The sequence below is a fragment of the Oreochromis aureus genome, linkage group 18 (assembly GCF_013358895.1).
Source record: "Oreochromis aureus strain Israel breed Guangdong linkage group 18, ZZ_aureus, whole genome shotgun sequence".
Taxonomy (NCBI): Eukaryota; Metazoa; Chordata; class Actinopteri; order Cichliformes; family Cichlidae; genus Oreochromis; species Oreochromis aureus.
This window is the reverse complement of record NC_052959.1, coordinates 30,925,601-31,148,168: the sequence shown is the minus strand read 5'-3', so window position 1 is coordinate 31,148,168 and position 222,568 is coordinate 30,925,601. Positions and strand designations below refer to the sequence as shown.

The 222,568-nt window shown below is 42.1% G+C and overlaps 9 protein-coding genes, 4 long non-coding RNA genes, 84 other non-coding genes and 11 pseudogenes across 103 annotated transcripts in view; all 108 read right to left on the bottom strand.

Moving 5' to 3' along the window:
* The window catches only part of march11 (membrane-associated ring finger (C3HC4) 11), a 20,272-nt gene extending 13,743 nt beyond the window's left edge, over nucleotides 1-6,529 (bottom strand). Inside the window, exon 1 of the mRNA XM_031735325.1 lies at nucleotides 6,152-6,529. Within this exon, the coding sequence (XP_031591185.1) occupies nucleotides 6,152-6,529 (378 nt within the window). The remainder of the gene's footprint in view (nucleotides 1-6,151) is intronic.
* A 6,766-nt stretch (nucleotides 6,530-13,295) lies between these two features.
* znf622 (zinc finger protein 622) lies at nucleotides 13,296-21,167 on the bottom strand. Its single transcript, XM_031735152.2, has 7 exons — nucleotides 21,013-21,167; nucleotides 19,711-20,293; nucleotides 19,247-19,531; nucleotides 18,908-19,070; nucleotides 18,649-18,764; nucleotides 17,504-17,647; nucleotides 13,296-14,784 (listed from the first exon to the last, which is right to left on the bottom strand). Exons 2-7 carry the CDS (start codon nucleotides 20,285-20,287, stop codon nucleotides 14,651-14,653), a joined length of 1,419 nt encoding a protein of 472 aa, XP_031591012.1. The 5' UTR covers nucleotides 20,288-20,293; nucleotides 21,013-21,167; the 3' UTR covers nucleotides 13,296-14,650.
* Nucleotides 21,168-43,043: 21,876 nt separating this feature from the next.
* LOC116316734 lies at nucleotides 43,044-43,181 on the bottom strand (annotated as a pseudogene).
* Nucleotides 43,182-48,404: 5,223 nt separating this feature from the next.
* On the bottom strand, nucleotides 48,405-48,572 carry LOC120434612. The gene has a single exon (XR_005609217.1). It is a non-coding gene; the product is annotated as a U1 spliceosomal RNA (small nuclear RNA).
* Nucleotides 48,573-49,684: 1,112 nt separating this feature from the next.
* Nucleotides 49,685-49,844, bottom strand: LOC120434606. The gene has a single exon (XR_005609213.1). It is a non-coding gene; the product is annotated as a U1 spliceosomal RNA (small nuclear RNA).
* A 180-nt stretch (nucleotides 49,845-50,024) lies between these two features.
* On the bottom strand, nucleotides 50,025-50,184 carry LOC120434581. Its single transcript, XR_005609189.1, has one exon. It is a non-coding gene; the product is annotated as a U1 spliceosomal RNA (small nuclear RNA).
* A 180-nt stretch (nucleotides 50,185-50,364) lies between these two features.
* Nucleotides 50,365-50,528, bottom strand: LOC116335103. The gene has a single exon (XR_004200612.2). It is a non-coding gene; the product is annotated as a U1 spliceosomal RNA (small nuclear RNA).
* A 179-nt stretch (nucleotides 50,529-50,707) lies between these two features.
* LOC120434647 lies at nucleotides 50,708-50,867 on the bottom strand. Its single transcript, XR_005609249.1, has one exon. It is a non-coding gene; the product is annotated as a U1 spliceosomal RNA (small nuclear RNA).
* A 180-nt stretch (nucleotides 50,868-51,047) lies between these two features.
* Nucleotides 51,048-51,207, bottom strand: LOC120434644. Its single transcript, XR_005609245.1, has one exon. It is a non-coding gene; the product is annotated as a U1 spliceosomal RNA (small nuclear RNA).
* A 179-nt stretch (nucleotides 51,208-51,386) lies between these two features.
* On the bottom strand, nucleotides 51,387-51,575 carry LOC120434613 (annotated as a pseudogene).
* Nucleotides 51,576-52,667: 1,092 nt separating this feature from the next.
* LOC120434631 lies at nucleotides 52,668-52,829 on the bottom strand. The gene has a single exon (XR_005609232.1). It is a non-coding gene; the product is annotated as a U1 spliceosomal RNA (small nuclear RNA).
* Nucleotides 52,830-53,011: 182 nt separating this feature from the next.
* On the bottom strand, nucleotides 53,012-53,174 carry LOC120434586. The gene has a single exon (XR_005609194.1). It is a non-coding gene; the product is annotated as a U1 spliceosomal RNA (small nuclear RNA).
* Nucleotides 53,175-53,353: 179 nt separating this feature from the next.
* On the bottom strand, nucleotides 53,354-53,513 carry LOC120434603. The gene has a single exon (XR_005609210.1). It is a non-coding gene; the product is annotated as a U1 spliceosomal RNA (small nuclear RNA).
* Nucleotides 53,514-53,693: 180 nt separating this feature from the next.
* On the bottom strand, nucleotides 53,694-53,857 carry LOC120434618. Its single transcript, XR_005609219.1, has one exon. It is a non-coding gene; the product is annotated as a U1 spliceosomal RNA (small nuclear RNA).
* Nucleotides 53,858-54,037: 180 nt separating this feature from the next.
* On the bottom strand, nucleotides 54,038-54,199 carry LOC120434594. The gene has a single exon (XR_005609202.1). It is a non-coding gene; the product is annotated as a U1 spliceosomal RNA (small nuclear RNA).
* Nucleotides 54,200-54,379: 180 nt separating this feature from the next.
* Nucleotides 54,380-54,536, bottom strand: LOC120434609. The gene has a single exon (XR_005609216.1). It is a non-coding gene; the product is annotated as a U1 spliceosomal RNA (small nuclear RNA).
* A 182-nt stretch (nucleotides 54,537-54,718) lies between these two features.
* Nucleotides 54,719-54,879, bottom strand: LOC116316750. Its single transcript, XR_004199181.2, has one exon. It is a non-coding gene; the product is annotated as a U1 spliceosomal RNA (small nuclear RNA).
* Nucleotides 54,880-55,060: 181 nt separating this feature from the next.
* On the bottom strand, nucleotides 55,061-55,227 carry LOC120434617. The gene has a single exon (XR_005609218.1). It is a non-coding gene; the product is annotated as a U1 spliceosomal RNA (small nuclear RNA).
* A 1,103-nt stretch (nucleotides 55,228-56,330) lies between these two features.
* On the bottom strand, nucleotides 56,331-56,492 carry LOC120434630. Its single transcript, XR_005609231.1, has one exon. It is a non-coding gene; the product is annotated as a U1 spliceosomal RNA (small nuclear RNA).
* Nucleotides 56,493-56,673: 181 nt separating this feature from the next.
* On the bottom strand, nucleotides 56,674-56,834 carry LOC120434587. The gene has a single exon (XR_005609195.1). It is a non-coding gene; the product is annotated as a U1 spliceosomal RNA (small nuclear RNA).
* Nucleotides 56,835-57,013: 179 nt separating this feature from the next.
* LOC120434597 lies at nucleotides 57,014-57,174 on the bottom strand. The gene has a single exon (XR_005609204.1). It is a non-coding gene; the product is annotated as a U1 spliceosomal RNA (small nuclear RNA).
* A 180-nt stretch (nucleotides 57,175-57,354) lies between these two features.
* LOC120434623 lies at nucleotides 57,355-57,517 on the bottom strand. The gene has a single exon (XR_005609224.1). It is a non-coding gene; the product is annotated as a U1 spliceosomal RNA (small nuclear RNA).
* A 181-nt stretch (nucleotides 57,518-57,698) lies between these two features.
* LOC116335102 lies at nucleotides 57,699-57,860 on the bottom strand. Its single transcript, XR_004200611.2, has one exon. It is a non-coding gene; the product is annotated as a U1 spliceosomal RNA (small nuclear RNA).
* A 179-nt stretch (nucleotides 57,861-58,039) lies between these two features.
* Nucleotides 58,040-58,198, bottom strand: LOC120434585. Its single transcript, XR_005609193.1, has one exon. It is a non-coding gene; the product is annotated as a U1 spliceosomal RNA (small nuclear RNA).
* A 180-nt stretch (nucleotides 58,199-58,378) lies between these two features.
* On the bottom strand, nucleotides 58,379-58,542 carry LOC120434625. Its single transcript, XR_005609226.1, has one exon. It is a non-coding gene; the product is annotated as a U1 spliceosomal RNA (small nuclear RNA).
* A 180-nt stretch (nucleotides 58,543-58,722) lies between these two features.
* Nucleotides 58,723-58,883, bottom strand: LOC120434576. The gene has a single exon (XR_005609184.1). It is a non-coding gene; the product is annotated as a U1 spliceosomal RNA (small nuclear RNA).
* Nucleotides 58,884-59,786: 903 nt separating this feature from the next.
* LOC116335095 lies at nucleotides 59,787-60,187 on the bottom strand. The gene is made up of 3 exons (XR_005609027.1): nucleotides 60,055-60,187; nucleotides 59,894-59,982; nucleotides 59,787-59,814 (listed from the first exon to the last, which is right to left on the bottom strand). It is a non-coding gene; the product is annotated as an uncharacterized LOC116335095 (long non-coding RNA).
* Nucleotides 60,188-60,346: 159 nt separating this feature from the next.
* On the bottom strand, nucleotides 60,347-60,510 carry LOC120434621. The gene has a single exon (XR_005609220.1). It is a non-coding gene; the product is annotated as a U1 spliceosomal RNA (small nuclear RNA).
* A 180-nt stretch (nucleotides 60,511-60,690) lies between these two features.
* Nucleotides 60,691-60,852, bottom strand: LOC120434633. Its single transcript, XR_005609234.1, has one exon. It is a non-coding gene; the product is annotated as a U1 spliceosomal RNA (small nuclear RNA).
* A 181-nt stretch (nucleotides 60,853-61,033) lies between these two features.
* Nucleotides 61,034-61,196, bottom strand: LOC120434580. Its single transcript, XR_005609188.1, has one exon. It is a non-coding gene; the product is annotated as a U1 spliceosomal RNA (small nuclear RNA).
* Nucleotides 61,197-61,375: 179 nt separating this feature from the next.
* Nucleotides 61,376-61,537, bottom strand: LOC116335104. The gene has a single exon (XR_004200613.2). It is a non-coding gene; the product is annotated as a U1 spliceosomal RNA (small nuclear RNA).
* Nucleotides 61,538-61,715: 178 nt separating this feature from the next.
* On the bottom strand, nucleotides 61,716-61,876 carry LOC120434641. The gene has a single exon (XR_005609242.1). It is a non-coding gene; the product is annotated as a U1 spliceosomal RNA (small nuclear RNA).
* A 180-nt stretch (nucleotides 61,877-62,056) lies between these two features.
* On the bottom strand, nucleotides 62,057-62,240 carry LOC120434616 (annotated as a pseudogene).
* A 1,094-nt stretch (nucleotides 62,241-63,334) lies between these two features.
* On the bottom strand, nucleotides 63,335-63,497 carry LOC120434591. Its single transcript, XR_005609199.1, has one exon. It is a non-coding gene; the product is annotated as a U1 spliceosomal RNA (small nuclear RNA).
* A 182-nt stretch (nucleotides 63,498-63,679) lies between these two features.
* LOC120434636 lies at nucleotides 63,680-63,840 on the bottom strand. The gene has a single exon (XR_005609236.1). It is a non-coding gene; the product is annotated as a U1 spliceosomal RNA (small nuclear RNA).
* A 180-nt stretch (nucleotides 63,841-64,020) lies between these two features.
* Nucleotides 64,021-64,182, bottom strand: LOC120434639. Its single transcript, XR_005609240.1, has one exon. It is a non-coding gene; the product is annotated as a U1 spliceosomal RNA (small nuclear RNA).
* A 180-nt stretch (nucleotides 64,183-64,362) lies between these two features.
* On the bottom strand, nucleotides 64,363-64,523 carry LOC120434589. Its single transcript, XR_005609197.1, has one exon. It is a non-coding gene; the product is annotated as a U1 spliceosomal RNA (small nuclear RNA).
* A 179-nt stretch (nucleotides 64,524-64,702) lies between these two features.
* Nucleotides 64,703-64,863, bottom strand: LOC120434582. Its single transcript, XR_005609190.1, has one exon. It is a non-coding gene; the product is annotated as a U1 spliceosomal RNA (small nuclear RNA).
* Nucleotides 64,864-65,044: 181 nt separating this feature from the next.
* LOC120434599 lies at nucleotides 65,045-65,202 on the bottom strand. The gene has a single exon (XR_005609206.1). It is a non-coding gene; the product is annotated as a U1 spliceosomal RNA (small nuclear RNA).
* Nucleotides 65,203-65,383: 181 nt separating this feature from the next.
* LOC120434602 lies at nucleotides 65,384-65,544 on the bottom strand. Its single transcript, XR_005609209.1, has one exon. It is a non-coding gene; the product is annotated as a U1 spliceosomal RNA (small nuclear RNA).
* A 179-nt stretch (nucleotides 65,545-65,723) lies between these two features.
* On the bottom strand, nucleotides 65,724-65,884 carry LOC120434640. The gene has a single exon (XR_005609241.1). It is a non-coding gene; the product is annotated as a U1 spliceosomal RNA (small nuclear RNA).
* Nucleotides 65,885-66,064: 180 nt separating this feature from the next.
* Nucleotides 66,065-66,226, bottom strand: LOC120434632. The gene has a single exon (XR_005609233.1). It is a non-coding gene; the product is annotated as a U1 spliceosomal RNA (small nuclear RNA).
* Nucleotides 66,227-66,405: 179 nt separating this feature from the next.
* LOC120434610 lies at nucleotides 66,406-66,551 on the bottom strand (annotated as a pseudogene).
* A 493-nt stretch (nucleotides 66,552-67,044) lies between these two features.
* On the bottom strand, nucleotides 67,045-67,532 carry LOC116311786. Its single transcript, XR_005609026.1, has 3 exons — nucleotides 67,403-67,532; nucleotides 67,239-67,327; nucleotides 67,045-67,159 (listed from the first exon to the last, which is right to left on the bottom strand). It is a non-coding gene; the product is annotated as an uncharacterized LOC116311786 (long non-coding RNA).
* Nucleotides 67,533-67,694: 162 nt separating this feature from the next.
* On the bottom strand, nucleotides 67,695-67,856 carry LOC120434648. Its single transcript, XR_005609250.1, has one exon. It is a non-coding gene; the product is annotated as a U1 spliceosomal RNA (small nuclear RNA).
* A 180-nt stretch (nucleotides 67,857-68,036) lies between these two features.
* On the bottom strand, nucleotides 68,037-68,200 carry LOC116316761. The gene has a single exon (XR_004199185.2). It is a non-coding gene; the product is annotated as a U1 spliceosomal RNA (small nuclear RNA).
* Nucleotides 68,201-68,380: 180 nt separating this feature from the next.
* On the bottom strand, nucleotides 68,381-68,541 carry LOC116316720. Its single transcript, XR_004199176.2, has one exon. It is a non-coding gene; the product is annotated as a U1 spliceosomal RNA (small nuclear RNA).
* Nucleotides 68,542-68,721: 180 nt separating this feature from the next.
* Nucleotides 68,722-68,885, bottom strand: LOC116316716. Its single transcript, XR_004199175.2, has one exon. It is a non-coding gene; the product is annotated as a U1 spliceosomal RNA (small nuclear RNA).
* Nucleotides 68,886-69,065: 180 nt separating this feature from the next.
* Nucleotides 69,066-69,226, bottom strand: LOC120434578. Its single transcript, XR_005609186.1, has one exon. It is a non-coding gene; the product is annotated as a U1 spliceosomal RNA (small nuclear RNA).
* Nucleotides 69,227-69,406: 180 nt separating this feature from the next.
* On the bottom strand, nucleotides 69,407-69,567 carry LOC116316755. Its single transcript, XR_004199182.2, has one exon. It is a non-coding gene; the product is annotated as a U1 spliceosomal RNA (small nuclear RNA).
* Nucleotides 69,568-69,747: 180 nt separating this feature from the next.
* LOC116335098 lies at nucleotides 69,748-69,911 on the bottom strand. Its single transcript, XR_004200607.2, has one exon. It is a non-coding gene; the product is annotated as a U1 spliceosomal RNA (small nuclear RNA).
* A 181-nt stretch (nucleotides 69,912-70,092) lies between these two features.
* On the bottom strand, nucleotides 70,093-70,254 carry LOC120434596. Its single transcript, XR_005609203.1, has one exon. It is a non-coding gene; the product is annotated as a U1 spliceosomal RNA (small nuclear RNA).
* A 179-nt stretch (nucleotides 70,255-70,433) lies between these two features.
* LOC116316703 lies at nucleotides 70,434-70,597 on the bottom strand. The gene has a single exon (XR_004199172.2). It is a non-coding gene; the product is annotated as a U1 spliceosomal RNA (small nuclear RNA).
* Nucleotides 70,598-70,776: 179 nt separating this feature from the next.
* LOC120434637 lies at nucleotides 70,777-70,942 on the bottom strand. Its single transcript, XR_005609238.1, has one exon. It is a non-coding gene; the product is annotated as a U1 spliceosomal RNA (small nuclear RNA).
* Nucleotides 70,943-71,122: 180 nt separating this feature from the next.
* Nucleotides 71,123-71,282, bottom strand: LOC120434577. Its single transcript, XR_005609185.1, has one exon. It is a non-coding gene; the product is annotated as a U1 spliceosomal RNA (small nuclear RNA).
* Nucleotides 71,283-71,461: 179 nt separating this feature from the next.
* On the bottom strand, nucleotides 71,462-71,622 carry LOC120434598. The gene has a single exon (XR_005609205.1). It is a non-coding gene; the product is annotated as a U1 spliceosomal RNA (small nuclear RNA).
* A 180-nt stretch (nucleotides 71,623-71,802) lies between these two features.
* LOC120434615 lies at nucleotides 71,803-71,986 on the bottom strand (annotated as a pseudogene).
* A 1,090-nt stretch (nucleotides 71,987-73,076) lies between these two features.
* LOC120434629 lies at nucleotides 73,077-73,238 on the bottom strand. Its single transcript, XR_005609230.1, has one exon. It is a non-coding gene; the product is annotated as a U1 spliceosomal RNA (small nuclear RNA).
* A 178-nt stretch (nucleotides 73,239-73,416) lies between these two features.
* LOC120434642 lies at nucleotides 73,417-73,579 on the bottom strand. Its single transcript, XR_005609243.1, has one exon. It is a non-coding gene; the product is annotated as a U1 spliceosomal RNA (small nuclear RNA).
* A 180-nt stretch (nucleotides 73,580-73,759) lies between these two features.
* LOC120434608 lies at nucleotides 73,760-73,919 on the bottom strand. Its single transcript, XR_005609215.1, has one exon. It is a non-coding gene; the product is annotated as a U1 spliceosomal RNA (small nuclear RNA).
* Nucleotides 73,920-74,100: 181 nt separating this feature from the next.
* Nucleotides 74,101-74,262, bottom strand: LOC120434649. The gene has a single exon (XR_005609251.1). It is a non-coding gene; the product is annotated as a U1 spliceosomal RNA (small nuclear RNA).
* Nucleotides 74,263-74,442: 180 nt separating this feature from the next.
* On the bottom strand, nucleotides 74,443-74,603 carry LOC120434607. The gene has a single exon (XR_005609214.1). It is a non-coding gene; the product is annotated as a U1 spliceosomal RNA (small nuclear RNA).
* A 181-nt stretch (nucleotides 74,604-74,784) lies between these two features.
* Nucleotides 74,785-74,944, bottom strand: LOC120434590. The gene has a single exon (XR_005609198.1). It is a non-coding gene; the product is annotated as a U1 spliceosomal RNA (small nuclear RNA).
* A 179-nt stretch (nucleotides 74,945-75,123) lies between these two features.
* LOC120434588 lies at nucleotides 75,124-75,284 on the bottom strand. The gene has a single exon (XR_005609196.1). It is a non-coding gene; the product is annotated as a U1 spliceosomal RNA (small nuclear RNA).
* A 180-nt stretch (nucleotides 75,285-75,464) lies between these two features.
* Nucleotides 75,465-75,627, bottom strand: LOC116316743. The gene has a single exon (XR_005609247.1). It is a non-coding gene; the product is annotated as a U1 spliceosomal RNA (small nuclear RNA).
* A 179-nt stretch (nucleotides 75,628-75,806) lies between these two features.
* LOC116311787 lies at nucleotides 75,807-75,968 on the bottom strand. Its single transcript, XR_005609223.1, has one exon. It is a non-coding gene; the product is annotated as a U1 spliceosomal RNA (small nuclear RNA).
* Nucleotides 75,969-76,148: 180 nt separating this feature from the next.
* LOC116311788 lies at nucleotides 76,149-76,310 on the bottom strand. The gene has a single exon (XR_005609222.1). It is a non-coding gene; the product is annotated as a U1 spliceosomal RNA (small nuclear RNA).
* Nucleotides 76,311-76,490: 180 nt separating this feature from the next.
* Nucleotides 76,491-76,653, bottom strand: LOC116335099. Its single transcript, XR_004200608.2, has one exon. It is a non-coding gene; the product is annotated as a U1 spliceosomal RNA (small nuclear RNA).
* A 180-nt stretch (nucleotides 76,654-76,833) lies between these two features.
* LOC116335100 lies at nucleotides 76,834-77,024 on the bottom strand (annotated as a pseudogene).
* Nucleotides 77,025-78,117: 1,093 nt separating this feature from the next.
* On the bottom strand, nucleotides 78,118-78,281 carry LOC120434622. Its single transcript, XR_005609221.1, has one exon. It is a non-coding gene; the product is annotated as a U1 spliceosomal RNA (small nuclear RNA).
* A 179-nt stretch (nucleotides 78,282-78,460) lies between these two features.
* On the bottom strand, nucleotides 78,461-78,625 carry LOC116335101. The gene has a single exon (XR_004200610.2). It is a non-coding gene; the product is annotated as a U1 spliceosomal RNA (small nuclear RNA).
* Nucleotides 78,626-78,803: 178 nt separating this feature from the next.
* On the bottom strand, nucleotides 78,804-78,966 carry LOC120434643. Its single transcript, XR_005609244.1, has one exon. It is a non-coding gene; the product is annotated as a U1 spliceosomal RNA (small nuclear RNA).
* A 180-nt stretch (nucleotides 78,967-79,146) lies between these two features.
* Nucleotides 79,147-79,308, bottom strand: LOC120434645. The gene has a single exon (XR_005609246.1). It is a non-coding gene; the product is annotated as a U1 spliceosomal RNA (small nuclear RNA).
* Nucleotides 79,309-79,485: 177 nt separating this feature from the next.
* Nucleotides 79,486-79,648, bottom strand: LOC120434624. The gene has a single exon (XR_005609225.1). It is a non-coding gene; the product is annotated as a U1 spliceosomal RNA (small nuclear RNA).
* A 179-nt stretch (nucleotides 79,649-79,827) lies between these two features.
* On the bottom strand, nucleotides 79,828-79,990 carry LOC120434628. Its single transcript, XR_005609229.1, has one exon. It is a non-coding gene; the product is annotated as a U1 spliceosomal RNA (small nuclear RNA).
* A 180-nt stretch (nucleotides 79,991-80,170) lies between these two features.
* Nucleotides 80,171-80,315, bottom strand: LOC120434611 (annotated as a pseudogene).
* Nucleotides 80,316-81,449: 1,134 nt separating this feature from the next.
* On the bottom strand, nucleotides 81,450-81,615 carry LOC120434626. Its single transcript, XR_005609227.1, has one exon. It is a non-coding gene; the product is annotated as a U1 spliceosomal RNA (small nuclear RNA).
* A 180-nt stretch (nucleotides 81,616-81,795) lies between these two features.
* Nucleotides 81,796-81,956, bottom strand: LOC120434583. The gene has a single exon (XR_005609191.1). It is a non-coding gene; the product is annotated as a U1 spliceosomal RNA (small nuclear RNA).
* Nucleotides 81,957-82,136: 180 nt separating this feature from the next.
* LOC116311789 lies at nucleotides 82,137-82,297 on the bottom strand. The gene has a single exon (XR_004198830.2). It is a non-coding gene; the product is annotated as a U1 spliceosomal RNA (small nuclear RNA).
* A 179-nt stretch (nucleotides 82,298-82,476) lies between these two features.
* Nucleotides 82,477-82,648, bottom strand: LOC116311791. Its single transcript, XR_004198831.2, has one exon. It is a non-coding gene; the product is annotated as a U1 spliceosomal RNA (small nuclear RNA).
* A 553-nt stretch (nucleotides 82,649-83,201) lies between these two features.
* LOC120434278 lies at nucleotides 83,202-83,605 on the bottom strand. The gene is made up of 3 exons (XR_005609029.1): nucleotides 83,473-83,605; nucleotides 83,309-83,397; nucleotides 83,202-83,229 (listed from the first exon to the last, which is right to left on the bottom strand). It is a non-coding gene; the product is annotated as an uncharacterized LOC120434278 (long non-coding RNA).
* A 161-nt stretch (nucleotides 83,606-83,766) lies between these two features.
* Nucleotides 83,767-83,927, bottom strand: LOC120434584. The gene has a single exon (XR_005609192.1). It is a non-coding gene; the product is annotated as a U1 spliceosomal RNA (small nuclear RNA).
* Nucleotides 83,928-84,107: 180 nt separating this feature from the next.
* LOC120434634 lies at nucleotides 84,108-84,268 on the bottom strand. The gene has a single exon (XR_005609235.1). It is a non-coding gene; the product is annotated as a U1 spliceosomal RNA (small nuclear RNA).
* Nucleotides 84,269-84,447: 179 nt separating this feature from the next.
* Nucleotides 84,448-84,592, bottom strand: LOC120434614 (annotated as a pseudogene).
* A 1,141-nt stretch (nucleotides 84,593-85,733) lies between these two features.
* On the bottom strand, nucleotides 85,734-85,897 carry LOC116316727. The gene has a single exon (XR_004199178.2). It is a non-coding gene; the product is annotated as a U1 spliceosomal RNA (small nuclear RNA).
* A 180-nt stretch (nucleotides 85,898-86,077) lies between these two features.
* Nucleotides 86,078-86,240, bottom strand: LOC120434638. The gene has a single exon (XR_005609239.1). It is a non-coding gene; the product is annotated as a U1 spliceosomal RNA (small nuclear RNA).
* A 178-nt stretch (nucleotides 86,241-86,418) lies between these two features.
* Nucleotides 86,419-86,580, bottom strand: LOC120434650. The gene has a single exon (XR_005609252.1). It is a non-coding gene; the product is annotated as a U1 spliceosomal RNA (small nuclear RNA).
* Nucleotides 86,581-86,760: 180 nt separating this feature from the next.
* On the bottom strand, nucleotides 86,761-86,921 carry LOC120434579. Its single transcript, XR_005609187.1, has one exon. It is a non-coding gene; the product is annotated as a U1 spliceosomal RNA (small nuclear RNA).
* Nucleotides 86,922-87,100: 179 nt separating this feature from the next.
* Nucleotides 87,101-87,263, bottom strand: LOC116327781. The gene has a single exon (XR_005609237.1). It is a non-coding gene; the product is annotated as a U1 spliceosomal RNA (small nuclear RNA).
* Nucleotides 87,264-87,442: 179 nt separating this feature from the next.
* On the bottom strand, nucleotides 87,443-87,583 carry LOC116327780 (annotated as a pseudogene).
* Nucleotides 87,584-92,845: 5,262 nt separating this feature from the next.
* On the bottom strand, nucleotides 92,846-93,007 carry LOC120434627. The gene has a single exon (XR_005609228.1). It is a non-coding gene; the product is annotated as a U1 spliceosomal RNA (small nuclear RNA).
* Nucleotides 93,008-93,187: 180 nt separating this feature from the next.
* On the bottom strand, nucleotides 93,188-93,346 carry LOC120434605. Its single transcript, XR_005609212.1, has one exon. It is a non-coding gene; the product is annotated as a U1 spliceosomal RNA (small nuclear RNA).
* Nucleotides 93,347-93,527: 181 nt separating this feature from the next.
* On the bottom strand, nucleotides 93,528-93,688 carry LOC120434601. Its single transcript, XR_005609208.1, has one exon. It is a non-coding gene; the product is annotated as a U1 spliceosomal RNA (small nuclear RNA).
* A 180-nt stretch (nucleotides 93,689-93,868) lies between these two features.
* Nucleotides 93,869-94,027, bottom strand: LOC120434604. The gene has a single exon (XR_005609211.1). It is a non-coding gene; the product is annotated as a U1 spliceosomal RNA (small nuclear RNA).
* Nucleotides 94,028-94,207: 180 nt separating this feature from the next.
* LOC120434600 lies at nucleotides 94,208-94,369 on the bottom strand. Its single transcript, XR_005609207.1, has one exon. It is a non-coding gene; the product is annotated as a U1 spliceosomal RNA (small nuclear RNA).
* A 181-nt stretch (nucleotides 94,370-94,550) lies between these two features.
* Nucleotides 94,551-94,710, bottom strand: LOC120434593. The gene has a single exon (XR_005609201.1). It is a non-coding gene; the product is annotated as a U1 spliceosomal RNA (small nuclear RNA).
* Nucleotides 94,711-94,890: 180 nt separating this feature from the next.
* On the bottom strand, nucleotides 94,891-95,054 carry LOC120434592. Its single transcript, XR_005609200.1, has one exon. It is a non-coding gene; the product is annotated as a U1 spliceosomal RNA (small nuclear RNA).
* Nucleotides 95,055-95,952: 898 nt separating this feature from the next.
* On the bottom strand, nucleotides 95,953-96,356 carry LOC120434277. The gene is made up of 3 exons (XR_005609028.1): nucleotides 96,224-96,356; nucleotides 96,060-96,148; nucleotides 95,953-95,980 (listed from the first exon to the last, which is right to left on the bottom strand). It is a non-coding gene; the product is annotated as an uncharacterized LOC120434277 (long non-coding RNA).
* A 159-nt stretch (nucleotides 96,357-96,515) lies between these two features.
* On the bottom strand, nucleotides 96,516-96,679 carry LOC116320686. Its single transcript, XR_004199471.2, has one exon. It is a non-coding gene; the product is annotated as a U1 spliceosomal RNA (small nuclear RNA).
* Nucleotides 96,680-98,133: 1,454 nt separating this feature from the next.
* Nucleotides 98,134-98,257, bottom strand: LOC116311785 (annotated as a pseudogene).
* A 7,093-nt stretch (nucleotides 98,258-105,350) lies between these two features.
* On the bottom strand, nucleotides 105,351-108,197 carry LOC116311765 (tripartite motif-containing protein 16-like). Its single transcript, XM_031728972.2, has one exon. The coding sequence runs from the start codon at nucleotides 108,108-108,110 to the stop codon at nucleotides 106,458-106,460; it is 1,653 nt and encodes a 550-aa protein (XP_031584832.2). The 5' UTR covers nucleotides 108,111-108,197; the 3' UTR covers nucleotides 105,351-106,457.
* A 3,525-nt stretch (nucleotides 108,198-111,722) lies between these two features.
* Nucleotides 111,723-128,049, bottom strand: LOC116311754 (zinc finger protein 501-like). The gene is made up of 3 exons (XM_031728964.2): nucleotides 127,698-128,049; nucleotides 126,233-126,485; nucleotides 111,723-114,169 (listed from the first exon to the last, which is right to left on the bottom strand). Exons 2-3 carry the CDS (start codon nucleotides 126,468-126,470, stop codon nucleotides 112,989-112,991), a joined length of 1,419 nt encoding a protein of 472 aa, XP_031584824.1. The 5' UTR covers nucleotides 126,471-126,485; nucleotides 127,698-128,049; the 3' UTR covers nucleotides 111,723-112,988.
* A 3,162-nt stretch (nucleotides 128,050-131,211) lies between these two features.
* Nucleotides 131,212-141,718, bottom strand: LOC116311777 (zinc finger protein 135). Of its 4 annotated transcripts, none has more exons than XM_039602064.1 (4): nucleotides 141,545-141,718; nucleotides 137,328-137,418; nucleotides 135,116-135,383; nucleotides 131,212-134,117 (listed from the first exon to the last, which is right to left on the bottom strand). In XM_039602064.1, the coding sequence occupies exons 3-4, from the start codon at nucleotides 135,351-135,353 to the stop codon at nucleotides 132,961-132,963; spliced, it is 1,395 nt and encodes a 464-aa protein (XP_039457998.1). In that variant the 5' UTR covers nucleotides 135,354-135,383; nucleotides 137,328-137,418; nucleotides 141,545-141,718; the 3' UTR covers nucleotides 131,212-132,960. The 4 variants fall into 4 exon arrangements, with proteins under 4 accessions (XP_039457998.1, XP_039457997.1, XP_031584848.1 ...); XM_039602063.1 differs by having other exon boundaries at nucleotides 135,116-135,367; XM_031728988.2 differs by lacking the exon at nucleotides 137,328-137,418.
* A 2,487-nt stretch (nucleotides 141,719-144,205) lies between these two features.
* On the bottom strand, nucleotides 144,206-146,983 carry LOC116311771 (tripartite motif-containing protein 16-like). Its single transcript, XM_031728982.2, has one exon. It carries the CDS (start codon nucleotides 146,945-146,947, stop codon nucleotides 145,271-145,273), a length of 1,677 nt encoding a protein of 558 aa, XP_031584842.2. The 5' UTR covers nucleotides 146,948-146,983; the 3' UTR covers nucleotides 144,206-145,270.
* Nucleotides 146,984-153,648: 6,665 nt separating this feature from the next.
* On the bottom strand, nucleotides 153,649-165,353 carry LOC116311755 (annotated as a pseudogene).
* A 5,457-nt stretch (nucleotides 165,354-170,810) lies between these two features.
* LOC120434271 (zinc finger and SCAN domain-containing protein 2-like) lies at nucleotides 170,811-180,849 on the bottom strand. Of its 2 annotated transcripts, none has more exons than XM_039602067.1 (3): nucleotides 180,670-180,849; nucleotides 178,382-178,649; nucleotides 170,811-173,385 (listed from the first exon to the last, which is right to left on the bottom strand). In XM_039602067.1, the coding sequence occupies exons 2-3, from the start codon at nucleotides 178,632-178,634 to the stop codon at nucleotides 172,397-172,399; spliced, it is 1,242 nt and encodes a 413-aa protein (XP_039458001.1). In that variant the 5' UTR covers nucleotides 178,635-178,649; nucleotides 180,670-180,849; the 3' UTR covers nucleotides 170,811-172,396. The 2 variants fall into 2 exon arrangements, with proteins under 2 accessions (XP_039458001.1, XP_039458002.1); XM_039602068.1 differs by having other exon boundaries at nucleotides 180,552-180,670.
* A 4,907-nt stretch (nucleotides 180,850-185,756) lies between these two features.
* LOC116311767 (oocyte zinc finger protein XlCOF6-like) lies at nucleotides 185,757-201,844 on the bottom strand. Of its 3 annotated transcripts, XM_031728975.2 has the most exons (4): nucleotides 201,633-201,844; nucleotides 197,097-197,583; nucleotides 188,512-189,393; nucleotides 185,757-185,940 (listed from the first exon to the last, which is right to left on the bottom strand). In XM_031728975.2, the coding sequence occupies exons 2-4, from the start codon at nucleotides 197,566-197,568 to the stop codon at nucleotides 185,909-185,911; spliced, it is 1,386 nt and encodes a 461-aa protein (XP_031584835.1). In that variant the 5' UTR covers nucleotides 197,569-197,583; nucleotides 201,633-201,844; the 3' UTR covers nucleotides 185,757-185,908. The 3 variants fall into 3 exon arrangements, with proteins under 3 accessions (XP_031584835.1, XP_031584834.1, XP_039457946.1); XM_031728974.2 differs by having other exon boundaries at nucleotides 185,757-189,393; XM_039602012.1 differs by lacking the exons at nucleotides 185,757-185,940; nucleotides 188,512-189,393 and adding an exon at nucleotides 193,997-195,754.
* A 9,325-nt stretch (nucleotides 201,845-211,169) lies between these two features.
* On the bottom strand, nucleotides 211,170-213,694 carry LOC116311773 (E3 ubiquitin/ISG15 ligase TRIM25-like). Its single transcript, XM_031728985.2, has one exon. The coding sequence runs from the start codon at nucleotides 213,635-213,637 to the stop codon at nucleotides 211,964-211,966; it is 1,674 nt and encodes a 557-aa protein (XP_031584845.1). The 5' UTR covers nucleotides 213,638-213,694; the 3' UTR covers nucleotides 211,170-211,963.
* Nucleotides 213,695-222,568: the final 8,874 nt, after the last annotated feature.

The window sequence follows — 222,568 nt, the reverse complement described above, 5'->3', positions numbered from 1 at the left end:
AATGCATTATTAGGTTTTTTAAATCGTTTGGCAGCATTTGTTGGAGGCTGGCATTAACCACCCCATCACTCAATAACACCTTTATGTTATGCTGAGTTTGAAGTTGTGTAGTAGCAGTGATCTTTGTGTTTTTCTTTTGTTTCCACTTTCTGAATAATTTCCCCTTTATTCTTTCGTTTTCACACACTGGTTTGGTTCAAGGATCAAAAACTAGATGGTTGGGTTCAGGACCAAATGTTGCTTTGTGTTAAAGTAGCCTCGTTCACATTGATAAATGATGAGTTGGGACTGACAGCCCTATTTCACCGATGCCATAACCACAACGCCCAAGGACACTTTGTAGTGCACACTAGCAGCTTTGACAAAATGGCACTGTTTTATGTTGTGGGAAGGAAAACGGCCTGGATGTCAGTGGTTGATATTTATCTGTTTTGGCCCATCCTTTTGCACTGTCAAATATCCTGATGAGAGTTAAGCTTTAAAGCATTTTTATTGTATGATAAAAATTGCAATACAAATTTTCTGTCTGCAGACACAGAGAGAAGAAATAAACAAGCAGGAAAAAAATATCAGTACTGGGATCTGATACTGGTTAAATTTGTGTTTGTTTTGCATTCAGAAATAAATTTTCACTGGTGCACAATAAACTTACACTTCATTGTTTTACAATGCACAACAAATAAGAATCATGACAGTACTGGTAAGAGGAAGTGACAAGCTCACACTTGCCCCACAGCGGATTTGGAAGTAGATGATCAAGTTTAAAAATCACATCTCATATTTTGACTTTATCAAATAGCAGACCATGAAAACTGATTCACTGAAAATGGAGTGTGCCAAAATTTGAAAATAAAAGTATATTGATTACAGTGTTGAGTTTTACTTGCTGTGTGAGTACAAAACTTACACAGAAAATGCAAAGAATTTCCCACAAGTCACTTAGTATCAGTAATCAATATAAGCATATAAAAATAATCTATAATAATTTATAAAATAATGTAATAATGTATCAACATCTTGCTTAGCCTACTGACTACCAGCTGCAAAATCAATTAAATCTCAGGGAGCCGGTTTAGCTTAGCGGATTCAAGATCATTTTAAATGACCTGAAAGCTGCTTCTGCAGACTTACTGCTTCCCCTGTTGGACCTGAGCTAGGTTCACTTATTCTCATATTTCACATTTTCTTAGTTTTGAAGTTTATCATTTTGTGATATCTCTTTGTTGCACACATTTGCTGTTTGTTTATTTTTGTGTGTATTATAATTGAATGCAACTGAGCTGACTGAGCTGCTACCTATTTTGACCTGGACACCGACAACATCTCAAGAGTCTGACTTTCCAGGTTAAATAACAATAAAGTGTATATGAGATTTTAAATAAAATGCTCCGCATAATGGGTAATCCATAAAGGACTCGTATATTTTACTTGTGTGTGCACCTCTGTTTATTATTATTACCATGGGGAGGATAACAGCGAGAGAAAAATTGAGCAGTCACAAATGAAACTATATGAAAAATAAAGCCCACACAGCAGCGTGGGGTGTTCAATCACAAAAAACGATTTAATGTCAAAGTCATCATTAAGGCCTTTAGGGGCTGAAGCGCTCAGTGTGTATATACAGCAGAGTTCAAGTTTTAGGAGCAAAGAGTTTATATCTCCCACTCTGGGTGGATGTTTTATTGCCTCAATTCCCACATATCTGAAAGAGGAAGTGTTGCACTTCGTCTAAGTGTACATCCACAGCACTGGATGTCTGTGATAGTGCTGCAGTGTTCAACTTTACTAACATTTGAACATCTTACTAGTGTGTGTTAATCCACACTGAAGTGTGTATACAATGTAAAACTTGCTTAATGTTGTATTTTTTTCCAATGAGTTGGTGGTTAAATGAGTTATAATAGTTGGCAATGAGCACCTGGGTAATTTCCAGATGAGGAAATGTCAGGGTGATGAAGGGGAAGGTCTGCTCAGCTGAGAGGGCCCTTACAGCGCTGTTTGAGTGGGCTGAGAAAAACAACTGTTAAGAACTAGATCTGTTTCAAAAATAATGCCAGGCTTCTTTGATTATGCTCTTCACAGCCTCAAATGCCAGTAAATATTGCATGGCATAAACAATTCCTTGTTCTCCTTCTTTAGATTTGTAATGATAAGGCATTCAGTTTGAGATATGTTTAAAAAAACATGAGGCTTTTTTAATCAGAGCCTCTTTGAATCCTCTCTGTCTGAGGCTTTTTTAAAGCATCTTAGCTTTGGCGTGAAAGACCTCATTACAGATGTAGATCTTGTAATTCTGCTCTGAACCAAGAAACAGGAAGATTTTTCTTAAGAGACATTGGATTATATGATTAAAGCTTTAATCCATATAAGCTTGGGGAATAAATACGTTTTTAGCTGGATGAATGGATTTACCTGATGAGTGAAGCTATTTTTGCTATCATGGCCACTCCTAAGATCTAAAAAAATCATGTCTGTGTGGTATAGTCTTGCTATTAAGTGGTCCTCCAGGTATGATTAATTTGTCAAAAGAAACTCCAATAACCAACAAAACCCAACTTCATGGCAAATTTTCACTCTAACCTTTCAACCATATAACAAGCTCTGCATTAGACAATGTATTTCTTATGTAACTGGACCTTGTGTTATTAGCTAAACATTTAGAGTAAACCTTGAAGGGTGTTATTATGTTTTTGTCTTACTCTCTGCCATAGTCATACTGTTACAATGTCCAAAAGTTTGAATAAGGAAGTAAGCACATAAGTGCAAATACACCCCCCAAAGTCAAAAGCTCTAAACACTTGATTACAGACCCTTTTTTTTGCTCTTCACCTTTGCTGATGTCAGTGAGAGCAGATATGCCTAATGAAGGTAATCTATAGCACAGCTTTGATTGTCTGAGTGAGACCCAGTATAAAACAAATAAAAAGCCACTCTAGTACATTCCAAGAATACACTTTTGGAGTTGGAAATGAACACAATATGCTTCACATTAGAAAATCGTTATTTAAACTGTGATGAGAAAAACAGCAATGTTCTCATTTCATTCATGGTGCTCTTATAGCTTTTTTAGTGCAGCTTTTAAGAAACACTTTCATAATCAAATGGTGTTTACAGTGCAGATGAAAGCTCCCAAATAAATAAGTTAATGTCACTGGCAATGCCACCTCAAGGCCTGTGTATACACTTGTTGTGCAGACAGGCAAATGCAAATGTAACATTTAAAATAAATGGCAACTCGAGGGCTTTTTATTCAGTTGTTCTGGGGAGCTCAAGTAAACAGTCTGGTGATTGTTAAAGAGTAAACAATGCAACGAAGTTTCTTTAAAAAGCCAGTAAATGAATCTAGAGCTTGTGAAAGAAATGCCATAATAAAAGATATAAAACTGCATGTCAGCTCAAGGCCTAAAGCTTTATTTGCCCTGGAGCTTTCCGCAGCAACACACGGTCTTTAGATTGAGGAATAAGCAATGGAGGGAAAATCTCCAGAAAACTTTAGTGAGTAGACCAAAGGTAAAGAATTTCAGTAATTTGCAATACAATAGTTATAACTCCCTTTAAAATTCCATCTAGTTTTCCACTACTTTGGTTTGATAATTGTGTTTATATATCATAGCCCAACCCTTATTGGCTCTTGTTTCCCTCTCTGCAGTCCTCTTTAAAACTATACACTCACTAAATTCTATAATTTTAGTCCACCTAACAGCCTCTTTGCGGCACCCTTTACCCACTGATGATTAATATGACGTGTGGTTTAAAGCTTCATAAAAATCCCATGTAGCAGCAGCACCTGTCAACTGCTGTTTGACTGAAATATCAAGCAGATCTATTAAACAAACAGATGAGAAGTTCTCAATGTGTTCACTACATCTGCTGGTGGATTAGCCTGAAAGCTGCAGAAAATGTGTAAAATTAGACCCTAAGTTGTGGTTGTTTTGTCAGCTCCTCTGACAAAACTAAAATTAAGATAAACTATAATCATTACCCTGCACTGTTGAATGAATAAAAGAGCACTGGTTTCTGAAATGAAAGTGGTATGGAAGATGTCAGAGTATGGCTTAAACCAATCAATCCAATGACTGGAAGTGGATTTTTATGGTGTTTACGGCACATTTTCACTCTATCTGCCGAGACATGAATATTTAAAATGTTAAATGTCTGTTTTGCAATTTTCTTGATAACTGGTGAGCTTGCCCAGCCTGTGGCCGTGTATCAAAATCAAATATCAGTCTGGACCCGGAGGCAGCATTATTAGATTAACTCTGCTAATAGGCTGTAGCCCACGTTCAGAAGACAGGATATTCACTTAGGCATTTACTGCCCTTACTCCCCTCTTTCCCTTAAGCTCCAGCAGCGATGTATCGTCCCTCATCAGGCATCACTGTCACGAGCCCAAAAGGCCTGCAGAGTGTCAGATTTCAGAGCCGGTAGGACAATGTCCATTTGTCCCTGCAGGTCCACATCAGTCCATTCACCTCCAGGAAAACATGCAGACAGTTAGACTGATGCATCGCTTCAGGGAAAATATTTATTATTAATGGCCCATGATTCAGTCACTGTCATCCCCCTCTGTTACGATGAAGGAGCTGCAGTTTGTTTTACTGTGTATGGGTGGAAGGACTCACCAGTTTAATCTTAGTTTAATCTATAACAGGAGCTTCAAACAATAATAAAATGTAATGTAATATTATACTGGACTTCATTCATGATCTACATGCTGCCTCCACCCTTACAAAAATAATGCTCATCATGGTTTTCTTTTATCTGCTTTTATTTCTCAGTTTATTGAGTTTTTAATGCATTTCTACAACCCATTTTTTTTTAAAACAGAACTGCAACAAGACACTGGGTTGTGTTTAGAAACAGCTTCAACTGCTTCAGCAGTACCAGGCTCATGACCTCAAGAGTCCTTTCTGAGGCTCCCAGTGCCTGAATTTTGTCACATGCACTAAAAGTATAACAGTAGATACTGATGCTCATTGAATCTACTATAGCATTGCTGTATAAATGTGCTCTGAAAGCCACTGGAGTCAAGTTATACATCTTTTAGACCCTCAATATAGGGCAAATATTAGATTAGAGTTTGTGTTGGTGGTTATACAATGTGTAAATGAAAAATACATGCCATGTAATCCACATATGATAGCCAAAATATACTCTAAACAGCCAAAACACAAGTCCAAGACAAGTGGGGGGATCTCATGGTGGCTTTATCAAAGTTTACATATATTATGTAGTCAAAATGTTACAATAAAGAGGCTTGCTCCAAGTATATGTATGAGGAGCTAGCAGTGAAAATGGTTATGTTGCAACAGATGTCTCACTGCAGTGACCCCAGAAGACATCCAGTGCACATATTTAATAAACGAGCAGTGTTTGATGCCCTGATCAGAAATTAATCCTTTACTTCTAAACACAGTAAGATCTGGCAATTATTAACAAATACATTAAATAATATATAAAATCTTATACATCGCAATGCAGCTGTACTTTATGAGTTATGATACATTAATTGGTTAATTAATTAGAATGTAATAATTTAATGGAAATTAAATGGAAACTGAAATCAATTAACTATGGGATATAATTAATTATGATATGATATTTTTAGTATCCACCGGTAAGTTGATGAATGGTAAAATATTACTGGCCCTTGAGGACTTCTAAAGGAGTACTTGTTCTCAGCTTTCGAATTGCTACCCTTGATGATTTCAGCACCACGGACAGCAGCAGGCCCAGCGTTACTGAAAGAAACTTTTCCCTGTAATATCTCAGAGAATTAAAAAGCTCATACACTTTAAGCTCTCTCTGTGTGTGTGTGTGTGTGTGTGTGTGTGTGTGTGTGTGTGTGTGTGTGTGTGTGTGTGTGTGTGTGTGTCTTTCTGATTGGCTCTCTGCGCTACTGAAATCTGTCCAACCAGACCAGCCAGCAGGATATGAACTCAGCAGGTTTACCTCACTTTAATTAGAAGAGTTGCTACATTCAGCCAATCAGGGTTAAGCATTGCGAGGACCGAGCCCTCACCTTCAGTTTAATTCAACTTCGACCATTCACAAAACCGGGGCTGTTAATCTGCCAACACTACAAACACATTTGGTAACACAATCCTGGACATACACTGGTTGGCAGCAGTAAGCTAAATGCCACATGTACCTGCTCTGCGCCTTGGAAGCAGATCCTGCAGCTGGGAGTGGGGATGCAGGTTTCGCTGCTGCAGTTTGAATGCATTGTCTGAGCCTTGCAAGATCTCCCCCCGACAGCCCCGTCCTCACTGGAAAAATTCCCCTCGTTGTTCTCCACAGTGAATTTCTCTGTGTCACCCCCACACGCGTCCCTGCAGCTCCGGCCCTCCCGGCAGCCCTCTGCCCCCTCTCCCTCCTCTCCTCCCCGGGCTTCGTCCTCATCGTCGGGGTGCGGACGTCCTTGGGAGCCGTGAGGTTCGCTTTCCTCCCAGGTGTGGCGGTGAGGTATGGTGGTACCTCCACTCGCCTCCCCACACGCGGGACCCGCCTCTCCCTCCTCTGTGCTCATAATAAAATGAAAAGTCGAAAATAAATTGCATAGATGCCGCCCGACACAGTATCCACCACCACTGCGACGCAGGGATGCGATGCAGCCTTCAGGCTCCTTGATTACAGCGCTGTCGGCGAAAATACCTCCGCTCCGTGGTTTCCGAACTGAGCCGTGCTCCTCCTGTAGCCGAACCTACAGCGTGACAGCCTGGCAGAGCTGCAGTTGAGCCGCAGGAAGCCCACGGTGCTGCTGCGGACCGTCGCTCGGCTGGAACCGCCTCATGCGCTCCGGAGACCCGGGGAGCATTTCCAAGCAGCCTCCATGCATCGCAACGAGACTCAGCCGTCCTGAAGCACCCAAATCCCCCTCTTCCTCTCCTCTCCCCTTCCTCCTCCTCCTCTTTAGTCCCCACCGATAAAGCCGATGGCAACAGAGCAGCGGCACGCAAACAATCTTCCGAGCGGTCCAACACGGGCTGGAAGCCGCCTGATGTGCCCGAGCATTCACCCTGCTGAGGGGCTCTTGGGCACGAATCCACTTCAAGTCAGCTGTAAGTTCTCTGATGAGTCGTGCACTCTCAGGAAGCAGAAAAGACCATTTCCCCCGGGGGATGACCAATCAATCACATTATTATCCCATTAATATGATGGAGGACATAAGTTTCCAGACCCAGGCAGGCACTACTTCAGCACAGCCAGCAGTAAGAAAGAAATGAGAAGCATCATACTCACAGCATCAGCAACTTGGCCAGTCCGCCCGCCTGCCACAAAGAATATTTTATGTGCTGAGACGTGGCGACCCACAGCACCCTCCCTGTGTTCAAGGGGTCACCTGCTGGGTTACAAATGCCATCATTATCAGTGCTGGTGGTTTAAATCTTTCTGAAACTTAAAGAGGAACTTCAGCCTGTAAATGATAGACCTATTAAATGTCGTAGAGGGCTGAGCCTGTGGTTCTCTCAAGGTGGTTCATGGTGAATTCCGGTGTCCTCTGCTCGGAGCGTGTGGTTAATAATCTTACCTATCCACAATCAATCGAAAAGAAGCATTTAAAGGGGACTTATGAGTTAATGCATTAATGAGGTAAAGTTCATTCATGCTCATTTCCAGATTCATATTTTTATTCTCGGGCTTTGCATTATTCACAGTAGTTCTCTAACACCGGGTCTTATAAACAGGCTGTTTTAGATTCTCTTCTTTAAGACAACTTTTTTTTCTTATTGGCTGCTTGTCACAAACGGAAAACTTTCCCCATGCAGAGCTGTGTCATAATTTTAAGGATACAACCTCTTAGTAACAGCATGCAGAGCCAAGAGCACAAAAAACTATCTGAAACAGAGCTACACTGAAGCCTGATCTCAAAGTGGCTGATAATGAATTTAGGGGTGCAACAACAGGAAGCCATTAATAGTCTAAAGAAGGTGTGGTTGTAAGTGTTATTTATGCACAAGTCATTTTCATTTATCTTTAGGGAGTTCTTGATCTTGGGTTCTGGTGATGATAGGAGTCACAAACAGTGTTTAAAGGTCCTGATTGCATTTAAGGAGCATTTGACAGGGTAAGGTCATTTCTTTAGTTATTCCATGAGTATCCATTATAGGAAAGTGTCTTTTGATGGTTGTTTTGGGGCCACATGGAGAAGTGTTCTAACAGCCAGCTAACGTTGTTAAAGTTAAACTTCATGATGTTAACAAGTAGTTAAATGTGACTTATTATACTCGTTTCCAGCTGCTTATTTCTATTCTTAGGACTCTGGCAATGTAGCTTTGTGTAACCCACTAAAGCTGGGTTCTGTGAGTTTGTGGGAGACAAATGTTAATTATATGCAGTTATGTGAAAAACTTGTACTAGTATCACAGACTTCTTTAACAAGTTCTTGCGTTCTGGTGATCACAGGGTGTCTGATGACAGTAAAAGTATTTGTTTTATGGATCCTTACTTAGATCCTTGATGTCATTTATATACAGGTGAGGGGTAAGATAGCCTCTTTAGAAATGAATAGAAAAGGATACAATGGGGTATCTGATGCTACAGGAGCAATAAATGTAATGCCTAAAGGTTTACCCCATTTCCTTCTACACACTGAAAAATTTTGCAGTTTTAACAAAGCTTTAATAAAGCTTAAAACAAATCTAAATAGGGAGTAGGTGGTGTAATTATCTTTAATTACATGCTAAAAATAAAAGGTAAAGAAATATCCGCTTTTGAGCAAATTGCAAATAATGTCATGAAGTTAAGCTGAAGTATTTTACTAGAATTTAACCAGTTCAGGTTAGCTGAGACTGGTGGCTTAAATGAGTTGATATTTGTTCTGTGCAGCATACAACTCTATAAATTGTAAAGGGCAGTTAGTGATTTAATTAGAACACAGGGTCTTAGTCTGCAATCTGCATTATTGCTTATAAGTACATCTGTCCTCAGAGTGGGAGTTTAAACATTTTGGCTCAGTTTCCACAGCACAGATGAAGCCTGGGCTGAGACATAAGCTTTTTCATTACGTTACATGTAACAGTTTTAATCCACTACTGCAAAAATAACAAGCTTTAAATAAACCTTTAAATACATACATGCACCATTATTTAAAACAGACATTTTCAAATCTGAACCTCATTTTAATATCTTACCAGCTGGATGAAATTTGAAGAAGCCATCAAAACCATTTCTTCAAAAAAAGGAAAGACTTCCCATATGGGAGATGCTCGTTGGAATTTCATGCATGACAATCCAGAGTAGGTGCCAGTGTAAGCCCCTTTTCTGTGTTTCATGCCCCTGTGGGAGTGTATTTGTGTTCATATTCAGCATATCAAATGTTTCTCATTCAGCAGCTACCCACCCCCCTCTTTTTTTTTCCTTTTTTTTTTTTTTATTAGTAAATATAGAGCCTTGCTGCTTCACAATTTCCACTCTAACGTGAAGAAAAAGGATCCCAGTGAGTAAGAAGAAACAGGAGAATGAAACAAAGGATGTCACGGTGGCAATGAGTAATGATTCACCCAGCAAAACAAATGCTCCCGAGGAGCTCTGAGAGAGACTCTCAAGCTGAGAATAGTCCTGCTCGGCCTCCGTGGGAGGAAGTCTGTAAAGGTTAAAACTCAGCTGGGATTCTTTCTCTGAATGAATACAATTCTGTGTCTGTATATATATCAGCTTTATTTCATCTTTGTTTTTCTTGTTTAACATACACAACACCCCCAGGCTTTAGAAAAGGACAGAAAACGTCTCAGTTAATGCCAGATCCTCCTTTGCTGTTACCCAGTATCTATTATCATCCTCCAAATGGACCTGATAATAAAGTTCAAGGAGCCTCAGCTGGCGAATCATTTGTCGGAGACTGCTTTTCCAAGAAGAATCTTCTCTCTCATTTTTTTTTTTTTTTTGAGGATGTCTATCGCTTTCCGGGGAGCAGGCCAGTAATGGACTCTAATGCAGCAAAGGAAATTATCCACTCATGTCCAATCACTACCTACGAGGCACCGATCAATACCAGGTCCCCAGGGCTCAGAGGGAGACCGGGATCGTGCTGAGAGCAGGGAGGGCCGGGTGAACTGCTTCTCAACACATTGTGTTTAGAAGGGGTGGTGACTTAGGTTGTCTCTGAATCTACTTTTGAGTTTTACCTTCTGCCTAATGGTGCGCTCAGACAGAGAAACTCAACTTTTCTTACATATTTTTAGTTTTGTCTGTAAATATTTTATATGTCGTCTAAAAACAACAGTTTTAATAATTCAGAAATTCATTAATTACTTAAGCTAAACGAGTTATACACCAATGCATTTTATATCAGATATAAGACATGAAGTCCTTTTTGTTGCCAGGTTGTAAAAAGTCAATTTTGCTGTCTTGAGGAGAAAGAAGAAAAATAAAGTTATTAAAGTTATGATTGAGTCAGAAGAGCTGCAATAAATTCATAAATGAATAAAGAAAGCTAAAGTTTGACAGTTTTAAGTATTGCAAGGGATTTAACAGCTGACTTGTATAGCATCTAAAATAAAGAGAAATCGAAACTCTTGCCTTGAGCTGACCTGTGATTGACAAAACTATTTTTAGAGCCATTCTGCAGCCTCAGTATAAGCTTTTAAATGGTTAATAAATGCACTTATGTTTTATTACTATGGTCAGGATTTATGGGAGAATAAAGGCTATGGAGACAATGCTAGGTGGAGCATCTCTAGCATAGCACTCCTGTTGTAGTTTTTCTCTTTTTAACACATAATCAACTGTAGAGACAATAAGTCCTATTTAATACAACACTATGGTTATTTTGCAAATTACGATCCATAGAATCAAAAAGGATGAATTAAATTTGTCTTAAAACCACAGTTCTGATAAGTCAGACTTTCATAAACTGCTAAGGCTATGCCAAACAAATTATAGACTGGTGCATTTTACATCAGATATAAGAGATCGATATGAAATCCTTTATTTTTGTCCGTTTTTTCCATCTCGAGTGTGTTTTACAGTGTGGCCAAGAAGTTTTTATCCAATGATTCCACCGGTTTCACTGTCAGGTCCAACTCTGACAAACTTCCAACCAGTGGAGGATGTAATGGTGACTACATCCATCCTTTATGTAAAGTCTATGAGTTTAGCTCCGAGTATGATTATATTTACCAGTGATTATTTCAGATGAAGGTACAGTGAGAGGATTTTGTCACTCTGCTACGCTGGGAGGGGAATTTTGCTAGCATGCTTTGGCTTCACTTTTCTTCTGCGAGTAACAATCTGCGAATCAATACAAAGTTATTTTGAGTGATCATCTTCATCCTGCGATGAAACATTTCTATTCTAATAGGAGTGGTCTCATCCAAAATGAAAATGGCTCCAGCAATGGGGTTTGAGTATCAAAATAATGTAAACATACCTGAACACAGACGGTAGTGCCTGACAGCACTCTCCAACTTAAACATACAGAATGAAAGAGTATCATTTGGAAGAACTGCGTAAACCATTGATTAGAGTTCCCGAGACTTGAGGAATCAATGGTTTCGAGCATTGGAGCTGTTATGGAGTTAGGTACTGGTCCAACACGCTATTAGGACACCTTATGTTGGCTTTTCCATTGTCACCTTTTATATCAACTGAAACACTGTTGGTACTGAAGGAAGAATCATTAGAAATATCCATTTATGAAACAAGTATTGGATAAATAAAAATTCTGACCTGATGACATCTCAAAGATAATTGCTCAGAGTTCTATGACTCATCCTGAGAGTGAGAAAGATTAAGTTACCCCATCCGATACCAAAGACATTTCACTCAAAACCAAAAATGTCAGTCTCACTGTGGTGCGAGGGGAAAAGTCGGTGAATCACCAAAGTGGATCAGATTCATTCTCTGTGGAAAAATAATATCTGCATGAGATTTAGTGCCAATATGTCAATGAGATATCTCAGTCTGGACTAAACTGGTTGACAGGCTGATGGACACTGCTGTCCTGGAGCCATGCTGCCAGCATGACTAAAAATAATTATTTCCATGAAAGTGAGGGGGAAGATAATCAAGCCCAGCTATGATCCAATTATCCAAATCTCTTTAATCACTCCTTTTTTAAGCGGATGAAACAAAAAACACCCCCTAATGAAAATAAGCTGCCAATGAGTTTGGGAGGGGGGGGTCTTTACATGAATTTGGTTTATTTAATTCCATTTTAATTTCACTGAAAAAACCCTGAGGTAGATTTGTCACAAAAACGTTCAATGAGACCGTGTTATATATCATCAGCTTCTAAAACAACTCGTATCAACCGTCAGAAAGAAGTCTGTCTAGTTCGCATCACCTCCTCCAATGACTTCCACAGTGCTAATGCTTCTCAGCCATCTGCCCCGTCCCTCTCCACGTCGTCCTGATCAATTAGTCTCCTTCTCGCCGTCGGCCAGTCTGCATGGCCCCTCCTCCTCTGCTTTTCCTGTCGACTATGTCAAACAGTGGTGTGCTGTACGGGCAAAGAGCCCTAAACCCCTGAAACCATCGAGCCGCAAACACTCTCCCAGCCGGCGAAAGGAAGTGGAGAGCCTGCCAAAGATAAAGTGGAGCACCACAAACAAATGGAGTAACTGAGCTCATTAATGTGGCAGTGCGGTGGGTCAGCATCCTGCCGAAGCCCGATCGGCTTTCGATTACATCATCTGCACGAGGCTCAGAGTCATTGATAAATCTGACGTATTTGAAAGCAGCAGAGTGATCATGGGAGGAAAATTGCAATGTCACAGTGAGGAAAAAAAGTGTTTTCAAATTTCTCATAAATAAAAATGAATAAATATAGTAACAAGCATCCAAGTGTCATTGATAAGAGTACATACTTGTGAAGTGAGGTGTTGCTTCTCTGACTGTGGTGAATTAAAAATGATATAAAATAGAAAAACATAAATGGCAAACAAAGAATAGAAATGTGGTAGTAAATATGCCATGCCAACTTCAACCACTGGTGTGAACTGGACTTAATGATAGTTGTATATCAGTCAACCACAACATTGCAATCACCTGTACGATACCACATAAGTCCTCATCCTGCTGTTGAAGAAGCTCTGATCTTGAGACTAGTCTTGGGCCTAAGAGGCTGTCTTCAAAATATTTAGGTGAACAGAATTATGTTGAAGTAGCATAAGTGTCCATTTACATCAGCATTTGGCTGAAAGGCACTTTATATTCCAATACAAATACCCGATTTCTGAGATTGAAAACCTCCAACAATCAGACGATCCCCGAACAACAATTAGGGACGTGAGAGAAACAGAACGCTATTAAGATGAAGAAACCTCCAGACAGACTGACGTTATCACAATATATCATTCTTTTGCCCAACTATAAATATTTTATTTGTTTCAAAATCCACTGTGGTCACTGTACAAAAAGTATGCACCTGACTGTATGTCTCATGAAGGGCCTGTTTCATCTTGTTGGAAGCGAAGCAATCGTCACATTGCTGACATGATGAGTTGATTGATTTAAGCACAAACAAAACAATGCTGATTTTAAAGATTCAGGTTTTTTTCCTATTTAAACCCAAAATATAAAGAGTAAAGAAACATTACATCAGGAAGACTGCAATGTATGTGGTAAATATCAAACATTTATTTAGTTGAATTGGTTCCGATCATGTTGAACGATAAAGATGAAATCCTATCAGTTAAATAAGTTTTGTTCAAAGTATTAAAACAGTTTCTTATCATTTATGTAATGTAGCTTTTACAGGATTTATATAATTTCAAAAAGAACTCATAAGTGTGATTCGTGTCCTTGATCTGTTTTCAAACAGGCTGTTTTCAAAATGAAGTCGATAAGAGCTTCCAGGACCTCTATCACGATTTCAGGGAGATTTACAGAGAACCTGCACTTTGTACAGAGATGCAGCATTTGAGAGATGACAGCTGAATCTTTTTTACAAAAGTAAATTAAAGGCTCTAAAAAATTCAAGAAGCTTTATCAAAGATCAAAGATAAAGATTTACCACATCAAAGATTCCCTGCAATCGTCAAACCTCAAAACTGGCATTAGTGCATTACTTTAAATGCAATGAAGAATGACTGTAATCAGGTTTTCAGTATAGGCTGTACACAAAAGATGGGTGCATCCAATGGAGAAATGCTTGAAACCTGAATTTTTTCACATAGCACGCAGGACAAGACTCTTCTGGTTACAAAAGCAGCCTGAAATAGTCTAAACTTATTTTCTAAACTTTATCTATGACCTTTTCTGATGAGCATTCATTGGTTTCAACTCATTTTTAACACAACATTTTAAATTTTGGGAATCTCGGTCCTATTTAGAGTAAAATAGTTGATAAAGAAGAACATAATTTGGGGCATGGCTACCCTGTGATAAATAAGGATCCAGAGTATAACCATGTGGTGTCTTTTGGTTTCCTGGTCTAAACCACACATTACTTATGACATCTGGCTTAAAAGTTTGACTGCCAATTTTCTGTGTTTGAGGCTTAAAAACAAGACTTCACAAACCAGTGAGTGACACAATGGCCACATCCATCCTTTGCATACAGTCTGTGCGTTTGACGAGCCTGATTTCTGTTCCTACCACTGTTCAAGGACATCTGCCTGGTTTCTTGGAGTTAGTAAAGATGTTAAACTTCAGAGCTTGCCAGTCCATGTCTCATTTAGCTCCGTCCTGTTCCTTCAGTCCGAGTTTAGAACATAACTTGGGCTCTGAAGTGCTTCTGCTTGATGGCGTTGTGGCTCATGCCCATCTTCAGCATCCACTTGGACTTCATCATCTGTACATACTGCATGTCCTTCTGTTTCTGATTGAGGGCGCTGTTACCTAAGAGACAGAAAGATGAGGGAGTTAGTAACAGAGCTGTGAGCAGTGTGTCAGAATATCAAATCGCAGCAGTTTTCTCACAGTTAAAATTTGATAAACAATGAGCACAAGGTGTCACATCAACTACAGACAGCAGCAAAAGACACAAATTTAAATTAGAACAGTAAAGCTAACATTTTGTCATCAGTGATTCTTGTGACCATTTTTTGTCTTAAAATATACATTTTCATTGTTATTTGCAAGTCAAATGTAACACGTTCGCCTTCTGGCCACAGTAATAAAGCTAAAAATTGTTGCCATTATTTAACAGCCCAAATGGGACAGTCTGCAATGAGCTGCATGGAGCAGGGCCACTAAAGTGTGTGGCAAAGAGAGGAGAAACATGCAAAGCCAAAGACATCTACAGCCATCAAACAATGCTCTGTGGAACTCCTTAGAAATTTACCAAAATGAGTCTCGATGCTAAATAATTGTTCTATATTTCCCTGCATATATTGAACAATATTGTTTTTTTTATGCCTTTACCACTCCAAAAAAGGTTGACATTTTATACATTAATATAAATGTTATATGACTGAAATAATGGTAGTTAATCATTTGTGCATGTGTGGCTTAACTTCAAACAGCTAGCACTGTTGTTGGTCCTATCTGTGCATAACAGTGAAGTCTAGTTTGTTCCACAGAAGACAGCCAAACAAAGCAAAGCTACCAAATCTGTTTACAAATGGATTTAACTTAGTAAATAAGTAAGAACCACATAATTAACAGTGATTAATATGTTTCAATCCTAACTGATGCAGTGAGGAGCTTCGCATTTAAAAAAAAAAAAAAAAAACGCACACAAAAAACCCCAAAACACACACACACACACACACACACACACACACACACACACACACACACACACACAAAAAAACATGTTGGACGACATATTCCATGATTGTGGGAAAGAGATTATTCTGTTTCAGAAGGTTCAAACTAATAGTCTGCATCAAGCAAAGAAAACAATTAAGGAAAAAATGAAACTACTACAACAAGGATAAGAACTATCCAAATGATAGTAGAGCATGTAAAGTGTCGCTCAGTGTGTGCCTGTCTGCAGCATTGCTAAAGGTGGTCCAAACTAAAGGTGGTCCAACAAAATATTAGATTATATGACTTTTTTTTAGCTGCGCAGTGCAGTGTAACAACCACTGGGCACCTCCTCGGTCCATCGCCATTTGTGTTTTAGGGGGGAAATCTTTGCATGAATTTTCCTTTTGGCAGTCCTTTCCCATTGGCTCAGTACAAGTCCTGGTGTAGAGCCAGTCCAACTTTGATGCCTAATGATAATCATCCAAGCACTGACATCAGTGGGAGCAATCATATTAACACTCAGTCATTTGGGGAGTAAAAGTGTATTTCAGAATTAAATCAAATAGTGCCAGAAGGTGGCGTTTTTGTTCTTTTTGTTGTGTTGACACTGATCTTCTGCTCTGCGATTTATTGTTAGCAAATATATTGCCATGTTGTACTGCACACACATCTCAGTGAAAACATCAGCAATTAACATTTATTGGGCTGAGTGTGGGCAGCTAAAAAAATTAGAACACATAACCAAAAGTAAGATTAACAAGTGACATTAGATAAATGTAACTTATAACATCCATGTAATTTTTTTACTGTTCAAAAGAAACTATAAGAGCTACAGAGTCAAGAAAGAAATTAAAAAGAAATTAAAATAAACTCAATTATTAACTTATTTAGCCTAGCCTTCCCGGCTACCTAGAGCCCGCATTTGTAAGTGTACTGTAATTTATCTTCTTTGCTCTGATTAATGTTTATAATGATTTAACCTTAAGCCCTTTGGCTTGTGCCTACGGTTAGTTATGTCTCCCACCTGTCAGTATATTTGTATCTGTCATTGCTCTTAATTGGTTCTGTGAAGCACTTTGGCGTACCTCTGGTTTTTAAATGTGCTATATAAAATTGTATTGTATAGCTGTGTTTTCTTTGGCTCTCTGTTTTTATCGGGCTATATAAATGAATTATTATTATTGACCTTTATCACCAACAGCAGCTGAATAATGAAGCTGCCAGGAGTTCCTGGGTATTACTTACAAGAATTGAGGGAGGATTAATAACTGAAAATCATAATGCTGCAGGCTGTAGCATAACGATACAACAATGAATAATGGTCTGGACTAAGATCCTCAAAGATGATTGGATAAACAGAGGAAATTCAGCTATGCACTATAGAAAATCATGTTTCCTATTAAAAACCTTTCCACAGCCACATCTTTTTCTAAACCTCCTAACACTTAGAATCATTACTTTCTTCTATTGCATTTTTAAGACAAAGTAACCATCACTGATTAACCATCATCTTCACTTAGAAACTTCAGATGTCCAAAAGCTGTGAGTGTGACTTTAGTATACACTACAACACTGTAAAAGCTTAGCTTGTAGCTCAGCTTGCTACACAAGATTAGTGCTAACAGTAATGGTCTCCAAGGGTAGAATGACAGCTGAACGGGGCACGCAGCCCATGCAGCATGTGGAGGAGTCACAAGCCTAAGCTAACACAGTAAAAGCTTTGACCTGGAAACAGGGTCAACAACTCATTGCTGAACAAGCAGGCCGTACTGTCACAAAGTCATAAAAGTGATCCATAAATTAAGCTGCGACAAAACTTACTAAGTGAGATCCTGCTTTTTGATGAGCGTTTACTGACTCTTACCTGTATCTCCTCCCCAGCCGAGGGATTTGTACTGCCTGAGCACTCTGCCAACGGCGTTCTTATTGTGGGTCAGAACCACCGCGCGCTGGGCTCCGAACCGCTGTTTGTAGTACCTCATAAGAGAGCGGTGGCCAATCTTAGCACCTGAAGAAACACACAGCAAAGACATGGATTCTGTCACAACAGAGAAATCTAAAGAAAGACTTGCTCAGCAGTTCTGCAGCAGCAATCAATTCTGCCATGTTTTTCCAGTCGGACAAGGCAAATCAGACAACGATAAAGTGTTAATTATTTTTCTTCTTAAGATAAGATCAACAGGAAATAGAAGAGGCCAGCAGTGAGTAAGCAGTTATCCAAATGCACTGCTGGTGGCTAACTGCTTCATTGATTTTTAGTAATAGTTATTTAATATTTTTACTATTCAAAAAAGTCCAACAAAAATGGCAAACTTAATACATACTTATATGTATTATTTTCCAAATTTACTAAACCCATTAAGATGTTGCCTGTTGTTTTGAAGAGGTTCCAAATTTGTAAATGTAGAATATACACAGCATTTCAGACAGGGGTGATTATGAAATTATCAGCCGATGCAGTTTGTCTGAACAGCTTATATTTTCATAGGACTAGATATGATTAAAACTACAGAATGTGCCTTAATTACTCATCTTATTTTTGGAATCAGTATATCCACCCATCTCAATTTTTCACATCTTTCTTGTGTTCTTCTCTTACTAAAATCCCCAACATCCAACAGCTTGTTAACTGAAAGTAGCTTTCATTCTTCAGACGGAACAAACTATCAAAAAAATCAATGGTGGAGTCTTGCAAATTAATTTATTTCAACATTCCTGACCAAAAGGACTACAAATATTAATTATTGTTTATATGTGATTATTTTACAGGTGAATGGTTGTTGTTGTCAATACACCGCAGCATATATCTAAATTTGGACAATCAGCATTGCAGGCTGAATCTATGTGACCCATTACCAACTAAAAACCACATCGGTGCCGATTTTTATGTTAGCCATGAAAAGTTTAGAGTTGTGGCTTATAGGGCAAGCATTTCATATAATTCCTTTACATACATTTAAGACTTGACCAGGATCTCCAATTACAAAAACTAATCTCATGTCCAGTCACCTGAAGGGAGCGTCAGCTCCATCGTCTCGTCGTCATATTCCAGGTTCTTGTCATCAGCCAACTCTTCATCATCCATTTCAGCATCCTCCCCCTCTTTTCTGTCAGGGTAACTACTCCTGTTGGCAAAAGAAAAGTGAAAATCAATGAGCCTTTGATGGGTTTAACGAAGCAAGATGCATTATATCCATTCCCACTAAACAAAAAAGGACCACTAATTGCTAAGCATTAAAGAGAGGCTCTGGTTAAATGTCTTTATTACCTGAAGTCATAGAAGTCTGCAAACTCCAGGGCGGCATCGCCATCTGTGAAGAGCTTACAGTGGCTTTTGTCTATCATGTGACTCTGTACTGCTTCTGTTGAGTAAAACGAACGCCCCTTTTCGTTACACCATAAGCACACGTTCCCAGCACCAACTTTTTCTCCTGTAAAACAAAGAAATTTTAAAAAAAAAAAAATTGTTAGAGCACAAAAGAAAACATTCATGTGCAAAAGAGAGTTTTCTTTTTCATGTATGTGATGATCCTGACCACATCTTTCTGTAACTACACCATTATATCAATACAAGCCTTGCTGCTGCAATTTTACAGTCAAAACTCACCAAGGTAACGGATGAGGCCCTTCAGATCTATGAGGAACTCCACATCAGGGATGAAGAAACTGTGGACTTTGGTCATGTGTGTGACGTTCTTCATGAGGGACTTGGAGTGGTGGGAACAGAACAAGCAGTCAGTGATGGGGATGGAACCGGGTAGAGCAGGAGGTTGGGTGTCAGACAGAGCAGTGGACTCTTCTTCTTCCTGATCCATCACCTCCTCTTCATCATCTGCCTCCATCTCATCACCATCATCGCTCTCATCATCTTCATCTACATCCTCCCAGTCTTCTACAACATTTTTATGGAAATACATTCAAACTAAGACAACATGACATTTTTACTGCTTTTTTCCCCCCTCTAAATTAAGTGCAAGTGTTGCTGTCAGCCTTCAGTTTATAATGTTCTATGGGTGTGGCAAGAAATTCAGACAGTTGAGAAATGCTTTTTATTTCATTTAATCCACTCACCTTCACCAGCTGTGCCACCTTCTTCTCTTTCTCGCCTCTTGGCTTGCTCCTCCAGCCACATCATCCTGGGAGGTTTATCCAGCTTCTCAGTCCTCTGCTTTGTTGCTCCTTGTGAGGTCTGTGCATGGTCTTGCTGGGCAGGGCTCGATCTCTGCTGTTCTTTCAGCGCCTGTTGCAGGGCCTCATTCCTTGCGTCATTATCTACCTTTTCATCACTGAGCCCCTTCTCCAGGTTCTTCTCATTCATCTTCTCCACTCTCCTCTGGGCAGCGAGTAGGGTCTGCTTTTCGGCCTGTTGGTGTTTGTGGGACTGCAGGTGGTTCTGGTAAGCGTTGGCGCTGGAGAACTTCTTGCTGCAGATGGTGCAGTACTCAGTGGCTGATGCATCGGTCAGCTGCTGGTCAGCAGCGGACCTCTGAGCCAGGACACGTTCCTGGAAGTTTTCAGCAGTGACGGGGGGCATGTCGGCCACCTTCCGCTTCAAGTTGTACCGATGCCAGTCGGTTTTATAGTGTGCACGCTGCACCTCGCCATCTGCGAAAGCTACTCGGCAGCTGATGCAAGTGTACGAGGCCATTGGGACCTGTAGATTTAAATAAGGTTTACTTTCAGCACATAGCACAAAAATCAAAGGCGTCTCAATGTAGAGCTGTTTAACCGTACACATTTTATTTAAAAGGAAGTTGCTTCTCTGGAGTTAGTTATGTCTAATTTGTTAACAAATGTTTTACTTTGTTTACAAATGTTTTACTTTGTTTACCCTTTCTGATGCTTCTTAACGATACCGGTAACGATTAGGCCTTAAAATCTCAATTTTAAATGTAAGATTAACTGAAAAAACGACGTATTCATGTACAAACATTCACCATTGTTTTATGTGATAACCATAAAATGTATATTTTTAAAAAACACGTGCAATATTTATACATTTACTTTTCAGACGCGTGATGATGTCACTATTTTTAATGACCCGTCTGTATATGGATATTAGCATGGAAGCTAGCATACGGAGCTAGCCATTAGCCGGCTAGCGTTGTGAAGTCACGTGTTTACCTAACCACGCAGATTACTAGCGATACTAAACGCACACTGAATCTAAAATAGCTGCTACATCATTCAGTGTTTGCACGGTAACGCTGCGCTGTTCCGAAATAAACGTACTGGGCAGAAACCAGCTCGGAAATTTCACGCATTTTAGCGCAAACACTGAAGCTAACAGCAGCTAAAATCATACGTTTGTAACGGTGACGATGACGACAGGAGCACATTACCACCACCGACTCTCCACCAATATTTACTCACCTGTTCAATGAGATGACTTCTCCGAAAAAGGTGTCTTAACCACTTTCTGGTATGTGCGCACCTGTCTCAGTGCCGTAACTACACCACAAAAACACGAGGATGACTTCCTGTTGAACTTTGCACTTCTTTTTCGTGGTGGTTTTTTTTTTTTTTTTTTTGATCTGGCGCATCACTGCCACCTACCGTGTACAAAACGGTTCCTATTATACAAGGACGGCTAAATCTTTCACAACAAAAAGCTTTTATTGTGAACTGAAACTCAAGTAAAACAAAGGCTAGCCGTTAAAAAAATATTTTAAAAAAAGAGGAAAAACAACTTGAGAGCTAAATATAGGATGCTACATATATAGAGACACAGACATGTCTTTGGACTTTTGGATTAAGCAGGAGTACCCAGAGAGAACCCACGCAGACACGTGGCCAGCTGGTGGATTTAAACAACGTAAACCCCAAAAATGCTAACCACTAACCTTGGGCAGATTTTTTTGGTTTTGTTTTGTTTTTTAGTCAGATCTGTGATGGTAATCAGTTTAACCTGGGTGATAAACTGAAAGGGTACAGGCTTGAACTGTTGGATTTTATTCCCACTGCTCTCAACACCTGTCTTATCTTCTGGAGGTATCTTGCATCCTGATTGTTATTCCCACTGCTCTGCCCTTGTGACATTTTTCCCTTGTAGCTGAGTGTACACACTGAATGGATCTTTGGATCCAAACAGGCCATTTATTTTCTTGCCCTCTGCTTCCATGGTATATTACTACTATAGTTCCCAGAGCTGTAAGTCTTTGTTTGGCAGTTTCTAGAGCCTCAGTTATGGACATCTTGTTTTACTTACTTTTCATATGCCTCTGCTTCCCTGAGTTTTGCTTTATGATTCAAAGTGTTTATTGTCAGGTGTCCAAAGAAAAAAAAAGGCATTTCTCTGTGCAATGAAATTCTTTCTTTGCTTTCCACACACAGATGCCAATTAATATATACAATAGAAATAGAACATAAAATACAAATAGCACAAATAAATAAATGAAGACAAAAAAGAAGACAATATTGAAGTGTGAAACAGAGATGTGTGCAAAAGAGCTATGAGCTTAATATGCTGGCTTAATATGCAGGATGACCTGATGTGCAAAAAATTATTATTACTGTTCAAAAATAGGTCAGCTGTTCAGGAGCCTGATAGCAGTGGGAAAGAAGGAGTTGTTAACAGTCTGTGTTGGGGGTGTGTGGGGTCTTTGAGGATGGAGGCAGCTCTCCTCTGGACTATGCGATGGTAGATGCTCTGCAGAGAGGGCAGCGGAGTCCTGATGATCTTCTCCACAGTTGTTATCACTCTCTGTAGGCGTTTGCGGTCCACAGCAGTAGTGCTGCCGTACCATGCAGTGATGCAGCTGGTCAGTGTGAAATTAATGAAAATAGACACTTTTCTTTTATTCATTTGGCACTTCATCATTAGCTGGTTATTTAAACAGGACCATTCATCACTCATTTGATGTCCAGTAGTCAGACTGAAGTTCAGTCTCTCCACATTGTTTATTAAGATTGCCATCAATGTTTTTTTTAATCCTGCAGATGGTGCTATTGAGCCAAACACCAACACAGTATCAACACAATGTTGACACTATAAGACTCTACCAGGCCTCATCACTAATCCTTCCTCCTGTACTTTTCCACGGTGGGTACTAGCAACAGCAGCGTCCTGTGACTACGAGGGCTTATTAGTTGTTATGAGTACTACTGTTGACAGTCGGTTCATTTGACACATTTTGCTGCATTTATTTTTTAGGTTGTTTTTTCTGTCTTAGTTTTTCAGCTACTTCTTCCACATTAAACTCTGTTGTGCTAGGTGCGTGAGCACACGATGAAGGTAGGGGAGGGGCCCGGTGTTTTAAGAGATTTGGGCAAAACAGTGTTGGTAATAAAAATGTATGAATCATAAATGTGGCCCTTCAACTGACGATGCATCAAATGATTGGCCACTGTGCACTGGCCGAGAATGCCAGATTACCTTACCAGTCCAGCCAGGTTGGACAGGCAAACACACAACATGAGGGGAGTGCACAACAAGGCACTGAAGGAAAGTAAGGGCTTAAATACACATGAGGTAATCAAGAAGATGGAACACACAAGGGAACACAGGTGAATTAAATCTGACTTACATGACAGGGGAAGCAAAACTGAACATGTCTTATGTGCGTATATGAGACAGGGGACTATCAAAAATAAAACTGGAAGTAACACGTGCACACCAAGACTCATACTATGACATGAGAACTTTACACTAGGACTGGGGACAAATGGGCATGGAGTTATGACAAACTGGGGAGACTGAAGGTAAACAAGAACAGAGATGAAGAGCAAACACAGAGACACAACTAGGGCAGACTAGACACGGAAGGGGAACCAACATAACAAAACAAGAAATCAAGAACTATAAACAACAAACTCAGAGGCACTAGAAAGTAAGATACTCAGGAAGTACATAAATTATCTCTTAATTCCAAGGAAATTAATCACAAGTTCAAAACAAACTCAAAAACTGAGTCAATAACCCATAACCTAAAACGCTACGTCCAGATGAACAGAATCAACTTTCTGGAATGCCCATCAAATGGGCATCTTGTATCTTATATGATACTTATATAAATGTGATTTCATACAAGTGGTACTGGCAAGAGGAGGGTAAGAAGAAGAGGAAGGAATTTACACAACATGTGTGTGACTTGACTCATTTTCCATTCACCATCAGATTCTTTAAGGCTTGATGATACTATGTTCTTCATAAAATTTCTATAAATGTTTGATTGTGGAGATAATGTTCATGAGAGTAAAAATCTGTTACTAATAGCAAAACGTGATTTAACACAGAGTCGATTACTAACTAATTCAAATGCTATGACCAGAGTTTAAATAAATAAAATAAATAAATAGGGTTCAGTTATTCCTTTGCGAATGATTGTTCAGTAATAATGAACATTTTTGAGTGCATTCCTGCTATTTGCATATAATGATGGTAGAAGTACTGATGATACAATCATTCTTTTGATATTTAAAGCATTTAAAGAATTATTTAACTTGTCTACAGTTATTGTTTATGAATATAAGCTCAGTACTAAAGCTCATACTCTACTGCCTCACACACTACTTAAAAACATGATGTGTGTAATTGTGTATAAATTTCCATTCATACACAGGCACAATTTCCCACAAACGATTATTTTGATAGTCGACTAGTCACTGATTATTTTTGCGATTAGTCAACTAATCAGATCATGCATCCATTGGACGTAAAACTGCACCAGCATGCATCTGCTCTTATATAACTATCATTAGCTTACAGCTTGAAGTGTTTAAGGTATGTGATGCAAGTCTCCGGCCTCAGCCAACTCTTCCGCCTGTGCCACTACAACAAACACTTGGAAAAACCCTCGCAACCTTTACCATCACCAGACTTCACTGGCTGCTTCCACAGAACTGTTAGACTGTTGGGCACTCCATACTGACAAAAAAAAAAAAAACCTGTGGTCAGACTGAGCCTCACCATGGGTGACCCAATTTTCAATTTTTTATTTGTTCATTTCAAATTACATCAAATGGTTCTTATACACCGCTTTTCTACTCTTCTGAGCACTCAAAGCGCTTTACACAACTTGTGCATTCACCCATTCACTCCAGCACATTCTTGCTTTCTAACTAACATTCACACACACATTCACATGGATGCATTGGAGAGCAATTTGGGGTTAGTATCTTGCCCAAGGATATTTGGCATGCAAACTAGGGGAAGCCAGGAATCGAACCACCAACCTTCCGATCAGTAGATGACCTGCTCGAGCAAGGCACCCCACATCAAATTCAAACAAAGAGGAAGGAATCTAAAAACATACTACCAAGGCTTACATAGTGTTTTTCAATATTTACAAAATAACAAAACAAGTAAAAAAAAAATTAAAATCACAAAAATGAAAGGAAAGAAAAGTCTGCTTTCTCCTTAATGATTCCACTGTGTACAAATACTCTGGTATTTTCCTGGAACTTTCCACACTTATCTTATTCTCCTTTTATTCTCCTGTTTTGTTTTGTTTTTTATAATATAATCTTTTAACAAATAAACAACACCTTTAATCACAAATCTTTCTGGTATTTCATATTTTTTAAAGACATAAATATCCCTTGCCTTCCAAAGTGCATCTTTAACAACATTCACCATCATCCAGCAATAACATTCACTCCTCCCCCAGTTTGCTTTCAAAAATTCATATGCTATTCTTTCATACGTTAATTTGCATTTTTACAGATCATTCATCCAAAAAAACAAACAAACAAACAAACAACAAAAAAAACAATAAAAACCACACATTTTGAGCAAATAAAGATTCCCAAAACAAATGTCTGAATGTCTCCTCTCTGCACTTTCCCCCGGGGGATTGAGCACTTCTTGTACAGCCCCTTCTTTTTAGGAATGCTCTTGTGGATAAACATTCTAAAACAATTTCCCATGCCAAATCTTTGTGTGTATTTGTGAGAAAGTGGGTGAGAACACCTTTTGTCCAGAGTTAAAAGCTTGATATTCTTAGTTAACATTCTTGTTTTGATTTAACCATATCTCATATGTACTCTGTAGTAGGCAAACATGTACTATCGCAGGTTTGTTTATGTTTTGCACTTTTACAGACTATATAATGTAACATTTTGGTGTAAATCAATTCTGTTTATCAATTTAACATGTTATTTATTCCAACCGTTAATTTGTCTAGTTTGAACTCACCTTACCTACCTGTGTTCAAGGATCGAAAGGAGGAAATGCAGCATCATTTCCTGTATTTATAGTTTCCTAGTTAGTCTGAGGTCACAGGAAGAGACCAGGTGAAAAAGGGGGAGAATCCTTGTCATGTAATAAAGTTGATTTTAGAGTGTGTTTATAGCAAAATGGATTTAGTGTTGTGATATGTGTTGACTACACCTTTAAGTTTTTATTCCTAGTAAAGAATAGCAGTATAGGTTTGAGTAGGGAAATGTTTGTCTTACCTACGTAATGGAATAGTCCAGGGGTGAGAAAAATAAAGCTTTAGTTAAAATTTTAATATCTACTAAAGCTTTATTTTTCCAGTTGCAATCAGTTATACCTAAGCTAATTGGAGTGGAGCAAACATGTGGGATATTAGGACGTAAGATGAGAGACAGCTTGGCTGTTATAAGGGATAGTTACCTTTACAGTCAAGAGCGGAACATTCCCCTTTGTGTTTTAGGAATAGATCTGGAAAAAGCCTTTGACAACATTAATCATACCTTTTTGATGAAAGTCCTTAAAAATTTAGGTTTTGGGGAGGGGTTTAGGAGATGGATCCAGGTGTTATACAATAGTTGTAGTAGTGTGATTGTCGTAAATGGAACACTCACCGCTACGGTCGCAGTAAAGTCTGGAGTATGACAGGGATGTCCTTTGTCCCCTATTTTGTTTATACTGGTGATGGAGCCACTAGCATGCGCCTTAAGACCGAACGAGTCAATTAAAGGGTTAACACCCCCGGGTAGTGGGGGGAATGAAGTAAAGTTTACCATGTACATGGATGACATAACTTTGGTGCTCACAGATAATACGTCGATAGACAAAAGTCTGAAGGTTTGTGAAGCCTTCACGGCAGCTTCTGGGATGAAAATTAATAAAGGTAAGAGTGAGGTTATGTATTTTAATTGGCGGGAGATTAAGGAAAGTTGGGGATTGACTGAAAAATTTGAAACGATAAAAATCTTAGGGGTGGAAATAGGAAAGGACATGGAAACTAAGAATTGGAACTTAAAATTACCCAAAATACAAGGGAAGCTGTTGGGATGGAAAGACAGAGAGCTTTCCTTTGTAGGTAAGGTCTTGGTGTTAAAAGCCGAAGTAATCGCGTCTTTAGCGTTCCTGGCAACCACGCTGCCGATTCCTCATAAAATATTGGCCTCGCTGAGGAAAGCCATGTTTCACTTCCTTTGGGGGGGCCAACATGAAAGATTGAAGAGAGAAATTATGTATAGACCGGTAAAAAAAAAAAAAAAGAAAAAAAGAAAAAAGGGGGGGCTCCTAGAAGTTGCATCTAAGTTTAATGTGATGTTTATTGCACCAGTCCTCAGGGCGTGCTTTAATAACTCTAAAGAATTGATTTGGTCATATCATTTCACAAGATTTTGGATTGGTCAGAGTGTTGAAGGGATGGAGCATGCGATGCTCCCTTAGCACACCTTTCTCTGAACAATACCCTGCTATTTATGACGTAGTTATCAAATCACCGAAGCGTTTTTTCAACCCAGATCACACCCCAGGCTATAACTCGGGCCAAATTAGAGGAAATATTATTTCCAAGACAGAATGACTCCAGTAGGAAAACTTCCTGAAAACCTTTGCAAAATGGCATGGGCTATGTTAATAACAAGATATTGTTAAATAGGCCTACTCATAAAGATTTAGCGTGGCAAGCGGTCCTTGAACGTCTACCCACGAGAACCTTTGCACGAGGAGTGCGCAGTGCCCATGAATGAGATGTGGAGGTGACGAGACGGTTAGACATTTGTTTTGGGAATTGGGAATTTGGGACTCCCACAGTTGTTTATGTTTTTAAACCTATTTTGCACAGAGAGGCATTTTTTGAAAAATGTATTGATAGCAATGTTAAATATTATTACACAGCAAAAAAAAAAAAAAACTACACGTCAAATAATTACACCGTGATGCCTCTGCCTTTCTAAATAGAGGGACAGTAACTCCGTGTGTATATGTAAGCGTGTTAAACCTGAAGATAGAGACAAAATACTGTTAATCTGACTATCTGACATTCTGCAATTCATCTCATTTAAACAATAACGTGGTGCACAGCGTGACGTGAAAAAAGGCACATACATTTGATGTTGCGTGACAAACTCCGTATTCCTCGTCCACACGTCAACGCAAAAAAGGAGGTTTTTTTTAAAAGAAATCGGTGATTCGAAACGCCGTTTACGTGCATACCAAAGGCGCAAACGCATAGAAACAGCTACGTTTTCAAAAATACACATGTAGCTGTGGACGTAGTGTTAAAGAGTTAGTAGTGTATTTTATTACTACCTGTATTTATTGCAGTTTACTTGTACTTGGTTAATTGTTTACTAAATGTTTGAGGTGTGAAATAAACCGCAATGGAGTTTGAAAACAAAATATGGGTGTGTGTGGTTGGAGGATGTGTTTGTGCCCCTTTGTTTTCTTGTAAAACAAAGAGGGGCCTTGCAAAAAAGTTTGGGAACCACTGATGTAGGGTAATGCACACTCCTGAAGCAGACAAATGTCTCCACCAGTTTCATGTAGCCAGGCTAAAAACTGATTGACACTTAACTACATCATTCAACCCTCTTGGATTTACAGTAGTTATCTGAAGTGTATTTATTTTACCTCTAGAGTTTAATCTAGACCACCCCAGAGAACAGCAAACATTACTATTGTTATTAGTTCTGCTGGACCTTTACCTTCTTCTTTTTTGATACCAACCACGCCCCGGGTGTTCCAAGTCAGCATCTCCAGCTGAAGATGCAGTTGACGTATTTATTTGCTTCTTTAGTGAACCTGACACTTCATAGGGCCCAGGATGTAATACTAGTTCAGGGAGGGGGGGGGGCAACTTGTCTTCCATGGCGAGTGCTGGTAAAGGGAAAACCTCCTCATCGAACTTAATAGTATGTTTTGTCTCCTCCGTTGGAAAATCCGGGAACATAAAATCCAGCAAGTCTCTACACTCTTTCGACGTTGTTGGAAGGGCAAGGTCTGAGGTTCCTAGGAAGGATGCCATCTCCTCCTGAATAACTTCAACTCTATTAGGTTCCTTTCCTAATTATGAGACATGCTCTGTGGAAATTTCCAGGGCCTTACTAACATTTCCAAATGACTGTTCACTGCTATTCTTAGATCCTGTGACCTCCTCATCCTTCACCATCATTGTTTCCTTGTACACAGCTGCTTGGTGGAATGATTTCCCAGCTGGTTCCCCGTCCTGATTAGCCCTTGTTGAGTTCTCAACGGCTTCCAGCTGAAGCTCGTTACCTTGGTTGTTACCCTTATCCACTTTCATTGGCGATGAAGTTGCTGTTACCATTGGAATTTCTTCTGTTTGCTGGACTTGGGGCCTTTTCACCCTACAGGGAGTGCAGAATTATTAGGCAAATGAGTATTTTGTCCACATCATCCTCTTCATGCATGTTGTCTTACTCCAAGCTGTATAGGCTCGAAAGCCTACTACCAATTAAGCATATTAGGTGATGTGCATCTCTGTAATGAGAAGGGGTGTGGTCTAATGACATCAACACCCTATATCAGGTGTGCATAATTATTAGGCAACTTCCTTTCTTTTGGCAAAATGAGTCAAAAGAAGGACTTAACAGGCTCAGAGAAGTCAAAAATAGTGAGATATCTTGCAGAGGGATGCAGCAGTCTTAAAATTGCAAAGCTTCTGAAGCGTGATCATCGAACAATCAAGCGTTTCATTCAAAATAGTCAACAGGGTCGCAAGAAGCGTGTGGAAAAACCAAGGCGCAAAATAACTGCCCATGAACTGAGAAAAGTCAAGCGTGCAGCTGCCAAGATGCCACTTGCCACCAGTTTGGCCATATTTCAGAGCTGCAACATCACTGGAGTGCCCAAAAGCACAAGGTGTGCAATACTCAGAGACATGGCCAAGGTAAGAAAGGCTGAAAGACGACCACCACTGAACAAGACACACAAGCTGAAACGTCAAGACTGGGCCAAGAAATATCTCAAGACTGATTTTTCTAAGGTTTTATGGACTGATGAAATGAGAGTGAGTCTTGATGGGCCAGATGGATGGGCCCGTGGCTGGATTGGTAAAGGGCAGAGAGCTCCAGTCCGACTCAGATGCCAGCAAGGTGGAGGTGGAGTACTGGTTTGGGCTGGTATCATCAAAGATGAGCTTGTGGGGCCTTTTCGGGTTGAGGATGGAGTCAAGCTCAACTCCCAGTCCTACTGCCAGTTTCTGGAAGACACCTTCAAGCAGTGGTACAGGAAGAAGTCTGCATCCTTCAAGAAAAACATGATTTTCATGCAGGACAATGCTCCATCACACGCGTCCAAGTACTCCACAGCGTGGCTGGCAAGAAAGGGTATAAAAGAAGAAAAACTAATGACATGGCCTCCTTGTTCACCTGATCTGAACCCCATTGAGAACCTGTGGTCCATCATCAAATGTGAGATTTACAAGGAGGGAAAACAGTACACCTCTCTGAACAGTGTCTGGGAGGCTGTGGTTGCTGCTGCACGCAATGTTGATGGTGAACAGATCAAAACACTGACAGAATCCATGGATGGCAGGCTTTTGAGTGTCCTTGCAAAGAAAGGTGGCTATATTGGTCGCTGATTTGTTTTTGTTTTGTTTTTGAATGTCAGAAATGTATATTTGTGAATGTGGAGATGTTATATTGGTTTCACTGGTAAAAATAAATAATTGAAATGGGTATATATTTGTTTTTGTTAAGTTGCCTAATAATTATGCACAGTAATAGTCACCTGCACACACAGATATCCCCCTAAAATAGCTAAAACTAGTGATGGGTAGATGAGGCCTCATGAAGCGTTTCAGCACATTCCCCAAACTGTATCGATACTGTGTCGACACAGTGTTGCTGTTTTGCTCCATACTGACACCTGCTGGACCTTAAATATCATTGCAGGCAACTTACTTGAGACTCACAACAGACACTGATTCAATGACCTAGTCATACTTGTACACTGTAAGGTACTTTCCATGAAATCATTTTATATCTTTTACGTTTCAAATATTGTAGACATCTTTAAAATATATTGTGAATGACATTAAGTGAAAATTAAAATGAAAGTATTGTGAATGTAATATTACCCATTTGACTCAGAGTTTATTATAAAATTCTATTCAGAAAAATAAGTTTATCCAATGTTTTTGCATTCAGTCTGTTGCATTTTTTTTGACACCATTTCCCCAGCTTTGGAAAACTCACAGGCACAGATGAAGCTGGGGTACAAAAAGCTGTACAGCCAGGTGGAAAAGGTTCAGATGTCTTCCTCATCCCCAGTACGTTAAAGGATCCTCTAATCTTGGAATGTTTCTCTCCGACACTCTCCACAATACTAAGGGGTTGGCAGTCCCTTCTAATAAAATTCAGGACTGCCTGGTCCAGAATAGTCTTCCTAGATGCTTGATTTCAAAATAATAAAACACATATTAATAAATAAAAAAAAATATGATAAAGCTGTTCAGTGTCTATATAGGCCGACCTGTGTTCATTCTCGGTGTGTTTGTCTCCTCATTTTCATGTTTGGCTCTGTAATGCCTAAACACTGAGGAGGTGCTTTTGTTTGTGTAAGAAAGCTCCACAGAACAGATGCGACATTTAACCTGCATAAAATGAAATAAATAATTTACACTGCAGGTCACATTGCTGTTTTTCCTATTCTGATAGATTACACTGAAACGAAGACAGACAAACTATTACCTTATTTGCAGTTAAAAGATCAAAATGATCCCACACAGCAGAAACATTTCTTTTTCTTTCGGGCTCCATTTTGTTATGGAGAGATGTGTTTGTTTGTTTTGTTTTGTTTTTTAATCTTTGCGAGAGTAATTTCGTGTTGTTGGTTTTTTTTTTTTTGTGGCGACTCATTCCGTTGGCAGATGCGGATGCGGTACCTTTTAAACACAGCTTGGCGCGTTGGCAATGATCGATACAGCAGCTGTATCGATCACGTGACTTTTTCTTAAAGCGACGCACGCACCGATACAGGCTTCGCTCTTTGAGCTTGATACATGCGTCGGTGCGTCAGTGTTGCAGGACCCATCACTAGCTAAAACTAAAAACTACTTCCAAAAACATTCAGCTTTGATATTGATGAGTTTTTTTGGGTTCATTGAGAACATGGTTGTTGTTCAATAATAAAATTATTCCTCAAAAATACAACTTGCCTAATAATTCTGCACTCCCTGTATTTGCATAAGACTGTGGACATGACCTGAAGGTATGATCTTCTTTCCCACATAAATTGCAGTTTTTTGGGTAAGGGCAATCTTTTATAACGTGTTCACCACTTTTACAGTTCCTACAAACCACATTGACGCACTCCATGGCTAAGTGGTCATTAGAACCACACTTACGACATGTCTTGGGTTGCCCCCAGTAAAAAACATATCCTCTAATTGCCCCCAATTGGATAATTGGGGGCAGGTGCGTCAATTCTCCGGAGTTCTCATCTCTTTTCAGGTGTACATAGAAGCGATATGCTCCAGTTCGAATCCCATCTTCGTCCTTTAAATCCAATCCTCTTATCACCGAACATTTAAAGGACAACCATGTCTTAATATCTTCAACTCTCACATACTCTGAATGCATAATCACAGTCACTGCTTTTGGTTCTCTGCCAGATAATGGAGTCATCTTGATATGAGCCAGCTGGGGACTGGATTGTCTCTTTCTATTGAAGGTATTAATGCAAGACTCATACAAAGTAGTCGTAGCAAAAATCACCTCGTAGGTTCTCTTCTTCCAGGCAAACCAAAAATATAGTCCAACTGGTTTGGCGAAAAACCAAGTTCCTTCTGAAATGGATCGATTGCAGTTGCTACTAAACTGCAATCGATCCATTTCACAAACCTCTTGTAGCTCAAAACGTACAGCGTTCCGTCTGGAACCTGCCATGCTCTTAGTAGCATTGGATGTCGTTGTCGTCATCATGGGGGGCGAACCATATCCGTTGGATGAACCAATTTTTCAATTTTCAAAAAATTTTATTGTTCAAAAACAAAATTACATCAATTCACTCATAACATAAACCATCAAGATACAAAAAGGCCCAAATGGGGAAACCCACAAAGGGGAAAAAAAACAGAAACAAAGGAAAAAAAAAGAGAAAACTTTCACATTAGTTCTACATACAGATACTCAAATATTTTCTTGGCACTTTCCATATCTTTCTCTTGTTCTCTTCACTCTCTCCAAATGGATCTCTTATAATGTAATCTTTTAACAAACAAATCGTACAATTGATCGCAACTCTTTCCGGTATTTCATATCTTTTAAACACACAAATATTTCTCGCCTTCCATAATGCATCTTTGACACAGTTCACCATTATCCACCAACATTTTTCCCCCCTCCCCCAATTCACTTTCAGGAACCCATACGTTATACTTTCATACGTCAACTCGTCTTTACACAAATCATTCAACCAATGACCTAATAAACCCCATACATTTTTCGCGAGGGGACATTCCCAAAACAAATCTCTAATTGTCTCATCTTCTCCACACCACCTCCTTGGACACTGTGCACACCTCGTACATTCCCTTTTTTTCAAAAACGCTCTCGTAGGTAAATATTCTTGTACAGCTTGCCACGCTAGGTCTTTGTGGGGGTTTAATAGTATCTTGTTATTAACATTGTCCCAAGCTATTTTACTTTGGTTCTCAAGCAATTTCCCTATTGGAGACATTACTGACCGTTGGAGATAAGATCTCCTCTAGATTGGCTCGAGTTATCTCCCGGGGTGTGATCTGAGTCGAAAAACGTTTCAACGATTGAAGTACCACGTCATAAACAGCCGGACGTTGTTCCGAGAAAGGTACACTGAGAGGGCATCGCATGCCCCATGCCTTCAACACTCTCCTACCCACCCAAAACCTTGTGAAATATGGCCAAATCTTGTCTTTAGGATCACTGAAGCATGCCCTGAGTACTGGGGCGATAAACATTGCGTTGAGTTTCGATTTACAAATTTACATCAATTCACTTAAAGTAAACAAGCATCAAATACACAAAGGGAGAAGAACAAAAATAAACAACACAAAGGCAATCAGGACACAAACATACTTACACTTTGGCTTTACATACAATACTCAGATATTTCTTAGTACTTTCCACCTTTTATCTTATTCTCCTCTCCTTCCCGGATTGGGCTGTATAATTTAATCTTTTAACAAACAAAACATACAAGTAAATATAATTCTTTGAAACATTCACATCTTTTAAACACACACAAAATCATCACTCTCCCTAATACCTTGACATAGTTCACCGTTATCCACCAAATACTTTCTCCCCCCAAATCATTTTCAAAAACCCTCTACATTTTACTTTTATATGCCAATTCATCATTATTCAAATCATTTGTCTACTGACCCAATAAGACCCCTTGAAAGGGTTATAATATTTCTACATTAATAAACAACACTCTCCCATCCACCACAATCTCCACATTTCCTTTGTTAAGGGTTTCATTATTCAATAAACCCAGACACCTGAGACTCAGTTCTGATTATCTCCCAACCAGAAGAATTGTCCATATGTCCATCGCTTTGCAAAGTTTACTTAATTGACTATAAGAAACAAAGCACATTATTATGGGTTCTGTTGTAACTTTACCTTCTTCTTTTTCTTTCTCCGCCCAGGTCCCGTCGCAGGTATTACTCTTCTCAATGTTGCTTTCTTCCTTAGTAGTCTGCGAAATTCCCGGAGCGGTTGTCGAGCCTGGATCTTCAAAGGGGGGCATAGGCGGGGTGTCTATAAGGCCCCCACTTTCTAAATCGACATTCCCAGTGGAAGACTCTTTTGAGGTGTTTATTTGTCGTTTTTGTGAAGTTGTCGCTTCATAAAACCCAGATTGCATGAAAGGTTCAAGGGGGGTGGTTACTTTGTCTTCAACAGACATGGAGGTAAAAGGAGTTCTTCCTCGTCTAGGCCAATAATGTGTTTTGGCTGCGTCGTTGCAAGATCGGGGAACATAAAATCCAGCAGGTCTCTACACTCTTTGGACGTTGACGGCAAAATGAGGCTTGGGGTACCTGGGAAGGATGCCATTTCCTCCTGAGACGTCTCGTGTCTTTCAGGGTCCATTGCTATTTGTGATACTTGCGCCACGGAAGCTTCTAAAGGCATATTTTGTATTTCTAATGCACTTTCACCCCTTCCCATTAATTCTGTAGCCATCCCTGCGCTCACAGCCATTAGATCCTCATGCGTGGCTACTTGAGGGGACCGGTCTTCTCCTCGTTCCCCACCCCCGCTGTCTCTTGTTTTGTTCATAACCATTTCCAGCTGCAACTCGTTGACTTGGTTGTTACTTGTATCTTCTTCAACCTGCAGACAGTTTCCAATTACTGTTGGTACTTCCTCTAACTGCTGTAGCTGAGGTTTTTTCACCCTATGAGCATAAGATTGAGGACATACCCTGAAAGTATGCCCTTCTCTCCCACAAAGGTTACATTTCCTTGGAAAAGGGCATTCCTTTGCAATGTGTTCGTCACTTCTACAATTTTTACAAACCACGTTGTCGCACTCTGCGGCTAAATGGTCATTACCGCCACATTTACGGCATTTCTTGGGTTGCCTGGGGTAGAAAACATATCCTCTGATTGCCCCTAATTGGATAATTGGGGGCAGGTGGGTCAAATCACCAGTGTTCTCATCTCTACGCAGGTGAACATAGAAACGATACGCTCTGGTTCGGATTACGTCCTCGTCTTTTAAGTCCAGACCTCTTGTCACCGCACATGTAAAGGACAACCAAGTCTTAATATCTTCCACTCTCACGTACTCCGAATGCATAATCACTGTCACAGCTTTGGGTTCTCTGCCTGATAACAATGTCATCTTAATATTCTCCTGCTGAGGCCTAGATTGTTTAAGTCTATTAAACTTGTCAATACATGATTCAAAAAGCGTATTGGTGGCAAAAATCACCTTATAACTTTTCTTTCCAGGCAGGCCAAAAATGTAGTCAATCTGCGTTGGAGAAAATCCCAATTCCTTCTGGATAATAATCCTGCTGAACTGTAGCCGGTCCATTTCACAATTTCCTTGCAACTCAAAACGCACAGCATTCCTCCTGGAACCTGTCATATCAGCAGTCGTTGTTGCCATGGTAGGGCTGGGTGAACCAATTAAATTTTTCAATTTTCAAATTTTCCAAAATTTTTATTGTTCATAACACAAAAAAACACTACAAATTCTTAACTTTGAACAGAAACAAGACTAAAAATGCAACCCCCCCCCCCCCACCCACAAACTCTCCAATGAAGAATAAAATAAAAAGTAAAAATAAACCTTAAAAATTAAAGATTTCCATAAGGGGTCCCCTATTCCAATTTTTTCAACTAAACAACCATGTATTTTTATACTCCCTTCTTCAAAGGGATATTTTCTCTTAGAAAATAATCATTCAACAAATTAAAGGCACTATTTACCACAACTCGTGCAGGAATTTCATATTTTTTAAAAATGCAAATATTTCTCGCTCTCCATAATGCATCTTTAACACAGTTCACAGTTATCCACCAACGATCTTCCTCCCCCCCCTTACCTTTCAAAATTCCATACATTATACATTCATGTGTTAGGTCTCCTTTATATAACTCTTTCAACCGGTGTCATAATAAACACCACACCTTCTTAGCAAAAGGACATTCCCAAAACTAATGCTTAACCGTCTCGTCATTTCCACATCTCAACCTTGGGCACTGTGCACTCTTCGTGCACTCTCTTGCTTTCAAAAAGGCTCTTGTAGGTAAGCATTCCAAAACCTCTTGCCAAGCTAAGTCTTTATGAATATTTAACAAAAGCTTATTATTAACGTTAAGCCATGCCATTTTACAGAGGTTTTCTGGAAGTTTCCCTACTGGAGTCATTCTATCTGTTGGAAATAATAATTCTTCTATATTAGTCCTGGTTATAGCCTGGGGCATGATTTGAGATGAAAAACACTTTAATGATTTTATCACTATGTCGTACACAACAGGATATTGTTCAGAAAAGGGGGTACTAAGGGGGCATCTCCTGCCCCATGCCTTCAAAACTCTCTGTCCAATCCAAAATCTTGTAAAATATGGCCAAATCAAATCATTAAAGTCACTAAAACAAGCCTTAAGGACTGGAGTAATAAACATTGCATTAAGTTTAGATGCAACCTCTGGAACAGCTCTCCCCCCCCCATTTTTATTGGTCTATACATAATGTCTCTCTTCAGTCTTTCATGTTGGCTTCCCCAAAGGAAGCGAAACATGGCCTTCCGCAGGGAGGCCAACATTCTATAAGGAATCGGCAATATAGTTGCTAAACAAGCTAAAGACGCGATTACTTCAGCTTTCAACACCAGAACTTTGCCTACAAAGGAAAGCTCTCTGTCTTTCCATCCCAACAGCTTCCCCTGTATTTTGGGTAGTTTCATATTCCAATTCTTAAATTGCATATCCATTCCAATTTCCCCCCCTAAAATTTTTATTGTTTCAAATTTTTCGGTCAATCCCCAATTATCTTTAGTCTCTCGCCAGTTAAAATAAATAACTTCGCTCTTACTTTTATTAATTTTCATTCCAGAAGCTGCCGTAAAGGCTTCACAAACCGACAGACTTTTGTCTACCGACATATTATCTGGGAGTACCAAAGTTGTATCGTCCATGTACATAGTGAATTTTATTTTCGTCCCCCCACTACCTGGGGGGGGGGGGGTTAACCCTATAATTGAATTATCCAGTCTTAAAGCACATGCAAGTGACTCCATTACCAATATAAACAGAATAGGGGACAACGGACATCCCTGACGTACCCCCGACTTGACCGCAACTGGATCGGTAAACATTCCATTAACAACAACCAGACTACTACAGCTACTATATAACACATGAATCAATCTCCTGAAACCTTCCCCAAAACCCCAAATTTCAAGAACCTTCATCAAAAACATGTGATTAACATTATCAAAAGCTTTTTCTTTCTGGGTGAACCAATTTTGTTTTCAATTTTCAAAGAATTTTATTGTTCAAAAACAAAATTACATCAATTCACTCATAACATAAACCATCAAGATACAAAAAGGCCCAAATGGGGAAACCCACAAAGGGGAAAAAAAAAAAAAAAAAACAGAAACAAAGGAAAGAAAAAAACAACGAAAACTTTCACATTAGTTCTACATACAGATACTCAAATATTTTCTTGGCACTTTCCATATCTTTCTCTTGTTCTCTTCACTCTCTCCAAATGGATTTCTTATAATATAATCTTTTAACAAACAAATCGTACAATTGATCGCAACTTTTTCCGGTATTTCATATCTTTTAAATACACAAATATTTCTCACATTCCATAATGCATCTTTGACACAGTTCACCATTATCCACCAACATTTTTCCCCCCTCCCCCAATTCACTTTCAGGAACCCATACATTATACTTTCATACGTCAACTCGTCTTTACACAAATCATTCAACCAATGACCTAATAAACCCCATACATTTTTCGCGAAGGGACATTCCCAAAACAAATGTCTAATTGTCTCATCTTCTCCACACCACCTCCTTGGACACTGTGCACTCCTCGTACATTCCCTTTTTTTCAAAAACGCTCTCGTAGGTAAACATTCTTGTACAGCTTGCCACGCTAGGTCTTTGTGGGGGTTTAATAGTATCTTGTTATTAACATTGTCCCAAGCTATTTTACTTTGGTTCTTAAACAATTTCGCTATTGGAGACATACTGACCGTTGGAGATAAGATCTCCTCTAGATTGGCTCGAGTTATCTCCCGGGGTGTGATCGTAAACAGCGGGACGTTGTTCCGAGAAGGGTACACTAAGAGGGCATCGCATGCCCCATGCCTTCAACACTCTCCTACCCACCCAAAACCTTGTGAAATATGGCCAAATCTTGTCTTTAGGATCACTGAAACATGCCCTGAGTACTGGGGCGATAAACATTGCGTTGAGTTTAGAGGCAATTTCCGGGACTGCTCTCCCCCCTTCTTTACCGGTCTGTACATAATTTCTCTCCTAAGTCTCTCGTGTTGGCCTCCCCAGAGGAAGTGAAACATAGCCTTCCTCAGTGAGGCCAATATTTTATACGGGGGTGGCAGCGTAGTTGCCAAAAAGGCTATGGACGCGATTACTTCAGCCTTTAGTACCAAAACTTTACCAATAAAGGAAAGTTCTCTGTCCTTCCAACTCAACAGTTTTCCTTGTATTTTTTGTAGTTTGGAGCTCCAATTCTTAGTTTGCATATTTTCTCCAATTTCCACCCCTAAAATTTTCAATGTTTCTGGTTTCTCTTGCAATCCCCATTTTTCTTTAATCTCCCGCCACTTAAAATAAATCACCTCACTCATCTCTTTATTATTTCTCATCCCTGAGGCTGCTGTAAAAGCTTCACAAACTGCCAAACTTACTTCAATCGACTTATTGTCCGTAAGCAGCAAAGTTATATCATCCATGTACATAGAAAATTTAATTTCCAACCCTCCGCTACCCGGTGGGATCAACCCTTTAATTAGCTCATTAGCTCTTAAGGCACACGCTAATGGCTCCATCACCAGTATAAATAACATAGGAGATAACGGACATCCCTGCCTTACTCCAGCTTTTACTGCAACCGTAGTAGTCTGTACACCATTCACATTCACAACACTACTACACCCAGAGTATAACACCCGAATCCATCTCCGAAAAACTTCTCCAAATCCTAATCTATCAAGGACTTTCATCAGAAAGACATGACTGACATTATTAAAGGCCTTTTCTAAATCCAGGCTTAACCCACAAAGGGGGATATTCCGGTCATGGCTATAAAGGTAGCTATCCCTTATAATTGCTGAACTATCCGTCATCCTACGCCCTTGTATCCCACATGTTTGTTCCACTCCAACTAACTTAGGCACTACTGTCTGTAAACGAAAAAAAAAAGAGCTTTTGCTAAAATCTTAATATCTACCCCTAACAATGTCAGGGGTCTCCAATTTCTCAAATCTTTTTTAGAACCCTTTTTCCATAACAGGGAAATCACTCCTGTATTCATGGACGTTGGCCATACACCTTTATCCCACCCTTCTTTATAAACCTTGCACAACGAAGAACTAAGTTGTCCCCAAAAGGCCTGATAATATTCCTTGGGTAAGCCATCCATACCTGGTGTTTTATTATCTTGCATACTTTCCATAGCTCTTGTGATTTCCTCTTGTCTTATAACTTCATCTAACTTTGTACTATCCACTGGATCCAATCTTTGTGTTAACTTAGAGATAAAGGATTCTACAATCGCTTCATCAATACTTTGTTCTTTGTACAAATTGGCATAAAAAGAATGTACTACCTTTAAAATTTCTTGGGTGTTTCCCACTTCTTTCCCTTCTTCATTAATCAGGCTATCTATAACAGGTTTAGTTTTATACAATTTAAAAAAAAAAATATCTCGTACATTTTTCATTTTCTTCCACATGTTTTACTCTACTCCGTATTAATACTCCTTTGCTTTTCTCATTTAAAACTACCATCATTTCTTTTTTCAGATTCATAATTTCTTCACTAACATCAAAACCCAAATTCAGGAGGTTGTAGAACCTTTGTAATTTTGCTTGCTTTCTTAGTAACCATTGTCTCCTCCTCTTTGCCCGCATTTTCCCTTCAAAACTAAAAAATGTTTGGGTCCTAATCTTTATACTCTCCCACCATTCCCCTACAGATTCGTATACTGGTTGTAGGGAGACCCATTGTTGTAATTTAAGTTTATACCTTCCCGTAACCTTCCCATCCTTTAATAAATTCAGGTTTAGTTTCCATGGCCCTGGGGCCGGCTGAAAGGAGGTTTGAATACTAAATCTACACATGACCTTATGATGATCAGAAAAGGGTACTGGTTCCACCTTACATGACAGGGGTATTAAGCCTTTACTGGCAAACAAAAAATCAATCCGTGAAAGGGACTTTTTATTAGACCAGGTGTATCCTGGGTCTGACGGGTTAAGAAATCTAAACACGTCTGTCAAATTACCTTCTTTGATCAAATTATCTAATGCACAAGTACTTAAATCCTTTTTAACTGTTAAAACCACCCCCTGGATTCCAGTCGTTTCCGGTGCGCAGTTGAAATCCCCACCCAGTATTATCTGTCGTCTATTACAAAGAAAAGGTTGCAATATTTGAAATAATGCCGTCCGTTCTTTCAACTCTGTATGTCCATAAACATTAATAATCCTGAATTTACTCCCATTTTTATCTACATCTATACATAAAGCTCTTCCATCCACCACAACCTCCACATTTTCTATATTAATGGTTTTATCATTAATCAAAAAACCCACACCAGACATCCGATTTTGGTTATCCCCTGACCAAAATGATTGGCCATATGTCCATCGTTTTGCAAACTTCGTGTAATTGTCCATAAAGGGAAGGGCACATTCTTGAAGAAGACAAATGTCCCCACCCGTTTCATGTAATACATTAAAGACAGATTGACACTTCACTGCATCATTCAACCCTCTTGTATTGATCATCGATACATGAAAAGAGTTTATGTTAACACTAAATGGAGGGAATCTTTACACTCTGACTTTTATTAATAAAATCTCTTGCTATGGTTTTACCTTCTTCTTTTTCTTCTTCCGTGGGAGCCATATTGCAATCGGAGCGCTCACATCATTACTTTCCTGCTGACTTTCCTGAACAACTCCCTGTGTAGATATCAGGTTTTGTTCTTCAAGTGCGGTTATTGGCAAAGAGTCTATTTGGTCCTGACTTTCCGAATCCAAGTTCCCTGTAGAAGACTCTGTTGAAGTGTTTATCTGTCGTTTTTGTGATGTCAGCGCTACACTTATGTTTACTTGTGGCGACAATTCAGGAAAAGTAATTGTGTTATCTTCAATGTCACAAGCTGGTAATGAAAAACCTCCCTCTTCTAGGGTGATGGTTTGGTTTGATTGCATCGTTGAAATATCAGAAAACATGTAATCAAGCAGGTCTCTGCACTCTTGTGATGTCGACGGCTCTGAAATGGTATCAGTACCTGAGAGCACGGCCATCTCCTCCTGAATCGTCTCCTGTATCTTAGGGTCCTTTTCTATTTGAGGTACTTCCTTCTCCGTCGTTAAGTCCTCATGTGTGATCACTTGGGGGGGGCACTTCAGCTCGTTCCCCACCCCAGCTGTAAGTCGTTTGATCCTCAACCTCTTCCTGCTGGAGCTCGTTGACTTGATTGTTAATTACATCTTCAACAGCTGGCAGACTTCCTCCAATTAGGCTTGGTATCTCCTCTAACTGCTGTTGGTGAGGTCTTTTCACTTTATTGGCATAGGATTGGGGGCATGCCCTAAAGGTATGTCCTTCACCCCCACATAGATTACATTTCCGCGGGAATTGGCATCCACTTGTGATGTGCTCTTCACTGTTACAGTTCCTACAGACCACATTTTCACACTCTGCGGCTAAATGGTCGTTGACGCCGCATTTGCGGCATGTTTTTGGTTGCCCCGGGTAAAAAACATATCCTCTGATTGCCCCCAATTGAATAATTGGAGGCAGGTGGATCAAGTCACCAGAGGTCTCATCTCTATGCAAGTGAACGTAGAAACGGTATGCTCCAGTTCTAATTCCGTCTTCGTCTTTTAAGTCCAAACCTCTCTTCACCATACATTTGAAAGACAACCAGGTCTTAATGTCTTCCATTCTCACATATTCCGAGTGCATAATCACTGTCACGGCTTTGGGTTCTCTGCCTGATAACGGTGTCATTCTGATATTCTCCAGCTGAAGCCTAGTTTGTTTGAGTCTATTAAACTTATTCAGACATGATTCGTAGAAAGTACTAGTGGCAAAAATCACCTCGTAACTTTTCTTTCCCGGCAAGCCAAAGATATAGTCGATCTGCATCGGCGAGAATCCCAACTCTTTCTGAATGATTATCCTACTAAACTGTAGACGATCCATTTCGCAATTGCCTTGCATCTCAAATCGCACAGCGTTCCTCCTGGAACCTGTCATATTAGCAGCCAATGTCGTCATGGTGGGTCTGGGTGAACCACATTCGTGATCATGGTATCGCCCCTGCCAGGTAAGTATGAGTTGGCAGTGTGGGAGACAGGGGTCCCCTTTCCACATGCAGCACTCTGGCTGATGGTGCCTAACACGCATAATGCCTGAATCCAGTGACGGTGAGCACGCCATTGCATTTTGTCCCAGTTCAAAGGCCAGACGGAGAGAAGAGCAGACACATGGATCTCTGCTTTTGGACACAAGAGTGAGGGGAGAGCGCGAACGCAGTCCCCCCACTACCACAAATTATGCAGTTGAGATTCCCGCATTTGGGGAATTCACAGGGGTCAGCACAACCGCAGTGCAATGGCTGAGCCTCGCCCTGGGCGAACCAATTTCAATTTTCAAAATTTTTTTATTGTTCATAACACAAAAAACCAGTACAAATTCTTAAACTTTGAACAGAAACAAAACTAGAAACGCAAAGAAGGAAACCCACAAACTCTCCAATGAAGAAAAATAACAAATAAAATTAAACCTTAAAAATTAAAGATTTCCATAAGGGGTCCCATATTCCAATTTTTTCAACTAAACAATCATGTATTTTTATGCACCCTTCTTCAAAGGTATATTTTCTCTCAGAAAATAATCATTCAACAAGGTAAAAGCACTATTTACCACAACTCGTGCAGATATTTCATATTTTTTAAAAATGCAAATATTTCTCGCTCTCTATAATGCGTCTTTCACACAATTCACAATTATCCACCAACGATCTTCCTCTCCCCCCCCCTTGCCCTTCAAAATCCCATACATTATACACTCATATGTTAGATCTCCTTTATATAACTCTTTCAACCGGTGTCGTAATAAACACCACACCTTCTTAGCAAAAGGACATTCCCAAAACAAGTGCTTAACCGTCTCGTCATTTCCACATCTCAACCTTGGGCACTGTGCACTCTTCGTGCATGCTCTTGCTTTCAAAAAGGCTCTTGTAGGCAAGCATTCCAATACTGCTTGCCAAGCTAAGTCTTTATGAATATTTAACAAAACCTTATTATTAACGTTAAGCCATGCCATTTTACATAGGTTTTCTGGAAGTTTCCCTACTGGAGTCATTCTGTCCGTTGAAAATAATAGTTCTTCAATATTAGACCTGGTTATAGCCTGGGGCATGATTTGAGATGAAAAACACTTTAATGGTTTTATCACTATGTCATAGACTACTGGATATTGGTCAGAAAAGGGGGTACTAAGGGGGCATCTCCTGTCCCATGCTTTCAAAACTCTCTGTCCAATCCAAAATCTTGTAAAATATGGCCAAATCAAATCATTAAAGTCACTAAAACAAGCCTTAAGGACTGGAATAATAAACATTGCATTAAGTTTAGATGCAACCTCTGGAACAGCTCTTCCCCCCATTTTTATTGGTCTATACATAATGTCTCTCTTCAATCTTTCATGTTGGCTTCCCCAAAGGAAGCGAAACATGGCCTTCCGCAGGGAGGCCAACATTCTATAAGGAATCGGCAATGTAGTTGCTAAACAAGCTAAAGACGCGATTACTTCAGCTTTCAACACCAGAACTTTGCCTACAAAGGAAAGCTCTCTGTCTTTCCATCCCAACAGCTTCCCCTGTATTTTGGGTAGTTTCATATTCCAATTCTTAAATTGCATATCCGTTCCAATTTCCACCCCTAAAATTTTTATTGTTTCAAATTTTTCGGTCAATCCCCAATTTTCTTTAGTCTCTCGCCAGTTAAAATAAATAACTTCGCTCTTACTTTTATTAATTTTCATTCCAGAAGCTGCCGTAAAGGCTTCACAAACTGACAGACTTCTGTCTATCGACATATTATCTGTAAGTACCAAAGTTGTATCATCCATGTACATAGTGAATTTTATTTCCTTCCCCCCACTACCTGGGGGGGTTAACCCTGTAATTGAGTTATCCAGTCTTAAAGCACATGCAAGTGACTCCATTACCAATATAAACAAAATAGGGGACAACGGACATCCCTGACGTACCCCCGACTTGACCGCAACTGGATCGGTAAACATTCCATTAACAACCACCACACTACTACAGCTACTATATAACACATGAATCCATCTCCTAAAACCTTCCCCAAAACCCCAAATTTCAAGAACCTTCATCAAAAACATGTGATTAACATTATCAAAAGCTTTTTCTAGATCAATACCTAAAACGCAAAGGGGAATATTCCGCTCCTGGCTATAAAAATAACTCTCTCTTATAATAGCCAAGCTGTCTGTCATCTTCCATCCCAATATCCCACGTTTGTTCTACCCCAATAAGTTTAGGTACAACCGCCTGCAACCGAAAAAAAATAAGGCTTTTGTTAAAATTTTTGTGTCCACACCTAACAGTGTTAGGGGTCTCCAATTTCTTAAATCTTGTTTTGAGCCCTTCTTCCACAACAGTGAAATCATCCCTTTATTCATAGACAATGGTAAAACCCTTTTGTCCCAAGATTCTTTGTAAACTAAGAGCAAAGAGGAGCTAAGCTGTTCCCAAAAGGTAAAATAGTACTCTTTAGGCAAACCATCCAGTCCTGGTCCCTTATTATTTTGCATACTCAGCATTGCTCTTGTAATTTCCTCTATAGTTACATCTTCTTCTAACAAAATACTGTCAGCCGAATCTAATGTTTGTGATAACTTTGAAAGAAAGAATGTTGCTATTTCTTCATCAATACCTTGTTCTTTATATAAATTGTTATAAAAAGAATGAGTCAGTTCAAGAATTTCTTGTGTGCTTTCTGCTTCCTTCCCTTCATCATCCCTCAAACAATCAATAATTGGTCTGGATTTATGCAATTTCTTAAAAAAATACCTGGTACATTTTTCGTTTTCTTCAAAATGCTTTACTCTACTCCTTATTAATACCCCTTTACTTTTCTCATTCAGACACACCATCATCTCTTTTTTTAATCTCGTGATCTCCTCACCCACATCAAAACCCAAAACAAGAAGGTTGTAATATCTTTGCAAACGAGCCTGTTGTCTTCTTTCCCATTGCCTCCTCCCTTTTGCCAAATTCTTCCCCTGCAAACAAAAAAAGGCCCGTGTCCTAGCTTTAATGCTCTCCCACCACTCACCCACAGACTCATATAAAGGTTGGAGAGAAAACCATTGTTGTAACTTAATTTTATATTTCCCAGCCACTTTTTTATTTTTTAATAAATTTATATTTAACTTCCATGGTCCCGAACTGGGGTTAAAACAGGACTGCACTTCAAACGTACCTTTTAACCTATGATGATCTGAAAAAGGCACTGGCTCCACCTCACAAGAGATAGGATTCAGAGCTTTTGAAATGAACAAAAAATCAATACGGGAAAAGGATTTCCCATTGGACCAAGTATATCCTGGGTCATTTAAATTAAGTGACTTATAAACATCATTCAAATTACCATCAATAATTAAATTTTCTAACACACAAGAGCTCCCATCCCCTCTATCCACAGGGTTCTCACTCCGTCTAGCTCTTTTTCCGAGGGTACAATTAAAATCCCCCCCCCATTACTATATTTCTTCTACTACAAAGAAAGGGCTGCAAAGTTTGAAAAAGTGCAGTTCGTTCTTTGTTGTCAGTATATCCATAAACATTGATAATCCTAAATTTGACCCCACATCTTTCCGCATCAACAAGTAACACTCTCCCATCCACCACAGTCTCCACATTTTCTATATTAAAGGTTCTATTATTAAATAACACCCCCACTCCAGAAAAGCGGTTTTGGTTATCCCCTGACCAAACAGATTGCCCATATACCCATCATTTCTCAAACTTTGCATAGTTGTCCATGTAGGATATTGCACACTCCTGAAGTAAAAAAAGTCACTACCAGCTTCATGTAACAAGTTAAAGACTGACTGACATTTCACAACGTCATTCAGCCCTCTCGTATTTATAGTAGTTACTCGAAGTGTGTTCATTAACCCCTAATAAGGAGAAATGTTAATTCTACTGGACCTTTGCCTTTTTCTTCTTCTTTTTGGATACTAACCAAACCCCCGATGTTACTTTCTCTACATTATCCCCCACTTTGATTATCTGGGTAGTTTCCTGGGTGACTTTCGAAACTTGCTCCTCAACCTGGGGTACTGGTGGGGGGGTGGGGTGACTCGTACCATCCAATTCCATCTCTCCAGTTGAAGATTCCGTTGACGTATTTATTTGTCGTTTGAATGAACTTGACACATCATTAGACCCAGGCTGTATTAGTAGTTCTGGGGGGCGGGGGGGGGGCTTGTCTTTGCTTGCAGACACAGGTAGAGGAAAAAAATCTTCGTCAAGCTTAACAGCATGTTTTGTTCCCTCCATAGGAAGATCCGGGAACATGAGGTCCAACAAATCTCTACACTCTTTCGATGTTGAAGGAAGCGCGAGGTCTGGGGTACTTAGAAAAACTTCCATCTCTTCCTGAATAGTTTCAGTTCTATTGGACTCTCTAACATTATCTACTTGACAAGATGAGCTCCCAGCTGGTTCACCGTCCTGGTCAGCCCCCATTTGGTTCACAACGGCTTCCAGCTGAAGTTCATTACTCTGATTGTGACCTCTATCCACATCCGTTGGTGCAGAATTCCCTGTTACTACTGGAATTTCTTCTGCTTGCTGAACCTGGGGCATTCTCAACCTATTTGCGTAAGACTGTGGGCATGACCTAAAGGTATGATCTTCTTTCCCACATAAATTACAATTTTTTGGGTAAGGGCAATCTTTTGTAATATGTTCACCACTTTTACAGTTCCTACAAACAACGTTAACACACTCCATGGCTAGGTGGTCATTAGAACCACACTTACGACATGTCTTAGGCTGCCCCGGATAAAAAACATATCCTCTAATTGCCCCCAATTGAATAATTGGGGGCAGGTGCATCAGTTCTCCAGAGTTCTCATCTCTTTTCAGATGTACATAGAAGCGATATGCTCCAGTTCGAATCCCATCTTCGTCCTTTAAATCCAATCCTCTTAACACCGAACATTTAAAGGACAACCATGTTTTAATATCTTCAACTCTCACATACTCTGAATGCATAATCACAGTCACAGCCTTAGGCTCCCTGCCTGATAGTGGAGTCATCTTGATATGAGCCAGCTGGGGGCTGGATTGTCTCTTTCTATTGAAGATGTTAATACAGGACTCATACAAAGTTGACGTGGCAAAAATCACTTCATAAGTTTTTCTTCCAGGCAAGCCAAAAATGTAATCCAACTGGTTAGGTGAAAAACCCAGTTCCTTCTGAATAACAGTCCTACTAAACTGCAATCGATCCATTTCACAAACCTCTTGTAGCTCAAATCGTACAACGTTCCGCCTGGAACCTGCCATGCTAACAATAGCATCAGATGTCGTCATCCTGCGTGAACCACCTTCGTGATCATGGTATCCCCCCCCTACCAGGTAAGTATGAGTTGGCAGTGTGGGAGACAGGGGTCCCCTTTCCACATGCAGCACTCTGGCTGATGGTGCCTAACACGCATAATGCCTGAATCCAGTGACGGTGAGCACGCCATTGCATTTTGTCCCAGTTCAAAGGCCAGACGGAGAGAAGAGCAGACACATGGATCTTTGCTTTTGGACACAAGAGTGAGGGAGAGCGAACGCAGTCCCCACTACCACAAATTATGCAGTTGAGATTCCCGCATTTGGGGAATTCACAGGGGTCAGCACAACCACACAAAGGAAACCTACTACAGTCTTTTCACCTGGTGCTGTACAACAAAAGAAGCGTGAAAAACGACCCACCACCTACGGTCCCACAGCCGCTGGTAGATCCTCCGTCCACTACAATAAAAATACAGAACATACACATTAAAAGGTGAAAAACATGGGACACAAACAGGCTCTCAACCTACAAAACAAAAAAAAGAAACAATTAAAGGAAAACCAAAGTCTGTGATACAACACACCCAGATATACACCACAGAGCACTGGTTAGAAATACTTTTGCTCGGCGAACCAGCCCACAGCTGGTGCTGGGTCCGATTGTCCTTGGTCTGCTCGGTCTCACACAACTTCCCACAGCTGGGAGAAAGGGAGAGGCAGTACCAGTTTGTATAACCAGCCCAATATACAGCCGAGAATCGCCCGCCAGCCACAAAAAGCTGGAGCGAACGATAGTCCAAGAGGGCGTGGCAAGGCAAGCTACAAGGAAAAACCGGGCCGCCGACAGATTGACCGTAATATAACCAAAACAACACGAAAACAAAACAGGGCAAAACAAAATCAAACAAACAAGATCAACAAAACAAGACAGCAGCAGAGCAGGCGCCCGACTCTCACGTAACCAAAGCAGGCGGTTGGTCCCGAGAGGGCACGGCAGCAATCAAACCCTACAAATAAGAAAAAGGCAAAACTAACCTTAATCTTCTTTAATTTACAAAACTAGCAGCTATAAAATAAGCGGCTTACCCCAGAACTTGGAGGCGCTGTACTGCACGGGCGGATGCACTCACGCGCCTCTCCTCACCACGGCTGGAGCAAAGGAAAGAAAAACAGCCGCGCTGTAGCGGGCCGCAGAAATATAACTACTAATTGCCGACGTTAGGGAGAAATCAGAAATCGAAGGGAGACCTACCTGTAGCAATCACATGACCTGATCGCCTCAGTAATTTAACCAACAAGCCAGCGTCTACCGCTGTATCGCACCAGAAGCTCGGGAGGAAATAATCCAACGAGAAAACCCGGCTTCCCTTTATACAGGTACACGCCCCCTGTAATCAATATACAGGTGGGCTCCTGTTAACGATAATGCGCAGCGGGAGCAAGCACAGGAGAGAGAGAGAGAAAGCAGTAGCGCAAGTGGGGACGGAAGAGAAAGGAAAAGCGAGTAGCCCCTCCGGCTACATTTGCTTTTGGACACAAGAGTGAGGGAGAGCGCGAATGAGTCCCCACTACCACAAATTATGCAGTTGAGATTCCCGCATTTGGGGAATTCACAGGGGTCAGCACAACCGCAGTGCAATGACTGAGCCTCGCCTGGGCGAACCACATTTGTGATCATGGTATCTCCCCTGCCAGGTAAGTATGAGTTGGCAGTGTGGGAGACAGGGGTCCCCTTTCCACATGCAGCACTCTGGCTGATGGTGCCTAACACGCATAATGCCTGAATCCAGTGACGGTGAGCACGCCATTGCATTTTGTCCCAGTTCAAAGGCCAGACGGAGAGAAGAGCAGACACATGGATCTTTGCTTTTGGACACAAGAGTGAGGGAGAGCGCGAACGAGTCCCCACTACCACAAATTATGCAGTTGAGATCCCGCATTTGGGGAATTCACAGGGGTCAGCACAACCGCAGTGCAATGGCTGAGCCTCGCCCTGGGCGAACCACCTTCGTGATCATGGTATCTCCCCTGCCAGGTAAGTATGAGTTGGCAGTGTGGGAGACAGGGGTCCCCTTTCCACATGCAGCACTCTGGCTGATGGTGCCTAACACGCATAATGCCTGAATCCAGTGACGGTGAGCACGCCATTGCATTTTGTCCCAGTTCAAAGGCCAGACGGAGAGAAGAGCAGACACATGGATCTTTGCTTTTGGACACAAGAGTGAGGGGAGAGCGCGAACGCAGTCCCCCACTACCACAAATTATGCAGTTGAGATTCCCGCATTTGGGGAATTCACAGGGGTCAGCACAACCGCAGTGCAATGACTGAGCCTCGCCCTGGGCGAACCACATTCGTGATCATGGTATCTCCCCTGCCAGGTAAGTATGAGTTGGCAATGTGGGAGACAGGGGTCCCTTTCCACATGCAGCACTCTGGCTGATGGTGCCTAACACGCATAATGCCTGAATCCAGTGACGGTGAGCACGCCATTGCATTTTGTCCCAGTTCAAAGGCCAGACGGAGAGAAGAGCAGACACATGGATCTTTGCTTTTGGACACAAGAGTGAGGGAGAGCGCGAACGCAGTCCCCACTACCACAAATTATGCAGTTGAGATTCCGCATTTGGGGAATTCACAGGGGTCAGCACAACCGCAGTGCAATGGCTGAGCCTCGCCTGGGCGAACCACCTTCGTGATCATGGTATCTCCCCTGCCAGGTAAGTATGAGTTGGCAGTGTGGGAGACAGGGGTCCCCTTTCCACATGCAGCACTCTGGCTGATGGTGCCTAACACGCATAATGCCTGAATCCAGTGACGGTGAGCACGCCATTGCATTTTGTCCCAGTTCAAAGGCCAGACGGAGAGAAGAGCAGACACATGGATCTTTGCTTTTGGACACAAGAGTGAGGGAGAGCGCGAACGCAGTCCCCACTACCACAAATTATGCAGTTGAGATCCCGCATTTGGGGAATTCACAGGGTCAGCACAACCGCAGTGCAATGGCTGAGCCTCGCCCTGGGCGAACCACCTTCGTGATCATGGTATCTCCCCTGCCAGGTAAGTATGAGTTGGCAGTGTGGGAGACAGGGGTCCCCTTTCCACATGCAGCACTCTGGCTGATGGTGCCTAACACGCATAATGCCTGAATCCAGTGACGGTGAGCACGCCATTGCATTTTGTCCCAGTTCAAAGGCCAGACGGAGAGAAGAGCAGACACATGGATCTTTGCTTTTGGACACAAGAGTGAGGGAGAGCGCTTGACGCAGTCCCCCACTACCACAAATTATGCAGTTGAGATTCCCGCATTTGGGGAATTCACAGGGGTCAGCACAACCACACAAAGGAAACCTACTACAGTCTTTTCACCTGGTGCTGTACAACAAAAGAAGCGTGGAAAACGACCCACCACCCACGGTCCCACAGCCGCTGGTAGATCCTCCGTCCACTACAATAAAAATACAGAACATACACATTAAAAGGTGAAAAACATGGGACACAAACAGGCTCTCAACCTACAAAACAAAAAAAAAAGAAACAATTAAAGGAAAACCAAAGTCTGTGATACAACACACCCAGATATACACCACAGAGCACTGGTTAGAAATACTTTTGCTCGGCGAACCAGCCCACAGCTGGTGCTGGGTCCGATTGTCCTTGGTCTGCTCGGTCTCACACAACTTCCCACAGCTGGGAGAAAGGGAGAGGCAGTACCAGTTTGTATAACCAGCCCAATATACAGCCGAGAATCGCCCGCCAGCCACAAAAAGCTGGAGCGAACGATAGTCCAAGAGGGCGTGGCAAGGCAAGCTACAAGGAAAAACCGGGCCGCCGACAGATTGACCGTAATATAACCAAAACAACACGAAAACAAAACAGGGCAAAACAAAATCAAACAAACAAGATCAACAAAACAAGACAGCAGCAGAGCAGGCGCCCGACTCTCACGTAACCAAAGCAGGCGGTTGGTCCCGAGAGGGCACGGCAGCAATCAAACCCTACAAATAAGAAAAAGGCAAAACTAACCTTAATCTTCTTTAATTTACAAAACTAGCAGCTATAAAATAAGCGGCTTACCCCAGAACTTGGGGCGCTGTACTGCACGGCGGATGCACTCACGCGCCTCCTCACCACGGCTGGAGCAAAGGAAAGAAAAACAGCCGCTGTAGCGGGCGCAGAAATATAACTACTAATTGCCGACGTTAGGGAGAAATCAGAAATCGAAGGGGAGACCTACCTGTAGCAATCACATGACCTGATCGCCTCAGTAATTTAACCAACAAGCCAGCGTCTACCGCTGTATCGCACCAGAAGCTCGGGAGGAAATAATCCAACGAGAAAACCCGGCTTCCCTTTATACAGGTACACGCCGCCCTGTAATCAATATACAGGTGGGCTCCTGTTAACGATGGCGCGCAGCGGGAGCAAGCACAGGAGAGAGAGAGAGAAGCAGTAGCGCAAGTGGGGGCGGAAGAGAAAGGAAAAGCGAGTAGCCCCTCCGGCTACATTTGCTTTTGGACACAAGAGTGAGGGAGAGCGCGAACGCAGTCCCCACTACCACAAATTATGCAGTTGAGATTCCCGCATTTGGGGAACCCACAGGGGTCAGCACAACCGCAGTGCAATGGCTGAGCCTCACCCTGGGTGAACCACCTTCGTGATCATGGTATCTCCTCTGCCAGGTAAGTATGAGTTGGCAGTGTGGGAGACAGGGGTCCCCTTTCCACATGCAGCACTCTGGCTGATGGTGCCTAACACGCATAATGCCTGAATCCAGTGACGGTGAGCACGCCATTGCATTTTGTCCCAGTTCAAAGGCCAGACGGAGAGAAGAGCAGACACATGGATCTTTGCTTTTGGACACAAGAGTGAGGGAGAGCCTTGAACATGAGTCCCCCACTACCACAAATTATGCAGTTGAGATTCCCGCATTTGGGGAACTCACAGGGGTCAACACAACCGCAGTGCAATGGCTGAGCCTCGCCCTGGGTGAACCACCTTCGTGATCATGGTATCTCCCCTGCCAGGTAAGTATGAGTTGGCAGTGTGGGAGACAGGGGTCCCCTTTCACATGCAGCACTCTGGCTGATGGTGCCTAACACGCATAATGCCTGAATCCAGTGACGGTGAGCACGCCATTGCATTTTGTCCCAGTTCAAAGGCCAGACGGAGAGAAGAGCAGACACATGGATCTTTGTTTTGGACACAAGAGTGAGGGGAGAGCGCGAACGAGTCCCCACTACCACAAATTATGCAGTTGAGATTCCCGCATTTGGGGAATTCACAGGGGTCAGCACAACCGCAGTGCAATGACTGAGCCTCGCCTGGGCGAACCACATTCGTGATCATGGTATCTCCTCTGCCAGGTAAGTATGAGTTGGCAGTGTGGGAGACAGGGGTCCCCTTTCCACATGCAGCACTCTGGCTGATGGTGCCTAACACGCATAATGCCTGAATCCAGTGACAGTGAGCACGCCATTGCATTTTGTCCCAGTTCAAAGGCCAGACGGAGAGAAGAGCAGACACATGGATCTTTGCTTTTGGACACAAGAGTGAGGGGAGAGCGCGAACGCAGATCCCCACTACCACAAATTATGCAGTTGAGATTCCCGCATTTGGGGAATTCACAGGGGTCAGCACAACCGCAGTGCAATGGCTGAGCCTCGCCCTGGGTGAACCACCTTCGTGATCATGGTATCTCCCCTGCCAGGTAAGTATGAGTTGGCAGTGTGGGAGACAGGGGTCCCCTTTCCACATGCAGCGCTCTGGCTGATGGTGCCTAACACGCATAATGCCTGAATCCAGTGACGGTGAGCACGCCATTGCATTTTGTCCCAGTTCAAAGGCCAGGCGGAGAGAAGAGCAGACACATGGATCTTTGCTTTTGGACACAAGAGTGAGGGAGAGCGCGAACGAGTCCCCACTACCACAAATTATGCAGTTGAGATTCCCGCATTTGGGGAATTCACAGGGGTCAGCACAACCGCAGTGCAATGACTGAGCCTCGCCCCTGGGCGAACCACATTCGTGATCATGGTATCTCCCCTGCCAGGTAAGTATGAGTTGGCAGTGTGGGAGACAGGGGTCCCCTTTCCACATGCAGCACTCTGGCTGATGGTGCCTAACACGCATAATGCCTGAATCCAGTGACGGTGAGCACGCCATTGCATTTTGTCCCAGTTCAAAGGCCAGACGGAGAGAAGAGCAGACACATGGATCTTTGCTTTTGGACACAAGAGTGAGGGAGAGCGAATGAGTCCCCACTACCACAAATTATGCAGTTGAGATTCCCGCATTTGGGGAATTCACAGGGGTCAGCACAACCGCAGTGCAATGGCTGAGCCTCGCCCTGGGCGAACCACCTTCGTGATCATGGTATCTCCTGCCAGGTAAGTATGAGTTGGCAGTGTGGGAGACAGGGGTCCCCTTTCCACATGCAGCACTCTGGCTGATGGTGCCTAACACGCATAATGCCTGAATCCAGTGACGGTGAGCACGCCATTGCATTTTTGTCCCAGTTCAAAGGCCAGGCGGAGAGAAGAGCAGACACATGGATCTTTGCTTTTGGACACAAGAGTGAGGGGAGAGCGCGAACGCAGTCCCCACTACCACAAATTATGCAGTTGAGATCCCGCATTTGGGGAATTCACAGGGGTCAGCACAACCGCAGTGCAATGGCTGAGCCTCGCCCTGGGCGAACCACCTTCGTGATCATGGTATCTCCCCTGCCAGGTAAGTATGAGTTGGCAGTGTGGGAGACAGGGGTCCCCTTTCCACATGCAGCACTCTGGCTGATGGTGCCTAACACGCATAATGCCTGAATCCAGTGACGGTGAGCACGCCATTGCATTTTGTCCCAGTTCAAAGGCCAGACGGAGAGAAGAGCAGACACATGGATCTTTGCTTTTGGACACAAGAGTGAGGGGAGCGCGAATGAGTCCCCACTACCACAAATTATGCAGTTGAGATTCCCGCATTTGGGGAATTCACAGGGGTCAGCACAACCACACAAAGGAAACCTACTACAGTCTTTTCACCTGGTGCTGTACAACAAAAGAAGCGTGGAAAACGACCCACCACCTACGGTCCCACAGCCGCTGGTAGATCCTCCGTCCACTACAATAAAAATACAGAACATACACATTAAAAGGTGAAAAACATGGGACACAAACAGGCTCTCAACCTACAAAACAAAAAAAAGAAACAATTAAAGGAAAACCAAAGTCTGTGATACAACACACCCAGATATACACCACAGAGCACTGGTTAGAAATACTTTTGCTCGGCGAACCAGCCCACAGCTGGTGCTGGGTCCGATTGTCCTTGGTCTGCTCGGTCTCACACAACTTCCCACAGCTGGGAGAAAGGGAGAGGCAGTACCAGTTTGTATAACCAGCCCAATATACAGCCGAGAATCGCCCGCCAGCCACAAAAAGCTGGAGCGAACGATAGTCCAAGAGGGCGTGGCAAGGCAAGCTACAAGGAAAAACCGGGCCGCCGACAGATTGACCGTAATATAACCAAAACAACACGAAAACAAAACAGGGCAAAACAAAATCAAACAAACAAGATCAACAAAACAAGACAGCAGCAGAGCAGGCGCCCGACTCTCTACGTAACCAAAGCAGGCGGTTGGTCCCCGAGAGGGCACGGCAGCAATCAAACCCTACAAATAAGAAAAAGGCAAAACTAACCTTAATCTTCTTTAATTTACAAAACTAGCAGCTATAAAATAAGCGGCTTACCCCAGAACTTGGGCGCTGTACTGCACGGCGGATGCACTCACGCGTCTCCTCACCACGGCTGGAGCAAAGGAAAGAAAAACAGCCGCGCTGTAGCGGGCCGCAGAAATATAACTACTAATTGCCGGCGTTAGGGAGAAATCAGAAATCGAAGGGAGACCTACCTGTAGCAATCACATGACCTGATCGCCTCAGTAATTTAACCAACAAGCCAGCGTCTACCGCTGTATCGCACCAGAAGCTCGGGAGGAAATAATCCAACGAGAAAACCCGGCTTCCCTTTATACAGGTACACGCCCTGTAATCAATATACAGGTGGGCTCCTGTTAACGTGCCAGCGCGGAGCAAGCACACACAGAGAGAGAGAGAAGCAGTAGCGCAAGTGGGGGCGGAAGAGAAAGGAAAAGCGAGTAGCCCCTCCGGCTACATTTGCTTTTGGACACAAGAGTGAGGGAGAGCGCGAACGCAGTCCCCACTACCACAAATTATGCAGTTGAGATTCCCGCATTTGGGGAACCCACAGGGGTCAGCACAACCGCAGTGCAATGGCTGAGCCTCACCCTGGGTGAACCACCTTCGTGATCATGGTATCTCCTCTGCCAGGTAAGTATGAGTTGGCAGTGTGGGAGACAGGGGTCCCCTTTCCACATGCAGCACTCTGGCTGATGGTGCCTAACACGCATAATGCCTGAATCCAGTGACGGTGAGCACGCCATTGCATTTTGTCCCAGTTCAAAGGCCAGACGGAGAGAAGAGCAGACACATGGATCTTTGCTTTTGGACACAAGAGTGAGGGGAGAGCGCGAATGAGTCCCCACTACCACAAATTATGCAGTTGAGATTCCCGCATTTGGGGAACTCACAGGGGTCAGCACAACCGCAGTGCAATGGCTGAGCCTCGCCCTGGGTGAACCACCTTCGTGATCATGGTATCTCCCCTGCCAGGTAAGTATGAGTTGGCAGTGTGGGAGACAGGGGTCCCCTTTCCACATGCAGCACTCTGGCTGATGGTGCCTAACACGCATAATGCCTGAATCCAGTGACGGTGAGCACGCCATTGCATTTTGTCCCAGTTCAAAGGCCAGACGGAGAGAAGAGCAGACACATGGATCTTTGTTTTTGGACACAAGAGTGAGGGAGAGCGAACGCAGTCCCCCACTACCACAAATTATGCAGTTGAGATTCCCGCATTTGGGGAATTCACAGGGGTCAGCACAACCGCAGTGCAATGACTGAGCCTCGCCCTGGGCGAACACATTCGTGATCATGGTATCTCCCCTGCCAGGTAAGTATGAGTTGGCAGTGTGGGAGACAGGGGTCCCCTTTCCACATGCAGCACTCTGGCTGATGGTGCCTAACACGCATAATGCCTGAATCCAGTGACGGTGAGCACGCCATTGCATTTTGTCCCAGTTCAAAGGCCAGGCGGAGAGAAGAGCAGACACATGGATCTTTGCTTTTGGACACAAGAGTGAGGGAGAGCGCGAACGCAGATCCCCACTACCACAAATTATGCAGTTGAGATTCCCGCATTTGGGGAATTCACAGGGGTCAGCACAACCGCAGTGCAATGGCTGAGCCTCGCCCTGGGTGAACCACCTTCGTGATCATGGTATCTCCCCTGCCAGGTAAGTATGAGTTGGCAGTGTGGGAGACAGGGGTCCCCTTTCCACATGCAGCACTCTGGCTGATGGTGCCTAACACGCATAATGCCTGAATCCAGTGACGGTGAGCACGCCATTGCATTTTGTCCCAGTTCAAAGGCCAGACGGAGAGAAGAGCAGACACATGGATCTTTGTTTTTGGACACAAGAGTGAGGGGAGAGCACGAACGCAGTCCCCACTACCACAAATTATGCAGTTGAGATTCCCGCATTTGGGGAATTCACAGGGGTCAGCACAACCGCAGTGCAATGGCTGAGCCTCGCCCTGGGTGAACCACATTCGTGATCATGGTATCTCCCCTGCCAGGTAAGTATGAGTTGGCAGTGTGGGAGACAGGGGTCCCTTTCCACATGCAGCACTCTGGCTGATGGTGCCTAACACGCATAATGCCTGAATCCAGTGACGGTGAGCACGCCATTGCATTTTGTCCCAGTTCAAAGGCCAGACGGAGAGAAGAGCAGACACATGGATCTTTGCTTTTGGACACAAGAGTGAGGGAGAGCGAACGAGTCCCCACTACCACAAATTATGCAGTTGAGATTCCCGCATTTGGGGAATTCACAGGGGTCAGCACAACCGCAGTGCAATGGCTGAGCCTCGCCCTGGGTGAACCACCTTCGTGATCATGGTATCTCCCCTGCCAGGTAAGTATGAGTTGGCAGTGTGGGAGACAGGGGTCCCCTTTCCACATGCAGCACTCTGGCTGATGGTGCCTAACACGCATAATGCCTGAATCCAGTGACGGTGAGCACGCCATTGCATTTTGTCCCAGTTCAAAGGCCAGACGGAGAGAAGAGCAGACACATGGATCTTTGCTTTTGGACACAAGAGTGAGGGGAGAGCGCGAACGCAGATCCCCACTACCACAAATTATGCAGTTGAGATTCCCGCATTTGGGGAATTCACAGGGGTCAACACAACCGCAGTGCAATGGCTGAGCCTCGCCCTGGGTGAACCACATTCGTGATCATGGTATCTCCCCTGCCAGGTAAGTATGAGTTGGCAGTGTGGGAGACAGGGGTCCCCTTTCCACATGCAGCACTCTGGCTGATGGTGCCTAACACGCATAATGCCTGAATCCAGTGACGGTGAGCACGCCATTGCATTTTGTCCCAGTTCAAAGGCCAGACGGAGAGAAGAGCAGACACATGGATCTTTGCTTTTGGACACAAGAGTGAGGGAGAGCGCGAACGAGTCCCCACTACCACAAATTATGCAGTTGAGATTCCCGCATTTGGGGAATTCACAGGGGTCAGCACAACCGCAGTGCAATGGCTGAGCCTCGCCCTGGGTGAACCACCTTCGTGATCATGGTATCTCCCCTGCCAGGTAAGTATGAGTTGGCAGTGTGGGAGACAGGGGTCCCCTTTCCACATGCAGCACTCTGGCTGATGGTGCCTAACACGCATAATGCCTGAATCCAGTGACGGTGAGCACGCCATTGCATTTTGTCCCAGTTCAAAGGCCAGACGGAGAGAAGAGCAGACACATGGATCTTTGCTTTTGGACACAAGAGTGAGGGGAGCCTTGAACGCAGTCCCCCACTACCACAAATTATGCAGTTGAGATTCCCGCATTTGGGGAATTCACAGGGTCAGCACAACCACACAAAGGAAACCTACTACAGTCTTTTCACCTGGTGCTGTACAACAAAAGAAGCGTGGAAAACGACCCACCACCTACGGTCCCACAGCCGCTGGTAGATCCTCCGTCCACTACAATAAAAATACAGAACATACACATTAAAAGGTGAAAAACATGGGACACAAACAGGCTCTCAACCTACAAAACAAAAAAAAAAACAATTAAAGGAAAACCAAAGTCTGTGATACAACACACCCAGATATACACCACAGAGCACTGGTTAGAAATACTTTTGCTCGGGCGAACCAGCCCACAGCTGGTGCTGGGTCCGATTGTCCTTGGTCTGCTCGGTCTCACACAACTTCCCACAGCTGGGAGAAAGGGGAGAGGCAGTACCAGTTTGTATAACCAGCCCAATATACAGCCGAGAATCGCCCCGGCCAGCCACAAAAAGCTGGAGCGAACGATAGTCCAAGAGGGCGTGGCAAGGCAAGCTACAAGGAAAAACCGGGCCGCCGACAGATTGACCGTAATATAACCAAAACAACACGAAAACAAAACAGGGCAAAACAAAATCAAACAAACAAGATCAACAAAACAAGACAGCAGCAGAGCAGGCGCCCGACTCTCTCACGTAACCAAAGCAGGCGGTTGGTCCCGAGAGGGCACGGCAGCAATCAAACCCTACAAATAAGAAAAAGGCAAAACTAACCTTAATCTTCTTTAATTTACAAAACTAGCAGCTATAAAATAAGCGGCTTACCCCAGAACTTGGAGGCGCTGTACTGCACGGCGGATGCACTCACGCGTCTCCTCACCACGGCTGGAGCAAAGGAAAGAAAAACAGCCGCGCTGTAGCGGGCATGAAATATAACTACTAATTGCCGGCGTTAGGGAGAAATCAGAAATCGAAGGGAGACCTACCTGTAGCAATCACATGACCTGATCGCCTCAGTAATTTAACCAACAAGCCAGCGTCTACCGCTGTATCGCACCAGAAGCTCGGGAGGAAATAATCCAACGAGAAAACCCGGCTTCCCTTTATACAGGTACACGCCGCCCTGTAATCAATATACAGGTGGGCTCCTGTTAACGTAAGCGCGCAGCGGGAGCAAGCACAGGAGAGAGAGAGAGAAAGCAGTAGCGCAAGTGGGGGCGGAAGAGAAAGGAAAAGCGAGTAGCCCCTCCGGCTACATTTGCTTTTGGACACAAGAGTGAGGGGAGAGCGCGAACGCAGTCCCCCACTACCACAAATTATGCAGTTGAGATTCCCGCATTTGGGGAACCCACAGGGGTCAGCACAACCGCAGTGCAATGGCTGAGCCTCACCCTGGGTGAACCACCTTCGTGATCATGGTATCTCCTCTGCCAGGTAAGTATGAGTTGGCAGTGTGGGAGACAGGGGTCCCCTTTCCACATGCAGCACTCTGGCTGATGGTGCCTAACACGCATAATGCCTGAATCCAGTGACGGTGAGCACGCCATTGCATTTTGTCCCAGTTCAAAGGCCAGACGGAGAGAAGAGCAGACACATGGATCTTTGCTTTTGGACACAAGAGTGAGGGAGAGCGCGAACGCAGTCCCCACTACCACAAATTATGCAGTTGAGATTCCCGCATTTGGGGAATTCACAGGGGTCAGCACAACCGCAGTGCAATGACTGAGCCTCGCCCTGGGCGAACCACATTCGTGATCATGGTATCTCCCCTGCCAGGTAAGTATGAGTTGGCAGTGTGGGAGACAGGGGTCCCCTTTCCACATGCAGCACTCTGGCTGATGGTGCCTAACACGCATAATGCCTGAATCCAGTGACGGTGAGCACGCCATTGCATTTTGTCCCAGTTCAAAGGCCAGACGGAGAGAAGAGCAGACACATGGATCTTTGTTTTTGGACACAAGAGTGAGGGGAGAGCGCGAACGCAGTCCCCACTACCACAAATTATGCAGTTGAGATTCCCGCATTTGGGGAATTCACAGGGGTCAGCACAACCGCAGTGCAATGACTGAGCCTCGCCTCTGGGCGAACCACATTCGTGATCATGGTATCTCCCCTGCCAGGTAAGTATGAGTTGGCAGTGTGGGAGACAGGGGTCCCTTTCCACATGCAGCACTCTGGCTGATGGTGCCTAACACGCATAATGCCTGAATCCAGTGACGGTGAGCACGCCATTGCATTTTGTCCCAGTTCAAAGGCCAGACGGAGAGAAGAGCAGACACATGGATCTTTGCTTTTGGACACAAGAGTGAGGGGAGAGCGAACGCAGTCCCCCACTACCACAAATTATGCAGTTGAGATTCCCGCATTTGGGGAATTCACAGGGGTCAGCACAACCGCAGTGCAATGGCTGAGCCTCGCCCTGGGCGAACCACCTTCGTGATCATGGTATCTCCCCTGCCAGGTAAGTATGAGTTGGCAGTGTGGGAGACAGGGGTCCCTTTCCACATGCAGCACTCTGGCTGATGGTGCCTAACACGCATAATGCCTGAATCCAGTGACGGTGAGCACGCCATTGCATTTTGTCCCAGTTCAAAGGCCAGACGGAGAGAAGAGCAGACACATGGATCTTTGCTTTTGGACACAAGAGTGAGGGAGAGCGAACGCAGTCCCCCACTACCACAAATTATGCAGTTGAGATCCCGCATTTGGGGAATTCACAGGGGTCAGCACAACCGCAGTGCAATGGCTGAGCCTCGCCCTGGGCGAACCACCTTCGTGATCATGGTATCTCCCCTGCCAGGTAAGTATGAGTTGGCAGTGTGGGAGACAGGGGTCCCCTTTCCACATGCAGCACTCTGGCTGATGGTGCCTAACACGCATAATGCCTGAATCCAGTGACGGTGAGCACGCCATTGCATTTTGTCCCAGTTCAAAGGCCAGACGGAGAGAAGAGCAGACACATGGATCTTTGCTTTTGGACACAAGAGTGAGGGAGAGCGAACGCAGTCCCCACTACCACAAATTATGCAGTTGAGATTCCCGCATTTGGGGAATTCACAGGGGTCAGCACAACCACACAAAGGAAACCTACTACAGTCTTTTCACCTGGTGCTGTACAACAAAAGAAGCGTGGAAAACGACCCACCACCCACGGTCCCACAGCCGCTGGTAGATCCTCCGTCCACTACAATAAAAATACAGAACATACACATTAAAAGGTGAAAAACATGGGACACAAACAGGCTCTCAACCTACAAAACAAAAAAAAAGAAACAATTAAAGGAAAACCAAAGTCTGTGATACAACACACCCAGATATACACCACAGAGCACTGGTTAGAAATACTTTTGCTCGGCGAACCAGCCCACAGCTGGTGCTGGGTCCGATTGTCCTTGGTCTGCTCGGTCTCACACAACTTCCCACAGCTGGGAGAAAGGGAGAGGCAGTACCAGTTTGTATAACCAGCCCAATATACAGCCGAGAATCGCCCGCCAGCCACAAAAAGCTGGAGCGAACGATAGTCCAAGAGGGCGTGGCAAGGCAAGCTACAAGGAAAAACCGGGCCGCCGACAGATTGACCGTAATATAACCAAAACAACACGAAAACAAAACAGGGCAAAACAAAATCAAACAAACAAGATCAACAAAACAAGACAGCAGCAGAGCAGGCGCCCGACTCTCTCGTAACCAAAGCAGGCGGTTGGTCCCGAGAGGGCACGGCAGCAATCAAACCCTACAAATAAGAAAAAGGCAAAACTAACCTTAATCTTCTTTAATTTACAAAACTAGCAGCTATAAAATAAGCGGCTTACCCCAGAACTTGGGCGCTGTACTGCACGGCGGATGCACTCACGCGTCTCCTCACCACGGCTGGAGCAAAGGAAAGAAAAACAGCCGCGCTGTAGCGGGCCGCAGAAATATAACTACTAATTGCCGACGTTAGGGAGAAATCAGAAATCGAAGGGGAGACCTACCTGTAGCAATCACATGACCTGATCGCCTCAGTAATTTAACCAACAAGCCAGCGTCTACCGCTGTATGGCACCAAAAGCTCGGGAGGAAATAATCCAAGGAGAAAACCCGGCTTCCCTTTATACAGGTACACGCCGCCCTGTAATCAATATACAGGTGGGCTCCTGTTAACGTAAGCGCGCAGCGGGAGCAAGCACAGGAGAGAGAGAGAGAAAGCAGTAGCGCAAGTGGGGGCGGAAGAGAAAGGAAAAGCGAGTAGCCCCTCCGGCTACATTTGCTTTTGGACACAAGAGTGAGGGAGAGCGCGAACATGAGTCCCCACTACCACAAATTATGCAGTTGAGATTCCCGCATTTGGGGAACCCACAGGGGTCAGCACAACCGCAGTGCAATGGCTGAGCCTCACCCTGGGTGAACCACCTTCGTGATCATGGTATCTCCTCTGCCAGGTAAGTATGAGTTGGCAGTGTGGGGAGACAGGGGTCCCCTTTCCACATGCAGCACTCTGGCTGATGGTGCCTAACACGCATAATGCCTGAATCCAGTGACGGTGAGCACGCCATTGCATTTTGTCCCAGTTCAAAGGCCAGACGGAGAGAAGAGCAGACACATGGATCTTTGCTTTTGGACACAAGAGTGAGGGGAGGCGCGAACGCAGTCCCCACTACCACAAATTATGCAGTTGAGATTCCCGCATTTGGGGAACTCACAGGGGTCAGCACAACCGCAGTGCAATGGCTGAGCCTCGCCCTGGGTGAACCACCTTCGTGATCATGGTATCTCCCCTGCCAGGTAAGTATGAGTTGGCAGTGTGGGAGACAGGGGTCCCCTTTCCACATGCAGCACTCTGGCTGATGGTGCCTAACACGCATAATGCCTGAATCCAGTGACGGTGAGCACGCCATTGCATTTTGTCCCAGTTCAAAGGCCAGACGGAGAGAAGAGCAGACACATGGATCTTTGTTTTTGGACACAAGAGTGAGGGAGAGCGCGAACGCAGTCCCCACTACCACAAATTATGCAGTTGAGATTCCCGCATTTGGGGAATTCACAGGGGTCAGCACAACCGCAGTGCAATGACTGAGCCTCGCCCTGGGCGAACCACATTCGTGATCATGGTATCTCCTCTGCCAGGTAAGTATGAGTTGGCAGTGTGGGAGACAGGGGTCCCCTTTCCACATGCAGCACTCTGGCTGATGGTGCCTAACACGCATAATGCCTGAATCCAGTGACAGTGAGCACGCCATTGCATTTTGTCCCAGTTCAAAGGCCAGACGGAGAGAAGAGCAGACACATGGATCTTTGCTTTTGGACACAAGAGTGAGGGGAGAGCGAGCACGATCCCCCACTACCACAAATTATGCAGTTGAGATTCCCGCATTTGGGGAATTCACAGGGTCAGCACAACCGCAGTGCAATGGCTGAGCCTCGCCCTGGGTGAACCACCTTCGTGATCATGGTATCTCCCCTGCCAGGTAAGTATGAGTTGGCAGTGTGGGAGACAGGGGTCCCCTTTCACATGCAGCGCTCTGGCTGATGGTGCCTAACACGCATAATGCCTGAATCCAGTGACGGTGAGCACGCCATTGCATTTTGTCCCAGTTCAAAGGCCAGACGGAGAGAAGAGCAGACACATGGATCTTTGCTTTTGGACACAAGAGTGAGGGAGAGCGCGACGCAGTCCCCACTACCACAAATTATGCAGTTGAGATTCCCGCATTTGGGGAATTCACAGGGGTCAACACAACCGCAGTGCAATGACTGAGCCTCGCCCTGGGCGAACCACATTCGTGATCATGGTATCTCCCCTGCCAGGTAAGTATGAGTTGGCAGTGTGGGAGACAGGGGTCCCCTTTCCACATGCAGCACTCTGGCTGATGGTGCCTAACACGCATAATGCCTGAATCCAGTGACGGTGAGCACGCCATTGCATTTTGTCCCAGTTCAAAGGCCAGACGGAGAGAAGAGCAGACACATGGATCTTTGCTTTTGGACACAAGAGTGAGGGGAGAGCGAATGAGTCCCCCTACCACAAATTATGCAGTTGAGATTCCCGCATTTGGGGAATTCACAGGGGTCAGCACAACCGCAGTGCAATGGCTGAGCCTCGCCCTGGGTGAACCACCTTCGTGATCATGGTATCTCCCCTGCCAGGTAAGTATGAGTTGGCAGTGTGGGAGACAGGGGTCCCCTTTCCACATGCAGCACTCTGGCTGATGGTGCCTAACACGCATAATGCCTGAATCCAGTGACGGTGAGCACGCCATTGCATTTTGTCCCAGTTCAAAGGCCAGACGGAGAGAAGAGCAGACACATGGATCTTTGTTTTTGGGACACAAGAGTGAGGGAGAGCACGAACGCAGTCCCCACTACCACAAATTATGCAGTTGAGATTCCGCATTTGGTGAATTCACAGGGGTCAGCACAACCGCAGTGCAATGACTGAGCCTCGCTCTGGGCGAACCACATTCGTGATCATGGTATCTCCCCTGCCAGGTAAGTATGAGTTGGCAGTGTGGGAGACAGGGGTCCCCTTTCCACATGCAGCACTCTGGCTGATGGTGCCTAACACGCATAATGCCTGAATCCAGTGACGTGAGCACGCCATTGCATTTTGTCCCAGTTCAAAGGCCAGACGGAGAGAAGAGCAGACACATGGATCTTTGCTTTTGGACACAAGAGTGAGGGAGAGCGCGAACGCAGTCCCCACTACCACAAATTATGCAGTTGAGATTCCCGCATTTGGGGAATTCACAGGGGTCAGCACAACCGCAGTGCAATGGCTGAGCCTCGCCCTGGGCGAACCACCTTGTGATCATGGTATCTCCCCTGCCAGGTAAGTATGAGTTGGCAGTGTGGGAGACAGGGGTCCCCTTTCCACATGCAGCACTCTGGCTGATGGTGCCTAACACGCATAATGCCTGAATCCAGTGACGGTGAGCACGCCATTGCATTTTGTCCCAGTTCAAAGGCCAGACGGAGAGAAGAGCAGACACATGGATCTTTGCTTTTGGACACAAGAGTGAGGGGAGAGCGCGAACGCAGTCCCCCACTACCACAAATTATGCAGTTGAGATCCCGCATTTGGGGAATTCACAGGGGTCAGCACAACCGCAGTGCAATGGCTGAGCCTCGCCTGGGCGAACCACCTTCGTGATCATGGTATCTCCCCTGCCAGGTAAGTATGAGTTGGCAGTGTGGGAGACAGGGTCCCCTTTCCACATGCAGCACTCTGGCTGATGGTGCCTAACACGCATAATGCCTGAATCCAGTGACGGTGAGCACGCCATTGCATTTTGTCCCAGTTCAAAGGCCAGACGGAGAGAAGAGCAGACACATGGATCTTTGCTTTTGGACACAAGAGTGAGGGGAGAGCGCGAACGCAGTCCCCCACTACCACAAATTATGCAGTTGAGATTCCCGCATTTGGGGAATTCACAGGGGTCAGCACAACCACACAAAGGAAACCTACTACAGTCTTTTCACCTGGTGCTGTACAACAAAGAAGCGTGGAAAATCCGACCCACCACCCACGGTCCCACAGCCGCTGGTAGATCCTCCGTCCACTACAATAAAAATACAGAACATACACATTAAAAGGTGAAAAACATGGGACACAAACAGGCTCTCAACCTACAAAACAAAAAAAAGAAACAATTAAAGGAAAACCAAAGTCTGTGATACAACACACCCAGATATACACCACAGAGCACTGGTTAGAAATACTTTTGCTCGGCGAACCAGCCCACAGCTGGTGCTGGGTCCGATTGTCCTTGGTCTGCTCGGTCTCACACAACTTCCCACAGCTGGGAGAAAGGGGAGAGGCAGTACCAGTTTGTATAACCAGCCCAATATACAGCCGAGAATCGCCCCGGCCAGCCACAAAAAGCTGGAGCGAACGATAGTCCAAGAGGGCGTGGCAAGGCAAGCTACAAGGAAAAACCGGGCCGCCGACAGATTGACCGTAATATAACCAAAACAACACGAAAACAAAACAGGGCAAAACAAAATCAAACAAACAAGATCAACAAAACAAGACAGCAGCAGAGCAGGCGCCCGACTCTCTACGTAACCAAAGCAGGCGGTTGGTCCCCGAGAGGGCACGGCAGCAATCAAACCCTACAAATAAGAAAAAGGCAAAACTAACCTTAATCTTCTTTAATTTACAAAACTAGCAGCTATAAAATAAGCGGCTTACCCCAGAACTTGGAGGCGCTGTACTGCACGGCGGATGCACTCACGCGTCTCCTCACCACGGCTGGAGCAAAGGAAAGAAAAACAGCCGCGCTGTAGCGGGCCGCAGAAATATAACTACTAATTGCCGACGTTAGGGAGAAATCAGAAATCGAAGGGGAGACCTACCTGTAGCAATCACATGACCTGATCGCCTCAGTAATTTAACCAACAAGCCAGCGTCTACCGCTGTATCGCACCAGAAGCTCGGGAGGAAATAATCCAACGAGAAAACCCGGCTTCCCTTTATACAGGTACACGCCGCCTGTAATCAATATACAGGTGGGCTCCTGTTAACGTAAGCGCAGCGGGAGCAAGCACAGGAGAGAGAGAGAGAAAGCAGTAGCGCAAGTGGGGCGGCGGAAGAGAAAGGAAAAAGCGAGTAGCCCCTCCGCCTACATTTGCTTTTGGACACAAGAGTGAGGGAGAGCGCTGACGCAGTCCCCACTACCACAAATTATGCAGTTGAGATTCCCGCATTTGGGGAACCCACAGGGGTCAGCACAACCGCAGTGCAATGGCTGAGCCTCACCCTGGGTGAACCACCTTCGTGATCATGGTATCTCCTCTGCCAGGTAAGTATGAGTTGGCAGTGTGGGAGACAGGGGTCCCCTTTCCACATGCAGCACTCTGGCTGATGGTGCCTAACACGCATAATGCCTGAATCCAGTGACGGTGAGCACGCCATTGCATTTTGTCCCAGTTCAAAGGCCAGACGGAGAGAAGAGCAGACACATGGATCTTTGCTTTTGGACACAAGAGTGAGGGGAGAGCGCGAACGCAGTCCCCCACTACCACAAATTATGCAGTTGAGATTCCCGCATTTGGGGAACTCACAGGGGTCAGCACAACCGCAGTGCAATGGCTGAGCCTCGCCCTGGGTGAACCACCTTCGTGATCATGGTATCTCCCCTGCCAGGTAAGTATGAGTTGGCAGTGTGGGAGACAGGGGTCCCCTTTCCACATGCAGCACTCTGGCTGATGGTGCCTAACACGCATAATGCCTGAATCCAGTGACGGTGAGCACGCCATTGCATTTTGTCCCAGTTCAAAGGCCAGACGGAGAGAAGAGCAGACACATGGATCTTTGTTTTTGGACACAAGAGTGAGGGAGAGCGCGAACGAGTCCCCACTACCACAAATTATGCAGTTGAGATTCCCGCATTTGGGGAATTCACAGGGGTCAGCACAACCGCAGTGCAATGACTGAGCCTCGCCCTGGGCGAACCACATTCGTGATCATGGTATCTCCTCTGCCAGGTAAGTATGAGTTGGCAGTGTGGGAGACAGGGGTCCCCTTTCCACATGCAGCACTCTGGCTGATGGTGCCTAACACGCATAATGCCTGAATCCAGTGACGGTGAGCACGCCATTGCATTTTGTCCCAGTTCAAAGGCCAGACGGAGAGAAGAGCAGACACATGGATCTTTGCTTTTGGACACAAGAGTGAGGGGAGAGCGCGAACGCAGTCCCCCACTACCACAAATTATGCAGTTGAGATTCCCGCATTTGGGGAATTCACAGGGGTCAGCACAACCGCAGTGCAATGGCTGAGCCTCGCCCTGGGTGAACCACCTTCGTGATCATGGTATCTCCCCTGCCAGGTAAGTATGAGTTGGCAGTGTGGGAGACAGGGGTCCCCTTTCCACATGCAGCGCTCTGGCTGATGGTGCCTAACACGCATAATGCCTGAATCCAGTGACGGTGAGCACGCCATTGCATTTTGTCCCAGTTCAAAGGCCAGACGGAGAGAAGAGCAGACACATGGATCTTTGCTTTTGGACACAAGAGTGAGGGAGAGCGCGAACGCAGTCCCCACTACCACAAATTATGCAGTTGAGATTCCCGCATTTGGGGAATTCACAGGGGTCAGCACAACCGCAGTGCAATGACTGAGCCTCGCCTGGGCGAACCACATTCGTGATCATGGTATCTCCCCTGCCAGGTAAGTATGAGTTGGCAGTGTGGGAGACAGGGGTCCCCTTTCCACATGCAGCACTCTGGCTGATGGTGCCTAACACGCATAATGCCTGAATCCAGTGACGGTGAGCACGCCATTGCATTTTGTCCCAGTTCAAAGGCCAGACGGAGAGAAGAGCAGACACATGGATCTTTGCTTTTGGACACAAGAGTGAGGGAGAGCGCGAACGAGTCCCCACTACCACAAATTATGCAGTTGAGATTCCCGCATTTGGGGAATTCACAGGGGTCAGCACAACCGCAGTGCAATGGCTGAGCCTCGCCCTGGGTGAACCACCTTCGTGATCATGGTATCTCCCCTGCCAGGTAAGTATGAGTTGGCAGTGTGGGAGACAGGGGTCCCCTTTCCACATGCAGCACTCTGGCTGATGGTGCCTAACACGCATAATGCCTGAATCCAGTGACGGTGAGCACGCCATTGCATTTTGTCCCAGTTCAAAGGCCAGACGGAGAGAAGAGCAGACACATGGATCTTTGTTTTTGGACACAAGAGTGAGGGGAGAGCACGAACGCAGTCCCCCACTACCACAAATTATGCAGTTGAGATTCCCGCATTTGGTGAATTCACAGGGGTCAGCACAACCGCAGTGCAATGACTGAGCCTCGCCCTGGGTGAACCACATTCGTGATCATGGTATCTCCCCTGCCAGGTAAGTATGAGTTGGCAGTGTGGGAGACAGGGGTCCCCTTTCCACATGCAGCACTCTGGCTGATGGTGCCTAACACGCATAATGCCTGAATCCAGTGACGGTGAGCACGCCATTGCATTTTGTCCCAGTTCAAAGGCCAGACGGAGAGAAGAGCAGACACATGGATCTTTGCTTTTGGACACAAGAGTGAGGGGAGAGCGCTTGACGCAGTCCCCACTACCACAAATTATGCAGTTGAGATTCCCGCATTTGGGGAATTCACAGGGGTCAGCACAACCGCAGTGCAATGGCTGAGCCTCGCCTGGGTGAACCACATTCGTGATCATGGTATCTCCCCTGCCAGGTAAGTATGAGTTGGCAGTGTGGGAGACAGGGGTCCCCTTTCCACATGCAGCACTCTGGCTGATGGTGCCTAACACGCATAATGCCTGAATCCAGTGACGGTGAGCACGCCATTGCATTTTGTCCCAGTTCAAAGGCCAGACGGAGAGAAGAGCAGACACATGGATCTTTGCTTTTGGACACAAGAGTGAGGGAGAGCGCGAACGCAGTCCCCCACTACCACAAATTATGCAGTTGAGATTCCCGCATTTGGGGAATTCACAGGGGTCAGCACAACCGCAGTGCAATGGCTGAGCCTCGCCCTGGGTGAACCACCTTCGTGATCATGGTATCTCCCCTGCCAGGTAAGTATGAGTTGGCAGTGTGGGAGACAGGGGTCCCTTTCCACATGCAGCACTCTGGCTGATGGTGCCTAACACGCATAATGCCTGAATCCAGTGACGGTGAGCACGCCATTGCATTTTGTCCCAGTTCAAAGGCCAGACGGAGAGAAGAGCAGACACATGGATCTTTGCTTTTGGACACAAGAGTGAGGGGAGAGCGCCTTGACGCAGTCCCCCACTACCACAAATTATGCAGTTGAGATTCCCGCATTTGGGGAATTCACAGGGGTCAGCACAACCGCAGTGCAATGGCTGAGCCTCGCCCTGGGTGAACCACCTTCGTGATCATGGTATCTCCCCTGCCAGGTAAGTATGAGTTGGCAGTGTGGGAGACAGGGGTCCCCTTTCCACATGCAGCACTCTGGCTGATGGTGCCTAACACGCATAATGCCTGAATCCAGTGACGGTGAGCACGCCATTGCATTTTGTCCCAGTTCAAAGGCCAGACGGAGAGAAGAGCAGACACATGGATCTTTGCTTTTGGACACAAGAGTGAGGGAGAGCGAACGCAGTCCCCACTACCACAAATTATGCAGTTGAGATTCCCGCATTTGGGGAATTCACAGGGGTCAGCACAACCGCAGTGCAATGGCTGAGCCTCGCCCTGGGTGAACCACATTCGTGATCATGGTATCTCCCCTGCCAGGTAAGTATGAGTTGGCAGTGTGGGAGACAGGGGTCCCCTTTCACATGCAGCACTCTGGCTGATGGTGCCTAACACGCATAATGCCTGAATCCAGTGACGGTGAGCACGCCATTGCATTTTGTCCCAGTTCAAAGGCCAGACGGAGAGAAGAGCAGACACATGGATCTTTGCTTTTGGACACAAGAGTGAGGGAGAGCGCGAACGATCCCCACTACTACAAAATTATGCAGTTGAGATTCCCGCATTTGGGGAATTCACAGGGGTCAGCACAACCGCAGTGCAATGGCTGAGCCTCGCCCTGGGTGAACCACCTTCGTGATCATGGTATCTCCCCTGCCAGGTAAGTATGAGTTGGCAGTGTGGGAGACAGGGGTCCCCTTTCCACATGCAGCACTCTGGCTGATGGTGCCTAACACGCATAATGCCTGAATCCAGTGACGGTGAGCACGCCATTGCATTTTGTCCCAGTTCAAAGGCCAGACGGAGAGAAGAGCAGACACATGGATCTTTGCTTTTGGACACAAGAGTGAGGGAGAGCGAACGCAGTCCCCACTACCACAAATTATGCAGTTGAGATTCCCGCATTTGGGGAATTCACAGGGGTCAGCACAACCACACAAAGGAAACCTACTACAGTCTTTTCACCTGGTGCTGTACAACAAAAGAAGCGTGGAAAACGACCCACCACCCACGGTCCCACAGCCGCTGGTAGATCCTCCGTCCACTACAATAAAAATACAGAACATACACATTAAAAGGTGAAAAACATGGGACACAAACAGGCTCTCAACCTACAAAACAAAAAAAAAACAATTAAAGGAAAACCAAAGTCTGTGATACAACACACCCAGATATACACCACAGAGCACTGGTTAGAAAATACTTTTGCTCGGCGAACCAGCCCACAGCTGGTGCTGGGTCCGATTGTCCTTGGTCTGCTCGGTCTCACACAACTTCCCACAGCTGGGAGAAAGGGAGAGGCAGTACCAGTTTGTATAACCAGCCCAATATACAGCCGAGAATCGCCCGGCCAGCCACAAAAAGCTGGAGCGAACGATAGTCCAAGAGGGCGTGGCAAGGCAAGCTACAAGGAAAAACCGGGCCACCGACAGATTGACCGTAATATAACCAAAACAACACGAAAACAAAACAGGGCAAAACAAAATCAAACAAACAAGATCAACAAAACAAGACAGCAGCAGAGCAGGCGCCCGACTCTCACGTAACCAAAGCAGGCGGTTGGTCCCGAGAGGGCACGGCAGCAATCAAACCCTACAAATAAGAAAAAGGCAAAACTAACCTTAATCTTCTTTAATTTACAAAACTAGCAGCTATAAAATAAGCGGCTTACCCCAGAACTTGAGGCGCTGTACTGCACGGGCGGATGCACTCACGCGTCTCCTCACCACGGCTGGAGCAAAGGAAAGAAAAACAGCCGCTGTAGCGGGCATGAAATATAACTACTAATTGCCGACGTTAGGGAGAAATCAGAAATCGAAGGGGAGACCTACCTGTAGCAATCACATGACCTGATCGCCTCAGTAATTTAACCAACAAGCCAGCGTCTACCGCTGTATCGCACCAGAAGCTCGGGAGGAAATAATCCAACGAGAAAACCGGCTTCCCTTTATACAGGTACACGCCGCCCTGTAATCAATATACAGGTGGGCTCCTGTTAACGTAAGCGCGCAGCGGGAGCAAGCACAGGAGAGAGAGAGAGAAAGCAGTAGCGCAAGTGGGGGCGGAAGAGAAAGGAAAAGCGAGTAGCCCCTCCGGCTACATTTGCTTTTGGACACAAGAGTGAGGGAGAGCGCGAACGCAGTCCCCACTACCACAAATTATGCAGTTGAGATTCCCGCATTTGGGGAACCCACAGGGGTCAGCACAACCGCAGTGCAATGGCTGAGCCTCACCCTGGGTGAACCACCTTCGTGATCATGGTATCTCCTCTGCCAGGTAAGTATGAGTTGGCAGTGTGGGAGACAGGGGTCCCCTTTCCACATGCAGCACTCTGGCTGATGGTGCCTAACACGCATAATGCCTGAATCCAGTGACGGTGAGCACGCCATTGCATTTTGTCCCAGTTCAAAGGCCAGACGGAGAGAAGAGCAGACACATGGATCTTTGCTTTTGGACACAAGAGTGAGGGGAGAGCGAACGCAGTCCCCACTACCACAAATTATGCAGTTGAGATTCCCGCATTTGGGGAACTCACAGGGGTCAGCACAACCGCAGTGCAATGGCTGAGCCTCGCCCTGGGTGAACCACCTTCGTGATCATGGTATCTCCCCTGCCAGGTAAGTATGAGTTGGCAGTGTGGGAGACAGGGGTCCCCTTTCCACATGCAGCACTCTGGCTGATGGTGCCTAACACGCATAATGCCTGAATCCAGTGACGGTGAGCACGCCATTGCATTTTGTCCCAGTTCAAAGGCCAGACGGAGAGAAGAGCAGACACATGGATCTTTGTTTTTGGACACAAGAGTGAGGGAGAGCGCGAATGAGTCCCCACTACCACAAATTATGCAGTTGAGATTCCCGCATTTGGGGAATTCACAGGGGTCAGCACAACCGCAGTGCAATGACTGAGCCTCGCCTGGGCGAACCACATTCGTGATCATGGTATCTCCTCTGCCAGGTAAGTATGAGTTGGCAGTGTGGGAGACAGGGGTCCCCTTTCCACATGCAGCACTCTGGCTGATGGTGCCTAACACGCATAATGCCTGAATCCAGTGACAGTGAGCACGCCATTGCATTTTGTCCCAGTTCAAAGGCCAGACGGAGAGAAGAGCAGACACATGGATCTTTGCTTTTGGACACAAGAGTGAGGGGAGAGCTTGAACGCAGTCCCCACTACCACAAATTATGCAGTTGAGATTCCCGCATTTGGGGAATTCACAGGGGTCAGCACAACCGCAGTGCAATGGCTGAGCCTCGCCCTGGGTGAACCACCTTCGTGATCATGGTATCTCCCCTGCCAGGTAAGTATGAGTTGGCAGTGTGGGAGACAGGGGTCCCTTTCCACATGCAGCGCTCTGGCTGATGGTGCCTAACACGCATAATGCCTGAATCCAGTGACGGTGAGCACGCCATTGCATTTTGTCCCAGTTCAAAGGCCAGGCGGAGAGAAGAGCAGACACATGGATCTTTGCTTTTGGACACAAGAGTGAGGGGAGAGCGCGACATGAGTCCCCACTACCACAAATTATGCAGTTGAGATTCCCGCATTTGGGGAATTCACAGGGGTCAGCACAACCGCAGTGCAATGACTGAGCCTCGCCTGGGCGAACCACATTCGTGATCATGGTATCTCCCCTGCCAGGTAAGTATGAGTTGGCAGTGTGGGAGACAGGGGTCCCCTTTCCACATGCAGCACTCTGGCTGATGGTGCCTAACACGCATAATGCCTGAATCCAGTGACGGTGAGCACGCCATTGCATTTTGTCCCAGTTCAAAGGCCAGACGGAGAGAAGAGCAGACACATGGATCTTTGCTTTTGGACACAAGAGTGAGGGGAGAGCGACACGAGTCCCCACTACCACAAATTATGCAGTTGAGATTCCCGCATTTGGGGAATTCACAGGGGTCAGCACAACCGCAGTGCAATGGCTGAGCCTCGCCCTGGGTGAACCACCTTCGTGATCATGGTATCTCCCCTGCCAGGTAAGTATGAGTTGGCAGTGTGGGAGACAGGGGTCCCCTTTCACATGCAGCACTCTGGCTGATGGTGCCTAACACGCATAATGCCTGAATCCAGTGACGGTGAGCACGCCATTGCATTTTGTCCCAGTTCAAAGGCCAGACGGAGAGAAGAGCAGACACATGGATCTTTGTTTTTGGACACAAGAGTGAGGGAGAGCACGAACGCAGTCCCCACTACCACAAATTATGCAGTTGAGATTCCCGATTTGGTGAATTCACAGGGGTCAGCACAACCGCAGTGCAATGACTGAGCCTCGCCCTGGGTGAACCACATTCGTGATCATGGTATCTCCCCTGCCAGGTAAGTATGAGTTGGCAGTGTGGGAGACAGGGGTCCCCTTTCCACATGCAGCACTCTGGCTGATGGTGCCTAACACGCATAATGCCTGAATCCAGTGACGGTGAGCACGCCATTGCATTTTGTCCCAGTTCAAAGGCCAGGCGGAGAGAAGAGCAGACACATGGATCTTTGCTTTTGGACACAAGAGTGAGGGGAGAGCCGAACGCAGTCCCCCACTACCACAAATTATGCAGTTGAGATTCCCGCATTTGGGGAATTCACAGGGGTCAGCACAACCGCAGTGCAATGGCTGAGCCTCGCCCTGGGTGAACCACATTCGTGATCATGGTATCTCCCCTGCCAGGTAAGTATGAGTTGGCAGTGTGGGAGACAGGGGTCCCCTTTCACATGCAGCACTCTGGCTGATGGTGCCTAACACGCATAATGCCTGAATCCAGTGACGGTGAGCACGCCATTGCATTTTGTCCCAGTTCAAAGGCCAGACGGAGAGAAGAGCAGACACATGGATCTTTGCTTTTGGACACAAGAGTGAGGGAGAGCGCGAACGCAGTCCCCACTACCACAAATTATGCAGTTGAGATTCCCGCATTTGGGGAATTCACAGGGGTCAGCACAACCGCAGTGCAATGGCTGAGCCTCGCCCTGGGTGAACCACCTTCGTGATCATGGTATCTCCCCTGCCAGGTAAGTATGAGTTGGCAGTGTGGGAGACAGGGGTCCCCTTTCCACATGCAGCACTCTGGCTGATGGTGCCTAACACGCATAATGCCTGAATCCAGTGACGGTGAGCACGCCATTGCATTTTGTCCCAGTTCAAAGGCCAGACGGAGAGAAGAGCAGACACATGGATCTTTGCTTTTGGACACAAGAGTGAGGGAGAGCGCGAACGCAGTCCCCACTACCACAAATTATGCAGTTGAGATTCCCGCATTTGGGGAATTCACAGGGGTCAGCACAACCGCAGTGCAATGGCTGAGCCTCGCCCTGGGTGAACCACCTTCGTGATCATGGTATCTCCCCTGCCAGGTAAGTATGAGTTGGCAGTGTGGGAGACAGGGGTCCCCTTTCCACATGCAGCACTCTGGCTGATGGTGCCTAACACGCATAATGCCTGAATCCAGTGACGGTGAGCACGCCATTGCATTTTGTCCCAGTTCAAAGGCCAGACGGAGAGAAGAGCAGACACATGGATCTTTGCTTTTGGACACAAGAGTGAGGGGAGAGCGCGAACGCAGTCCCCCACTACCACAAATTATGCAGTTGAGATTCCCGCATTTGGGGAATTCACAGGGGTCAGCACAACCGCAGTGCAATGGCTGAGCCTCGCCTGGGTGAACCACCTTCGTGATCATGGTATCTCCCCTGCCAGGTAAGTATGAGTTGGCAGTGTGGGAGACAGGGGTCCCCTTTCCACATGCAGCACTCTGGCTGATGGTGCCTAACACGCATAATGCCTGAATCCAGTGACGGTGAGCACGCCATTGCATTTTGTCCCAGTTCAAAGGCCAGACGGAGAGAAGAGCAGACACATGGATCTTTGCTTTTGGACACAAGAGTGAGGGGAGAGCGCGAACGCAGTCCCCCACTACCACAAATTATGCAGTTGAGATTCCCGCATTTGGGGAATTCACAGGGGTCAGCACAACCACACAAAGGAAACCTACTACAGTCTTTTCACCTGGTGCTGTACAACAAAAGAAGCGTGAAAACGACCCACCACCCACGGTCCCACAGCCGCTGGTAGATCCTCCGTCCACTACAATAAAAATACAGAACATACACATTAAAAGGTGAAAAACATGGGACACAAACAGGCTCTCAACCTACAAAACAAAAAAAAGAAACAATTAAAGGAAAACCAAAGTCTGTGATACAACACACCCAGATATACACCACAGAGCACTGGTTAGAAATACTTTTGCTCGGCGAACCAGCCCACAGCTGGTGCTGGGTCCGATTGTCCTTGGTCTGCTCGGTCTCACACAACTTCCCACAGCTGGGAGAAAGGGAGAGGCAGTACCAGTTTGTATAACCAGCCCAATATACAGCCGAGAATCGCCCGGCCAGCCACAAAAAGCTGGAGCGAACGATAGTCCAAGAGGGCGTGGCAAGGCAAGCTACAAGGAAAAACCGGACGCCGACAGATTGACCGTAATATAACCAAAACAACACGAAAACAAAACAGGGCAAAACAAAATCAAACAAACAAGATCAACAAAACAAGACAGCAGCAGAGCAGGCGCCCGACTCTCTCGTAACCAAAGCAGGCGGTTGGTCCCGAGAGAGGGCACGGCAGCAATCAAACCCTACAAATAAGAAAAAGGCAAAACTAACCTTAATCTTCTTTAATTTACAAAACTAGCAGCTATAAAATAAGCGGCTTACCCCAGAACTTGGAGGCGCTGTACTGCACGGCGGATGCACTCACGCGCCTCCTCACCACGGCTGGAGCAAAGGAAAGAAAACAGCCGCTGTAGCGGGCGCAGAAATATAACTACTAATTGCCGGCGTTAGGGAGAAATCAGAAATCGAAGGGGAGACCTACCTGTAGCAATCACATGACCTGATCGCCTCAGTAATTTAACCAACAAGCCAGCGTCTACCGCTGTATCGCACCAGAAGCTCGGGAGGAAATAATCCAACGAGAAACCCGGCTTCCCTTTATACAGGTACACGCCCGCCTGTGTAATCAATATACAGGTGGGCTCCTGTTAACATAAGCGCAGAGCGGGAGCAAGCACAGGAGAGAGAGAGAGAGAGAAAGCAGTAGCGCAAGTGGGGGCGAAGAGAAAGGAAAAGCGAGTAGCCCCTCCGGCTACATTTGCTTTTGGACACAAGAGTGAGGGGAGAGCGCGAACGCAGTCCCCCACTACCACAAATTATGCAGTTGAGATTCCCGCATTTGGGGAATTCACAGGGGTCAGCACAACCGCAGTGCAATGACTGAGCCTCGCCCTGGGCGAACCACATTCGTGATCATGGTATCTCCCCTGCCAGGTAAGTATGAGTTGGCAGTGTGGGAGACAGGGGTCCCCTTTCCACATGCAGCACTCTGGCTGATGGTGCCTAACACGCATAATGCCTGAATCCAGTGACGGTGAGCACGCCATTGCATTTTGTCCCAGTTCAAAGGCCAGACGGAGAGAAGAGCAGACACATGGATCTTTGCTTTTGGACACAAGAGTGAGGGAGAGCGCGAACGCAGTCCCCCACTACCACAAATTATGCAGTTGAGATTCCCGCATTTGGGGGAATTCACAGGGGTCAGCACAACCGCAGTGCAATGACTGAGCCTCGCCCTGGGCGAACCACATTCGTGATCATGGTATCTCCCCTGCCAGGTAAGTATGAGTTGGCAATGTGGGAGACAGGGGTCCCCTTTCCACATGCAGCACTCTGGCTGATGGTGCCTAACACGCATAATGCCTGAATCCAGTGACGGTGAGCACGCCATTGCATTTTGTCCCAGTTCAAAGGCCAGACGGAGAGAAGAGCAGACACATGGATCTTTGCTTTTGGACACAAGAGTGAGGGGAGCGCGAACGCAGTCCCCCACTACCACAAATTATGCAGTTGAGATTCCCGCATTTGGGGAATTCACAGGGGTCAGCACAACCGCAGTGCAATGGCTGAGCCTCGCCTGGGTGAACCACATTCGTGATCATGGTATCTCCCCTGCCAGGTAAGTATGAGTTGGCAGTGTGGGAGACAGGGGTCCCCTTTCCACATGCAGCACTCTGGCTGATGGTGCCTAACACGCATAATGCCTGAATCCAGTGACGGTGAGCACGCCATTGCATTTTGTCCCAGTTCAAAGGCCAGGCGGAGAGAAGAGCAGACACATGGATCTTTGCTTTTGGACACAAGAGTGAGAGGAGAGCGAACGCAGTCCCCCACTACCACAAATTATGCAGTTGAGATTCCCGCATTTGGGGAATTCACAGGGGTCAGCACAACCGCAGTGCAATGGCTGAGCCTCGCCCTGGGTGAACCACATTCGTGATCATGGTATCTCCCCTGCCAGGTAAGTATGAGTTGGCAGTGTGGGAGACAGGGGTCCCCTTTCACATGCAGCACTCTGGCTGATGGTGCCTAACACGCATAATGCCTGAATCCAGTGACGGTGAGCACGCCATTGCATTTTGTCCCAGTTCAAAGGCCAGACGGAGAGAAGAGCAGACACATGGATCTTTGCTTTTGGACACAAGAGTGAGGGGAGCGCGAACGCAGTCCCCACTACCACAAATTATGCAGTTGAGATTCCCGCATTTGGGGAATTCACAGGGGTCAGCACAACCGCAGTGCAATGGCTGAGCCTCGCCCTGGGTGAACCACCTTCGTGATCATGGTATCTCCCCTGCCAGGTAAGTATGAGTTGGCAGTGTGGGAGACAGGGGTCCCCTTTCCACATGCAGCACTCTGGCTGATGGTGCCTAACACGCATAATGCCTGAATCCAGTGACGGTGAGCACGCCATTGCATTTTGTCCCAGTTCAAAGGCCAGACGGAGAGAAGAGCAGACACATGGATCTTTGCTTTTGGACACAAGAGTGAGGGAGAGCGAACGCAGTCCCCCCACTACCACAAATTATGCAGTTGAGATTCCCGCATTTGGGGAATTCACAGGGGTCAGCACAACCGCAGTGCAATGGCTGAGCCTCGCCCTGGGTGAACCACCTTCGTGATCATGGTATCTCCCCTGCCAGGTAAGTATGAGTTGGCAGTGTGGGAGACAGGGGTCCCCTTTCACATGCAGCACTCTGGCTGATGGTGCCTAACACGCATAATGCCTGAATCCAGTGACGGTGAGCACGCCATTGCATTTTGTCCCAGTTCAAAGGCCAGACGGAGAGAAGAGCAGACACATGGATCTTTGCTTTTGGACACAAGAGTGAGGGGAGAGCGCGAACGCAGTCCCCACTACCACAAATTATGCAGTTGAGATTCCCGCATTTGGGGAATTCACAGGGGTCAGCACAACCACACAAAGGAAACCTACTACAGTCTTTTCACCTGGTGCTGTACAACAAAAGAAGCGTGGAAAACGACCCACCACCTCACGGTCCCACAGCCGCTGGTAGATCCTCCGTCCACTACAATAAAAATACAGAACATACACATTAAAAGGTGAAAAACATGGGACACAAACAGGCTCTCAACCTACAAAACAAAAAAAAAAGAAACAATTAAAGGAAAACCAAAGTCTGTGATACAACACACCCAGATATACACCACAGAGCACTGGTTAGAAATACTTTTGCTCGGGGCGAACCAGCCCACAGCTGGTGCTGGGTCCGATTGTCCTTGGTCTGCTCGGTCTCACACAACTTCCCACAGCTGGGAGAAAGGGAGAGGCAGTACCAGTTTGTATAACCAGCCCAATATACAGCCGAGAATCGCCCGCCAGCCACAAAAAGCTGGAGCGAACGATAGTCCAAGAGGGCGTGGCAAGGCAAGCTACAAGGAAAAACCGGGCACCGACAGATTGACCGTAATATAACCAAAACAACACGAAAACAAAACAGGGCAAAACAAAATCAAACAAACAAGATCAACAAAACAAGACAGCAGCAGAGCAGGCGCCCGACTCTCACGTAACCAAAGCAGGCGGTTGGTCCCGAGAGAGGCACGGCAGCAATCAAACCCTACAAATAAGAAAAAGGCAAAACTAACCTTAATCTTCTTTAATTTACAAAACTAGCAGCTATAAAATAAGCGGCTTACCCCAGAACTTGGGCGCTGTACTGCACGGCGGATGCACTCACGCGTCTCCTCACCACGGCTGGAGCAAAGGAAAGAAAAAGCAGCCGCTGTAGCGGGCCGCAGAAATATAACTACTAATTGCCGACGTTAGGGAGAAATCAGAAATCGAAGGGGAGACCTACCTGTAGCAATCACATGACCTGATCGCCTCAGTAATTTAACCAACAAGCCAGCGTCTACCGCTGTATCGCACCAGAAGCTCGGGAGGAAATAATCCAACGAGAAAACCCGGCTTCCCTTTATACAGGTACACGCCGCCCTGTAATCAATATACAGGTGGGCTCCTGTTAACGTAAGCGCGCGGCGCAAGCACAGGAGAGAGAGAGAGAAAGCAGTAGCGCAAGTGGGGGCGGAAGAGAAAGGAAAAGCGAGTAGCCCCTCCGGCTACATTTGCTTTTGGACACAAGAGTGAGGGGAGAGCGCGAACGCAGTCCCCCACTACCACAAATTATGCAGTTGAGATTCCCGCATTTGGGGAACCCACAGGGGTCAGCACAACCCCGCAGTGCAATGGCTGAGCCTCACCCTGGGTGAACCACCTTCGTGATCATGGTATCTCCTCTGCCAGGTAAGTATGAGTTGGCAGTGTGGGAGACAGGGGTCCCTTTCCACATGCAGCACTCTGGCTGATGGTGCCTAACACGCATAATGCCTGAATCCAGTGACGGTGAGCACGCCATTGCATTTTGTCCCAGTTCAAAGGCCAGACGGAGAGAAGAGCAGACACATGGATCTTTGCTTTTGGACACAAGAGTGAGGGGAGAGCGAACATGAGTCCCCACTACCACAAATTATGCAGTTGAGATTCCCGCATTTGGGGAATTCACAGGGGTCAGCACAACCGCAGTGCAATGGCTGAGCCTCGCCCTGGGTGAACCACCTTCGTGATCATGGTATCTCCCCTGCCAGGTAAGTATGAGTTGGCAGTGTGGGAGACAGGGGTCCCCTTTCCACATGCAGCACTCTGGCTGATGGTGCCTAACACGCATAATGCCTGAATCCAGTGACGGTGAGCACGCCATTGCATTTTGTCCCAGTTCAAAGGCCAGACGGAGAGAAGAGCAGACACATGGATCTTTGTTTTTGGACACAAGAGTGAGGGAGAGCACGAACGCAGTCCCCACTACCACAAATTATGCAGTTGAGATTCCGCATTTGGTGAATTCACAGGGGTCAGCACAACCGCAGTGCAATGACTGAGCCTCGCCCTGGGTGAACCACATTCGTGATCATGGTATCTCCCCTGCCAGGTAAGTATGAGTTGGCAGTGTGGGAGACAGGGGTCCCCTTTCCACATGCAGCACTCTGGCTGATGGTGCCTAACACGCATAATGCCTGAATCCAGTGACGGTGAGCACGCCATTGCATTTTGTCCCAGTTCAAAGGCCAGGCGGAGAGAAGAGCAGACACATGGATCTTTGCTTTTGGACACAAGAGTGAGGGAGAGCGCGAACGCAGTCCCCCACTACCACAAATTATGCAGTTGAGATTCCCGCATTTGGGGAATTCACAGGGGTCAGCACAACCACACAAAGGAAACCTACTACAGTCTTTTCACCTGGTGCTGTACAACAAAAGAAGCGTGGAAAACGACCCACCACCTACGGTCCCACAGCCGCTGGTAGATCCTCCGTCCACTACAATAAAAATACAGAACATACACATTAAAAGGTGAAAAACATGGGACACAAACAGGCTCTCAACCTACAAAACAAAAAAAAAAGAAACAATTAAAGGAAAACCAAAGTCTGTGATACAACACACCCAGATATACACCACAGAGCACTGGTTAGAAATACTTTTGCTCGGCGAACCAGCCCACAGCTGGTGCTGGGTCCGATTGTCCTTGGTCTGCTCGGTCTCACACAACTTCCCACAGCTGGGAGAAAGGGGAGAGGCAGTACCAGTTTGTATAACCAGCCCAATATACAGCCGAGAATCGCCCCGGCCAGCCACAAAAAGCTGGAGCGAACGATAGTCCAAGAGGGCGTGGCAAGGCAAGCTACAAGGAAACCGGGCCGCCGACAGATTGACCGTAATATAACCAAAACAACACGAAAACAAAACAGGGCAAAACAAAATCAAACAAACAAGATCAACAAAACAAGACAGCAGCAGAGCAGGCGCCCGACTCTCTCACGTAACCAAAGCAGGCGGTTGGTCCCGAGAGGGCACGGCAGCAATCAAACCCTACAAATAAGAAAAAGGCAAAACTAACCTTAATCTTCTTTAATTTACAAAACTAGCAGCTATAAAATAAGCGGCTTACCCCAGAACTTGGAGGCGCTGTACTGCACGGCGGATGCACTCACGCGTCTCCTCACCACGGCTGGAGCAAAGGAAAGAAAAACAGCCGCGCTGTAGCGGGCCGCAGAAATATAACTACTAATTGCCGACGTTAGGGAGAAATCAGAAATCGAAGGGGAGACCTACCTGTAGCAATCACATGACCTGATCGCCTCAGTAATTTAACCAACAAGCCAGCGTCTACCGCTGTATCGCACCAGAAGCTCGGGAGGAAATAATCCAACGAGAAAACCCGGCTTCCCTTTATACAGGTACACGCCGCCCTGTAATCAATATACAGGTGGGCTCCTGTTAACATAAGCGCAGAGCGGGAGCAAGCACAGGAGAGAGAGAGAGAGAAAGCAGTAGCGCAAGTGGGGGCGGAAGAGAAAGGAAAAGCGAGTAGCCCCTCCGGCTACATTTGCTTTTGGACACAAGAGTGAGGGAGAGCGAGCACGCAGTCCCCACTACCACAAATTATGCAGTTGAGATTCCCGCATTTGGGGAATTCACAGGGGTCAGCACAACCGCAGTGCAATGGCTGAGCCTCGCCTGGGCGAACCACCTTCGTGATCATGGTATCTCCCCTGCCAGGTAAGTATGAGTTGGCAGTGTGGGAGACAGGGGTCCCCTTTCCACATGCAGCACTCTGGCTGATGGTGCCTAACACGCATAATGCCTGAATCCAGTGACGGTGAGCACGCCATTGCATTTTGTCCCAGTTCAAAGGCCAGACGGAGAGAAGAGCAGACACATGGATCTTTGCTTTTGGACACAAGAGTGAGGGAGAGCGCGAACGCAGTCCCCACTACCACAAATTATACAGTTGAGATCCCGCATTTGGGGAATTCACAGGGGTCAGCACAACCGCAGTGCAATGGCTGAGCCTCGCCCTGGGCGAACCACCTTCGTGATCATGGTATCTCCCCTGCCAGGTAAGTATGAGTTGGCAGTGTGGGAGACAGGGTCCCCTTTCCACATGCAGCACTCTGGCTGATGGTGCCTAACACGCATAATGCCTGAATCCAGTGACGGTGAGCACGCCATTGCATTTTGTCCCAGTTCAAAGGCCAGACGGAGAGAAGAGCAGACACATGGATCTTTGCTTTTGGACACAAGAGTGAGGGAGAGCGCGAATGCAGTCCCCACTACCACAAATTATGCAGTTGAGATTCCCGCATTTGGGGAATTCACAGGGGTCAGCACAACCACACAAAGGAAACCTACTACAGTCTTTTCACCTGGTGCTGTACAACAAAAGAAGCGTGGAAAACGACCCACCACCTCTGGTCCCACAGCCGCTGGTAGATCCTCCGTCCACTACAATAAAAATATACAGAACATACACATTAAAAGGTGAAAAACATGGGACACAAACAGGCTCTCAACCTACAAAACAAAAAAAAAAGAAACAATTAAAGGAAAACCAAAGTCTGTGATACAACACACCCAGATATACACCACAGAGCACTGGTTAGAAATACTTTTGCTCGGCGAACCAGCCCACAGCTGGTGCTGGGTCCGATTGTCCTTGGTCTGCTCGGTCTCACACAACTTCCCACAGCTGGGAGAAAGGGAGAGGCAGTACCAGTTTGTATAACCAGCCCAATATACAGCCGAGAATCGCCCGCCAGCCACAAAAAGCTGGAGCGAACGATAGTCCAAGAGGGCGTGGCAAGGCAAGCTACAAGGAAAAACCGGGCCGCCGACAGATTGACCGTAATATAACCAAAACAACACGAAAACAAAACAGGGCAAAACAAAATCAAACAAACAAGATCAACAAAACAAGACAGCAGCAGAGCAGGCGCCCGACTCTCTACGTAACCAAAGCAGGCGGTTGGTCCCCGAGAGGGCACGGCAGCAATCAAACCCTACAAATAAGAAAAAGGCAAAACTAACCTTAATCTTCTTTAATTTACAAAACTAGCAGCTATAAAATAAGCGGCTTACCCCAGAACTTGGGCGCTGTACTGCACGGCGGATGCACTCACGCGTCTCCTCACCACGGCTGGAGCAAAGGAAAGAAAAACAGCCGCGCTGTAGCGGGCGCAGAAATATAACTACTAATTGCCGGCGTTAGGGAGAAATCAGAAATCGAAGGGGAGACCTACCTGTAGCAATCACATGACCTGATCGCCTCAGTAATTTAACCAACAAGCCAGCGTCTACCGCTGTATCGCACCAGAAGCTCGGGAGGAAATAATCCAACGAGAAAACCCGGCTTCCCTTTATACAGGTACACGCCGCCCTGTAATCAATATACAGGTGGGCTCCTGTTAACGTAAGCGCATGCAGCGGGAGCAAGCACAGGAGAGAGAGAGAGAAAGCAGTAGCGCAAGTGGGGGCGGAAGAGAAAGGAAAAGCGAGTAGCCCCTCTGGCTACATTTGCTTTTGGACACAAGAGTGAGGGGAGAGCGCGAACGCAGTCCCCAACTACCACAAATTATGCAGTTGAGATTCCCGCATTTGGGGAATTCACAGGGGTCAGCACAACCGCAGTGCAATGGCTGAGCCTCGCCCTGGGTGAACCACCTTCGTGATCATGGTATCTCCCCTGCCAGGTAAGTATGAGTTGGCAGTGTGGGAGACAGGGGTCCCCTTTCCACATGCAGCACTCTGGCTGATGGTGCCTAACACGCATAATGCCTGAATCCAGTGACGGTGAGCACGCCATTGCATTTTGTCCCAGTTCAAAGGCCAGACGGAGAGAAGAGCAGACACATGGATCTTTGCTTTTGGACACAAGAGTGAGGGGAGAGCGCGACGCAGTCCCCCACTACCACAAATTATGCAGTTGAGATTCCCGCATTTGGGGAACTCACAGGGGTCAGCACAACCGCAGTGCAATGGCTGAGCCTCGCCCTGGGTGAACCACATTCGTGATCATGGTATCTCCCCTGCCAGGTAAGTATGAGTTGGCAGTGTGGGAGACAGGGGTCCCCTTTCCACATGCAGCACTCTGGCTGATGGTGCCTAACACGCATAATGCCTGAATCCAGTGACGGTGAGCACGCCATTGCATTTTGTCCCAGTTCAAAGGCCAGACGGAGAGAAGAGCAGACACATGGATCTTTGTTTTGGACACATGAGTGAGGGAGAGCGAACGCAGTCCCCCACTACCACAAATTATGCAGTTGAGATTCCCGCATTTGGGGAATTCACAGGGGTCAACACAACCGCAGTGCAATGACTGAGCCTCGCCCTGGGTGAACCACATTCGTGATCATGGTATCTCCCCTGCCAGGTAAGTATGAGTTGGCAGTGTGGGAGACAGGGGTCCCCTTTCCACATGCAGCACTCTGGCTGATGGTGCCTAACACGCATAATGCCTGAATCCAGTGACGGTGAGCACGCCATTGCATTTTGTCCCAGTTCAAAGGCCAGACGGAGAGAAGAGCAGACACATGGATCTTTGCTTTTGGACACAAGAGTGAGGGGAGGCGAACATAATCCCCCACTACCACAAATTATGCAGTTGAGATTCCCGCATTTGGGGAATTCACAGGGGTCAGCACAACCGCAGTGCAATGGCTGAGCCTCGCCCTGGGTGAACCACATTCGTGATCATGGTATCTCCCCTGCCAGGTAAGTATGAGTTGGCAGTGTGGGAGACAGGGGTCCCCTTTCCACATGCAGCACTCTGGCTGATGGTGCCTAACACGCATAATGCCTGAATCCAGTGACGGTGAGCACGCCATTGCATTTTGTCCCAGTTCAAAGGCCAGACGGAGAGAAGAGCAGACACATGGATCTTTGCTTTTGGACACAAGAGTGAGGGAGAGCGCGAACGCAGTCCCCCACTACCACAAATTATGCAGTTGAGATTCCCGCATTTGGGGAATTCACAGGGGTCAGCACAACCGCAGTGCAATGGCTGAGCCTCGCCTGGGCGAACCACATTCGTGATCATGGTATCTCCCCTGCCAGGTAAGTATGAGTTGGCAATGTGGGAGACAGGGGTCCCTTTCCACATGCAGCACTCTGGCTGATGGTGCCTAACACGCATAATGCCTGAATCCAGTGACGGTGAGCACGCCATTGCATTTTGTCCCAGTTCAAAGGCCAGACGGAGAGAAGAGCAGACACATGGATCTTTGCTTTTGGACACAAGAGTGAGGGAGAGCGCGAACATGAGTCCCCACTACCACAAATTATGCAGTTGAGATTCCCGCATTTGGGGAATTCACAGGGGTCAGCACAACCGCAGTGCAATGGCTGAGCCTCGCCCTGGGTGAACCAATTTCAATTTCAATTTTCAAAATTTTTTATTGTTCATTACAAAAGAAAGCACTACAAATTCTTAACTTTAAACAAAAAAACAAAACTAAAAATGCAAAAAAACCAAAAAAACCCCACAAACTCTCCAATGAAGAATAAAATAAAAATAAAAATAAACCTTAAAAAAAATATATAAAGATTTCCATAAAGGGTCCCATATTCCAATTGTTTCAACTAAGATCCATGTATTTTTAATACTCCCTTCTTCAAAGGGATATTTTCACTTAGAAAATAATCATTCAACAAATTAAAGGCACTATTTACCACAACTCGTGCAGGAATTTCATATTTTTAAAAACATAAAATATTTCTCGCTCTCCATAATGCATCTTTAACACAATTCACAATTATCCACCAACGATCTTCCTCTCCCCTCCCTTACCTTTCAAAATCCCATACATTATACATTCATATGTTAGGTCTCCTTTATATAACTCTTTCAACCGGTATCGTAATAAACACCACACCTTCTTAGCAAAAGGACATTCCCAAAACAAATGCTTAACCGTCTCGTCATTTCCACATCTCAACCTTGGGCACTGTGCACTCTTCGTGCACTCTCTTGCTTTCAAGAAGGCTCTTGTAGGCAAGCATTCCAAAACTGCTTGCCAAGCTAAGTCTTTATGAATATTTAACAAAAGCTTATTATTAACGTTAAGCCATGTCATTTTACAGAGGTTTTCTGGAAGTTTCCCTACTGGAGTCATTCTATCTGTTGGAAATAATAATTCTTCTATATTAGTCCTGGTTATAGCCTGGGGCATGATTTGAGATGAAAAACACTTTAATGATTTAATCACTATGTCGTAGACAACAGGATATTGTTCAGAAAAGGGGGTACTAAGGGGGCATCTCCTGCCCCATGCCTTCAAAACTCTCTGTCCAATCCAAAATCTTGTAAAATATGGCCAAATCAAGTCATTAAAGTCACTAAAACAAGCCTTAAGGACTGGAGTAATAAACATTGCATTAAGTTTAGATGCAACCTCTGGAACAGCTCTTCCCCCCATTTTTAGTGGTCTATACATAATGTCTCTCTTCAATCTTTCATGTTGGCTTCCCCAAAGGAAGCGAAACATGGCCTTCCGCAGGGGGGCCAACATTCTATAAGGAATCGGCAATGTAATTGCTAAACAAGCTAAAGACGCAATTACTTCGGCTTTCAACACCAGAACTTTGCCTACAAAGGAAAGCTCTCTGTCTTTCCATCCCAACAGCTTCCCCTGTATTTTGGGTAGTTTCATATTCCAATTCTTAAATTGCATATCCATTCCAATTTCCACCCCTAAAATTTTGATGGTTTCAAATTTTTCGGTCAATCCCCATTTTTCTTTAGTCTCTCGCCAGTTAAAATAAATAACCTCGCTCTTACTTTTATTAATTTTCATTCCAGAAGCTGCCGTAAAGGCTTCACAAACCGACAGACTTTTGTCTATCGACATATTATCTGTGAGTACCAAAGTTGTATCGTCCATGTACATAGTGAATTTTATTTCCTTCCCCCCACTACCTGGGGGGGTTAACCCTGTAATTGAATTATCCAGTCTTAAGGCACATGCAAGTGACTCCATTACCAATATAAACAGAATAGGGGACAACGGACATCCCTGACGTACCCCCGACTTGACCGCAACTGGATCGGTAAACATTCCATTAACAACAACCACACTACTACAGCTACTATATAACACATGAATCCATCTCCTGAGACCTTCCCCAAAACCCAAAATTTCAAGAACCTTCATCAGAAACATGTGATTAACATTATCAAAAGCTTTTTCTAGATCAATTCCTAAAACGCAAAGGGGAATATTCCGCTCCTGGCTATAAAAATAACTATCTCTTATAATAGCCAAGCTGTCAGTCATCTTCCGTCCCAATATCCCACATGTTTGCTCTACACCAATAAGTTTAGGTACAACCGCCTGCAACCGGAAAAATAAGGCTTTTGTTAAAATTTTTATGTCCACACCTAACAGTGTTAGGGGTCTCCAATTTCTTAAATCTTTTTTTGAGCCCTTCTTCCACAACAGTGAAATCATCCCTTTATTCATAGACAACGGTAATACCTTTTTGTCCCAAGATTCTTTGTAAACTAAAAGCAAAGAGGAGCTAAGCTGTTCCCAAAAGGTAAAATAATACTCTTTAGGCAAACCATCCAGTCCCGGTGCCTTATTATTTTGCATACTTAGCATTGCTCTTGTAATTTCCTCTATGGTTACATCTTCTTCTAACAAAATACTGTCAGCCGAATCTAGTGTTTGTGATAACTTTGAAAGAAAGAAAGTTGCCATTTCTTCATCAATACCTTGTTCTTTATATAAATTGTTGTAAAAAGAATGAGTCAGTTCAAGAATTTCTTGTGTACTTTCCACTTCCTTCCCTTCATCATCCCTCAAACAATCAATAATTGGTCTAGATTTATGCAATTTCTTAAAGAAATACCTTGTACATTTTTCATTTTCTTCAAAATGCTTTACTCTACTCCTTATTAATACCCCTTTGCTTTTCTCATTCAGACACACCATCATCTCTTTTTTTAATCTCGTGATCTCCTCACCCACATCAAAACCCAAAACAAGAAGGTTATAATATCTTTGCAAACGAGCCTGTTTTCTTCTTTCCCATTGCCTCCTCCCTTTTGCCAAATTCTTCCCCTGCAAACAAAAAAAGGCCCGTGTCCTAGCTTTAATGCTCTCCCACCACTCACCCACAGACTCATATAAAGGTTGGAGAGAAAACCATTGTTGTAACTTAATTTTATATTTCCCAACCACTTTTTTATTTTTTAATAAATTTATATTTAACTTCCATGGTCCGGAACAGGGGTTAAAAAAGGACTGCACTTCAAAAGTACCTTTTAACCTATGATGATCTGAAAAAGGCACTGGCTCCACCTCACAAGAAATAGGATTCAGAGCTTTTGATACGAACAAAAAATCAATTCGGGAAAAGGATTTCCCATTGGACCAAGTATATCCTGGGTCATTTAAATTAAGTGACTCATAAACATCATTCAAATTACCATCAATAATTAAATTTTCTAACACACAGGAGCTCCCATCCCCTCTATCCACAGGGTTCTCACTCCGTCTAACTCTTTTTCCAAGGGTACAATTAAAATCTCCCCCCATTACTATATTTCTTCTACTACAAAGAAAGGGCTGCAAAGTTTGAAAAAGTGCAGTACGTTCTTTTTTGTCAGTATATCCGTAAACATTGATAATCCTAAATTTGACTCCACATCTTTCCGCGTCAACAAGTAACACTCTCCCGTCCACCACAGTCTCCACATTTTCTATATTAAAGGTTCTATTATTAAATAACACCCCCACTCCAGAAAAACGGTTTTGGTTATCCCCTGACCAAACAGATTGCCCATATACCCATCGTTTCTCAAACTTTGCATAATTGTCCATGTAGGATATTGCACACTCCTGAAGTAAAAAAATGTCACTACCAGCTTCATGTAACAAGTTAAAGACTGACTGACATTTCACAACGTCATTCAGCCCTCTCGTATTTATAGTAGTTACTCGAAGTGTGTTCATTGACCCCTAAAAGGGAGAAAAGTTAATTCTGCTGGACCTTTGCCTTTTTCTTCTTCTTCTTCTTGGATACTAACCAAACCCCGGATGTTACTTCCCCTACATTATCCCCCACTTTGGTTATTTGGGTAGTTTCCTGGGTGACTTTCAAAACTTGCTCCTCAAACTGGGGTACTGGTGAGGGGGTGGGGGGACTCGTACCATCCAATTCCACCTCTCCAGTTGAAGATTCCGTTGACGTATTTATTTGTCGTTCGAGTGAACTTGACACATCATTAGACCCAGGTTGTATTAAAAGTTCTGGGGGAAGAGGGGACGGGGGGAGCTTGTCTTTGCTTACATGCACAGGTAGAGGAAGAAAATCTTCGTCAAGCTTAACAGCATGTTTTGTTCCCTCCATAGGAAGGTCCGGGAACATAAGGTCCAACAAATCTCTACACTCTTTCGATGTTGAAGGAAGCGCGAGGTCTGGGGTTCTTAGAAAAACTTCCATCTCTTCCTGAATAGTTTCAATTCTATTGGACTCTCTAACATTTCCTGCTTGACAAGATGAGCTCCCCGCTAGTTCACCTTCCTGGTCAGCCCCCGTTTGGTTCTCAACGGCTTCCAGCTGAGGTTCATTACTTTGATTGTAACCTCTATCCACGTTCGTTGGTGCAGAATTCCCTGTTACCACTGGAGTTTCTTCTGCTTGCTGAACCTGGGGCATTCTCAACCTATTTGCGTAAGACTGTGGGCATGACCTAAAGGTATGATCTTCTTTCCCACATAAATTACAATTTTTTGGGTAAGGGCAATCTTTTATAATGTGTTCACCACTTTTACAGTTCCTACAAACCACGTTGACACATTCCATGGCCAGGTGGTCATTAGAACCACACTTACGACATGTCTTAGGCTGCCCCGGATAAAAACATATCCTCTAATTGCCCCAATTGAATAATTGGGGCAGGTGCATCAGTTCTCCAGAGTTCTCATCTCTTTTCAGATGTACATAGAAGCGGTATGCTCCAGTTCGAATCCCATCTTCGTCTTTTAAATCCAATCCTCTTAACACCGAACATTTAAAAGACAGCCATGTTTTAATATCTTCGACTCTCACATACTCTGAATGCATAATCACAGTCACTGCTTTAGGCTCTCTGCCTGATAGTGGAGTCATCTTGATATGAGCCAGCTGGGGGCTGGATTGTCTCTTTCTATTGAAGATGTTAATACAAGACTCATACAAAGTTTTCGTGGCAAAAATCACTTCGTAAATTCTTCTTCCAGGCAAGCCAAAAATATAATCCAACTGGTTAGGTGAAAAACCCAGTTCCTTCTGAATAACAGTCCTACTAAACTGCAATCGATCCATTTCACAAACCTCTTGTAGCTCAAAACGTACAGCGTTCCGCCTGGAACCTGCCATGCTAACAGTAGCATCAGATGTCGTCATTATCATGGGGGCGAACCATCTCCATTGGATGAACCACCTTCGTGATCATGGTATCTCCCCTGCCAGGTAAGTATGAGTTGGCAGTGTGGGAGACAGGGGTCCCCTTTCCACATGCAGCACTCTGGCTGATGGTGCCTAACACGCATAATGCCTGAATCCAGTGACGGTGAGCACGCCATTGCATTTTGTCCCAGTTCAAAGGCCAGGCGGAGAGAAGAGCAGACACATGGATCTTTGTTTTGGACACAAGAGTGAGGGAGAGCGCGAACGCAGTCCCCACTACCACAAATTATGCAGTTGAGATTCCCGCATTTGGGGAATTCACAGGGGTCAGCACAACCGCAGTGCAATGGCTGAGCCTCGCCCTGGGTGAACCACATTCGTGATCATGGTATCTCCCCTGCCAGGTAAGTATGAGTTGGCAGTGTGGGAGACAGGGGTCCCCTTTCCACATGCAGCACTCTGGCTGATGGTGCCTAACACGCATAATGCCTGAATCCAGTGACGGTGAGCACGCCATTGCATTTTGTCCCAGTTCAAAGGCCAGACGGAGAGAAGAGCAGACACATGGATCTTTGCTTTTGGACACAAGAGTGAGGGAGAGCGCGAATGAGTCCCCACTACCACAAATTATGCAGTTGAGATTCCCGCATTTGGGGAATTCACAGGGTCAGCACAACCGCAGTGCAATGACTGAGCCTCGCCTGGGCGAACCACATTCGTGATCATGGTATCTCCCCTGCCAGGTAAGTATGAGTTGGCAGTGTGGGAGACAGGGGTCCCCTTTCCACATGCAGCACTCTGGCTGATGGTGCCTAACACGCATAATGCCTGAATCCAGTGACGGTGAGCACGCCATTGCATTTTGTCCCAGTTCAAAGGCCAGACGGAGAGAAGAGCAGACACATGGATCTTTGCTTTTGGACACAAGAGTGAGGGGAGAGCGCGACATGATCCCCACTACCACAAATTATGCAGTTGAGATTCCCGCATTTGGGGAATTCACAGGGGTCAGCACAACCGCAGTGCAATGGCTGAGCCTCGCCCTGGGTGAACCACCTTCGTGAACATGGTATCTCCCCTGCCAGGTAAGTATGAGTTGGCAGTGTGGGAGACAGGGGTCCCCTTTCCACATGCAGCACTCTGGCTGATGGTGCCTAACACGCATAATGCCTGAATCCAGTGACGGTGAGCACGCCATTGCATTTTGTCCCAGTTCAAAGGCCAGACGGAGAGAAGAGCAGACACATGGATCTTTGTTTTTGGACACAAGAGTGAGGGAGAGCGCGAATGATCCCCACTACCACAAATTATGCAGTTGAGATTCCCGCATTTGGGGAATTCACAGGGGTCAGCACAACCGCAGTGCAATGGCTGAGCCTCGCCTGGGTGAACCACATTCGTGATCATGGTATCTCCCCTGCCAGGTAAGTATGAGTTGGCAGTGTGGGAGACAGGGGTCCCCTTTCCACATGCAGCACTCTGGCTGATGGTGCCTAACACGCATAATGCCTGAATCCAGTGACGGTGAGCACGCCATTGCATTTTGTCCCAGTTCAAAGGCCAGACGGAGAGAAGAGCAGACACATGGATCTTTGCTTTTGGACACAAGAGTGAGGGAGAGCGCTTGACGCAGTCCCCACTACCACAAATTATGCAGTTGAGATTCCCGCATTTGGGGAATTCACAGGGGTCAGCACAACCGCAGTGCAATGACTGAGCCTCGCCTGGGCGAACCACATTCGTGATCATGGTATCTCCCCTGCCAGGTAAGTATGAGTTGGCAGTGTGGGAGACAGGGGTCCCCTTTCCACATGCAGCACTCTGGCTGATGGTGCCTAACACGCATAATGCCTGAATCCAGTGACGGTGAGCACGCCATTGCATTTTGTCCCAGTTCAAAGGCCAGACGGAGAGAAGAGCAGACACATGGATCTTTGCTTTTGGACACAAGAGTGAGGGGAGAGCGCGACGCAGTCCCCACTACCACAAATTATGCAGTTGAGATTCCCGCATTTGGGGAATTCACAGGGTCAGCACAACCGCAGTGCAATGGCTGAGCCTCGCCCTGGGTGAACCACCTTCGTGAACATGGTATCTCCCCTGCCAGGTAAGTATGAGTTGGCAGTGTGGGAGACAGGGGTCCCCTTTCCACATGCAGCACTCTGGCTGATGGTGCCTAACACGCATAATGCCTGAATCCAGTGACGGTGAGCACGCCATTGCATTTTGTCCCAGTTCAAAGGCCAGACGGAGAGAAGAGCAGACACATGGATCTTTGCTTTTGGACACAAGAGTGAGGGGAGAGCGTGACATGAGTCCCCAACTACCACAAATTATGCAGTTGAGATTCCCGCATTTGGGGAATTCACAGGGGTCAGCACAACCGCAGTGCAATGGCTGAGCCTCGCCCTGGGCGAACCACCTTCGTGATCATGGTATCTCCCCTGCCAGGTAAGTATGAGTTGGCAGTGTGGGAGACAGGGGTCCCCTTTCACATGCAGCACTCTGGCTGATGGTGCCTACCACGCATAATGCCTGAATCCAGTGACGGTGAGCACGCCATTGCATTTTGTCCCAGTTCAAAGGCCAGACGGAGAGAAGAGCAGACACATGGATCTTTGCTTTTGGACACAAGAGTGAGGGGAGAGCGCCAATGAGTCCCCACTACCACAAATTATGCAGTTGAGATTCCCGCATTTGGGGAATTCACAGGGGTCAGCACAACCACACAAATGAAACCTACTACAGTCTTTTCACCTGGTGCTGTACAACAAAAGAAGCGTGGAAAACGACCCACCACCTACGGTCCCACAGCCGCTGGTAGATCCTCCGTCCACTACAATAAAAATACAGAACATACACATTAAAAGGTGAAAAACATGGGACACAAACAGGCTCTCAACCTACAAAACAAAAAAAAAGAAACAATTAAAGGAAAACCAAAGTCTGTGATACAACACACCCAGATATACACCACAGAGCACTGGTTAGAAATACTTTTGCTCGTGAACCAGCCCACAGCTGGTGCTGGGTCCGATTGTCCTTGGTCTGCTCGGTCTCACACAACTTCCCACAGCTGGGAGAAAGGGAGAGGCAGTACCAGTTTGTATAACCAGCCCAATATACAGCCGAGAATCGCCCGACCAGCCACAAAAAGCTGGAGCGAACGATAGTCCAAGAGGGCGTGGCAAGGCAAGCTACAAGGAAAAACCGGGCCGCCGACAGATTGACCGTAATATAACCAAAACAACACGAAAACAAAACAGGGCAAAACAAAATCAAACAAACAAGATCAACAAAACAAGACAGCAGCAGAGCAGGCGCCCGACTCTCACGTAACCAAAGCAGGCGGTTGGTCCCGAGAGGGCACGGCAGCAATCAAACCCTACAAATAAGAAAAAGGCAAAACTAACCTTAATCTTCTTTAATTTACAAAACTAGCAGCTATAAAATAAGCGGCTTACCCCAGAACTTGGAGGCGCTGTACTGCACGGCGGATGCACTCACGCGTCTCCTCACCACGGCTGGAGCAAAGGAAAGAAAAACAGCCGCGCTGTAGCGGGCCGCAGAAATATAACTACTAATTGCCGACGTTAGGGAGAAATCAGAAATCGAAGGGGAGACCTACCTGTAGCAATCACATGACCTGATCGCCTCAGTAATTTAACCAACAAGCCAGCGTCTACCGCTGTATCGCACCAGAAGCTCGGGAGGAAATAATCCAACGAGAAAACCCGGCTTCCCTTTATACAGGTACACGCCGCCCTGTAATCAATATACAGGTGGGCTCCTGTTAACGTAAGCGCGCAGCGGGAGCAAGCACAGGAGAGAGAGAGAGAAAGCAGTAGCGCAAGTGGGGGCGGAAGAGAAAGGAAAAGCGAGTAGCCCCTCCAGCTACATTTGCTTTTGGACACAAGAGTGAGGGGAGAGCGCGAACGCAGTCCCCCACTACCACAAATTATGCAGTTGAGATTCCCGCATTTGGGGAATTCACAGGGGTCAGCACAACCGCAGTGCAATGGCTGAGCCTCGCCCTGGGTGAACCACCTTCGTGATCATGGTATCTCCCCTGCCAGGTAAGTATGAGTTGGCAGTGTGGGAGACAGGGGTCCCCTTTCCACATGCAGCACTCTGGCTGATGGTGCCTAACACGCATAATGCCTGAATCCAGTGACGGTGAGCACCTGTCTTTTCTGTGTCCTATGAAGGATGTTTCCCGAGGGGTCCAGACACTATTTAAATGTTCCAAGAGAGGTCATGGGTTCAAGGAGTGTGGAGGATCACTGTGCATTGGGTTTTTGTAATAATTGTTAAGGCACAAGTTCAAATATTGAATATTTAATCATATAAAAATGTTAAAATGCATGTATATATTTATTTAATAAAATTGTGTATTGTAGAAAGTTTGTGGAAGGCTAGAATTTGGAAAACTCACCTGATAGAAAAAATGGATTGGATGGAATGGATGACAATTGTCATTAAATAGGAGAATGAATCTAAATGTATGGTCATCTTTACCACAGAGATTACATTTCCTTGGGTAAGGACATTCCTTAGCAATCTACTCATCACTTTTACAGTTCTTGCAAAACACATTGGCACAATCTGTAGCTAAATGGTCATTACAGCCACATTTGCGACAAGTCTTGGGTTGCCACGGGTAAAACACATACACTCTAATTGTCCCCAGTTGAATAATTGGGGGTAGGTGCGTAAACTCACCAGAGTTCTCATCCCATTTCAAATGGCCGTTTCTCAATTCTCAAATACGCGAGTACGTGCTCGCGTTCTCGGTGAGTACGTACTCGCCGAGAACGCACGGGAGTACGTACCCGCCGAGAACGCGAGCACGGACTCGCGATAAGTACAATTGGAACACCTGCGTACGTGATGATGTCACAGGTCCGGAGTTTTTACTGCCGTCCCCTCTTAATTTAACTGTGAGTAACATGTTATGAAGCTTAACTTTAATCACAGCCAAACCGGTTTACTCAGGAGCAAATAAAACACTGAAATAAACCAAACATTAACATTTAGAAGTGATCTAAGTGACTTATATATCATTTTTAACCTCAGTAGTGAAACCTCTATTAATAAAAATAGTGTACATGTACATACGTGTGCATACCTTAATAAAAACAAGCAGGTGAGATGTTAGAACGCTTTTATTTCTATTTTAGTGGACACTCAATACTATAGACAGCTGCTGGGGTTTCTTTAACCTGAGCAGTGAGAAGACCGCGAGCGGGGGGGGGGGGGTGTTGAAAACAATGTGCCGGGAGTCCGCTGTTGAGTTTTGGACGAAATGCATTCTGGGATATTTAGCTGTACCAAGTCCACACCGATGCATGCTCGATAAAACGGGCGGAGCGAGAACACATCCGGGACTTTTTCGCGTTCTCGGCTTGATGCGTACTTCGAATTGGAACAGTACTTGGTCTCCGACTGATGACGTATCACGAGTACACGAGAACGCAAGTACACACAAGTACGCATATTGAGAAACGCCCATGGATCTTTGCTTTTGGACACAAGAGTGAGGGGAGAGCGCGAACGCAGTCCCCCACTACCACAAATTATGCAGTTGAGATTCCCGCATTTGGGGAATTCACAGGGGACTCTACTGAATCGATGTGGCCATATTTCACAACATTTTGGGTTGGTCAGAGAGTGTTGAAGGCACGGGGCATGTGATGCTCCCTTAGTACACCTTTCTCTGAACAATACCCCGCTGTTTATGACATAGTAATCAAATCACTAAAGTGTTTTTCAACCCAGATCACACCCCAGGCTATAAGTTTGGCCAAATTAGAGGAAATATTATTTCCAACAGACAGAATGACTCCAGTAGGGAAACTTCCTGAAAAATAGCATGGGCTAATGTTAATAACAATATATTGTTAAATACTCATAAAGATTTAGCGTGGCAAGCCGCTCTTGAATGTCTACCCACAAGAGCCTTTTTGAAGACAAGAGAGTGCACGAGGAGTCCGCGGTGCCAAAGAATGAGATGTGGAGGTGACGAGACGGTTAGACATTTGTTTTGGGAATGCCCCTTTGCTAAGAAGGTATGGTGTTTATTGCGACACCGGTTGAAAGAGCTATATAAGGGGGATTTAAGATATGAATGTATAATGTATGGGGTTTTGAAAGGTAGTGGGGGGAGAGGGAAAGATTGTTGGTGGATAACAGTAAATTGTGTTAAAGATGCATTATGGAGGGTGAGAAACATTTGTGTTTTTAAAAAATATGAAATTCCTGCAAGAGTTGTAATAAATAGTACCTTTAATTTGTTGAACAATTACTTTATGGGAAGATATCCTTTTGGAGAAGGGAGTAAAACAAAATGTATGGACATTAGTTGAATGATAGAATATGGGACCTTTTTTGTTGGACCTCTTTTATTTATTTTTTTTATTTTTTATTTTTGAGGTGTTTGTGGCTTTGATGTATCCCTTTTCTCTCTTCAAATGCTGAGAATTTGTATAACACTTCTGTAATGAACAATAAAAAATCTTGAAAATTGAAAATTGGTTCACCCAGACCCACCATGATGACACCAACTGCTACCATGACAGGTTCCAGGAGGAATGTTGTACCATTTGAGTTGCAAGGAAATTGTGAAATGGACTGACTACAGTTCAGCAGGACTACTATCCAGAAAGAATTGGGGTTTTCGCCAATTCAGATTGACTATATTTTTGGCTTGCCTGGGAAGAAAATTTACGAGGTGATTTTTGCCACAAACACGTTGTTTGAATCCGGTATTAACATCTTTAACAGGATTAAACAATCCAGACCCCAGCTGGCTAACATGAACATGATACCGTTATCAGGCAGAGAACCAAAAGCAGTGACTGTAATTATGCATTCGGAGCGTGTGAGAATTGAGGATATTAGGACCTGGTTGTCCTTTCGATGTTCAGTGACAAGAGGCTTGGATTTAAAAGAAGAGGATGGAATCCGAACCGGGGCATATCGTTTTTATGTCCATTTGAAATGGGATGAGAACTCTGGTGAGTTTACGCACCTACCCCCAATTATTCAACTGGGGGCAATTAGAGTGTATGTGTTTTACCCGGGGCAACCCAAGACTTGTCGCAAATGTGGCTGTAATGACCATTTAGCTACAGATTGTGCCAATGTGTTTTGCAAGAACTGTAAAAGTGATGCGTAGATTGCTAAGGAATGTCCTTACCCAAGGAAATGTAATCTCTGTGGTAAAGATGACCATACATTTAGATTCATTCTCCTATTTAATGACAATTGTCATCCATTCCATCCAATCCATTTTTTCTGTCAGGTGAGTTTTCCAAATTCTAACCTTCCACAAACTTTCTACAATACACAATTTTATTAAATAAATATATACATGCATTTTAACATTTTTATATGATTAAATATTCAATATTTGAACTTGCACCTTAACAATTATTACAAAAACCCAATGCACAGTGATCCTCCACACTCCTTGAACCCATGACCTCTCTTGGAACATTTAAATAGTGTCTGGACCCCTCGGGAAACATCCTTCATAGGACACAGAAAAGACAGGTGAGTAATCATATATCATCAGCAACTTCTTTGCACCAACCTTTTTCTCTAGACTTTGCACACACATTTGACTACGTTTTCCTTAATAGTACACCTTATTTGCTCCCACTAACAATTCTTTCATCCTCAAAGACAACCACCACACTTCTTGATAAAGAGCAGCTGTGCAGGACCTGGAACAACAGGCTACCTGCTAATTATTAAAGTAGAGAGAAGATGAAAAAACTCAAAGGTTTAAAAATTTATTAAACGGCTGAAGATTCAAGTTATGACATGGTGCCTGAACCTTTGTCTGTCCAATGGTCAGACAGACAAAGGGTGCCACTCACTAGTGAACAAAGTGTCTATATTATGGTACAAACATAATTAGGTTTGGTTAAAAAGGTGGGGAGCAGCTGCGGCTTTGGCTTGGCTCTCCCTTATTTGGCACTTGGTCTGGCCCCGGGATCATCTTAAATCTTCACTCCAGTCGGGCTCCCTGTGAAGAGAAAAAGAGAAAAACATCCTTCCTACTCATACAGACCAGAATCTATACTCTGTCCATTGTGTCCGGTAATTTTCCACTACAGTTCTGTGTTGTATGGGTGTGGTATTTTCTTTCAACACTCTATATCAGGGGTCGGCAACCCTAGGCATGCGTCCCACCGTTGGCACACGAAGGGTTAACTGATGGCACGCATGACCATAGCTGGACTGGCCATCGGGCATACCGGGCATTTGCTCGGTGGCCCGATGATTTTTTTTTTTTTTTTTTTTTGTTTGGTGGTGGACTGGCCAGACGCTGGTCGGTGTGTAAAAATAACTCAGTTGTTTGGTGGTGGCTATGGCAGAGCTTCCACAGATTCAGTAAAATTAACAAGTGGTGGAGGCCAGCAGGTGGATGAGGGAAGGGGAGGCAGGAGGAGGAGAGACCCGAGGCAGCCGCCGGTCGGAGCGTCAGGTGAACTAAACTTCAGGTAAGAAGTTAATGACCTGCAGTCTATCTGGGTCAGATATAAACCAAGTTTAGGTGGAGTTTATTTTCGTTGTGCTGACTTTTTACAGTCAGTTACAATAACTCTTACTGCGTGCTAGCTAGCATGATGGAGTTTCTATACAGCTGGGCGGGTGCTATGATTTTATTGATAGTGAACTTTATTTTATTCATAAGGTTAGTCAGTAGAGTTGCCAACCGTCCAGTACAAACGGAATCGTCCGGCATTCAGAGAAATTATTACGCGTTTCGTGTTGAGCTGAGAAGGAACACAGTTTGTCCCGTACTTCAGCCAGGATGGAAAAAGACTCAAAGCTGGAGTTATTCTGCGTCTTTGCTGCACAGCTGCATCTTCTTCTCCTCTCATTCTCTCCCCTCCCTCTCCTGTTGCTACTTCAATCATGAAACTGATCAATGATCAGCTGATCAGCTTTTCTCTCGTGTTTGTTTATCGCTCACTTTGCGCCAGAAAGCGGAAACCGCCGGATGTCGCGCTAAACAACAGCAGTACGTTTAAGCTTGGTCAGCTCTTGTTAGAATTTATTTAATATTAATTTCTAGTATCAGCTGATGTTTGCTGGAGCCACAGCTGTAAAAGCTGCTGGTCATGATATCGGTTTGTATGAGAGGGAAACATGAAGATGAAACCAGGAGATGTCCTTACTGAATCATCAGAGCTGAACAGGTGATGGAGAAACAGGTTTACCTTTTAGGTGACATGAATGAGCTGGAGGGAAGTTATGAACTGTTTCTGAGAGACAAATAACACCAGGATCCTTTTCTAAGTAGCTGACAGCTGGTAACTGTGCAGGGGCAGATCTAGCAAAGTGATGCAAGGGGGCCAGGTAGGGCATTAACAGGGAAAGGGGGGCGCAAAGAAATACTTTCTTATTCTCATTTAAAATGTCTGGCTGTTATTAAATAATTATCTAAAGCTTACAACCAAAGTTTTTATCTGACGTAAAATGAATAGAAATCATACATTTACCAACAAGACAGTGTACATCACTGTCACAACAGCGTTTGTTTTCATTCAAAGGCTTTATGGCTTTAATATCTGGGGGGCCGGTCTTTAGTCAAAATGCATCCACATCGAGACACAATGCATTTTTGGGACTTTCAGGTGTATGGACCAATGTTTTATTTTCTGATCAAACCAGAAATCTTTAATGAGCAGCTAGATTTGTCTCGCATTAACTGGCTGAGTTAATGCCAGTTAATGCGACATCGAAGCAGCTGGAATCTACAGCTGTGCATGTTCATGGAGCTTGCATTTTCACCTGCTGGACATCACTACCTGACAAGTTTAACTGTCTTCAGAACATTGCAGAGGCTTTATTGACAGTATTTGGCTCTACATATCTGTGTGAGCAGATTTTCTCTCACATGAGTGTCCTCAGCCGTCTGAATGCTGGACACTCGGAGACCTGTGTCTCTGAGTGGGAGACCAGAGATCACATTAACATGTGTGTCTCTGTATTAACAAACATGCCATATTGGCCCAGTTTATTTTTCTTATCATTGTTGTGAGGAGACCATAAATAGCATTTGTATTTTCTGTTGTACAGTTCATTTGCTGTTATGGAGTTCTTGTTATGAATAAAAGTGTCTTTTTTTTTTGTTTCAAAATAGCTGATAACTATTCGCTGATAGCTGCCAACATTTGCAAACAAATATAATTCTATAAAGTGGTTCTATATAATGTGTAACTGTTCATATAGAGCGTTATTAAATTTATTGCTAATGCAATCATATGGCACACTGACTTCTGAGGAAATTTTAAATGGCACTCGCCATCAGAAAGGTTGCCTACCCCTGCTCTATATTATCCTACAAAACATAAATTTCTAATATAAGATAAAACATAAATGAGGTAAATTCCTAACAAATCCTGTGTGCACCAGTGAGGAGGAGCGCACAGGATTTGGATGTCTGTGGTTGTTGCTTCTTTAGGACATGGCAGCAAACTAAACTTCTGTGTTCTATCTAAAAGAGGATTGAAATCATTCTTGGATACCATTTCAAATTAAGTTCTAAATCACGGGAAAAGTTTTGTGAAAATTTTACTGATGCAAATACACTGAGTTACAGACTGAATGCAGATCCTATTTCAATTCAATTCAATTCAATTTTATTTATACAGCGCCAAACATCAGTCACCTCGAGACACTTTATACTGTAAGGTAGACCTTATAATAATACATATGGAGAAAAACCCAACATTAGTTTTCTTTGATGCCTTCAAAGTTCCACGGAACACTGGAATACATTGATGCGTAAATTAGTTTATATGGCAAAAATATGCGTAAATTAGATTATTGGCTAATCCATAGTAAGTACACCCCATGATTCAACAGCTTGTAGAAGCAGCAACAACGTGATGTAAATGGGGTTTTTTTGTGACATTCGTTTCAGTCTTTTTATGAAATTTTACTGGTATGTGATTATGAAGGTAACTGTTTTGTTTGCATTTTTATTCAGAAATGTGAGCGGAGTTAGCATATAGCACATTAGTTACTGGCATATTAACTAATATATAGTGAAACTCTAAGAGGTTAAATTTTTAAAAGCCTCTCAGTGATTTACTTATAGACTGTCCTGGTAATTGCTACTCCAGCGATGAACACATGAAATAATTCCCACACCCCGCATTCCAGTACTAACTGCAGGTTAAGTTGACAGAGCCTGTTTAGGCTCTTCAAGTTAAAGCACATCCAACAGATTAAAATCAGTCTCATCAGTTGAATTGATGTTATGTCAGATTTTGAGTCACAGTTTTGTCATACAGTCGATTATTATTTTGGTCGTAAAATCATCTTGATTGAGCTGTTAAAAGTTTGATTTGAAATATAGCCATACATTTAAAGGAAAATTCTACTAGATTACTTGATGTTAAAGAAAATGTAAAAATCTGATGAGTTCTAAAGTATGATCTGAACAAGGTTTTATTTATTTATTTATTTTACTTATAGAGGACATGAAACACTACACATAAAAATGCTAATTTAAACCTTTGAGCCCTGCTCTCAAAAACAGACATAGATATAATGCTGTCTGTGAAGCTGGATTTAAGAAATAAGTGCTTAAAGTTTTAAAAACAAATTTAGTGCCATATTCTGTCAGTATGGAACATCATCCAATGTCATGTTGTTGGTTTGTTAGTTGCAACTAATAGACTTAGATTAGTTTATGTTAGCTAACTAGTGGCAGAATGAATAACTCAGAGGAAAATTAATAACACTAAAACTAAAAATCAGTCTAAGGGGATCACTTTTGGGCTGCACCTGTCTGCAACAATGAGTTTTATGTTAAGAAACCGAGGATATACTGTTCACTTTCACTGTCTCTCTCTTTAGGAGTAAGTGCATGAGTGTTTGAGTTACCAGACTGACAAGCTGCAGTCCAGCACTCCAGCTTTCCCACACTAGGCCGACTGTACGTTAAATTCACAACTCATCATATTTACCTTAACTTGAGTTAATGGATGATCCAGTTTTTGGTTTCTTATTATTGAACACCCTTTTGTGTTTGTACAAGTAGAATTCTGTTAAATCATATTAAAACAGTTAAATAATTGAGGAGAATCTTGATGTTGATCTGAATGGGCCCTAGGACATATAAATGTCACCAATTTATTTCAGACAAATTAACTTTATTAACAATGTTATACATCTGTGTTGTGTTTCAGCCTACAGCTCACTGCTGTTGATCTTATTCAGGGTCTATCTCATCTTTGCACACTGTCTCAGTAAAATAAGGTAAATGCAATTTTAACTTTGCTTGAGCCAGCTGTGTTTTTTATATTTTGTGCAAAAAGGGTTTGCAGAACATCTGGAATCATGGGCTTATCTTGAAAGTTAATCCAGTACAACAGAATCCATCTCAGTCATTTAGTTTTTTTCTTTTTTCAACACTGGCTGTAGTTTATATATTTGTAAAATATAAATTATGACTTAATGATGCAGTGTTTTCAGTCTGTGCTGGTGTCTCTTCTGATGTCATGTACACATGAATATGGATGACCATAGAGGAGTCAGAAGGAAAAAGTAGGATGATACTCAACTTCAGGTTAGTGGTGAGCCACAAGGTTCATCTTCTTCTTTTGTAAAAGTTTATAGGTACTGTGTCTAGTTTGCTCACTAATCTTAAGGAAAGGTTGCCAGTCCTCCTCGTGTGAAGTCAGCCTCAATAACATACAGGGTTTTTGCTCAGAACAGGCTTTTGGGAGATGATTCGGGATTGGTCTGGCTATAGAAATGGCAATGATTCTGTGTTACCTCGCTTGGGGTTGTGGACTTCCTTGTTCTTCCTGAGCATTTGGCATACAGACATTTATTTTATGATTGAATAAATTAAAACCCCACTTCTGGGTGAAATATGCTTTATTACAATATTCCTTTGACTGGAGGCCAAAACCTCTTGGGAGGGGTGTTTAGCAGAGGGTACAGTGAACAGGGATACACTAGAAGTCCAAAAACATCAAAACCTCAAAACCCATCAGGATCCAGGATTATGACCAAGAAGAAACAAGAAAATAAGATTTATTTTCTTTTAAGGGGTACATAAAAATTCATACTTTCATATTGATTATATTATATTTTTGGTTCTTATTTAGTGGGTATGAAACTAAACAGTAGAAAGCTGTTGTGGTGAAGATGCACAATTTGTAGTACATCTTCTGGAGTTTGGTTTCAACGTGGCAGTAAGATGAGGAAGACAAGAGCCCATGGAAAAAAGTCAGTTAGTAAATATTCTGTTTTTGAAGGAAATGTTTCTATAATATTACATGATACAGCTCCAAATTCAATAGCTAATGACAATTTGATTCTTTTTACCATGATTTGCAATACAATCGACTCATAAAGGGTTTTATCAGGCTAAAAACATGGCAGAATCTTAAAAAAGTGGACAAACTGAGCTGAGGTGTTTTAACCTCCTCTACATCCCTGTTAGCAGGATGAAGGCGCCCTCTTGTGTTGCGCATCAATTTTAAAATTAACCTTCAGAAAAACATTAAATAAAAAATTCACTGAGCTTTCAGCATCTTCAGCAACATCAGCAAAGATACATTTAAAGATTTGTAAAATCACACCGTGTCAGTTTCTTCACAGGAATCACAAGCAGTGATTCTTTTTATGGCCAAACAGACACAGTAAAGAGCTCAATCTAACAAGACCTCAAAAACATCAAGAGAACATTTAGAACATGTCAAGGTAAAACCTGTAATGTGTAACTGATTTCTGTGCATTGCAGAATGCCAGAATAATGATGGAAACAAAAAGAAATGGAAACTAAAATTCTGTTTTAAACCCACAACAGTATGAAAAGATTCAGTCTATTTCAGTTTAACAAACTCAGCAATGTCCCCATAAGAATAACAAAGCCAGAGTCCAGCATAGAGCGGCTGAGTGAATGTGGTCTGGACTCTGTGGAGGAGAGTCATGGTTTCAGAGACGCTGTAGAAGGACAAAATACCTGCTCTGTGATCCAGGTACACTCCTACTCTGGAGGAACGAGGACCTGAGACAGGAGTTTGGATGTTGTTGTGCCAAAATGTATAACTATTTTTCAAACAATCTAATGCCCAAGATTTGTCATTATGTCCAAACCAACATCCAGTTTCTACTCTGCTGATATTCTTGTACGCAACTGCTACAATAATTCCTCCACCTCTCCACTCCACCTCCCAGTAACAACGTCCAGTCAGACTTTGTCTACTCAGGACCTGCCACCATCCAGTGAATCTGTCTGGATGATCAGAATAAGACTGTTTCTTTGTGGATATTGCTTTTCTGTTCTCCTCTGATAATAACAGATATGTGTTTGCTGTGTTTGGATCCAGTGTGATTTCACATGAATATTTTAAAAATTCCGCTCTGGTCTTTGGCTCTGCTTGTGGATCTGACAGTAAAACATCCACTTCAGTGACTGTCAGTGAGATGTTTGTCCATTCCTCTCTCAGAATGTCCTGTAGTTTATCTCTGACTTCTGACACAGCTGCTGTCACATCCTCAAAGTAGCTCAGAGGACGGATATTGATGCTGGATGAGTCTGTAGACTCACTGAGTGCTGACAGTGAGGGGTAGTTGTGTAGAAACTGGATGTGATCCTCTGTGTGTGAGAGCTGCTTCAGCTCAGCATCTTTCCTCTTCAGCTCAGTGATCTCCTGCTCCAGCTTCTCCTCAAGCTCTTTGACTCGACTCACTTCAGTTTCCTGCTGGGATCTGATCTGCTGCTTCACATCAGAGCTTCTTTTCTGGATGAGATGGATCAGCTCAGTGAAGATCTTCTCACTGTGCTCCACTGTTTGATCAGCAGACTGATTGATGGCCTCCACCTCCTGTTGAAGCAGCTTCACATCTTTCTCTCTGTCCTGGATTCTCTGCTGGATGTTTTGTCGACTCACCTCCAGCTCTCTCTGCCTCTCAGTCCTTTCTGCTGCAGCTGAGACTGTGTCGTGGCCTTTATGTTCATCCACAGGGCAGAGATAACAGATACTCTGCTGATCAGTACGGCAGAACATCTTCATCACCTCATCATGACGAGAGCAGATGTTCTCCTGGAGCTTCTTGGAGGGCTCCACCAGTTTGTGTTTCTTTAATGTAGGTGAATAATAATGAGTCTGAAGGTGTTTCTCACAGTAAGAAGTCAGACAGATTAAACAGGATTTGCGGGCTTTCAGTTTTCTTCCAATACAGAGACCACAGGCCACATCTTCAGGTCCAGCATAGCAATGATCAGCAGGAGCAGCTTGGAGTCCAGTCTTCTTCAGCTCCTCCACTAAATTTGCTAAAATGGTATTTTTCACCAGCACGGGCCTTACTGTAAAGATCTGCCTACATCGAGGACAGCTTTGGATTTTCTTTACCTCCTCTCCATTCCAGAGTTTTGTAATACAGTCCATGCAGTAGCTGTGTCCACAGGGAATAGTCACCGGATCCTTCAGTAGATCCAAACAGATCGAGCAAGTGAAGGTTTCTGGGTCCATTTGATTTTCTTGCTGCACTAATTCCCTATTTTCTCTCTGACTGTCACATAGTTTTCACGTTCTGTGAACACAAACAGCCTCTGTGCCCTGAAGGGAAACTGAGCTCTTGCTTACTTCTTGCAATCCACCCTTATACAGGGGAAGTATTAACAGTGTGACAAAGAGCGTGTTGTGACAGGCATGATGTGTTATGCTTGACTTACTGAATACAGTAACAACTATGACCCAGTTAAACAGGAATTTTTACACTCAGAGCTTTGTGTTAGGAGCTTTTAGCTCCTAACATGTGAATTGAATTGGATCTCTTATCTAGGAGGCTTTTTCAGTTCTGACTGAGTTGTGGGGATTTGGGATTTAAGCTCTGTAGGATCACTGCTGAGGACTTTGATATGTCTTGGGTCACTATGCTTCTGGCTGTTGTAACACAAGTCAGTGGATTTGTTGTGAGTCATGTGATGGTTTAGTGAAGTACATGGGAAAAGACAGTTATCAAGAATGATTGAAATGATTGATTCCCTTACTTTAACCTACACTTACAGGTTAGTTATCTGTTTTGAATATTAATAAATATGACTTAAAACATTGTCTAATCACCTAGTCAAACTACAGAACAGCGATTAGAATCATACAGTCTATCTAAAAATCATTTTACATTTTTGCTGTGTCTACATTACGTTTATGTGAAATGTTTTATTGGCAGTTGGTGATGGTTCCATGTTTTTCAAAGTCATCCTCAAATGTGTTTCAGCTGACTTTGATTAGTTCAAAAACAAATCAATAACAACAGTAAAAATAATGATAACAGGCAATTAAAACTTTGTAAAAAAAAAATTTGATTACAAAAGGTTAACCACACTCAGGTAGTGGTAGCCAATGTACCAACTTTCAGGTAATTATCTGTCAGAGTCGCTGAGTTTAATATATGCAGTATTTTCACTTCTTTATGGTTTTAACAGTTTCTATACTCTGACCTATGCTGTTTGTTTCTTGTTCACTCTCTCATTTGATTTTTTTTCCCTTCTTATCATTTGATCTCATTTTTGTCAGGTGTGTGAAGGGAAGGGATCAGCTGTGAGAGAGCAGAAAGCAGAGGGAGGGTTTTCAGGCTTCGCCGCATTCCAGGACGAGGAGCAGCAGAGTTAAAACTCATAAAATTGTTTTTTAATCCTCTGCAGTGTCGTTGTTCCAGCACAGTGACAAATGGGATAAGAGACGCAAGTCATAAACTGTAGATCACACGAGGAGAGTCACTCTGGAGACATCAACATAACAACAACAAAAAAAAGCAAACAGTCATCATGGGTTTTCAGTAAACAGAACCTGTGCTCACACTCTGGACGGCCATCAGTAAGCAAACATTTAAATGTTTTTGTGTCAGTTTGTTCACAGCAGTCACAGCCTGTAACAATGATCCTGCATTCAGGGACCATGGGAAAGATAAGAGAAAAGAGTTTCCAGTTTACGAAAATCCTAAAATACTTACGAGTTCAATGTACCCAGGGTCTGTTATCTGGATTCACGCCCCCTTTTTTCATGAGGATATGTGCTCACATGAAGCTGGTTATCAAATCACTAAGTTAAACCAGGGTTTCCACTGCATGTTCACATGAGAGTGGTGGCATTGGCACCATCTGACCAATCACAAACATTGGTGTATAACTGTATACTAGCAGCAGAAGAGCTGAGTTTTGCAAAAGAAGAAAGATAGTTTTAGTTTTCATTATTACAGCTGCAGCCTTAGTGGTGTCAATGGTCTAACAGTCTAAGACCAAGTAAAGATTAAAATAAACTGGAGCTCTTTGACTGGGTCAAGTCTATGCTTCAGCATAGCAGTGATAAGCAGGAGCAGCTTGGAGTCCAGTCTTCTTCACTTCTTTACCAAAACTGCTACAATATAGCACATTTAAAAACATGAGATAACCCAAAGTGTTTTACATTTGAGGCATATGACAAAGAACATTAAAAATATCAGGTTTCACTTAAACACCAATTCGAGTCCCAAACTTCTAAATTTAACCAATGATTCACAATAAAATAAAACTATGTTTTTCATAAAGCAAACACATTCACTGCCACAAAAACTTTATTCGTTTTTGAATTGTAGGAATGAAAGAATTTTCTAACTTCATCTTTATGTTCACGAAGGAAGAGAAACATGAAACATGTCAGAATATGTTTTTTCTTTCTATGGTCAAGCTGATCACAACTTCTGTAATAATCTTTAACAGGTTCTTGGCTAAATTGTGTACTGCTACTGCTACTGCTTTATCTGGCCATAAAAATTGTGAACTGTCAGGGTGCTAGGTCTTTCACTCAGTATTTGAGTCTTATTTTGTAGTCAGTATTCTTTCTGTTGCTTTATGAAGAAGTTTTAAGTTCAAGTTTATACAGTTTAGTCTTGAGTCTAAATCTTTTATGTCTGAGTTTTTTGTATTTCTACTTATGTTGTCTTGTCTTTGTCTCATCCTTGTGTCTCTTGTGAGAGTCTGTCATGTCCTCTATGTATGTTTCCCAAGTCATGTCTATGTTTATTCCCTCTGTCTCATGTTTGTGTCTATTGGGTCTAAACTCAGACCCCGCTGTATCCAGGACTTATTCCCGTGAAAGAAAAACAAGGCAACAGCGATCGATCGTTTACTTGCAAGGAAGGCCTCGTCGGTATCTCAGCTCATTACGAATGACCCCGACGATGGCCTCCTCTCACTGGCTTTTATTGACAAACTTCAAACAATAGTTTACAAAACACCTCCCCTCGCAACCCCCTTTGGTTACAAAGACAAGGCACTGTATGTATGTATATGCAAGAATGTGTGTGTGTGTGTGTCCTCCTGCTGATCAAAGGGTCATAAAACATAAAAGCAGGAGGAACATCCTTGGTCATAAAGAGGGTAGTCTCCCCCACACCCAATGTATGGTTTACCATAGATAACACAGTGAAACCATACAAAGGGCAGGAAGTTCTACCAAACATCAAAAAGACCTTCACAAGGATGTTGCCTGTGATAAAAACACTTCAGCCCCCCACCCAGAACCTTGAGAATCTGGGGAGGGGAGGAAAGAAAGAATTCCTTTCACAGAGTTAAAACAATGTACAAATGGTAAACATAAAAATGACAAATATTTAACAATTCACTCTAACAGTGTCTCTCTCCATGTTTCTTGGTCCCTCGCCCTCCGCGTCTTAGTTTTGTCCCTTACCTGTTCCCACGTTCCTCCCCTTTGCGTTTCATCCTTTGTCTCTACTTCATCCTTTGTGTTTCCACTTTCCTCGTCACCCTTTAGTGTATACATTGTCTCTGTCTTCCTCAGCCTATTGTCAGACCATCAGTTAATCCTCTTTCGTGTTCCTGTGTTTTCAAGGTTCCAGGTTTTCATGTGTTAATTTTCCCAGTTTAGGTTTTATGATTAGTTTCTTGTCTAGTTGGTTTTCTTGTTTGGTTTATGCTTGTAATCAGTCACAATAAAAGGCTCGCTTTTTGTTAAGTTTAGTTCTGCCTCTGTTTGTCTCCAACAAAACATTGATTCTTTAAAAACGAAAATACCAGTAAGGCTAACAATGTGATAATCAGTTTCCAAAGAGAACTAAGGACAGACCCAGAAGCAAGATAATGCATAAGGATATTTATTTCACACAAGAGATTCACAGACTTAAGCACTAACACACTATAACTTTTTCAAGGGATGTTCTAACAATAGTTGGGAAAATTGTGGGGTAGTGGACAGCATGGTGATATTTTTTTAAATATATTCTCAGTCTTTTCCATCCAAAACAGGGTTCCAAGGGAAAATGTGAAAATGCCTCCTTCAACTCCACAAATCACATCAAGACTGGCTGGTAAACTTCTACACATCTTTAAATATCCTCAAGAAAATCAAGAGCAAATCCACTTTTCCACGATCAGGAAGAAATCTGCATTGTTCCTTCAGAATCCTGGTTTCAACTAACAGGCAGACTCTCCTCTCCAGTATCCAGGCATATACCTTTACAGGGAGGCTAAGTGTGATCACCCTGAACACAACCTCTGGTCCCTCTTTTTAAAAGGGTGGACTACCACCTCCAGCATCCATGCTATGTCATAACACTGTTTATAGGGAAACTGTAATGCAATTACAGTAACTCTGTAAAGGATTACACCCAATTATTTAAATACAAGGCAGCAGATTAGACTGTGTGCTAATGTAGAAAATCTACATTAAATTTAAAAAGCTGACTGAATATCCAAAACAATGACAACACTTAGAAAAAAAATTATCTTTGTTTTTGCTTCATGTTTTAAAGATTACACATCACATAAAATTTTTCTGAAACTTTTTAAATATGTGACTCACACTAAGAAGCAATATAACTAAACGATTAATCAAGAAGACAGGTTGAGGCAAAAGTTTAATCTCCCTATTGAATGACCAAGGTACCAAATCCTGGCTACAAAAAGAACAAAAAAAACAACAATTTTTTTCATGTCCTCCTTTTTCACTTGTATCACTTGCAGATATTTTGTAAAAAATAAAAAAAATAAATCAGCTCTACAACATAAAACAATACACCTATCATTTTATATCATATCATATATGCTATTCAGACACCTCATTATTATTATTATTATTATCATTATTAATAATAATAATAATAATAATGATTCCCACTGCAGAAGAACTTTCCAAATATGAGATAAATATCTCCTCTCATCCTCATTTTTAAAAATCCTCATGTTACTCTCTGATGAGTAGTGATGAGTGACAGATGGTTTCTTCCACTGAAAACGCTACGTCCAGATGAACAGAATCAACCTTTTGAGTAATTTGCCTGCTCGCCTGTATTGGCCCTGTCATAAACCCACTTTTACAACTAACAGCTATTGCACATTTTATGTGAAATTTTCAACTTGTGTGAAATCTCATGTGTCTTTTCAAATGTATCATCTGAATGAATCTTTTCCCACAGGTGCTACAACAATGTGGCTTCTCCCCTGTGTGAATTCTCATATGAATTTTCAAGTTTATCATCTGACTGAATCCTTTTCCACAGGTGCTACAAGAATGTAGTTTCTCACCTGTGTGACTTCTCTGATGTCTTTCCATTGTTGGTTTATGACCAAATCTTTTTCCACAGGTGATGCAAGAATAAGGCTTCTCACCTGTATGAATTGTCATGTGTTTTTTGAATGTCGATTGGTCTCTAAATCTTTTCCCACAGGTGCTACAACAATGTGGCTTCTCATCTGTGTGAATTCGCATATGTCTGTTGAATGCTGACAAAGCACAAAACTCTTTTCCACAGATGCTACAAGAATATGGCTTCTCGCCTGTGTGAATTCTCATGTGAGTTTTAAGGTTAATTAGCTGACTGAAACTTTTCCCACAGGTACTACAAGAATATGGTTTCTCACCTGTGTGGATTCTAATGTGATTTTTCAAATGTATCATCTGACTACATCTTTTTCCACAAGTGTTACAACAATACGGCTTCTCATCTGTGTGGATTCTTATGTGAGTCTCCAATCCTGATTTCCTACTGAATCCTTTCCCGCAGGTGGTACAAGAATAAGGTTTCTCACCTGTGTGTGATCTCAGATGTCTCGTTAGGTTGGATTTATCATGAAAGGTTTTTCCACAAATCTCACATTTTGCAGACTTTTTACTTATCTCAGATTTACACTGAGTCTCTGACAATGGAGAATTTTCCACTCTGTTTCTGTTATTTGTGTCATATGTCTTCTTATTCAGCTCCGTATATCGAGTTGATTCTGAGTTGATGTGCTTACTTTTTTCCTGATCTTGACTCTCTGGTTCAGGAGAGCTGTGAGAAAGGAGCTGATCACTGTGTTGCTCTGAATCACTGTGGTCACCTTCATCATAACCAAGAGTTACAAGAAAGGTATCAGTCTCCTGCTTCAGTACGAGCTGCTCTCCCTCCTTGCTGGTGTAGAGTTCCTCATGTTCTTCTTTAATCTGCAGAGTCCCTGGATCCTCCTGGTTCATAATGTGGCTCTTCTCCTTGTTATCGACCTGCTGGTCTGTGAAATCCTCTTCCTCCTTACAGACATGTTGATATGGAAAATCTGAAGGGGTAAATAAACAAAACAAGTGTCAGATAATTGTAAAAATGTGATGATGTTGAGGCAATGATCTAAATGAATGTTGAGTTCTAACACGCTTTTTTTTTTTTTTTTTTAAAGCAAAGTTCAGCTAAGTTCCGCTGGCAATGATACATGCTCATTGTCTCTCACATATTTGACACATAATGTGCTACCCTTCACCACCAAAAACTGAGTCTGAGAGATAGCTAGCTAAGGTACACTTAGCACAGTCTCAGTCATGGTTAGCTGAAACAGGAAGGTGACAAGAGACAATCAAGGGTGAGAAAGCCAAACTCCAAATCACACAGAGATTTTAACTGGCAAAGAAAAACAGGAACCAACAGAAAGTAACAAATATTGAATAAACATAGAACTGAGGAAACAAAACACAACTTCACTAATATTAAACTAGGATTAAAATATAACAATAACTAAAATGCATATATAACTAACTAAACTAACAACACAGACTCAGGATGAAACCAATATACTTTTCCAGACCTGGATGTTGTTGAAATCAAATTTCCGTTTCCACAGCGAAAACATGTAATTCTAGAACTTAAAGGGATGACAGAACAAAATGAAACTTCTGTTGTTGAGTTTGTGTCTCTGCATGGGCACAGATTTTGTCTCAACAGCAAGTGGAAATTTTAAACTCATAAAAATCAAGCGTGATAATTAAAAGAACAAGAAAAAGTAATGGGATAAAAGCAGTGAGGCTCTCAGTCAAACATATGACTATTCTAAGTCTACACATATAGATATAACTTACTTAGATCTCTTATTTTTCTGTTATCAGAAAAATAAAAGAACTAAGTAAATTATGATGATGACTACTGAGTTTTGTGCTGGGGGGGGGGGGCATTTTAAAAGTGCACGTGTCACCTGGTCCCTTTAGTAATTATGGAGGACCACACTCATCAAAATAAAGAATTCTGTGCATGAATTGTACAGTAAATTATGCATTTATAAATTAATTTATGAATTATTTTTTTAATTATTATTTTTAATTATTTTTTTTTATTATTATTTATTATTTAATAATTTCATTTAAAATAAAAATGTAAACCACTAATCAATATTTCAAAATTAATAATTAATTCATTAATAAATACTTCAAATCGAAAATTGTTAGTGGTATCGCCACATAACCTGGCTTGAGTCATACAAGCTTTGGTTAGTTAGTTTAGTTTTCTACCGAAGCTGGGTCTGTTTGTAGATGTGAAGTGTTAGGTTCAAATGTTGAGAGAGGAATCCATAAATAACCACAGATCCAGGCGTGTACAATTAGACGACATTTTAATGAACACATGTGTGAGTCCAACGCTGTGCAGATTTCAGCGTCGAACCGAACTTACAATAATTAGACAAAGGTTTTATATGAGTAAGACAACAAAGCCCCCTCTTTTGCAAAAACAGACACAATACAGCTTACGTCAACCTAAACCACAAAATGTTCCTGCTAACTTTTAACATATTTTAAAATACATCATGTCTCATCTCCACCCCGGTGTTGCACCATGAGCGCCTCCTTATCTCCCCGAACATCAGGTGCACTTCCTGTAAGCATCTAACAATACGCCGGCACAATTTGCACTTGCAGCAAAAATACATCTTCACTTCTGCCCTACCAAAATAGATCTACTATGGTGTGTATGTGTGTGTGCGCACGTCGCAAGGGGCGCATGCTGTGTACTGCGTACGTGTCATGACCTCTCTATTTGTGTCTGTATGTGTGTGTATGTCTCGTCTGTCTGTACGCAGATGCTCTCTGCACCTTAGTTGACCTCAACTCAAGCAACCAGGCTAAGGCCATCCTGTGTGTACTGATCTTGACTTATATATAAAACAACTGTTTCAATCTACCACAACTACTTAAGGCTTAATCCACAATAAATGCATAATAAACACCCTACTCTTTGGCTTGCACTCACTCTGCTTTCAGTTTCACTTCTGCAAAAGCATGTAACTTCAAAAACATATAACTTCCTGTCTTCTTTTAGCACAGAGTTACTCTTTCACCCTGCAATCTGCATAAACATTAAAATTATAAATTCAAAAGCACTTCGGGTTATAGATTCAACTCAACAGTTTAAAGTGGTTCTTCTTGGACCTGTAATAAAGACTAATATAATACCAATATATTTGAACATCTGAATGCATCTGAATGCAACATCACTCTCAATAATGAAATGTTAATGATGATTATAGAAATAGCAGCAAATAATAGCAGTAAAATATTCCTACTCCTCTCAGAAGCCAACGGTACTTAAACGTTTTAGAATAAACCAAGCAGCCGGTTCAATCTTTAAGCTAAGTGTATTCACAGGGACCAAACATCTGTCCCATGAGCTGTGGTGAGGAAACAGACCCAACCATGCTGTGCTTGGTTTATAGTTAAAAGAACTCTCATCCTGTATAAACCACTAATAATAAGTCCTCCTCCATGTTTTGTCCTGCTTATATCATACAACCTCAGTCTGTCACCTTTGTAATAAAGCCCAACATTTCTGCAGTATCATATGTCCTGTTTCCCCTTTTTTTTTTTTTAAAATACATAAAGAGTGATTCTATTAAAAAACTGTATTTTCATCCTGCAAGTTAATAGATATTTGATAAACCTCTGCTGCTTTTGTTGTTAACTGTCATGGTTGACTTCCTTCTGCAAGTGCCCAGAGTCAGAAAAGACTGAGAAGGTGAGAGGAGACAGAGGCTCTCCACCCCTGATGAAACACCAGGACAAATTCAGCTATGTGTGAGGAAGAAGGAGGAAAAAAACGAGACAGCAGCAGCTGAGAGTAATTGAGAGTAATCTGTAATTTGGGGACTGGTAAAAATATTTGAGACAGTTTCTAGATATTTGCTTCCTGTATCTGCAGCGGTATCTCCAACACGAACTACTATATAGCTCCATACGGGGTATCACTCACTGATGTTTATCCTGCAGGACAGGATCTGACAGGGAAAGAAGGAAAAACAAAGGGAACCATGGACAATTTTGATAATGCTTTGATTTATCCAGAATATATTTAGTTAAAATATTGTTTTCATCGCAGTGGGATTGTGCTGGTTTCAGTGGGAAACGTGTGCAGCTCATTTAGATAGAAAGTTCGAAGAGCTGTGAAAAGTTGTACATTTATAAAGTGTGTCAGTATTTTATAAGGATGTGATGTTTCTGTATCATCTCTGTCCTGTTAGAGCCTCTTACCCAAACATCAGCCTGTTTAATGCTCTGATATCCTCAGCATCTTAAGTAAATTATATTGCAGTTTTCTCATCCAATAAAATAATATATACTGCATCAGTTTGCCTTCCATTTTATATGAAGCATACAAGGATCAAATCTTTTTAGTTTATTTTTGAGATATGGGATATTGCCCTCAAATATAACTAAAGCTTTCAGACAGTGGACATGTGTGAAAAGATTTTGTTTATTATTCAAATATGCTTTGCTTGTAACTGTGTAAACCTCTGAATGATATGCTGTGATTGTGTAAACTCTGAATGACGATTCACCCTGATAAACATGAAGCCTTGCCTATGCTTATCAAATGCCTGTGAAGACAAGTTCCTGTGTAAAGAAGAACGGAAAATGCAACTTAAGCAGACGTTTAGTATAGTACGGACAGAATGTTTAGTAAGATATGCATTTGTCAGTTAAGCAATATATTCTGAGAACAGGCGGAGACTGCCTCCGTCTGCTCTGTAACCTACATGCCTATATAACCTGCAATAAAGAAGAGTACTGTGTGACTGTCTCTTGAGACGCTCACCCCATGTACATGTGATTGATTATATTGTCTCACTGTGTCTCTGTTTTACTTTGGCAGCCTTCTATTTGGGAGATTTCCTCCAACATTTCTTGGTCCTTCGAAGCCGGATGAGACAGCCTATTTAAAGCAGCTCTCACAGAAAGCACCTCACCAGGTCCCGTCGGTGCGAGAAGCCCACGTTGAAGTCTGCCGGCAGCTCACGCACTAGGTGTGTGATAAAACCCAAGAGCGTGAATTCGGGTCTTGGTCAACGTTTTACAAGCGGTCCGCACCGTCGGGGGCTGATCAGGTGCATCTGAAGAAACCAGCGCCAAGGTAAGACAGACTACTTTGAGATAATAAAGGTTTGCGCAAAAAAACGCAAAACGAAACTTAAGACTCGTCCCAAGACAGACTGGAAGCATTAAGCTCGTCTTGAGGACTGGTAGTCAGCTCGCCCGCAGAGGGTTGGAAGCACTAAAATAAATATTGAGCTCGTCATAAGTGATTGGTAGCTCCCCGAAAGGGTAAAATAGGCCTAGCTCGCCCACAGTGGCTGGAAGCACTACGCTCGCCTTAAGAGGCTGGTAGCGTGAACGCGCGTTAAAACTGTCTGTCTTTTATTGTCTTTTTTGGTGGAATAAGTTGATTTTTACAGCACAATAAGGAGGCTGAACTATTCCACTGATTTGTTTACTGTTGGTCGCTGAAGTACTGGTGAATTGAGAGGAAGGTCGTGTTTTATCACGTAAAGGTGACACCGCTTTTGAGAATAGCTCAAAAGTAGAAGGGCGTGTCAGCCACCTCTCTCTGTTCTCGTGCCAGTGAAAGCGCCGCAGGTGTGTGTGTGTGTATTACTAAGCGCTAAATACATAAAGAAATAAATAAAATAAGTAGAAATAAACATATAAAACAAATAAGAAAATGGGAAATAAAGCAACAAAACTCACTGCTGACGAGCAGTGGCTAGAAAAAAGAAATGTCCAGGCGCCCGGACAAATTAGTGCATATAGATGGAGAAATCCAAAGAAAACTAAATGTCCCACGTGGGAGGGAAAATGCATTAACTAAATTATAAGAAACCCTCCAAGCAGAAATGAATACTGAAAAGGAAGCTAAAAAGAAATCAAAGCATACACAAGAGTTGTAATATTTTAAAGCATGGAAAGAGGAATGAAGTGGAATAAACAAAAGGTTAAATTAAGGTTAACTTAAATTAAAGCAATGAAACAAAATTGGGAAATAAAAAAGAGAGATGCATAAGGCATATTAGGGCTGTGTCATTGTTCAGCCAAGGAAAATGTCTCCAGCTTGGGAAGGTATGAAGCTGCAGGTTCACACAGACCCGTGATGGATACATAATAAAATATAAACTAATATACTATTGTATATTAGTAGTAAAGTAGTGTATTGTGATATACTATTGCTGTTATAAAAAAGGAAGAACAATACAATGATAACATTAATAATGACATACTATTAATAGGAAGAGGCACCTCAGTCAGTTATGATATGAGGTGAATGGTTGTTAAAAGTAGTCTGATTCAAGCTTAAGGTTTGCTCAAACTCAGTATATATAGGATATAGGAGATGATATAGGAGATGAAGAAAATAAGGAAATAACTACACTAATCAGGTGCATAGAGACACTTGACCTGCTTGTAAACCTGTCATCTTAGATGAGACTTTGTTAAGATGAAGAGCAAACCTATACTAACAACTAATAAGCCAAACCCTGTATACAACAGCTAAAGCTACAGGTTTGAGAAGCTGAATAAAATGAATTAAATATGTGGACACTACCAAGCTGATGAGCAAGTTACACATTTTTATTTGTTTTTTAGAGCAGAAGCTGCATATTAAAGGTCACACATGCAGCTGTCTGTGAGCTCAGTTTTTTCCTCACACTTCTGCTCTGTTTCTGGCAGCAGCTTTTTCTTTTTCTTTTTGTGTCCTTGATGATGATAAAGTCCAGAGCCAGCTGAGAGCTGGGTTGTCTGTTTTGTTTTATGTGACAAGGCTGAGAGATTAAAACTTAGTTTCTTGTTTTGAAAGAAAAAAAAAAAAAGGAGAGGTTTTGTGTTTCTCAGCCAAGAACAACTACAATTTCATTTTCTGTTTTGAGACAGGATAATAATAATAATAATAATAAAACAAAGAGTGATGTTTTGTTTAAGTATTGAAGCAGGCTAATACTGCAACATACCGTCTAGTGCATGATCTGCGAGCAATATATGAAATCATCTTATTTATCTTTAAATAAACTCCAATTATGGAGACCTGAAGTCACATGCTTAGGGCACACCCTCAGGTGAAGGCAGAAAGCTACTAAACAAAGAAAAGAAGCTATACAGAATGTGCCACAGCCACAAAACTAAGTATTCACGTTCTTTCTGACTTTTTGTGAGCCTGAGTTATGACCTTGGCTCCCTGTTTTTCTGCCTCCACCAAAGGTGGGGGTGACGCTCCCGTGGCTCTTTACTATCACAAAAAAAAAAAAAGAAAAAGAGAGGCCTCTGCTCTCTGAACACAATACTCTTTTCATAACTCAGCGGTATGAAATGTCATGAAACAGTGTAACTCACTCACAGTAAATCAGCAGTATAGGATAATACCAACCTATCTAATAAATCTAATGATTTTCACATTCCTTTAACTAAGAAGTGTGATGCAAACTAAAACTACATACTGATTACACAAGAAGTATGATGTGGCCTACAGCAGTATCATGATTCACTCATTTTGATTACAGGTATAATGTAATATATGACAGCATAATAATCTCACAACTGCTACAAGCACATTTGCCTTTCTTAACACACGCGAGTGAAAGGCAACTGTTAAGAAAATGCCCTTTTGGGTGAGACAGGCCCAGAGGCCCTGCATGCAAGCGTACTAACACACATACATGCAATGAAGAGCAGCTTACACTAGAGCACACACTATATGTGCGCTTCTATATCTCACATTGGTGTTAAAACAGGAAAAACTTAATAGTTTTGTTATCAACTGCTGAATTTACCCACTACTGACATTTAACTCTCCAGCTTGCAGGACAATACGTGAAACGCTTTGTGAAAACAGAGAAGGAAAATGAAGACACAGAGAGAGTCTGGTATGACCAAGCAGTGACCAGACAATAAATTTAGTTGGTAATACAATAAATTGTGAGATGCTTTCTGCTTGATTGATGCAACACAAGTAATTTACATGGGAGGAAACTCCTCATGTGATGCGACATTTAGCAATTTGCAAGTGTGCAGCACATCAGAAGAATGACTATGAAATTACAAAGGGAAACAATTTTACTGACAAAGGATGAACAAAAAGCAGCTCCCACAGCTGAGCAAAGGAAATGGCTGAAATGTGGAGCGCAACTAAGAGATGACTTGATGATTTGTGAAGGAAAACCAATACTTCCAAAATCTCTACACAAAACAGTAGTTTTAGTGACACATGGAGTTACTCTCCATGCGTCAACAGGAGGGATAGGAGATATAATCTCCAAAACACTTTTACACTCTAAATTTCGAAACTTCAGCAAAATGCTTACGTAACCATTTTATTCCAACATATGGCATCCCCACTCTGATAAGATCAGATAATGGGACACACTTTGTCAATGAGGTAATCAGTAAGGTCTCTGAAGCACTAGGAAATAAAACAGAGACTGAGAAAATGCATGGAAGAAACAGGGAGACCATGGCCTGAGTGTATAGGCCTGGTAAAATGTGGATGAGACTGACACAAAGTTCTCAGAAACTCACAACTTGAAATTACTTGAAAATAAAGAGATTGTTCTAAACAACTCTCCAGTATCTTGCAGGTTGAAACCAGGTGATTGGATCCTGATTAAAGTACTCCAAAGGAAAAATTGGAGCTCACCAAGGTGGGAAGGTCCTTATCAAGTGCTACTCACCACACCTACCGCCTGTAAGATAGCAGAAAGACCATCTTGGATTCACCAAAGCCACTGCAAAAAAGTGAGTGATAAGTTTAGACTCTGGTCCTCCCCAACCTCTAGTGTTCGCTCGGTGGGGGTAGGGTGATCAGTGGCAACACTCGTGATCCCACCCTCTGGCTGAGGTCTACTCATTAGAGGCTACAGGTGTGTCTGGTGGTCGAGAAGAGGAGAACACTCACAGGAATGGAGATGCTAGACAAAGAACCCAAGATTCCACTGAGGGAGAAAGGAGAGATGGACATAGACGACGTCAATATTGGACAACAGGATGCCAGCTGACAACAGTCACAACCCTGTGCTTCATGTTTGTGTTCTCAGTGTTCCTGACAATAGCCATCCCACTAAACTCATTCCACATTGGAGGCTATCAAGGTGACAAGTGGAACGAATATGACTGGTACCTGTCAAGCACGGACTGGGACCAAGGCTGGGACATTGTCTTCACCTATACTGGCAACGACTGGACACCCTACAGTGAGTACTGGCTGTGTGGACAACGTGCCTACTTCATACTGCCACCCGGATGGACGGGCACCTGTGCCCCAATCTTCATTTCAGACCACACCTTCAGGATGTCAGCTGTAAATATCTCTCAGACTACAAGACGACGACGAGACGTCTCCGCAGTGCAACCACATGACCCCATCTATGGCAGTGATGTGCCAGAGGAATTTAAGCTTTGGACCACCGGACAAAAGGTCCTCCACTCACTGTTTCCATGGGTGGGCACCGGAAAGAACATGTTAAGAATTGAAACTTTGGATTACCGCTTTGGACTGTTCCTGAATGCCTCATGCAAAATCAACAATCAACAAAATGAAGAGATTGATGCCCTGCGCATAACTGTGATGCAACATCGAGTCGCACTGGACATGATTCTGGCTGAAAAAGGAGGACTCTGTATACTCTTTAACAACACATGCTGTACATACATTCCAGATAATGTTCACTCTTCCAACATGACCGACGCCTTACGCACGCTGAAACAACTCAGGGACGCTCAGCAACAGGACTATGTCACGAACACTGGAGATTGGCTTACCTGGCTGTTGAGTGGTTCCTGGAAATCTCTTATTAATAAAAGGACTGGTTTTTGGAGGAGTTCTTCTACTCCTACTCTGTTGTTTTACTTCTTGTATTTTGCCATGTGTACAATCAATGATTAATAAAGTTGTTGCAGTTCATGTGCAGGCATACCTGACACTGCCCATGGACGAAGATGATGATGATCCCCCTGACACTGAAATACTGTGATACACCAATGTATGACGTGCTGATTAAAAATGCGCTGCAAGAAATCATGCACAGATAATAAACCAATGGTGTTTTAACTAGTGTGAAAGTTAAACAACAGGAGGGAAATGTGAAAAGATTTTGTTTATTATTCAAATATGCTTTACTTGTAACTGTGTAAACCTCTGAATGATATGCTGTGATTGTGTAAACTCTGAATGACGATTCACCCTGATAAACATGAAGCCTTGCCTATGCTTATCAAATGCCTGTGAAGACAAGTTCCTGTGTAAAGAAGAACGGAAAATGCAACTTAAGCAGACGTTTAGTATAGTACGGACAGAATGTTTAGTAAGATATGCATTTGTCAGTTAAGCAATATATTCTGAGAACAGGCGGAGACTGCCTCCGTCTGCTCTGTAACCTACATGCCTATATAACCTGCAATAAAGAAGAGTACTGTGTGACTGTCTCTTGAGACGCTCACCCCATGTACATGTGATTGATTATATTGTCTCACTGTGTCTCTGTTTTACTTTGGCAGCCTTCTATTTGGGAGATTTCCTCCAACAACATGGTATATTAATATTTGTCTGTTAGACAGTCACACAGGTATAAATGATATGAAATAGGAATACATACCTTTACAACTGAGTTAAATTCCACCACTGAGCATTTTTGTTTGTTTGTTTTTTTTAAATGGTAAAATACATAGTAAAATATCAATAATGTAAATCCTATTATATTTGTATCATCAAAATAAAATGAGATAGTTTCAAGAGCTACACTTGCAAACTAGTTTACTAGCTAAACTTAGCATCATTGTTGGTTAAGGAGACAGTCGCACAGCGCATGGCTGTAATGTTCTCCCAGATACATCACATGAAGATGAAACAACACAATTTTCTCCACTAAAGGTCAATTTATTTCTATTTCTGTTGAACATGCTGTCCAGCACAGCTCTAGCTGCTTATGTCATGGCTAGATCGTCCAATTTAACAGCTTCGCACTTCTGGTCTTCTCGGCCTTCGGAGGACCCGGCCGAGCTGGTCTATCTAGGCTGGGTCCTTCGAAGGATGTAGGCCCTGAATTTGGACACAGCCAAACTTAACTTATGAAACTATTATGTCCCAGCTGTACTAGCTAGGTATGCTTTTTGTAAGGTTATGTGCTCTTCACAAATAAAGCTTGAAGCAGCTCAGACTATTAGAACCAGCACTAAGCCCTGTTAGTTTTATACAGTGTTAGAGCAATGGCTGCAACCTACTTTCACTGCAGAGTCCCTTCATTTGTCATATTTCCGTGTTAGACCAAGTGTAAATCCCGAGGCTGAAAAGCCTTTGTGTAAGCACACACACTTAATAGTGCAAAGCTATAAGCACAAACAGCAGTGTAGAAAAATCCAGGCAGCCAGCCTGTGTCTGGCCAACCAATCAGTGAGCTCCTTACATTGCGCTGCATGGCTAATTTGCATTGCTTCAGGATTTTGGAAATTAGATATCTAATCCAATCACAAATCTGATAGCTAATCCAGTAGAAAATCCCAAAGCTAATCTATTTGCTAATATAATAGCTAATCCGTGAGCTAACAGGAAAGGGAAATGGATTTTCAAATGAGGAGTGGAATCGCCATTTTAGATGATTTGAAATATTTATTAATGAATTAATAATTCCGTTTGAAATACTGATTTAAAAATAGTGTTTTTATTTTAAATGAAATTGATAAATAATAAATTACTTTGAACTAAAATTAATTATATTAATAAATTAATTTAAACTCTGGCCTTTAACAGGTCAAGTATCTTTGAGCAATTTCAGCTCATTTCGCTGATGCTAAAAACTTTCCACTTATTCCAAAAATATGCATCCATGTAGGGCTGTGCGATATGATGAAATAGATCGAATGACAAAATTAAAACATCTACCGTTTCATATTATACGCTATCGTTTGTTTCGTGGTGTCACAAAATACACTGTTTACGGCAATATTTTTTCATTGTTTTGATGGTCACCATGTGGATGCAGGCACAGAGAATACCAGCACGGCCAGTGAAGATGAGGCAAAACCAGGTAGCTCCAAACAGAAGGACCTCTGTAGCATGGACATAGTTTGGTTATGAAAAGTTTGACATGGACCAGAAAACTGTACTATGCAAATTATGCCACAAACCAGTCCCCACCACAGACTCAAGCATGACAAACCTCTTCTATCATCTAGAAAAGAATCAAATGAAAGAGTGTGGAGAGAGTTTACAGATGAGAAGCAAAAAAGAGCCGTCAGGTGCTCAAAATAAACCTTAGACTCAAACGTTAGGACAGGCTTCCCCACAGCACGCCATGTAATAAATACTCACAAAGAAAATGGCAACCGGTACATCTTATATCTAAAAATATATAGTTTCATGCATCGTCAAAACACTCAACTCCAGGTACACGATGCCCAGCTAAAAACACTTCACACAAGTCGAGTTGCCCGAGATTCACAGAATTTACAGAAAATGGACTATTTTGTAATATATATCATTATCGGGATAAGAAATGTCTTATATTGGGATATGATTTGATTTTGGTCATACTGCACAGCCCTACATCTATGTGATGCATATTTTGTCTATATCACTTGTCTATGTGTTGTTGTTTTTTTTCATTATTTGTAGGAACAACATACATCTCCACTGTCACTGAAGCTGAGTAAAAACAAGAAGAACAGGGAACATTCCCTCAGTGTTACTTGGAAAATTAGAAACTACTCTTTAAAGCTTCACAAAACATTTGTGACCTTTGACATTATGGTGCTATCTGAACTCAAATATTTTTATGAGGGAAACGAATCATTTCTAAAGGCTGTATAATCAGAGTGACTCAGTTTTTCTGCAGCTCCAAGGAAGTGAACTCTTCAGTTTCATCATTTCCAATGCACCAGTAGAAATTTTATTGATGTTAAATGTTTAAGAAACACATGCACTATTGCTACTGATTGCAGCTGACTTTTAAGTTCTTCCTGTTTCTCTAAAAATAAATGTAAATTTGAGCAGTGAGTAGGATCCTAAATTATTCAAATTCATTTTTAATTAAGACCGTTACAGGTTTGCATACCTGTGCTGTGTAAGTTTATTTCAGGTTTCCGCATATCATCGTCGAGTTTGAGTTGTTCATCCCCACTTTCGGCCTCCTCCTTCAGTTCAAGCTGCTCTCCCTCTCCCTGATTGGTGGAGATTTCTTCCTGTTCCTCTTTTATCCGTGGGGGATCTGGGTCCTCCTGGTCCAGACTGGAGTTTTCCTGCTGGATCCAGACCTGCTGGTCATCCAGACTTTCCTCCTCCTTACACTTCATGCTGTTATTAGAGGTCTGAGGAACAAAAGCACACCTGAAAAAGGTTACTAATGTGATGACAGGAAAATACACCTCTAAACAAATATAATCTAGTACATGTTGAGTTCTTGAATCAAGACCCGATTAGCTATTCTTATTGTCGTTTCCTGTGATGCAGTGATCTTTTGTATGTTATCACACCAAGTGAGTAATTTTCATGGGCAGATGGCTCAAAGAGCTAAGATTAGTTAGATTATTAGTAACTTTGGATCTATCCTGCATCCATCACTCAGTCCTCACCCTGCATGTTTAAAGCTGACCCCAAATATTTCTTGTAATGTCAATCCTGATGTTTTGATTAAACAGTGCTGAACTCTTGTTGTTGTCAACTGCTCATGTGTGTTCCTAGTTCATTCAGTCATTTATGTTCAGTTCATTCAACCTAATAATAAATCTATGAGTCCAGCATTTTGGTCCTCTGTCTCCATTCTCCACATACCTGACCGTAACAGAACGAAACGGTCAGGTGTGTGTGTCAGAGTACCTGGGTCAATGGCCCAGGTACTCTGACAAAGGGTTTGCAGTGTTTCAGGGTTTTTGTCAGATTTGGGACTGTATTAGTGCGTTAGATTTATATCTGACTCCTAAAAATATATAATACTGACTTAAATACCTACAGCTTACAAAAGAACGAGTAATGCATGCATTTTTGAAGGTGGCAAAGCAACTTCATTAACATCCATTCATTTCAATTATTTAACATTTTATATTTAAAACAAAAATAAGCGAGGGTGGTGGGGTCATCACCTGGTCATCTGGTAAAGACTTAGGGGGCGTTAGTGATGTTAAAGCCCCTCTCTGAAAGCAAAATTCCTGCCGGCCTGCTGGGCGAAGAGAGCCACAGGCGACAGCGGACTCTTGTGTAGCCACCGACCGGCAGACAGAGAGCCGAAGCGGACATCCAACTGGGGCACACTGCAAACTGCTTTCCCTTACTGCCTCCTCTATCTTAATCTCTAACGCCATCTTCTGCTAACGTAAATTTCCCATGTGTCTCGTTGGATGCTTAATGCCAAAAGTTTACTGTTAAAGAGACAGAGGGTGGTGGGGGGGGGGACTCCTATTTTATATAGTATTTCTATTAAAAAAAAATAGCTCATAGCTGCTGCTTCATTTTTGTCTGTTAGCCTGCAAACTGAGCTCCGATCAGGGTCCTACACGTCCTACTCCTGTGTGAGCGTTACATACCTGTTATCTGTGACTTTATCCCGAGTCTTCGGCTGATATCCAGCAGTCTGCGTTAAAGGCTGGTCTCCTCTTCATACTGTACGATCGAGTTTTTAGCCTCTGAGCAGATTTCTTCAGCAGTTAATCTCTCGGAGATTGAATTAAAGGCAGTGCTGCTCGGACAACTGAAATATTTCTCTCATACCACCAAAACAGGCTCTTCAAGCTAACCGTCCACCGCACATAAAACATCAGCCATCAGAGTCCTTGAACAGCACAAAGCTGTGTCCCACCTCAGCAGCTGCATCCTTCCAGGCCCCGAAGGCCGCACTCAGCGTTTTCCGACTGTCTCTCTTACGTCGCGCTGGTCCTGTTGCCTAGCAACCATGGCAGAAAATTGACACCTATTACTGAAAAAAACAAAGACCGTGCTGATGCTTTGATCCTGCTGTTTGTTCTGTTTTTAACACTCTGTGCTAAAGCTGAAGGAATGTGATGCAGCTCCAAACTAAATTACACACACTGTGCTGTGACAAAGAGTTTTATCATCTTAAAAATATGTGTACAAACTAAGCTGAGGTGCTTTAACCTCCTCTACATCCCTGTTAGCATGATGACGGCGCCCTCGTGTGTTGTGCATCATCAGATTTCAGATAACTTAGCAGAAAAAGATGTAAAAACTTCACTGAGCCTTCAGCAGCTTCTACATCATCAGTAAAGAGAGATTTAAATATCTGTGTGTGACACAGTGTGTTAGTGTGCTCACAGGAGCCACAACGTGTAAAACTGCTTTTTCTCTCTTTACCTGAAGCTGTTATGTTATTTAGCGCTGCAGTTACCATCTCTTATGTGCATGGTGTAAGTGCTTAATCGACAACAGTCCCTGCAGAGGATGTGGGTATGATCCACAGTTGCTCTCCAGGATGAAGAAAAGGTTGGACATCTTTGGTTGAAGGTGTGTGTTCTTAGCATAGTTTCACAAACTAGTGTCATTTGTTTTCTCTAGCTTTTAAATACTAAAAGCTCACAATAAAAAACATATTAGGTGACTTATTTGTAAGTAAGTAATTTCCCCATGCACCTCTGCACTAGAACTATAATATCCCCTACCTGCCAAATCCTCATGGTGGCTACATCCATCTTTTATATTTTTATTTTGCTAAAACTGACTGCATAAATATAACATGAAGTCTGTTTGTGATCATTTGCTCAGAGACATTCACACCAGTGGCCTGATTTAGGTTATTTTGTATCATCCTGTTCCTAATTGCTCAAAGGAGCAGATATCGGTACTGCTGATGGAATAAGGACCTTCTATGCCCTGCTCAGCTCTCCTACAATGCCTGTCTCCAGAATCTCCTCCATGCTCTTGAGAATGTTTTTGCCAAACACAGCAAATCTTCTGGGCTCCTGGCTCAGACGGTGTGTCTCCTGCCACCCTCAGACACTGTGCAAACGAGCTGGCCCCAGTGTTTTCTGGCATTTTCAACTCCTCACTGCAGACATGTCATGTGCCTGCCTGCTTCAAGTCCTCCACCATAGTCCCTGTCCCCAAGAAACCAAGGATCACTGGACTAAATGACTACCGACCTGTGGCTCTGACATCTGTGGTCATGAAGTCATTTGAGCACCTGGTTCTCTCCTACCTCAAGACCCTCATGGCCCCCCTCCTGGACCCCCTGCAGTTTGCATACAGAGCCAACAGGTCTGTAGACGATGCTATCAACATGGCTCTACACTTCATCCTGCAGCATCTCGACTCCCCAGGAACCTACACCAGGATCCTGTTTGTGGACTTCAGCTCTGCCTTCAACACCATCCTTCCAGACCATCTCCAAGGCAAGCTTTCCCAGATGAATGTGCCTGATCCCATCTGCCAGTGGATCACTGACTTCCTGACGGACAGGAAGCAACATGTGAGGCTGGGAAAGAATATCTCGGACTCCTGGACCATCAGCACCGGCTCCCCTCAGGGCTGTGTTCTTTCTCCTCTGCTCTTCTCCCTGTACACTAACTGCTGCACCTCCACCCACCAGTCTGTCAAGCTAATCAAGTTTGCAGATGACACCACTTTTATTGGACTCATCTCGGACGGGGATGAGTCTGCCTACAGGAGGGAGGTTGAACGTCTCGTGTCCTGGTGCAGCCACAACAACCTGGTGCTGAATGCCCAGAAGACAGTGGAGATTATTGTGGACTTCAGGAAGCACACAACCCACTCCCCCCCCATCATCCTGACTGACACCCTCATCACCACTGTGGACTCATTCCGCTTCCTGGGTACCACCATCACCCAGGACCTCAAATGGGAGCCCACCATCACCTCCGTCATAAAGAAAGCCCAGCAGAGAATGTACTTCCTGAGGCAGCTGAAGAAATTCAACCTGCCAACATGGACGATGATGCAATTCTACACTGCAGTCATCAAGTCCATCCTCACCTCCTCCATCACCGTGTGGTACGCTGGAGCCACTATCAGGGACAAACAGAGACTGCAGCGTGTTGTGCGCTCTGCTGAGAAGGTGATTGGCTGCAGACTCCTATCTCTGCAGGACCTGTACACCTCCAGGACACTGGGGCGTGCAGCTCGGATCACAGCTGACCCTTCTCACCCTGGACACAGTCTGTTTGACCTGCTCCCCTCAGGCAGGAGGCTCCGGTCCATTCGGACCAGAACCTCTCGCCATAAGAACAGTTTCTTCCCCTCTGCTGTTGGACTCATGAACAATAACCATATGACTGTTCGCACCACAAACACATGACCCTACACTGTGTTCACTGCATCATTCCATTTTTGCATTGCTCACCACCTGCATTCATGTATATGTCTATCTACTTAGCACTTTTAATTTTTATGTTTATTTAAGCGTTGTCTGAGAGTATGTTTTGCACTAAGTACCGCAGCAATTTCCTAATGTTGTAAACCTGCTCAACATTTGGCAATAAAACCCTTTCTGATTCTGATTCTGGTAATGGCACGTATTGATGTGCCATTCTGGAGGACTCAAACTACCTGTGCAAATTCTTTATGGTCCAAGTATCCGCTCTTGCTACCAGTAGTGACACTGGCAAATGCAAAACTTGTGAAAAGATGAGGAGGGGGGAAAAATGTCAGTGGCTCCTTTTGTAAAACTATTCCTGTTTCAGGGGTTGTGTCATTGTTGCCCTTCTAGATGTTGTTAATTACATTAACACCAAAGCAGCTGAAACTAATTAGCAACCCCTTCTGCTACTTAAACCTCTGGGATAATTATCTAGTTAGTTAACTGATTTGATGCTATACTCTGATTAAAAAGTGTTCCTTTAATATTTGCGCAGTGTATTTTTATGCAGTATGAACGGTCAACCTGCAGCTACTCTACACAAACATCTTCAATGAAGCAGCAACACTCTGCAGCCAGAGCAGCTCAGGAACATACACACAGAAGCATGTTTCCTCAAGTAATCAAAACCTCAGTTTCAAAATACATATAAAATAATGACAGACACAACCAAAACTTCATATTTTAGAAATTACACCTCAGAAAAAAAATTGTCACGTTTTAAAGAAATCTTTATTTAAATTTTAAGAATAAAGAACCCACAACAATAAGGAACAAAACTAAATAAATCAGGATAAATAAATCAACAGAAGAGGTCCATATGGAAGCTTATCTTTTATGAAAAGCATTACAACATAAGGTGACCTCAAATCCATAAAGGCACATTGTTTTTGGTCTTATGCGTGTCACTGTCCAGCTATTAATTTTCTTTAAAGAGATTAAAGACTCTTTATTGGACAATAAAATAATAAAATCTTGGGTATAAAAAGCAAAGTACCCCCAAAAAATATTTTTTCTGTAACAACGCTGTCAAGTGAAAAGACTGAAGAACCTGGATCTACAATTAATATGTATCACCTCACCAGCACTAAACACAATATATAAATTTATAATATACATATGTACACAAACTGATCAAGCATAAAACTATGACCATCTGCCTAATATTGTGTTGGTCACCCTTTTGCTGCCAAAACAGCCCTGACTGTTCGAGGGATGGACTCCAGACCCCTGAAGGTGTACTGTGGTACGGACTTGTTTATCCGACACATCCCACAGATGCTCGACTGGATTGACATCTGGGGAATTCGGAGGGCAAGTCAACACCTCAAAATTCTTCTTGTGCTCCCTGCAACCATTTTTGCATTTGGCGGAGCACATTACCCCACATAGAGAGGCCACAGGCTTCTTAAGGTTTCTTCACAAAAGGTAAAGAGGTCCAGTTACTTTCTTTCCAAACTCCTTAAACTAACATGCCTGGATGATTGAGAAACTACACACACAGAATACCATTTCCATGAAAGGGTGTTCATGGTCTACAACAATACTTAGGTAGTTGATACGATGTTCACATACCCATTGTCCACGTTGCCAGGGGTCGGCATGGACACCCTGACTGGTATGCAGTAATTCAATGTTATTTGTATAACACAAAAACCCCAACAATCAGTCAACTCCCAATAAGAAAGCACTTTGTGACAGTGGGAAGAAAAGAACTCCCTTTTAACAGGAAGAAACCTGCTGCAGAACCAGGTTCAGGGAGGGGCAACAATCTGCTACGACCAGTTGGGGGTGAGGGTAAGACAACTATGCAGCGCCCAAACTACAATGCACTGTATATTCTAACACCTTTCTATTAGAACCAGCATTAACTCTGTTTTTAGGGTTATTTGTTGGACAAGACCACATGGGCCAGCCTTTGATTCCACTTGGATCAGTGAGCCTTGGCTGTCTATGAGACCATCACTGGTTCACCACTTTTCATTCTTTGGCCCACATTAGATAGATGCTGACCACTGCAGACCGGGAACACCCCAAGAGCTGCATTTTTGAAGATGCTCTGACCCAGTTGTCTGACCCAAAGTCAAACTCACTCACTCAACCATTTTTCCTGTTTAACTCATCAACTCTGTTTACTTTCTTCCTAATATATCCTACCCCCTAAAACGAGCCATGATGTAGAGATAATGTTGTTCACTGGTCATAATACTATGCCTGACAGGTGTACATATATATCAGCTCAGACAAATGTAAAAATCAGGGTTTCCCCTACATCATAAGAATAAGGCAAACAATACAAAAAGTGTTTTTACTGTCCAGGAGATAAAATGCAGCTCATTGACCTGAATGTGAGTTCATCTCTTCCTCCTGGTTTTGGAGTTATTTGGTTTCTCACTGTGTGAGTTTTACCATTAACACACTGCTATGTCTGACGGCTCTGATAGACTCTAAGGATGAAACTTTTAAGCTGTGTGAGTTTTTATGTTTGTCTGATTGCATCTTTTCTCACAGGTGTCAAAAGAACGTGGCTTCTCCCCTGTGTGGGTTTTGATATGTTTTCTTAATGTCGACTGATCTCTAAATTCTTTTCCACAGGTGCTACATGAATATGGCTTTTCACCTGTGTGGATTCTCATGTGAGTTTTCAAGTGTTTTCTCTGAGTAAATCCTTTCCCACAGGTCCCACAAAAATAGGGCTTCTCGCCTGTGTGAATTCTCATGTGAGTTTTCAAGTTTATCATGTGACTGAAACTTTTCCCACAAGCGATGCAAGAATAAGGTTTCTCACCAGTGTGAATTCTAACATGAACTCTGAATGCTGATGAGTCACTGAAACTTTTCCCACAGGTGTTACAAGAATAGGGCTTCTCACCTGTGTGGATTCTCATGTGAGTTTTCAAGTGTATCATCTGACTGAAACCTTTCCCACAGGTGCTACAAGAATAAGGTTTCTCACCTGTGTGAATCCTTTCATGAAGATCTAAAGTTGATTTCTTTCTGAATCTTCTCCCACAAGAGCTGCAAGAATATGGCTTTTCACCTGTGTGAATTGCCATGTGGCTTTTCACATGTATCAGCTGACTGAATCTTTTCCCACAAGTGCTGCAAGAGTAAGGTTTCTCACCTGTATGAACTCTTAGATGCTTAGTCAGCCTGTATTTATACTGAAAAGTTTTTCCACAGGTGTCACATTTTAATGACTTTTCACTTGTGTCAGTTTTGCACCGACTCTCCGTCACTGGACAGTTATCTGCTTTGTTACTGTGACTTCTTCTCTTCTTTGGCTCTGCATATCTAGTTGATCCTGTGCCCACATGCTCAGTGTCTTTCTGATCTTGGCTGTCTGGTTCAGGAGAGTAGTAAGAAAGGAGATCGTCACAGTTTGGTTCTGATTCACTGTGGTCACTTTCCTTATAAATAGGAGTCACTATAAAGATATCAGCCTCCTGCTTCAGAACAAGCTGCTCTCCCTCCTGACTGGTGCAGAGTTCCTCCGGTTCCTCTTTAATTTGTGGAGGATCTGGGTCGACCTGGTTCAGACTGGAGTTCCTATCTTGGTTATCAACCTGCTGGTTATTCACAGCCTCTTCCTCCATACACATATATTGTTGCGGGAGATCTGATGTGACACATGGACAAAAATGACATGAAAAAAAAAACACAACTGGGTATTTCAGGTTGTAAATCTAGTATTCAAAATTATCACACGTTCATGTATTCATCTCACATATGAAGTGTTTTGAGCACATTTATATGTTGTATTTAGGTATCTGCACTAGTGGACTGGTTTGTGTCCAGGCAGTCTTCTTTCATGTAGTAGAAGAAGGATAGCACCTAGGCTCCTCAGATAGGACACAGGGCCATTCAAACGTTAATGCTTTGACAAGGGGTGATATGTAATAGATTTTCGGGTCAAAGTGACCATGCTAAAAATAATAAACAGAAAACTGGAAAGTTTTCAATCTTTTGAAGCTTAATGTCTGCCATGGATGAAATCATGAGTGGAAATTAACAAGTGGGTGAATAATAGACGACTGTCTAGAAATTGAGAGCCCAAAAGCTTGTCCATCTTTGATTATCCTTGAGTCTGCGTGCTTCCTGCAGAACCTCATGGGAGAGAGTTTTACTTTTTGCCTATGGTTTTTTGAGTTTCTTTTTTTCACCAAACCATCCTGCATTTGAAGTTGCATTAAAAATTGCCATTTTTGTAACTTTTGACTACAGATAGAGATCATTTAAAAGTATGGTTCAGAGGCCAAGGACTACGGTGGCCCCTAGAGACAAAGCACATACAAACTCCAAAACGCGTACAAATTCCAAAGCACGCTTCCCCTAGCGTCCCGGAGAACTTCCGTTGTGTTTTGGAGTTGCACGTGCTTTGGAGTTTGCACGTGCTTTGGAGTTTGCTCGTGCTTTGGAGTTTGCACGTGCTTTGGAGTTTGCACGTGCTTTGGAGTTTGCACGTGCTTTGGAGTTTGCTCGTGCTTTGTCTCTAGGTGCCACCGTAAAGGACCTGGGAAGTGAAATCCTCAACAGAACGAAAGAAGTCAGTTTCCACTTTGGCTTATGAGAAGGAAAAAAAAATACATAAATGGTACTCATTGAAGTTTCACTTACCTATTCTGTGTAATTTTATTTCAGGTTTCCACATAATATCTAGCTCTCCCCCAGTCCAGATGATGATGCCTTCAGTCTCCTGCTTCACTACAAGCTGCTCTTCCTCCTGACTGATCCAGAGTTCATCCTGTTCCTCTTTAATCTGTGGAGGCTCTGAGTCCTCCTGGTCCATACTGGAGGTACTCTCCTGGTTACACACCTGCTGGTCATCCAGACCCTCCTCTTCCTCACACTTCATGTTGCTAGGGAGGTCTTAATAAAAGGGACACTAGAAAGAGGTTATTGATGTGATGACAGGAAAACAAACATTAAAAAAAAATATCTTCCAGTATGCCTCTACACTATGAGCATGTCTCTCATATATGTGAATAATTGTACAAATGTGACAAATGTTTCAGGAGGACCTGTGTGAGTCACTCTTGAGTTCTAGCACTCTTAATAGCAGAGTACAAAACATTAGGGGAGGTTCTACGAACCTTATGTTTCAAAACACTTTTTGATTGTCACTTTTGTGAGATAAACATCAGTAACTACATGACAGAAAATCCTTTCCATGAGAAACAAAATCTATATTTAATGATTACTTGCTGCAGATTTCAATGTAGGTGAAGCGAAAAGAGGAGACAAGGAGGTGTTGGGTTGGTATGGTGTTATGGTGTTCCTGTTAAGTAGTGCAAGAAAGATGATGGTGGGTTTCGTGAAAAGGATGGAAACAACTGTAGGGAACACACGTGTCAACAAGAAGGAGGAATTTAGGGTGACAGATAAGAGTGGAGAAGGGAGCACACAGGTGGATTACATCTAATGCAGAATGTGCGATCTGAAAGCAAAGACACCCGAAGGCGGTGTTATTCAAGAATGCAGCTAGGCTTGTTTCCTCTTCTTGATATCCGAAGCCATACTGTAGACTGCCATCCGATGCTGCCTAGTGAAGGACGAAGCAAGGATTAAATGGTAGAAGCTGAAGAAGGAAAAATGTTCCACAGAGTTCTGGGAGGAGTTGAGACAGGCTCTGGATGGTAGGGACTAGGGGTGGGTTTTGATTATTGATTTTCCGATTAAAATCGATTCTAGCTTGAATAATGTGATATCGATTCATTAAAATCCTGAATCGATTTTTAAATATAAATTTATTTTGCCCGAAACACTAGAGTCTCAGGTTAAACCTCACAAAATTTCGAGAACCACCAAACGGCTAAAACAGTAAATGAGAGCAAGTACACGGATTCTGCACAAAAACGTTAACACAAAGCACGGACCCGCCGACGCATCAGAATCAGTTTCTCACCGCCGTCGGGGCTGAAAGCCGAGAGCTCACAGATTTTGATGCGTCGGCGGGTCCGCACTTTGTGCTTACATCTTGTTTTGCGCTAGATTCTGAAGCTTCAGGTTTTGTCTCTCTCCAAACAAAATTGATTAAACCAGCCACAAAACATCCAAACTACACTTCACATGTCGCTTCACATAAGCATCGTCGTTAATTCCCTCTTACCTTTCCTGTTTTGCTTCCACCATGGTAAAAATCACACTTCCTGCAGAGCTCTCTCTCTCTCTCTCTCAGTGTACTTCAACAACAGTTTCCCATCTAAAAATCTCTGTTTTCTGCATTATTCACTTGCTTACCCACCAGTCTACCGTTATGTACAGTGCTGTCGGGCACTGGTTTTTTTGGGGGGGGGTTTAACTTCCGATGAGAAAACCTCATTTCTGCTGTTCAATACTGAAGAAATTTAAACTTTTTAAAATTATGCAAAATTGCAAAACGCTTAGCTGTGTCACTAATAAAACCTCTGTAACTTTGCTCTGCTTCACTTCATCAACATCAGGTAATGTTTATATGTTGATTCATGTTTCTTCAGTTTTTGTTCTACTGCAAAATATTTTTAAGATTATTTGCTATAAAAAGCCAGAGTATTCAAAGGAAGAGGTTAGCAAAGAAAAAGGGGGATAGTCAATCAACAGGAACACTGGGAGGCTAGACAGAGATCAATCTGGAAAAGATGTGCAGCAGGTTAGCATGTTTAAGGATAAATATGGATATGTACTAATGAGTGAAGAGAGTGTGTGGAGAAAATGGAAGCAGTACTTCGAATGAAGTTGCAAAGCAGTATGAAAAATGGTAGACCACAGAGAAGATTCATGCATGTCGAGAAAGAGGATATGCAGAAGGCTGGCAAAATTATAGACATTCTGTACTTAAGTCCAATTCCACCTGAATTCGACCAGATGTTTCATGGTGTCAAACTCCAGTCCTCAAGGGCCGGTGTCCTGAAACTTTTCCATGTGTCCCTGTTGCAACACACCTGAATAACATAAGTAGGTCATTAGCAACACTCTATAGAAATTGACTGCATGCTGAGGTGGCAGTTCAGCCATTTGATTTATGTTACAGCAGCTCATGACTAAATGAACAAGGTGCAAGTAGTTTTAGAAGTACATTTTTCCAAACACTTTACGTCACTTCAGTTTACTTGAGTAGGTTTAGGGGTTGCTACCTCAGCATGCAGTCAAGCGTTGGTAATGACCTACTAAGTTTATTCAGGTGTGCAGCAGGAGGTACACATGGAAAAGTTTCAGGACACTGGCCCACAAGGACTGGAGTTTGACACGCTTGCTCTAAACCAGGGGTGTCGAACTCCAGGCCTCGAGGGCCGGTGTCCTGCGGGTTTTAGATCTCACCCTGTTTCAACACACCTGAATCAAATGATTAGTTCATTTCCAGACCTCTGGAGAACTTCAAGACATGTTGAGGAGGTAATTTAGCCATTTAAATCCGCTGTGGTGGATCAAGGACACATCTAAAACCTGCAGGACACCGGCCCTCGAGGCCTGGAGTTCAACACCTGTGCTCTAAACTGACAGTATACAGTTTATGCTGTCTTTATGTTGGACGGCCACTGTACACCAGTCAAACACACTGATCTTTACTTTAAATCCATCACAGTACAGCAAGCTAACCTGTTTATCTTGCACTAACCTGCAGAGTATTTTAATGCAGCCTTTAAATAACAGTCTACCTCATGTTTGTTTTGCAGCATGTTTTACAATATTAAAAAAAAACAATGTCACATGTACAAACCCAATATCTGATTTAAAAGCACGAGGACTTAAATGTAAGCTTTAAATGAGCAGTGCTTCCCTTTAAATCTAAGTGCTCTTTATCCTCTCCTGTCCTATCTCTCTTATCTTTCTCCATCTCTGAGTGAAGTTAGCTCTCTTTCTTTTCGCTCCCAGTGAAATACAGCAGCTGAACCTTTAGCTTGCAACACACTGTGAGACAAACTGCACACAAACAGTTTGTGTGTTAGCTGATGTTTGTTGAGCTAATAGAAACGATGCATTTGAAATCACCTGCCACTAAAAAACATTGCTCCCTTTATGCTCACTACTCTTCTGAAGGGCTAGTTAGAGGCTGAATTATCACAACCACAACTTATGGACACCTGCAGTTGTTCTGGTGTTGTGCCAAAAAAAAAAAAGAAAAGAAGAAGAAAACGCAACCCAATTTAACCCCTGACTATAGCACACCATTGTGCCTTTTTATCAACATATCCTGGTGATTAATACACAAACAGGATTGCCTCTCATGTGTTACTGTACATGCTTAAATCAGTTTGATGTTTGAAGGCGCGCAGTGACATAAAATAATAACTTCCCTCATATGCCTTAAACCAAAAGTAACAAGTCTGTTTTGAAAATGTAAGAAGTAAAAAGTACTCAAGTAAGGTACAGAATGCCGAAAATTCTATTTAAGTACAGTAACAAAGTATTTGTACTTTGTTACTTCCCACCTATGTTTTTTCCTATATAAACATATTATCGACAAAGTGTTCTCATATTATTAAACTTAGATTTTATCATTTTAGCTGGCTTTGGGACAATCTGCTTTTTTCTGGACTTTGTATTGCATTTTAGTGTTTGGCTTTTGAGCGACTTCTTCAGCTCTGTTTCTATACGACTGTAATAATTAAGAGACCTCACAAGGGTACCACATAATGATGTGAAGCCGAAGAGCTTCAGCACCATGGAGCAGCAGCAGATCCAGAGCTCGGTGCAGTGCAGTCACTACTGTAATCCTTCATACTGTCCATATTTAATGTATGGTTTGAGTTATGAGGAAATTCTTGGCCTGATTCAACCCTAAGTATTTTTTTTTTACCAAATTGTGAACTACAGATCTAATTAGAATGTATAAATAGTCTATCTCACATAACTCACCTAACTTCCCAACATATAATGATGGCAAACTTAAAACAGATACCAGTGATGTGCAAATGTCTTCAGCCAATCTTTATATTTTGCATCCAAGGAGCCAGTTTCTGTTCATGTTTTACAGAGGTCTTGAGAAATTGGAAAGCTGATCTTTAGAAATTGGCTGCTCTTTCACTTTTTTCAGTCCAGCCCTTGTACCTGACAATTATCAGAGGATGTTTTTTTTTTTTTAAATCATAAAACAGGCATCTAACTCAAACTCAGTGAGAGCTTTGAAATGTCATTCAAGAAGAAAGAAGAAAGCTAATCTAACAGAGTTCAGGCTGTGTTGAGGAATACAGGTGGTCATACCAAGTGTTGCCTTTCAAGCTCATAGAATTGTACAAACTCTGTTTTTGCCTTACTTACTGGATTTCCATGCATGTTTGCATGTGTTTCAATAACCATCTTCCAATTTTCTTGTCATAATATGAAGAGATGAGGGGTGGCTCAAGACTTTTGCATGGTACTTTAATAAGTCACAAGGACTCTCCCTTCAGTGTGTCTGACATTAAATAGATATACTTAGTCTGCCATTTCCCTTCACTCTTAACAGTTTCCTCTTAAAACTACAACGCTTCACTAGTCTAATTTACACTTCTCAATGCTCTTCATAATTTTCAGGTCTACTGTTGGTCAGGGGTTTGAAATAATATGACATAAAAACTGAAGTTTACATTTAAATATTGATTGGGAATAGGTCTGTTCATATTATAGTTTGAAAGACAGTCTACATTTTACCTCTGCGTTACTATCTATCTATCTATGCAAAAGTGAGGAGAAAAAGCAAGAGAGAGCTTCAGGCTTTATCTTTTCAGCGCGGCAGTAAAACAAGATGTAAAATAATCGCAGCGTTGAACAAGATTTTTTGTTTGTTTGTCTGTTTGTTTGTTTGCTGAAAACTTTTAATTCATAATATATTTAAAAATTTAAAGAGACAGAAAAGTATGTAAATAACTCTTGGTTGAAATATTAAAATCACAACAGTAAACTGAAAAAGGGGGAATAACATGTGCATATCACAAACAAGTATATTTAAGAATAAGAAATTTGTATGGTCCGAATTTGCCCTCCTTCATAGATTGCAGACAGTCCAAAATGCTGCAGCACGCATTCTAACCAAAACTAGGAAGTTTGCCCACATCACTCCCGTCCTAGCTGATTTGCACTGGCTGCCTGTGAAATACCGTATCCAATTTAAAATTCTGCTGCTTACTTTTAAAATCACTAACAATACAGCACCAAGCTACCTTAAGGAACTCCTTAACTCATATGTTCCTGCCAGGGCTTTAAGATCATCTACTCAGTTACTATTGGTGCAGCCTAGATCTCGGCTGAAGTCTAGAGGTGACCGGGCGTTTGCCCTGGCTGCACCAGAGCTGTGGAACAACCTTCCGATTGGGATCCGGGCGTCTGATTCTATTCAATCTTTTAAATCACGGCTTAAAACGTATTTGTTTAATCTTGCCTTTTCTACCTGTTAATGCTTGCATTTGTTGCATAGATTTATTCTTTTAATTTTCCTACTCATTCTTTGACTGGTGTTTTATTATGCTCTTATTTGTGCTGTGTATGTTATATTACCATTGTGTATTGGTGGCATTTTCCTGTGAACATAATTTCACACTTTTATTAAGGCCTTATAATACTTGTGTTATTTCCTTGCTCTATGTTAAGCACTTTGGTATACCGTTGGTTTTTAAATGTGCTCTATAAATAAAGATTGTTGTTGTTGTTGTTCTGACTTTACGATGTACACCTAAAGGCACCACACAAACGATTTGTGGAGGTACGTTTGGCCGTAAACAGCAATGTAGACGCGCACTAGGTTTTATTTTATTTTTTTGTGCTTCTCCAAAGTGTATATCGTAGCTGGGAAGACCTGCACAACAGCCACATGGCGATGCTGAGAGAGACCTACGGCACCGTGCAGAAAGCAGAAGCTTTCTTTGTCTCTGTTTGACTTTAACACGCAAAGCCTTCCAGTAAAATCACTTCCTCGTGTGTAACGCTAAAATAAGTATACCGTTTAAAAGGGAACTTGTGTTATTTCTATACAAACAGGTCATAGTTGCTCACTGATTTTACTCTTTCTGTCTACAATCTGGACTCCGATCAGGGTCCTACATGAGTCGTATTCGTGCGTTAGTTCATTGTGATCGTCACAGTTTTACATACCAATTTATGTGTAACTTTATCTCGGGTTTCCGGCTGATATCCAGCAGTCTGCGCTGATGGTTGATCTCCTCCTCATACCGGACGATCGTTTTGCAACCTGAGAAAATGTCTTCGATAACAACTGTTAGTCTCGCCTCGGTAAACTCTCACTTGAAGACAGAGGTAAGTAGTAAGCGTGCGTCATTTCCGTTCTTATTGTTTTTCTTGTTAATTTCCGGCAGATTAGACGCATCGAAATGTTATTGCTGCCCCCTTCAGGCCATTCGTACAATTTCAACGCGTTACTTAACGAGCCCCTCACTGGTACTTTGCAGAAACCTGAATGTATTACTCTCCAATAATCCAGGTGAAATATTGATCCAAGGAATAGTCTATGCATAAAGTTTCTTTCTCAGCATAGTTGGAGCCGATCATAAAAGCCTGCCTAACACATTCTGCCTTTCCACATGTGCATTTTTTCAATATGATGACCACTAATAAGTGCCAACCCATGAATGAAACCACAGTGCACCAGCCTAAGTCTGGTGAATAGCCTGTTTAAGGTCATGCCAAAGCAGCTCAGTCTAATTTAAATTCAGACTTTGGTTTAGGTTTGGATAGCTTTATTCCTTTAATACTTGAAATCACTGTTTTAAAAATTCCTTTTTGGATTTACTTGAGTTATCTTTGTATATTAATAACATTTGTTTAATGATCTGAAACGGGAAACATGTAAATTTGAACAACAAATATGCAAAAACAAATAGATGTAGAAATAAGAGAGAAATCAGGAAGGGGTCAAATACCAGCTCTGTACACCATAAGTTATATTAAAAAGATCTTATTGCATGGGGGAGAATATGTTTCAGAAAATGTGTGCATTATCTCAAACATATTTTTCTAAAACACATTTTCAGTCATTGTCACGTCTGTGCGGTTTACCTTTTCTTGTTGTCATGTCTGTATTTACCCACCAGGTGACGCCCTTTGCTAATTTTCTCTTTGTGATAGCTTTCTGCACTTTGAAGACTTCCTAAAGCCTCCGTGGTCAGTTTAATGATTGGTCCAAGTTTGTATAATGGTAAATACATCAGTATGAATATATAACAAACATTTGGAGCAAGAGAAGCAGTGATAGTCTCCAAAAAAGGCACAGAAAAGAGCTCCATCTAAAAAAATCAAACAAAAACAAAAAACAGATGTCACAGTACTTCTCTCTGTCCTGGATTCTCTGCTGGATGTTTTGTCGACTCACCTCCAGCTCTCTCTGCCTCTCAGTGCTTTCTGCTGCAGCTGAGACTGTGTCGTGGCCTTTATGTTCATCCACAGAGCAGAGATAACAGATACTCTGCTGATCAGTACGGCAGAACATCTTCATCACCTCATCATGACGAGAGCAGATGTTCTCCTGGAGCTTCTTGGAGGGATCTACCAACTTGTGTTTCTTTTCTTTTTGTTTTTAATGGAACAACATCATACTGAGGCTAAAGGTGTTTCTCACAGTAAGAAGCCAGGCAAACTAAACAGGACTTGAAGCCTTTAGTTTTTTCTCTGTGTAGAAATGAAAGGCAACATCTTCAGGTCCAGCAGTGATCAGCAGGACCAGCTTGGAGTCCAGCATTCCTCAGTTGCGCCACTAAAACTGCTAACATGGTGTTTTTCAACAGAACAGGCATGATGTGAGTGACTCTAAGTTTCACTTCCTGAAACTAAAACTACACTGAGCTCTGATCAAAAGAACATGGGTTTCTGCAGTGAATGGGGTCTGTCAGCTCTTATATGTCACAACATGTTGGTTCCACCATCTACAACCTCCAGATCTGACGAGCAGGAAACAAGAAAGCATGTTGACAGTAGTGTGAATTTTGTGCACTGGTAATTTTCATAATTTTTGTCAACAACCTTTTTTTCTGACAAAAACAAGGCGATAGCGTAATAAAAACTAATGCACACACTTTTTGTATTCACACTTTTGTAAACAAATAAAAACTAACTGAGTTGTGTAGAAAGGTGTGACAAGTTTCACATTCGATATCAAAGAAAATAAGATGCTTTGTAAACTGTGCTGAGCAACTCCTACCAGTAAAAATATGACATCATCTGTTGCGACATAAAAAAAACACTGTTGTCAGTTTCTTGTGCAAATCTGCTGAATGCAGTATTTCTTTTCCTTAAAATAATTCAAATATTCCAAATGAACAGAGAAAACTTAGCTGATAAACAGGGAGACCGTTTAAAAAACACATTAGTGTCATAAGTAATTGTTTTTTTTTTCTTTTTTGTTTACTTCTCAGTACAAACCAGTAGTAAAGTGTAACTACACTGCCAGAAAAAACAGGTGTATAGGTGACAACATGTAAAAAAATGTGCACCACTGCAGAGCGTAACACTTTAGGACTCCAAACTGAAGAACTCTACACAATTAAAGTGCAGTCAGGTCTCCTAGATGCAGTGAACTGAGGGCATGAAGCTTCCCCTGCTGTACACCCAACCACATTATTAAGACTGCAGCTGTCCTTTTTTTCAAAGTAAGTAATATTTACATAAAACACTATATTGATTTTACGTTCCCCTAAAAGGTCCAGTGGAAGTGGGGGGAAGAAACAAAAGATGTTTGGGTTGAAAAAAGGAGACAGGGATGCAAAATTGTTAAAGAGTTTTATTAATTTTCCTATTCATGATGAAACTAAAAGAGATGAACAAGCCACTAAACCTTTTAAAGAAGGAAAACAAAAAACAACAGGAATTGGTCACTAAACTGAAAAGTAAGTCACCGAAACACACTCCTCACCACAGAGCAGGACCAAGCAGCCACCACACATGTACACAGCTCAAAACCAACAAGGCTCTCTGGTACTAATTCTCATTTTTCTCTTAAATGTGCTTGATCACTGATTAGAGTCAGGTGTACAAAAAGGGTGGCACCTAATGCAGGAGAGATGGCAGGACACACCCACAAAAGCTCAATGATCGGTTGCTGCGGGTTAAACCACTTTGACTTGAATGTAGCTGAAATACCAGAAGGCATCAAACAGCAGAATCTTATGGAGACACAATATTGGACACATCAGGCCCCTAAAGATAAAAAGCAGTGCCCCCTCCAGAAATACCAGAGGTAGGACAGATGTGTACCCTACTGTATCTGTAGCTATTATAAAGTCCAATTTAAACCACTTGAGTTACCATAAAATTAACTGACAGCCCAGATATTCTGTGTTATAGTCATGCAGACTATCCAGGCTGTCAGTTCATTTTAGAGAAAGACACTGCCCTTCAATGTAACTGCAGGTGCATTTCCACTTGGCACAACAGTAGTGAGAAACAGTGACAGCAAGAGAGAGACAAAGAGAAATGGAGCAGGGAAAGTAACATAGATAGATGGATGAGTCTATCTCTCCCGTCTATCTGAGTTCACAGAGCTCTGCAGCTGTTACAGTTCTGTATAATCGGACCATAGAGTGGCTGAGTGAATGTGGTCTGGAATCTGAAGGAGAGCCATGGTTTCAGAGAGGCTGTAGAAGGACAGAATATTGGCTTGTAAATAAAAATCATCATGGGTAGTGATAGCCTCTAAGAAACAGGAAAGAGCTCAACCTAAAAAAACCCTCAAAAACATCAAGAGAATAACAAGAAGATGTCAAGGTAGCCCCCATAATGTTTGACTGACAGCTGAGCTCTGTGCAGCGAAGACATGTCACAACAATGATGGAGAGAAAAGAAATACACACCAAAATGAAATACTTTAGTCTATTTAAGGTTAATGAACTCAGCTTTGTTTCCGTAATCAGAGTAAAGCCAAAGTCCTGCATAGAGCGGCTGAGTGAATGTGGTCTGGACTCTGTGGAGGAGAGTCATGGTTTCAGAGATGCTGTAGAAGGACAAAATACCTGCTCTGTGATCCAGGTACACTCCTACTCTGGAGGATGGAAGACCTGGGACAGGAGTTTTATAATTGTTGTACCAAAATGTATAACTCTTTGTATCACATTCTAATGCCCAAGATTTGTCATTACGTCCAAATGCACATTCATTTCCTGATCTTTTGATATTCTTGTATGTGACTGCTAAATAAACTCCTATCCCTTTCCTCTCCACCTCCCAGTAACAACGTCCAGTCAGACTCTCTCTACTCAGGACCTGAAACCATTCAGTGAATCTGTCTGGATGATTAGAATGAGACTGTTGTTGATTCATTGCTATTATTTTTCTGTTCTCCTCTGATAATAACAGCTGTTTGTGTGCTGTGTTTGGATCCAGTGTGATTTCACGTGAATATTTTAAGAATCCTTCTCTGGTCTTTGGCTCTGTGTGTGGATCTGACAGTAAAACATCCACTTCAGTGACTGTCAGTGAGATGTTTGTCCATTCCTCTCTCAGAATGTCCTGTAGTTTATCTCTGACCTCTGACACAGCTGCTGTCACATTCTCAAAGTACCTGAGAGGACGGATATTGATGCTGGATGAGTCTGTAGACTCACTGAGTGCTGAAAGTGAGGGGTAGTTGTGTAGAAACTGGATGTGATCCTCTGTGTGTGAGAGCTGCTTCAGCTCAGCACCTTTCCTCTTCAGCTCAGTGATCTCTTGCTCCAGCTTCTCCTCAAGCTCTTTGACTCGACTCACTTCAGTTTCCTGCTGGGATCTGATCTGCTGCTTCACATCAGAGCTTCTTTTCTGGATGAGATGGATCAGCTCAGTGAAGATCTTCTCACTGTGCTCCACTGTTTGATCAGCAGACTGATTGATGGCCTCCACCTCCTGTTGAAGCAGCTTCACATCTTTCTCTCTGTCCTGGATTCTCTGCTGGATGTTTTGTCGACTCACCTCCAGCTCTCTCTGCCTCTCAGTCCTTTCTGCTGCAGCTGAGACTGTGTCGTGGCCTTTATGTTCATCGATTAAACAGTGATGACAGATAATCTGCTGATCAGTACGGCAGAACATCTTCGTCACCTCATCATGACGAGAGCAGATGTTCTCCTGGAGCTTCTTGGAGGGCTCCACCAGCTTGTGTTTCCTGAATGTAGGTGAATCATAATGAGGCTGAAGGTGATTCTCACAGTAAGATGCCAGACACACTAAACAGGAATTGAAGGCTTTCAGTTTTCTTCCAGTGCAGACATCACAGGCCACATCTTCAGGTCCAGCATAGCAGTGATCAGCAGGAGCAGCTTGGAGTCCAGTCTTCTTCAGCTGCTCCACTAAAACTGCTAACATGGTGTTTTTCACCAGGACAGGCCTCGCTGTGAAAGTCTGTCTGCACTGAGGGCAGCTGTAGATTTTCTTTGTATTCTCTGTATTCCAATGGGTTTTAATACAGTTCATGCAGTAGCTGTGTCCACAGGGAATAGTCACTGGATCCTTGAGTAGATCCAAACAGATCGAACAAGAAAAAGTTTCTCGGTCCAGCTGAACTCCGTTCTGCGCCATTTCTTCTCTGAGTATCAGTGACTGTGTGAGTTTCACTTCCTTATAACTGAAACTATTCTGAACTCTGATCTAAAAAAACTTGTGTTTCTACAGTTAATGGGGCCTGTCAGCTCTTACAAGTCACTATATCTGCAGATCAGAAGGGGAGGGAACATGGATAGAGAGGAAGTGCTGAGTTTCATTTTGGATTCTTTTTTTGGTTTTATGGCTTTTTTATTCTTCATCATTAGTTTTTAGCTATAAAAACAAACCAACAGAGAAAATATAAAGAAAGAAATTTCCAAACTGCTCCTGGCAATAAAAGAAAACATTACCTATTACATTATTCTACATTACTTACTTTCCTTCAGTTTGGAAGACTAGATGTTACACTGGCCTTTCACTGTCCTCTACTGTTTCTTATTCAAGTTATTTTTAACAGTTAAGCCCTATTTGTGGAGTGTGAGAATTAGGACCCAAGATGCAGGCATGTCTTAAGATGTGATTGAGCTTTATTTAAACAGTGGAAATACAAACAGAAGTGGTGATGGGATGAGCAGAACCTAAAGATAACCTATACCAGAATAAACTAACAAAAGTAACCTGAAACCTTAAACAGAGACGCAGGGAAACAAGGGGAGATAACACAGATGAACCAGCAACAAGCAGGAGAAAACACAGGGCTCATATACACAAAGGAGCATTGAGAAACACGAGGGAGACACAGCTGGGATTAATTCGACATAACAAGACAAGGGGAAGCAAAACTAGACACACTAACATAGGACATGGCAGTGTCAAAATAAAACAGAAAATGACATGAACACAGAGACACAATACTAACACAGTACAGAGGGAACACAGAAACCAAAACCTCAGAACTAAAAAATCTTAATCAGAATTAAATCGAAACAAAAGATAATAACAATCAAAACAAAACCACTGAGTCCACAGACTCAGGACCATGACACTATTGTAATAAACCTTGTCTCATGTGTGAGACTGAAGAGATCCCAAAACTTTGTTCTAGTTACATTAATGCAGCACTTTGCATTGTACAGAAAGTATAGCTTACAGTATGTACAGTACAGTATCACCTTCAATGTAACCACACTGGTTAGAAACAGGTACAGGTGATCAACACATAGAAAAATGCACCACTGCAGGGCATCACACTACAGCACTGCAAACTGAAGAACTCCATTTAGCTAAACTGTACAATCCGGTCTCACAGATAAAGTCATATGAATACATCAAGCTTCCCTGCTGTACCCCCAATTACACTATTAAGTGCAGCTGTTCTTTAAAATTCAGTAACATTTAAGAAAACACTATCAAACCTTCTCCTCTTCATGCAGGAACCTTGCCTTCCAGCATATTTTTTATCTTCACCACCAGCAGCTCCGTATAGTGTAAGAACTGCTCCTATTCTCCGATGATGAATGTAGCATTGGTTGGCCTGCAACCTTTCCTATCTGTACATTTACCACTGAAAACAGAGGATTAATTACATGTATATCAGGGCAAAACCAAAATATATTTATTAGTGTGCTAACCCCACCACAGCCATGACAGAACACATCTTTTGCAATCTGCTTCCTGTCCTTTAGCCTACATGTTACTTAAGCTCTGTTTAAACTGTTCAGGTGAATTATCTGATACCTTATACAGTTTAAAACCTGTGTTGATTTAGCTGGGGTGGTGAGGAGGTGACCCATGTTTTCAGCTTTTACCTGGAAGATATGTCTGTGAAGGTTCTCAGTAAAGAGCTTGGAAAGAAAAGTGTCTGGACTACTTTAAGTTGCTTGAAGACGTTTCACCTCTGATCTGAGAAACTTCTTCGGTTTTAAGGTCAAATGGTGGAGAGTCCCAGATTTAAGAAATTTAAGAAAGACAACTCAGGAAATTCCACACTTTACTAACAAAAACTTTTACTTCTCAATCAGAACCTACACCACACAGAGAAGAACAGGAAGACTTCACTCCTGAAGACAGTCAGGAAAATGGGTGAAGAACTTTTCAGACAGGAATCTCACTTAACCTGAAAAGAAAGTGCTAGTAAACGGACTCAATTTTGCCATTTCTCCTTAACAGTTTCCCATATTGGACCTCATCACAGCCACAGAAACCGCCATAAGGATTACTAAATTATCACAAACAGAAGCAGAGCAAATCAGGATGAAAGTTTCAGCCACCCTCTCCAGTGCTAAAGTTCCTCCATCTAACCCCACAATACAAGAAAAGAAGGCCGTTGCTTCCCTAAGCAAAGACCACAACATCACCATATTACCAGCTGACAAAGGAAGGTGCACTGTGGTTCTAAACACAACGGATTACCACACAAAGATTACTACACTCCTCAGTGACAACAATACCTACGAAGCCTTAAAACGAGACCCCACAAACACAACGAGGGTTTTTACAAACAAAAACATGGATGTGCCTTGGGCTCCCCGGTGTCACCTATCGTAGCCAACCTTTACATGGAGGAAGTGGAAAGAAAGGCTCTTGGCTCTTTTAAAGGGAGAGTACCTAGCCATTGGTACAGATATGTGGACAACACCTGGGTCAAAATCAAAACCCAAGAAGTAGAAGCCTTCACTGCTCACATCAAAGTTTTGGATAAAAACAGTCAAGTCAGCAAAGAGGCACAGAAAAGAAGATCAAACACCATCTAGGGAGGATCAGAAAGACAAATGCAACAACATTGTCATCCCCTATGTTGCCGGTTTATCGGAAAAACTCAGGAGAGTCTTCTCCAAGCGCAACATCCCAGTGTACTTCAGACCCACCCACACACTCAGACAAAACCTGGTTCATCCCAAAGACAGAACTAAACAGAAACTTAGCAATGTAGCATATGCTGTACAATGTAGTGAGGAATGCTCAGACCTCTACATTGGAGAAACCAAACAGCCACTTCATAAATCATGGCATAACATATAAGAGCCACCTCCACGGGACAAGACTTGGCTGTCCATCTGCATCTAAAGGTCAAAGGTCATTCTTTTGAGGACGCCAATGTTCACATTTTGGACAGAGAAGAAAGATGGTTTGAAAGAGGAGTGAAAGAAGCCATCTATGTCCACTGTGAATGACCATCTTTGAACAGAGGCGGTGGTTTACGACACCAACTGTCTGCCATCTATAATCCAGATTTCAGATCCCTTCCCAGACGCCTTAACGCCCACTCACATCCTGGGCCTTGTGACCTCAAGAAATCACATGATAGGGTGGGGCTAGGTTTCACATCAGGTTCACCCGAAACCTTGGCTGATTGTGACCTACACCCGTTTTCACACATTGACTCGTGCGATTAGGTAGAGGATCAACAGGGGGTTCATGACCCCCTTGGGGGACACTCCCCTAGGACTTAAATCTGAGACTCTCCACCATTTGGCCTTAGAACTAAAGAAGCTTCTCAGATGAGAGGTGAAACGTCTTCAAGCAACTTAAAGAAGTCCAGACGCTTTTCTTTCCAAGCTCTTTAGACTTTTACCTGGAAGGTTTAAAAAAAACATAAGAAATCCAATAGAACAACAAACAAGTGGATATCACTATGATCCTACGATGGGATCAGTGCTTTTGTTTCTCATTTTTTATGTTCAATACGCACACTTGGGTTATGCAACAGGACAATGATTGGAAACACACAACCAGCCACCTCTAAATGGTTAAAAAAAAAAAAGGGAAAAGGCTTTAGGGTCACCTGGCACTGGCCTAGTGGATTTAAATTGGGTTGAGATGCTTTGGCATGACATTAAACAGGTTGTTTATGCTCTAAAACTTTCCATCACAGCTGAATTAAAACAAGTCTTGATTAGACCTGAAACAAGTGTAACAAATATGCAAAAAATGAGAAATTATAAAAGAGCCAAATACTTTTTCATAACATTGTAATTAGGTTATTGTAGATTCAGTGAACCTTAAGTGAAAGTTCCAGGTATCGGAGTCTAAACAATTTAAAAGCTTGACTAAAATCAAGACAATAGCTTATCTATCTCACAATATAGCTTTTTTGTTGGACATTTAAGAGTTCTTTAGAGGGAAAAGCTCCTTATCTGTGCACATGCATCCACATAACTGGCTAAATGTTTTTTAATAGGACCCTAAATTGGATAAATGCAAGAAAATGGTTGGATGAATGGATGAAAAAATCTCCTTGTTTAAAAACAATTATGTGTTATCTTTATTTTTAAGGATTCCAGCACTAGGTAATAAGCTACTTCTGCGATCTTGTGGTAAAATTATATATCTTTGTACAACTCTTAAGATGGTATTTTTTGTTAAATGTTTTATATTTTAAGTTAAAGGGTAAATGACAAGTTAAGACGATAAGCACTGTACACAAAAAAATACCAAAAAAGTGGAGGTTTCATGACATTTTTGAAGTGCTTTTCCAAAACTAATTTCATCAATCTGAATGTGACGTGGTCTGTAAGAAAGCTGTTTATTTATTAACAATTTTTTCTTGTCAAGTCATTCACTTCTTTTCAGTTCATAGTGGAAGGAAAGGTAGAGGTAAATGCCCCGAAAAGTCATATAAACTTAATTTATGATAAATGGCATCGATATTGTGAAGACTACTAAAAATAAAAAACAAATGTTATATTGTCTGGTTGCCACACATTGTCAAGTTTTTTAACTGGTTGGGCCACCACATCTGGATATGTCTTCACCTTTCTGGTAAAGGTAAGGTAACATTTATTTATATAGCACTTTTTAAGACAAGAAGCTGTTACAAAGTACTTCACATGAGAATGAAAGGCATGTCAAACAAACAATATATCAATATAAAGGAAGTATAAAAGCATATCAAACAAAGCAATAGGACAGTATAAATATCAAACAAAACAACATATTACACACGAACATTACCCAAATGCCTGTCTAAACAGATGTGTTTTAAGCTGTTTTTTAAAAGAAGCCACAGTGTCGATGGTGCGTAGCGGGAGAGGTAAACAATTCCACAGTATTGGAGCTAGGGTTTGAAAAGCGCGATCCCCCTTCGTTTTCAGACGGGTCCGTGGAATAGATAAAAGACCACTATCAGTGGATCTAAGAATCTGCTTTGGAGAGTAGGGTTGGAGAAGCTCAGTGATATAGGTGGGGGCCTCACCTTGTAAAGACATAAACGTAAAAGTGAGGATTTTAGACTTATATCTATACCCAACTGGAAGCCAATGCAAGGATTTTAGCATAGGAGTGATATGGGAAAATTTATGAGTGTGGGTTAAAAACCTTGCTGCAGCATTTTGGACCGCTTGGAGGCGATTTAGTGAAGCCTTAGATACACAGGAGAAGAGTCCATTACAATAGTCTAACCGGGAGGAGATGAAGGCATGGACAAGCATCTCCAGTTCAGCTTTTGAGACAATAGTCCTGAGTTTGGCAATATTTCTTAAATGAAAGAAGCAGGAGCGGCTCACAGATTTAATATGAGCGTCAAAAGACAGAGATTGATCAAAAGTTATCCCAAGATTCCGAGCAGTAGCTTTTATTGAGGATGAAAAGGCACCCAGATGTTGACTAATTTGGGGCTTGATATTCTCTGGGGCAAGGATTAAGCACTCGGTCTTGTCTGCATTCAGCTGCAAAGAATTGTTTGTCATCCAAACATTAATTTCCTTAAGACAGTCCATTAGAGTGGATAACTTGTCTAATTCCCAAGGTTTAAAAGAGATGTATAATTGGATATCGTCTGCATACAGATGGTAGGAAATATTTTTGAAACCGCTAATGATATGGTCTAAAGGAAGAATATATAGTGAAAATAACAGGGGGCTTAAAACCAAACCTTGTGGGACTCCACATGAAAATTTCGCTACATCTGATCGGAAGTTTCCCACTGAAACTAAAAGTGTTCTGTCCGCCAGAAATGAGGTGAATCACTTTAGGACCACTTTCTGCACGCCTTCCTGGATGAAGATATTATTACTTCTATAATTATCAAATTATTCACCATTAGCTGACAATTACAAGTGCCAACAGATTTTTTTTTATAACCACTACTAGCAGACATAGTCATACCACACATCCAAACACCTTTTTATGAGCCAAACTATTACAGGTGAACGGTTCTTAAGGTATCAAAAGAAAATTCAGTAGTTATATGTTTTACTAATAAAGCTGCAGATGTCTAAGGCTGAGCTTGCTTCCAACAATAAATTATGCTAAGCTATGTGAGACATTCCTTGTAACAAAAGTATAATTCTAAAATCTGAGTAAAAAATCCTTCTCATTCTATATCTCTCTCTGAAAGAAATAAAAAGCCCACATTTGCAAAAAAAAAAAAAAGCTCATGCTTTTCATTATTTAAATTGATTACTTCAATAAATCAGTCTCATTGGATTGCATAAATAGTAAATCAATACAGAGTAAAGGTGTTTAATAGCCGAAAACAAGTCAGCCAGTATGTTAATGAGAGAAATGATACACCAGATTAAATATGAATAATGGCTGATTTGGACTTGCAAACACAATTTATTTAGTGTTAGTTTGAATTGTGAACCTGCAACCAAACTATGTGAACATCATTTGGGTGCCTCATTAATTAAACCCAGGCAACTAGAATAGGTCAACAGGAACTGTAATATAGATCGAGATATGTTTATTTAAATAATTAAAACAACATTTTCTGATTTCATGTAAGCAGTGTCAAACATAAAGAAAACATTGGGAAATAACGGACAACACTGTTATGTTGTTTCATATTTGGGACCTCAAACTTAAAAATTCACAAGGAATTTAATATATATATATATATATATATATAAATTTATAAAACTTATAACCCTTTAGCACATACTGAAGTTTGTCTGTCATGAAAATCAATGTCACAACCTGGTCAGGAAATAAGAGATAAGTTTATTTAAATAATTAAAACAACATTTTCTGATTTCATGTAAACAGTGTCAAACATAAAGAAAACATTGGGAAATAACGGACAACACTGTTCAAATCCATAATGACTTTTACTTATTTGTGTCACTTTCCAGCTTTTGGATAGAGTGATGTAATCTTGGCTATAGAATACAAGTGTCAATAAATTATTTATCTATTCTTGTTTTTCTATAAAAAAAAAAGTACATTGCACATTTTAAAACTTAACTAGTATGAATTCTCATGTGCCTTTTCAAGTGTATCATCTGAACAAAACTTTTCCCGCAATTGCTACAGGAATGTGGCTTCTCAGACGTGTGAATTCTCATGTGAGTTTTCAAATTCGTCATGTCACTGAATCTCTTTCCACAGGTGTTACAAGGGTGGGGCTTCTCACCTGTATGAATTCTTTTGTTTTTTGAATCCTGATGAATCGCTAAATCTTTTCCCACAGGTGCTACAAGAATATGGCTTCTCACCTGTATGAATTCTCATGTGGGTTTTCAAGTTCATCATATGACTGAAACTTTTTCCACAGGTAATGCAAGAATGTGGCTTCTCACCTGTATGAATTCTCATGTGAGTTTTCAAGGACGTTGTATGACTGAAGCTTTTCCCACAGGTAATGCAAGAATGTGGCTTCTCGCCGGTGTGAATTTTCATATGAGGTTCCAGTCCAGATTTCTGAGTGAATCGTTTCCCACAAGTGTTACAACAATATGGCTTCTCACCTGTGTGAATTCTAATGTGGGCTTTGAAGGCTGACAAGACACTAAAGTTTTTTCCACATGTGCTACAACAATATGGCTTTTCACCTGTGTGGACTCTCATATGAGTTTTCAGGTTTATCATCTGACTGAATCCTTTTCCACAGATACTGCAAAAATGTGGCTTCTCACCTGTGTGAATTTTCATGTGAGTTTCCAGTCCTGATTTCTGAGCAAAACTTTTTCCACAGGTGCTACAAGAAAAAGGCTTCTCACCTGTGTGAATTCTTACATGTTTTGTCAAGTGACATTCATACTGAAAAGTCTTTCCACAAGTGTCACATTTTAGAGACTTTTTACTTTTGTCAGTTTTACACTGATTTTCTGGCGCTGGAGAGTTGTTTAGACTGTTACTGTTCTTCAGCTCTGGTTTTCTAGTAGATTCTGATTCCATGTGCTCATTTTCTCCTTGATCCTGGCTCTCTGGTGCAGGAGAGTTGTGAGAAAGGAGCTGGTCTCTGTTTGGTTCAGGTTCACTTTCATCAAAAGTCACCATAAAGGTATCAGTCTCCTCCTTCAATAAAAGCTGTTCTCCTTCCTCACTGGTGCAAAGTTCCTCTGGTTCCTCTTTAATCCATGGAAGTTCTGGGTCCTCCTGGTTCAAACTGGAATTCCTCTCCTGGTTACACACCTGCTGGTCATGCAGATCCTCTTGCTTAAAGACACACTGTTGCAAAAGATCTGAAGGGACAAGTGGACAAAAATATATTCTAATTTTAACGATTCGCAGTACTTTAATGGTTGTGAACTGTGAACTTGTTGCTCACATGTACCATTGAAATTTAGAGTGTACAAATGTGACAAATTAATTGGACACTGAAGCAAATTTTTGACTTCAGCAAAGTATTTGGATGTTTGTGATACTAAATATGTATGAATTTTAAAGATATTGGTTTTCTTCCAATTTAATTTAGTTTGGGAATGGAGTTATAAGGTACAGCTGCTTTTCTGGCTCTGACCTTGATAGGCCACGTAAGACCAGAGTTATGATAAAAAAATATACGCCATAATTTTTTCCTAAATACTATCATCACATTTACTGTTGTAGGAAGAGAGAGAGTGAGTTTTGAGATGTGAGAGATTTGTGATGTGTAGCATGTTTGGAGTGTAGTTAGTGTGTTGTTTTGTGTAGTTCGTGTGGATAATTGTTTGTTTTGTGTATAAGAACAATGAAGCCACTGCTGCATGTCAAAGTTGCTGTCAAAAAGCCACCAAGCCACCGTTTACACTGCAGTCTGCAGAGGTGCATTAATTTTAATTATTGCAGTTGGCCCTTAGATTCCTGCTATGCTAAGAAAAAGAAATGTTACTTCATTATTTTTAAGGGCAGTTTAGCATACCTTTACTGTATGTCGTTATTTCAGGTTTCCAGATGGTATCCAGCAGTCTGAGCCGCTCTTCTCCGGTCCAGATGATGATACCCTCAGCCTCCTGCTTCACTACAAGCTGCTCTCCCTCTTTAATCTGTGGAAGCACTGGGTCCTGTGGGTCCAGTGTGGAGTTACTCTCCTGGTTACAGACCTGCTGGTCATCCAGACCCTTCCCCTTATTACAGTTCATGTTACTGTTGGTTGTCTTAGGAGCAAATGAACACAAGACAAAAATCTAATGTGATTATAGGAGAACACACATAAGCAAATATATCTCAGCAAGACTATGAATATGTCGCTCACATAAAAACTACTTTCAGCAGCTCGCTTATTGATAGGAGATACCTGCCACAGCAGGAAGCTCTAGGAATCCAGGTGCAGGTGTGTCACAGGTTAATATTGTTTAGGCAATGGCACTTCCCCACAGGTGCCACTAGTGGAGTGGACTCTGCTTTTGATGTAAACTGGACGCTTCGTCTGTCAGTTTGACAACCCTCAGGTCACATCAGAGTAATAACAATATGTGGGAAAATAATAATGAAGACAAGAACATTTCCCGTACCGTTAATTAACTTTCGCCTGTTTTGAATAGGCACCGTTATTTGCTTATTGCAGTATTCGCGATATGCTTACGCGTGGGAGTATCACCAGTTAAACTCTGAGGGGTTTTTTTCTTCTAAACAATATGAATGACAGATTGCTGTGTTTAGCTAACCCCACAAAGTGCCGTTTTTAGGCGAAGTATTCACACTGATTACTTCCTGGTTTGTTGGTATCCAGTCCTGGAAAGCCGCACCCGTGACACATCTGCTCACCCTCACCTGGTAATACAACACCTGTTAGAGAAACAGGCCTGCCTCCACCTCGGGAAGTCTGCGGATGCTGACGGAGGTGAGGTGCACCACCCGCCGCAGAGGACTGTCGTATAGCCGCGGAGTGAGACGCAGTCACGCTGCACGGAGTGGATTTTTTTTTCTCATTATGTGAGTTTGATGTGTGATTTCATCTCCTGCTAAAGTCACTTGTGTGTGTTTCACTGGATGTTTAACACTCAAAGTTTACAGTTTAAAGTTTGGGTTTACAGTTTAAAGAACTGCGCCCGGTTTTGGTCTGTTAGCCTACAAACTGAGCTCTGATCAGGGTCCTACATGAGTCCTACACCTGTGTTAGTTCAGTGACACCGTTAGTTTTTTTTTCCATACCTGTACTAACTGTTATCTCGGGTTTACGATTGATCTTCTCATACTGGACAATCGTTTCTTTAAATCCTGAGAAGATTTCTTCAGCAGCAGTCAGCCTTTCTTTTACGAACTCTCACTGTTGCTTCAACAGCTGAAGAATTTCGCTGTTATGCGCGCTAACGGCACATGAACACAAGTAATAAGTAAGGGTTGTGGCATTTTCCGCTGTTCTTCTGAATTTCCGGGAAACTGGTCACATCAGTCTGGCGCATTGCTGCCCTCCTCAGGTCATTAGTAGAAACTGGATGTGATCCTCTGTGTGTGACAGCTCAGCATCTTTCCTCTTCAGCTCAGTGATCTCCTGCTCCAGCTTCTCCTCAAGCTCTTTGACTCGACTCACTTCAGTTTCCTGCTGGGATCTGATCTGCTGCTTCACATCAGAGCTTCTTTTCTGGATGAGATGGATCAGCTCAGTGAAGATCTTCTCACTGTGCTCCACTGTTTGATCAGCAGACTGATTGATGGCCTCCACCTCCTGCTGAAGCAGCTTCACATCTTTCTCTCTGTCCTGGATTCTCTGCTGGATGTTTTGTCGACTCACCTCCAGCTCTCTCTGCCTCACAGTAGGAAGAGGAGTGAGGGTTATCAGACTTTATTCCAGGAAGAGAAGCACTAAATGATTCCTATGTGTTTACCCATTTTCTGTTCAAAACCCAAAGAAAATATAATGTCATGCTTTTCAGGTCATCATGTAAATCTGCTAAATTAGTGATTCTGTTCTCTACAATAATTCAGGTAATAAAAATGAACAGAGAAATTACTGATAGTGATAAAAACAAACAAAGGGAAAAGAAAAAAACTTGACAATAAAATAAAACTCAGCACACAAACTAACTTTCATAACTTCTTTTCTTCAGTTACACAGACTGGATCCTACACTGGTCTTTTGCTGCCCTCTACTATTTCTCATTGAAGTTGTATCTATGAGAATATAGAGAGCCCAAAACTGTGGTCCACAGAAACAGAAACTTTACTGTTGCAGTTACATTCATGCGGCACTTCACCTTGTATATAACGTATACAGGACATAGAATGACACTAATATCACCCTCAGTTTAACCACAGCTGGAGGATCCAATTGGCCGTCTGTCAAGACACTGGACGAACCTCAACCCAAATTAAGCCCATTACTGGTGCCGACTGCAGCCCCATAACCATCAGACAGCATCTGAGACTGCAGGGCTTCAAAAACAAAAAAGGTCTTCAAAGGCCTTGTCTCATGGGAAATTGAAAGGTAATAGAAAGTTTTATTCTCTGATGAGAAATATTTAACCTTGATGGTCCTGATGGTTTCCAACATTACTGGCATGACAGGCAGATCCCATCTGAGATGTTTCCTATGTGCCACAGGAGGTGCATGGGCTTCAAACGCTGGCTATGTCCAGATGTTGCAGAGAGCATGACTGAGGGCCCTCGTCTGTGTGGTAACGACTGGGTTTTTCAACAGGACAACACTACAGTACACAATGCCGGCAGAACAAGAGACTTCTTCCACTCTTTTTGGCCCATTCCCCTGATCTAAATCCAATTGAGAACCTTTGGGGATGGATGGCAAGGGAAGTTTACAAAAATGGACAACAGTTCCAGACCTTCGTGTGACCATCTTCACCACTTGGAAAAATGGTAAATGGCCTGTATTTATATAGCGCTTTACTAGTCCCTAAGGACCCCAAAGCGCTTTACATATCCAGACATCCACCCACTGGTGATGGCAAGCTACATTGTAGCCACAGCCACCCTGGGGCGCACTGACAGAGGCGAGGCTGCCGAACACTGGCGCCACCGGGCCCTCTGACCACCACCAGTAGGCAACGGGTGAAGTGTCTTGCCCAAGGACACAACGACCAAGACTGTCCAAGCTGGGGCTCGAACCGGCAACCTTCCGATTACAAGGCAAACTCCCAACTCTTGAGCCACGATCGCCCCACTCACCTCATGGAAGGGCTTGCATCAAACAAATATTTGAAGTGATCAACAATAACGGTGGAGCTACTCATTACCAAGTTTATGTTTGGAACTTTGATTTTTGTTTTGGGGGGGTTTACGGTGTTTTTTGGAGGTGTGGTCCTAAACTTTTGATAAACTGTAAAACAACCTGTTTCAGTTTAAGCATTTTTTTCAATAAATTGCATGCTCAAAAAAATGTTTTGTCTCACTCCCATTTCTTCTTGTTGCATGTTGAAGCTCTATTTGGAACCTTGTTAAGATCCAACCATGCAAAATATGATTTTTTTTTGTGTGCCATTTTTCAAGTGGTCTTAAACTTTTGATCGGGACTGTATGAGGAGATTCAAGTGGGGAATAGACCACAGCTAGCTTTGCACACACTCACATAAATGGGCATAGATCGTATGATTCTTTTTCCATACAAAGTGATTCCTATATGAGTGCAGCCTTCTCCAATCAGATAATAATGATAAAAGGCCATAAAAATCTATAAAGTACAAATCAGTTTGACAGTAAAATGCATCAGTGTTGCAAAAAAGATAAGACTTTTGGTAAATTGATGATCTAGCCCACAGATAATGCATTTCACCCAGCAGAGAATATACATTGTACTAAAAACATACTCTAGGTAAAAAATCAGTGAAAGTGTGGCACTTCCAGCTGATTTTTAAATCAAACCTCAGAACATAACCTGCTACCGAGCAGGGTTTGTGTTCAGAATCAGTTACCTTGGTGATTTAGCAAGGGAAAAAAGAGAGCCACTGACACAATCTAACCTTTTAATCTCCATTCATGGTACATCCCTCTGTACTACAAAGCAGGGTTTCATCATATTCAGGTTAGGTTAACCTAGTCTCAGTATGGTTTTTGTATTAGAAAGGTGGTTTACATCTTATTGAGGTATATCACCATGGTAACATATGCTGTAAAACTAACCTGAAATCACTGCCCACTGACCAGTCTGATGGAAAACACAAAATCAACAATGCTGTAAAATAGATTAATTGTCCCCTCACTGATCTATTTTGTACGTATTTGTTAGACTTCCATATTAAAATGTCTGATTTAGGGTCAAAAGCATTGATGAGACTAACATATTAAAAGTTATTTACTGTCACATTTACATGCAATTTCCACTGTAAACTGGCAGTTATAGTACATAAATATCATATGTGTGCATCATTGATTAAAGTAGACTTATAAAACAGAGTGAGGCAAGTTCAAGTAGTGAAAAAAACATTTTCTGAATTTATGTAAAACAATATGAGAAAAAAAAGTGTGAAACAAGACAGAACGCTCTGATATTTCAGAGATTACACCTTAAAAATTTCAATCAATTAATTAACTGAAATACTTCAGTTAAAAAAAGAACCAACAGTTGTAAATACAGTTCAAGAGGACAGGCACATGCTGAAGTTTACGCCTCAAGAAAGTCAACACCACAACACATGAAGTGACCTTGAATCCATAATGATATAATATTTTTGGTCTTGTCTTACTTTCTAGCAGCTTTTAAACCTGTTCAGAAAATGACTAAGGAATAAATATAAATAACAATTATTAGATTATTACTGTGGAGATAACAACAATAATAACAATAACAATAACAACAACAATAATAATAATAACAACAATAATAACAACAACAATAATAATAATTATTATTATTATTATTATTATTATTGTTGTTATCATAACTAAAGCTCTCCCACATTTTGTAAGTAAAAACCTTTAAACTGTATGAATTTTCATATGTCTTTTCAAATGGATAATCTGAATGAATCTTTTCCCACATATGCTACAAGAGTGTATCTTTTCCCCTGTATGAATTCTTATATGAGTTTTCAATGTTGATGAAACCGTAAATTCTTTCCCACAGGTGTTACAAGAATAGGGCCTCTCACCTGTGTGAACTCTCACGTGGGTTTTTAATGTTGATTTTCGACTGAATGTTTTCCCACAGGTGCTACAAGAATACGGCTTCTCACCTGTGTGAATTCTCAAATGACGTTTCAGTTCTGATTTCCAGGTAAATGTTTTCCCACACGTGCTACAAGAATGTGGCTTCTCACCTGTGTGGATTCTGATATGATGTGCCAAAGTTGATTTCTGACTGAATGAGTTACCACAGGTGTTACAAGAATATGGCTTCTCGCCCGTGTGAATTCTCATGTGAGTTTTCAAGTTTATAATTTGACTGAATCTTTTTCCACAGGTGCTACAAGAATGTGGCTTCTCACCTGTATGAATTTTCAAATGTTTAGTTAGTCTGGATTTATCATGAAAAGCTTTTCCACAAGTGTCACATTTTACAGACGTTTTTCCACAAGTGTCACACTTTACAGACTTTTTACTTGTGTCAGTGTTACACTGACTCTCTGGTCCAGGAGAGCTGCAAGACAGTTTCCGGTCACTGTGTGCTTCTGGTTCACTGTGATCACTTTCCTCGTGGGTCACCACAAAATTATCAGACTCCTGCTTCAGTCCAAGCTGCTCCCTTTCCTGACTGGTACAGAGTTCCTCCTTTTCCTCTTTAATCTGTGGAGGCTCTGAGTCATCCTGGTCCAGACTGGAGTTCTTATCCTGCTTACAGACCTGCTGGTCTGTGAGATCCTCCTCCTCCTCCTTAGAGACATGCTGATGTTGGAGGTCTGAAGGGACAAATTGAAAAAGAAAAAACTGAAACATCTGAAAAAAATACATTTTAATCTTCATCCGTAGTAGTCTCGATAAAGCATTGCTTGACTCTGAAATAATGCCACTGTCTACATTCAGGAAGGAAGGATTGTTCATGATGGTAGGATGAAGAAGCATCATTAATGCAGCTGTACAGCAAGCAATGAGCGTAAACGCCAAAGAAAAACTCCCTTTTAACAGGAAGAAACCTCCACTTTTACCATGAAGACAAGTGGACTGGAAAATGGTTTATAAATAAAGGCTGCTTTAGATTTTTCCAAATGTGCAACTTTTGTGTCACTATTTTATGCCTGCATAGTCATGTGACAGCAAAAACAGGTAAGTATGTAAAATAGAAAAATTTTATCGTGAAATTGGCTCATCATCAAAATATTGATAATGTTCCCAGAGGAAGTGTAAGATTAAGCGTTAGCTGCAGATGATTCTAACAGCAATAAACATGTTGGATTTCCTGCTATAATTACATTCTTATTAGAAACAAAAGTTAATCTGTTGGGTCTTTATTTTCTCTGATACTGAGAGGGCACAGTAAGGACTTGGACACAGATGCTGAAACATTAACATTGTCATAACGAAGGCTTGTGAGCTTACTGTTCGAAATCGGGCATATTCAAGCTCATGTTCTGCATCTTTAACCACTGGGTGTTTGAGTAAACACGTTTGCAGAATGCTTGGATTTTTTACACTCAGGTATAATTTTGTTTCTTGTGGTTTTATTTTGGCGGGTGTCAAAAATTCTTCTACGTAGGAAAAACTTTCACTTTGTTACACTGTAGCTTCTGCTGCTATTAACTTGTGCTCATGTTTTGCTATATTTATTGATAAATAAACAAATCCCTATATTCAGATTGGATAAAGTGCTTTTACCTTCAACTGACACAAACTGTAGGTTTAATGTTAAATGTTCACAGTTTAGAAAAAAATGCATTAAAGTTACTTATTGCAGTTAGTCCTTAAATTCTTCCTAAAAGTAACTCCGAGCTCTGATTAGCATCCAAATTGAGTCATATTTATTTTTCTAAGACCTTTACAGTTTTACATACCTGTTCTGTGTAAGTTTATTTCAGGTTTCCAGTTGGTGTCACTTACTCCGTCCTGGTCTTCCCTGGCCCAGACGAGGATGCCTTTGCCTTCGTGCTTCAGTACAAGCTGTTCTCCCTCCAGACTGGTGCAAATTTCCTCCTCTTCCTCTTTAGTCTGCTGAGAATCTGGATCCTGCTGGTCCAGACTGGAGTGGCTCTCCTGGTTACAGACCTGCTGGTTATCCAGATCCTCTTCTTCCTTACATTCATCTTCGTGTGGGAGGTCTTGAGGAACAAAAACACACAAGAAAACATTTACTAATGTGATGATGGAAAAACACACACCTGAACAAATATATCCCAGCATATGTAACCATGTCCCCCACATATGAGTGAAATGTTTCAAGGGTATTCCTATGAGTTCTGACAGTCTTATTAGCAAAGTTGTCACACTTTCAATCCCCACTTATGTTGGGCACTGGTGCCTTCACAAACGGAGGCCCACACCACAGTTATGTGCTTTTCTGTTGTTGGAGGGGAAGACACTCAGAGTAGGTAAGTGGCACATTAAGGAAGTCACATACCTGTGAACTATATTACTGAGGTCCACAGGCATGAGTCTGATCAGTAGGGTTCATTAAATCTATTTATTTTTAATCAAAACATTGTTTTGTAATGCTGTATATACATTATAATAACATGGACATGCATTTAGTATAAACACGTGATTGCAACTGTAATGCAAACAGTGCAGCTCCATGCTAAACTTTTGCACGATCGCATGTGTTTCATGAGACAGATCATACACATTTATTTCTTGAATTAAACAGCCTACTGGAAGCAAAATATACCAACCTAAAGAAGTAGAAATGAAAAAATTCTATGTAAATGTATATTATTATTATTATTAGATATTAAAGGAAAGAAAACCACAACACATCAACACTCGGTTGATGTCGGCCCTTGTTGTCTATCTTCAATCTTCTCCTGGCAGATAGACTAATAACAGCACAAACATGAGTAGACCAAAGACTGGTTGTACACACAGATGATCTCTGCAGACAGATGGGCTATGAGTAGTTGCCCACAGTCTGCCAACGGACTGCTAAGGCACTGCCATTGCGGAACCATAATTTTGCCCTAAGGGCTTCTCAAGGACAAATGTGTTGTTTGCAACCACAATATAGAAAGCAGCTAAATTAAAAGAAATTAAATTAAATTATAAAGTTTGATTAGCTGTTGAAACAAATATGTGATCTTGTTAAGTGTGTAATAATGTAGTGTAAAAGTGTAATAAACAGCTAAACCTACTTGGAGCAGAGACTGCTGAGCCACTGCTGAGGGTGATGTAAAATGACCCTGAATGATAAAGATCTGGAAAAAGTTTGTGGAACATCTGAAAAACTGTAATTTTTGCCTCAAACCAACGTTGCCCTGATGCCAAGAAAACTTTCCTAGACAACAGTCGAGGAATGCAGCCAGAGAGAGAATGCCGTGAACTTTCCCCGATCGCTCACTTGCTTTTTTTTACACTGTATTCTGCTGTGGATTCTATATCTTGTGACACAGGCATGATATTTTACTCAGTTTCGGTTATACTGGACCTGCAAGCATTTATTGTGTTGTTTATGAGATTTTTTACACCAGAAGTCTGAGTGGAAAAGCACATTTGTCATGCGAATTGTTTTAGTTCACCTGGAAATGAGTGCATTCATTTTTAATTAGGCATTCACACATTTGTTTGTTTGTTTTACAGCAGGAATACTCTGTCAGTTTCTTGGTCAAATTAAAGTGAGGATGCAGCAAATATGATCTCAATTTCATATTAAAGACGGGTGTAAGAGATGAAAACCTCTGCCTATTATTGTTTCTTTGAAAGCGATTGTATTTAAAGAACTTACAGCACAGTTTGCTCTCTTTATGTTGATACAGCTCAACTAACAGTCTCAGTCTTCATCTCTCACTTACACGAAAGTTATAAATGAAATGAGATAAGTAATTATTATACTTGGTTGTTAAAGTAAATGGATGGTTAAAATACTAATAACAGATCGGGTATCGTTTCCATAATCTCTACACTCACGTGTATCTGCTGGGAATAAACAGAAGCGGTCGTATTAAAAACATTAACTTTAAATTACAAGGCCCAGCCTAAAAACTGCCGCTAGCCGCTTATCGTTTAAGACAAAGAGAAGCACTTCTATTATTTTATAAATAAGAAACCTCAGAGCTGCTCTTTGATTTTATTCTACAAACTGGGCTGTGATTTAGGTGCTGCGTGAGTCATCCCAGTTTTACATACCGATTATGTGTAACTTTATCTCAGGTTTCCGGCTGATATCCAGCAGCCTGAGCTGATGGTTGATTTCCTCCTCATACCGGACGATCGTTTTTTTAACCTCTGAGAAGATTTCTTCAGCAACGCCAGTCAATCTATCCCTGATGAAGTCTCTCAAATACTGAACTGAAGACATTGCTGAGCCGTAACACAGACGCATCGTTTCCGTTCGTCCTCGTCTTGTGTTGGATCTGCGGAAAGCTTAAGGAGCGCCCCCTTCAGCTCAGGCTGAGAATTCCAATCAGAAACAAATCCTTACAGTGCAGCTAGTAACGTGGACACAGGCACCAAAACTTCATGCTTGGAGCAATGACTGTAGTCATTGGTTTGGAGCCATTATCTTGAAAATGTATTTATTTATTTTTGCTTTCAATCTTAGGAATCAGATGTTTTAAAACAGAATTTTACCTACTCGGCAAATTCAAGTTTAACTGAGAACTGATATCTGTGTAGTGCAGAACTGCCACAGAAGTTATGCAGAGAAAATATGACCCCAATTCCCCCCAAAAAGAAAGTAAAAGGAAACGGAGACACTGTAAAATGTAAATAAAATTGAATTACATGATTTTGCAAATCTCAGATTTAAACTAACTACAACATGAAAGACTGAAGTTTAATGAATTCAGCAATGTCTCTAAGCTAAAGTCAGGCTAAAGTCAGGCATAGAGCGGCTGAGTGAATGTGGTCGGGATTCTGTGGAGGAAGTCATGGTTTCAGGGAAGAAGGACACAATACTTGCTCATCTGGAGGACTGAGGACCTGAGAGTCTCAGATCTCTGACACAAAACCTCAGAGGACGGATATTGTTGCTGGACGAGTTTGTAGACTCACATCTTCTACAACTGAAATAGTTCTCCATCACACCACCAGCCCACAGACTTCCAAATAACATAAAAATCATACATGAAACTAGTTCCCTCATTTTACAGTAAAGGGTGTTTCCTTGATAACATGTGGATGCTTTGCTTTGCTCCATAGACTGCTATTGTTCCTTCAGCACTGGTCTGATCACATTATAGAGACAGATTACAGTAAATTATATAGTTTCAAAAATAAGGCAAATATTGGGCTGGCGGTAGAGGTGCTTCCATATTTTTATCCTTTAAGTAAATTATCTTTAACTGCAGCTGTGTCCCCGAGCTAATGGGAAGCAAGGAGAGGGGCTTTAACAATGGGCAGAGCTAAAACTACAAGTTTCAGACAGAAGGAGCTGAGGCACTGCAGTACAGCCCAGTAAAAGATAAAAACTGAAAAAAAAAAAATGGGGATTGAAATGAGCCTAAGGTTCTCTTTCATCAAAGTATCACTGATAAATTACAAAGGCCCCTCACAAAAGATGAGTTAAAACAAAACATACTGGAAATCTCTGACAGAAACTCCACGTTAGCACAAAAAGTTGTTTTTTTCCATCACATATACAGGTTGTTCAATGCATTCATCTCATTAGAGTTTTCATAATTACTAAAAAAAAATGGTAAATGGCCTGTACTTATAGCGCTTTACTTAGTCCCTAAGGACCCCAAAGTGCTTTACACTACATTCAGTCATCCACCCATTCACACACACATTCACACACTGGTGATGGCAAGCTACATTGTAGCCACAGCTGCCCTGGGGAGCACTGACACTTACTATTACATTTTTATGCAGTTTATACAGCTGCACATACAGGGAGTGCAGAATTATTAGGCAAGTTGTATTTTTGAGGAATAATTTTATTATTGAACAACAACCATGTTCTCAATGAACCCAAAAACTCATTAATATCAAAGCTGAATGTTTTTGGAAGTAGTTTTAGTTTGTTTTTAGTTTTAGCTATTTTAGGGGGATATCTGTGTGTGCAGGTGACTATTACTGTGCATAATTATTAGGCAACTTAACAAAAAACAAATATATACCAATTTCAATTATTTATTTTTACCAGTGAAACCAATATAACATTTCCACATTCACAAATATACATTTCTGACATTCAAAAACAAAACAAAAACAAATCAGCGACCAATATAGCCACCTTTCTTTGCAAGGACACTCAAAAGCCTGCCATCCATGGATTCTGTCAGTGTTTTGATCTGTTCACCATCAACATTGCGTGCAGCAGCAACCACAGCCTCCCAGACACTGTTCAGAGAGGTGTACTGTTTTTCTTGAAGGATGCAGACTTCTTCCTGTACCACTGCTTGAAGAAGGTGTCTTCCAGAAACTGGCAGTAGGACTGGGAGTTGAGCTTGACTCCATCCTCAACCCGAAAAAGGCCCCACAAGCTCATCTTTGATGATACCAGCCCAAACCAGTACTCCACCTCCACCTTGCTGGCGTCTGAGTCGGACTGGAGCTCTCTGCCCTTTACCAATCCAGCCACGGGCCCATCCATCTGGCCCATCAAGACTCACTCTCATTTCATCAGTCCATAAAACCTTAGAAAAATCAGTCTTGAGATATTTCTTGGCCCAGTCTTGACGTTTCAGCTTGTGTGTCTTGTTCAGTGGTGGTCGTCTTTCAGCCTTTCTTACCTTGGCCATGTCTCTGACTATTGCACACCTTGTGCTTTTGGGCACTCCAGTGATGTTGCAGCTCTGAAATATGGCCAAACTGGTGGCAAGTGGCATCTTGGCAGCTGCACGCTTGACTTTTCTCAGTTCATGGGCAGTTATTTTGCGCCTTGGTTTTTCCACACGCTTCTTGCGACCCTGTTGACTATTTTGAATGAAACGCTTGATTGTTCGATGATCACGCTTCAGAAGCTTTGCGATTTTAAGACTGCTGCATGCCTCTGCAAGATATCTCACTATTTTTGACTTTTCTGAGCCTGTCAAGTCCTTCTTTTGACCCATTTTGCCAAAGGAAAGGAAGTTGCCTAATAATTATGCACACCTGATATAGGGTGTTGATGTCATTAGACCATACCCCTTCTCATTACAGAGATGCACATCACCTAATATGCTTAATTGGTAGTAGGCTTTCGAGCCTATACAGCTTGGAGTAAGACAACATGCATGAAGAGGATGATGTGGACAAAATACTCATTTGCCTAATAATTCTGCACTCCCTGTATAAAATATTTAGCTTTTATTAAATAGTTATCTGAATCTTACAACCAAAGTTTGTATAATAATACACAAGATTGGCTGTAGACCATTGTTCATCATTCAGAACACTATGTAAAAATAACAAAAAACAAAAAGTGAATGCGAAAGTGCATACATATTTATTTTATGTGTTTGATGTGTGTCGGAGCGTGGTCTGCAGTGCCGCTGCAGGGAGGTGGACCCACGGGTGTAAAGTCTGTGCTCTCTTGGCTGTTTTTGGGTGTGTGTTGGGCTATGAGTTGAAAAGCTACGGCTGCCTGTGTGGGTACACCAACCATGTGTGAAAGTGGTCCATAACGTAATGCTTCAAAGCATGTTCATGCAAACATTGTCGGGGTCTGCCGTGATACAATGGGACTTCTGCTCATGAACCTCTGTGCACAGCGTCTGCAAATCGGGGCTGTACAAAGTCACCTCATCTTTACCCAAAACTGTAAGCTGTCATCTGTGAGGCGCGAGCGTGTTTGTTTTATCATAATTCATGGTGGAGAATGGCTGCTCTGCTGAGTTTTGCTCTCTGTAGCCGTATGAATGGCAAACTACACTGATTAGCAGCGGCATAGGCACACATAAAATTTCTTCTGAAATTTTCGCTTTCTAGTTGTACTTACATTATAACCAATCCGGTTCTTTTTGTCCACTTAAAAAATGCTTACAGAACTATTGTTACATTTGTTGCAATTTCTCCTGTCCTCTTGGCCTCGTTACTCTTTAAAAAGACATTTTAATGTCAACATTTTTTAACTGCATAAGGATATATAAAAGTCACTGCCAAAAACTGATTGCAGCTTCTACCTTGTTACAGGAATGTTGTTTGTGGCTCAAGTTGGCTTGATATCATTAATGAGGGATATATTTGATGTTTCACACATTATAGACCAACAAGTTATTCATAGCAGTTTAAATATGAGCAGTCGGCTTTTGTCAAAAATCAGTTTTTGGCAGACGATCACTTTTTTATCATAACACCGCCACGCTTGGCGTAAGGTACCTCATAAAGTCTGGTACTTTGCAGAAAACTGACTGTAGAATTTATTATATTTATTATTTAATGTCCACCAGTGACAATTCCTCAAGCTTCAGGTTTCTTTCTGTAGAATAGTTGGAGCAGACCATCAAAGCATGCCATTTTGACTGCTAACACACAAACTCATTCTCCCCGATTCAAACAGAAACCCCACTGATTCTGCTTTTTCTTGTTCAGCAGAATGAATAGCTTCACCCTTAAGTCTCACCCTAAGTTTGATTATTTGATCCATCATCAGTTTTTCCAAATTTGCTGTTTTCAGAATTTTTCTAGGAGTAAAGCTGGGCTTGTAGTTGTCAGTGATTTAGTTTGAATTACCTAATAATTGTGAAAGTAATGATTTATTGATCCAGTTTACCATGATCTATGACACAACGCACTTTATTATAAAGGGTTTAATTAGCCTGATAATATGGCTGGATGTAAAACAGTGGACAAACTGAGCTGAGGTGCTTTAACCTCCTCTACATCCCTGTTAGCAGGATGAAGGCGCCCTCTTGTGTTGTGCATCACTTTCAGATTTCACTTGTTACCCTGCAGGAAGACAAAACTTCACTGAGCCTTCAGCAGCTTCAACATCATCAGTAAAGACAGATTTAAATATGTGTAATATCACACTGTGTCAGTTTGTTCACAAGAGTCACAACCTGTAACACTGATGCTGCATTCAAGTATTAGATTTGACTGGATGGTTGTCTGGCAGTTTAACAGTTCATTGATTTAACAGAGGCCTCAGTAGCATGTGGAAGAACCATATGGAGCATGGCATGTCCTCCTCATGCTGGTCACACAGTGCTGTGGGATGGCATCCCATTCATCACCCAGCATGTGTTGCTGGTCAGCCACTGTGGCCATGCTACTCATTCTGGCAGGAAATACACATCAAGTCAATCCCATGAGTGTTCGGTGGGAGTGAGGTCTAGACTACAGGCAGGCCACTTCATTCTCCCGTCTCCCAGATTCTGGGGGTAGTCTCTGATAAACCCCGGACTGTGGGGGTGGGTGTTGTCACCTTGTAGCAGAGAATTTGGTCTCAGCCTGTGGAGATATGGGACTGCCACTGATGCAGAATCTCATCTCAGTGTAACTCTGAGCGTTAAGGCCCAATGATGACAACCCTTGTTTTTCCAGTGAGGGGGATGTAGTCCCAGTCTTCCAGATCCTCTTGCGTACCTTTATTTCAAATCTACTGGAGCCTGTCCACAAAATGATGAATTTTATATATGGTGCGGTTGTGTATGTGTTGTATGTCAGGTATAATGTCAATGAGAGGACTTGAAATGGCTTGTATTTGATTATTAATTCAGGCGTTGCATTAAGGTCTAGTGTAAAATAGCAGCGAATCATGGCCTCTAGTAAACATCAAGAATATAAATACAGAGCTGAGAATGAGCCTGTTTCTTCTTCAAAGTACCATTGATAAAATATAATATCCAACCTTAAAACATTAAAAATGTTTTGCAGGAAAACAACCCAAATGCAGGACTCAAAAAACAGGCAGGAGTAACAAAAACCTAACATTTAATTAGGTCAGCAACCAGCTTTCAAAATAAAACACACTGAAACTTGATAGAAACCCATAGCAGAAGGCTAGGAAAAAAGAGAGCTATATTTAAAAAAAATTAGCTGGAACACAAAGAAGAAAAAGAAACTCAAGTAATGATTACAATAAAACAAAAGCATAAAAATAACAAAAATGTTTTAAACACTGACCAAACTCTAAGACTAAAGTGCAACCCCCCCCAAATTAACAAAATATTAAAGACAATTTGCATGCAAACGAAAATCCTTTACAAACAGTTAATCTCAGTGAAAGAAACATTTAAGTCCTCGTTGTTGTAAAAAGTTAATTTTATCACCACTTGATTATTTCAGTGGATGAAACTTTAAAGCACTGCAGAGGAAAGTTATTTAATATAAAACAACTGGTCATATCATATGCTAATCATATGACTGTCAATATGACAAAAGTACTTATTGAAGACCAAAAGCAATGACAAACCATATAAACATATTAAACACCTTTTACCATTACACTTTCATGCAGTTTAACTGTAAACCTGCAGCTACACTACGCAAATGTCTCGTCACCAGAAGAGTTTCATGAAATCTTTATTTAAATTTTAAACATAAATAACATACTAAGCACATCGCTAAGAACAAAAACATCACAACACATTCAGTGACCTGAAAGTCTAGTCTGTCTCTGGCTAGTGGAGTTTTTCCTTGATCTGTTGCTTAGCCGGGCAGCTTTTTAGTTTACAGCATCAATAAGTATGCATAATTTACTTACTGCGCATAAGTGTAGATATACACATAACAGATGGACTCCTATGTTGTTGTAAGCTGTTTGACGTTTCTTAGTTGCCCTCCATCCTCAGCTGGAGTAAATGATCGAGTCCATGCACCAACTGCACCATGTCTGGATTTTTAATAAACTCATATTAACTTTAAGAGTCATGTTTTTGTCAAACCATGTGAAAGACTGAAATTTCATTTGACAATCAGGTGCCATGTTACAAATCACATTGCTTGTCAATACTGCACTACAACTTCCATAAGTGTACATTATTTATTTACCAGACTAGAGACATGATACACACCTCCTGCCGTCAAACCATTTGTAATGAAATACTGGTTAGCCATTTAAAAAAAAAAAAAAAAAAAAAAAAAAAAAGGATACAAGACAGAAGAAAAACTGAAAAAAAAAACAAAACCCAAACAAACTCACAAGCCTCACAGAAGAATCAAATCTTTACTATGAAAAACAAAACTAAAGAAAAATGAACATTTGTTTAAGCTTTTTTTTTTTTTAAACAACAAAGCTGTTTAGTGAATCAAGTTTAAGGACATAATTCAAACAATTAATTTTTGTGTAATATCGCTACAGGCTAAAAATATCATTTCTAGACTTAAAAACAAACAAACAAAACAAACAAACAAAAAAAGGCTTTCCCTATGATTATAAGAATAAGCCAGTATTAGAATATATGAGATCATTTTTTCCTCACAGGTGTTGCACTGATTTGGCATCTCACCGGTGCGGGCTGTGCTATCAACACAGTGCTAAAAATCTAAAAGATGACATTTTTAACCAGTATGATTTCTCATGTGTCTTTTTAACTGTGTCTTCTGCTTGAACGTTTTCCCACATGTGCTACAAAAATGTGACTTCTCGTCCATGTGAATTCTCATCTGCGTTTTCAATCCAAATGAGTATCTATATCTTTTGCCACGGGGGCCAGACGATAATGGCTTCTCACCTGTGTGAATTCTCATGTGAGTTTTCAAGTGTATCATTTGACTGAAGCTTCTCTCACATATTGTGCAAACATATGGCTTCTCACCTGTGTGAATTCGTGTGTGTTTTCTGAATCCTGATAAGTCCCTGAATGTTTTTCCACAGATGCTACAAGAGTATGGCTTTTCACCTGTGTGAATTCTAGTGTGAGTTTTGAATGATTTTAAATCTCTAAAACATTTCCCACAAGTACTGCAAGAATATGGTTTCTCACCAGTGTGAATTCTCATGTGAACTTTGAATGCAGATGAGAAACTAAATTTGTTTCCACAGACACTACAACAATAAGGCTTCTCACCTGTGTGAACTCTCTGGTGTTCATTCAGTCCAGATTTAAAATGAAAGATTTTTCCACAAGTTTCACATTTTAAACACTTTTTAAATGTGTTTGTTGTATACTGGCCCTCTGAGCCGGGGGAGTCATCTGCTCCCTCACCGCGAGGTTTCCTCTTTATCGGATCTGCTCTTCTAGTTGATCCCACATGTGTGCCTTCTTCCTCATCTCTCTTATGTGTTGCAGGTAAGTTATGAGAAAGAAACTGCTCTTTCTTTGGTTCGGGCCTACACTGCTCATAAGTCTGAGTCACCATAAAGGTATCACTCTCCTGCTTCAGTGCAAACTGCTCTCCGTCCTGACTGATGCACAATTCCTCCGGTTCCTCTTTAATGTGTCGCGGCTCTGGGTGATCTACTCCCAGACTGGAGTACCTCTCCTGGTTACACACCTGATGGTCGTCCAGACCCTCTTCTTCCTTACAGTCATGTTGTTGTGGGAGGTCTGAAGGGACAAATATGAAAAAACGCATCTTTGATTCTGGATGTCTGGATTCGGAGCAGTTGCAGTCATGGTACAAAAACATAGAATTACATATTAAACAAAAAAAAATTGTTGTTAGCAGGTCTTAAATTAAGCAGATATGGCCTCAGATAGTAAAAAGTAAACAGATGCTGCTAATCTAAAGTACTTTATTAACTGATCATCTTTATGTGTGGCCACCTCTATAGCTGCCCGATCATTGACTAATAAATCGTTCGTTCTTAACGATTTTATATCTTCTAAAAAACTGGACTTCTTATTTCTGACTGAGACCTGGCAGCGGGACTTGGACTATTCGTCCCTCATTGAACTGTGCCCGAACGCCTATTCCGTCATCAGCCACCCTCGGGGATCTGGTCGTGGAGGAGGTCTCGCTGTGGCATTTCAGGGCCGTTTCTCCTGGCGTTCAGTGAAAGTTGGACACTTTCTTTCGTTTGAACTACAGCTGATTAAAATCGGAAGTAAGGATCCTTTTTATTGTGCTGTGGTGTATCGTCCACCTGGCCCAAATAGCTTGTTTTTAATCGGAGTTCAGCGACTTCCTGTCCTCTACTATGAGGTTGTCCAGACTGCTTTTAGTTGGGGATTTTAACATGCATGTTGATGATGACTGACCTCTTTGCCAGAGGTTTTATCAACATTATGGATTCTTTTCATTCTACCCAGCATGTGTCAGGCCCCACACATAACAAAGGACACACACTGGACCTTGTTTTTACTTTGGGTTTGAATATTGATTCCATTTGTTCTGAGGACATTTTTATCTCTGATCATCACTGTATTCTTTTTAACATGTCTTTTCACGAGCCTTTGTCTCCTGTCCACCGGACAATTATCTCGCGCATCATAAATTCCTCCACAGCGGAGAATTTCTCGGATGCTTTTAATTTAACTCTATCCCCGCAAAACGGCGTTGATTTCTTAACAGATCTATTTAATAACCATTGTTTTTCAATTTTAGATGAAATCTCTCCGGTTAAAATGAGACCAGTTTCTGTTTCCAAGTCCTTACCCTGGCTAAATGACAATATTCGCTCCATAAAACGTGATTGTCGTAAAGCTGAGCGCTTGTGGAAGAAAACTCATTTAAATGTTCATCTCCTTTACTTAAAGGATCTTTTAGCCTCTTTTAACAATGCAATTAGAGATGCGATGGCTGCTTATTTTTCTCATCTGGTTGCAAAGTGCAGAGGTAATCCTAAGGTGTTATTTTACACTATTACTGATGTTATTACTCCTGCTCCACCTGCTGCCATTATTTCTTCTAATGAAGACTGTGAAACATTTCTTTCTTTCTTTTTAGAAAAAATTAGTAATGTAAGAAAAAATTGTCCCCGTCAGCATCTGCATTGTCAGTTCCTACGCCAGCTCGGCCTCTCATTTTAGAAAGCTTTTTACCCGTCTCACTATCAGCTGGTAAAAATAGTTAATGCAACGAAAGCATCCTCCTGTTCACTCGACATTTTACCCGCATCGTTATTCAAAAATGTCTTTCACTCTATTGGTCCCTGTGTGCTCACCATAGTTAACACCTCACTGGGGTCTGGTAAAGTCCCTGCTTATTTTAAAACTGCTGTTATACACCCCCTGTTACAAAAGCCTATGCTGGACCCATCTCTCACTAGCAAATACAGACCAATCTCAAAAATACCGTTAATTGCTAAGATATTAGAGAAGGTTGTGGCTAAGCAGCTTACAGCAGTTTTAGACAAACATAATATATTTGACAAATTTCAGTCTGGCTTTCGTAGAGCTCATTCTACTGAGACAGCCCTTCTTAGAGTTTCCAGTGACATTCTGATGCAAAACGATGCAGGAAAATGTTCTGTACTCCTAATGTTGGACCTCACGTCAGCCTTTGACACCGTTGACCATTACATTTTGCTTGAAAGGCTGAAATACTGGGTTGGTGTATCTGGGTCTGCCTTAGAGTGGTTCTCCTCGTATCTCTATGAACGATACTTTTCTGTGGCGGTCTCTAAGTTCAGGTCATCTTCCACGTCCCTGTCCTATGGTGTGCCACAAGGTTCTGTGCTGGGGCCCTTATTGTTTTTAATATATCTACTTCCTCTCCAGCATATTTTGAGCCCCTTTGAGGACATTCGCTACCACTGCTACGCAGACGACATCCAGCTATACATTTCTTTTAAACCTGAAGATGTTTCTAAGCTGCAGATTCTAAATGTGTGCTTAGAATCCATCAAGGTTGGATGGCTGACAACTTCCTCCAACTTAATGAAGAAAAGACTGAAGTCCTTGTATGTGCTCCGGACAGACATGTACCTAACATAATGAATGCTCTTGGTCCTCTTTCAACATTTGTGAAATCGTCTATCAGGAACCTAGGGGTAACCTTTGATTCTGCTCTTACCCTGGATGTTCACATAAAATCTCTGGTTGGGTCCTGCTTCTATCATATAAGAAACATTTCTAAATTGAGCCCTTTAGTATCTCATATTGAACTGGAGATTGTTATTCATGCATTCATTTCATCACGATTGGACTACTGTAATTCATTGTTTACATGTCTAAACAAAAACTCCCTGGAGCGTCTGCAGATTGTCCAAAATGCTGCAGCAAGGCTTCTGACAAAAACATCTAAGTACTCTCATGTAACACCGTTGCTTATACAGCTGCACTGGCTCCCCGTTGAATTCAGAGTCCATTTTAAGATACCAGCCTACATCATTGAACTTTTACAGCCCTATGTCCCTAGTAGGTCCCTGAGGTCTTGTGATCAGGGCCTACTTGTTATTCAGCATACAAGGCTGAAAACCAAGGGAGACAGAGCTTTTGCCACTGTGGCCGCCAGACTGTGGAACTCACTTCCTCAGAACTTAAGATCTGCGGACTCAGTGGTCACTTTTAAAAAAACAACTAAAAACACATCTTTTCAGAATTGCATTTTGTTAACTTTTGTCTGTTTTTGTTTTATACCTTGTGAAGCGCTTTGTGATTTTTTTATCTAGAAATGTGCTATATAAATAAAATTTTACTTACTTTACTTACTTACTCTATAGCTGCTTTGGCATTTTCTGGACTGGAGGTTGCAGATGTGTGTTTGTGCAGATTGTAATATTTTGAATGTTCTGCAATTATTCCAAACAAAAGCTTTACAAAATACTTGTTTCATAAAGTCTTCCACTACAGGATAAAATGCAGAACTAATTAAATGTTCATTAAAAATTACTCAGCAGCCTTTCATGGCCCTAGCAAGTCAATCTTTGCTGGTTTTAGACACTAAACATTTTGTCTGCTGACAATTTTAGATTCACATCTCAAATTTGATAAGCATGTAAATAAGATTTCATAGACAGTTATGGCTAATCTGAATGTTTTAACTTAGTTTGACATTGTATAGCGACATTAGCATACCCACATTATCTAGTTTTCAAGTGTATAAATACTCTGGGGCTAGAGTGTCTTGGCTAGATAAATTCAAAGACAAGACAGTAATCACAGTACTAGGAGCACGGTTAATGGGGAAATTAATATACCACATTATAGATCTAAATCAGTATTCTCTATAAAGGCCTCAGTCTTTCATATCACTGGTCCACTCTTCTTTACAGCAGTGCTTCAGTTCACTGAGACTTGAGGGTTTGCTTGTACAAGCTCCCTCAAGGTCCTACCACAACATTTTAATCACGTTGGGTCTGGGCTTTGACTGGGCCATTGCAACACTGTGACTGCTTTCTTTTCAGCCATTACGTTGTAGATTTGGTGGTGTGATTGGGATCACTGTCCTGTTATACGATTCATTCTCCTCCAAATTTTATGAATTGGAAAGACGGCTGCAAATTTGACTCTACAATACTTTGGTATGGTCCTGTAGCTGGAAAACAATCCTAAATCATCACCCATCCACTACCGTGCAAAATAAGTGGTAGGAAGGCTTTTATAAAATATGATGCTGTGTATTATAGCAAACCCCTCCACTTTTTTCCCCTATTCTGTCCAAAGAACGTTGAGACATCTTGTGGTTTATTCAGATGGAACATTGCAAACCTAAGCAATGCTGCCATGTTCTTTTTTGGGGGAGAGAACAGCCTTTCTCCTGGCAACTCTTCCAAACAACCCCAATTTTTTTTAGTCTTTTACTAATTGTACTGTCATGAACTTTAACATGCCAACTAAGGCCTTTAGAGTCTGAGATGTATCTCTTGAATTTCTTGCAATTTCATTGACCATTGGTCTGGCATTGAGATATATTTGCTAATATCAATAATTGGAAAGAATGGCAGCTACCTTGAATGTTTTCCACTTGTGAATAATCTCATTGTAGAATGATGGACTCCAAATTGTTTTATGACCTTTTCCATAGGAGTAGAGTAGCTGCTAGTTTAGGATCATTGCTAATGTCTTTTCTAATGCTGCAGCTGAAATTATCTGACACTTTAACTGATTTTTTTGTACCACCTCAGCTGGATCCTTTGAAGAAAAGTAAGTTCACTCAGAGTCCGTCTCAAATTACAGAGGTCCTTCTGGGCTGAGCTTAGAAACCCACTGGAAGAAGCTCATTTCCACAAATATGCCAACATTTAGAAGAGATATTGAAAAACATGTTTTTACTGAGGTAGTATTCTGTAGCATTTTTTTTTTTGTCTCATGGTGCCTTTGTGAGATCTTTTCGCAAGCAGTCATACTCGCAAATGACTCTGACGTCCCAGTTTGTTTACTTGTTGAAGCATCACTTTCACTTGTTTTGGTCATATAGTTATATGTTTATATTTATTTTATTTAAAAGAGACAGTGCATATTAATGAATACGATCACGTAGGTTCAACATGTGAATATGCCAAATTTAGCTATATAGGCTAATTTTCATCTGCACTCTTGACAGTTGGATGGTGCTTTCTTTAGGGTTTGCGGTGTTTCCCCCATGACAGTTAGAGGAAGTGTTAAATACATCTTGGCTTGTGTGTGTGTGTAAGATCTCTATAGCACTGTTGCATACCTGATCTGTGTAATAAATTCATTTCAGGGCTCCAGATGACATCCAGCAGCCTGAGGCGCTCTTCCCCGGTCCAGAAAATGATGCCATCAGCCTCCTGTTTCACTACAAGCTGCTCTCCTGCCTGAGTGATGCAGAGCTCCTCCTGTTCCTCTTTAACTGGTGGAAGATCAGGATTCTCCTGGTCCACACTGGAGCTCCTCTCCTGGTTACAGACCTGCTGATCATCACGACCTTCTGCGTCCTTACACTTCATGTTGCTGGGGGATGTCTTGAGGAACAAAGTGACACAAGAAAAAAGTTACTCAGGTGATGACAGGAAAACAGATCTGAGCAAATAAATTCCAGCAAATTTCTATTAAGGAACAACTTCAGAATATCAAAAATCCCCCAGAAGCTTTTGCTTTTTCATAAACAGATACTATTACACTGGTTACTTACATCCAAACAAACTTTCAACCATAAATATTACATCTAAATCAACAATGACACTTTTTTTTAAATTCAAAAGCTTGTTCGATAAAGGACTAGGCCTACTTAGCCAACTCTTTAATTCAGATGGTTGCCTGCTTTCATATTCAGAATTTATGTCCTTTTATCAAACGTGTGATACCAAAATAATATGCAAATCTTTGCGATGCAAGTCCAGATTGTGCAGTGAGACATTTAGTATTTGCTGCACAGATGGAAACTACATCACGCCACCCTTTGATCTCAGCTCTTTATCCTCCCATGACTGTGCCTTTAATCAGCAACAAAGTATCAACAGAATGATCAGAAACAAAAGAAACAAAAAAATCTTTTACCCAGAAAGCTCCTACTGACCAACAAATTAAAAGAGGTGACATTTAACACCATTAAACGTTACCTCACAGTGACCAGACTTCTTTACATTTCTAGAAGACGTTTCACCTTTTATTCGCCAAGCTTCTTTAGTTCTAAAACCTAATGGTGAAGAAACCCGGGTATTTCAAATCTAGTGGGAGTTGTTAATCTGTTTCCAGCAAGCTGTTTATTACAGTCAGTTTACAGCTCTGAGCGTATCAGTGTTTCTTTAAATGTAACTGTACCATTTAAAGAGAATTATAAAAAAATTAAGTGAATGTCAGCCTCTTAAGATGCCATCATGGAAACAGCCATGTTTTAGTGGTGATTGTTTAAGATAATCAATGGTTACTGTGAAAAACAAATCATCTTAAGTAATAAAACATGGGTATCATGGGGAATATATAAACACTGACACTGTTGTGTTAATTTACTGTAAAAAGTATAAATGAGTTCAAGGTACTGAGAACTTCATTCAGAAAACTAGTGAGTTTAGTCATTCAGAAATATACTGGTGATCCCTCTACAGCGCAGGTGTCCTGCAGGTTTTAGATGTGTCCTTGATCCAACACAGCTGATTTAAATGTCTTGAAGTTCTCCAGAGGCCTGGTAATGAACTAATCATTTGATTCAAGTGTGGTGACCAAGGGTGAGATCTAAAACCTGCAGGACACCGGCCCTCGAGGCCTGGAGTTCGACCCCCCTGCTCTACAGACACCTCAGGAAATAAATGTAGTCTTTGCTTCACTGCGTTTGCCACGAAGTTTCCTCATATAACCTGTTAATCAGGTGACGGAGTGAACTCCGTGTATCCAGATAAACTCAAGTTTCTGTTCAGCTGTTCGGCGCTATCAGACGGAAAATGGCGGCTCGTGATTTAAGTAAACGAAACACACTGGTTCGAGTCCAGCAAGAAGGCTGACATATATTTTTTATTATTTTTTTAAAAAAGTAAAAATTGTACGGTTACATGAAGATAATACTGACACCTACAAATAAGACCCCCCTCTCGTGGGGTCTTTAATCTGGTTAAATCACGTGATATACTCGCAGAAATTGATGAATCTGCGGATGCAATCTGAAACACGGACTGGAATATCTAAACTAATCTAACTAGGTCAGGTAAAAACCAGCACACCCGGAACACCGGCGTTTACATTCTGGTTTTCTGTTAACGGGTCCTGAAAGCTGCTTGTGTTTCACTGTTTGCCGTGAATGCGGTACACCGGCCTGCACACACACCGCATGGAGTCCGCGGGTGTCCGCAAGCACGAAGGTTTTCACCGCGATCTTTTAGTAAAGTCACTTTCTGCTGTGTCTCTCTGGATGTTTAGTGTTAAACGCTTACCTTTTAAAAAGACAGAAGCACTTGTGTGATTAGCTGCTCCCTGATTTTAGTCTGTTAGCCTACAAGCTGCGCTCTGATCAGAGTGTTACTTCAATGAGACCGTCACAGTTTCACAAACCTGCTTTGTGTGACTTTATCTCGGGTCTCCGGTTGATCGGCAGCAGTCTGAGCTCACGGCTGACCTCCTCCTCATACTTCGTTTGTTGACCTGACAGAATTTCTTCAGCAGCTGCAGCTAAACTCTCACACAGTAAACTAAAAATATTGTTGAGTAATAAAAGTCACGTCATTTCCGTTCTGCTTCGTCTTCCGGTAAACCACGCGTATCGAAGTCGTACTGCTGCCCTCCTCTGGTCATTCGTACAATTTCAACCAGAATCAAGTAATTACATAGAGTCTTTTGCAGAAACCCGGATACAGAATTTAAACTTCTCCAGTGATCCCAGTTCAGTGTTGATTTAAAGAATAGACTGTGATGTTCATCCCTGACAATTCCTCATGCATGAGGTTTCTTTCTGAAACCTGTAATGCCAGCCAGACCCTGGTCAAAATCACCTTATCCCTCCTCCTGCTCGTTTTTACACATAACAGATGGTATTTCTGTATCTTAACGGCCGTTTATAATGAGAAGTAACGACACTCCTACATTCTCCCACTGCTTCTGGCACAACACTGTTATATTTTCTTTGATGATTCAGAACAGCCCATCCGTAGCTTAATACCTCTTTTAATTGCCCCTTAGGGTGCGGTGACTCAGTCCCTTCTGTGTGTTGGTATCTACAGAAACCCTACCGATGCTCTAGTGTTTTCAGTACTATATAACAGAACCAACAGCTAAATCTGATTGGACTCCAGCCCGACTTTCTTTCTTTCTGTAGTATAAACAGACACTCGCCTTCAGTCACCTGAGCTTTACATCGCCTGTAGGTCTGTTATGTCAAAATCAAAGCCTCATTTACCATTTTGTAGACCTTCAAGCCATCTGCATAAATCTGGGGTGCAGCTGAATAGTCACTTTCATTAAGGAAGGTTCCTAACTGAGTGACGTGACCCAGAAGTATCTGTGTGGGAACTGTAATAAGAGCTCTTCTCTAGGTATTAAGAAAGCTGCTTGACTGATTGCTTTATAACCTCCTTTAGCAGAGGATATAGTGAATCAACCTTTATGAAAGGAAAACAGATAATATCATCTCACAGTTCACAGCAACACAGTGTCTGACCACTCATGAAAAGGATCAACTGTCAAAGTGGCATGCACATGTAAATGCTAGTTGTGTTTTTCAGTTTTCAACAGCAGACCTTAAAGCCACAGCTGAACTATGGCCACAATAATAATAACATCTGCTTCTTGTTGCATGAAGGCCGTACATTTATAAAGGCTCTCTAAAGCATTAAGATGATCAGAATGCTTTTACTGTCACGGTTTACAGTGGCAGACCATGTGTTGGTGTGTGAGTCCAGGTGCAGACACAGGTGAGGAAGCCAAACTAACTTGAACAAAAGGCGAGCCTTTTATTACGGCTGATAATCAGGTCAATAAAACAAGGGAGTAAGCACAGAGGCAAAACTAAACTGGGCAAACTGAATACTGAGACTATGAAAGCTAGGAAGACAATGAGACTGTGGAGACCATAAACAGGACTTTGTGCAGGAACATGAAGGAACTATGAACTCATATACAAACAAGCAATATGACCTGCACAGAGCCCTGAAACCTGACATGACATGAGGGGTGGAACACAGACAACACAACAATGAACAAAGGGAGACAGAAGACTTAAATACACACATGAGGTGATCAGGGGACGTGGAGACGCCTGAGGAAACAGCTGACACAAATGAATCATAATGACACCACAGGGGAAGAGTAAAATTAAACACAGTAACCATAGAAACACAAGATCTCTTCAAAATAAAACAGGAAACATAATGAGACAGACATGACAACACAAACTTGACAACATAAGGGGTCCAGTTCACAGGGCCGTATTTATAATCTGTGATTAGCTTTTGGACCCAATTTCAAAAATAACTATTTTGTATATTACAATTTTGGAATTTTTATTTTATTTTTATTTATGAATAACCTGAAGCTGATATCATGAATGCAGACATTAATTGAAGCTAACATATAACAACACCTGAAGGTTTATAATACATAGAAATCAAAGTAAAAACCTCATGAAAAGGAAACAGAGTCTAGATTGTAATTAGAACTGAGAGGCTCAATAGTACAAGTACATAGTTGAGCTAAGAAAAAAGACAAAGGAACCAATAACACAAAACTCACAACAAACTAAACACTGTACAAGGGAAACAGGGAACTACAGTAGTAAGCCAAACACCAAACCAATCAAAATAACAATAAACCAACCCTGACTGAATTAACTCAGAGTGCACGCTCAAAAACTGAAAATCCTGGGTGCAGGATCAAGGATGATGGCAGGAGGGGTGAGAACAAATAAGGAGTAAAAAGCAATGCAAAAAATAATGCTATGTTAATTTTTCTTGAAATCAACTATTTTGCAAGTTAATTACATTGTATTTTTCACCAGGAGTGACCAGCATGAAACAACACAGAAAGAAAATGGTGTGGTGAAGTAAGACCCACATTTTCTTGTCAGTTTTCTGGAAACTGTAGTTTCAGCACAGCTGTGAGGGGGATAAATAAGAGAGGTGCTCACATTTAAACGCAAACTGTGTCATGTTTGAATGTTAGTGCCCAACAATAAACCTGCGAGCAGCCTCGACTTTAGCTTCTTCTTAGCTTCTTCACAGTGCCACCTTCAGACATCTCAGGGCTAATTTTATCACCCCACTGACATGTTTGCCTTGATTGGAAACAAAGAACTCCACAGGTCTGCTAAGATGTTTTAAATCAATCCCCGTTCTTTCACAGCCAAATGGTCCCTGGGTCCTAGTGTTCTTCTACATAATCATTGTTTGAAACATAAGTAAATTACTGCCAGTTGATTTTTTTTCTCCCAAAAATTAAATAATAAAATCAACCAAGAATAATTTCAGAAAAGAAAATTTAATTAAATAACTCATTAAAAAAAATCTAGTTAATTTCAGCAATTTAATGAAATAGAAAACCATCTCCAAGGTATAACAAAAAAGGGCTGGTGTACAGCAGCATGTGAGGAGAGATGGGAGGAAGAAGAGTGTTCACCTGTTGACTTCATGTAAATGCTGCTACTGTTGTAAGACATAAAATGCATAAATGCTGCATCATTTTAATTGTTATCCATCTTAAACATGCATATAAATTGATTAACTTAATTATTCTGTGAGCATAAGGAAGTATTTTTAGCTGTTTGTTATCTCTCTGTAGTTTAGTTTGTAGTCGTCATGTCTGTATTTGTCCACTAGATGTCTCCCTTTGCCCACTTTTACTATGTGACAGCTCTCTACACCCATGATGAAACGTTTTCGTTAAGGCTCTCTGGTCACTTTAATGTTTGAACCAAGTTAAATTGTTGGTTCTGTTTCCCTGCTGCTTGTTCTTCTTAATAGTCTCGATGTTTTTTAAACAGCCTGTGCTGAGGCTGAAGAAACCAATTCTACAATGTTAAATTATACAGCTTCAGAATAATAACTGACTAAGTAAAACTTCTGCAGCTTCAGCAACATCAGTAAAGAGAGATTTTATTGTCTGCAATATCACATTGTGTGAGTTTATTCACAGGAGATATAACGTGCAACACTGATGCCGCATTCAGGGACCATGTAAAAGATGGTAGAGAAGATTTTCCAGTTCACAAATATCCTAAAACACTCTGCCTGTGGTGGTTTGAGAGTGATAGTTAGTGTGAGCAGATGATATAATGAGAGTAACAGAGCAGGAAAGGAGTGGTGATGTTCAGAAGATCAGAGAGTTATGGACGTATGAGATTATGGAGAGACTTTTAAAATTAACACAATCTTTTACAGGAAGCCAGTGAAGCTGTTGAAGGACAGGCGCTATATGTTCTATGAAAGATCTTTATGTTACTTCTGTGTATATTCACTATCCCTCCTCTGCAAATGTGAATAGTGTTACAGAGTTGAAAAGAGTGTAACAGGATCTGAAGTTTAAAGCGAGATTAAGCTGGAAGGGATGTGCAGCAGGTTAGGATGATTAAGGATAGAGCTGGAAATGCACTAATAAGTGCATTTCAAATGCTCCTGAGAGGAGTACTGTTATTAGGTTCGCCGGGAGGAGGCCTTGTCTGCTTAGGCTGCTGCCCCTGTGACCTGGCCCTGCATGAACGGAAAAAAATAAATGGATGGCTGGAAAATAAAAAAGAGAGGAGGACAGATGGCAGAGAGACAGTGCATGAGGAAGTGCAGGAGATTAGTGAGGGGTAGGTTACAGCAGCTATGAAGGATAATGAGTGGAAAAGCAGTTGGTCCAGACCATGTGTTGGTGTGTGAGTAGACACACCAACACATGGTGTCTCTCACCTCCATGCCTCTGTGGAGGCATGGAGGCGAGAGGGCAGTGGTAATTACTTTTTCACACAGGGGCAGGTAGGTTTGGACAGCCTTTTTCCTTAATAAATAAAATCGGCATTTAAAATTGCATTTTGTATTTACTTGGATTATATCTGTCTAATTTTAAAATTTACTTGATGATCATGTCATATGTAAGTGTGACAAATATACAGAGTGGAGGCAGGGTGGAGTGAGTGGAGATGAGCGTTAGGGTGATTTGTGACAGCAGGATAGCTGCAAGAGTTGAAAGGGAAGGTTTAAAAGATGTTAGAGAGACCTGCTTTGATTTATGGTTTGGGAAATGTGACACTAAAAGACAGAAGGTCAAACTGGAGGAAGCAGAGCTCAAGGTGCTCAGATTTTCATTGAGAGTTGCCAAGATGGACAAGATTCATATATCTGATGGACAGCTCAGCTCAAGCATTTTGGAGGCAAGGTTAGAGAGGCACCGCTGAGATGGTTTGGGCATGCGCAGAGGAGGGCTAGTGGACATATTGGAAAAGGAAAGTTAAAGACTAGAGCTTTAAAGGAGGAGGAGAAGAGGAAGAAAACAGAGGACGTTCATGGATGTGGTGAAGGAGGACATGCAGTGGGTTGGTGTAACACAAGAAGAAGAATCAGATGGAAGCAGATGATCTGCTGTGAAAATCCCTAATGAAACAATACACAGCATATAATAGCTGTGTGTATTGTTTTTATGCGAGGAATTACTTTTAAGAAGCGAGAAGATGGTTTTAATAGTTTATTTTGTTTTGCAACAGATGTGCAAAGTTTGACAAAACAGTAAAATTCAGTAAAATTCCTCGTTTCAGATGGAGGATGAACTGTGGGGCTGCACCAAGGCGCAGCATGCAGTATATCAGGTTCATTCCGACCGTGACTCATGCAAGGCTCCTGCAGTGTAACAAGTTTCCTGTAACCAAAATACCATTATAAAATTTGATCTAAGGTAAAAACACTTTTCCCATCTTGTTGAAAAAAATATTAAATCCACATTTGCACAAAAAGAGGTTTACTTCTAATGATTTCAGTTGGTTACTTCAATTCATCCCTCTCATTAGACTGCACATTAAACCAATAGAGTAAATATATTTCATATCAAGCAGGTCAAACTCTATGTTACTGAGTTCACATCAAATTCAATACAAATAATTGTTGACATGATCACCAAAATTTATAACATTTTCATGCAGTTTGAACTGTGAACCTGCAGCTAAACAAGAACTATAACACAGACAGGGACATGTTTATTCAAATAGTAAAAAAAAGAAAAAAAAATCTGCTTCTACATTTATATAAAAAATATCAGTAACCAAGAAAAATGTGTGAAGTAAGGCAGAATTTATGTTTCCTTTATATTTTAGATATTACTAGTCAGAAAAATATATAAGGATTACTTTTAAAACTTTACTCGAACTGCATAAAACTCATAACCGTTCAACACACACTGAAGGTTAATTTTCATTAAGATTATTAGCTCCTCAAGTACATAATGACGTATTTCTGTCCTATGTGTGGCACTTTCTTGCTAAACTTTGAACAACTAATTTAAATGTTTTCCATAAAAAGCATGAAGTTCATCTATCCTTGATTTTCTATAAGAAAGGTATTTATTAAAACACAACCTACATCTACAACTTATGTTTGTCATCTCTACAGCCTAAAACAAAAGAACAACAAAAATCAATTCACACAAATATAAAATCAGGGTTTCCGCTACATCAGGGCTGTCAAACTTATGCCCCACGAGATAATTATTGATTGATTATCTGAAAAACAGCAGTGTAGTGGTACAGGACAGGTACACACCGTTGCCATTCATCATAAGAATAAGACAGCAAATTGAATAAATGATTGGTACAGTTCGTTAATGTTATGGAAATAAAATGCATATGAGGTCAGGTTTTTAACCCTTGGATGCACAACCTACCAATACCTACACTCTTCCACAAGTGGGGTCAAAAATGACCCCAAATAGAAACAATGCATTTTGCTATAAACTCGGTTGTTATTCTTCAAAATCTTTAAAACAAAGAGTTGTAATATTTTCATATTTGAGGTATTCCTCATAAAACATGTTTGTGACATGAGGCCCTTTGCATTTTTATTTATTTTTTCATTAATTTTAAGAAATTGCAATTTTTGTATCACTTGTATCACTTTTGTATGCTTGCTCTGCATATACTGCAGAAGCTGGGCCTTCCCTCTGAAAGGCACAAGTTGTTCACCCACTGTAACACAATCACTGAGGATGAATTTCTGCCTGCAGTTGACCAGGAACAGGCCCCATATGTAGCGGAAAGCTGCCATGTGGTTTCTTTTCAGTCGGTAGGCTCTGGTCCTCTTGCCATCAGTGCAAGAAACGGCGAATATCTTTAAATCTTCGAATTGCTCTGGGTCATTTTTGACCCCACTTGTGGAAGAGTGGGGTAGTGATACAAAAACTGCATTTTTTTTTTAAATTAATGAAAAAATAAATAAAAATGCAAATGGCCTCATGTTACAAACATATTTTATGAGGTACACCTGAAATATGAATATATTACAACTTTGCATTTTAAAGATTTTCAAGAAAAACAACCCATGGGGTCATTTTTGACCCCACGTGTGCATCTAAGGGTTAAGTGAGTGGGAAACTCTTAACTAGTGTGACTTTTCATGTGATTTTTCAGGTTTGTGGCATAACTAAATCTTTTGTCACAGATGCTACAAGAGTGTGGCCTTTCACCTGTATGCCTTCTCATATGATTTTTTAAGTGTACCATCTGAATAAAACTTTTCTCACACACACTACAGGAATATGGCTTTTCACCCGTGTGAAGTCTTGTGTGAGTTTTGAATCCTGTTAAGTCACTAAAAGTCTTCCCACAGGTGCTACAGGAATATGGTCTTTCACCCGTATGGATTCTCATGTGTCTTTTCAACCCTGATAAGTCACCAAATCCTTTCCCACAGGTGCTACAAGAATATGGCTTCTCACCCGTGTGAGTTCTCATATGTCTTGTCAAGTGATTCACCTGAGTGAATCCTCTTCCACAGACACTACAGAAACGTAAGTTCTCTCCTGTGTGAACTTTGAGATGACTTTTGAATTTCAACTCATCACTGAAATTTTTTCCACAGGCACCACAAGTATGAGGTTTCTCACCTATGTGGACTCTCACATGTTTTCTGATTGCTGATGAATCACTAAAGTTTTTGCCACAAGTTCCACAAGTATGTGGCCTCTCACCCGTGTGAATTCTCATGTGTGTTTCCAGTCCTGATCTCTGAGTGAATCTTTTCCCACAGGTGCTGCAAGAATATGGTTTTTCACCTGAGTGGATTCTCATATGATTTTTGAATCCTGAAAAGCTACTAAATCTTTTCCCACACTCACTACAAGAATACGGCTTCTCACCTGTATGTTTTCTCATGTGTGTTTTCAAGTTTACCCTCCGACTGAATACATTCCCACAGTAGGTACAGGGGAAAGGTTTCTCACCTGTGTGCGTTCTTAAATGGCCTTCCAATATTGATTTTTTTCTGAATCTTCTCCCACAGGTGCTACAGGAAAAAGGCTTCTCACCTGTGTGGATTGTCATGTGACTGTCCAATCCTGACTTCAGTGAGAATCTTTTCCCACAGGTGCTACATGGATACGCCTTCTCACCTGTGTGACTTTTCATGTGACTTTCCAGTCCCGCCTTTATAACAAATCTTTTCCCACAGATGCTACAAGGAAATGGCCTGTCACCTGCATGATGTTTAACATGGATTTTGAAAGGTGATAAGAAAGTAAACTTTTTCCCACAGGTGTTACAAGTATATGGCTTCTCACCTGTATGGAGTCTCATGTGAATTTTCAAGTTTACCATCTGAGTGAACCTTTTTCCACAACTGCTACAAGAATAAGGTTTCTCACCCGTGTGAACTCGGGCATGTTTTGCTAAGTGGCAGTCAAACCGAAATGTTTTTCCACAAGTTTCACATTTTATAGGCTTTTTGTTTGTATCAGTTTTACCCTGACAGGTGTCTACTGTGTTACTGTGACTTCCATTTGTCTGTTGTGATGTGTTCTTCAGCTCAAAATGTATAATTAATCCTGAGAGAACATGCTTGCTTTCTTCCTGTCTTTGGGTTTCAGTTTCAGAAGACTTGCAAGAAAGGAGCAGGTCAGTGTTTGGTCCTGGAGTGACCGTAAAAGTATCAACCTCCTGCTTCACTGGAAGCTGCTCTCCCTCCTGACTAATGCATAGTTCCTCCTTTTCATCTTTAATCTGTGGGGGCTCTGAGTCCTGGTCCAGACTGGAGCTCCTCTCCTGGTTACAGACCTGCTGGTCTATGAGTACTTCTTCCTCCTTACAGTCATGCTGTTGTGGGAGGTCTGCATAGACAAAAATGATAGAAAAAACACATATTTGAGAAAATATCATGTAATTTGCCATCAGCAGTCCAGTTATCCAGGTGGAAAAAGTTCTAAAGAATAAAAACTATTCATTACATCTTGACAAAAGCTTGGTGCCCTTGGCTGTAATTCTCCACTCTGCAGTAATATAGTTTTTTAAATCAGTATATACCTATGATTTTATGACACATATTAGATTTTTCTCTTCTACTTATTACTTTTTATATTTTGTAGGGGTGAATTAAATGCGTTAACTGTGATTAACTAATTTTTAGAAAAGTAACGCATTAAAAAAATTAACGCATTTAATCACCCTTTGCATTCCATGCAAAGCATAAGTTTTGTCAATGCATGATTTCCTGGTATACGATTACACTGATGCAAACAGCTACAAAAACTGAAGACTCAGAAGAAAGTGTATTGCTAGGACTGATTGGAGCCAAACTTCATTTCAAAAGTCTACTAAGTAATGCCTTGATAAAAGTTTGGTTTTGTGCAAACTGTGCACAAAGGATCTTGATGCATTCTCAGTCATCCAGGAAAGTAAATCTCCAAAAGTTGAATCTGTTCATCTGGACGTAGCGTTTTGTGGGAGAAAGCGTTTGTCACTCATCAAGTGACTTCTTCAGTCTCAGCTGACTGCAGGTTTCCCCAAACCTTATAAACAGTACATTTGCATAATGACTGAAACCAGCCCACTGAAGGAACAATGGGCTGTGAGGTCAGTTCCTTAATCATAATTATGCAAATAATTATGGAATTTGCATAATTATGATTAAGGAACTGACCTCACAGCCCATTGTTCCTTCAGTGGGCTGGTTTCAGTCATTATGCAAATGTACTGTTTATAAGGTTTGGGGAAACCTGCAGTCAGCTGAGACTGAAGAAGTCACTTGGATGAGTGACGAAACGTTTCTCCCACAAAACGCTACGTCCAGATGAACAGATTCAACTTTTGGAGATGTGCACAAAGGAGTTTGCATACCACCAAATCACTTCAAGCTTACAGTACCATCTAAATGCAAAACATGTTCCAGCGAGCACAGAAACTGTGGGAGCTGTTAGCGCTAGCAGTCCAACTACCAACAAAAGGTGTCAGCAGCCCAAACTTGATGAAATGACTGGCTTCAGGACCAACATTAGTAAGTCAACATCAGACAAACTTACAAATTCTCTCACAAAACGGATTGCTCTGGACTGCAGACCACTACATGTGCTAAATGTGCTACAGTTAGCATCAGTTGATCCAACTTTCCAACTGAAGGACTATTCAACTAAAATTCAACAGCTTTATGACACTGAAAAGCAAGCAAAATTAGATGCATTACACACAGTCCTGCTAATACGACGGAACTACACCAGGACCAAACACGACTGGGGCAACAGAAAGAGCCACTCATATAGGATGTTTCCACACGGTGGAATTCAAAGCTGGATATGGTTTCTTGTCTACTAAAGAATCAAGAGGCTGTTTTTGCTGCTTCAGACAAACAAAAGCACAAGCTACTCATTTTAACTCCATCACAGCTAGTAAAACTCCAAAAGCTGACTGTCCTCAAGCCATGCAAGTAAATAAAACTATTTTTAACTTATTGTTACTGTTTCTTCAAAAAGCTCTATAGTTGACAATTAGTGTAGATTAATAATTACTTTCTTGAACTGTCTACTACAGGTTTGTGACTGAACTTCTTAGAGGTGAGACATGTCTCATCTCCAGTGGTTTTACCTGCTTTCTGCCATCTGCCTCACACCATGGAGGTCTCCGATGATGATTTAAACTACACGGTGAAATTTAAGATCCTTCACAAAGGACATGTCCCAACGTGTAGCAACACTCAACCATCAGTGGCTCAAGATAGCTACTGCGCTTGACCCACACTTTAAGGATTTAAAGTGTCTTAAAGTGTAAAGATGCCACCACAAAGAAGCCAGCAAAGACAAAGAGCCTCCTCCTCTCTTCAGACTCTGATTCAGATGAGGAAGCCCTGAGTACCAGGGCCCTGAGTTTGTACAGAGCAGAATCCACCATCAGCGAGAAAGACTGCCCGCTGCACTGGTGGTCGAGTCAAGCAGGGACCCACCCACAGCTGTCTGTCCTTGCCGCGTGAGAGTCCCATGTGAGAGTGTTCCCCACTTGCAGGTCACATAGTAACAAAAAAGAGAGCTGACTTGAGCTCTGAAAATGTGAACAGGTTAGTTTGTCTAAGTAACTGGCTGAAAGAGACAAACAGTAACTAAGCATAGAGGTATTGTGAGTCCAACAGGTTTGTTAATTTTTGCACTAAAATGTTCAATGATCACACTGTTTTAGCCTAATGTACAAAATAATTTTGACTACGGTTACTCAGAGTCTAAAGGTGAAGCTGGTTAAATAACCTTTTATGTTTCTGCCTTATTTTTTTATTAAGAAGGAAAACTGTACCTTACGTTGAAATTTTTATTATTATTTAAAGACAATACCATTTTGAAAATGTCTTTAAAGTACTTAAAATGAGACTTTATTTTTAAGCCTGCCCAATTTCTCCACGGATATTATTTTTGTTTCTCGGTTTTGAATTGAAATTCAGTTTAAATGCTTTGTTCTCCCAGAAATTAAAAGAGTTTGAGTTTACAACATTTATGTCCATGTCTATTATTTGATTCTGCCGCCCACTAAAACCCTTTTAAATTAAAAAAAACATTTGAGCTTTGGGGAAAATTTTCTTGTGCAAGCAAATGCGATTAATCAAGATTATTTAATTACAACGCCTCTAATTAACTAGTCTTGATGCATTCTCAATCATCCAGGAAAGTAAATCTCCAAAAGTTGAATCTGTTCATCTGGACGTAGCGTTTTGTGGGAGAAACGTTTCGTCACTCATCCAAGTGACTTCTTCAGTCTCAGCTGACTGCAGGTTTCCCCAAACCTTATAAACAGTACATTTGCATAATGACTGAAACCAGCCCACTGAAGGAACAATGGGCTGTGAGGTCAGTTCCTTAATCATAATTATGCAAATTCTCATGACCATTGATCAACAATCACTGACCAAAACCCACTGATCAAAGACCACTGATCAATGGCCATGAGTACCATTCGCAGAGATTTGGGGAATGGCTGCAATCACAGCATTGTAAGATGGCGAAAGATGTACCCTTAGGCCCCCTCCTCGATTCAGAGATGGTCTTTCCCTTTTCACGTAAATGACCTCCTTGACTCCGCGCTCAAACCAGCGTTCTTCCCTGTCCAGGATGTGTACATCCTCATCATTGAAAGAGTGTCCACTGGCCTGTAGGTGTAAATAAACTGCAGAGTCCTGGCCTGATGAGGTAGCTCTTCTGTGTTGTGCCATCCGCTTCGCTAGAGGTTGTTTGGTTTCCCCGATGTATAAATCCTGGCAATCCTCCTGGCACTTAACAGCGTACACTATGTTACTCTGTTTGTGTCGGGGGACCTGATCCTTGGGGTGGACCAGTTTTTGGCGCAGCGTATTTTGGGGTTTAAAAGCCACAGAGACCCGGTGTTTAGAAAAAATGCGTCTCAACTGTTTCGATACTCCTGACACATATGGGATCACTACAGGTTTTCGCTTGGGCAGCGGTTGTCCTTCTCTCCTGGATCGACTGGAGCTTTCTTTAGGTGCCTTTCCAGCTTTGACAAAAGTCCAGCTGGGATAACCACATTTACTCAGGGCCTTCTTGATGTGCTGTTCTTCTGCCTCCCTGGCCGCTGTGTCAGTGGGGATGGTGTTCGCTCTGTGTTGTAGCGTCCTGATGACACCCAGTTTGTGCTCCAGTGGATTAAGGAACTGACCTCACAGCCCATTGTTCCTTCAGTGGGCTGGTTTCAGTCATTATGCAAATGTACTGTTTATAAGGTTTGGGGAAACCTGCAGTCAGCTGAGACTGAAGAAGTCACTTGGATGAGTGACGAAACGTTTCTCCCACAAAACGCTACGTCCAGATGAACAGATTCAACTTTTGGAGATCTAATTAACTAGATTATTTTTTTTAATCGAGTCCCACCCCTAATATTTATTCATTTATTTAGAATAAATTGTACAAAGTTGCTACACATTTTAATGCATCAAGCAGGAGTAGCACTTCTTTTTTGATAGGTTTCCACAGTACAATGTGGAAATTTTTAAAGCTTTTTTTAAAAAAAAATTAATGTTTGGGCAATAATAAGTCCCAATTTTTAATTTTTAAGGGATGGAAACAACGTAAACTGAATATTTGAACTCCAGTTTCTGTTTTTATGTGGATAGAAACCTCAACTTTTCCAGGGGACCACTGTTGGCGTTCCCAAGCAACAGTGCCCTGGGTCTGCCCCGGGGACTCCTCCCAAGTAGGATATGTCCAAAACTCATTGCCTAGAAGGTGTCATGAAGGCATCCTTTAAACTGTATAATGTTAAACAGGCTGCCTGGAATTATTTTGTTGTTTTAGCTGTGGAAGTGTCATAAAATCTGTTGCGATTATGTTGTTTTGTCCCTTTTTTAGGTCTACTACTTCTATCAACATCTGGTAGTAGTTTTGCTTTACTGTATGCTATAACTGTGTAATGACAGAGAATAATAACAAGAAAACACAAAAAAGGAAGTTGAAATTTTACAGATTTTTACTGAATAAGGTACTCAGAATGTACATGAAAAAAAGATTAGCAATTTGCAATTTGAACTATAAAACAGACAACAACAAATATGTGAACTTTTGTTTGTTTGTTTCTGGGGGTCTCTAATTTTTCTCTAAGCAAATCCAGACATTTTTGGCCTCTGGTGGAACTCCAAAAAGCAGTTCCTTTCAAGCTGCAGGCAAAGGCCTACACTGCACTGCTGGCATTTCCAAGGAGTGCTCCTCTTACAGACAGTGCACTGCTTCCTTCCCAAGCTTGCCCTGTGCCTCCTTCCCATATCTCTAGTGCTCGTAGGGACAGGAAAGTGTCCTTGACTTGGGAACTCAGGCCTGCCATCCAAGCAAACACCTAGGAGGTGTGCAGCGAGCTCCTCCTGGAAGGCCTGGCGAGTCTTGTGCTTCTGTTGCTTGCTGATGCACAACTCTTTGTGAAGAATGAAACAGTTGGTAACTGCAATGTCCAGTAGATGCCGGAAAACTGTCATGTTCGATCTTTTGGTTTTGCAAAGGACTGAATTTGTTCCCAGCACCTGGTCTGATGTGTCCACTCCTCCCACGTATTTATTGTATTCGGTCACAGCTGTCGGTCTGGGGACAGAAACGCTCTCAAAATGTCCATCTTCATTTTTCTGCCAGCATAACACTGTGTCCCCACTGTACACAGGGTGGACGGTGGTACAAATGGAGACTTCTCGACTGTCCAACCATTTTACAAATAAAAGGTCACCATCCCTGATCCACCGAATGGAGCCTCTTGGTGATCTTTTATGGAGAGCATTTTCCTGAGAGGATGGAACACCCAGTCTGCCCTCCCTGTATGTACCACAAGCCCCAAATCCCTGCTTTTTCAAGTGTTGGAAGAGGGCTGGGCTGGTGTAGAAGTTATCACAGTAGACAATATAACCTGATCCCAGATAGTCTTTGTCCACTAGTGATGTAACCACATCAAAAGAGACTCCTTTCCCTGATGACAACGTTGATTTCCCTGTGTATGGCTTGAAGTCTATGATGTAGCCATTCACATCAGCAAGAACAAAAAATTTTAGCCCCCACTTGGTGGGGTTGGCAACCATCCTATCTTCAACTGAAATGTGTTGCTTTGGGTGGTAGTTACTCATGCAACGACTTCTCATCATCTCAAGGAGTGGTCTGACCAGGTGAAATGTGTCGTAGTCCTCTGTGCCCTTTTTCTTGCCATTGGCCACATCTTCTTCTGGATCACTGATATGAAGAATAGAATTGATGGCCATAAATCGGTCTTTGGACATAACAGTGGCAGGAAAAGGAACATGAAAAATTGTGTTTCTCCTCCAAATGTCTACCATCTTTGGAAAATTACAGACTGCCATGTAAAGTAACAAGCCCAGGTACTTTTGTAGCTCTTCTGGTGCAATTTCCTTCCATGCAAACGTTTTGCCGTTTTCCTTTTTTTTTGCCGCATTCTTGTTTGTGTTTTCACACAAGCATTTTAGTACTTCGTCATCAAAAAATTTGGAGAAGATTTCACCTGGGGATTGTGCAGCATTGAGAGGAGGTTGAACACCAGGGATTCTCTTTGGTCTGAACCTTGGTGGTTGAGGGACAGCATCATCTGGGTCTGCCTCTGTTCTCCAAGCCACTGGACGATGTGGCGACCGGCTGCGAGAGGCATCACCACCAGCTCCATGGCCATTCCGATGTACAAGGCACCGGCCTCGACTTTGGCCACAAATGGCACGGATCCCTGCTGAAGTCCTCAACATGAATGAATGAAATCCACCCCACCCCAGCAAAAAAAGAAAAGAAAAAAATCTTTGTTATACTCGCCGATTCTCTTTTTCACGGTATTAAAAGCCTGAGGACTTTCAAGTTGCTCCTTTCAACACAGAGGTGGAGAGGCACTTCTGACCAAACTCTTAATTTCTCTAAGAGAGCCCAAATACCCTTCATCTCATCTACATTTCCCATCGCCTCTCCACAACAGATACAGCATGCACAGCAAAAGCAGTATGGATTATGGAGTATGGAGACTTCAAGTCTCCTGCTCCACTCTGCCTCCTTTCTGAACATTTGAGATATCTAACTTCTTCCACTTGCAGGAGCAACTCATCCCTGACGCAAAATGGACATTCACCCCTTTCTGGCTGAGAACCATGACCTCTTTTTGGAGGTGCTAGTTATCTTTCCAAACACTTCACACTTGGCTACAAATGCAAGTTGGATGATAAAACCAAAATAGTCACATCAACTGTGAAGAGCAGAGAGGAGATTCTGAGGCTACCAAAGCAGAAATCCTATGCCACTTTGCAATGCTAGAAATTCTGTCACTACAAATTATGAAGAGAACTTGTGAAAAGGGGAAGCCCTGTCAGTTCAACTCCCACCAGGAGTAAACATGAAACCAAGCTGTCACCACAGTTGCAGAGAAAGGAAATGGTCTGTAACAACAGGCCATATATTTATTAAACAATGGGGTTTGGGGGGTCACCCAGTCCAACTCCTCTCAGTTCTTAAGATGGTTTTAGAAGGACTACCAACATTACCTCAATATTCAAACATTAGTGGTTTCATATCTTAGATGGTTTTCAGATTCTCTGAGAAAAATGCCCAGACATCAGATCGATAAAAATAAGTCATTTAAATGATTAAAATTAAATAACCAAAGTACTGTACTCAGGCTGGATAAAATGCTGTAGCAAAATCTAAACTTTACTCCACGGGTGGGAATCTCCAGGTCTCGAGGGCCGGTGTCCTGCAGGTTTTAGATGTGTCCTTGATCCAACACAGCTGATTTAAATGGCTAAATTACCTCCTCAACATGTCTTGAAGTTTTCCAGAGGCCTGGTAATGAACTAATCATTTGATTCAGATGTGTTGACCCAGATTGATTCTAAAACCTGCAGGACAGCGGCCCTTGAGGCCTGGAGTTTCCCCATCCCTGCTCTACTCATTGCAGTTTTCCCTTAAAATTTTCCTGTGCCTGTAAATAAATAAGGAACCTTAAGCTCTGATTAAGGTCAAAGTTATTAGTTATTATTAGGACTCATATTGCTCTGTCAGCTCATTAAGAACGTTTTAGTTGTACATACCCAAGTTTTCTTTTGGTTTCCAGATTTTATCCAGAAGACTGAGCCGTTCTTTACCAGTCCAAACAATGATACCATCAACCTCCTCCTCCTTCACTACAAGCTGCTCTCCCTCCTGACTGATGCAGAGTTCCTCCTGTTCATCTTTAATCTGTGTAGGCTCTGGGTTCTCCTGCTCTAGACTGGAGTTCCTCTCCTGGTTACAAACTTGCTGGTCTGGGTCCTCCTTAATCATCATGTTGTTATCAGAGGTATTCTGCTGATCTGGGTCCTCTTTAATATTCATGCTGCTGTCTGAGGTCTGCTGATCTCTGTCCTTCTTTATCATCATCATGTTGTTGTCACAGGTCTCCTGCTGGTCTGGGTCCTCTTTAATATTCATGTTGTTGTCAGAGGTCTCCTGCTGATCTGGGTCCTCTTTAATCATCATGTTGTTGGAGGTCTTCTGTTGATCTGTGTCCTCCTTGCTAGTCATGTTGTTGTGGGAGGTCTTTGGGAACAAATGTACACAAGAAAAAGGTTAGTAACGTGCTGACATAGAACAATGCAGTAAAACCATCTGATTACCTCTAACAGAATTCTGGTAATTAGATTTTAAATGTGGGAATACTACACATAAAATTGTGCAGTTTTATAAGAGACAGTTTTTAAAGGTAGCGATGAGGTCATAGCTGCAGTGATTTACTGAAACATGGAAAAATACAGAAATAGTGTATACATGAAAAAAAGTTAGTCTGTCTTACTCTAATAGCTTAAAAATCAATATTTGTGATAAACACCTTTATTCTTCAACACAGCCTGAACTCTGTTAGTCAAGCTTTCGCATCATTTCGTAGTCTTCAGGAATAGTTCTCCTGTCTTCTTGAAGGACACTTCAAGCTTTTCTTTGGATGTTGTCTGTCTTTTGTATTGTTCTCTGTCAAGAAGTTCCTACACTGCTTCAACAATGCTGAAAAATAAAGCTCTGCTAAGACACTTCCTAGATGGCCTTCTTTTTGTTTTCCTGATCTACTCGGTACACACAACAATTTGAGCCAAACTTTTTTTCACATTTGGATTCATCACTCCATAAGACCTGTTGCCACTGATGTTCAATCCAGTTCTTGTATAAAGTAGCCCACCTCAGCCTTTTCTCCCTGTTCATTAAGAATGGCTTGTTGACATTCACTCTTACACTGAAACCAGTTCTGATGAGGCTTCAGCAAACAACCACACAACATTGATGACTCCCCTGGCTCACTAACAAGTGTCATCATATGTAGGGCTGTTTGATATAATGATATATATCGGATGACGATATAAAAACGTCTATCGTTTCATTTTACGCTATCATTTGTTTAAATGCTAAAAATCAGGGAAGCCCAGAGGGGGTTAGTCAGCTACAGAAGTACAGAGCGACAGGTCCTGGATTAATAAGAGATACAACAAGGTGCACATAACTGAGGCTCTAGAAACTGCTGAACAAAAGCTCACACCTCTCGCCACTAGGCTGAAGATTTATACAAGAGACAAGCAGAGGCCAAGAGAATAAATGGCCTCTTCTCCAAAGATCAGTCCAAGGTGTACTCTCAGCTACAAGGGAACAATAATAGGATGGCAGACCCACCCAGAGCTAAAACTGAGCAATAGAAGAACATCTGGGAGAAAGAGATGTTGTATAGCACTAGCGTCAAGTGACCACGGCAGCCTCCCAGAACAAGAGGCAGTCAACACTGACCTGAGATGATCCACACCTACCAGCTGAAGAAGCTAACAGCACAAATGAATGTGCTCATAACAGCAGGTACTCACCCAGACTGACTAGCACAGGGCAGAGAACGCCACCATTGAGCTACCAGCTGATTACCTGCGTCTCCACAACATGGAAGCTCGTCCCAGGTATTGTACCAACCAAGCTAAATAGGTACATGAGTCAACACATAAGTGCATCTCTAAAAGGAGCAAGGCAATACTTTATCGATACAGGGACACTAAATATTGATACGTTATTAGTATATAAATTATCTTATATATTATCATTATTATTTTTGCAAATACTTAGTGAAACTTTTAATACTGGAATAATAAAATCAGTTGCTCTTCAGTCTGTTGTTGCTGTTCTAGTGAGTACAGCAGGTCAGGAAGTTGGCAAAACAAAGATGAAAGCATCAGAGAAACAAATCACAAAAGTGCCATCTGTGTTTTAAACAAATACATGGGCTTATTATGGATGTTTTTAACAAATAGGAAAGACACAAATGCTCTCTGAATACTATAAACATAAGGGCTCATCTCATGCAACACGACGAGATGCCCTGACTTTGGATATGAGCAGTGTTGTCAACAACACAACACCACTGTGGCAGCCTAACTGAAGAAGGGGGTTGGAGTTTATAGCATAAGCTGTGTCCGTTCCCCTGACCTCTGACTGTTGCTGCTGTCCATAAAGCTAATCAAAAGCTGAAATGACGCTATCGATATTACTGATTGTTATAGCATGTAATTGTTGCATTTACTGTGTGTGTGTGTGTGTGTGTGTGTGTGTGTGTGTGTGTGTGTGTGTGTGTGTGTGTGAATGAGAGAGAGAGAGACTGTGACAGGCAGACAGATTTGAGACAGTGTGGCTTTTGCTGCATGTTTAAGACACTGGAGCTCAGGCATAAGTCACTGCCATGTGTTTTCATGGATAAAGCCAAATTCAGCTTCTAAAATGAAATAAAAATAAATGAAGTGTAAAGTTGAGGATAGCAGAAAGATTAACATTATCTTGCAATGTGTGGACATCACAGATTCATATGCAACTATGACGACTATTTAAATCACAGGGAACTGGTAATATATCTCAGTTTATCTTATTAGAATACTCAGCATGTCACAAAATGTTACAAATTGTCTTATACATTGTATATCCTTGTATGTTTGTACATGTTTCAGTTCATCACTGCAGCTATGACCCCAACTTTTCCTGTAAAAAAAGAAATTGGTGTCGCATTAAACTGTACAGGTTTAGAAAAAAAAATCATCATTATATCATCATTATAGGTATGATATGAGATATCATATGTATAATATCCCTATATTTAAATTAAAATTACATGAATTCTGTTTAAGGTTACAGTTTTACTATATTCCTTTTCAGGTTGACCCAATTTCTATTGTGTAACTGTATGGTTTTAGAAAAAAAATAAAAGCAAGGTCGACTCAAATCACATAATGTGTCAATATTACCATTTCTGAACTGCAATTGGTTTAGTTTTCACGATAACAAACACAATACAACTGCAGTGAGTGTCAATTCAGGTTGACCCAGACTCCCTTCATGGTTATCATCTCCCCATATTACAGTACACTTTTCTGTTGTCACTTTATTATACAAAACAATACAGCAGACAAAGTCTTCTCAAATAAAGTGGTTTCAATTCAATTTATACAGCAATTTAAACAATAACAATAGTTGCCTCACAGAGCTTTATATTGTGAGGTAAAGACCCTACAACAGGGGTCTCAAACTCCAGCCCTCGGAGGCCGCTGTCCTGAAACTTTTCCTTGTGGCCCTATTGCAGCTTACCTGAATGCAATTTGTAGGTCATTAGTAAGACTATAGAACTTGACTGCATGCTGAAGTGGCAATTTAGCCATTTGATTCGTGTTACAGAAGCTCATGAGTGAATGACTTATATTATACACTTATATTTACTTAAGAGGTTAGTGGTTGCCACTTCAGCATGCAGTCAGGTTCTATACTCTTGATGGCCTTATAATTGTATTCAGGTCTGTTGCAACAGGGACACATGGAAAGGTTTCAGGACACCAGCCCTCAAGGACTGGAGTTTGAGACCCCTGCCATACAGAGAAAACCCCAAAAATCAGATGCAAAAAAAGTAATGTGGAAATTACTTCTCCATATTCACAAGCTGGAGGAACGTTTTACAACTAACAAGGTTCTTAAGGATTTCATGTATTTACAGGGCTCAACCTGAAAGGGAATCCAGTGAAACTGTTGCATCAACTCAAACATGATTACTGCAACTACAGTTCATAAATGGTAACATTATAAACATGGCAACATAATTTGAGTAGATTTTGCCTCATTTTTTCTTAAATAATAGAGTTACGAGATACACTACTACAAGCGTTAAATAGTTTATTAATGTATTATGAATGTATTAATGTATTATAACGTATAATGTAACAAAACCTATACGGGACAGCAGAGTAAAACGATAGTTCTGCAAATAAAGTAAAATAAAAACCGTTTCAAAGTTGCAGAATGAACGCGTGTTCCTTTGTGCTAGTCACTCGGCACCCGTACCACAATGTCAGGAATAGAGGAGCAGCACAACTGAAGGTGCGGCTTGCTTGACCGCGACTTCTCGAATAAGGGTTCCGGGCAAAATTACCGCTTTAAAAAAACGAGAAGCGCTTGTTTTACTTCTATAAAAACGGTTCGATGCTGCTCCTTGATTTTAGTCTGTTAGCCTAAAACAACAAATCTGATTAGGATCCTGCATGAGCCGGATTCTTGTGTTAGTTCATTGAGACCCTTACACTTTCACGTACCTATTATGTGTAACTTTATCTCGAGTTTCCGGTTAGTCTCTACCAGTCTGTGCTCACGGTTGATGTCGTCCTCATACTGGGAGATCGTTTCTTAAGCTCTGAGAAGATTTCGTCTTCAGCAGCAGCTAATCTCTCCTCGACAAACTCTTACCGATGCCGAAGAATTGTTGAGCAATAAAGAGGCAAGTCATTTCCGTTCTCCTTCTTTTTCTTCTTCTATTGTACTTCCGGTAGAATACATGCATCGACGTCGTATTGCTGCCCTCTTCAGGTCAGTTTGAAGCTAGTCCGAAACTGAAGCAAATAGCTGACTAACTAATGGTATGTCCATACATTTTAAAAAAGAAATTTCAATATCTGTAATATCACGCTGTCAGTTTGTTCATAGGAGTCATGACGTGTAACGATGGTGTTGGATTCAGGGACCATGGGAGAGAAGAGGTTATTAAATATCCTAAAACACTTCAGTGCTGAAATTGTCAAGGAACCTTATGGCTCAGTACAACAACAATCTTTAATATTGAGTGACTGGTTGAAAAATAATCTTGGGTATAAAAATCTACAGGCAATAGTGAACTCTGCAAATTTTGATGTGATAAAGAATTTTTTTTCCTTTTCAAATGATGAGAACAAAATCTCTGCGATAAAGACAGGTCTGCTGATTTATTTAAGGACCATGAAGTGGAAAATGAATGAACAACATACAAATACTTTACACAATACACACACACACAGAGATATATATAAACATATTCACCAAACATTTAGAGCAGAGAAAGGCTTACATTTTTAAGTGCAGAAATATTTATAAAGATATTTATATAATCAATATTCTGCTGCTCTAAACATGAACTCCTAACAGTTATTCTCAGATTAGTTTAACATTCTGTGAGATAAAGTGAGATAAAGCAAAAATTCTGTGTGATTAAAGTGAAGGTCCACGAAGAAGAGAAAGAGAAAAGAGAGAGAAGAGAAACAAAACCATAAAAATACATCACTAAAAAAACAAACATTTAGAGTGCATTTCCATGTGGAGAAATGTTTTTGTAAAGAGAAATCATCATGAATCTATTTCAGCCTCCACAAACAGACAACGACTAGAAGATGTCACGGTATCACCCATGATGTTTGATTAACATCTGACCGCTGTGCTGTGAGAGATGCCAGACCAATGATGGAAAGTAAATAAAATTAAACTAAAACACAGATTTAAATTGATGAAAATAGGAAAGACCTCAGGCTATTTCAGTTTAACGAACTCAGCAAAGACATCAAAATTGATTGAGTTATCATAATATAGACTATTCCAGCACAGAGCGGCTGAGTGAATGTGGTCTGGACTCTGTGGAGGAGAGTCATGGTTTCAGAGATGCTGTAGAAGGATAAAATACCTGCTCTGTGATCCAGGTACACTCCTACTCTGGAGGAACGAGGACCTGAGACAGAAGTTTGGATGTTGTTGTGCCACAAAGTGCCACTGTTTTTGTAATAACTTAGTGCCCAAGATTTGTCATTGTGTCCAAACCAGCATTCATTCCCAGTTCCTGTTCTGCTGATATTCTTGTATGCGGCTACTACATAAACTCCCATGCCTCTTCTTTCCACCTCCCAATAACAACATCCAGTCAAATTTTCTCCACTCAGGACCTGCCAGTGCTCAGTGAAAATGTCTGGATAAGGCTTATTCATTACTATTACTATTCTGTGCCCTTCTGATAATAACAGCTGTTTCTGTGCTGTGTTTGGATCCAGTGTGATTTCATATAAATATTTTAAGAATTTAGCTTTGGTCTTTGCTTCTGATGGATCTGACAGTAAAACATCCACTTCAGTGACTGTCAGTAAGACGCAGTGTTGGGGAGTAATGGAATACCACATCATAATGAGGCTGAAGGTGTTTCTCACAGTAAGATGCCAGACAGACTAAACAGGACTTGAAGGCTTTCATTTTTCTCCCAGTGCAGACATCACAGGCCACATCTTCAGGTCCAGCATAGCAGTGATCAGCAGGAGCAGCTTGGAGTCCAGTCTTCTTCAGCTGCTCCACTAAATCTGCTAACATGGTGTTTTTCACCAGGACAGGCCTCGGTGTGAAAGTCTCTCTGCACTGAGGGCAGCTGTGGATTTTCTTCTCCTCCTCTCCATCCCAAAAGCCATTAATACAGTTCATGCAGTAGCTGTGTCCACAGGGAATAGTCACTGGATTCTTCAGTAGATCCAAACAGATCGAACAAGAGAAAGTTTCTTGGTCCAGCTGAACTCCTTTCTGTGCCATTTCCCCTCTCAGTATCAGTGACTGTGTGAGTTTGCTTTCCTTATAACTGAAAGTAGTCTGAGCTCTGATCTAAACATGAGTTTCTGCTTTGAATGGGGCCGGTCAGCTCTTACATGTCACCACAAGAGGAGGGAACAAGGAGCTGAGCTCTGATTGAAACAACATGTGAATGGGGCCTGTCAGCCCTTACACATAACCACATTTTGGTTGCACCTATCTACAAACTGGAGAGTTAAAAGGGAGGAAACAAAGAAATGTATAAACAGAGGAGGTGCTGATTTAGACAGCAGGAAGAAGAGGAAGGGTTATCAGGCCCTGCTTCACTGTAAGAAGCAAAGCAGTATGAGAGAGAGTGGCCGTGTTGAACCATTTCTAGAACCAAACCCTTTATAAAAGTTTTGTGCTACATTTATAAACTTAATTTTTGACATGCCTTGGACCCCTGTTTCTAATAGACCCTTGTTCATGGTGACTTTTAAAACTGAAATTGAACAGAATTGATACAAGATTAAATCTCTGAGGGCTTTTTGAATAAAAATATCACATTTAGAATGTAGCTTCAAGTAAAAAGTTTTTTTAAAATCTTTGTCCATGTAAGTTGAAAATCATAAAATCCCAGATCATTTGGCTACTTTGATTGCAACAGATAATGGTTTAGATTTTTACTAACAAGTCAAATCACCTTTTTTATGTACTTCATTTAAAAACAGGAATGTATCCAAAGTGTTGTATTTCATGTAGACTGAGGACCCCAGATGTAGAGTCTGGGATTACATGAAAATCTTTTTATTGAAGGTGACCCAAATCCATGAGCAAACAGAGAAACACAAGGGAAACATTGGGATTAGGGAAACTGCAGGAAACATAATGGCCACGATGCACAGGAAACAGTCTGAGGGGAACAGGATGGTGTGACAAAGGGCTAGGGGAAGACAATCTGTTTATCTCCTAGCCTCTTTTCCTATCCTCTTTTCCTTGACCTTGATATTGTTTTCATGGAGACAAAGGTACGAAGGAGAATTGATAATGAGTTAGGAAAAGAGAAGAGTGGTGCTGAAGTCGAACGCCCTTACGTGATGTGTTGCACCATGTTAAAACTACAAGAAGACAGACTACATAATGTGCATCTTACTTCACCACAACATGTTCAAACCCTGTTAGTTTATGTAAGTCATATAAGTGAGAACAACATATGAAAAATATCACATCATTAAAAAGATTGAGATTTTAAAGAAGGTACATTTAAGGCCTGATTTGCTAACATCTGTAGCAGTGCTATTAAAGAGGTTCTGTGTCACTGACAACATTGTAAACAAGAGTATTTTTGCAGTTACCCTTATGACGTGTATTTGCAGGTGTTTTACTTTCAGGACAAATATATTTAAGTGAGTCATACAATTGGGAAATACAAAATCTATGCCATACAACTTACAACAAATTTTTTAAAAAAAAACAGCACTAAAAAAGTCATGTCATATGTCTGTTCTGGCTGCGATAGTTGCTACTAAGAGTGTTTGTTTTTAGGAGAGGGCAATATTATATGAATCAGTGTGTATTTGCCACTTTGCTTAGATGAAGTTGTGAGTGGAGTGCCAAAACTTTGGCTTTGTCCTAAATCTTGTTGAGAATAATAGATTGCTTAATGTACATCAGAGTTAAAGAGACTATAGTTTGGTATTGCTTGCAAAATTACAATATAGCGGTTAATGGGTGTAAGAATACAAACTAGAAAATAGGCCTGGAATGGGAACAAAGAACTTTGGTGCAGGGCAGGAGGACAACTAACTCCCACCCCACAGACAGTAGCAAGAGTTACTGAGGGTGAGGAGCAGACAATGGACACTACCTTAAAAGGAGAAGGGGGTCAGGGTGTCAGCACCCCTGGCCGCTTTACCAGTGTTTTTCCATTGTGGGGGTTTTTACTGTAGGGGGAGGAGACCAGAGGTTATAACTGTAACTGTTGTGTGGATTTCTTTAGATCAGCCTTTAAAATAGGACTCCATAGGATGATCTCCAGATGCATCTGTATTTTATTTACTTCCAGCGCAAATAAAGATTTTGGAAGTAAAAGTCTCCGCCTGATCGCTACCATCAAAAGAATCCGTGAAATCGGCATACTTCAACAATCTGTTGACTCAGTCCTCACACTGAATGTTTAGAGGTGGGCTCCACTTATTACTCCTGAATAAAACTGGACTTTTCACAAAACACACCAGAAATTAACTGAAGTGAACTGTTTTTATCTCAGTGGTCTGGGAGTTTTTTTCATTCTGCTGAATCTGTAATGAATAAAAATGACACGTCTGACAATGCAGTTGTTAATGAATCCTTGTGTTAGTGTGGCACATTAATGCTTCAATGTTGCAATAAGCCATTAAAATAAAAAGCATACGCATTTGGCCCAATAACACAAAAATTGCATAAATTAATAATGATAACACATATAATAACACAATAATTTAACTTGTTTTGTAAATCCAAGGAGCTGGTGGTAGACTTCCGCAGGCACAAACATCCTCCACTGCAACCACTGAACAGCCAAGGTATGGACATTGAGGCTGTGGACAGCTACAGGTACCTTGGTGTTCATCTGAACAGCAAACTGGACTGGACTCATAACTCAGACGCCCTCTACAGGAAAGGGCAGAGCAGGCTGTACCTGCTGCGGAGACTCAGGTCGTTTGGAGTGGAGGGCCCACTCCTGAAGACCTTCTATGACTCTGTGGTGGCCTCAGCCATCTTCTATGGTGTGGTCTGCTGGGGTGGCACCATCTCTGCTGGGGACAGGAAGAGACTGAACAGGCTGATCAGAAGGGCCAGCTCTGTTCTAGGATGCCCTCTGGACCCAGTGGAGGTGGTGAGTGACAGGAGAATGGTGGCTAAGCTGTCATCCCTGTTGGACAACATCTCCCACCCCATGCATGAGACTGTGACAGCACTGAGCAGCTCCTTCAGTGGGAGACTGCGGCACCCACGGTGTGGGACGGAGAGATTTCGCAGGTCTTTCCTCCCCACTGCTGTCAGACTCCACAATAAAGACTTTAACTGATCAAACACACACATCCATACATGTGCAATAACACTAATGTGCAATAATCTTTTCTGGCATCGTTGTATTTTTACTCAGTTGTATATAGCATTTGTATTCTATTCTTATCTTATTGTATATTTTATTCTATTTTATTCTACTGTATATAGTATTTTATTTTATTCTATTCTGTACAGTTGTGTACTGTATTTATTCTTATTTTATCTTATTCTAATTTTTCCTTCATAACTTTTGCACTGTCCACTTCCTGCTGTGACAAAACAAATTTCCCACGTGTGGGACTAATAAAGGTTATCTTATTCTTATTCTTAAATCTGTCCCATAGCCTAATAAATTAAACATGGAACCGTTGAACTTCTTTCCTCCTTCTTTCCTCCTCCACCCATGGTCTGGGTGAGTGCCAGTGTTTTTCCACAGAGCCGGCAGTTCCACCTCTGGGAGGAGCCACCGTGTTCCTGCTTATAGAGATTGACAGACCACGTGACTTTCTCGCATTGCATGCCGGGAACTCGTGGCAAAACAATCCAAGTACCGCATCAAATGCAAGCATTTGCAGCACCGCAAAATGTTCATTGTCCAGTTCCAATACCTTCTTGGCTTTTCTTTGCCCCCCAAAAAAGGAATGTACAAAACGAAAGGAGAATAATGCCAGTCCGTACAAAGACAGACTTGATGAAAAGTCAAAGAAAAGATACGAGGAAAATATTGAAGGAGTGAAAGGTTTAGACCCTTACGAGCACACAGAGTGGACAAAAGACGTTAGCGTGCTGCCCAACTTTCACCACGCTCATATTTATAATTATACGGTTCTTGGAGTGAGTGCATACACTCATGAAGTTTTTAGTAACTTCAGGTCACTGCAACAAGCCCGGGTACAGTTTACCGCCGGATGGGTACAGGACCTTGAAATGCACCGTGTAGAACGAAAGACCATCGTACGTATCATAAGTTTACCAGTCTCACAAATCGTCGTCATAAATACACATTCGTTAACCGTTTATTAATAGGACCTTTGAGCTCAACAGTAATTAATTAGTAGTGGAAATAATTTCTGGTACGCATTACAGAAATGTAGCAGTGACAATAATATTGTATGCTGTAATCGTACTGGGCAATTAGTGATACAAAAAACCTGTTTTATCCTGTGAATAAAAGTATATGTTTTTGTCAATGTACCGTGGTAATAACAGAAGCGAAACGCAATATTGTGTCAGGACAATTCACTATTTATGCACAATAAACAAAGGAGCATAGCGCGACAATTTCTGTTCAGCACCAGACTTGCTTGTAGCCTATATCACCAATTATGTTAAGAAAAATGATGTATTAACTATTACAAAACACTTACCTTTGTTGGAATGCTTGAAGCAGACTAACATGTGAGCTGGAGTGTTCTGGGACGTTATATTTGGTCTTTGAATGGCTGCAATCCAGGCCATCTGTCGGCTCTTTGTTACTTCGGAAACATGGCTCGAACAATTTCTCTTCAACAACGTAATCCGATAACAACTGATCTCTTTACCCGTCGGCTTCCCGTGGCTGTCATGCGACCGGCTATTGCAGTTAATAATACAACAGCTTCTTGCCATTTTTTGTGTTTCTTTTTATCGCTGTGTAACTGATTTCAATTGAAAGCCTGCGTGCGCTAGTACCTCTTGCCACGAGTTCCCAGAATTCTTTGCGGTTTTACCCCTGAATGACGTCACATTTTCAATCTCTATTGCTCTCACCTGTGGGTAATTAAGCTGTCGACTTATAAGGGCAGCGCTCTCAAATTCTCTCTTGCCAGATTCTCAGCTAACCACAGTTAGTGCAGGCCATCATTGGGTTTTGTAAATGTCATAGTAAATTATCTTGAACGTCTCATTCATAGCTACTCACCAGATTACCAGATGTAAATCCTCTCCATAGAACCTGCATTCGGACGCTGGACCTCTTGACAGTCTTCATAGTCATGGTTTTTGCTCACTACACGCACCTGCCTGCCTCCCTGCCTCAGCGTCAGGAGTTTTGGATTCCTTACCACTCACCCAGACCACTCTCCCCTCCATGCTACTGATCCACTTGCCGCAATTAAGCAGCTTAAAGGAACATTCAGAACCAATAACTGCCAGCATTGTCCTGGAACCATACCTGAACTTGTTTACCCTTATTTCAGTGACTCTGACCCTCCCCCTGCCATCCAGTCTGACTCTCCCTTTCACCCCAAAGTCACAGAAGTGCAGTTTCCACAGCTGAAGTCTCTCTTGTTGTTTGCATAGCTCAGGTTGCACAAGTGCTCCATAGTTTTGGCATTGTTCACAGCACAAGTTTATACTCACTGCTCACAGTTCACACTTGAATAGACTAGTTGCATATACACTTGTTTTGTAAATTAACTGTCACTTAAACGGGCGATCGTGGCTCAAGAGTTGGGAGTTCGCCTTGTAATCGGAAGGTTACCGGTTCGAGCCCCGGCTCGGACAGTCTCGGTCGTTGTGTCCTTGGGCAAGACACTTCACCCGTTGCCTACTGGTGGTGGTCAGAGGGCCCGGTGGTGCCAGTGTCCGGCAGCCTCGCCTCTGTCAGTGCGCCCCAGGGTGGCTGTGGCTACAATGTAGCTTACCATCACCAGTGTGTGAATGGGTGAATGACTGGATATGTAAAGCGCTTTGGGGTCCTTAGGGACTAGAAAGCGCTATATAAATACAGGCCATTTACCATTTAAACGTTGCCAGTGCTCCGTCTGCGTCCTGCATTTGAGTCCTTTTCTCTCAAGTCGGCCACGGCTGTCACACTCCTCCAAGATTAGGATTTCTGTGACTGCAGTAAATTTCCCTCCATCCATCAATTATCCCACAATGCGATAGGATTCTCTTCAACCATGATTCAACTTGATGTGGAGCAGCGACATGCTTTAACACGTTGTGACACACACCGCTGACAGAATGGACAGTGGTTAACAGCAGTAAACACAGTTGATAATCTGCACCTCATAATTGGGTATGGTTTTAACAGTGACTGACTAAACCAAACTCTCCTTGAAGAGGTTACTAAGGTGGTATCAGATCTTAAAACATTGTATTGCTGATTACTTTCTCGTGGGTGGTGATTGGAACAGGACACACAATGAGTGATGGATAGATGGCCCCCAAAATTAGGGAAACAGCAACACAATGGCATGATTAATGGCTTTATAATGGATAATAATTTAATAGACACATGGAAAACATTAAAGCCAGCGCTTAAAAGGCGACACAGACATCACACACAACACATGGAGTAATACAACACAACAAAGGACAAAGGAAAGCACGGCTTAACAAGGGAGTGACGAGGGAATGGAAAACAGGAGGGAAACACAGCTGGGACTAATTAGACATGATCAGACATGGGGAAGCAAAACTAGATACACTGACATCGGACATGAGACCGTCAAAATAAAACAGGAAACATCAGACAATCACAAAGACGCAGACTAGAAGTTGAGACAAGAGTGACTCGACGAGGAACACGGGAAAGACAAAGTAACAGAAACCTAAATCCTAGGACGAAGAATATAACAAAAGCAGAAAACAACAAAGAGAACCAAAACCCATGAGTAAAAATAATCAAAAAATACAAACTAACCACAAACACTGAGTCAGAAGACTCAGGACCATTACAGGTATTTATTTAATTGGAGTCCAAATTACATGACGTGTACCTTCAAAGAGCTCAGGTTGCTTTTATTAGATCAAAGGCCAAGTGGATTTAAGATGGAGAAAAGAATTTCCATTATTTTAGTCATTTAGAAAAACAAGTCGACAGAAAAAAAAAAACTCCATAACCAGTTTATGGAGTTATTAAGTTAAATTGTAGAGACAGCAAGAATGTAGAAAAGGAAGTTATTGAGTTTTTTCTCTGGTCTATGCTCCTCTCATTACTCAAGAGTAATCATAGACTTTTTATTTATTTATTTCAAATCTATATCTAAAATCTATAGTATCTTGATTAAAGCGATGCCATTTCTACTAAAATATATGGTTAGGGAACTAAAGATTTAGAGCACTCAGAGATTTCCCCTGGTTTGTGACAGCTTCACACCAAAAATATAGAATATAGTGATAGAAAATTTTCCAACGCATTTTTTAGATTTTACTGACAGAATATTTTCCTAATCAGAATAAGGAAAAACAGAACTGAAAGAATGGACTGAAGACAGAAGACTTTGATCAAAGTTTATTTATTATACATATCTTCAGTTTGTTTGCACCTTAAGTATTAAATGAGTTACATATTGCATTCAGTATTAATAATTGAACGATCTATACTTAGATTATTATTATGATAATAACAGTTTTACAGCCTCTAATGTGTTTGTAGATTTAGGGAAAAACAACAAAAGTATTTTTTCTGCCAAAAAGAAAAAATGTGTATGTGATTACAGATTTAATTTCTAAATGTAAAAAATGGTGGGAACAAAATCTCTGTGATAAAGAGTTTTCTCTGTTAAAGCCTATGATGTAGGACAGAAACAATAACATACAATTAAAAGAATATAAAAATTAAGATAACTGAAAAGTTTAAATTTCATTTGGAGAAAGATAGCCTCCGTGGCTAAACAGACACAGGAAAGAGCTAAATGGATTTGTTCACCCATATATTTATACAAGCACTTTCTTCAACATTTAAGTACTGTCTAAATAACATCCACTCACATAACCTAAGGTTCAATGTCTTAGCAAAGGATTCTTTAGCATTCACACTGGAGCAAGCAGGGATTGAACCACCAGCATTCCAATTAGGATGTGACCTCCTTTAACTCCTGGGCTAGTGTCACCCACAAGAAACAAACAAACAAACAAACAAAAAACTCCACCTAAAAAACTTAAGAAAACATCAAGAAGATGTCAAAGTACGACCCATAATGTTTGATTAACAGCTGAACTCTCTGCAATGAAGAAACGTCACAATAATGATGGAGAGAAATTAAAATGGAAACTGAAGTACAGATTTATAACCGACTACAATATGAAAGTCTTCAGTCTATTTCAGTTTAATGAACTCAGCTTTGGTGTCGTCATTCTGACGACACCAGAGTCCAGCATAGAGCGGCTGAGTGAATACGGTCTGGACTCTGTGGAGGAGAGTCATGGTTTCAGAGATGCTGTAGAAGGACAAAATACCTGCACTGTGATCCAGGTACACTCCTACTCTGGAGGAACGAGGACCTGAGACAGGAGTTTGGATGTTGTTGTACCAAAATGTGTAACTGTTTTTGTAGCAATTTAATGCCCAAGATTTGTCATTACGTCCAAATGCACATTCATTGTCCCACCCTGCTCTACTGATAGTGTTGTATGCTACTGCTACATAAACGTTTTCTCCACTCTCCACCTCCCAGTAACAGCGTCCAGCCAGACTCTCTCCGCTCAGGACCTGAGACCATCCAGTGAATCTGTCTGGATGATCAAAATAAGACTGTTGTTGTTTCATGACTGTTGCTTTTCTGTTCTCCTCTGATAATAACAGATATGTGTTTGCAGTGTTTGGATCCAGTGAGATTTCACATGAATATTTTAAGAATTCAGCTCTGGTCTTTGGCCCAGGTTGTGATAATAAAACATCCACTTCAGTGACTGTCAGTGAGATGTTTGTCCATTCCTCTCTCAGAATGTCCTGTAGTTTATCTCTGACCTCTGACACAGCTGCTGTCACATCCTCAAAGTACCTCAGAGGACGGATATTGATGCTGGATAAGTCTGTAGACTCACTGAGTGCTGACAGTGAGGGGTAGTTGTGTAGAAACTGGATGTGATCCTCTGTGTGTGAGAGCTGCTTCAGCTCAGCATCTTTCCTCTTCAGCTCAGTGATCTCCTGCTCCAGCTTCTCCTCAAGCTCTTTGACTCGACTCACTTCAGTTTCCTGCTGGGATCTGATCTGCTGCTTCACATCAGAGCTTCTTTTCTGGATGAGATGGATCAGCTCAGTGAAGATCTTCTCACTGTGCTCCACTGTTTGATCAGCAGACTGATTGATGGCCTCCACCTCCTGTTGAAGCAGCTTCACATCTTTCTCTCTGTCCTGGATTCTCTGCTGGATGTTTTGTCGACTCACCTCCAGCTCTCTCTGCCTCTCAGTCCTTTCTGCTGCAGCTGAGACTGTGTTGTGGCCTTTATGTTCATCCACAGAGCAGAGATAACAGATACTCTGCTGATCAGTACGGCAGAACATCTTCATTACCTCATCATGACGAGAGCAGATGTTCTCCTGGAGCTTCTTGGAGGGCTCCACCAGCTTGTGTTTCTTTAATGGAGCCACGTCATAATGAGGCTGAAGGTGTTTCTCACAGTAAGATGCCAGACATTCCAAACAGGACTTGAAGGCTTTCAGTTTCCTTTCAGCACAGAAATCACAGGTCACATCTTCAGGTCCAGCATAGCAGTGATCAGCAGGAGCAGCTTGGAGTCCAGTCTTCTTCAGCTCCTCCACTAAAACTGCTAACATGGTGCTTTTTACCAGGACAGGCCTCGGTGTGAAAGTCTGTCTGCACTGAGGACAGCTGTAGATTTTCTTCTCTTCCTCTTCATCCCAAAAGCCATTAATACAGTTCATGCAGTAGCTGTGTCCACAGGGAAGAGTCACCGGATTCTTCAGTAGATCCAAACAGATTGAACAAGAGAAAGTTTCTTGGTCCAGCTGAACTCCTTTCTGTGCCATTTCTCCTCTCAGTGTCAGTGACTGTGTCAGTTTCTGTTTCTTATAACTGAAACTAGTCTGAGCTCTGATCTAACATGACTTTCTGCTTTGAATGGGGCCAGTCAGCTCTTACACGTCACCACAAGAGGAGGGAACAAGGAGTTGCTGAGTTTGAGAGCAGGAAGAAGAGGGAGGGCTACCGGGCTGTATCAGGCTTTCTGGCTTCAGGAAGATGAGAGTAATGTGTTTATCTCTTTTTCTGTTCAAGCCTTTAGAGTAAATGAATCAATCATTTCATGTTACTCAGTTCCTCATGTAAATCTGCTAAAAGAATTGCCTCTCTTCCTTACAGAGAAAATAATGACAATAGACTAGTCTCATGGGCCTGCCCATAGAAACCCGTATAGGGGCCCCAAAGTTAAGGGAAGTGACCAACATGAATTATTTTCCTTCAGTTAGGCACACTGGATGCCACCATGGTCTTTTACTGCTCTCTACTTTAATTGTTCAAGTTGTTTTTGACATTTAAACTTTATTGTAATAAACCAGTCTCATGTGCCAAAAACCGTATTTCACATAGACAGAGGAGGTCCCTTAAGCATATTAGCAAGAAATTTTGTTGACACAGTTAAATTCATGCAGTACTTTGTCTTTTACAGAAAGTTTACAGGACAGAATGTGACACAAGTATTACCCAAGGTGTAACCCCCAAAACAGGAGTACAGGTTCTCAATACACAGAAAACACACTGTAGGGTCTTTACCTTACAATATAGAGCACCTTGAATCATACTGTCTGCTCAAACCCAGCTAAATGCAGCCACACTATATATATATATATATATATATATATATATATATATATATATACATATATATATATATATATATATATATATATATATATATATATATATAAAACACCCAGCACGCCCCTGCGGTGGGTTTATCCTTCAAGCTCGGGTCCTCTACCAGAGGCCTGGGAGCTTGAGGGTCCCTCTTGATATCTTAGCTGTTCCCAGGACTGCGCTCTTCTGGACAGAGATGTCCGATGTTGTTCCCGGGATCTGCTGGAGCCACTCGCCTAGCTTGGGAGTCACCGCACCTAGTGCTCCGATTACCACGGGGACCACCGTTACCTTCACCCTCCACATCCTCTCGAGCTCTTCTCTGAGCCCTTGGTATTTCTCCAGCTTCTCGTGTTCCTTCTTTCTGATGTTGCTGTCATTCGGAACCGCTACATCGATCACTACGGCTGTCTTCTTCTGTTTGTCTACCACCACTATGTCCGGTTGGTTAGCCACCACCATTTTGTCCGTCTGTATCTGGAAGTCCCACAGGATCTTAGCTCGGTCATTCTCCACCACCCTTGGGGGCATCTCCCATTTTGACCTTGGAACTTTCAGGCCATATTCGGCACAGATGTTCCTGTACACTATGCCGGCCACTTGGTTATGGCGTTCCATGTATGCCCTGCCTGCTAGCATCTTGCACCCTGCTGTTATGTGCTGGATTGTCTCTGGGGCATCTTTACACAGCCTGCACCTGGGGTCTTGCCTGGTGTGATAGACCCCAGCCTCTATGGATCTTGTACTCAGAGCTTGTTCTTGTGCTGCCATGATTAATGCCTCCGTGCTGTCTTTCAGTCCAGCTTTGTCCAGCCACTGGTAGGATTTCTGGATATCAGCCACCTCCTCTATCTGCCGGTGGTACATACCGTGAAGGGGCCTGTCCTTCCATGATGGTTCCTCGTCTCCCTCCTCTTTCTTGGGTTTCTGTTGCCTGAGGTATTCACTGAGCACTAGGTCAGTTGGGGCCATCTTCCCAATGTATTCTTGGATGTTTGTTGTCTCATCCTGGACTGTGGTGCTGACACTCACCAGTCCCCGGCCCCCTTCCTTCCACTTAGCATACAGCCTCAGGGTGCTGGACTTGGGATGAAATCCTCCATGCATGGTAAGGAGCTTTCTTGTTTTTATGTCAGTGGCTTCTATCTCTTCCTTTGGCCAACTTATTATACCAGCTGGGTACCTGATCACGGGCAGGGTGTAGGTGTTAATAGCTCGGATCTTGTTCTTACCGTTCAGCTGACTCCTCAGGACTTGCCTGACCCTCTGCAGGTATTTGGTGGTTGCAGCCTTTCTAGCGCCCTCTTCATGGTTCCCATTCGCCTGCGGGATCCCCAGGTACTTGTAACTGTCCTCTATGTCTGCAATGTTGCCTTCTGGTAGCTCGATCCCCTCAATTCTGACTACCTTCCCTCTCTTTGTTATCATTCAACTACACTTCTCCAGCCCGAATGACATCCCAATGTCATTGCTGTATATCGTGGTGGTGTGGATCAGTGAATCGATGTCTCGTTCACTCTTGGCATACAGCTTGATGTCATCCATGGACAGGAGGTGGCTGACAACTGCTCCGTTCTGTAGTCGGTATCCGTAGCCAGTCTTGTTAATGATCTCACTGAGGGGGTTCAGGCCTATGCAGAACAGCAGTGAGGACAGAGCATCTCCTTGGTAGATCCCGCACTTGATGGTGACTTGTGCTATGGGCTTGGAGTTGGCCTCTAGTGTTGTACGCCACATCCCCATTGAGTTCCTGATGAAGGCTCTTAGGGTCCTGTTGATCTTGTACAATTCTAGGCATTCCAGTATCCAGCTGTGGGGCATTGAGTCATAGGCCTTCTTGTAATCAATCCAGGCAGTGCACAGGTTGATCAACAGTGCACAGGTTGGTCAGTGGCTAGTGGATCTGAGGGCAGACGGACGATACCTACAACCATATATATATATATATAAATATATGTGTGTGTGTGTATATAGATATATATATATATATACACACATATATATATACAGTATATGGTCATTCACGTGGCATGGCAAACAGGAGGGAGACACAGCTGAACCTAACTGACCTGACTAGACAGGGGAAATGTAAACTGAACACACTGACATCAGACACAGACCTTCACAATAAAACAGGAAATGCATAGACTGAACTCAGAAGCACAATACAAACACAGAATCAAAACCTAAGAACTAATAAAGATACATTAAAAAATCAAAAATTAATAATATGAAACGGAAAACACTGGGTCACTGATTCAATACCGTGGCAAAACTAATATTTGCATCAATTAAGAGTTGATATACATGGTCTTACAAAATGTGCCAACAGATGCCATGATGGTGCATGCACATGAAAAACAAAGTATGTCTGAATTCAGGATTAATTGCTAGTTTCAATTAAAGAAAGATGGGAAGAAGAGAATAGATGGGCATGATGATGTGAGCAATTGATGGAAAACTAGAGGGGAGAAAGAACATTTGCACACTCACAGACATGTTGTTTCTTTTGTTTAGTTCAGTTGACACTTTTTGTAAGACCATGTATGACTCCTGTTAACTGATGCTGGCATATTATTTTTAGCTTTTGCTCTGGATGTTTTAGAAAATGTCCTTGAACTCTGACTGAACTGAACTATTGTAAATGGCAGCAATATTGAAAAGACCATGGTGCTTTCTACAAGTGGCTTATTGTTTTAGGATTTAAAAAATCTTAAAACAAACATTTGCTTCCTTCTCTCAGCTCCAAATTAAGTTCCTTTTTCCTCAGTTACATTTTTATTCTTATTCCTTAACAGTAAAAATCACATTCTTTTTTTTTTTTTATCTATTCCTGGTGCAACCAATATTCAAACATTTAGTTTCCCAGTTTCTTAAAGTTTTTTCCATCCGAGTTACTGGCAGCCATCTCAGCGAGGCCTGGGCCAATATGTTGGCTTCCCTAAAATCAACTGAAGGAGAGCCTGTCTTGCATTCAGAGCCGTCCTGAGTGCAAGACAGGCTGATTCAATTTAAAGCTTTATACAGACTTCATTATTCAAAGACTAAACTTCATAAAATACTTGGCAAACAGTGACACTGACACACAGACAGAAAGCATAGCTGGCAGGGTTTTCAGTTGTTTATTATTTCATATTATACTTTACTTATATAGCACCGAATTACAACACCATTTGCCTCAAGGCGTTTAAGGACATGCATGAACCTCTTAATTTCACTCAACAGTCAACATGAGGCAATGGATTGGAACAATAACCTCATATTTTTGTTTTTCTCAGCCAAGAGGATATTTAAATTTCCACATGCTCTGTCCTCATCTTTGTCTTTACATGTGTGCAGAATTTAATTCTAAAATATTTAGGTTAATTATCATACTCATGTTGGATAAAATCCATCCATCCAGCTTATTTAATTTGGGTTAAAGGGAACTGGACCCTATGGCAGCTTCCTTTTTGCTAAAGCGTTTATTTAGCGATGGATCAGGTGATCCTGAATCCTCCTTTAGTTATACTGCAATAGGCTGAGGGATTCCCATGATTTATTGAGGGTTTCTTCTTTAGTCAACTTTCGCACTCACTATATGTTAATAAACCTCTCTGCACTGAAACATTACGTGTTATTAATCTGTGGCTCTCTTCCATAGCATGCCTTTTGTCCTGTATTCCTCTCCTCACCCCAACTGGTCGCAGCAGATGGCCTAACGCGACTGTTGTTGTGATTGGGGGCTGTATAAATAAAACTGAATTGAATTGAACTGTCATAGTGGAAGAGGTGGGACATGCAGGAGAAACACAGGTAGTCATTATATTATTAAACTCTGGTTCTCTCTCCTGTGTTTGCTTGTATCCCGTCTCTCTCTGCTCTTTTCTCTTTCCCCTCACACCCAACTGGTCATGGCAGATGGCTGCCTCTCCCTGAGCCTGGTTTCTTTCTGTTCCTTAAAGTAAGTTTTTCTCCCTGTCACCAAGTGCTTGCTCATACAGGGTGCTGAGATTGTTGGGGGTGCTTTCAAATATTGTAATATTGTGGGGTCTTTATGTTTTTTTATTAGTCTGTTATCAAATATGGAACTTTGCTTAAGTGCTGGTGTGATGGTCACTGAGTCCTCCTGTGCTGGCATACCTTCTCTCTCTCTGGACCTATCTTTTCCTCCCTTTCTTTGTATGCATATATGCTCATGGGCGTGTACTGTTTACTCTTTCAGAGGCGGTACTTCCCAGCTTCCCCGCCTTCCTGGCAAACCCTCGCTTAAATACTGCTGATTAATATATCTCTTCCTCATGTGGTTATCAGACTGCCTATTTTAGGCTCAAGCAATTCCTCAGTTGTTGCCAGACTGTTGCATTACAAAGGGTTATTGGCTTCTGGCTTCTTCATGTAGTCCATAGGGTAGTTTTCAGATCTAACCTTTGATTCTGTACAGACCACTCCAGTGATTCAGAAGCAGAGATGGGCAGTAATGCGTTACTTGTAACGCGTTACTGTAATCTGATTACTTTTTTCAAGTAACGAGTAATGTAAGGGATTACCATTGCAAAAGCGGTAATTAGATTACCGTTACTTTCCGTAAGGCACGCTGCGTTACTGCGTTACTAAAACCGTGATTTTTTTCGCGAGAATGTCTCATGACAGTGGCGTGGCGAGTGCGACGTTCGTGACAACAGCTGTTCACAGATCAACAATGGATAATATATCGAGTGCGGGAGAGCGTATGAGCATGCAGCGTTTAAAGCGTGGAAGTACTGACCTTATTTTGAGTTTGATTCCATAAAAAGTGACAAAAACATTACTGTCCATTGTGCGTGGGAAGAAAACTTCTTTTTACAGCGAAAAAACCCCTAAACTTCCAAGCAAGCAGCGAATGCGCTACGACTGTAATGGGAAATTCACAGAGAAACTCGCGGATTCTTCCACTGACCGCTGCGGCACACCTGCACCAGGGTAAACCTCCGCCTACCCCAGTCCTGCTTTACAGGTGAAAATAGAGCAACAGGACCGCTAGTCTTTGATTTTATTTATTTTCTGCTGTGTTTTACTTGCGTCTATTTGAAAGAGTGAGTGTAAACACAAAAAAATATTTTATTTTATGTGCTGGAATGTGCAGAAAATAGGTTTAAATGTTAAACAAATTTCTTCCAGTCAGAGAATGTTGCATATAATTAAGTTTTTGCGTGATGCATAAAGTTAAAAGATTTAACGTTTTAAAAAGAGACTTTTCCATTTGATTACATTTTGTATGATGGATTATGCAGAAAAAGTAGAATTGGGCTGAAAGATCTCTCGCTTTATCACCTATTCAGGTTGTAAATTGTGTTTTTAAAAAGTAACTAAGTAACTAAGTAATTAATTACTTTTGAAAATAAGTAATCAGTAAAGTAACGGGATTACTTTTTGGGGGAGGTAATCAGTAATTAGTAACTGATTACTTTTTTCAAGTAACTTGACCAACACTGTTCAGAAGCCCTTGTGTATTTGTGACAGTGTGTGTTTGTGCCCACAGTGTTACCGACTCTTTCGCCCACTCTCAGGATAAATTGCATCTTAGAAAATGATTCTTTTTCCGGCACTTAAAAGCAACCTGTAAAACCTACATAAACATTTCTCAGTGTCCTGTGAGTGACTCTTCCTTTCTGTGACTTCCATGACATTTATGACTTTTATTTCTCTCCATATTTTAACAAGCCATTACTCAGGTATTTGTCAATGAATTTATCCAAAAAAATCTTGGTTCATTTAGATGGTAAGAAAGACAGGTGACAATTTCAGGATTTTATCTTTAATATGTGAAATAAAGTGAAAGTGGGTCAACAGACCATTTTTCAAAAAGTATGTCTTGAAAAGTATTTGACATGTGAACCTATGTCACCATAATCAATCTTTGTGCCCAAACTTTGGATCATAACCAAGTAAAGGAAAGCGGCATCTCGTGATTTATGATATGACTCAATTTGCAAATTTTGAACTCATTTTATTGACCAATAAATCACTGTTTTTTTGTCTTTCCACAATAATTAACAACTTCCAGCTTTTAGTGTATTTGAAAAAAAAAAACATGAAAATGGGTTTTTGGAGCTGGACTATCTCTAAAGCACTTTGGGTCAACTTTTGTTGTTTAAATGTGCTCTAAATATAAATAGATAAAATATATAAATAAAAATAAATGAATAAATACAATAAACATCTATAAATAAAATATAGGTGACAGTTAAAACAAAAAATTTCAGACAATTTTCATAGTGCATGCTGGACTTACCAGATAGAAACAAAATATGGACTGGACTATTGATATCTGGATAAATCCGCCACCTCTAACTCAGTTCCCACAAAGCTCCAAACTGCCAGGAGTAACATAGAAAAATGTTTGTGTGCTGTTTGTAAAAAACTGTTTGTGAAGACATCCAGCTGTGATTAAGTGATGACAAAGACAAAACCATGAAAAGCAGGGCTGATGTTACTCTGGAGACACAAGGCATTGTGTCTGTCAGGTAAAATATGTGCATCAGTCTGCACCGTGACAATACTACACAATAAATTTTTTCCATAAGCTCCACTGCACCTGCACTACAGCTTCGATTTAATACACTGATAAGCTCCAAGTGCTCTGAATGCACCACTGAATGTACATTTTTATGCTGACCCAACAGAGTGACAAAGCTCATCTGTTGATTAGAGTTTATTTCCTGAAATAGAAAGCACTTCTTACAACATCCTGTTCCATGACAGTCTTTGGGCATCTTTCCAATTTCAGACTTCCTCTTTTAAATCAAAGGAGGAACTTCTTTGTTTTAAAACAAAGAAGTTCAAGTTATGACTGTCATCTTTTAGCACAAACGTGTTTCCACTTCTTAAGAGGCTGACGGGTCAATTATCTGATACCTTACATGGTTTAAAACCTGTGTTCTAGATTTCAGAACTCTATATAAAATAAAATTAAATACATTAAAAGTTACTGTTGTCTTTTTATACAGTCTGACCTGTAAACCTGCAGCTACATTACATGAACTTGCTGTGTGTGTCACACTGATTACAAAACTTTGACAGAATTTTTCTTTTTTAATTAAAGGTTTAAAAACAAGTAGCACACATGGTCGGCAACGGGAACCATTCACTCATCTATAGTATATTGCCATAAGTATTCAATCAACTATCAAAATCATTGAATTCAGCTTTCCAATCACTTGCTTGGGCACAGTTGTATAAAATCAAACACCTGAACATGCCATACATACTACCTGGATGTTACCTGGATGGCCCTTTCCTGTTCCAAAACGACTGCGCACCAACGCACAAAGCAAGGTCCATTGGTCCAAGCAACCCAATGGAACACACTTTAAGAATGAATTAGAGTGGAGACTGCAAGCCAGGGTTTCTTGTCCAACATCAGTGTACTGACTTGTGCTAACCACTGCACCACTGTGCATGTGTTGTGATTTTGAAGATCAAAATCACAGCACAGTAAGTTACTTTCCAGCTATTAATCCAGTTTAGTAAATCTATTAATTGATTGACAGAGGAATCAGATATTGCCTTTTATTATTGCATTTTATCCTGTATTACCTAATAATGCCTTACCATGCTCATCAATGTGTTATCATGCTCTTTTTCCTGAAGGAAAGCTCTTTAATGAAAACCTTGAGAACCTTCATCACAGCAGATGGCTGAATGTGTCAAAAAGAGGCCCAAAAGTGGGTTGACAGACAATTTTTTAATGAAATATATTTTGAAAAGTGTTTGATATAACCCTGAAGTGTCATAGCAATCATACTATGTGCATAAACAATATTTTTAGACAAAATTTTAGGCAAATCAAAGATGATCAAGCAGAAAATGTTCTAAAAATTGCCTAATCTGCAATGGAATGACGCTTTTGTCTTTTGAAGACCGTAAATGGATGCGTGTGCTCTGTGTGCTCTTGTTGCATTGCTGACTTACAATAGAACAAAGGAGTTCCTGTTGCAACTCATTTGGTTTAAAATAAGGAAGTTCCAGATGAAACTTCTTTGTTTTAAACTTCATGTCATGAGAGCTGACAGACATGAGCTGAACACCTTCAACAGATGAATTGAACTGTGAAAGATGAAGCACATCTGCTTATTCCATCCTCT

Coding starts and splice junctions, on each gene's coding strand:
- znf622 (XM_031735152.2), bottom strand. CDS start 20,287: ATGGCCTCGTACACTTGCATCAGCTGCCGAGTAGCTTTCGCAGATGGC. Junction 19,071..19,246: donor GGGCCTCATCCGTTACCTTG/GTGAGTTTTGAC, acceptor TTTGTTTTACAG/GAGAAAAAGTTGGTGCTGGG. Junction 18,765..18,907: donor GCAGACTTCTATGACTTCAG/GTAATAAAGACA, acceptor TTTTGCCAACAG/GAGTAGTTACCCTGACAGAA.
- LOC116311765 (XM_031728972.2), bottom strand. CDS start 108,110: ATGGACCCAGAAACCTTCACTTGCTCGATCTGTTTGGATCTACTGAAG.
- LOC116311754 (XM_031728964.2), bottom strand. CDS start 126,470: ATGAAGTGTAAGGAGGAGGAAAGTCTGGATGACCAGCAGGTCTGGATC. Junction 114,170..126,232: donor AATAAACTTACACAGCACAG/GTATGCAAACCT, acceptor TTACCCCTTCAG/ATTTTCCATATCAACATGTC.
- LOC116311777 (XM_039602064.1), bottom strand. CDS start 135,353: ATGAAGTGTGAGGAAGAGGAGGGTCTGGATGACCAGCAGGTGTGTAAC. Junction 134,118..135,115: donor AATAAAATTACACAGAATAG/GTAAGTGAAACT, acceptor GTGTCACATCAG/ATCTCCCGCAACAATATATG.
- LOC116311771 (XM_031728982.2), bottom strand. CDS start 146,947: ATGGCGCAGAACGGAGTTCAGCTGGACCGAGAAACTTTTTCTTGTTCG.
- LOC120434271 (XM_039602067.1), bottom strand. CDS start 178,634: ATGAAGTGTAAGGACGCAGAAGGTCGTGATGATCAGCAGGTCTGTAAC. Junction 173,386..178,381: donor GAATTTATTACACAGATCAG/GTATGCAACAGT, acceptor TTGTCCCTTCAG/ACCTCCCACAACAACATGAC.
- LOC116311767 (XM_031728974.2), bottom strand. CDS start 197,568: ATGACTAGCAAGGAGGACACAGATCAACAGAAGACCTCCAACAACATG. Junction 189,394..197,096: donor GAAACCAAAAGAAAACTTGG/GTATGTACAACT, acceptor TTGTCTATGCAG/ACCTCCCACAACAGCATGAC.
- LOC116311773 (XM_031728985.2), bottom strand. CDS start 213,637: ATGGCACAGAAAGGAGTTCAGCTGGACCAAGAAACTTTCTCTTGTTCA.